General features: G+C 39.8%; 3 protein-coding genes across 10 annotated transcripts in view; 1 reads left to right on the forward strand and 2 right to left on the reverse strand.

Moving 5' to 3' along the window:
• si:ch211-117k10.3 (Krueppel-like factor 15) overlaps positions 1-2,155 on the reverse strand; it is a 7,063-nt gene extending 4,908 nt beyond the window's left edge. The window contains exons 1-2 of one of the 2 annotated variants that reach the window (XM_044121413.1): positions 1,754-2,155; positions 1-694 (exon numbers count right to left, since the gene is read on the reverse strand). The exon at positions 1-694 is cut by the window's left edge and continues 421 nt beyond it. In XM_044121413.1, coding sequence (XP_043977348.1) covers positions 1-643 — 643 coding nt within the window. In that variant the 5' untranslated portion in view covers positions 644-694; positions 1,754-2,155. Of the gene's footprint in view, positions 695-1,743 lie in introns of both variants that reach the window. The other variant, XM_044121412.1, reaches the window with a different exon arrangement.
• Positions 2,156-7,216: 5,061 nt separating this feature from the next.
• On the reverse strand, positions 7,217-21,946 carry nucks1a (nuclear casein kinase and cyclin-dependent kinase substrate 1a). The gene is made up of 8 exons (XM_044121414.1): positions 21,586-21,946; positions 14,890-14,939; positions 13,556-13,646; positions 13,351-13,397; positions 13,112-13,264; positions 12,591-12,740; positions 11,245-11,397; positions 7,217-9,411 (listed from the first exon to the last, which is right to left on the reverse strand). Exons 1-8 carry the CDS (start codon positions 21,600-21,602, stop codon positions 9,149-9,151), a joined length of 924 nt encoding a protein of 307 aa, XP_043977349.1. The 5' UTR covers positions 21,603-21,946; the 3' UTR covers positions 7,217-9,148.
• Positions 21,947-119,054: 97,108 nt separating this feature from the next.
• epha8 (eph receptor A8) lies at positions 119,055-243,429 on the forward strand. 7 transcript variants are annotated; one of them, XR_006371009.1, is made up of 21 exons: positions 119,055-119,421; positions 163,421-163,485; positions 178,715-178,768; positions 179,104-179,247; positions 182,220-182,369; positions 187,247-187,562; positions 213,565-213,720; positions 215,037-215,459; positions 216,926-217,050; positions 218,900-219,062; positions 221,226-221,358; positions 225,144-225,211; positions 226,083-226,208; positions 227,354-227,539; positions 228,862-228,923; positions 231,186-231,413; positions 234,157-234,306; positions 234,398-234,588; positions 235,737-235,895; positions 237,120-237,318; positions 241,797-243,429. XR_006371009.1 is itself a non-coding variant. In XM_044121415.1 (20 exons), exons 1-20 carry the CDS (start codon positions 119,334-119,336, stop codon positions 237,232-237,234), a joined length of 3,102 nt encoding a protein of 1,033 aa, XP_043977350.1. In that variant the 5' UTR covers positions 119,055-119,333; the 3' UTR covers positions 237,235-241,777. The 7 variants fall into 7 exon arrangements, 5 of the variants coding, with proteins under 5 accessions (XP_043977350.1, XP_043977351.1, XP_043977352.1 ...); XR_006371010.1 differs by having other exon boundaries at positions 241,800-243,429; XM_044121415.1 differs by lacking the exon at positions 241,797-243,429 and having other exon boundaries at positions 237,120-241,777.
• The last annotated feature ends 30,514 nt before the right edge of the window (positions 243,430-273,943 follow it).

Raw genomic sequence — 273,943 nt, forward strand, 5'->3', positions numbered from 1 at the left:
GAGGAGAGCCGGCGGGGGCCTGAGGCCGGGCCAGAGGTAACGGCTGCAGCTGGAGAACCACTGGAGCTCTGAGGAGCACGGGTGGGGTCTTCGTGGCTGGAGGGGGGCTTGGGTGACCGGGAGGAGACGGGTCAATCTGGACTGGGGCTTGTTTCTCTTTCTCTTCCTCGGGGGTCTCTGAGGAGGAAGTGCAGAGGGAAGCACCAACTAATGGCTCACTTTTAGTCTCTGTTGATGAAGCCAAGGGTACGGAGGACGACAGAGAATCTTCCTCTTTGCTGCTCCTCATGTCCGCCTTCACCTGCTCCATCTTCTCCTTCAGAAACTCCTCTATGTCCTCCAGGGTGGGAGAGAACGGCGACGATGGGCAGAAAGAAAACTCCGGCATCCGAGGCTCCTCATAATCCGCTCCCCCGTCGTCCGTCGCGCCTCGATAAACCAGCCGGCTGCTGCCTTCGCTCTCGTCCTCCTCCTCCTCTTCTTCGGGGCTGGAGCCGTGCACGGCCCCCTGCTGGAAGGCCCCGGGGCTGTCGCAGGAGCACAAGCACACCGCATCCTCCTCTGAGAAGGAGAACAGGCTGCTGCTGCTGTCCCTGAACAGCTCAGACTCCACAGTCAGTGTTCTGCTGCTGAGGGACACCATTGAGAATAAAAAAATAAATAAAAATCACCCAGGGGACGAAGTCACAGAAACCTGCAGGGAAACGAGTCACAGAAGGATTTCAGTGTAACTGGTGGCTGCACAAGCAAACATTCACTCAAATTCAAGACAGTTCTTGCATTTATATATATATATATATATATATATATATATATATATATATATATATATATATGTATATATATATATATATATATATATATATATATATGTGCAAGGATAATATACAGTACTGTACGGACAGTGCAGACATTTCCACTAGTTTGAATCCCAAACATCTGCTGAATCAGATTGTTTCAGATGTGCCTGGGTTATGTTCAGTCAACATGCACAAGGTGTTATACTGCTCTTTTTAGTTTTTCCTCCAAACTCAGAGGGTATACTCATTCAACCATGAATAAGTTTGCGATGAACTAAACTGACCATAGCTAAGTGGGCTAAAGTGACAGCAGGAGATTTTGGAAGTTCGTTTTGCCTCGTTGGCAACCCAGACAGGAAGTTTTGAACGAGAGCCACCTACAGGACTTTCTAATTACATGGCTCATTGGTGAACCTGCAACATTTTGCTTAGCTTCAAACAGATCAATACGCTCATCTAAAATGGAGACTGTTTTGGATGAGAGCACACACACCCCTCCCCTCCTACTGGTCCTCCACCCTTAGCCCACTCCGTACAGATCAGCATAACCAGCTATGATTACAGTGGGAAGCTGCTTATGAGTCGGAATGGTTGTTGTTGCTTCTGCTGCTGTCAGACAGCCGGGGCACATGTTGCAGCAGGGCCTGCATGGAGTTGGGGAGGGGGAACACGGCCCGCAACGACGCGCCCACGAGCATATGGTAAAGCAACCGCAGCTACGGTAAAAACAACAACAGAGGGGCAGAGTCGAAAGCTGGGGAGAAAACCGACCAGAATGCAACTGTCTGACCAGGAAAAGCCAGCGCGTGGTTACACAGCGGAGGAATCCACGAGTTTCAAGTTCGGCTGGGTCGAAAAGGGGGGGAAAAACACACAGCTCTATTTATACTTCCTATCCTGGAGAGCCGAGCAAGAGTCCCCCGGCCGCCCCAGCTCAACCTACTGTGTCTTACCGGGAGAAGGCTCGGCAGTGCGTCGACCTCTCTCCGTCTTCTCGCTGTTTTCTGCTCTCCTCCGTCGTGTTATTGTCGCCCCACGCTCACATCCCGTCCTTGCCACGGGTCCATGTTGGCATTCCTCTTCCACACATCACGTGACCGCATCGCTGCACAACTCGGAGGCATGGGTCCCGTTCCGCGGCTGTGATTGGTCAAGCGCCACGGAGGCTCGCCTTAAGAGGAAGGTTCTGATTGGCTGCTGTTCGATAAAGTCTGACTGCCATGTGTTATCTAAATGTAGGCTGAAAACCTAAAGAAAATGAGCGAAGTAAAACAACTGTAGCTGTCGTTATGGTGACGTTAATGAGCTAAATAAAAATGGCAATACTAATGTCAATGGAAACCATGTTTCAGGCTATTCTCCTAGACCACCGTAACCAATAAATAAGCTACTAGAGTAGCTCTCTCTTTTTGTGAATAAATATTACTTTCATCTCGAGGCCTCTGTTTTCTTGTCTGTGCCTCCAGCATGACAAAAAAGAGGGTAACATTTTGACTCATCACACTTCATACTGATTAAATATGATTGATAGATTAGTCTTCACCAAACAGATTATTTGAGTGTGTTTACACACTCAAAGAACATTTGTTACATTTTCAGCTGGTATGGTTCACTTTTACACTGTACTGTGTGAAAGGAACCATACCCTTTGAAAAACTTGTTTACCCCCTGGCCTGTGTTGGTGCTGCACTATCAGCCACTGAAGGAAATGACACAAAACCCTCTGAAGAAGACACTGAGCGCAACCTCCTTTGTCACAATGTTGTGAGCATAAAAAAATGGAATGCCGTTAGATTCTAGTGGTCGTAGGATTTTTCTTTCATCTTTGGCAAAAGACATCGAGCCGTTTATCCCACTAGCATTAGACGAGCATTTGCTTTGATTGTATTTACCCAGAATGCCCCACGCAATAGTCTGCTTCCTCCTTTTGTAGCGGTCTCTCATTCGCTTGGCGCTCACGCGAACCGCACCAGAATTCACTTCAACCAAACCAAGACCCAGGTGTGTAGGTGGATCAGAGTTTGATTACATATTCACACCTCCCCAAATGAACCAGACATTGTAGGGAAACAAACTGGACTGATTAACACAGTCTAAACAGGCCTGGTTTGAAGACTTCCTAAAATACACTTAAAACACAAGAAGGACATTTTTAGCATTCCTGAAAAGTGCTACAAAAATCTAATCTACCAACTATGACAAATTTCACTGTTTTTGCCCTCTTTGGCAATCCAGGCAGGAAGCTTAGAGTGAGGACTTTCTCACTTACAGAACTCATTGGGGAAGCTGCAACATGAATGCAGCAATTTTATTTAACAGATCTGTTTAAATGGGTCAATACACTCATCTAATTACGGACATGATTATTGATGAATGTTACATATCGCCCACATTTAATGGGCTACGTGTAACGTTACACTCTATTATCTACCATTGGGAACACAACGCTACCATTTCAGACTTATCCCTTTAACAGAGGACACATTTAATTCAAACGAATATACAGTTTTGGGTTTTTTTTTGTTATTGTTATAACTGTTATGACTACATCAATTCAGTCCTTACGGCTGTACTTTCTGTTACTGAGCTATTCTGCAAAAGTACATACAAAGTATTTATATGCATGCAATTGACTATATTTTACTCTATATAGACAAATGATGAGATAGTAAACCTTCATAAGAACAAGGTATTAATTCGTAAAAGCAAATAATCTGGATGTAAATATGATCTGAATTTCTAGTACATTTCTGGTCATACTGACCACTCAAAAAAGTTTACACCACAGTCACAGTTATCCGGTCTAACAAAGTTTATTTTCAAGTTAACTCAGTTTTGCTTCTCCACCCTCCAGGAAAATAATGTATGTGAGCTTGTTGGGAAAAGAAGAACTAATTTACACACAAGTCTTCGGATGCCTCGATGCTCAATATCCTTTGACTGAACATATCTATTAATCTTTTGAAGACATACAAAGGTACAGTTTGCCTGAACAGTGAGGTGGAATTAAAAAGCCATGTAAAGATAATATAATAAACACAGAATATTCCTCTGCAAATTTCGGTGGTTATGGAGGAAGGTTGATTTTGTATCTACTCAACTTTTCTGTGTTGATTTGACTGTATGTTTTGGGTACACGTCTGTGTTGAGGACTGTAGCGCCTGTTCTAAACCAAGTTAATTTGTTTTAATGCTTTTCACGCATCTTCATCAGAACTATCCACAAATCTGTCAATTAACTCTTAGCTCCTTGGAAAAAAGCAAGGGCAAATCAAATATTCTTCAAGAATATTTGCAGTGTGAATGTGTGTACCAAGCACAGTTTCAGAAAGTAATTTTTTTCACTCCATTCTTTACAGCATTCGTCCCAAATAATCTATGGAAATAAACAACAGCCTTTTTTGAAACGTCTGTACCAGACAACACTTAGAATGTGTTTTTAAAAGGGTTGTGGAAAGGCGCCCTCTGGTGGTTCAGTGGAGCCAAAAGCAGCCACGCTTTCAAAAGCAAATTAATAGTTTAACCTCATGGCTAAACTATAACGAATAATCAGTTCTAGGAAAACAAAACTTAGAAATGAGAAACACATTAAACAGAAAACAACCGGTTTGTGGACTGAAATTTACTTTAACTCTCTTTCTTGACACTGCATGTTTACCATATTTACCATAGGTGAGCACACCTAATGTCATGCCTTTGGACAAAAAATAATAATACAATTTCATGCTTTATGAAATTACCTCCCAACACAGCATCACTCAGTGAGCTTCAAAGAAAGTAACAGAAAAAAGTTCATCAGAATCAAATTACGAAGAACATTAAAGCCCTGTCATTTATTTATTTACATTTTTTTATTATTACACAAAAGTTGGCTTTTTTAGACATGACATTATAAGCAATTTAATATTTATATTCAGCTTATTTATATAGCACCAATTCACAATGTCATCTCAAGATACTTTACAAACCATAAGAAGTGCTAAATTAAAGTTTAGTACCAAAACAAACTGTGTCCAAAGTCTTTACCAGTAACGTTTGTTGTGTTTTGTGTAATAAGCATTTTTTTCAGATTTGTTTTTACAAACTGCCATCAAATCACTTCACGCACTTTAAAAACATCAAATTAATGTGACGGGTCAGCATCTCCTATGTTGGTCATTTTTCTGCTATTCCCTCCGATATGTTGGACATAACATTTGGGCCAAAGTGACCCAGATCATCAGACGGTTCCCATTCTTTTCATCTTCATCTTTTTTGGAAAACCTAATTATTCCGCAAAGTGTTGAAGACAAATTGTCTGTTGAAGCTAATTTGCAATCTGACTTTTTAGCAGCTGTGTTCTCAGCAGCAGTTTCCTCATGTGAGACCATTCATAGATTGGTCATTACCTTTCTACACAATTCTGCTCGATTCTCATCTCCCTTCAGAGCTCCTTCTGGGATTTCTCCCATTGAGCTAAATCCCTCAAGTAGAAATTCAACCAGGCCAATCAGCAAACAGAAGAAGTTGCAAACGACGACGTTGATTTTCGCCCCGTTTTAAAATTGTAAAGTCTGCCTGTATTTTTAGCAATGGCAATGGAGGAAGTGAACTAAGCTCTCTTGATCACCCTTGTAAATATTTAATTAACATCAACAGCCATGATGTTCAGCTTAGCACTTCTCTCTTGGCAGTGGAAGATGGTTGTTCACAGCACAGGCAACTTCTGGTAGGCTTTATACTGCTAAACAGGTACATTGCATAATGTCAAGTCATAGCGATTGGGTAAAATTTTAAATGTCAGCACCGTCTTTCAATAGTTTCTCAATAGACGAAGGTCCAGACTAACATGTTGATGGGTCAGAACATTTCAAAGAGCTGCTCAAAAGACTTGCTCACATAATATTCTTACAGCAGTAAAAACTGAAGTCACAGTTGTCAACAGAAAACATTTGGCCTTTTACAGGTCCTGAAAAGACCAGTTGATTTTCAGAATACTGCCATTCAAAGAGCACAGCTATTCTTTACTGGGGATATTTCAGCGGCCTTGCTCACACTGCCAGAGAGCGCCGAGCCATGAATGTCATGTTAGAATAATTAAACCCCTTCAAGTGGCACCAACCGCAGGCTTCAGACTGCTGGTAGTGGGAAAAGGTGTTGTAAATGAATTAGTAAATTATTCTTGAATTGACTGAGATTCTGGTGAAAGCTGATCCCTACAAGCAGAGCATATGGATGAGAAGACTGCAGCATAATGCAGCACACAAGGAGTGTAAAGATTTCTGTGTGGTTCCTTAGCAACTGTGCACGGCGGGGTATCACTCGCTATCACTCCTCACGCAGAAGAATATTTTAAAAACTTATTTGACACATGGCTGTGCAGTACAGCATGTGCTGTTGAGCTTTAAGTTCTGTAAATGGAGCGAGGGCTTAGTAGAAATTAATTAATGATCAGATCTAAGGCTTCATATTCCATAAAGTTTAGCTATAGATGTTCAAATATCAAAATAATGTACAGCCTGGTTGGCGTCTATTCACACAGACTGTGCTGAGGGTAAAGTACTTGCTGTAGGTAAAATAACTGCCATTATTTTGAGGCAATCAGTTTTCACTTTGACATTTAAGGGTTTGTTGAACTTATTTGGTAAGAAAAAAAGTCAAATTTTGTTGATCTTGATTGATTTGTAAAATCAATAAAAACAGCAAAACGTCAAAAGCGGATACTTTCAGATTTGTTAATACTCGAAAACAACTTTTCACTTCTCATTCTTCTTCACAACTACTACACTCCTTTAATCTTAATAACATGGTTTCTGCAGGTTCCACCGACTCAAATTTAAGACATTTTTTACGACCACTGTGAAAGGAATTTAAGACCTACATCTCCACAGAAATGTACAAACTTCGACCAGCCAACTGGCGAGAAATTTGCGGTTATTAATCATAGACGAAATGAAAGCTAGCTAGCTAGCACAGGTAAGTTAAAAGCTAGTTCACAGTAGCTTCAACAGTAATATGCTTCCGTAGAGCGACTTAAACTTTTGCCTGACAGAAAAGTCCCACGAGAAAAAAAATATATAGGATATATGGGATTAAATAAATTTGTCAAGACAATATTTAGACTTGTGAAAACCATTAAAGACCAAGTAACTTTTAAAAACGAATTAAAATAAAGACATTTTAAGGACTTAATTTTAGGTACATGGGGGTAATACTTTTAAAGGATATGAGCATATCCTGCCTAAAACATTCTTATAACACAATTATTTGCTGCTATTAAGTGATTAAATCACGTAATCTTTTTAGTGATTTACTGCGTTATCTTTATCTCTGCATTTTGTTACAAATAAGTCTCGTGGATAATTTTCTAAATAACCATACATCTCACACACTAGTAGCCATTCACACAAAGCTGAAGGTCATGAGACAAGCAGGTAATCTGTATAAAAAGTAGGTTGCCTTTATTAGAAGCTGGGAAACCAAAACATTATCAACATTGTTTAATACTTTTCCTTTAGACCACAATGTTGCTACTGCCAGCATTTATTCAACATCATCGCTTCGCACTTTTTCCACAACATGCAAAAAGATTGAAGAGTTCAGTGTTCCTTTGTTCCCCCCACTAGACTGACAAAAGCTTCACTACCTGGTCGCCGTAGGAATCACAAGTCAGTTTACATTAACATTGCCAGAAAAACTCAACGTAGATTAAAAAGAAACCAAACAAAAAAGTAAAAACAGAGAAAAGTTGAAGAGTGGATGAGAGAGGAACAGAACCATGTGCCTCAAGTAGGAGGAGAGAGGAGCCTCTTTTTTTGTAACCTTCATGTTTTTAAAAACGGCTGGACTGTAAGGACTAGGTGCCAATTCAGGGACATTAATGTAGAAAAACACTGACCTGCTGTCTCAGACAGGTGGGTAACAATCAAATGTGCTTGTGAACGAAGGTTCCGGCGCCCTGGCTGGGACGAACTTCTATTGCGACCTTAGGACGACCCGTACGAAAACACTGTCCCCAAGATCGCAATAGCAACTTCATTCGTTTATTCCTTTTTTTTTTTTTTTTTTTTTGCTTTGACATCAGACACAAGAGGATAATCTCACAAGTGCTGCACCTGATCTACAAATCACGAGTTCTGAGATCGTCTATGGCTTTGGATGGTCTGCTGATCGGACTAATTGGTGACTCGTTTCGAGCCGGGCGTCGGCCGCCTTGCTAGCGAAGGCTTGAAACGTGAGGACTCGTTACATTCTCAGGCCTTCGGGGATAACGTTAGAGCCACTGGTGGGAAAAAAAATTAAACCGAATGAAAATTAAGGCATCGACAAATGAACACGAACACGGAGCTGCCCGGTCTACTTGAACTGCTAACGCGGGCAACTCAAAAGTACTGACGTACCAAAGTGATGGGAAACCGACGGGAAACCACTAAAGCTGATGGGAGAGAGAGAAACAGAGAGAGAGAGAGAGAGAGACAGAGAGAGAGATGCTCCCACCGTCACACTGAACAGATTAGATAGGATCAACGGATTTTCTTTAAAATCAAGATACATTTTATTTCTTTTTCTTAAAAAACAAACATTACAAAAAAATCTGAATAGAGAATTAGAACAATGAACCAACAGGAGGAAAACAAAAACAAAAACAAAAAACAATCTTGTTTTAAGCTCTCAAAACAAAAAACACCTCTTGTTGCATTTTTCTGAAAACAACAAACAAAACAAAACAAAAAATAAAAACAGGATGTGGAGGTGCCTGGCACAAAGGATTGGATGTTAGGATGCTGCAGCCATACAGGGGGCGTGTTTCAGAAAACAAAACAAAAAATATAGCTGGATATACAAAAGAGAAACCGTTCCAAAAAGCAGCTGAAGGAAAAATGATTAAAAATGACAAGTGTGACCATTAAGTGAGCTCAGAAAGGCTTTAAATAAAGTGTTTAAAACTCATCACGGCGTTCAGCGGCGCCAAAAACACCAAGCAGAGAGGAAACAAGGGGTGTAAACCCTGGCGCGTGTCGACGTGCATGAGATACAGCGCTTCGCCTACCGATACCGAACAGCCCCTGGGATGGGCTGAACCGGTAAAACGGAGAAAAGAAAGGTTGCTGCTCTGCTGCAGGACGGACGCTCGCTTCACCGTCCTACAGAGACGGAGGAGACGTTTGGATGCTGGAGGAGCTAGGATGCTGACTGAATGAAAAAAAAAAGAAAAAAAGCAGAGGTTCTCCAAATCGTTGAGCCAGGCCACCAGGAGGGGAAGAATACAAGAAGAAAAACAAAACCCTAAATGCAGAGCAACAAAAGAAAACAAACATATGAAGGAGAGACGGAGAGAATTGGAGGATGGGAAGGAACGGGTGCCATCTTCTAGTCTTCCCCAGAGGGTGCCTCCTCTTCTGAGCCGTTCTCCTCCTCCTCGTCTTCCTCCTCTTCCTCGTCTCCTCCTGCAGACTCCTTCGTTGTCTTGGTGACAGGGGAGGTCTCCTCCTTCTTCTCAGTGGCCTCTTCCTCTTCCTCCTCCAGAGGGCTCTCTGGTTCTTCCTCCTCCTCTTCCTCTTTGGGTGAGCTCTTCTCCACGGTCTTGGTGCTGGGGCGGCCCTTGCCCTTCCCCTTCATGGGACTGGGGGTGACTGCAGGACAGAGGGGAAGCGCTCAGGGCAACTTATCTCATTGGTTGAAAAGAAAAAAAAAAAATGCAACAATTTCACATCAAATCACTAAAAATGATGTGGACTGTTCTACAGCCTGGAGTACAACTGAGTAAAAGTTCTGACTGTAAATCAGAGGTTGGAACAAAAAAAGTAAAAAAATTAAATTCATTCTATAGGGCAGGGGTCACCAACACGGGGCCCACGGGCACCCGGTCGCCCATGGAGCAATTTCTAAAAGTAGCCATTGTCATTATGGAGCACTGCCAAAAAAAACATATTGAATTAAATGTTTTTACATTGAAGTAAAAATATTTGTTTATATTTATTTTAAAAAAAGGTTATTATAAACATGTTTAAAATAAATTGCTTTATGTATAAAACTCCTTTCTAGTGTTAAAGTTCAGAATTACGTGCAGATGTCTGCAGGATTTTATCGGAGGGCAGCAGCGCCTGCAGCTGTACCCACTCTAGTACCTAGAGATTTTCCTTCAAAAAAAGAAAAGAATAATTTCTGGAATTTTTATTATCTAATGCACTATACTATCAACAAAATTGCAGGGGAAAAAAAAAAGATCTTTTGTGTCAAAACATTTTACCTAGCGCACATGTGTCTGTGGGTGGGAACGTCAAAGCCTAAAGCTCATTGGTCAGTTTGCTTTTGTTTATTTGGCGGCTTGGAGTTTTTTCTGTAAGCTGAAAATGAATGAGCCGAGTTTAAACCTCCTGTTGTTCTGAGAGCGGTCGTTTGGCTCCTGGCTGAGCTTGTTACAGTGTGTGGTTCTGACACCAACAACTCACGGCTGATGGCTAAGCATAAAATAAACCTAACTCAGTTTGATTAAAATACCGATGCTAAACATCTGATCATTTCCAGATCAATAAGTGAAGGTAGTTATGCTGGATTTAATGTGTTCAGATTCTAACGGTAGCTCTATGGCAACATGAAAACAGATTGCAGTAACTCCTGTACTGACATTTAAACACCGTTTTATGCTACCCTTTATTTTTAAGCATTTTCCTGAAGGCAGGTCTTCACAAGCTGGTATTATTTAAGTAATTTCTCACTCATTTTGTACATGCAAAATGCTTCCCACAGAATTCACACTCATCCAACCAGACTTTGTGTCCCTCATCGTTTTTCCTCCTGGGCTTTATTGATGACTTCTCTGTTACTTCCCACTAATGACCTTACAGACCTGACGTAGGACTCGAATTTTCTTGCCCACCGTCTTAGCCTCAGTGTTGGCTTATAAGGCAAAAATAACTAAAAAAATTTTTCCAGGTAATGAACTGAGGACCGTTAATCTGGGTTTGGTCCTGGAAGGCGGGGCTAGATCCACGCAGGCGTTTTGCACAGTTACAAACATGCACAAAAAAAAAAATCAAGACATCAGCCCAGCTATGACTTGATGAGGGAATAACATTGTAACATGATGTAATTAATAAAAAATGTACTTTTTTTATTATGTCAAAAGTCAATTTTACATAATACTGCCCCTGTAAGAAAAAGCCAGGAAGCTAAGCTAACCTGTTAGTGACAGAATTTGATGAACAAATGTATTTTTGTTTAAATATAAACTTATGGTATATATAATACAGTACAGAACTTTACAGAAAGGCTTTTGCTAAACGTTTCCTTCCTCTTGTCAGTCACATCATTTAAACAGAATCTAAAGACAGTTTCAATAGGGAAAATCGGATTCTGAACTAACATCGTTTCTGAATAAAATTGTGATACTAAACAAAAATTACAAATTGGAATCAAATTGCTACACACTGAAAGACTGGCATCTCTACTGGTTTCCTAATTACCTGTGGCCTTTAGTCGGGGTTTGGGGCTCTTCTTCTCCTTCTTCTCCAGCCGCCCCCGTCGGATGACCTTCTTTCCCTTCTTCTTGGAGCGACCATAGTCACTGTCATCGTCATCCTCCACCATGAAGTCCTCGTCGCTGCCAGACTCGTCAGCTGTATGTGAGAGCAGAGAGGGTGGAAACTTAGTATGTAAAAAGGAAAGAAAATCCTGACATGCAGTCAAACAACTGCCCAGAAAAGGTGGGAATCACCAGAGCAACCAGGCTCTGCAAGAGTTGGACTTTCAAAGTAAATGTTCACAAAAAAAAAAGTCTCTGAATTACAACAAAATAAAGAGGGGATTTTATTTTAAAATAAAGTCTTTAAAACATGTAATTGACTATTCCCACAGGAGGTTTTAAATACTTGGGAGTTAATGTTCACATGTAATGTTTATCCATATTTGCTCCGTGGAGAGGTTGTTTGTTACATGTATGGAGGTTCAGGAAAAGCATCATGAGACAGAAGAAGGTGAATATCAACAAGTTAATTTCAATTAATTAAATAATTACGCAGATTTTAATGCATAATTTTATTTTATGTTTTTTAAACATACGTTCTAGCCGGAACCTTTGTATTTGTGTGTTTCTGGTACATCTGTAAATCTGACGCAAAAGTGACAATGAATGACAAAACCTGTTGGCCCAGTGGTGGTCAAGTTCTGCTTCAGAAACCGATCTGAATTGGACGCTGAAAAAGACTATTGTTGTGCTCAAGTTAAGCTAAACGGAGTTAGCCTGTCAGTGAAGCTATTCAAGCCTAAAAAAGCATCTCGATGCTAAACATGTAGCAGCAGCACAGACGTCCTCAATGCTAATGTCAGCGTCCACCGTCCACATTTCTGAAGAAGTTCCATGAATTATCAGGAGTTCCTGAAACACTGGAAAGATGGATGTGTAAAATAGAACTTTGCTCCAATCGGATGGTTTTATAACCTCGGTAACAGTTTGAAAAACAAAACAATAAATATCTTTATGTTTGAGCTCATGTCTATTTATTCAATTATTTAGCAACAAAAGGGGCTTTTTTGAATTGAATGTTGCTTATTTTGTCAATAATGACTTTCAATTAATTAATTACAAACCCCCGCAATAAACTCGGTTAGAATTTTAATCAAGTCGCACCGCTGACAAATACACTTTATATTAAGAGTCTCAAAATTGTATAGGTTAGCATGTGGAATTGTCCACATTGGGTCACTGTTGGCCAGTTCTGGATTCTCTGGAGTTTCTCTCATTTTCTAAACAGGCAATACAATCCTTGCCCTGCTGCCCTAAGATTAGTGAAGCTGCTGGTGTTGTACGTACGGTCCATATAGGACTCCTCCTGGTCTTCGTGCTCCTCATCCTCACTGCCTCCGTCCCCCAGCAGGATTTCTCTCTGTTTTGACACGGCCTTGGAAGCAGCCTGCCTCACTGTACGCTTCCGACTCACTTCCTTGTCGTCGTCACTGTCATCTGTACACACAGAGTTGTTAGACTGGCGCTTGTTACGACGGGGGGAAAAAACACATGAAGGCAGGAGGAAAGGGATGCAGATAAACTCACTGTTTGATCTGTGACCTTTTACGACATCAACTTACAAAAATTTTTATTTTACAAAGAAAAATTATTTTAGTTCATACACACTTGCTGTTTATGCACAGCTGATACCTTTTATTTTAACTGGATTGGATCCAGATGTACACCACTCTTTTCAAACTTTTATATGTAAATTGTTGTGAAAGGTATGAATTTAGTGGGTTTTTTGTGTTTGTTCCCTTCTAAAAACTCAGTCAGACAGTAAAAGCATAGCATTTTAAGCTGGGTGTAGTGGCAGCTGCCAGTACCTGCAGCCCGTTTTCTCTTTGGGCCCCTCTTACTGGTCTTCTCCACTTTGGCTTTCTTTGCCTTTTTTCCTCTCTCTTCTTCGTAATCACTGCCTCCTTCCTCCTCTTCCTCTTCTCCAAAGTCGTTGTCTTCCTCCTCACTGCCGAAGTCATCTGCATCACGACATGCAAGAAAGTCAGAGTCGGGATCTTGGCTCGGCGTGAAGCATGCGCTCAGCAAACCGATTGGACAAACTTACCTGCTGAATCATTTTTGGATTTGGTAAGCTTTTCATCAGAATCCTCACTGGAAGAAAGCAGAAGACACCAGACTTTGTGTTTAACAGCCTGATAAAAAGATAAAGCATGATCTGCTCAAAGTTCCTGAACTTGGGGCTTATAAATCTAGCATCATTTAGCCCAGGTCCAACAGCAGAATGAAGCAAATCCAAATCGTGACCTAACCTGTCATCCTGTGAGTTCTTCGAGCGCTTGTGCTTCGGCTCACGAGGGGCGGGGCGCACCTTTTTAGGCCGATCGCCGCCATACTCCTCATCTATAGAGAGAGGAAGGACAACATCTCAGCTCACATTCTCATCCATCCATCTACAAGCAGTGAGTAAATGTTTCACTACTAATTTATTCTGGAAAAGTTTTTTTTTAACTTTGTTAAATTGTAATACAACATACAACTGTTTTCAATCAATTTGTAGGTCCTACTTGGAACCATCAGTGCAGTGCTGCTCAGGAAGTCCAGCAAATTTTCTTTTGAAAAACAGTTTCTATATCTGCTATCTTAGTCTTGTAATCCTTACATGCATTTTTTATATTCATCTGTTGAATTAAAGTTTATAAAATACTGCCTATATACAGATTTTTTTTTTCTATGGAACGTAACTCTAAACTATTCAAGTAAAATTTGCCCAAATGTTCACTTTTTGTGTAGATTATATCAAACATATTCTAAAGAAAATGCAGCTCAGAAAGCTCTGTCCTGGATGTAATGCTACGCTATTAGCTGCCATTTGCAAAGGAGCCAAATAAGGAGCAGCATTTATTTTCCTTGGTGCTGATTGGCTGCACCTCCCAAGACTGTAGATATTAGCTTCTGTGGTAGTGTTGTGAATAATAATGCATATGAAGGTACATTTGGCAAAATGATGATGCCAACAGAGCTGCAGAGTTACTCTCCATCACAGAAAACCAGGGTTTTGACCATAGTTAATGAAATCATTAATGGTTCCATATTTGTCTTTGCGTCGATGGGTCATAATCTTTCAAAAAAAGAAGAAAAAAAAAACACAAAGAAGGAATTGTAGGCCAGGTCTAAAACAGAAAACCAAAAACAAAAGCTACAAAAAGTGCTGGCCAGTAAAAGTTACCATGTGATGCTGAATAGTAAACATCTGATTAGCAGCAGCTTGGCTGTTTTACTGCTCAACTTCAACAGCCTAGCATGTCTAATTGAATATGAGGCTGATCTAAGCACATGGATCATCTGGAGTTAACTGAAAGACTATGAATGTGTGCACAAGCAGCAAGCTACTCCAGAGCGGATGTGATATTTCTAAGTGGGGGGCCGGCAATGTAGTGTCAGAAACATTCATCTCCAACGGCACATGTTCACCCCAATGACAGCTGACCACAAACAAGCATTCATAAAACTAATAAACAGGTTAAAGGTTTAAGAATGCAAACTTCATTTGCATGCCGGCCGTCATTTCATGCTTGGCACATTAGCTACCTTGTATTTTACTTTGAATGATACAAACAGTGGAAAAACACAGAGTGTTGCTCACCTGCATCGTCAGACTCGTTGAATTGTGAATAGTTCACCACTTTCCTGTTCCTGCGAACATAAATACACACATTTGATCAGATTACAGCGTACATTTACAAGCTTCACCTGATACCAGAATATAAAAAGTGGAGAGAAGGAGACTGTTAACACTATTGTGTTTCCCCTCTAAGGAATAGAGTGGAAGCAACTAAGAAACTGCCTGAATGTGTGCATTGTGTTATTTGGGTAGAGAAACTTCTAGCAGTGGCCAGGCAGAGGTGGATGAACTGAACTGGACCTTGGACCTTGTGTGGCTTGCAGGACTAATTTGGTTATGTGTATAGATTTAGCCTTAAGTGACAAACAACTTCAGTTTGGGGAACACAAACATTCAAGAACTGCTATAATAGAGGAAATAGCTAAACACCGTTAAGACTAAGTTTAGGCAAACGGCACATCTGTGATCATCTAATGTATACCAACATTTTTCTTTAGACAAGCTGCAAAACATCTAGCATAGCTACATTTTTCTTTTGAAGCCACTGATTCACATTTACACAAAACCCTCAGTATACGGGCAGAAACTGGTAAAACATGTCCAATATTTTTTAACAGCAAAAAAAATGATGCTGCGGTTGTATGAAACAGCATGCACGATGCCTCCGACACTTTTCCTTACACATTAGAGCCCAGTCAGTCACCTCCATGTGGCTGGCACAGTGCCTCCCAGTCTGTGGCTTCAGAAAGAACCTTGCATGGCTTCTTCAATTTCCTCTGACCATCTTCTCATAATTTTCTTTTTTCAATAGGTTGCCTCTAGCCTCTAGACCAGGGGTTCCCAAAGTCGGTCCTGGAGGAACAGCATCCTGCAGGTTTTAGTTCTCTCAATGGTGGTAGTAACAACCTTTTCAGCATGTCAATGTTCTTCTGAGGCCTTCTAACGAGCCATCATTGGATCCAGATGTATTAAACCAGGAAGTACAACTAAAAAATGCAGGATGCCGGTCCCCGACGACCCACTTTGGGCAAGACCATTGTCTTCCGATGCAATTCCTCTAGATTCTCATCGCCCCTCAGTGCTCTGCCTGCGATTTCTCTGGTAGAATTTTAACCGGGCCAATCAGTGAGCAGGAGAAGTTGTGAAAGATTATGTTAATTTTGGCAATGACAGCGGAGGAAGTGAACAAAGCCATTCAGTCCATGTCGACCACACTACCAAATATTGAACAGTTGCCTCGTTTGGCTAGGCAGTTCTCTCTTTGCTGTGGAGGATGGTTGTTTACAGTGCCACTAATTTTCAGTAAATTTCATAGTGTTGAACTGGTGCCTTACATGCATCACAACCAAACATTAGCGACTAAGTAAAATTTAAAACTTAAACAGAGTCCACACATCCAGGAAGTAATTGTTTCTCAACAGACGTCCTCTGGACGAAGCAAAGCGTAGAACAAGGAGCTGGTTAGTACCAGGCTATGTTCTATCTGAACAAAGGGTTAATATTCCAAGCAGAAAAAAAAATAAAAGTAACCCTCCCCCCCCAAGATTGTGATCCAATTGCCAACAGAAGGCCTGATTTCAGAGATGTATATATGCCTGGAACTTGATTAAAACAAATCCAACATTTTGTTTTTTTTCTAGTAGAGCAACTGAACAAAAAAAAAACAAATCCATATAAAGCCTCATAAGTTCCCCTTTCTTCCCAAAGGAAGACATAACTTTTGACCGATGGACAAAGGATATGTTTTAGGATCCTTGCTTACCAAAAAACATGTTGTTTTTCTGTGCATACACCAGGTTTCAGTAGCACATCCAAGCAAGCCTTTATGCATCAGAGTCTACCTAGTAAAGGTGGTTTATCCCACAACAGGTGTTTTTTTCCCCCCATCAGAGTGATTAGATTATGATACTTGCTTAAGGTCGTATGATTTTCCACTATGCAGGGAACACAAATAGGATCAGGGAAATTGGCAAATTGGAATTCAATTTAAAATGCAGAATAATTTCTTGGTTTTCCTGACAGCTTAGGTGTTTGGGAAACACTGAAATCTATTGTGAAGGAGCATCAAGGAGAGCGATTGTACCAACTGCTGTGGCTTTCATCACTTATGTGCAATGTTTCAGCAGTCTTTCAATCACACATTGGAGTCAGCCTCTTAAACATAACTTGTCACTATATGATAAATCATACCGCTTCAGAGCTGAAACGACTCCAGAAGATAAGTTGACGCGACCTGAGTTTCCCCCAGGGTGTGATAAGCCTGGAGGGCCACCAGGTTTTACTTGAGCCCCCACCAGGCTAAGAATTGATTAGTTAAGTTTTTTTTAATGTTTACATTTTTAAGACTTTATTGTTGGAGTTCAGGTATTAATCTTCCAATAACACAATTATCAAGTAATATATTCAAACGTCTTGTCAACTTTAAACATTTCTAAGTCAAAAACATGACGGGCTGCTGGATGAATGACTTTCTGCGGGAAACTTTGCACAACACCATCTCAATGCCACCGACAGAAAATATGCTGCAGTTTTTTATGGTTTTTAAAAGTGACATTGATGTAAGTTTTGTATACTTTAATACCATAATTGTGCTTCTGTGGTAGAGGCCACAAGAATGAAACTCACATTTCCAGAATGGCCGGGATCAACCCCAGCCATGTACCTGTTGGTAAGGATTAAGTCACATTTTGAGGATTTATTTGACCCTTTTTTCAATCCCATGTTTCACAATGTTAACTCGTTCTATTAGCTGTAACGTTTCCATAAACATGTGGTCCATAAATAACATTTCAATAGTTCAACAGAGAAATAACCAGAATTTAATGGTATTAATTTAATGATTTTTGACAAGCACTTAAAAATCTACATGAAACATTTCAATAAAAGTTATTGTTGGAAGTACTGGCAGCCTTTACCGGGCAGACAGGGGTTAGAACGAAGATATTATGATCTTGTTTACAGGACAGATGGTCAGTTTATTGAAAGGTTTTGGGTTTAAAATAAAAAGAATGTCGCCCATTACTCTTATTATGGTAATTTATTAGCCAGTTAGTAAGCTTGTTACACAATGAAGAGCAGTGCAACAACAAACCAAAGCGTTCTGTGCAACAAGCAGGTTTATTTAAATGATTCTTACAAACTCAGAGGAAATCTATTCCATATGTTTTTCTTAAGTCTCTCATAAATGAGCATATTTGGGGAAACAACTTTTAAAATGACCAACTATTTGAATGTACTGCCTTTAATACCTGAATTAAATGCTATTTTGTGGCTAAAACAGCATTTCATTGTTGATATTTCTACACCCAGGAGAACACAGAAAAAAAAACAAACTTTCTTGCAATTGGGGCTGCACAAAATGTAGCAAATTTAGCAATATTGCAATGTATATAATATGCATGCAATAAATATGATATATATTGGGGGAAAACAAATAAATAAAAATAAATAAATAAAAAATAAATAAATTGACATATCCGGAAACTAATATGGCCATCAAAAGATTTTCTAATAATGTGCAGCAACAGCAATAATTATTGTACATTTTTTTGTCCCCTGTATATTGGCCAGACTACGCCTTATCTGGGTTATGTTTGTTATAAATCAAAGACAGAAATACAATAACACTTCTAAAATTGTTTATCACAAGTCATATCATTATCACACATTTCTCTAAAATGACCTGATAGGGTTAGCTCTCCTCTCCACATGGACATAATAAACCTGTCAGCCATGGTGGGACAAAAAATAACCATTCACTGCTTAAACTCAAAGCTTAATGCAAGCCTAGCAATGCTTATGAATGTAAAAAAATCTGTATGTTATGTCAGTACTCGGCTGACAGGAAGTGTGAGGATAAATGTGACAACTTATAGTGCATTGACCGTCTCATCAGAAACATGGATAAACTTTGCTTTCTTTTTTTGTGGGGGGTGTGACGTCTGCACCAGATACAGAAAATAGAAATAAAAGGTCTTGATCTTTATAGAAGTGTACACAAACCTTTACTGTTTGCAGGTTTTTTATGTGACATACTTTTGTGCTTAGTTCAACTTCAAAGCATTTTCAATAGGGAGTTTTCTATTAAAATATTAAAAAAGATTCTTGGTTTTGCAGATGATGTTTTAGTTAAAACAATGGTGGCAAAATGCTTTTTTTTTTGACTTGTTAAACAGTTCAATGTTCTGCTAAACCACAGCTGCTTGTTACATTTGTGAAGTTTGAATAATAAATGTGGACCTCTGCGTATTAATTTGTTAAATTGTTGTCATTCACTCCATTTGTTGGGCCAAAAAAAATGGCTAGAAAGAAAAAAGTTGATGATAGGAAATAACAGGAACGTTACACGAATTTCCATGTGCATTATATAAGAGTTAGATTTTTATCTAGCTTGATGTGTTTTAGGTATCTTGTGCAGTTTTACCTCCACCTCCAGGTCAAAACGTGCAATATAATGCCTCTTGTTTTTAAAAAGATGCCTTTTCTATTTTACACATCCTGCATATGGCTTGGATCTTCTCTCAGAGACTTCTCTTTGAGAGTGAAATTCACCCTTAACTAGGCATGGGCTAATGCCACTAATCAATAACACGTCTAGATACGATAGATGTGATCGATATCAGTAGAAAAACATCAGACAGAATGTTCAATGTCGCTGATCTAGAACCACTCAGCATTCTGGGGGATGTAGGCAGAAGAAAGGCTTTAGCTGCTCAACCTCTCACGACCAGCTAAGCAAGACTAGTGGCATTAACTAACTCACTCACTCTTTGGTTACCTAGCAACAACTTGCTGAGCAGTTTCAGGGTTAGCAACAGGGCCTCATAACTGCTAAAAGATGAAAAGTTTCCAGGAAAAGTCATGTCACCAGTTTGGCAAGACTGTATCTATAAAAAAAAAAAACAACAACTAATCAATCATTTTTATTGACTTATATGAAATCCTTATAGTGATATATTTTTCAGCCATATCTCTCAGTCCTACCTTATGCCTGTCAGAGGTCCACTTTGTTAGATCAGAAATTAACATCAAAACAATCCACTTTTGACATTCGTCAATTGAGTCGCTATCACCAGGCTTGTTCTTCTCTAGGGAAAAGCCACAAAGTTGCCATAGTCAAGACAAGCTCTCTTCCTCTTGTTGCTCTGCCCCCTGGTGGCGGCATTAAGAACCCAACCACCAGCTGAAGCCTGCAAATGCTTGAGACCACCTCTAAAAGTTCAATATGCATAGATATGCACAATGGAAATCATCAATGGAAATCACTACAGCAGAAGTGAACATCTACAGTCTTCCTTATTTCCACTCATGTCGGGTACAGCCAATTAACAACAAGGAAAATTAATGCAGCTTTTGGATTGGTTGCATTGCAAACATCAGCCAATAGTGTGTCCAATAGCACAGTGTCCATGTATTCCAGCTTCCAAGGCTGCATTTATTTTTTTGTATTGGTTTAGATGTGCTCTATAAAATAAAAAAAAGAAATCTACACACAGACAAATTTTCTAGTTATAATTTGGAGTTACATTCCATAGAAAAAGAATGAACCGCAAATAGATGGGGATCCACTGTATCACCAAAAAGACTACTAAGATTACTAAACTGACTAAAACTAAAATGTGCTTTCAAAATTAACTCTGGTGTCTTGCAGCGCTTAGAAAGAATCAGAATGGATGATAGCCAATGAAAGCTGGGCCGATACACTTATAGTTATGACAAACTACAAAAAGAAGTTGCTCAATAAAACAAAAACAAAAAAAGTAAACAGTAATTCCAAAGTACTGCTAAACAAACAAAACACACATCACTTAGATTCCAGAAGAAAGAAAAGATTTAAAGACTAAAGTATGTCGGAACAAACTGGCTTCTAATCAAGCTGGAGGGCATTTTAATTTGGATTAAAGAGCGCAGGGACACCTCATGCCCTGCCATCACAGCAGGGATCTGGCGCTGGAGGGGCGGGGGGGATTGAGGGGGTGTGGTGACTTTTTGTACATCTCCGCCTCCTCGTGACATCAGCCAGCAGTGTTAATTTACAGCGCTGAAAATGTACCCGCTCGTTTTTTTCTCTCCCCCCACCCACCTCCTTCAACCCTCACGACGACGACATTTTTGTACAACATAACCCGGCTGCGTATTAGCACAAAAAAGGCTGTGAAAGCGACAATAATGGCGAGTGCTGCACCGACATGACCAGCATGCGCGCTAACAAGATCAAATCCTAAAGCCAACCACCACCTACTCCGGAGATTTTTTTTCTCTCCCTCTATGAAGAGGGGGGGCTACTTGGCTGCGTGCTAGAACCTCCCCTGGATGAATGGGTAGCCATATTCTCATTCTCAGCTAACGGAGGGAAAAATATTGCCAGGCCCGGTTTAACCGACCAGAGCTGGCTGAATCACACCGATGAATGTTACGCTTGGCCTACATGAGAGTCAACAATACTCATCATGGATCCGCTTGAAAAGCAGCAGACAGACACGACGCAGCGGCGGGTTGCGCGTGCAGACCACCCCGCTGGGATCCATGTTAGAAAGAGAGCGTGCCCACAGGAAAAACACTCAGTAACACACCTCCATTATTTTTTCATGAAATGAATCCATTGGCGGCTCATTAAGGCCAACATGGTGGAGAGCGTGCATGTTATCGGTGAAGCCAGACAGCGAGTGGCGTTATTTAACTTACAGAGAGAGAACGAGACGAAACAAGAACACCTACCTCACTGGTCTTGACATTTTGCAGGAATACTGTGGAGGTTAGAGACGGGAGAAGAAAAAGAACAGGGAGGGGGGGTAAAAGAAATAAGATTCCCGCTCTGCACAACACCGACAGGCGCGAGGCTGCCGCGCGACTCCACCGTCCGAGCTAGCGCGTGAAAATAAGAGGACGTCCAGGTTTCGCTCACCAAATACAAATATTCTTATTTTTTACCTTCAGCTACTCAAAATGGTGAATAAAACAAACTGAAACTGCAGCTTGTGTGCAACCAAACCAGGTGGTATTGAGGGGACGGTCCTCACTGGCCAGCACCGCCCCCTACGGACCTGGAGAGCAGCAACACGTCCTTCTCAGGCCGCCATTGGCTAATTCGAACGACGACTTTTCCTTTTATTGCATGTGTTTGCTGCTCGTCAGAGAATTTTTACATGCTAGCCTCCGCCCCCACCCTCCCCGTTAGCAGGATAGGTTGACACCTCACTGTTGAGAAAACAAAAAGAGGCCCTACGGTTGGATGCAAACATCCAATTCACTGTGGGTCCCCGAAGACTATAAAGCGACAATGCAATCATACGTTCAAGAGTGCAAAGACATTATGTACATATGATAATTGATTAGGTTGCATTTAAATGATCTGCACCACTGCCGGGAAAGACTTTCTTCTGTCTCACCTTGCAGACTGCAGTGGCAGGATATGCAGGTAGCAGGTCCTTCTGCATTACAGCTTTAATCCTGATTTACGTTACAGCCTCTAATTATAAATGTAGGGTTTCTTTGAAAAAAAAGTTCAACTATTTATGCGGTTGTTTTTTTACATGTGCTCAGAAAAATGAGAAACACCTCAACTTTTGTAAAACTGGATTTAATACATAAAATAAAATTTTATGTGAATTTTATTGAATAGACCAGAACAAAGTAACACATAATTGTAAAATGGCAGGACTATGAAATTCTTTGAGAAATAAAATAGAAAAAACCCCAATTGAGTTATGTAGCCTTACAGTTGCTCTCTGCCATGGGAACATATGCTTATGAATATGCCTTCACAGTTTATCCCAAAACCAAACAAATATTTTGGAAAAACAGAAATAACCCCAAAGCATGAAATTAATTACATCAATCTAATTCAGTCATCACACAATTCTCAGTTGAAGCACCTTTTGGTTTAACTTCAGCAGTTTTCTTTGATAGGATACTATATCTTTTTTAACCCATCCTGCCTTGCATTCCTTTTCCGCTGCCCTCTTGATGTAAACCCCCTCATGTCATTCTGTTATGAAAATTCATTGCAATTATTCAATGAGAAATCAGAAAAAAACAGTTAAAACCCACATTTTTTTCTTAGTATATCTATATTTAAAAATCTTTGCAAGTTCTTTATCAGTCTTAAGGAGTTAAAAAAACAGCACAAAATAAAATGCAACATCATGAATATTTGAACAGTATTGTGTGTAATTTTAATGGGACGTCTTATTCCAATGTCTTCTGCCAGCAGCTGTCTTTAGGTGGGAGTTGATCATCTCACCAAACGCTCTTCATCTTCAAACTTCATCTGAAGTCTCTCTGTGGCTCTTCTCTTCCTCAGAACCTGGCAGTTTTGATCTTCATCCTTCATCCAAGGATCTTCAGATTTCAGCTTCAGCTAATACAAATTATAATCACAAGCACAACAGAAAATGTTACACATGACACAAAGTATTGGTGTTTTTATAGCCAAGCCTTTACATTAAGTAGATCCACGTCTATCCAGACACGTTTATTACAGGTAAACTTGCTTTGCTGTACTCACACTAGTTTTTATTTAATTGTTTTATTACACTTGACTAAGTACAGCAAATGTTTTGAAAGAAAGTGACCCAAACCCCGTTCTTATACTGAGAATAAATTTGTTCAATCGAGCCAAAATGATTTTGAAAACGAAATGCCTTTCTTTTAATATGGCAAATGTGAAAAATCCATTTACATTTTTCCGTCTACAATCAATACCTACCAAAAGGGATGAACTTATTTGCTTATTTCAGTTTGTTCTTGGCCTGCCAGTACTTCTGATTCGACAGTTTTGTTCCACGTGACAAACATTTTGGACATCCCTGCTACTACTGGAGACGAGTCTGGCCGTTTCTGACTTGTGCCAAGGTACATGTGCCAAGGGTGCACAGATTTTGGTGCGGGGTTGTTTGCCAGTTTTATTCTTTCATGACGGTATCGATGAGCGAGTGAGGTGTCCGACTCGACTAACCTGCAGAGAGTCCTGATCTTGAACAATTATGTCAGGAATTAATTTAATCGGAGACTGCGAGCCAGGTCTGGCTGTCCAACGTCAGTGAGTGACCTGACAAGTTCCAGTTACACAGTTAAGACCAGTAAACACATAAACACCCAAAATAAATAAATGTTAATTAAAAGTAGTACAATTAAAGTGATTAAAATTTAAAGTTAGAAGTGGTACAATATGGAGCCATTTTCAGTAGTGTTCAACACTTCAACATTCATTGAAACAAAGGTGCTTGTTCTGCTGCTTCTACTCCTTTAGCACCACCCAGAGGGCAAAAAGGACAAATAAAATAAAATAAAAATTGTGTCCAGAATGTGTACTGTACCCCAGAGTTGGGCAGAGTGAGAATCGAATAGAACAGAATCAAAACAACAGCCAAAAAAAAAAAAATCCCAGGTTATTCCTGTCATTTCTTTGCTGATTTCAGTGTGTTTCACAGTTTATTAATCAAAGACAAGTTACTTCACCAGCTGGTGAAAACAAAGCGAGAAACCAATGTCAGTTTGCGTTCTTTGACATTTCAAAAATTAACTAACATAATGGAAACACAGCAAATTTCAATAATTGGAGGTAACCTTTGTTGTTTTTATTTTTTATTTTAACCTCATAGAATTTCCACAGTGGTACAGTTGATAGAGCTGTTGCCTTGCAGCAACAAGGTCCTGGGTTCGATTCCTGGTCCGGGGTCTTTCTGCATGGAGTTTGCATGTTCTCCCTGTGCATGGTGGGTTCTCTCTGGGTTCTCCAGCTTCCTCTCACAGTCCAAAAACATGACTGTCAGGTTAATTGGTCTCTCTAAATTCTCCCTAAGTGTGAGTGTGTGTGTGAATGTTTGTTTGTCTGGTCTGTCTGTCTCTGTGTTGCCCTGTGACAGACTGGTGACCTGTCCAGGGTGACCCCGCCTCTCGTCCGGAACCTTAGCTGGAGATAGACACCAGCAACCCTCCTGACCGTGCTAAGGGAGTACAGGAAATAGATGGATGGATGGATGAATTTCCACCCACACGTGGCGAGTGTAAGTAGTTTCTATCAAATTGCAGGCTGTGCTGAGGGCTTCTTTGGAATGCGAGTTATTCTGATCACGCTGTTTGTATGCCTGTGTGTTTTTGGGAGAAGCCCTGAATTCTGATTGGCCGTTTCTGTGTTGAGAGATTTGGTTAAAATGCACTGCCTCGCCTGTCTCTCTCGTTCACTGCCCTGTTCCCTCCACAGTAGACAGACTTCTGTCTGAGTTCACTGATGATGCTTTGCTGAGAAGCAGGTATGTTTCCATGGCAACCGGGAGACTAACTCCAGCCTCTCTTTTCATGCCTTTGTGAGCTGTTTCTGGATCTTTCTCCAGGTTGATCTTTGCAGTAGAAACTCCATTAGGCTGAACACTCCTGATTTTAATCCTTGATATAGATTTTGATGACATGGAACGTAGTGGATGGTACTTTACCAACAAAAAACATCACTGAAAAGTAATACTGATGTCGGTGTTGATATATTGGCTGACAGCCTGATCTTTTGCACAGTTGTTAGAGTGATTATGGGTTCACTTTACAGATCTGCAGCTCGAGATTTTTACTGAAATGCTCGACTCCTAAAGCTTCCTACTGTTTCTTTATCGGTGTAGCACTGACATCCCCAGGCTGGCTTCGTCAACTGCAGTGCAACACACTCATAAATAATCAATGTGTGAATATATAAATCTTGAAAAATCCACAGAATTCTTGGCTCTTTAGAATCTGAAGGAGAGACAAGGGAGAACATGCAAACGTCCTGCAGAAAGACTCCAGGTTGGCAACAGTGCCACTCTGCAGTCGTCTCACTCCATTTTCTAAGTAAATAAGACGCCACCTGTATTTGTGTGAACAGATTTTTTCTTTTTATAACAATAATACAGAAAGATCATAAGAAAATGGAGGCAACCCTGTAAATATACAAAACAAACCTGTCTGAAACGGTTTCAAATCTACAAACCCACTAAGCTGGTAACACTCTACTAAACTACAAAGTAAAAGATGAAAGAATGACAAAGATCAAATGACTACCAAAAAGTAAAACTTTAAAGAATATACAAGTAAGACATAAAACCAACAAAGATCTTGAGATATTTTCTTTTAGCAAAATGTTTTGGTTCACATTCTTAGATATTTGTTTAAATCTTGTTTATTTATTCAATTTTTGAAGTGTTTTTATTCCTAATAATTACTTGGAGCTTTTTAAGACCTTTTTCTGTCCCTTTGAGAATGTTACGTTACCAAAACAAATTTGTTCAAGAGGAATTTGGACTAACTTTCCCTAATGTAAACTGATATTATAGTATCCAGCAAGACAAAAAAATCATTTGGTGATTGCAGTTATGAAGGACTGAAATATACAGATATAAACTTATTCACCCAACAGGTGACACTGTTGAGCAATGACAAAAAAAATCTCTAAAATTATGTTTGTCAAGATTTGATTTGATTTTTCTTTTATAAATTACAACTGATCCTCAGATAGAATTGTAGGCAAAACGTTTCCAGTGCTTAGTTAAAACTTTTGAAAACATTCAGAAGTGAACACAAAGTTGGATAGTTTCTTTCTTTCTTTTTTTTGTTCTAGGACTTATTAATGTTTGGAGATTGATTTTTGTCAATAAATGAGATACATTGTGAAGTTTTCTTAAATAGTAGTTAAAAAAAAACCCTCCAGATTTTATTAAATCTCTTTTAGTCAGAATGTGAAATGTGTGCCTGGAATTTACCTATTGGACTTTACACAAACAAAGAAACAAACCATCATACTGGACTTTGGACTTCTGCAGGCCAGGAGAGCGACTGCAGCAGGAAGAGTCTGGAGGCTCCCTGAGTAAAAATATAGACAGACAAGACTTTCAGAACGCCTGAGTCTGGAAGAAGTTGTGAGGATTTGGTATTTCTGTGTGTTAATTTAGGTTTCTGTGTTCAGTGGGGTCTTCATGTTGTCTCCCTACCCCTTGATTGTCTCCAGCTGTCTCTTGTTTCCTCTTGATTACTCCCTGGTGTTCTTAATCCCACCCTGTGTCTGTTAAAATGTTGGGTCCTTGTTCTGTGTCGTGTCGTTGCCTTTCCCTTTGTGCTACCAGAAATTGAGCTCCTAGCATTTGCTCGCCTGTGCTGCCTGGATTGTGTACTCTTTGTCGTTTAAAACTATCATCATTTGCTCAACAACCTGGGCCCACAGCATCTACCTCACAACCTCACATTACGACAAAAGGATTTCCAGTGGAAAATGATAAGCAATTATATATGCTGGGACAACATTCATAAAGAAATAAACTCCATTACGATGCATTTTATAATTTAAATATTCTCTTGAATGAATAGGTATTTAGCTCATGTGTTGTATGAGCTAAATAGAAGCTCATACACGAGCTCTATGAGCTTGTATGTGTGTGAAGGTATGTGCCTCAATGACTATTGGTGGGTTTATGGCTTATATTCTTATGGTCTAATCACTTTACTGACTCGAAACATTGATCCACCTTGTTGAAGGGGTTTTGCAGTCAGTTCAGATGACAGCTGTCTTTGCTGGGTGAGCCAGTCGGGACCAAACATTTCCTTAACGTCTACATCCACTCTCTACTGCAGACTTATTTCCATCATTAGACTTGTGCGACTTTTTTCTCTTTACTTTCCCTTTACATTTACCACGTCATTCGTTTTCAACGCCTCCTGACTGTTTTTGGGTGATGGGGCAGCTGTTATCGGCTGTCAGTGGGCAGGAAGTGGACTGCAGGCTAAACAGGTCGCCAGTTCATCAAAGAACAAACACAGAGACAAACAACCAGTTTTATACCATGTATAAAAGAGTCCACAGACCAGTCTTAAAATACCAGATGTTTTAGATATAAAAATAGAGACAAAGATTAATAATTTCCAGACCTTTTCCACTTTTAATGTAAGATACATCGACCCTTCGGACATGACTTCACACTCGTCAGAATGACTTGAACGCGTGTTAATCCTGTAAAGTTGGTCAAGAAACAGTTGGTAGCCTAGTATTGCTTTAATTTAGTTGATTTCACTGTAAAAGGAAAATGGTCATGGGGTTCAGCCACAGACAAGGATGCAAACCAAATTGGCCATTTTATTGTAAAACGTTTGATGAGGAAAGAAGACAGCGATGGATAACATCTGTAAGAATTGGCAGCTGCAAATTTGTAGCAAACACTTTTTACAAGGTACAAAGATTAATGTTCATGTATTTTGTAAGTAAGATGAGTAAGATGCAATTAAATAATGCATTATGAATAAAGTATATGTCTAATCATTAGTAACTATGGAGACATTGGCCCACCATGATGTAGCCTAGCATGTGTGAAAAAACTGAAAAATAGACTTTGGTACGTTTTCAAGGCTAAGCCAGTGGAAGAGGAAATGTCATTTATGACATAGGGGTAGAAATCATCAATCAATCAGCAATTTGATCAAATCAACAAACTCTTCAGGAAGGAGAAGGTCTGGGCCGGTTTCTAAGCTAATTGTTTCCAACTTTTGAAAATACTGTCCAACTAGGTGAGCTACCTCCACAAATTAGACAAATTAGCAAGTAGAAACCATGAGTATAGTTTATAAATGGTTACTCTATTTTAAAGTTACTTGTAAAGCGAATACAGTCATTGTTTTGTTCAATACTCCCCGACCTTACTTCTGATATCCATCATGGCGCCTCAGTGTGATTAGGTTTCAAATAGTCAACACTGTAGAATCCAGCTGAACAACAGCCTGACATCTGTTGGGAGGAATAAAAAAAATCCATATCATAAAGCACATCTATGTAGATGTGGTTATGTTCATGAATGAACCACAACATTCCAACTCATTAAACAGGAGTTACTTACACACCTATCATAAAGAGCCATGTTTATAATCAGGATTTCCTGATATGTTCTTTGTTGTGTCTCACATCAAAAGTCTTGCTGTAGAACAAGGCTGTGTAACGGTGAAGATAAAAGTGTTCACAGGTCACAAAAATGTTATCTTTTCCCATGAAAAATGCAAAAATGGTTATAAGAACAAGCTAAATATGCAATATTTGTTATGAAACATAAATGCCTGATTTCCATACACAAAGAAGCTGTAAGTCATTTTACATCCACGCTCTAAGTACCTTTTTGTTGTTGCTGTTATTGTATAAAATGAACATAAAATAAAAACAAAAAATGCAGTTGCTGCTTAGGTTTTCCATTTTAAGACTATTTTAAAAGAGAAATCATTTTGCTTTAAAAATGTCACTCTAGTTTGTTTTAGGCATCATCACCAGTTTAGTGAGATAAATCTGTGCTATTCTTGACAAGAGAACAGATTCATTCCCAGGACCCTGAATCACACTTACGTTTGTGACCTTTGAGGCAATGGAGGTGTAAAGGTGAGCAAGCGGTTGACCCGGGTTCGATCCAGTGTTGGTAGAATAAGACAGCATCGGGCTACTGTTGATTTCACGTTCAATGAAATAACAATTGCCGGATTGTACCGTGAAAAACAGAAACTACCACACAGGTAACAAGCAAAAATGTCTTTCTTAAAGGAGCAGTTTTATGTGGTTTCCAGGCACTTGAAAGCATTATCAAGTAACTATGCTAGCTTCAGTTGTTATGAAAATGCTATACATATCAAATATGAGCCTCTTTAAGAAACTCCTGCTGTTTCTGAGACTCCCCCTTTAGGAAGTCATCACAACCTGGCTCCTCTGTTAACCCTTTAACGATGTTTCTACCAGGTGTAGTTGTCCTCAAAGTGTGGCTCTGCAGCTCCAAGGAGGATGGTTGAATAAATGGAGAATATAGGATTTCTCAGACATGCATGAAATAGTCAAGGCAACACTCAAAGTCTGCTTTTGATGAGGGAATTTCATTATATGACATAAAGTCCAAAAAAGTTGACTTTACATGATATTTTCCCTTTAAAAATGCTTCTTCTTCACTCTGTTTAGCTTCAAATATATTTTTATACAGGACATTTTCTGCTAAAACTTACCTTTGCAGTGATGGTGGTATAGAGTTGAGCATAGCTGCTTGCCAAGCAGTTGACCCAGGTTCAATTCCCTCCATTGCAGGCTGTTGCTACTGATAAAATAAGGCAGAACATGCTGTTGCTGTTTTTAGGTTCAATGCGATAACAGGGGAGGAATTTTTCTGTGAAGATAAGGGGCTGCAGAACAGGTAGTAAACAATAATTGCTTTCTTAAAAAAATACTTCTTCAGTCTTTGTTTTTCTTTGAATTAATTTGTACAAAGGACATTTTCTGATGTTGGGAGGAACTGATACAGAGAAATAATGCAGGATCCCGCACAGAAAATAGTCTTGCGGCTCACAGATTTCTCCAACAGTTGAGCTCAATAATTAGTCCTGTCGTGAAGGAACTTCATAACTTACAGACTGAATTGGGGGAAACTCATCAATGTATCTATCATGCCTTACAGCAGGGGTTTCATTTATTCTTTGATTTTCTGCTGCCAACCCACAAAGAACAGCATTCATCTCTACTGTCCCTGTTAGATAAATAAAGATCAAAAGATGAAGATGAGCGAGACGCCACACAGCAAGCCAAAACTCAACAGATCTTCCATTTGGACATCCAGACATCTGGATGTCCAAATGTGGCAGAGTTGAGTTATTCTCCATCACTGAGAGGAGTAACACATTAAGTGCGTTTTAAAACAACTGAAAATTCAATTAATGAAATCAGGCAATGTGCAGTTCGTATAGGGACCCCAAGAGGGCAGTGCAGGCTCAGAATTGGGGCTTGCTGGAATCCATATTGGATATTCTAGTCAGCCAGTGGTGTTGGATGCCTGCTGGCCGAGTGTTTAGCTCAGTTCCTCTCTCCCTGTGTGTGAACGTCTGACTAAAACGTCTCTTGACCTGGCTGTGACACCCTCGGCTGGTGACCTCATTGTCTGGCAGTCTGCAAATAAACCCACTGATGCTCAAACAGAGAAACAGAAAAAGCAACGCCGGTTTGGAACTTCCGCAAATGAAGCTCGTATTCAAAGGCTTATCGTGCCTCCCGGCACACTGATTGTTCTTACATCTCATCCTCCTGCAGACTTTGGAGCCGATTTTCTAATTTTCTCTACTCTGTTCTGGGATGAGAAAGCCGCAGGCAACCCTGTGGATAAGCAGAGGAAGAAATACAGAGAGCACGAGAGGGAGAGATGGAGGGGAGGCTGTGCTGCTTAACGAAATTCTTAACCCTGTGATCTATGAAAAGCATGTGTGTGTTAGGGGTGGCGGGGAAATTTTGCTCGACGCACACACGCTAACCACAAGCATGGCAAAGGATTTAAAATATCAACCAAAACACAGATTGTCTACTTGGCTGTTTTAAGTCTATTTCTCAGTCTTAAATAATCACTTTGATAATATTTCAGTAACAAAGCCTAAAAGTTGGGGAGTAGAAATGGTGGGTTGATTGTGGCAGAAAGAGTTGAACACAGATAAACTTTTTATTCCTCACTGTCTGAGATTAAATCAAACTAAACCTTTCCTTTTTTTTAGTCAATCGTGATTACCAACCTTTGTTCTCATTTCTAACTTTCTAAATGCCAGATATATAATTTATTTCTTCAAAGCCAGAGTTGTGCAAACTCTCTGGGTTTGTCCAACTTTTTCACTACCAATACAATTCCAATTTCACAGCTTTGAATATTGGCCAATATTGATATTGACCCTATACAATACCATGAATCATACATACTTTGATTACTTGTTTTGTAGTGTGCAACGATAGAAAAGGCTTGATCAAGTGATATTACTTTAACAGAGAACAATAGTCAACAACAACAGGCATGAGAACAACTGACCCAATTATTATTAACCATTGGGTTTACGTATGAGATACAGGCACTGCTGGTAGAAATGCTGGGGCGGACTAAATCCTGGATTAAAACTCTGGAGTGGAGTGCTCCTATCAGAGATTGTAGATCCTGAACAATTTAATCTGACACTCGATTTTTGGATGAAATCGGAGCGATTTCTGATATCACTATTGGATTGGGACAATCCTAACCTACACTAAGATTACTATGCATTTAAACTATTTAGGAAAACTCAAATTATGTCATGATGTAAAAAAAACTGATCAATACCAGAAAACCATCCACTTCAAATGACCTCTGTCATGTCAAATAAAAAGAGCAGTGTGGATAATCCGATGGATTTTATTTGAGGATACAAAAATTGTTTCTTTTCCAACTTCTAAAATACATTTATCCAAACCTTAGTCTAGTTTTGTGGTGGTATAGAATTGTTCCCTGTTGTGGGAACAATTCAGTCACATCATTAAACCTCATGATTACAATATTCATATCCACCCATAGTCTCCAGTGGTCATTGGGCATTCCATCACAGTGCAACATGATACTTAAAGCAGTGCTTTACACGTTGGGCTCCGGAGCCACCAGGGGGTGCTAGAGTAGCCTCAAAAAGCTGGACAGAAGATGAGAGAGAAAAAAAGCGAAACACAAAAACAGCATATAACTTTTTAGTGTCATAAAATCTAATATGTTTTGCAATCATTACTATAAAATAAGTTGATATAATTTAGTAAAATGATCATACCATGACCATCTTTCCAATGGGTAAAATTCATCAGGTTGCTTTGTTACTCAAGCTAGCATAGCATGCTAATGGAAATGGAGACGTTCCTAACAAGAAATGAATCATAGATTGTCCTTACAATCTATGATTAGATTGTAATCAAAACCCTGGGAACTCCTGGCACACTAAAATCAGAAGGTATGATTTTATGTCAAATGTAATAGGCCATTATCAAATTTTTATATTTACGGACACAATAGCAACTTAATAAGGAGAAGCAAACTCTATTGTGTGATTGGCTTAAATCGGGTTTATCAGCTGACAGTGTAGACATTTCACCTCAAGTATGTGCATGTATCTCTGCTCTCTTCTTACCCACCGACCTGTATTCATCAGGAAAAACCCAGAAAGTTATTTTCTCTCACTCCATTTATCTATCCCCACGGGGCATGCTGATAAGCGGGAAGCTACATGAGTTTTTGGAGGGCTGACCTAAAGGCAGGCGTTATCTCTCTGCCTAAATCTGGTGTTGACACGGTTCACTACTTACTTCGTTTGCATCTTTGTAGTTATTTTGCTCTTATTTTTTGTGAAGGACATATAGAAGGCAGACATGTATTTTAACTGCTTGCACACAAACTCTTAAAATGATTAATTTATCCACTTAAGGAATCCGGTAGAACGTTGGAGGCAGCAGGTGAGTTGGGTGGAAAGAGTGTGTGGTGTTAAGTGTTCAGCCGTCTACAGGGAAGATGTTTAAAGTAGAGCACACATTGGACAGGTTTTAATCAAGTAATATATCATTTATTGTCATTTTCATGTTGTGACAGTCCTATTTAGCAATGAAACCTGGTACACTGAGACCATTGAAAATGTCACTGGGAGAAATGTTTTATTGAAAGGTTTAATTAATTTAATTTAAACTCCCCTTGGGCATCAATAAAGTATATTCCATTCTAGTCTATTTTATTTAATTTCTACACAAGCAGGTACATCAAATGATCAAGCGTTCGCTGAAGGATTGCTCTTATTTTATTTTAGGCAATAAATGTTTGTTTTCTTATTTTAAAAAAAGAATAGAATTATTTGTTCACTTTTATCAATGTATTTTTAATAAGGTACAAAATACGCTTATGTGGTCTAATGAAAAATATGCAGGAGATTGCTGTTTTTTCATCTGATTGTCAGAATAATCCACAGAATAATCGATTACTAAAATAATCAATGATTGCAGCCCAACAATGAACTGAAGTTTGTAGCGGGGATTTGAGAAAATGGGAGCAGGAGGAGTTTAAGTGGGGTGAGAATATTTCTGCAAATATGTGTGATTTAAATAAGTAAACCCTGTAAAAAAAAAAAAAAAAAAGTGATTTTTGTTCATCTTAGTCAAGAAGATGTTTAGTATGGAATCCTGCTGTCAACTGATGCAACGCTGCTGGAATTTCAGACGTGTTCCCATTGAGCAATCACAGATCCATCATGGTTCGCTATCTGGTTCGTCTTCTTTCTGCAGATCCTCTCAGCACCTGCTTAGCTTTTGTCACGGGGTGACGGACAGCCATCAATAACATAGAAACGGTTGCAACTCTGAAAAGAAGCACTTAATCACTTTGAAACCTCCGACTCCTTCCTGTGAGACAAAAAGAAGCTAGGCAAAGATGACTGAAGGAGAAAAAACAGAAAACAAGCATCGCATCTAAATGTAAGCGACTCGCTAAACCGATGAGGATGTAAACGAGGGATTTGTTAACAAATTGAAAGTTAAAAAAAGCTCTAATTTAAGTTTTAGCCCCAGCCCTTGATTTGTGTGTTTCCCGGCTTTGTGTTTAGGTTGGAGAGGGTGAAGTAAAACCAAAAACCAGACAAGAACGACGCATTCCGAACAATTCCCCACTCTCTCCCTGAAACAGAGATGCACTGACAGTCATGCAGCTTGAAATGTAAATAGGTCCAACATTAGCATTCAGCCGTCATCTCCTCCTCTGTTTTTATGTCAGCGCGTGTGTGTGTGTGTGAATTAAATTGGGGAATGGAGGGGGAGTGAGGGGTAACAGTAGGGAGTTGGACTATTTGATCAGGCTCCCCTCGGCTCGCTGTGAGCCTCAGTAGCAGGAGTTCATCTGTGGGACAGGCGCTAATGCTGAGCACATCAGCTTGCAGTGTTGTGCCAGATTCTGAAAATCATACGTGTGTGTGTGTGTGTGTGTGTGTGTGCGTCTGCGTGTGTGTGTGTGTGTGAGAGAGAGAGAGAGAGAGAGAATGTGGGCATTTGTTTGCATGTCACTGCGAGCTCCAGCATCTGTCTTCTTACATGCAATGCTTCTCCATCCCACACATTCAATACATAAGATAACGCTGCGAGAAGCAAACGCTAAGCCATGATGCTTTCACACTTCGCAAGTCAATGTGTGTGTGTGTGTGTGTGTGGGGGGGGGGGGTTCTCATGTGCATCTTCCCAACGCTTTTTGTCTCCCACATTCACCCGTAAGTGAACCCATATCCATGGAAATCCAAACGACACAGTAAACTGTTGTGTTCACCCATAAATCCAGGCAATTATCCAGGCACACACACACACACACACACACACACACACACACACACACACACACACACACGCACACACACACACACACACACACACACACACACACACACACACACACACACACATCCTTGTAGTTCTTTACAAATTCAGGACTTGTATTGACTTCTATTAATTTTAGGAAAAGCATTTATGCCTAACCTCTGGGTTAGGAAAACTAGTAATGGTTTTCCCTAACCATTACTAGTCTATTCCTCACCCTGACCTTGGCTAAAACCTTAAAGGGGCAACATTGGGGGAAAATAATTATTTTTTAGCTTTACATCATGCTATATGATCAATAAATGCCCAAAGTGATGCCTTGATTCTTTTTCATTCATGTTTGAGAAATCCTTGCATCTCCCGTGGCAACCGCTCTTTGTGAAACCCGTGTTTGGACCTAACTCCGCCTTCGAGGCACAACTCCTCCTATCTGCTGTTTCCGAGCTTCCGCCTGACAGATCACCCTTCCCGCTCCTCCCCCACTCCGCTCTGTCAGACTAGCCAGCAGCAATTAGCAAGCATGTGGTGTAACTGCACATCAGCTGCTACTTCTCAGTGAAACATTGGTTAAAAATGTTGTTAAAGGGTTAATAGAGGAGCCATGTCGTGAAAGCTGAATTTCAGAAATAGCAGGAGATTCTTAAAGAGACAGAGGCCCGATTTCAAGGTGTTACATTAGATTGTGCTATAAAACAACACTATGTGCCTTGAAAATACACAATAGTATAATTATTTGTTAAAATAAAGAATCAATTTTCTTATCAGATGTTTCTCTTCACAAATGAAAATATGACAATCCATAATTTCCATAAGCAAGTCATAAGCAGATCTTCAATCTGTCCATTATTATCTACCTGTAATTAACTGTTTGACTCTTTGGCATTATAAATGGTTTGAGTTTTGAAAATGTCTGTTGTGAAAGTTTTGCCTGTACTCCTGAAAACACAGCGGCATTTTACAAAAACAGAGACACTTCCCACACATTTAAAACAGAATCCCAGCAATACATTAAATACAGCGTGCTTATCAACGGGGTCATAATAGTTTATATTTTCTCACGTCTCTTGGAGAATAATTACATTCGCCCTTGGAAACTGATGACCCAGTAAAAGATGTCGCTTGCGCTGCATTTAGCTCCAGTTGACAGGAATGAGTTGAAACAGCATCAGGTTTTGCTCTGGCCTCTCTTTGCATAATGAGCTGAGCTGCTTTGTCCTTTTCAATCAGCATCATGAGGTTTGACTTGATTTCAGACTGACGATCCTGAGTTCTTCCCATAACATGTTTAGTTGAAGAAGAAGCTGCAGACTGGGTCATTCTGTGCTGCACTTTCAAACTTTCCTCTGGGTTTTGTTGTCTTTATTAATTGATTGCTAAAGATAGTTCCTAAAGATAAAAATGTCCCACTGAAAAGAATATAAACTCAGGACTAAATGTAAGTACGCCCTGCTTGACGGCTGAAGGTTTTGTATAATAACCAAAGGAAGTTTTCAAAATGACACTTTTTGTTCCATTATAACCTCAGAGAGGTGGCATTTAAACTGTTTCCAACTATTACTGATGGTTGGAATACGGTTGAGGAGAGGTAAAAGTCCTCATTTGTGACCCAGGCCTCAGAAGCCAATCAGAGGGCAGGATTCAGTAGCCACACTCGCAGCAACCAAAACACAACAATCCACTCACATGGAGGAAATGTGGAGCAATATTTTTTTAGCAGGTGAGAATTTTAGGTCATCTCAATTTAATGGTTGTTTACATTTTTGTAATTCTAAATAAAAGCTTGAGATATTATTGAGCAAACCTTATTAATAATAATAATAAAAAAAAATAATACCAGCAAAAACAAAAGAGGATTAGCAGAGCTAGTTAACAAATGTTGTCGTCATCCAGGACATGTTACTGAGTGTGCAGGTAACAAGCGTGCAAAAGTTTGAGAACTCGGACAGTACGCCACTGTGTCGCAACGTCTACATCCAAAATGGTGGACCGGTCGCTGTTCAGGCATTTGTGCTGCTGAAAAGTAACAACTACAACAAAAATCAATCTTAAATGTACACTATAGGTATCTTTGCTTTGGAAAGTCATTGCTGGAGATATTTGACTGTTAAAATTTTGTCATTACTCTGTATACTTGTTTGCTTGTTTGCTTGGTGAACATCACCGTAATTCCAATGGCAACTTTTTATTGTATGGTGATTTTGTCAAAAATGCACATTCAAATACAGTAATATTTAGTTTGACCGTTGGGAATTGTTCCTGCTACGATTCAGACCAGGCTGCTGTCAGAGACCCTCTCTGTCCCCAGCATCACCATCCACAGTGACTCTTTGACTACATTTTGATTATATGGGGCTACGAAAGCATTAAGTTTCCTCCTCAGACAAATAAAAATGTGTTTGAATTGAATTACAAAAGAGATTTTAGTCTTTTTAGCATTACCAGACTTCCCCAGCCCTCTTGAAGGAACCAGCCCTTAGCCACACAGTTATCTTCTGGAAACATAAGTGATTTCTAAGCACTCTGCTCACTCCGTTTAAATACGGCTAAGAAACGTTCTAAGTAATGTCCTGAAACAGCCGAAAGCTTTGCCGTTCGCATTCTTCATTGAAACAAATACGATCGATTTGCTCTATTTTCAGCCGAGTAAAGGACTTTAATTTGGTCCAGCGAGAATTTTCTGCTGGCAGGATGGTTTATGTGGGGACGAGTCAGAATAAAGCGCAGAGTGGGTGTTCACGGTGATAAATAAACGCGACTCGGTGCAACTCTCCGAGGCTCAGCAGTGTAAATGTGTCTGTAGATACGTTTAAAACACTGAACGGGATTCATTCTTTATGATTGTAGCCTCTGCTGTTCAGGTGTTTCTCTCTGACTTATTGACTAATGTATTAGGCTGTGTTGTGTTGTGTTGTGTTGTGTTGTGTTGTGTTGTGTTGTGTTGACCCCAGAGAATGGAGCCAGAGCTAGCGGTGTTATAAAGGGGGCAGTAGTCTGTAAAAGTTTGAGCTTTCCATTATGTTATGAAGTTATTCCCTCATCAAAAACATACTTGCTGCAGGATTTCTACCCATGGCAACCATTCAGCTGTGCAAAATGTCTGGGTGGACTTAGCCCCGCCTTTGAGGTAAAGTGTTGAAGCTTCAGAGCTTCCGCCTCACAAAGCAGTACTCCTCCATAAACTCCCCAACTCGGCTCCTTCAGACTAGCCAGCAGCAATTAGAAAACATCTGGTGGAACTGTGGATCTGCTGAGTTCATTACATGTTCTACTTCTTAGTGAAACGCTGGTAAAAACGTCAGTGTGGATCTTATCCTCCAATCTTATCAACCTCAACAAAGGTCTAAAAATCAGCCACTGTCCTGTTCTGTTCTGTTCTCCCCTGAGAGGTTTGACTGACAAACCCACCCACCACATCACTTTTGCAGTTAACAATCGTCACCCCACTGCTGCTAACTCAGTGACTTTCCTGCTATGTTTAGGTACATTTCAGTCTCTAAGTGTAGCAAGGTATCGGCCAAAATCAGAATCAGGCTTTTTAAAGATGGGTAATCGACCATCGGCCAGAAAACTGTGAGCAGGGCATCTCTAGTAATTATGAGGCCAAAGCAGCTCTAGTCAGGTGGGTTTTTAGCCTTGGCTTAAAGGAACTCAGTGTTTCAGCTGTTTTGGAGATTTCTGGAAGTTTGTTCCAGATGTGTGGTGCATAGAAGCTGAAGGTAACGCAGTTATCACCTGTCTGTAAAACACACCACACTGCCCGTTTTAAAGAGAGCAGCGACTGTCTGCATGCTTAACCCAGCTCCAGCACCTTTTGATGCCGCATGCGTCTCTCCGCCTTCCTCCTCTTCCCAAGGCGAGGAGCTCATCATCAGAATGGCACGCTCTCCTTTTCACTCATGGCTCCCCTTCTCCTCCCCTGACGCTCCGCACTTGTTGAGGAGCTGTCATGTCTTTCTCTCCTCCTTTCTCCGTCTCCCTCTCCGCTCTCTCTCCTTCCTCAGCCTGTCATCTTTCCAGTGTGGCTGCAGGGGCGGATCAAAGCCCGTTGGAGGCGGAGGAGGATATGGGGGGGAGAGTTGGGAGGTGGAAGGGGGGGTAAGATGAAGAGGGAGTATTTCTGTATTTCGGGGTGAAAGAGAGGACAGGGTGGCTGTGTGACACGCTGAAAACGCAGAGCTTTAAGGAGCTGCTGCTGCGACAATTTAAAGCGCAGAAACAACTAAAAAAATAGAAAAGGGAAAACAAGCACATTTAGGTGTTGATGGAATGAAAGTGTGCGTGATATTACAGCAGCTTTTCACCCGGCAAGGCTGTTGTTAAAGACGGACCTGACCCAGACCGGCTCGGCGACAAAGGTTAAATCAACACTGCTGGTAATGTCCCAAAGCCAATTATCGTCACATTTCTGGTCCAATCCGTGACATTTTACTGTCTCCATGCGGCTCATGTAGCGCAGTTCTCTCTCCCGGCCACAGGGAGGCAGTGTGAGATGACGGGACCCAGCAATTCAACAGCAGGATCTCTCAGCTTTGACCCATAAATCACCTCATGCTGCAGCACATTTGGGTTACAGATACAGTTTATGTAAATGACAGACATATATGTGGCAGGAAAGGTAAGTAAATAGGAAGCGGCTGGTAAAGATGGAATTTGCTGATGTTTCCACAATATTAATATGAAACAATCTTATGTAAAATGATGTACCTGGGAGAAACCGTGACAGTCAAGCTGAAATCACTCTGCTATTCTAATTAGCAAACTGATTGCACTCAGAGAGTGCATGTATTCAGATCAGTTCCTCAAAATTTGTCGTGCTTCTTGTTTTTTTTCTGTTCTGTTTTGATACTTTTTTAAATTAAATTGTCACATTACAGCTTAGAACATCAGTTTTTATTGAAATTATTGAACAACATAGTAATTGTTGAGTGAAAACAAAAGAATACGTGGAGTTCAGAAATCTCACAATCTGTGGCATGAATTTGTTTTGAGTCAGTCCTTTACAGATTTATGGTTTATTACGATTACATCTCCCAGACATTTTCTCAGTGGACATCCCTAAGATCTTCTGTGGACAGCAGTATTCAAGTTTTTCCTCAGATTCTCGACATAATTTAGACCTGGCCTTTGACTGGGCCGTTCCAACACATCAAATGTCCATACACCCTTCTGTAATCCCTCCCATAGGGAGTTTGTTGGGAGGGGCTTAGCACATGAGCTAACCAAAGTTCTGTGAAATCATCAATAAATGCTACATTTACAGGTGAAATAATAATTTGATTTAATTATGTGCACTGATTATAAATAATACAGTTGCTCCATTGAAAGGATGTCATGATAAAGCAGATTGTTTCATCTCTAGAGTAGAGATGTAATTTGCTGAGGCTCTGAATGCAATGACAGGTTTATTGGGTATTAGCATATTATAAATAAAGGAGGAGTAAAAACACTGATATTTTTTTTGGAATAATCTCAGAATTAAAGAAGAAGTAGAAGAAAACAAGGACTTTTTTTGTTTGAAAAGTAAAGAAAAAAAATGCAGAAAAAGCTCAAATTTTTAGAACATAGAAAAAAAACCCTAAAATCTCTAAAATGTTCAGGTCCATTTAATCTATCTTGGTCTAAATTTTAATGAAACATTTTAAAGTAACACAGCCTTCTTCTTCTCAGCTCAACACAATTTCAGTTCTCCTAAAGTGAAAGTTTATTGGAAGTGGAACCAACAACCACCGTTGCCACCTTAGAGAAATTTGTTGCTACAGTTAGTAAATTTTGATTTTCATTTTTTTCAAAAGAGCAACTAGAAACAAATCTTTGTCTTTTTCTTTGGTAATAGGAGACTTATGAAAGTATCTGTTGGTCTCACTGTATGAGCAGCAGGTACGGCCTTAGCCCCGCCCCCCGGCTCAGAGCGCTCAGCGGCTGATTCTTGGCGCAGCAGTGACTCCCAGCAGGAGCCAGAGCTGCTCTCCGTGTTGAGACTGTTAAGAAATCCCCCTACAGTCAGGAAGGGATGTAAATATTCTATACACTTTCTTTGTGAAACTTTTATTTTAGGTACGCTTCTGTTTTGTTTTAGGTCCATTCAGGTTGTAGGTCCTACAGGTACAAATTGTACATAAAACAAATAATATTAATGAATGATTCAGTGTTGTTGTGCTGTTGCTCCTTAATTGGATCACAACTTTAAAAGCCAAACCAGAAAAATAAACAAAAAACTTTTTTTTTTTCTCCAAAAAAGATTCTTTGTGAAATTTTAAACATATTCAGGGAAGATTGACACACTTACGGTCACGAACAGAATTATTCCTATTTTCAACAGCATCCATTACATTTAATTTCATTTGTTTGGTCGGGACGTTGCACTGGAATGAGCGAAAAAGGGAATTATTCATCTGTTGTCCCTGGACAATGCTCAATTTGTCCTGCTAAAAAGAAACAAAGGTTATACAAACAAGGTCAAAATTACTTAACTACACAAATGATGTCCATAACCCCCCCCTCCAAAAGAATCGCAGCTCCTCCAGACTAGCCTGCAGCAATTAGCAAACACCTGGCTGAAGTGCGCACTTTGTTAAAGGTTTAATAGAGGAGCCATGTTGTGATGACTTCCTGAAGGTGAAATCTCAGAAAGAAAAGGAGTTTCTTAAAGAGACAGAGGCCCCAATTTACAAATTCAAATTTCTTTTAAGTAATATTTGATTTATAAAGCATTTTTATAACAACTGAAGTTTACTTAGTTAGTTGATTGTGTCAGAGTTTTTCAAACAGTTATCTCATGAATAAGTTTGTCTCTCTACTCTAAGCTCTAACTTTGTAAAGGCTGAAGTGATACTACTCTATGTGTGGTTCTTTATGTGTATAGGTCAAAATACCCAACAGTTACCATGTGCCTGGAAAACACATGATACTGCCCCTTTAAGGAGTATTAATGCAATTTTTCCAGAACGTGCTACTGGACCAGTGCTTCTGTATTTATATGGACTGGTCTGAACTCAGATCAAATCTTCTCTCTTTTTTTGTTAATGTGGTAAGCTATAGTGTCTCATTTGTTTATGTTAGTCCCTGTGATGGACTGCTGTCACTGGATGGTGACTGAACTTGAACAGGAATACACCCTGAAAATGAACGGCAGGTTTACCAATAGAGCTCATCCACACCAATGCTTAAATAAGTAATTGGACTAAAAGTCTTGTTTCCAAAGCTCATCTGTTTGAATGATTAGTTGGTGTATTGGGAGAGGGAGAGAAGAGACGGACCACCTGGGAGTTTTCTCACTTCTGCACACACCTGATCTCGGGTTCATCCACAGAGCAGGTCTTAAAATACCTGGATAAAGTCGCAAAAATATCCATAGATTGAGTGCCAGCTGCTGCTGTTCAGCATTAGCCTGCAGCTCTCTCCGGGGTTTCTGTGGCAACCTGTCACACAGCTGGAGTCGCGGTATAGAGCTGTCACTCTCTAACAGCGGCGCAGGGCTGGAAGCAGTGCTACAGTCTGCAAAACGCCTATGAAAGATAAAACACAATAGTAAAATGGGGAATAATATGCTCCAACTCCATTTTTTTATTTTTAATTTTTTGCTTTTCACTTAATATTTTGTTGCTGCTCTAAAGTATCCCCTGGCAACAAATTAAAACATGACTAATTAACTGTGATTGTCGCTGTGCAAACAGCTAGTAGTTTATTCGGAGAGACGTTGTTACTTTGTGTGCTGCGGCATGTTCATCATCATGTTGTGGAGGTAATTATTCATGTAACCTTCTTCTGAATTTGTCTTTTTTGTGCAAGTGTAACACAAAAACATTTCAAGGTTCGTCAGGGTTAAACATCCATGAAAATCTTTGATACATCTCTTGATTTCTCCAGGTAATGATGACAGCTGTAGACACATTAAAACTTAATGTAAAATAAAAAATATAGAAGAACAATTGGAAAGATCGACATTCTTTTCCAGAATGTGAAAGCAGACCTATGTAAAACAGGCAAATGTGACTTGCAATCTTTCAAATTTTTTTTCCATCAATATTGATTACAGTGAATCAAATCCAGTTGATCATGTGGCATGAACGACACAACAAATATTATCCGTCCGTCCGTCCATCTATCTTGTCCGTAGTGGGGTGAGGACGGGTGCTGGTGAAGTGCAAACACTGACGATAGTGGAAGAGAAACAATGGAGAGACGCAGTCTGACTTTATTTTTATAAAACATTTTACATTGCACATTTTACTCTGTTATGCCAAAATATTTGCCAGTGCAAATAACATGTCATCAGAAGTAATCTAGTTATTAAAATATGTGTTAAACTGTGTAACCTAATCCCATTATGATGATTCTGTTTAGTTTTTGCGTTGCTTTATTTAAGTTGAATTGCCTCAATTAAAGCTTATTGTTACAACTTCAAATGAGTTAACTATCTTTAACAATTATATTAAATAAAAAACGATTAGTTAAGAGGCATTTAATTTTAAAAAGTGGATTTAATTATGTTTTTACACTGTTACATCAAGTTAACTTATGAAATTGTACATTTTTGCAGAAGCAGTGACAACTAGACTAATTTTACCAAGTTAGAATTTCATTTTCACCCAATAAACTTTCTAACTCATTTCTAAGTTAAGTCAACTTTTATTGACTTGTATTTATTTTTTGTAATTTTTTAAAAATGTATTTTGTCAGTGCATAAATCCAGCTGTTCTGTCGAGACTCCAAAGGTTTGTTAGAGATAAAATTAGGAAGAAAAAAATTTCTAGGATGAATTAAAGAGGTTCAGAGGTTCACCCTCCAGTTAACACACCCGAACATTCATCAGGAGTAAGAATGGGATACTGGATCACGTCCTGATGTGTTACAACGGCCTAGTCAAAGCCCAGGTCTAAACCTAACAAATCATTTGAACACCGATACCCAGAGATGCTCTCCATTCAATCCTAAACTGGACTAAAGCTTCCAACTGAAACTTTGGTAAAGATATTCACCAGAAGGCGAACAGGACACAGGTGGATCAATGACGCTTCATTGTTAGTTTTTACATTTTATTTGTAAAAGCAAAACCCAGAAAAACTAATATTGAGTGAAAGAAAATATGATTTCCTTAAAGTACTTCATTTGTATCTTCAGTCATTACAGAACTCTAAGAGAACATTTAGGATTCACTGTGAAAATGATTGTTTGAATCTAATTTTACTCACTTTGGGTTTGGTCCTCTCTAACTTGTGTTTGAGAAAGTAGCACCAGTGTGTATGTGTGTGTGTGTGTGCGTGTGCGTGTGTGGGTGTGTGTGTGTGTGTGTGTGTGCATAGAGAGTCATCAGAGGACCAGTGTTGTCAGTGTGAGTGCTCTTCCTCCCTTCTTGACCCTGTCATGGTGACTGCCATGCAAGTGTCTCCATCTGGGCAAGGTTCTTCACCCACATGCACACAAACACACGCACACACACCGAGGAACACGGTGAGTTGACATCTCCAAGGGCAAGGGCAACAAGACTGTCACCAGCAAGGGCAGGGCCAGTTTTGTGGGCTATAGAATGCATCAATTCTGAGTCACTACTTCACAGACATAAATTTTTTAATTTAAGTAGATTCACTCTTTAAATTTGTTGACTAAATGTATATGTTTATAGAGAGAAGTCTATATTTGTTGGTTAATTTGTTTTGATTTTGTTGCAATTGCGGATTAGTTTCTGTCATGAACATGACAACACCTGTCATAAACATGACATAACCTGTCATGAACATGACAACACCTGTCATAAACATGACAACATCTGTCATAAACATGACATAACCTGTCATGAACATGACAACACCTGTCATAAACATGACAACATCTGTCATAAACATGACATAACCTGTCATGAACATGACAACACACTGTCATGAACATGACAACACCTGTCATGAACATGACAACACACTGTCATAAACATGACATAACATCTGTCATGAACATGACAACACACTGTCATGAACATGACAACATCTGTCATAAACATGACATAACATCTGTCATGAACATGACATAACATCTGTCATGAACATGACATAACATCTGTCATGAACATGACAACACACTGTCATGAACATGACAACATCTGTCATAAACATGACATAACATCTGTCATGAACATGACATAACATCTGTCATGAACATGACATAACATCTGTCATGAACATGACAACACCTGTCATGAACATGACAACATCTGTCATGAACATGACATAACATCTGTCATGAACATGACAACACACTGTCATGAACATGACAACATCTGTCATAAACATGACATAACATCTGTCATGAACATGACATAACATCTGTCATGAACATGACATGACATCTGTCATGAACATGACATAACATCTGTCATGAACATGACAACATCTGTCATAAACATGACATACACCATCATGAACATGACAACACCTGTCATGAACATGACATAACATCTGTCATGAACATGACATAACACCTGTCATGAACATGACATAACACCTGTCATGAACATGACATAACCTGTCATGAACATGACATAACATCTGTCATGAACATGACAACACCTGTCATGAACATGACATAACCTGTCATGAACATGACATAACATCTGTCATGAACATGACAACACCTGTCATAAACATGAGTAAGTCTTCATGAATATTTATATCTGTTGTCATAAAGTGTCATTTGGTAAATCATGACACTTTTAATACAAAGTGTCAAAATTTGACATTATTCAAAATATCTTCGTTACGACAACTTGACATTAACCAAGAAATCCTGATCTGACATAAATTTGTTACAAAAGTATTACTGATCAAACATTAAAAATGATGTCGCTTTATGTTATTAATGCTAAAGTTTAATCAGTTTAATCATGATTTCTTGGTCAGTGTCACGTTGTCACAACAAAGACACCAAACTCACTCCATCTTCTCAAGGACATTGCTTTGTTCTCTGGTGCACAGTGATGTTAAAAAGAAAAGCAAAGAGGCCGTCCCCAAAACTCATCCACAGCTGGGAGTACGACTTGTCAAAGTCTAATGGTGAGCAGAAGCATTGAGAGTTCCTATCTTTGGAATTAAGGGACTAAATCTGACATCTAAAATTTACCCTCACACCACAAATCTGGAACAAACTTCCAGAAAACTGCAAAACACCTGAAACACTGAGTTCCTTTAAATCTAGACTAAGACGCACCTGTTGCCTTTGACTAATAACAGCTAAGTATTTGATGATGATTATTCTTGATGATTGCATTTGACAAACTGTAATGTCTGCTGCTTGTTTCAGAATTGGCCGCTGTGTTCTGTTCTCATCATGTGAAGCTCTTTCTACTGCCTTGTTACTGACTTGATTCAATCCCTCCTGTAACTTTTGCCCTTTACTTTATGACTCTCTTCTACATTAAGAACGTTACAGAAGAAAACACGGCTGGATTAAAGCCTTATCCATAGCTGTTTGTGAGGCATCGCATGATTCCAGCATTAATCAGGGCGACTGTGATCTATGCCATCAGTTTTAGTTACCACCTGCATTTTCTCAGCTTTCTGCTCCTGCGCTTCCATCTTTAGAACTAACTGTTCCACTTAAAGTCAGTGTGCATGAGTCAGTGCAAGCAGGTAGAGCTAATACAACCCAATAACAGATTGCTCCATCCCTTATTTGCAAAGTGCTTATTTTATTGAGCTTCTATTAGCAGGAAGGTGTGTGTGTGTGTGTGAGGGTGTGTGTGAGTGTGGGTGTGTGCGAATGTGTGGACATAGACGTGGTTGTGTTTTGTGGGTGATGAATTGAGCCAATCACTGAGTGACGTCTCATACATCACTTTTATTGCGGCGGTTTGGCCAAAACCCTCTTTTTTTTTTTTTCTCCTTTCCCCAAACTTGCTCAATCTTTCTTCCTCTCTTCATTTTAGGCCTAAACTGCTTTGAAGGACGATGAATAATAAAGCGCCGCTGAGACGCTGGTGTTCTCAGAGACAGAGAGGTCTTGTCTGTTTGCTCAGAGGTTGCGTTAACCCGTTTAAAAGGCGCCCAGTGCCGACCCGTGCCGGTTCGGCTGACTTTAGCCTTTTGACCTCTTGCTCTCAATTTCAGGGCTGAGTTTTGAGCGAACACGGATCGTGCCGTCGATCACGGAGGTGGATGCCATAAATAAAACTGTGTGGGATTAGCCGCCGTGCCTATTCACGCGGAATACAACGTTGGCCTCTGACCTCGTCGCCGCGCCGTCGGAATAAACAGCTTGGAGCTCGTCTTTTCTCTCTCGCCGTTGCAAAGCGCTCTTCATTTGTCTCATTCCCGGCCCTAATGAGTTTTAATAGACTGCCTCTGTCTGGCCAGCCCACAGTATTTGGCTCATTCAGTACAGCCTTTATCACACCGAACAAACAACCACAAGATTTCTTTGTTGCTGCTAATGTCACTGAATAAAAGTCCCATCTCACCGCTAATTGTCCTCTCTAATCTTCGCACACATTATTACTTTTATTGGCCACATTAAAAACAATCTTGTTTTTCCTTGCGGTTCATCGCCCATTTGGCCACACATCTCGGTTTTGATTTGAATTCCGCTGAATCCCCATTTATTTCCACTAAAGGGACCGTATGCCGCGAGCTTCCCTCGCCATCTTGATCTTTCAATAGTAATTTGCCTTTAAATATTCATTCTCCGGGACAATTTCTCAGAGCTCTAATTAGTTTGTTGTCATCTTTGTTGATGATAAACAGCAGGCAATAAATCTTCCCTTCAGAGAAGAAGAAATCTGGGGAAAACGTGCAAATCAGCAGTCGGCCACCAGCAAAATCAGACAAAGTGACCTGGCTTTGCTCGTCATCTCTTCGCAGCTGGTGACGAGATGAACTTAAGTGCGACACCAGCATGAAAACACACCCAGAACACCCTCTACGACAAGACGAGAAGGCAGGGATTGATAGAGACAAATGGCACTAATGATGTTAAACGGGTATCAGGAACGTGTCTGAGAACCTGATGGCAGTAAATTTAATGAGCTTTTCCTTAACATGGAATCTGGCCCACAACACATGAGGCTGAAGATGTCTGAAGAAAATCAGTCCACAGGGTGACTGAAGACCATCCCCAGAGTTTTAATGCAGGAGTCAGGTTACACGACTCATGCTAACACAGAAATAAGCACGACAGACCACCATGCACACAATCCGACAGCAGCAGTTTGGAGCTGCCGTTTGACTTATTTTACATGCAAGGGGAGAACAACAAACTCCAGATAAAAAGACTCCAGAGGGATAATTTACATTGAGTACTTTCTTGCTCTGAGTACAGTGGTCACAGGCAAAGAAGAAAGTCGAGGTGAGGAAAAAAAGGGCTAAGAAGAAGGGTCCAAAAGCTAGAGCACCCATTGACTTGCAACAGGATCTCAGCCTTAGTTGACTTGTTCTCCCCAGGTGAGGAAGTTGGACTCGCAACCAGAACCTTTTGATTGCAAGACTGCTGTTCTTCCTACTGAGCAACAGAGGCCCGTAACCAAGGGATCCATGGTTACTCTATGGATCCATCTACCTCCACCAGAAATGGAGGTACAGAGATCCACAGCTCATATTGGAGGTTCTGTCTAAATGGCATCGCCACCAAATCTGGTCTTTTTGGCAGAGTGTGAAGAAACTATTACTGAACGATAATGTCACAGGAAGTTCCCTTTGGAGTCTGCCACAAGCCAGGTAGAGTAAGGAGAAAACGTTTCAAAGTGTTGTGATCCTGCAGTGTGTGACGAATCATCTGTCCTTCTAGAGGATCTTTGCAGGAGAGTGTGGGAGTCTGTGGCGTTCTCCACACCTGTGTGCAATTACCAATCAGGCTGCCAGCAGATATGAGGAGCTGCAGCCTCTTTATCTGGCTGCAGATATAAACCTACCTATCTGTAGGTTGATCAGATGGTAAGATTAACCTACACAAATGAGGAGTTTTGGATGGATAATTGAAAACAAAATTAAAGAATTTAAAATTAATAATTTAGAAATGAGTCAAACAACACCAATATCAATTATACCACCATGGATTCTCCCAAAAACAACTGTAGATAGAATAATGGAAAAGAAACCAGATAAATTATTCAGTACAATTATATTTAAACTGTTATTATCAACATATTCAAATTTATACAGATGCATCAAAAATGACTTGAAAAATAGGAATAGCTTTTGTACCAGAATTTAATGCAGAAATAGGAAAACAAATCACAGACTGATTATCAGTTTACACAGGAGAAATATTGGCAATATTATTAACTTTACAATGGATAGAAGGCATAAAACCATTAAAAACAGTAATTTGTTCAGATTCAAGCTCTGCATTATTAAGTTTAAAATATAATCAATCAGATAGTAGGATGGACATTTAATTAGAAATATTTCATACATTGTTCAGAATACAGAATATGAGTTTGATAGTTGTGTTTGTGTGGGTTCCAGCACATACTGGGGTTGAAGGAAACGAGAGGGTAGATAAAACGGCAAAGAGAGCAATTCAAAATAATGTTAGATAAAACAAGTTAATCTGAGGGAAAAAGGATTGTTGAAGAACTGACTCCTGTGACTCCATCACATGACTCCTGTGATGTGAAAAAAAGAAAAGTTCCCATTGAAATAGATAAATTTTGATACATCAGGAAATCCAATTGAATCAGGCACAAAAACTCTTTTTATAAAAAAAACATGAGTTTTTTTTTGGGGGGGGAGATTTGAGTTTTTATTAAGCGACTTTATTTTCATTAATCCAGTTTGCGCAGTTTTTAAGGGCAACTACAGTGAACCTTACAGAACACTGGCTAGACAGATCTACCCAGTGCTTTTCTAGTTTTGAAATGTTTTTCTCATACTTAGATTAGGTAAATGTTTACATGAGGACACATATTTTATACAAATAACTTACAAAGCCTAGTACTAAAAGTGTAAATCTTAAGAGAAAGGAAGGGCGATAGAGACGGAGTCGCGTCAGAAGGCGGGTTAAACATCAGGAGGAACAATAAAAGCAGGATGAAAGGAAATTCTAAAGAAAACATAGAGAAAGAAAAGGAAAAACAGAGATAAGAGATGTTGTCTGGCCCACTGAGCCCTCTGGGGTGCGTTGTAGGTTTTGTTCTTTTTCTTTTTATTGGATTTTCGACAGCAGAACAGATCTGTAGAAAAGTGGCTTCAGCATTGTTGGGAGCTTGATTTGGCTGCAAGCGTTTCCTTTAAGTCTGCACATCGCAAAGAGAGATAGAGGGGGAAAGATCAGTCACGACTTCAACACTGCATTTAACTTAGAACTTCAACAACTGCAGAGGCACAGGGAGATTCCTCACTCCCACTGTTCTAATGCCATCCTTTTGGAGAATTTATTTAGACGTATTTACATGAAAATATTTATGACCAAAAATTGTTTTTTTTCACTCAATTACTGCGCTTTTTTTTTTTTTTTTTAAAGCAATCATGCCAAATAGATCAAAGTTTTTATGATACAGGTCCTGACACCCCAAAAAAAAAATAACAACAATTAAAAGTCAGTTTCAATCAGACACACAGACTTTCATTTGTAGAGATTCGTCTGAATGTGGAGGGAAAAGGGGAACCTTGTGAGACGGAGCATCGGGTTGTTAGGGATGTTTTGCTGCAGGATGGACCAGAGCAATCTACAAAATAAATGACACGACGGGGAAAAAACCATTATGTAGAAACAGTGAAGCAATGCCTCAAGGCATCGGTCAGGAAGTTGTAGATTTGACACAAATGGGTCTTCTAGTTGTAAAATGACCCAAAATGTACCACCAAAGATGTTTAAGGGCAGTAAAGTTAGTGGCTGAAGAGGCCGTCACGACGTTTAGATCTTTGTCCCAGAGAAATTATGAGCAAAGCACCAAATCTGACTTAATTCCTCTGGTTCAGGAATAAGAACAAAACCCAGCAAGTTAGCAAGAAGCCTGTGAAGTGATGTGCAAAACATCTACATACTGTAAAGAGTCTACAGGAAAACATGCAGGCTTCAGAATTTGAAGATAGTAGTAAACAATTTCTGGAAATTCTCTGATTATTCAACCATTCAGCAAATAGAAATGATTCGACTGATTCAAACTCATGTGAAGCAGGAAGAGTCTGGTCTGGTTTAATGCCACAACAAACAAACTTTTTGAACTGTTTCATTATTTGAAGAACCTGCTGTTGCTCCTGTATTGAAAATGCAGATTTGATAAATAAACGACTTCTAACTGTGCAACTGAGGCAGACGGAGCAGGGCGTCAAACCGGCAACCCGCTGGTCACTGGACCAACCTCCAATATTCACTGTAAAAAGTGACAACTGTAATTATTTCCAGATGAACAGCAACACTCAATTTTAAATTATTAGTCTGATATTATCAGACATTTGAAGTTGCTTAGCACTTTAAAGTTTGGAACTTTCTGAAACGAGAAACAGAAAATATCCAAATATCCTGATTTGTACTGTAAGTGTTTGAGACGCTCCACAGAAAATCAATCCCAGTCAGGCAGCAGCCTGAGCTTCTGGGGTTCCTGACTGACTTTTAGCCTTCCATCCCTCCAAAGATTTCTTCACGTTTCACAAACTCTCAAAAAATACCTACAAATGGGAACCATAACCGATACTACTTTCACAGAATGTTTGTGAAAACGTTCTGAAAAAGAGAGCGTAAACTCACTTTTTTAATATGAAAAGAAGGAGCAGTGAGATGGCCACTGGCCTGCACTGAACCCACACGGCAAATTTAGTGAGAAACTTTGCACTTCCATCCGGGTAAATCTTGTCACTTTGTTTCTTGACTTTATGATCTTTTAGTTTCACCATTATAACCTCAGCTTAGTCCATCTAGCAGCCAATACATTCAATCATTTTCGTGGTGAGTGTGTCCGATCGTCTCCGTCCTGATCACACCGTCACCTTTCGTCTTGTAAATGTCAAAATATAATAGGTGTTTTGTTGTGACATTTCCAAAGCCAATTTCTAATCCAACAAGATTAACCCAATAAACTTTGGTGCCGTTCTTCACTGCCAGTCTCTGTGAGAGGAAAAGATATGACTACTTGTTCCTTTACCCGCAGCAGCTGCAGACCTCCGAGGACCAGCTTCGCTTCGCTGTTTGATGTTTTCGGCGTGACGCAGATGGAGCACAACGTTGGGGAGTAAATTATTCATCATCAGTCATGAGATCCTTTGAGCGATTGGTGTTGAAGCACCTAAAGAAAACAACACAGCTCAGCGTTCGTGCTCAGTGTTGTTCTTTGTTCCTTTTCTTAAAAATGTTGAATCTTGTCTTCCTTCAAGCTCCGTTTTGCATCCAGTGGCGTTTCTTCTTTGAGGCTTGTTGCTCAGAGTGCCTTTGTTTTCCTCCACTGCCAGTTTTCTGCTGTAAAAGTCTGTGGATACACAAACAGTGATCTTAAAGCTTACCTTAAGCTACGTCTTCAAAGCTTAAGTCTCTCATTCAGTTGAAGCCGTCCAGCTGTGAACAAGCGCCCCCTGCACAGCAGCTTTGGACTGAGGCCCTTTTCTGGGTGTTTGTTGTTTATTTGGAAGGTCCTGATAGTTATTTTATTTGTTTGTTTCATTTGTTACAGTTTAAAATGAACATGTCACATGTTGATATGAACAACTGTTTTGGATGAAAATGTGAAGTTGAAAGAAAAAGAAACAGTACATGGTCTACACTTTCACTCAGAAGTCAATTAACTTTAACCCTTTCATGTACAGCGGTCGCTACAGTGGACAGCTATCTAAAAACCATTTCCTTGTTTCTTGTGGATGTTTTGTTTGAAATGCACACAGACCACTAAAGTGGACACTAGTGCATCATACAGTACACTGACTACTGGCCATCTACTGCAATTACAAGAAAAGTTTTGTTAAATCCAATAGACAGATAAAAAGCATGCCGACCAACCCAGTCCCTCCTTCTACTACAGAAAACTATTGAAGGTAAAAAAAAAAAATTGTTGTGACATCAAGTAAGCTCTAAAGACCAATACTACTGATGTATTTCCCAAATAACAATTTTGCATTTGGAGAAAATTACAACTGATCAACTAGAAAAAAAATCTAGCAAAATTTTTCCCCCGACTTTTTTATTCCTTAAGAAACTCAAAAACACTTTAGGGAAAAAAAAATCCTGACATAGAGGATCATGATTCACGCCTGAAAGGATTTTGAGCATCAATCATCCAACTATGTAGATTCATCTTCAAACACAAAACAGATGATGTGTAGCAATGAGTAGCAATAGCTAAGCAGCGCAAGCAAATATCACTCTGTGTTTCTGAATGTTCAATATGTGATTACAGATCTGAGGAAATCATGTTGAAGTTTTGGCTTCAGTTTCAGTTTCCCATTTGTGTCACCATTTCCTCTGTTTCCAAAACAACATGATCCACTCTACGGTACGAAGGGGTCAGCGTTGGCGCGAGGGACCACGCATGTTCACATCAGGTTTGTGTTTTATGGATCAGAATCTCTGTGTGGAAAGTGGCGTTGTGCAACTTTCAGACCCCATCTGGAGCACATACAGACTTTATAAATTTTACTTTATTATTCTCCTCAGCTCTGGAACAACTACCTGATCACCTGTTGGCTCCTTTAAATTCTAAATGAAAATGTTACAGTTTACTGCAGCTTAAAGGCCACAGACTGCTTCATCATCACATTTCTAATCTGTCTTTACCTTTTTCTTTGCTTAATATTGAAATAGAAAATGCCACCATTTTGGCTGCGCTTTTCCCACATGGTGCAAACCACACGTTTAAGGCTACTGCTGCATTTCTGAGGAAGGAGAAGATGGTTAAGAGTCAAACAGAGCAGTAACAGAGAGGCGGGTGTGAAGACAGTGAAGACACTCAACCATATCAAATGAAACTACTTTGGAGTACAATGATCAATTTCACCATGTTGGATGTTTGGGAGTACAAGCACATTCATTGGAGTGAGACTCGGTGCTGTATGGTGAAGCAGTTTTTAGCCTTGTGTTATTGGAGTAAAAAAAAGGTCCTTGGTTCAATTCCTGACTTGCTCATCCTTCATGGAGTTTGCGTGTTCAAGCCTGAATGTGTGAGTTCTCTCCAGGAATTCTGGCTTCGTCCCAACGTCCAAAGAGACGACTGCCGGTCACCCGAAAGAGGCCTGTCAGTACCAGAGAGAAGTCACAAAGAAAAGCCGTTAAATGGGTTTTTCTTTTCCACACGTGGGAGATTTCACCAAATAAAAAAGTCTTACATGGAGGGTTCTTCCCAGCGTTCAGTATCTTGTTGCTTTAAGAATGAAATGGTAGAGGATTGATGGGTGGCAGAAAGGTGTGCAGTAAGACGTAGAAGAATTGGTACATTGCAAAGCTTGACGGCCCCGTGGGACCTGCTGCTACAGACAAAGACTGACAGAAACACTGGAGAAGGACCAACTGGTGATGAGATTTGACACTGCTGGACTTCCATCATGCCAGTCAAATATATCGTTGTGAAGATAAGATTTACAACAAAGAAACTGTCACACACTAATCCCAATTAAACAAACTTTATTCACCTGTTCTGAAAATTGGAGATGTTTGCCTGCTGAACGTCGGTCCAAATCACACGTGAATAAACTTGTTTGTGAGATAAGTTGTTAAAAGACATGCCTCGCCACCATCCTCCAGATACTTCCTGTGCTCTTCTTCGTCATGGGGAGTAACATCCAGTTGTCGATCATGTGACTCAAGTCATGACAAGTAAGCCAATTCTGACAGGGCCAGAGAACCCAACCAACTCTTCCTAGCGCCAAAGCAATCATCAGTGATCAGCGGAAACACAGCTCGTATTGACACTGTTTAGTAAAGAGATGAATTTGTACTGTTTCTGTTTTTTTGTCTAATAACAAATGTTAGTTTGTTCCTATAGGAAGGCTGAAGCTGCTGTTAACTGACAATGGAGTTGGAAAAATAACCCTTTTTGCTGCCGCCAGGCTCTACTGCAGCCTTCATCTTCACAGTATAAAGATCAACCTTTTGCAAACCCTTGAGATTCAGTTCCAGGTTTTTGCTGAAATCCGATTTGCTTTGCATTGTCGTTCATCCTACCTGCTAAACGCGACTGCAGTCAGACGTCTGTGTGAACGGTTTACAAGCCCAGAGCGACTTCCATACGCAGGAGAAGAACGTTGACCTCACACAGCAGCGCTCTTTTTGTTAGCAATGGAAGGATTTTTAAATGATTCAGAGCTGGCAGCATTGTCACAAGATCATAACAAGACAAAGGAAGCTGATCAAAAGAAAACCTTCAGTAGCAACAGCCTTCTGTAGAGAAGTCTGGATATGAAGTCAGAGTGGGACTGTGATGCGATGCGCTTCACTGACACCAACGTCTTTCACAAGTTCACAATCTTGATAATTATAATTTTCCGTCATTGCTTACATCCAGATTTACATCACTCAGATTCTTCTTTTGCAGAATTTCGTCACGTTAATAGCAAAGGTTGGATAAAATGTAAGAGCCGCTCAGATTTGATAGATTTTTGAGTGAAAAGGTCGGAATCGGGCCATCCAGACTGTTGTGAAAAAGTCTAAATTTGACATTGCTATGGTCTCCGTTAGCAACAATAGCCTACGTTAATCTGTCTTCAATGCATCACCACTGCCTGCTCTAATCACACGATACTGGATCTAGAAACCAAAAGACGGGTCCAAATACCAGATTGGAGGGGAGCAGACAAAGGCCCAGTCGCTGCTCTCTGACTGCGCTGCCCAGGAAAACAAAATGCATGAGATGATTTTTAAGCACTTTAAGCAATTAGTGCAGAGGACAGAGCCAGCTGAGCCATTGATTACTGTTATTTATAAATCTGACAGCCCCCTGATGAGGGGACAAAAACCAGCTCCTCCATCTTTTTCCTCCGCTCTCCCTCCTCCCTGCCTGCGGCTGACTGCTCCATCCACCTGAGTTTACTCCTTCCTTCCTCCTCCCACCTTTTTTCCCAGACCTTGCCTATCTCTCACAAGATGTCAGCGGCCATCATAATTACTTTCCCCTCTCTCTCTCTCGCTTACTCCTCTACCTGTCTGCCAGATCACTCACGCATTTCTTTGCAATTCTGAAAGGCAAAAAAAGCTGAGAGGTAACCTTATCGGAATGAAAAAAATGTATTCCTCCCTCCACCTCTCTGTTTTACAAACCAATACTCCCTCAGGTCTGGCGGGCACCTCTGAGACATGTGGGAATGGACTGAGACCGGAGCAGCAAACAACAGCAGCTCCTCAGAAAGGCAGGGACATTCTTAGGAGATTGTCTTGCACGCAGGTATGGCCGTGGTGAATGTCACCGAGCGGGAACGGTGGGCGGCGGGCCGCCAACAACAGAGGCTTTATAGTCGGGCCGCGGGTCGCCTTTGTGGCCGCGCAGATGGTCTGCCGTCCGGAGGTGGGGAACAAAGTGCGGGTGTGTTGAGAGGGCGCAGGTGGGGTTGGGGAAGTGAATGCAGACGTTAGCGGCGGCGGCGAGGGGCCGGGAGGGAAAGCGATGGATCAAAGGAGGCATGTTCAGAATTTTAAACCAGGTTTGAAATCCAAAGCATGGGAAATTTTTGCTTTGCCCCCCAAGGAAGGATTTTTTTTTCTCTCTCTTCCTGTAGATATTTATTGTTGTAGGTTTTGCTCTGTTGACAGAATGATATGCACATATTTTAACACTTGCTTAAAGCTGCAGTATGTAACTTTTACATATCTGTCATGACAGAAGAATGTGAGACAGATAATCTGTGAGAAAAATCGAGCTCCTCTGCCTTCTCCCACTGCTACTGTTGCCGTCTGTAAGAAACTGCCAATCAGAGCCAGGAGGTGAGTTTTAGGGCTGTCAATCATGCTCGTTAACACGCTGCTCAGACCCTGCTGCTTTCTATCTGATATGCTACAGCTGGTTCAGCTCAACAGAGTCTGCTGTGAAGGCTCAGGCTAGTTAGCATAGCCACAGATAACGGCAGATAAACTTACAGTTTTACCTGGAATGCTGTTTGCGCACTGAGGAGCGCGCACATGGGGTTGATTGACAGCGCTAAGACCCCCCTGGCTCTGATTAGTTCTTTTTGATCGGTCTGCAACAGAAGCTCTGAGAGGAGGTGAATCTTTCCATAGATTATTTGTCCCATGTCTGTCTCACAACATGCTGACAGTTTTAACAAAATATGTAAAAAAAACAAAACAAAAAACAAAACAAAAAAACAACCCAAAAACCTATTTTCCTGCAGGTTTAAAGTGAAATATTTTAGCATATCATTTTAGCTGCAGTGCATTCTGGTCCTAATTTAAAACAGTGAGACGACAGTATTTATCTTATTTTACTGTGATGAGTCACAGATGAAGCAAAAAAGAAAGTTTCCTGAAAAGAAAGACGCTGCACTTTTCCTTTTGATTTACTAAAGGGAAACTTCTAACATCTCCGTTTGTTTTATTCCAATATGTGCTTCAGTCAGGCCGTCTGGCATCAAGTGAAAAGTATTTAACAGAAGAAATCTCATCGCTCTCTGTCTTCTGTCCAATACGGAGAAAAGCCTCCCTACGGGTTTAAAGTTTTGGATTATAAAGGGACTTGAGAGAAAAAGAGATCTTTAATATTCAAATAAAATGTTGATATTTGAGGAAGTATCTGTTGAATTTAACATACCTCACAGTCACTCCATACATAGAGGACATATGTGATTATATTTCAGTGGAAGAGTAGAGACCAGCACTAACGTCCAGTTGGTCACTGATACTCATCCTGAATTACTGCAGTATAAACGGTTGACATAAATGAGCTCAACTACAGAGAAACCTGATGGTTAAAATTAGAGGGAAACAGTTTCTGCTCCCCGCTGGATTTGCTGAAACAGAAGTTCTGGCAAGATGATAAACAACATCATGTCATAGTAACATAATATTTTGACCATTCCAGTCGCAATCAACAATAAATCAATTAATTGCATGATAATTGATTTATTGTCATGATAAATTAAGATAATTTCACATAGCCTCAATATTTTCCATTTGAATTATTTCTCTTTTCTCTCTTTTACCAAAAACTGGATTATAAAAGTCTTCAGTCTTTGGTCTCAACAAGACTTATTTGACATTTAACAGTTCCAGTGTTAAATGTTCATTAGAATGTGATGTTTATTGATCTTAGAGAATGTATTCTTATGCCGTTATCGTTACACTACTTGAAAATGGTCTCAAACAACAACATTATTGTTTATGGTAAAACGTCCAGGACATCCAGCGCAATTTGTTATTGTGACAGACCTACTTGGAAATAACTAATCTAAAGATATTGAAAAAAACAACAAATTTTAGTAGATTGGAGTGTATTGAAGATCTAAAGAGGATTTGAAAAAAATGTCAAAAGACCAATAACTATTATCAGTGGGGTGTGTGAATTATCCACTACTTAAGCCTTAGATAATGGTACCAATGCAATAAACCATAAACACAATGTTGAAAATCTTGTTAATGCCATATTAAAGTATGTTGCAAATACAAATAAACTTTGTTTGAATTCTGTCTAGGTCAGAACAAAAATAATTCAAAGGAAAACCAACAAAAACACCTAAAAGGTCAGAAGATTGATGATTTATCAAACTGAGATAAAAAGTATCAGTATTGGTATCAGAGATGCGGGTCGTGTATTTAATGGTATCAGGTCGATACCAAATATACGCAGGATTGAACTTCTGTACCAGATATAAAGTTACTGACATACTGTCTGTCCTGGACGCCTCAAACATTTAAACGAGGTCTATGATAAACATCAACGTTGAAAATTTCCGTTTGTTGCTCAGCGACAGCTTGCACCTGCAGTACATGAGCAGCTGTGATAAATTTAGAACGGCTTTCATCTCAATTATTTCTTTTCATCTTATATGGTGAAACTGACATGTCTCTGTCCAAATATTTCCGGGGGAATAAGGGAGGAGACACGGAGACGGAGTGAGAGGCAGCCGTTTTCTGGCTGCTCCCTCTCTCACCGCCATCAAAGGTCACCGTGACACATCTTACATTTCTGTAGCTCTTTCTTCCCTGTAAGACCTCCTTTTTTCCTTCATAATCAAAGTGGGGCTCCGCTCTGTGCGTGTATGTGTGTGTCTGTGAAGGCGTGTGTTTGCGTGTGTGTGTGTGTGGGAATGAGAGCTAGGAAGGAAATGAACAGACACAAACTTTCCTGTGGATGTGTGTGTGTTGAGATGAGAGGAAAACTGAGATGAGTGTGAGCATCTGTGCGTGTGTCTTGCTTCCTGGCTGTGTGTGTGTGTGTGTGCGTGTGTGCGTGTGTGTGTGTGTGTCAGAGTGAAAGCAGAGCAGGGAGATGAGAGGGAAGTGTAAGCTGTCATATTTGAGGTGAGCTGTGGGTTCATGCCGAGGTTAGACTTTTCTCAGGGGTCTGGTGAACCTGCCGAACGAGAGATCTAAATATTGTAGAGCGAGGAGAAGATGGAGAGATTAACACTGTCCACACACTGATATCCTCCTGACAATGCCCTCAGGCCGTGTGTGTCTCCATTCATTGGTGTCCATAGAAAACTATCCACAGGATTTAATGATGGTGAGAACTTGTGTGAGGTCCTCCAACTTAAATAATCATCTTTTTTTATGGCAGGTGGGACAAAAAATAATAATAAAAAAAAAGTAACAGGGATGCACAGCTTTGCCTTCCAAACATATTGATCGTTTTTGCATTTTTCATGTCACAACTACAAACTTCGGTGTATTTAATTAAGATTTTGACATAAATTAACACAGAGTGGGCCCAATTTGGTAAGTGTAAAGAAAATTATGCTCGATGTTTCATGCATATTAATTTCACGCCTCAGTCAGTGATTCTCAGAACCACAGGCATCTCGCAAAAGACAATAAAATGATGCAGAAAAAGTAGCAGCTTTAAGGAAGAAAAAAAGTTTGTTTTTACATTTTACATGGTAAACAATGGCATGTTGGAAATATGTACAACCTTCTCCATAATCAACGAGAAAAAAAATGTGCTGGCGTTACTCAAACCTTTCTCAAAATTGCATCTTTTTACAGGTTTTCGCTGATATTTCTATGATTTCTCTTCAGCAAAAAGCTCCAAATCTTTCAGTTCCAAGCCTCTATTTGTGAGACTCGACAGGGATCCCTCTATACACTCACTCTTACAACTGGATTCCAGATTCCAGTGATATTACTTCCAGTCAACCGAAACTTCACTGTTAGCCTTTGCTGTATTTTCTACAGCTAAATACCGCAAAATGCCCAGTAAAACTAACATAAAACATCTTTACAATTAGTTACTGTAATTTGCATTGCATTATGGGTAAAGGACATAGTATTACAGTAACTTACTGTATGTTTTGAAGTTGCAGTATTTTACTGTTTACACATTGCAGTAGTGGTACTGTATTTATAATGTCTTGCACTGTTACCCTTTACTGTATTTTTTACAGCTAAATACCGCAAAATGCCCAGTAAAACTAACATAAAACATCTTTACAATTAGTTACTGTAATTTGCATTGCATTATGGGTGTAGTACATAGTATTACATTAACTTACTGTATATTTTGAAGTTGCCGTAATTTACTGTTTACACATTGCAGTAGTGGTACTGCACTTATAATGTCTTTGCGCTGGCCATGTAAGAATTCTATTTGATTTCCAACGGTCATCATAGATGTTTCATCGTGGTTCCCTGTTTCTGTATTTTTACTCCTTTAGTGGTTAACATATTTTTAAGGCAGAAAGAGAGCATGTACTTTTGTTTTTTTCACATCCTAGCTAACATTAATATGCAGTTTATCTAGCTACGTCATCAAGGGTGGCTTCGCTTCCAACGTTTTTCTGATGACGTTTGTTTTAAACTCCGAAGCTTTTTCCGTCCAAGTGCAAGTGCAGCTCTGTCGCCGTGCTGTGGGCTCACACTGCTTCAGCTCTTCGCAAGACAGGTAAAAAAACACTTCTTAGAAAACTGTTTGAAGCCAAAACCTAATCTGGAAATGTATATTTTAGATGGAGCTAGCGTAACTTATAGCATCATGCTATAATGCTATTACTTAGCATGAGGTGAAAGATAGAAAAATATGATGGTGTTATTTTTTGAGCTGGTTCGGAATTAACGTTAGCTAAGGTGCTAATTTTACCGAAGGTTTTAGCTTGACTTTTGCCGCTAAATCTTCCTCGAGCGACTAGCTTTGGGTTGAGATAAGCTCAGTGATGAGTGTCTGTTAGCATTGTTGTTACATCATTTGTCGAACGATATAACGTTAACTGATAATTGATCCCCCCCCTTTTTTAAATACATCTAATAACTGTTCATTTGTTTAAACCATGACCTTGCAAATGTTAAGAGTGCAGATTAGCTAGGTCAACAAGGATGAATTCTAACTTGTTCTTTTTTTTCTTTTTGTCAGATGACTTTTTTTTTAACTCCCAAGCTTTTTCCCTCCAAGTGGCTGTGCAGTTCTGTCCTGCTGAGTGCTAACATAGTTTCAACTCTTGAAAAGACAAGACAACAGGTAAAAAGACAGCTCTTCAAACATATTTGAAGCCACAAAATAGTCTGGAAATGTAGAGGAGCAGCTAACCTAATCTATAAACTTTGCTACAGCTAGTTAGCCTGCTAAAGTACCATTACATCTCCAACATAGTGTATAAGAGTCTGTAAATGAGGACAAAGGTGGAAAACATTCAAGTGGTTTCTGTTATTTTTTGAGTTGGTTCAGCCACAGTGGCAGGTGGACAAAAAAGTTAATTTCCAACCCTGGTTACATATAAGGACTGCTCACCTGTTTAAACCATGCTCTTGCAAATTTAAAGTTAAGTCAGTACTAACAGGTGCAATTATGTTCAGGTGTAAATTCTGCAGTATTTGTACTTCATAATTTAGAGAATTTTGCACTCATGTGAAGAAACATCAACACACAGCTAATTATCAGTTTCGTTGTGGAATAGAGCAATGTCCTACTTCCGTCAGAGAAAAAGAAAACATTTCAAAGAAAAAGAGGACTCAATCTTCATCTTGGTTGATGTAATTTTATATCGACTCTTAACTTAAAACACACATCTTAAATCAGAATTGTTCAATTAATTTGTTAAAGGTATCAATTCACCCAAATCACAAACATTTCATTTCATTAACCCATATTGTACTTAGCCATTCAGATACTGTATTTGTGGAATGTAATGCTTTCAAAAATTCATTTAGCCTCACAAACTGTCATTCACATCCGCTGTTTCTGAGTGGTAGCAGGATGTAGGGGTAAAGTCTAGTCTAGTCTCCGGGGGGAGGTTCTCAAAAACCTGTTGTAATCTGGGTGAACTGGCCCTTTAAATATAAATTACTACCAGTAATTCATATTTAAGAGTTTTCCTTTTATGTTTCAAAGGTATCTTCCACCAAGATGTCTGTTGAGATGGAAATGACCTTACCTACAACACCAAGGGTAATCATGCTTGGTAAGAGGAATATTTTCTATCACTATAATTTTTTTGTAGCAATGTATGTAATAGTTATGGTAGTCTGTACTTTTACTCACTAGCGTTAGCCTGACAAGGGTTTGTCTATTTTAGGAAATAGCTTGATGTCTGCAACCCGGTGGATGGTCAGTATGGAGGAGAAGGTATTTTTCGAGCCTGAGCAACTACATGACTTTGCCAGCGTCCTTGCTGTCTTTTTTGGGTCATATTATGACTTCAATCTGGAGTATCAGGAGTCAGCATCCACCACGCTGGAGATGATACAACGGTAAGTACTCTACACCAAGCCATTTATGAATTAAATTTAATGACAGTTTGACTGATGATGAAGAACCATAGCTGATTGCTGTATTGTATGTCTTCATTTTAAAAAATACAATTAATATATTTTATTTCTGTTAAAAGATTCTTTGTGAGGATCAATCCAGATGTTGGTACCAAATGCACAGCCAAAGTCAGTACAAGCTGCAAGACGGGAAGTCAAGAGGAAAGTAGTCAGTGTCAACTCCCGGATCACCACCTTCCTTCAACGACTCGCTGAATTTGAATAGAGGACTTCCAACTAGGTAAGCATTTTACCAAATGTTTATTATTTTATTGTCTTTATTGTCCACCAACAAAATGACTAAAAAGATTGTTATGACATGTTGTATTTCATCGTCTCCTTGGGGACAATTGCAGGGTTTCAATACAGTACGCGATCGTTTGAATTAGTGAAGACTGACTGACTGCTTTTGCCATAAACAATCCAAAAACCTGAAGTGAAGCCAGTCTTGCTCATTCTTTATGCAGCTTCTATTATCACTTCAGTGCAATTGATTTTTTTAAAACAAATTATCAACTTAATGCTGCTTTATGCCAATGGTTTTATGCATTTGGACATTGTCACTTCAGCTTAATTTGTCAGCCTTCCTGTTGATTTGAAAATGTAGATAACTTCCTGACCATCTCATGACCTCCCACATCGTCTTATTCTTTACAGTTCAGCTTCCACAAGATGGATCTCACTGATTTTGTTTGACGAATGGAATAAAAGTTCTTCTGATGTAGGAAATGCATCTGATATAACAATATTTATTGATATGAATGCCTACCATACAGTACATTATCACACTTGCACTGTTTTTGTGATGTATTGTGTAACAGTGCACATTTAAGCTACTGTTAACTGCTTTCTGACAATGCAGCCTCTGCTGGTTTTTGACTGTTCACCATTTGAATGATATACGTGTTCATGTTGGTGCATACCTGATGTGGTACATAAAATTTGTAGTGCCCAATTTTTTTAGTTGTTCTTTTGTTGTACAGCAGGGGTCTCAGACTCGCGGCCCGCGGGCCAACTGCGGCCCTCGGGACGATAGTTTGTGGCCCCCACCTTAATATGAAAGTTTAATGTTAGTGTGGCCCGCGAGCAGTGATGTCAGTAACGCGTTAATTTGTAATGCGTTACTGACGTCGGACCACTTTTTTCCGTAACGAGTAATCTAACGCGTTGCTATTTCAAATCCAGTAGTCAGACTACAGTTACTTATCAAAATCATTTTTGCGTTACTATCTTCTTTTGTTATTTAATCGTATTTCCTCTACTCGTCTTGTCGAGTGACCGACGTCTCTATGCGACAGAAATGTAAACAATGGAGGGAGATGCGCATTTTGTTGGTGGAAAAACTGGAACTATTTTGAGATTCTGCCGCCAAGTCCGATTATTATAAGCGGCTTTGGGCTTCATTTTTTAAAGTCGCTTGCCGATTTAATGAGTGGCGGGTTGCGCTTTTTGGGCTCGTTTTTGAACGTGAAGTTGCTCATTTGGGCTTTGAAATAAGCAGAGACTCATAATAAATCCCAGAATTTGTCCGTCATTAAGGTAATTTTAGTCAGTCTCTCCTGTTCATCATTTCTCAGATGATCCGTCCCGCTGTGTCTTTGTTAATGTCAAGTTAATGTATTACCTCTGAATGACGTCGAGCTTCGCGTTGCGCTCCAGAAAACTACAAATATCGAGACTAATATGAACAGCGCAATAAACGTGAAAACAGCCACGAATGAACGTGTCCGTAGTTTCCAATAATTATAATGGCAACTTAATTCTAATTATTAATACTAAGATAAGTGTCGCAAATCTGTGCAGCCATCTGAGCTGTGAGCTGCAGGAGGAGCTCTGTGCGCAGTGACACCAAATGCAGGGCCGTAACGCAGAACCTGGAGGCTGGGGGGGAGGGGGGGGGCTTTAAAATCCTTCTTAGAGTTTTCCAGACAACAGTGGACCACACAAACTACTCACGTTTTTTATTTTTCTACAATCTCCTCTTCAGTTCAACCTTATCAGTGGAGACACATTGTTGATGTTACCATTATAAAATAGCTTACAAAAAAGTATTGGCAAAGCTCAATGTTATTTTCACAGGAGGCAGAGCGTTGTTGTCAGCACCTGCTGAAAGTAACTAAAAAGTTACTTTTAGTGTAACTTAGTTACTTTCCAAATCAAGTAGTCAGTAATCTAACTAAGTTACTTTTTCAAGGAGTAATCAGTAGTTCGATTAAAGTTACTTTTTCAAAGTAACTATGCCAACACGCGAGTTTGATATGATTGGCACTTTTCAGTGTTGTGTGCGGAGCTGAACTAACTTACCAATTACAGTGCTTCAAATGGAGCTCATTGACCCGCAGTGCCACTCTGAACTCAAAGCCAAGTTCAGGGAGGTGAGTGGAAAAGCAGACAAGCTTGGGCAATTTTTGAGAGAATTGCCACCCAGCTTCCCTGAGCTTTCCCAAATGTTCAAGCGGACCATGTGTCTTTTTGGGAGCACATACTTGTGCGAAAAGCTCTTCTCTACCTTGAACTTCAATAAGTCCAAGTACAGGTCCAGACTTACTGACGAGCATCTTCAAGCTCTACTTAGGGTCTCAACTGCCTCCTCCCTTAAGCCAAATGTGGCTCGGCTATGCGAGAGGAAGCGCTGCCAGACCTCTAGCAGTAAGAAGTAGGCAGAAGAAACAGTTTATAAACTGTTATATTCATAACAGTTTATGTTCAATGTTCCATTCATGTTCAGAAAGTTAAAGGTTAAAGAACTGTTAATACAGCCATTTGAATCTGAATTATAATAATTACATTTATCTAGTCTTCTATAGCTGCTGTGTTATTATAATATTTTATTTATTTATTACTGATTAATTTTTTTTTCTTATGAATTGTTAATTTATTTATTTTTTCATCCTATTTTGTGTTTAAAAAATAAAAATAAAGACATTTGATAACATTGGAATGTTTTTGTAAGAGCTTTTCTTGTGGAAAACCCGATGCGGCCCAGCCTCACCCAGACTCTACCTCCATCGGCCCCCAGGGAAATTGAGTTTGAGACCCCTGTTGTACAGTGTGCAACAAATAGAAAAGGTTATGTAAAGATTGTTACTGTTATTGGATCCAGATGCGTTCAAGTGTCCATATTGAATGAAATACAGTTCATATTCAAATGAAGTTAAGTATATTCTATATATTTTTTAAAAGTCAGTCTTTTAATAATTTATGGCTGGTACTTGATGCACATGTTCATGTTGCTACATACATGTGCCATAAAAAATATTGACATGACCTGTAGTGTGTTCTATGGTTTTGTTGTTTTATAGCACATTATATTGTATTGTGACATTGTTCTTTATGACATTGTGAATATATAAATGGATTTTCTTTCAACAAATCTGCTGAAAATAAATACCTGTTTTTATTCACAGTACTTGGACTAAAATTTCTTTTATGAAATTTTTCGGTTTATGGTAAAATATTCTTGTATTAAAAAATGTAAACTTTAATTTACAGTAAAACTGACATTATGTTGTGAAACAAGTTTACAGTAGACCAGCTTTACTATAAAATACATTTACAGTTTTATGCTATAAACTACATTTACAGTAAAGCAGTTATAACTGCAAAGCACACTCACAGTAAAAATTAACTGTGAAATATCATAACAGTAAAGGTACCGTAGAATGGTAATTACAGTAAGTTGCCAGTAAGATACTGTAGAAAGGCAATTACAGTAACTTACTGGCAACACTGTTGCCAGTAAGTTGCCAGTAAGTTACTGTAGAATGGCAACTACAGTAACTTACTGGCAACACTGTTGCCAGCAAGGTACTGTAGAATGGCAATTACAGTAACTTACTGGCAACAGTGTTGCCAGTAAGTTACTGTAAAATTACAATAAAAAGTCTAACAGTGTTGTTTACACTGAAATAAAACATGTGAAGAGTGTGAAAAACTTTGAGCATAACTGTAAACTCCAGGTTAGAGAAGCACACTAGTCTTATCCAGTTAATTAATGAGCTAATTTAGCAGAAGATATGCCTACCAATGCTAGTTAAAGGTAAGGTATAGGTCATAGGGTTAGGGGTAACCCTTGTTTCAGTCAAGGATCATCGTCAGTCTCTCACTGAGGGCTGAGTTAGGATTCATTGATGCTCATTGACCATCACCAGCTGCTGCTTCACTTCCCGGGAACTTCTGAAGATTTAATCCAGGCCCAAAATCCTCCAGAGAAAGCTAACTGTTGAGCTTATCACTGCTGTGGACATAGGATGGATGACATTAGTACATTGTATGGAACTATCATTAAACAAGAGAGCAATTACCCAGAGGCAGTTTGTGACATAGAAGGGGATTTTAAGCAGGTTGAGCTATAAGTATTGCTCCCAAAGCACCATCATTAAAGTCCCACCTGGGGAGGACAAGGTCACATGGCCCAACCCCTGACAAAGTAACACATCCTGGTTACTTTGACCATTTGTCCCTGCTTCTGATTCACTCATCCCTTAGAAAACATGGCCCTAAATTCACCTGAACTGTTACAACATGGCCAAGTGATGCCTCTCAGCAGTGGCAGGAACTGCTTTCAGAGAACCGGAACATCAGGATCCACAAAGCAGCGGTGCTGCACTGTATCAGGTTCTGTACTAATGTTGACATTGAGGATGGACATTGTGGGGGGACCAGCATGACAAGAGAGGTGCAGATCCTTTTGCAGGACAGGAGGAAAATAGAGGACCAACTGAGGATGATGAATAGCAGGCAGCAGGGATTCAGCTGAGGACAATGTTTCACTGGGGAAGGAGCCGAGCATCTTCTGTTCCTGCTTTGAGTTCAAACCAGCACCTACCTACCTTTTCACATCAACCTCTCCATCACAGCAGAAGAGGGTGAGGTAAGGTGGGTTATAAGGACCTGAGGAAGGTCTGGGCGGATCCAGAACGACTGTCCAGACCAGCTGACTGGTCATTGCACTAACCTTGTCTCAAGCCCTCTACCAAAACACTACCTTGCACCACCCAGAGGCACTTACACCTACCATCATGAAGTGTTTTGAGAAACTGTTTGGGAGTCATGCAATCACCAGGCTGCTGGCAGTCCAGAACTCCACCCAGCCTTTGCCTGTTGAGCTGGCTGATCCACTGGGGACGCCCTGCCTGCAGTCCTCCATAAAAGCAGTCCACCTCCCACAGAGGTGCGTCTGCAAACGGACAGAGCCGGGACTTCCACGGTCCAACCACAGCTGGATCCTGGATTTTCTGACAGATCACACTCAGAGGGTCAGAGTGGACTCCCACATCTCCGCTACGCCCGCTCTCAGCACCAGTTCTCCACAGGGCAGCTCTGCTACATCGGTGACACCTTCGAGTTCAGAGACAGGGTGGAGCAGAGCAGAGCAGAGTTGATGGTCTGCTCATTAACATCAGCAACACAAAAGAGTTGGTTCTTGACTTAAGGAAGAGAAAAATGAATGATTGTGGTCAAAGTGTCAGAGCCATGCAGTGGGCTGGGGTTGAGACTTGAAATCAGGACGGTTGATTTAAGAAACAGAGTCTCCAACACTGAGCAATGCGGTGCCCCATTATGAGATGTAACCCTGTTTGATTTCCATGACTTTTTTTTTAAATCCAAACCAAACAACTTTTGTTAACATAAAGCTGAGAATGTGCTGAACATGTTGCTATGTCAGACTGATCAGTTAAAAATAAACTGTCTTAAAGAAGTTAAGACGGAGACGAGACGTAGTGTTTCTTTCTCGTTTGGAAGCAAGTTTTCTTTTCAGAACTGTGAAGGACTCCACGGCTCAAAATCTCATCTTTGATCTAAAGGTGCTTCATCTCCTTGTTCTGCTTCTCTTTGGTTTCCATAAATTGCTGCCTTCTTCCAAAGTGTGCTCACTTCTGTATTCCTCCGCAGCAATGAAGCATTTCAAAGTGGCATGCTGGGAAATGTGTACGGTTTGACAAGACAATCAGCGATTACAGTCAGTTCCTGCCAGTTGTGAGGGAATTTAGACGCCAGTTCTCATCAAAACAGACAGAAGGAGCTGGGAGGGGAAAGGAGCGGCTCCCGCTCAGCTCACATTCCTAATGAAGAGATCCCGCAGGCAGACAAAAGACGCCGACACACATTTCACAAGTCGTACGTGAGCTCATAAAGGAGAAAACTCACAGAGACCAACAGAATCCTTTGCTTGTTATTCTGACTGCTGGACTAACTGAGAGAACAAGAGAACTAAACTGCTGCAGTTTTTTCAAAAGGATTCTTCCATGACAGAACTTTCTTTATTTCTCCCCGAGATTAGAATAAACAAATGCATGCATTGCACCAGATTCACATTAAGTATTCATAAAAAATAAAAATAAAAAGTTTTATGTAAAATTCATGTTTAATCATGTGAACATTATGTACTGGTCAAAAAGTTATCTCAACAAATGACTTCAGTTCATTTAACTTCTGTTCAACGTATTTGCATAACACCAACTCATACATGTCATAACAAAACAATTTATTTAAAAAAAAAAAGTCAGTTCAGTTCAGTCATATATCCATTTGGTCCAGGTTACCAGACAATACAGTCTAGTACAGTTTATTATTGAAATTGTCTTAGAATAATTGTCTGTCTAATAATTGCATCGAGACACGGATTGACAGCATTTCTTCAACTTTACATTGTATTTACTGGAACATTGATTTGGACAACAAGAGTTATGAAGTGACTCATAAGAAGATGATTTCAAATCAAAAGATGAACAAGTCATCAAAAAGAAATGAATAAACAATGACAAATAACATTAATAATAACATGAGTAAGGTTTCATGGTGGGACAGTGGGCACTGTTAACTTGAAGCAAGAAGGTTGTAGGTTCGAATCCCGGCCTGGGGTTTTTCTTCAAGTGTCTCTGTGTTGCCTGGTGATGGATGGGTCTCTTCCCTTATTAAAAAAAATGAATATGAGATTAATTGATTCCACAGGGAGGTTCACCTGCCATGTGCTGGTGTCCTCCAGCCTCTCCCTGCAGAAAGTACCAGCCCCCCCACAAAGCAAAATAAGAAATATCAAATTGTAAAAAAACAAACAAAAAAACAAAAACGTTTGAATAGATAAAAGCAGTAATAAAACATACAATATAAAAACTCTTACCGAAGACTAGAGCTTGATTTACACTTGACGATTTACAAGTTAGTAAAATAAAAAAGGGGGTAAAAAAATACTTTCATTCAAAAGAGATACCGGTATATCTAAAGATTATATATCGGTATGACAGAAAAACAGCTGAAATGGCTTAAAATGTTGTTGTTTTACTTTTGCAAAAACATCACTAGGTAACAGGACGAATTGTATTTGACAGGAATTTGAATCATTTGCAAAACTGATGAGGTTTAGTTATAAAGTTTACCCTGTTCAGATGGACCAGGGTGGATGTTTGCACTACAGAACTGCAGCAGAGTTCAACTTTCTAGAGCAACACACACACACACACACACACACACACACACACACACACACACACACACACACGCACACACACACGCACACACACACCAACACACAATGCAATATTAATGTGTTTCATCATATCACGTCAAATTGTTTTGCTTTCCCAGCTCTCTGCTGTACAGTATTTATTCCCGCAATAAATATGTCATTTATCAGCAGTGGAGCCAGACCTGATTAAACGATTTCAGTATTTAAATTAAAGTCTCATGTTCCTTGCAGTCAAACCCAATCACAGGTGTAATCCCCCCCTCCCTCCCCTCCACTTTAAACTGTTAACCAGACAAACTAATGGAATCATGCCACTCCACACAGGCTGACCTGTTTACCTGGATGCCACCGTCTGTGGAAGGTTGCACGGCGGAGCGGGAAGCTGCCATCCAAGCTGCTGCCTCTCTGGACCGCCGTCATCTCATTTAGCTCCCATCAGTAATCACGCCTGCGCGGTATTATGGTGTTTTCGAAGAAGAACTCTGTGAGCATCCAATTAGCATCCAACAAAAACTAACACAACCTGTCACACTGGATTATCCCATCCAGCCCCCTATGCTCCCTCACACACACACACACACACACGCCCCCCCCCCTTCCACACACACGCACGCAGACACGAACACACACGTCTCCACATCACATGCTGGTTTGCTCCACCATCCTATTTACATTTTTATTGGCCAATTATCTCCTCCTTTCCTCAGTCTGTCTAGGAGCATGGTGCTAAAAATCCGGGGAAAATCTCAGCCATTCTCTAATTGAAAGACTTTCCGGGGATTACGGAGAGGTCAGGAATAAAGTTATTTTAAGAAATCATAAACACAAGCCTTTTTCTCTCAGTCCGTTGAAGAATATTATATTTCCCTCCAGCAGCTGTTTATCATTTCAGGTTGTTTTTTTTCTCTTTTTTTATTATTATTTATTTTTTTCCTGGCTGAGCTGAAGAGCTTATCTCTCCGCTGTGAATACTTTAAGTCTGGAGTCTGGTGCTTTTGTTACCGCCAGGAGAAACAGGGAGGGACAGAGGTTTGATGGAACTTTAGGATGGATTGGACCGGCTTTGTTGCGTGCCACTCCGCTTTTCCCTCCAATCAGTAACATCTCTGTCGTGTCTGACGTCGCGTGCAACTAAAAGCTGCACGCGAGCGCGCGCGTTCATCCATCGAGTCGGGAAAAAGGTGAACAAATGTCTCTGAATTGTAATTGGTTCATTTTGTTTTGCCAGATGCTTTTTTCGTCGCAGGAATGGAGAAGTTTAAGTGAGGTTTTTTTGTTTTTGTTTTTTTGCTCATAGTGTCTCTTGAGCCCGGGAACAAATGTTAACAGGACTAACCAGATGTTATTTAAGGCTATCAGGGGAACATACTTTAAAGTGTCTGCATTCACAATGTGTCTGCTAAAAGGAAAGTTTAGGGCAGCAAACAAACTTTGTAACATACTGTACTCAGGTGAGCTATAAATTTAGAAAAACATATTTACTTCGTTATATTAAGAACAGAACAAGTGTTTTATTTTTCTGCTCTCTCTGCATTTCCTTTTCAGAGTTTGAGGTAATAGGTCGTATTTTATGCGGTAACTGGCCACTTTATTAGGTACACGGTTTCAAAAGCTGCTTTAGACCTGTAGTGAATCAGCCAATCACAAGCTGGTGTTTCCATCACAAGTGTGTGAAAGTCTTTATTGTGTTTGCTAATTTTAAAAAAACAACAACACGATTTTGGAATTCCTCTGTTTCCATAAAGAAGAAATTAAATTAAAATCACATGTGAACAAGCTTGTTTACATAATAAGTCATTAAAAATCGTAGACAGCTACATAAGACATATTTATAATTCAGTATTGGCGCTAGCGCTCATCAGCTATCAGCCAATCAGAGGAGACGTCGACGTCTTATTCAAATCCTGGAGCCACAAGCCCAGCCTACTTTGGAGAGGCTATGAAACTGCAGTTGGTGATTTTACAGAAGAGCGATGTATTCAACATGTTGGAATGACACAAAAACTATTTATGAACTGTGATGCTGTGAGAGCTCTGGTGGAGCCAGCTGCACAAAAACAAAAACAAAACATCTTCCTACTCCGACTTTCTGTCGTCGTCGTTGACATTTTCAGGAGTAGCAACATCCAGCTGTTGATCACGTGACTAGTGTTCCCGTTGCAGTTTGGCAAAATACATCTTTTCTGACACAGCCAAAAAAAACCCCACCTCATCCTAGTGCATAAACTCGTCATCAAAAAAAAACATGAGCTTTTCCTAAATTGGCATTTTTCCACGAAGCAAATTTATTTTCGTACTTTCAATTTATGCAGTTTTATAATTTAGTTTCTTTCACATCTACAGGTGGTGAAGAGGAAGAAGAAGGATTTAACTTTGGATGTGGCCTGGTTGCTGATGCCTGCTGAGTTTGTCTGAGTATTTGAGCAACTGCTGACTATTGTGATTTTCATTCCTCTATAGGCTTAGAATTCTCATGAAAAGAGAAAATATCCTATCAGCAACAGCTGTGTGAAAGAAAATGCCTTCAGGTACCTCAAGAAGACGATTCAGGAGCCCACAGAAGCATATTCAACCTCCCTTTGTGGAGTTACTCCCGATCTAAACAAATCAAAACCTGGACGCTGATGGGCTACAGCAGCAGAACACCACACCTGGGGCCAAACCTGTCAGCAGTGAACAGGACACCTAACCCTGACCCTGCAGGTCAGATGGGCTCTGACCGATTGAGAAACTGAGTCTCAATTTGAGACGTTTTGGGTCAGAGTCGCCTGATTCTTTTTGTGGCCTGAATCTATGCTATTAAACAAATTAGCCAGTTCTGAAGGGAACAGTGAGCCACCCCACCTTGTAACTAACTAAGTAGTTCTAAAGAGTAAAGTTTGGAGTTAAACTACCTCGGTTTGCCATTAAAAACCCCCCAAACTTTTTCATGTTTTCTGCATCAGACAGAGAGGAAAGCAATGCGACTGGAGAGGATTACATGTGACTAAGGTCATGGACCAAATTCAAATCCATAGAACCACCGTGCAGCCAGCTCTCCTTAAGGAGCTGCTGAGGTCATCTTTTAGCTTAGACCTTCAGGTGATTTGCAGGTTGCCATTAATTCTGCATGAAGTAAACAGTACATAGACTTTGCATCGAGCTGTGTAAATATGAGGGTTTGTGTTTTCTGACACTTGGGTTAGTATTTGTGAAATCTTAAACCTGAATGTTTGATGCTCCCACAGCGGCTAGCACCAGCCATTTTGGTGCCATATGCAAGTTGCCTTCCTTCAGCAGTGGCATCCTGAGCTCATGCTTTGTGTTGCTCCCTCCAATCACTGACTTTTTGAAGTGAAACGTGAAATTTCTTCACATTGGCATTTATTCATTTGGTAGTGCAAAAATTAAGTCTCTTAAATTGTTTAGCGTACAGGTGAGATTGATCCAAGATGTCAAAACTCAGCAGACTGAAGGAAGTGTAGCACAAGGAAATGGACTCCTTGCTGTTAGTTTAAGACGTTTGCGCTGCTTTCACATTTTCTACTTGTTTGATGCAAAGCCCTAAAAACTACAAAAGGGCCCGACTTCAAAGAGAACCCTGACCCAAATAACCATGACAAGTTTTGCTTCCTGATCATTATTCATTAGATTTGGCTTATTAAAGCCAAAACTCAAGTCTGCAAAACTTTTTTTTTACATTTTTTTTTTAATACATTCAATCAAATATTATTTTAGATTAACAGATTTCGGCACTGCTGTTGAAAGTATATCGTTTTTCAGGCAGGATATTTTCAAACATGTTGAACATGGAATCATTTCTCATGTTTTTGTTGCTTTTGTACTTCTGACTTTCTTTCTTTCTTGTCTTTTATTTATTTTTCGGCAGTGCCTCAGTGGTGTATAATCCCATGTAAGATGATTTTCTTTTGTCTACAACAGTAAAATAACTTTGTAGGTTTTGTTCATCTCCAGCTGCTCTGAGTGCTGGTAAAACAACTCATTGCTGAAACAAAATGGTGGGAGCATCAACTAAATAATGGAAATAAATTCTGATCAAGCTATGATAGCTTCAATGCTTGTCCATATTTCATAACTTTTTCGGATATGGGTTTTAGGTGTTTGGTAATCCACTGGCAGATATATATCACATGATACCAGAACAGATTTTTTTGTCTGTATTTTCCCTGTTATCTACTTTCTACATGTTTTATTCAAAAAACAAAAAAGGAAAGACTCCTTTCATTCTTGCATTGTTAGCCAAAGCTTGAACAGTGTCAGTCTACATCCGTGGTAATCCATTGATATAATGTAGTACTTCCACTATGATCAGATTTAAATGATTGAAATCTTGTTCAGTATGAATTGATGGAAATAAGGGGGTTTTCAAAATAGCGACAGTACGTCTTTAAATACCATCATTAAAAACTGCAAGAAGTTTTCTTTTGGTTGTGCAAAGACAGATTAAAATCTGTTATATTTGTTTGCTTTTTTTGGGGGGGGGTCTGTATTTTCCAGTTAGTCTTCCACTGCCGCTCTCACTCTTTGCAAACTGAGCAGCGACTGTCAGAAGCAGAATTTAGAAGATGTGGGGGGAAAAAAACATCAACAGAGATGAGGCAGAGACAAAAACGTTAATGCAGCAGAGGCAAATGGACAAAAGGAAGCAAAAACTATCACTGACTGAATGTAGTTATGATGCATGGAGAGAAAATTTGATGTCTGTATATTCATGTGCATCTCAGAGTGGGTCTTTAGCTGGAAATGTGCCAAATGAAGAGGAGAAATAAGCCTCTTGAGCTGAATGTCAGCAGGAAAACATGTTGAAATAAGCCTGGCCTGCTTGGAAAAGAAGAAACCAGGGAAACAATAGACTCAGGTATCAAATTGGAGGAAGCATGTAGACATACTGACATTATAGATGTTCTGTGGTTCATTATGAAAACAGAACGCTGTCGTCTTTCCAGTCCAGCCAAATGAGACCATGACGCTTCCTGGCTGATTTTCTTTTCTTCTTTTCACAAAAACAACCTTTAGTGTTGAAGCGTTGTTTCTGTGCCTCATTATGTTCAGAATCGTTTGTTTGGGTGCTTTCTGTATCTGTTTTCTATTTGCTTCCTATCTTAGAGAACTCTGTTCTGTGATACAATATATATTAAAAACGTTTTGTGGCATCTTCATCTGATAAAGTGATGTGAAAAAAAATCCCTAAATTCTATTCTGTGAGGTAATAATTAGACACCATCACCTCAGTGTTTTGGTACATGGTGATACTATTCACATATATTGTTTACCATATTAATAAATGAACACAGCCATATCCTGTTGGTGAGTGAGGTCTTCTACTTCTGCTTCTACACTAATAAGAGAGACCGAACTGAGGCCTTGCCAGCAGAGCTGGGCGATGTGGACTTAAAGTTTTATCATGATATTTTGAGGCACTATTATAATAATAATTAAATTTAGGTGCTGAGTAAAAATGTTAAGTTTACTAAGTGGTCATGTTAAACAAATATAAATAAATTAAGTTTGACAAACTTGATTTTATGTAACAAATTAACTCTCTCTTTTTTTTTTTTTAAATTGGAGCTCAATTCTCTTTTTTTTCTGTGAATTTATTATGTGCTTCTTTAGGACACCAGTCAGATAAAGAAGTGTGATTTGTATAACTAAATGTCACTGCATTTAAGTAATTTTTTGACACATCTTTATTGAAGAAAGGGTGAAGAAAAATAGGAAAACAAACAAACAAAAAAACAACAATCGACACAAAACAGTGTCAGGACAGTTAATTTTTAATTTTTTCGTTAATCAGAAATTATTGTGACAACAATAAATAAAAATCCTATAACTAAAAGTTTATCATGGTAAATGATAGACAGCACCATAAATGCCCCACTTCTTGCCAGTTTTTATAACTCCTGGTTTAACAGGCTCTTTGTCTAAAGTTTATGGAATAGCGCATGCTAACACGATCGTAGCTTAGCAAAGCTTGGACAGGAGCTCTTAGATAATCACCGGGAAACATTTTTCAGACGAAAATCAAACAAAGTTATTTTCACTTGTTCATTAGAGAAGAAAATGAACGGACAGAAAGGTAAAACTGCCCGCGTTTACACTTTTCCTGCCCAGTATTTCCTTCACGCAGCAGGCTATCGCGCTGCTGTCCCTGGTGAATCTGTTAGCATGGTAGCGGTAACGACTGAGAACGGGGAGACGGCGAGAACTGAGGAACTAAAGAAAACATGCGGAGGAGCTGAAGAAAACATGCATGTGAGTGATGAAGAGGTTGTGTGCTTAAAGGCTGTGGCGATGGCTGGCTGTGGAGATAAGTGGACGGGGTGAGCAACCGCACACACAGCTGCCATGAGAGGCTCTCGGGGAAAGACGTAGGCTGCACTTAAGAGCCAATTACCCACCATGTACACATCTCCTTCTCCTCCCTCTTCTTCCAGCTATCTCTCCCTCTCCACTATCCAACATGGCACTCATCTTAGTTTAATGGCCCACAGGGACCCTCATACACACTCACACACACACACGCACGCACACGCATGTTTGCCGTCTTGTAGAGCACGTCAACTTCTGCCTTGTGTGTTTGCGTGTGTTTGTGTATTTCCAGTCTTTTTATCTTTTCTTTAACTCTTCATGTTCTTCTCTGCCTCTGTCTCTACTTGACTGTACACACACATACACACACACTCATCTTATATTAATGCGTCTGAAGGGGAGGCACTCAGCAGCACAGCAGGGGGCTTCCTGGCAAGTCACGAAAGCCCTGAAAACATACACTCCCGCTCACGCTACCACCACAGCACACACACACCCACACACACACATTAATGGAGCGTGTACTTAAATGAAAACAGAAATCAAACTGCTGAAAAACAAAAAAAAAACGAAAACAGAAGAAGTTATGCCATAGAATGGTCACAGAACGGTGAGGCAAGCAGAGGATGTGCTTCTATGCAGCCACCAGCGTCCATGGGATGATCAGGCTGGAAATTCTGTGACCACTGACCAGAGATGATGAAAGGAGCCAGAGGCGATCCTAACATGACAGTGTCTCGTGGCCATTTTGTCAAGCTCACTGAATCATCACGAACATAAGATTTGTCTCCATCGTTTCAAGTTTTGATTTTTTTGTTTTTTTTCCAGGCAGTAAAATTGGATTTAAATGGGCAGTATTATGTATATTCCAGGCACATAGTGCCATTTTATAGCACAAACAAGTAACTATGTTGCCTACATTTAACTTAATTCACAATTTAACGCCTAGAAATTTAGCCTCCGTCTCTTTAAAAACTCCTGCTCTTTCTGAAACGCCGCCTTCAGGAAGTCATCACAACATGGCTCCTCCGTTAACCTGTTAACATTTTCACCAGCTTTTCACTGAGAAGCAGCTCATATAATGTTTTTGATGAGCGAATAACATCATAACATTTTACAAGCCACTGACTGAGAGGACACCGTTTTTCTTTTGCCTTTAGATCTGACATCAGCTTTTGAGACAGCAGAGCGCAGAGTCTCTATCTGACCTGGAACGCAGTGTTGTCAGGTTCTAAACCCACTGGTCTACATTCGGATCGCACTCTGTGTGGAAACTGGCTGCATTCTGCAGGATGTAGACCTCATCCTGAAATGCGATGGCTGTCTTCCAGTGCTATTTTGGAGTCGCCAGGCATTTTTAAAAATAGCCAAAACCATCCGTCTTGAATATATAGCCCCTATGTTTTTTTTTTGCAGGATGCAGCAGTTTTCATTGTGGTGCTGGTGTCTTTGTGTGGCTTTGGATTAATAGTACCAGATGTTTTACCACAGACGCCCAGGTTGCCTGATGAGATGCTGGAAAGGTCACCAGACTGTAGCTGTCAGCAAACACCACAGCGTATTTGGGCTTTTAAACTGTGTGCGTTAAATAAGAGGAATTTTAAACCACGCTGAATGTTAGGACTTATATTTTATATCTCATATTTTGTATAAAAACCCCCCAAAAAAACAAAACAAAAAACATTCCGAAATAAATGCAGTAAGATTTGAAGAACATTAATCATACACAGTGGGGGGGGGGAACTAAGCCTTGTGAGCTGCTCACCGACTCAACAGAATATGATAAAATTCTACACTGCAAAAGACAAAATCCTACCACGTAATTTTAGTCTACTTTCTAGTACAAATATCTTAGTGCATTTCAAATAAGAGAAAACTAACTTACAAGTAACTTCTCAGCAAGAAATACGTAGTTATTTTAAGTCAATAACTCATTAATATTGGTGAAAAAGTTCCATTGGCATATTATTTTGGTTATAATAAAGGAAAAATGTTTTGTCATATGTGAAATAATCGGCCAATGGAACTAGAACTTTTCCATCAATGTTAAGAAATTATTGACTTAAAACAAGCTCCTACATCTTGTTGAGAAGTTTCTTGTAAGTTAGTTTTGCCTCATTTCAAGTGTATTAAGATACTTGCGCTAGATACTAGACTAAAATTACTTTGTAAGATTTTATGTTTTTGCAGTGAGAAGCACATGACAGGGTCAAACAAAATACTTACAGGATTATCAAGCTATGGATGTTTAAGGTTTGCTGTTTCTGACAGACAACTCCTCTTCCTATGGCTTATTCCACCAGGAGCTGTCACCCAGGGGCGGACCTTGGGGCTGGGTGTGGGGGGGGGAAGGGCCCAGATGGGATGCAGAATATGACTTCACATCTGATGAGAGCTGGAGAAAGCAGGCCTTCTCCTGTTGAGTGTAGTGTATAAAATATTAAATAAAAATTACCCCAGTAAATTATATAGTAGGCTGCCGCAGTCATTGTTGACTCATGGTTGCAAAAAATTTACAAGACCGATGAATTTTAGTGACATAGTGGGTGTAAAATATTGAATAAAATGTTGTGCTACATGATTGGCTTTATTTTCACTCTTACGTTTAACTTTATGACACACAAAACTACAAGTGGATTAATCAATCAATCAATCAGTCAATCAAAAGTGGATGGTCCATATTGTCTCCAAGTGTATTCTGGGTAAAGCTTGTCACCAGCCGTCTACCAACGTCATCATCAGACACTGGGATGGCAAACTAGCTAGAGCACTTTTACGGAGTAAGTTAACATGAGTGGAGCTCCATGGAGCTGCAAAGTGAAAAGAATGAAAAAAGGTGAGCAAGGAAAAGCCTAAACTGGATTCATACTTTGTCGTCTTGGAGATGAACCAGACTTTTTTGCTGGCAGCAATTCAGATCCGTCAACACTGCCAGCCCAGCGAAGGAGCAGAACTAGTTACAGGTAACTCTGACATTATTCACAAAGTGTGAGTTAACTCTAGACTGATTGTAAATTGTATCAGCCCAGTCGCTGAGCTTACATCCCCTATTCTCTCTGTCGGCGGTACAGCGGTGATGTCAGGGACTGAAGGCTAAGTTACAGTCGCTTTCAACAGTTTGGGTTTTTGAGCCAAGACAGCAGTATGGCGTTTATAGCTAAGGTTTCATTGGAGCCACCTGGAAGAGCATTTTCCAGATCGTCCAGTTTGTGTGAACGGCGACAAGTTACAAACATCCAGAGGTGCTGCGAGGTGCCGCGAGACGCGGCGCGTGCCTCTGCGTACCCGCTTCAACGCACTGCTGCGTAGCTTCAGCTGCTCCAGGCTTTGAGTTGAAATTGATAAAGTGTCAAAATGATCCAAACCCATTCGCAGTTCTGAACTGATTTGAATTTGTGTTGTTTCATCATTAGTGACCAGTAGCCTGGTGTTTCTGTTCTCTTGGTTTGTTGTACTCCATGTCAGATGGATTTCAGAATGACAATCTCTCTCTGTGTTGATGAAACTTGTAAGCTCCGCTGTTGTGGCCATGTCTATGTTGTAAAGTTAAATTATCATGAACTTTAGTATCCCGTACAAAGGACCCCGACTCTGACTTGTTCTGCTAGTGCTGTCACCAGATGTCTGCGTGGGTGTGGATGTGTGTGTGTGTGTGTGTGTGTGTGTTTACAGCCTGGAAACAGGTTTCCAGCCAGTTGATGTTTCCGCTGCCAGCAGTGCAGCATCCCCAGAGATGAAGAGTGGTCTTCTCTACAGCTGCCTGTCATCAGCTACAAACACAAGCATTTGTGTGAGGTAGGCGACCAGATATAGAGAGTTAACAATACCTCACAGGAAATGGCACAGATAGAAAATCCTTTAAATGAATTTATTAGGATTTGATGTTATGCATCACCACAAACTAGAATATAACTTTCACCCTTAGTTTTTTGTTGATATGTTTTGTTTAACAAATAGAATAGGAATTACATTTTTACAATTTTCTTCTACAGATAAAGTAAAAGATTAAATACAAAATGTGTTGATTTATTTTGAAGGAACTTTACATTTAACACGGCCTCAGTTTCTCCCAAAGTTTCTGCCTCTACAGATGGAAGAGAAATTAATATTTAATAAGTGAAGAAATCAAGTAGCTGTGATGACACACAGAGAGCAACAGACGACCAGCCAATGAGAGAACAGAAAGAAAACAAAACGACTTCCATAAACAATAATGACTGAAATCAGGTGAGCGAGTCGATAATTACACAAACAGTTGTGGACCATGACAATATCTTCTAATGGCAATTCAACCAATTAACCTCTTTTTATACTTAATAATGTAAGATTTGATCAAAATTATTTCTGGTTCCTTTCGCACCTGAAATATTTAGCAATGCTTTTTTTCTGCATTTGAATGTGCATTCCATGTGAAAATTTAATTTTCTAGCAAGTCAAAAAATGATGGTTTTTTTTATTCACGACTGTGACAACAACAAAAAAAGAAAAAGAGTCACAAGAGATATTTCTGTAAACAGAAGAAAAATATCAGCTCATGGTAAATATCCAGAGCAATTCAAGCTGCATTATGTAGAATAATGTTCAAAGCTGCAGTGTTGCCCAGTTATTTGCTTCAGGATGATCAAGATAACCAGAATCCCCCTCGCCCCTCATGTTACCCCCCAGGCCAAACGGAAGTGTGAGGGTAGCAGAGTGTGTGTGTGTGTGTGTGTGTGTGTGTGTGTGTGTGTGTGTGAGGTAGTGAGTGAGAAACAGCGCTAGCAGCAGCCTGATTCACATCTACATCTGAAAGTTGTGAACTCATACATTCCCATCCCAAGTCGATTTGTTTACATGGAGGACTGATTTTAAAAACCCACCGCAGGGTATAAGTACAATAATACGTCTTTTGAAAAAAATCATGTCTTTATTATAAAAAATAAGCCTTCAACCCTGGTATGAGAGTTAAATGCAGACACAGAGGAAGGAAAAACAACAACAACAACCAGGAATAAAATCATCTTGAGAATTGGTTGGTTAAGGAGGCCAGTGTTTGCTGCGAGGAGCAGGACGGTCATGGAGTCAGGGGGATAGAGTCTACGTGAGTGCTGTGATATGCGGTCAGCGGAAAATAAATCAATTAATTAATCAATAAATATTCAGTTGTTTATACTTTTGAAATCAATACAACATATTTTCCGCGTACATACCTGGCAGCCCTTTTTTCTCATCTTCTAGGGCCCCTCTACCGCGCCCCGATGGCCGCGGGCCCCACTTTGAAACCCACTGGACTCTGTGTGACCCATCACTCCTTTCTCTCTCTCTCTCTTCGGTGTGCTGGACTCTGGGATCGACGGTTGGTGAGAGAGCTGTGCTTGTCTGACTGCGATAAGTTAAAAATTTGATGCCGGCTCATACCAGGAATACAAATCTCTCTCCAGAAGAACGACGCATTCATTGACTTTGGATAATTTCAGAACAAAATAAACTCAACTGACCTCCAACATCCTCGTGCTGTAAAGCAGGTAGCTTTACAGCAGCTACCTTAACACTTTTTGGTAAAAACTACCAAAGTAAATTCATTCGTTCATCGATACGTTGTTATTTATACTTTGACTTTGTGGTCTGAAGTGGTAAAACCAACCAGGAAGGACATGAATAAAAGTAACAATGGACTTGAGTGAATATAACAAGTTACGATGTGAAATGACTGACACTGCTTCTATCCTCTGTTCAGCAGAACGTTGAAACGCACACAGAACACATTGCTTCATTTAGCGTGATACGGAGACTTTTCAGCTCATTATAGACATTAGATCAAATGGTTCTTTCTTGTTTTCCGCGTTGTATAGGTTTGCTCCATAGGCTGCTGGGATATGTTGTCCTTCTGAAGGCACATATGCTTCAGTTCCTTCAAACGGCTCTTCCAACCTGGCAGGTGGGCAGCAACGTGAAGAGAAGAATCATTTTAATAACAGCTCACCCAGGCGAGTCCCATGTGGGAAACTAAAAAAAAAACATACATCAAAACAAAGACATTTTGCAGGGCATGCATTTAATCCAGACTGTCGCCAGGGTGGAGAGTTAGGACTAGAAAGATAACTCTCCATACACACACACGCACACACACTTAGAGCACACTGAAAGGTCTGTGTGACTTCAGACACCATTCAGTCTGGTAACTTCTTCTTCTGCACGTACACGTCCTTACATCATCTCTGCCTTCTTCCGGGTTCTGAATTTCACTTCACATCATAAAATGCATCCGACGTGCAGCTTTTGCCACATTTGCCATGGACCGGCCAGCAGGGGGGATTGCGTTTGAGCAGGGAGAGAAGAATGGGAAGAGAGGATGGGATATTCACAAAAAAGCTTAAAGAGGGAAGTAAAAGCTGCTGCTTTAGCTCCCAATCATGGGGCTCAGGATAATAGTCTCCACAGATCACGGTTCTCTGCTGTTGCATTATTTAACACAAAACGCTGATTGAACATCTGCAGTTGCAGGAGGCATCAGACACAACTCTGTTCCTGAGGAAACAGTGGATCTTCCAGCAGTCATTAAAGAAAAAAAAGACACATTGTGAATTAACCTTCACTTACATCAGAGTTGCTTTTGTGTTTAGAGATGCAACAGAAGGAAATCAGATGAAAAGTAAATGTGGAAAAACTCTGAGGGAATAGTTCACAAAATGGGCATCTGTTTCTTATGCATATAGTTGAAAGATAATTTGAAGGATATTTGTGTTTTGTGTACTTGGAGAAGGCGTTCGACCGTGTCCCTCGGGGATCCTTGTGGGGGGTTCTCCGGGAGTATGGGGTACCGGGCTCCTTGATACGGGCTGTCAGGTCCCTGTATGACCGGGGTCAGAGTCTGGTTCGCATTGCCGGCAGTAAGTCGGGCCCGTTTTCGGTGAGGGTTGGACTCCGCCAGGGCTGCCCTTTGTCACCAATTCTGTTCATTACTTTTATGGACAGAATTTCTAGGCGCAGCCAAGGTGTTGAGGGGATCCGTTTTGGTGGCCTCAGGATTGCATCTCTGCTTTTTGCAGATGATGTGGTCCTTTTGGCTTCATCAGGTCGTGATCTGCTGCTCTCGCTGGAGCGGTTCGCAGCCGAGTGTGAAGCGGCTGGGATGGCGATCAGTGCCTCCAAATCCGAGGCCATGGTCTTGAGCCAGAAAAGGGTAGAGTGCCTTCTCTGGTTCAGGGGGGGAATCCTGCCTCAAGTGGAGGAGTTCAAGTATGTCGGGATCTTGTTCACGAATGAGGGAAGAAGGGAGTGGGAGATCGACAGGCAGATTGGTGCAGTGTCTGCCGTCTACCAGTTGATCTACGTTCCCACCCTCATCTATGGTCATGATTTGGGTCATGACCGAAAGAACGAGATCGCGGATACAAGCGGCCGAAATGAGTTTTCTCCGTAGGGTGTCTGGGCTCTCCCTTAGAGATAGGGTGAGAAGCTCAGTCATCCAGGAGGGACTCAGAGTAGAGCCGCTGCTCCTTCACGTAGAGAGGGGCCAGTTGAGGTGGCTCGGGCATCTGGTCAGGATGCCTCCTGGACGCCTCCCTGGTGAGGTGTTCTGGGCACGTCCCACCGGGAGGAGACCCTGGGGAAGACCCAGGACATGCTGGAGGGACTATGTCTCTCGGCTGGCCTGGGAACGCCTTGGGATTCCCCCAGAAGAGCTGGTGGAAGTGGCTGGGGAGAGGGAAGTCTGGGCCTCCCTTCTGAAGCTGCTACCCCTGCAACCCGACCCCAGATAAAAGGAAGAAGATGGATGGATGGATTGATGGATGATGGATATTTGAAGTATGTCTAAATGGATTAGAAGAGTTTAAAATTCAGAACAATGTAACAAAATGTACCTTTTTTTAACAAGACAAATTTCAGAAAAAAATCTTCAGTGTCAAAGTGAAAACTGATTTGTACAAATGAATGACAATTAAATAAGAACATTTAACATAAAGGTTGTTAGGGATTTTTGTTGTAAAATTTCTGTCAGAAAAGCCTAATTTTGTTGATTGCTTCAAAAGCAATAAAAAGTGTAAAATTTCTAAGGGGGTTAGTCCTTTTTAGACACTGTAACTTTTTGGTTGCTGGGGGCCGTTGGTTAGATTTTCTCATGGCACGTCCATATCTTATCCATCATCCTATCATTTAATTTTTCTAATATGCTGCCAGATCAAGGATTTAAAAGTGTGAGGGTGAAGAGGGGGGGTCCAGTTCAGTTGAGCGACATTTTTCAAGCAAACAGGACAGCTTATCTCAAAAAACAGATAACAGTCTCAAAAATGTAAGTTAATGTAATCAGCGATACATTAACTTACATTTCCTTCACCAGACATCAGCCAGCTACAGCTTTATGACGTTCACTGTGACGAGGAACTCTTTTAAGAGTTGTTTTTACTCTCCTTAAGGGAACAACAAGCTAAGCAGCACCTGTACAAAAGTCAACATGAATAAAAAAAATTGCAATAATTTGCAGGAAAGAACTAAACAAAAAAAATAAATCAAAACCAAACTAGTAACATCTTGGTTTATGCTGTGCAGTAGACTCTCCTCCTGACTCTGATTGGTTGATTGTGACAGAGTGGTGCCTCTCTGCAGATGGCAGTAGGACCACAGAGCTGCATTTCTTTCACTGATTATTTGCCTCATGTTCAACTGTCACAATATGTGGACAGCTTTAACAAATATGTAAAAACATACTGCATGCTGCGGTTCTCATAAACAGTATGAAAACTGTTATGTAAGTATGCTAATCAGGATCTGATTAGCATACTAAGCAGTTCAGTTTGCCCTAATCCTGAGGGCAAACTGAACTGTTTTCTGGTTTTGGACCAGGACCTCACAGTTACAGGAAGTGAATTCTCGTTACGCTCTGCTGATATCAACAGTTACACAACAACGTATTACTCTCTGTTAACTCATATTGAGACAATTAGGACGCTTTTTTTTTTGTCCCTGTAAGTATTTTGATTGTTGGAAACGTTGATGTGGTTCAATTAAAGCCGTTCAGCATCATTCAGAGGGATTTCACCATTATCCATTGATTTAAATAGACATGTCTGGTGAAAATCCCTGTCAAGGATATAAAAGGTAGCCCCTCGCAGCGAGCCGCTGATTGCGCACGCCGGAGTGAAGCGTGGCACAGAAGCAGACAGCTTTTTAGACTCACATACAGAGAAAGGGTTTGTTCGCTTACACAGTGCACATTCCATGTTTGCTGATACACTGGAATGAGAACAAACGCCTGACAAAATGTTCCAGTGCTAGAGACTGCAAAAATACAGGAACACAGACGCTACACTCACACACACACACACACACACACACACACACACACACGCCAACACACACACAGGCAAGCATACATCCCAAGGCTCCTGTTTCCGACATAAAAAGAGATAATACAGCTTTGCACTCAGAATCACCCCTGTTAGTCCCCAAGCATGAAATTTCAGCTTTGGCAAAGAAGTGGGGACATAAAACAGAGACAATAACAAATCGCACAAACACTCATTTATAGACTCACACACATCCTCCCACATGCAGCCGTGCCAGATTAGGATTAGGCCATTGATGGGTTTCTGTCTATACGTCCCCCTGCTCGGACCGTGGCTCGGTTCTGGTGGCCGGTGCCTGCTGGGCTGCTGTCATTAAAGGGCAGATGTTAAACTGCAGGACTCTTCCTTCTTGCATAACTTCTGTTTCATCAGGCCAATTCCCCGCCGTGTAACGAGGCCAATAAAAATCAGAGCCTGATTAACATACTTACATAAGCTGAACCATTGAACTGGCTTCAGGATAGAAACAAAGGCATATTTGGAGTATTTAAAGTTGGGCTCAGTTAGGAAACAAGTCATGCATGCTGCAAGAGATTATAAAACAACCTAAAAGAAGAATAAATAAATAAATAAATAAATAAATAAACATCCTTCCATCCATTGTCTCCTGCTCATCTGGGATCGAGTCGTCAGGGGCCGGAGGTCAGCTCCTCCGGGGGAATCCCAAGGCTTTCCCAGGCCAGTCCAGAAACATCGATCCACCAGCGTGCCCTGGATCTTATCCTGGGTCTCCTCCTAGTGGGGTGTGCCCTGAACACCGCACCATTGAGGCGTCCATCCTAACCAAGCCTGAGTCACCTCCACTGGTTCCTCTCGACGAGGTGAAGCAGTGGCTCCACTCCTGAATTCCTCCTGTGTGACCAAGCTGTTCATCCTGTCTCTGAGGGAGCCCAGACACCCTACAGAGGAAACCCATTTCAGCAGCTTGTCTCGGCGATCTTGTTCTTTTGGTCTCTGTTCAAAGCTTGTGGCCACAAATGAGGGCAGAAATTAGATCAAACTGTAACTCGCCTTTTGACTCAGCCCTCTGTTCACCATGATAGACTGGCACAGGGCCTGTTTCACTGCAAACACCGAACCAATTCACCTATCGGTCTCCCGAGATACACAAACTCCTCCACTTAGGGCAGAACCTGGTCCCTGACCTGGAGAGGGCACTTTACCCTTTTCCGTCTAAAGACTACGGATTTGGACACATTGGTCTTCACCTGGCTGCTTCGATGGGAAGCAGCCAGGTGAAGATCCACTCCAGTGAAAGATCACAACCTGGTGATGCCAATCAGACCACATCATCTGCAAAGTACCTAAGGCCACCAAGACAGCTCCTCAACTCCTTAGCTGCCCCTAGACCAGGGGTCTCAAACTCCAGTCCTCAAGGACTGCAACTTTTAGATGTGCCTCTGCTGCACCACCTGAACAGAATAATTAGGTCATTAAGGCTCTGGAGAACTGGTCTACACAAAGAGGAGGTAATTAAGCCATTTTATTCCAGTTTTTTGTACCTGTGGCACATCTAAAAACTGCAGGAGACCGGCCCTTGAGGACTGGACTGTGACACCTGTACCCTAGACAGAATGGGTGACAAAAGGCAACCTGCAGTCGGGTTCTCCAGAGTTCTGCTCATTTAACTCGGGTGTATTGTAGTAGAGACACCTTGAAAGGTTGCAGGACAGCGGCCCTACAGGTCTGGAGTTGCCCACTCCTGCCCTAAAGGGCTCCTCAGGGGACATAACTATGGAAATGTACATACTTTTCAGAAGGCTGACATTTGTGGCTGCATTAAACATCCACTTTTGTTGGGTCTAACAGTGTTTCTCAGTTCTGGTCCATAGGGATCACTGCCCTACATGCTGTAGATATGTCTCTGTAAAGAACACCTAATTCAAATGATTGCATGACCTCCTCTGCATGCCAGCAAGTGCTGCAGAACGCTGTTCATCACTCCCTTATTCAAGTAAAATGTGTGGCAAAAGGGAAACCCCACAGACACTCAAGGCAGAGGCTTTTCAGGAATGGAGAATCACTGATCTAATGTGATATTCTCATTTTCTGAGACACTGAATTTTGGTATTTGGGTGTATTTTCCAGACACATATTTTAATTTTATAGCACAATCAAGTTACTATGTTATCTTCAGTTGCTTAAAAAATTCTCTATATATCAAACATGACCTGAAAGAAATTTGACTTTGCAATTTGATGCTTTGCAATTGGGTCTCTCTGTCTATAAAAGGACCGTTTCACTTTCTGAGGTGACTGGAATCCTGCACTTTCACGCAACATTCAGAGTTCTTGATACCTGCAAGTATTTCACCATTAAGAGCCGTAGCGCTGCTTTTTTCCCCCTCCAAGCTAGTCAGGAATCTGCTTAGCTTTGTGACTGAGGGGCATGGAAACTGTTTATGGTGAAGTCAACAAATTCTCTCTGGTTACCACTGAATCCTACCGTGAGTGTGAAGACAGCGCACGCATTTTTGACAGTCTGAAAAGGGGAAAAAAAGCAAAGAAAAGACGGCTGGGGTGAGGGACAGGTCGAGGAGCGGATGATGGAGGAGGACGGTGGCGGCGGCGAAGAGCCGATGAGGAAGGAGGCAAGGTTAAGCTGGGTGAGGGCAGGCCAGTAACTTGTCAAAGAGAAGGAGAGCCAAGCAAAAAGGGGAGAAGAGAGTCAGTGGGTGAGAGCAGAAAGTCAGGGCTCCTCCGTGGGGAGGGCTGCTCTTCACTCTCACTGTTCCCATTTTTTGATGCTTTTTTATTTTTTTTCTAAGCCTTATGTCTGGAATCTCACTTCATTTCTTTCATGACATCTCTGCCTGGCCTTGTCCATGCATCAGTGCCCTGCCCTCATTCCACTGTCTGCTTCCCCCGCTGTCTTTGTAGAGGCGCGGTGGGAACTCTAGGTGTTGGTGTGGAAGTGTGTGCGAAGCGTCTGTGTTATAGCTAAGCTGGAGTGTGAGATAAGCCTCTCCTAAACAGCATGAGATCGACAGAGCTGCAGGCCTTTCAGCTTAGATTAGGAACACCCACCCTCTGAGCAATTCAAACCACACACACACACACACACACACACACACACAGTATGCAGTTTTACAAAAGTTCGACTTACTTGTAAAAATCTGCTGTTTTTATTTTCCATACTACATGTCAAATATTTTGTTACATTTTTGTAACTAAATATATAAACAAATCATGGTTCACCATATTTTAAAGTGCTGACATTGGTACAGAACCTTTGCTGTTGTATATTATGATTAATAAAAGTACTCTAAATTTCAAACAGCGTACTTAGACTGGATGTGAAAAGCACACAAATCAAAACCTGGGTTTTGTGACAAAGAGAATGGACCATAATAAAACCATTTAGAAACTTTTTCTGTCTGATGTGACCTCGCCTGGTCACTGCCTTCCTACGACAAATCCGCTCAATTCTCGTCTCCCTTCACTGAGCCGTCTGAGCTTTCTCAGTTTGGGCTTCAGCTCCTTTTTTATTCTGGTAGAGCTTCAACAAGCAGAAGGAGAAGTTGTGAACGATGACGTTGGTTTTCTTTTGTTTCAGAGTTGTAGCCTCCCTGCAGTTTTAGCAGTGGCAGAGGAGGAAGTGAACAAAGTCGTTCAGTCTGTGTCGACCAAAATATTACATTAACGTTAACAGCCACCTTGCTCAGATTGACTCTTCTGTCTTCACAGTGGACAATGGTGGTTTACAGATCTTGGTCCCAAACTAACTTCAGTAAATTCTAAGTGCCCGAAGAAAAACCTAAATCGAGAGAACTTATGATTTACAGCAGAATGACTTTTCTCACAATAAAACCTAATGAATAATGTTGACCAACATTAATTAAGAGCATCCATCCATCCATTTTCTGTTCTCTCTTGTCCCTAATGGGGTCAGGAGGGTTGCTGGTGTTTATCTCCAGCTACGTTCCGGGCGAGAGGCGGGGTCACCCTGGACAGGTCACCAGTCTGTCGCAGGGCAACACAGAGACATACAGGACACACAAACATTCACACACACACTCACACATAGGGAGAATTTAGAGAGACCAATTAACCTGACAGTCATGTTTTTGGACTGTGGGAGGAAGCTGGACAGAAAGACCTCGGGCCGGGAATCGAACCCAGGACCTTCTTGCTGCAAGGCAACAGCTCTACCAACTGCGCCACTGTGCAGCCCTAATTAAGACCATTAAGAGCCAAATGAATGTGATGTTTGATGAAGACTGTATGTAAACCTTTGAGCTCTAGTGCAGCTCAAAGCCTGAAGAAACAACAAACATCATTTCTGGCTTGATTTGACATTTAACGTCTCTGGCCCCTCTGTCCCTTTGAACTGCCAAAGTGTTTCTAATTGGGAACGTTGTGACGTCTGCCATTAAATTCCTGCCGGGCCGGGCTTTATCTCTGCTTAAAAAAAAAAAAATAGGGAGAGCAGGGGGGAGGAGGAAACATTAAAGAGGAGGATGTGGAGGAGGAGAGGAGGCTAATAACAGCGGCTGACTTGTTTTAATTGTGCCCTGAGTCCCCGGTGTCACAGGGACTGAGGTGCTCTGCACAACACAGAGCACCACAAACCTCACAGTGGGTCATGAACGCAGCATCATGTGAACTGGTTGAATCTCTGTGCAGAATGTTTGTGTGACCTTTCAGAACACAGCGCCTCCTGCCAGTGAAAGTCAGCGGTCAACAGTGTTGCACCGGCCCCATCCTGACTGTGGAGAGAGAAAAAAACAAACAGAACTCCCAAACTTACATTTGTCTCATTTGCAAAAAGAAAGAGAGACTTTCCCTGACCGGATTCTAAATGGGAGCCAGTAACTCTCACGGGGCGTCTGTGAAGTTGACCGAGGTTGTGGCGTTCAAAGGGAGCAAACTGCGATTATCCCGCTGGAGAAAATCCCCATCATCTTTAATCAGGAGCAGGGAGGAAGAGAGCGTCAAGGAAAAGAACTCTCCTCTCTCGTCCAGTCTTGCCGTTCCTTTTGTTGTTAAACACGCGGCTTTTGTTCGATGTGATGAGGGAGACGGCGGAGAGCGAGTGTGTAAAAGAGTCTGCATGTGTGCATGAGGGAGAGATTCATCACATGGATAATGAGTTCATCTGGGACGGCATGAGACAGTCCACCTCCCCTGTGGTTGTCTCCAGTATTCAGGATGAGGACATTTTTCCAACGTGGAGCCGGTGGACTGTGAGTCTGAACATGGATGGCAACGCGCCTACTGTAGAGTTCAGCACAAGTCAAGTGTGTCTTCATCGCAACACACTCTATCTGATGGGATTGTTTAGATATATGTTGTTTTTTATACAGAACAAAGCAAGTCCTTGTTTACTTTTAACAGCAAAATTTAACAAAGAAGACATCAAGATAAAGTTTATTTATTATAACATTATGTATTAGTTAATTCATCCAAGAGCAAATTGCTTCAGTTCCAACTGATGAGTAAAATAAAAGGACTACATGAAGATTATTTTATTCATTTATTCAGCAAATGAATAAAATAAAACGAATGCTCTGGTATATTCTGAAAGTTTCCTTTCCACATTTTGTCTCATTATGACAACAAACTTCAATTTATTTTAAAGTCTTTTCATGTTAGATCATCACAAATTAATGTGCAGTATGACTGTGTAGTTAATTTAACTGTATTATGTATTGTCCTGGCACATATAGTTCAATTTTATAACACAATCAAGTAACTATGTTCCCTTCAGTTGTTATAAAAATGCTATAAAAAAATGACCTAAAAGAAATTTGAAGATAAACAACCTGAGCTGAACAGAGAAGAGGAGAAACCTGCAACAAGGCGCTCGTTTGAAACTGCTGGGGAAATGTTAAAACATGCTCGTCTCCCACGGTAACAAACCCCGTAAGAGCATGTATCAGACATGCAGCCAAGAGCCCAGAAGCTGCAGCCGCCAGCTCAGGTGGAGCGATCTGTTACCAGGGAATCTGTTGGTGAAACTATGACTGTGGAGTTGAATAAGTGATCAGAGTCTGACAGGTTCGGACTCCAGCTGAGGGAGTTTTGATTTGGGAACCTCAGGGTCTCATCTTTGATCCCTCTGGGTTCTGTGGTTCTGTTCAGGTCCGTATGCGTACAAACCCGAGACCACAATTCACTTACACGTCTTTGTAAGATTAAGTAAATCTTACAAAGATTCAAGATAGTAATAATAATAATAATAATTAATAATAATACAGATCTTTGGGCACTTAAATAACTTAAAAACAACATAATATGTAGGAGAAAACATTAAATAAAGAAACCCTTCAGCAAAAAAAACTAAGTCTTTGTTTATAACTAAAATACGCATTTTCATCATACTGTGATGATTTAAAATGTGAGTTCAGATTTCCATGCAAGAGCAAGATTCGCTTTTGAATGGAAATCTGAATTTACAAATGTCAAATTTTCATTCAATTATTTACTTATTTATTTTAAGGTATACATTTTCAACATATAATTTTTTTATCTTAAAAATGTGTCTTTTTTTGTTTTGTTTTTTTGTCTTTAAAAATCAACTTCTACAGTTATTTAAATGTAGAAACCATAGAAACCTCTGACAGCGGCTTGTTTCCTGGATGAATTTAGTGTCTCTTGGTTTTTGTGGAGGACGTTTGGCTCAGTTCTTGCCATCCTCGGTTCAGAACCCTGAGGTTCAGCCAGGTCAACGTCTGGACCTGAACTGGGTCTTTGCTGGACGAGACGGACACACTCTGGATGCTTCTATTCACTTTTAAAGATCCGGGAGAGAAAAAGGACTTCTAGAGAAAGAGAACTGGAAGAGAGAGCCGGTTCTCAGGAACGTCACAGAGCTACCTTACATTCACAAAAAGAAGGAGCTAATCGCTATACGAGGGTCAATAGAGCAGCTGGTTTCATCCACTGATTGGATTTCCTTTGACTACACCTTATTGCTTCCCCACATCTTGTCAACTTGTCACAAGCAATCATGTAGAAGTCAGATGAAATACAATATGACTGTCCAGCCTCAGGTTGCTTTGTGTATCCGACTCGGCACTATATGACACTAAGTCAGCAAAAAGGAAGGGTTAACTCATAAAACTGATATGTTTTTAGCTCTAAATACTTTATAAATCTTTAAAAAATGCCTGTAGAGGATTAGTTAAGTATGAGAAAGATAAAAAAAAAAAGTGACCTTCTTCTTTCCAATGAGTGATGTATTAATTTACTCGAATACATTATTTTTGGTGTATTTGTTCACATCACCACTCGCTTAACTTACTCTACAAAATACAGCAGGACTCTTGAGAGTCGCTGCTGGTTTTTAATATCATCGATTCCTGTAAGATGAGCGGTCAAGGTTTTACCTCGTGGTAAAACAAGGTGAGATTGTTAATCTGCCGTCTCCATGCCCTTCAGTTTACACGTAGGAGGTGTGTGTGGTTCCAACACACGCATTGTTGCACAGCCCTACATCAGGATTTATGCCTTGGTAAAAACAATGACAGTATTGAGATCAAATTTAGAACATTTAAACGAAAAAGTGAATGATTCAAAGGTTTCTAAAAGTGGCAGAACCTCAAGTTTTTTTTATTTATTTATTTTTTTTATTATTCTTTTCTTTTGGCCTCTGCTCCATGCTGAGTGGTGCAGTGCTGTGTGGTGCATCCAAATTGCTGGAATAAAGCTTTAAGTATGGATTTTTCCATGGAGGTGAGCTGTCAGTTTAGCACCCTTAGCTGATGTGATTTCGTCTCTGCTGGATTTGGCGCCTGCTTCCTGATGGGAGAAACAGAAACGTTAATCAATAGTTTCTCCCCCTTCTTGACTCGCCCCGTCTCTCTCGGATCAAAAACGAGCCAAACAAAAAGAGCAGCTCCAAACTCGCAGACGCGAAAGAAAAACTTCACGACAAGATCAGAGAGACCCCTGTAGTCTCTGAAGCACCTGGGTGAATAGATTTGTTGAAAGAGAGTCTTCTGCCTCTCTCCTTGTCTTCATGTAGTCTTTTTGAGCTAAAATATCCCAGCCGGTGGCCGGGGAAGCCCTGCAGGACAAAGGAGAGCCTGGTAGAGACTGCAAGGTCAAAGATAAGTGGAGGCGTTAACTCGCCGAGCGAGGCAAAAGGAGAGCAGCGAAGATTCACACACACGTCTTATTGTAAAGTCAAAGCTGCAGGAATCCCACAGTTCTGTTGTTAATCACGCTGACGGTTCGTCGTCCTGTGGCAGCCGTGTGCTGGGAACATTAGTTCTCCATTTGTGATGTCAAACACATGTCCGTTAGACACACAGGCATGTTGTACCTCTCCTGAGCCCGCCTGTTGTTTTTATGGCTTCATTACAGTCACATGCAAAGCGGACAATGTCACAAAAGTAGGGACAGAACTTTAACATGTTAATTTCAATTAGAATGTTTTAAATACTTTATTTTATTTTTATTTTTTTAGCTCTGTCAGATTTCTTTTACATTCAAAAGTCCTTTGAATTTGAATTTGAATTTGAATTTGAATTTGAGTGTTTCTGGTACGCCCCTATGTTTGACGACAAAACTGATTCTATTGGTCCAGCAAAGGTTCATTTCTGCTTCAAAAACCAATCTGATTGAACACTGGGACAAGACTGGGGTTGTTTTCAAGTTATAATATTAAAGGAGTTATCCTATCAGTGGAGCTATGCGAGCCTAAAACACTAACGCTAACATGTAGCCTTAGTGCTACATGTTAGCGGGACATGTAGCACTGATGCTAACGTCTGAAGAAGTTCCATAAATGATTTGTAGATGAATTGGTAGAATAACACTTTGTACCAATCTGATGGTTTAATAACATAAATAACAGATTAAAACAATAAATGCATTTTGTTGCTGAGCTCATGTCTATTTATTCAATAATTTATCAGTAAAAATGGATTTTGAATTGAAAATAGTTCTCAACTAAAATGTAATTAATTAATGGCAGAGCCTGAAATTAACTTGATCAAATATTTGAATTCCACTGCAAGAAGAGAGCTGTCTAGATCCAAATAATATTCTGAAAAAATAAAAATCAGGAAAGTTGTGCCAAGGGAAGAACAGTTTCCAGTTGTTCTGTCCTCTCTTGACATTCCAGGTTTTCCACATGGAGAAGCAGGTTGCCTGTCTGAGCCAGGACAGTTTCACTCTACATCTCTAAATGACATCCTAACTGCTTGACTGACTTTAATAGTAGTTAGAACTGCATGTGGCATCAAAGTAGACATGCCACATTAATCAAAATTAAAACTTGCACTTAACTGACCTCCACCTATTTCCATTACAGTGGAGCTCCAGTATTTGTGGGGCGTTTGGAGCAACAGCAGCTTAACTCTGCACATACTGTCACTTACTGCTGCCTACTTTAGTTCAAACATCAAATATGGATTAGCACACAAAGAGGAAACCGTCTGGGGAACAGCCAATCAGCAGCAAGGACAATGAATAGGGTGTGTGTGTGTGTGTGTTTTTACAACCGTTGTGTCTCACGTGGGGGTGCAAATGACTTAGCGTAGGACAGGGCAGCTAGCCTTGGCCCTGAGACCTGCTGCCGCCCTGGGCAGACCACCGTATGCCCGACAGTCTGCAGCACAGCAGCAGATCCCTAAAGATATCTTTTCAATGACTTGTATTTAAACTTTGGTCATTCTTCAACTTTTAAAGTATTGTTTTCTCTGCAAAACTCTGAACCGCGCGGAGCGTGTGGGATCTGTTCGTATCCATGACAACTTTTGTGACATCACTAAGCACAAACAGTGAGGGGGTGGGGGGACTGAGACAGTTGATAAGTTGAGACAGTCTGTGATTGTTTAAACTTTATTTTTAGTCATTTGCAAGGATTTTCAAGACGAATGAAATTGTTACAGTTCTCCAAATTCAACCTCTCCATCTGGATTCATCTGGATTTGTGTCCCTGCTTCCAGCATTCTGTTTATTTCAGTTTCATTTTATGATTTCGTTCAACAGAAATGTATCCTGGGATTTGGCATAATTTGCTTCGAAACTGTTTACTTTCTGTTCCAATCCCAAATCATCCCCATTTTTGTTTTCCCCTTTGCACGATGATAAAGAAATGATTTTGGCTCACATGAGAACCTTCGCTGCCTCCCACAGGACGTTACTCAGAGAGAAATGATTGTTCCCTTTCCATCAATCTGCTCAAATCTACAGACACCCTTTATGTCCTAAATCTCCAAAGTTTGGAAAGTTATTTCTTTTCTCCATAAACATCACACCTACTAGTGTGTGGCCCCTTCAAGTGAATTCGTGCCTCATGTGTGTTTCAGAACATGCTGCTGGTTAGAAGGAGGTCTGTGTTGGAGTGGTGGTCAGGCAGAAAGACTCTTTATCTGACGGATGATATGAGCATCACAGACCAAAACCGTTCATCTGTAATGGAATGACTGACTGGGAATTATGAAGAGCAGGTTAAATTCTCCTTCCATTATATTTACTGCCTCTATTTGTTTTAACTAATAAAGAGGAGATGGTGGTTTGTTGATTGCTTTCAGTCCTGAAGCAACACAATGTCTGCTTTAAATGCTTTAAATATTTTCCTGTTCAGGTTTCAAAACATTGCTGCTGAGCAACAGACAGAATTTCAACATCACAGCCACAACTTAGACCTGATGCTGTTGAATAAAGTTTATGTCCATATATTCAGAATTTTAACTATTCACAATAACCTGGTCAAAAGTCAGACTTTGGAAACTTCACTTGATTCAGAAGCAAAGAATGTCATAATTGTTCCGGCTTTAAAATTTCACACTGTAAATATTAATGTGCTGGAGACGTTGCTTTGGCTTATCTGGTGGAAAACTCAGGCTGTGCAGGCAGCGCACCAAAGTTCAGTTTTTTATAGGTCTAAAACACAAACTGCTCATCTGGATGTGTAACTTCCCACCAGCGTTGCCGCTCTCTCCTTCTGAACTCTCCGCTCTCATCACCTTCTGAAGCTCATAACATCCTGTCAACGCAGAGATGATTCAGCTCTGACCCAACGCCTCCAAGGCAGACGAGGATCGGAGTTTAAATAGTATTCATACAAAAAAAAAAAAAAAAGAAACTGATTAATTCAGCAGCAGCGACAATAAAACACACAGACAAAAAGTCCTGAGTATTAATAGTTACACTCTGAAATGTGAGATTGTGAAGCTGAACTATTAAAGATGCTGTTTTGGTTATTGAGATTTATTGAGTTCAACCATAACTCATTCTGCTTTCTGCTATGCTTGTCACTGTTGCTAAAAATAAATATATGAAGCGTATGAGATGTTTTGTTTTGTTTTGGGGTTTTTTGTGTGTGTTTTTTGCAACATATAAATGAAATTATTTCTGAGACTGGCAGCCAGTGATATTCCAATAATGAATCTCAGATGAGTTCAACGCAAGTTGGAAAAAATAATGTAAAACGGATTAAAAATGTTAAGAAATCTGTTTTGGCTTAAGGGCTTCATTATTATTTTGTTTTTTAACATAATTTTTTTTGTGGAAAAATTGTGATTGTGGTTTAACTTTTTAAAATTTGCAACATTGATTTTTATTTTTCAAAATAGTCTATCGCTGTGGACAGAACGTCAGTGTGTCTGGACAACACCGTGTAAACCGTGTGAACGGTGAGATGAAGGTCAGTGGGTCACCACTGACCTTCATCTCACTTGGCAAGAGAAGAAGAGACAGGAAATTATTGAGAGATAAAATCCCTTTTATTGAATTTTGGGGTGGTTATTCATACTATTAATTAGAGTCAGACTTCTGTTTGAACGGCTTGTAATCCCAACGTGACTCACAGGAGAAGAAGAAGAACGCAGACGTCACACAGCAGCACTTTGTTTATGTCAATAATGATGGATGGAGCGGTCTGTGGATCAATCTGAACGTTTATCAATCAATAGATTTTAGTGGAGCATTGACTGCAGCTTCTGGAGAGAAATCTGTGTGGATGTGGAGTTTGAGCCAACCACTCTGGGGTTGTTATGTGAGGCTGGGCGAAACTGAAAAAAAATGAATTTGGTTCGGCTTTGGCTGCTGTGTGAACAAGGAGAGTTGAAGATATTCATCAACTGGTTCAGGTCAGGAAAAAATAAAAACTTCAGAAGTTTTCTACCAGTATTTTGTTGTGTTGTTGTTTTGACTTTATGGAGAACATTTCCAGCCCCGCCATCTCAAACTAAACAACTCAAATCTGCCGCAACTTCTCCAGCCACACTTGTAAGCTCCAACATCCCAGGTCTTGTGAAGGTGTGTGTGATTTAGCCACAACTCAGCTTCACCTTGGTCCTTCTGTCAACACTCTGTCATTGATGTGTCATTTGAAATGTCTATGCATTTGTCAAGGTTTGAAACACGCAGTGACAGACACTTAAAACGTCTTCATGTGAGGAACAGTGTTTCATCACTTCCAGAAGTGGCTTACCCTAAACAATCTCTGACATTTTTTGTGCTGCTGCTTCATCTTATGCTGATGCATGGCCCAGTGAAGCAGTAATGGATTTGTAGCACACCCAGGGGCTTTAAAAGGATGAAAAGGAGCCAGAAGGTTTATGTTCTAAACCAGTGGTCCCGGTCAGCAGACTGGTCAACCCTTCGTAAATTTCCTGCGGACCGGGGTTGGGGGGTGGAGGGGTGTGTGTGTTTCTTACGACAGGGGGACAGGGGGTTCGTGTTGTGAGGATCGACACCAATGCAATTGTCTCTTACTCATTCTGCTGCATGTTGGCGCGCAAGACGTAAGCGACAGCATCCGGTTTAGGATTTTCAAAATAAAAGCTCCTCCAGACTCAATATAGGCCCAGTGGTTGGGGACCACTGGTTTAAAGGGCTGCTTTCAGTGCTGTTCAATCTTAGAATTAACAGACATAAACATGCACCATAAACCCTAACCTTAACTAAAACTTAATTCACATCTTACCTCTAAACGTTACCCCAGAATCAAAGCAATGAGTCCATCATATTAGGACTGGACTTTGGTCCTAATATGATGGAATGTGACACTGGACATATAATGGTTCGTTGACCGTCAGGTGCATCTGATTTACATTCAAAGTCTATGTGGAGTCTCGTTAAGGGCCGATCCGGCGCCATTTGAACCGTTTGACGCATCAAGCGCGTCCAGGATTCCACATTGACTTTGAATGTGAACAAGATTCACCTGATGCTCAAACCTGTTTGATGTGAACGCATCGTTAGAATGTTCAGTTCCATTGGTAACAGTGACATCAGCAGGGATGACATCACTCTTTGATCCATCAAATGAATCTCAGGCTGTTTTCAGACCTATTCCTGTTTCAGACTCATAAGTTACAGGAGCATTATTAAAATTATTTGAAGGTACAGAATCAGCCCAGTACAGTTTCACATTCTCAGGTGAGAGACTCACTTGGTATAAAGTTAATTTTACTGGAATTACATCGAAGATAAATTAGTTTAATCAAAGCACGTCATGATTATGTGTTCATGTACTCCATCTTACGTCCAGAGCATGCTAGTTTTTTTTTACTTTTACTACTAGATGATATATTTAGAGCCCTCTAGGGGAAATGGGGAAAAACTTTCTTTTGCGTTCCCTCGCAATAATCTACTTATCAGTTATGCGGCATAATTGAATACTGTAAGCCTTTCTTACAGTGACTGCCGTACTTTCTGCCTGTATACAAGGTTATGTAAGGTTTTTCCATGTATGTTAATATCTCCTAGTGAAATATCTGATGTTTTACATGTTTTTCTTTAGGATAGGAAGGCACCACAAACCTGTAATATTAACAGAAACTTTCTGTAAGTAGGAAAGAAATAATAATACATCGTAATTTGGATTATTTCTGAGTTATTATTGTGGGGTAATAAGTCATCTGACAGTTTTGATTGTGTCTCTGTTGGGTTTGTTGTCTGAATGGTTAAACTATTAAAGGAGGAAAAAAATGTGTTTAGATTGATCGGAGGCTGTCTCTAATCAGAACACTTTTATTTCCCGTTCATGGCTTCTAGAGATGACTTGGTCACAACCAACTACCAACAAGCTGCACTTTACAATATTAATGTTGAGCATGTAACCTTTACGATGCAGATGTATGCTGCTCATAGAGTCACTTCGGGGCTCATTATTTCATAATAAGAGGAGAACTGTTGGAAACAAAGAGCTCCTCTGGGTGGTAAAGATATTACAAAAATGACACCATTTACTTAAAACAAGAAAAGTGTTTCTCATTAAAGTCAACAGAAAACATGCAGTCTCTAGATGGAACGGAAGATTTTTACATCGCCACTAATCAGCCATCAGGCTGCAGTGTTTAATGTCCTGCTACATGAAGGCATGAAGACGTCCTGGGAATGTTTTGTCATGTAGATATGACAGATATATGACTAAAACCAAAAGACAGCAGATTATTTATACAGCGCCTGCTGTGGCCATTTATGTTGAGTTTTTTTTTTTTAAATCATAAATTCTGTCAATTTAGTTTAGTTGTTTTTTTAGTTAGAATATACTGTAGTTAGTTTAGAACCAAAGTCTTTAATTTATTTTTTAATTGATTGGATTACTTTGGTGATGTTTAGACCCTCCCACTGCGAACACACTGGACTTTTGTTTGGCAAATGTCCGGTGTGACGACCAGGAGGCTTTTGTAAAAACATTTTGTTGACCACTTTTTGAATCAGATTAAGTAAACTTTCATTCTCAACTAAGATCATTTTAGTTTTAATTGTTTTGTCCATATTTTTGCAAGAAATAAACTACAATCAAACAATCAAGTGGGAAGTGGAAGAACAAAATCACCTGTAGCCATCAGCCGCCTCTCTTTGAATTTTTGGTTTTGGAACTTGGAAGGCTGCAGGAGCGCCATTTTACAGCAAATGTAACCTGGAGGCACTTTACAAGAAAACAGTCATTCACACAGATTCCAATCGATCCTAGTTATCAACCAGTTCGTAATAGTTTATTATTCAAATTAGTTTAAAACATTTTGGTCTAAGGAAACCCAGCGGATTACATCGAGTCTTTGACCTGCAGGATTCACTCCTCCGGGACGAACACATAACGGCAATCGCTTGTGTTGTGTCACTGACTTTGCAGAAATCTCTGACACTGAGAATGCATGTGGCGACAGTGAGAAGAAAACCTCCCCTTTTACAAGAAGAAACCTCCAACAGAACCAGAACCTGGTTCAGAACCAGAGCCAAAAAGAGACACAAAAAGGAACAGAGGAACTGATGAAGGAATATTTTCTACTTTTCTGACAATCGAGGATAAACTGAAACTCCAAAATGAGATTGTATAATCTGACCAACCTCAGTTTTTCACAGCAGTATCACAGAAAGTCGTCCATTAACATCTGTGACTGTAAAAACTGCTTCTATTGTTATTTATCGTTGCATTAAAGCAACATTACAGCTTCAGTAAATTATACCTCCATTTGTTTTCTCTGGTGAATGAAGGGTTACATCTGAACAGAGTTCATTAAATTCTACTCTTTTCATTCATGGCTCCCACTCACTTCCGCTGAATTTATGAACAATAGAAATAATTAGCAGTATCATCACTGATGACTATAGTTCCTTCCTAAACTATTTATACCACTTGAACTTTTTCACAGTTTGTTATGGAGTAAACACAAAGTTTATTGCATTTTATTAGGATTTTATGTGAATGTCCAACACAAGCGAGAAAAAATGGAGCTCAGTTTTCAAGACGTCCTTCATTTAACTCCTTTTAATTTGAATAAATCGTCCGTCTGCCTGCAACACGCTGCAGACGCTCCTAAATGAGTCAAACCTCCAGGACAGACAGACCCAGCAGGTAGTTTTCATTTCTGTGTAATTTTGTACACTGCTTAGTTGGATTACAGAGTTACTGTAAATGAGTCCAGAAGGGCTACAGGAAAGGAAGAGACTGAATTTATGAATATGATTATTCACATAATAACTGTAAACTCTGATGTTTGAGTAGTTCAGAGGGGCTCAGAAGAACGATTTGAAGCTCCAGTGGCTATAAAACGTTTTCATCCCGTTGGATGAGTTGCCATTTTATTGCTTTTACAAGTCAGTTATGATCAATACAATGAGGCTTTTTTGACAAAAACATTTACAAAAAACCCCCAAAAATTGTCAAAGAAAAAATTTATTTCTACAAGAAATTTTACGGTGAAGGAACCTGCCCAAGTCGTCACATATTGACGCGAAGGGTATACCCTTCGCGTCAATATGTGACGCATGGTCAGACGGCGTCCCAACTCGTCAATATATGACGAGTCAGGTGTGAGAATGTGTTGAATAAAAATATTCAACATGAAATAAAATATTGTATGAATATTCCCACCTTTTAGGTCAGCATGGAGTTTCTGCACTGCTGGCTGGAATCTCGGTGTGTGTGTGTGTGTGGGTGTGCGTGTGTGTGTGCGTGTGTGTGTGTGTGTGTGTGTCGGGGGTGTGTGTGTGTCAGTGGACAGCTCTCGATCAGACGCTGCAGTTTTTCCCCATTCTTCCTGCTCACCAGTTCCATATCAGTCAGGTTGTTTGAGGATCAGCTGTTCAAGTCACCAGTTCTCTATCGGACTGAGGTTTGGACTTTAACTGGGCCATTCCAGGACCCCCACCATCCATCTCTGTGGAGCTGGATGCTTGCTGCAAGTCGTTGGAAAGTAATTGTTCTCCAGGATTTCCAGATGTTTTGTTGAATTTATTTAACCTTCTACCTTTACAAGCCTTCCAGGGCCTGATGCCGAGAAGAGTCCCCACAGTATAATCCTGCCACCACCATGCTACATAGTAGGGGTGGTGTGTTTATATATAGACAGAAACTTTATTTCAGCCTCAAAGTCCAACCAAAAAAAAAGAAAAAAAAAAGAAAAGAAAAGAGACAGAACCACAACCATCCAAAAACAAGATTACATAATATTTAACACACTGTCACCTAAATTTGTTGTCCATAAAACATGGCATCTCCTCTGATGACCAAAAAGCTCCATTTTGCTCTCATCAGACCAAAGACTTTGTGTTCTTTAGTCTTCATGTTGTAATTGCAGCCAGGAAAACAGACCATTTGGTGTGTTTTACTACCATCCCTTGAGGCACACTCACTGCACTCAGATCCATTCAACACATTGTGAGACTACTGGCACCAACAGGCTGGAGCTCATTTTATGTTCGATATTTTTAAGCAATTGTCGTTTTGTAGAAATCAGTTTTCATTTTAACTTTAAAGAGTCATTCTGGAATTTTCTGGATGAGTCAAAAACAAAACAAAAAATCCAAATTGTTGATCATGATTGATGAGTAAAAGCAGTACCAGAGTAAACCATCAGAGGGAGTGGCACAGACAGTGCAGATAGTGGCACATTCTGAACTTCCCCTTTCAACTTTCTTTGAAGAACTCTGGAACCTCTTTAGCGATCACGACGAAACTGTAAAGGTTTTGGAGGATCCAGCAGCTGATGATCCTCGGGGGGGAAAAACAACATACAGCAATGTCCCGAGCTTTTAAAAAACCAATGAAGCTGACCTTGCGCAGAATATCATCCTGCGTGTGGAGCTAAGATCTAAATCAGTAATATAAGATTCATTTTCTCCTTGTTAGGCTCGGCTTTTGCTAATCAGAACAAGAGAGTGATTTGCAGTGATTTGCTTTGGCTTTTACAGGACTGATTAAGTGAGGCAGCTCACCAACGGGCAGGAGCCCCGCTGAATACAAATGGCCGCCCGTCCTTCTAGGTGGCGAGCCGCCGACACAGAGGGGCTTCTTCTGATTTACTCTGAGTTGGGTCTGATGGTAAGTTGACCGTGCAGATGCGCACACACATGGCTGGACACAAGCTGGCACTTTCTGTCACACATAAATGGATTTACAGTGTCTTGGGCTTTTTGCTCCCTCTGCTATATCTACAGTCTTGGCAAACAAATAAATAGGCTGCATTCAGTGGAGATAAGCTCATCAGCTGTATGTGTGTGTGTGTGTGTGTGAGAGAGAGAGAGAGAGAGAGAGAGTTTATGCAGCGCTTTAAGGCGCTGCAAGCAATTTGCTCCCAAGAAGCTGAAGTTTGGACATACTTATTAGCATGCGTGTATCCTGACAATGCTTCTGGGTCAAACTGCACAATGCTGAACTCTGGTTGACCCCATCTCCAATAATGCAAAGCTCTGCAGAACCTCCCACAGTCTCTGACAAGCCCTGCCACCCTTTCAGTCTCCAGCACAAAGACGCATTGAGACTTTCCGATCTTCCAGAAGCGCTGACATCATCATTCCATCTTCTCTTCAGTGGAGATTCTGACTTATTTCTTTGAATCTCTCACCTCAAAGCAAAAAGAGCTGCAGAAATCTTCACACCTCATTTAACTTTTTCCACATTTTGCCGTTCAGGAGACTGGCCTGGTAAAAACCAGCCCCCTGTTGTCCGTTTTGCTTCGTCCAGAGAGGTCAGGACTCCAGGCTGTTGGACCGGTTGCTTGTCGGAAGCCTGAACTGTGTTGAAGCGATTGGATCTGATTTTACCTAAAAGTTAACATTTGGCTATGATGTATGTAGCTTGCCAGGAAGCTACACCAAGAACCCTACTGTAAATTGCTTGTGTTGTAAACAACCATACCCCACTGCACTTCATAAACTGGAGAAGTGCAGAGTGACATCTTTAACATTCCTCTTTCTCCGACTTTAAATTCTTTTTCGGCTCCATTCCCAAACTGCAGGCCGATTAGCATGCGTGTATCCTATTGATTCTAGATCAGAAATGTTCAACTGAAAATCGTTAAACTCTGGAGTGAAATTTTGTGTAGCCTCTTTTACACTGACACTCCTCAGTAAAATCCAGTGCAATCAGTTCAGAAGCCATCCAGTTGATGAACAAATTCCACCTGTTTGTGGTTTATTGTTGTGTCAGGGACTCAGACGTCTGTTGGAGGACATTGGATAAAAATGCATCATGAAGACAGAAGGCTTCATACAATGATGAAGAGATGTTTAAAGCTGCAGTATGTAACGTTTACATAAACATTTATGTATTTATTTATTTTACATATTTGTTAAAAAATATTTGTCCTGACAGTGTAACATGAGACAAATAATCTGAAAAACATTGTTTTTCTTCCTGTTTGGAGAAATGCTCCGCTATTGGTCAGAAGCAGCCAATCAGAGCCAGGAGGAGGAGGGTCTTAGTGCTGTCAATCACCCCCCACAAACACACGTCCTTGCTTTGTGCTAGGCTGCAGCTGCTTCCTCAGGCTAGTTAGCCTGGCCACAGGTTTCCTCTGTTATCATATTTTTGAATTTGTTGATATTTATTGATGCTCTCATAAAACCAACAGAGGATGAAATAACAAAAATAACATTCCTGACCAAACAGCCAGTTTTGGGGTTTTCATACATTGAATGAAACTCTAACTCTGAATTGTTTTCATGGTGACGATAAAAGTTATCAAAGCCTGTTGATGATTTAGAACGGCCAAGTCAAAGCACAATTGAGAATTGGTGAAGACTTTTTTTTCGTCAAATATTCAATCAGTTTATTCACTCATTTTCTGCCCAGTTTAACAAAATCTATAATCAATTTACAAAATTTGAAAGAGGGGTGGAGGGAACTTGAAAATTCCTCTTCAAAGACTCTCTTCATCCAGCTTGATTGAGATTGAGTTTGGAGAATGGACAAATATGTACAAAGAGGAACTGAAGAGTCACTGTTCATAATAAACTCTTTTATGTGTTACTCGTGTTGGTCTATCACATAAATCTCCCCTCAAAAAAACTACATGAAGGACAGTGGCTTAGCATGAAACAATTTGAAAAGTTTGAGGAGAAAGAGTAGTTTTTCAAGGAAGTGTGAGATGTCGTCGTTTTCCTTCCTTCGATCCTCGTCCTTTCCCTCTCCTTCCTCATTTTTCTTCTTTAAATGTGCAAACCGCTCCTCTGAGAGCGCCTGTCATAGATAAAGAGCTCTTCAGATGCGGTTTGGGATTGAATGGGGATGCTCCTGTTGGCCAAATGCTCACAGATATATTCATGTCCTCCTTTATTCCCTTAGATCAGATGCAGCTCTATGTGTTTTCCTGCCGCTTAAGTGCTGGCTGGCCTCACCGTATAATGGGGCAGTCACAGTTTATCAGCCGCAGAATGTGTCCCACATCGATCCTCGCGCAGTGAAAATGGATGCGGAGAGAACCATAAAGGGCCGGGATGAATTGACATCATTGTTTCAAGCTTGTAAAAATAAACCCCAGCGGGGACGAGACAGATAACTTCCTCCAATTATGCTCAGACTAGCAGCCCGTGCTCACCTTACACTAAAGGATTGCCTCCGAGAGGCAGGTAGGATTTCCTTCAGAAGTGGAAATGAGCGAGGAGATGACAGGAGGAGGTGCCGCCAGTCAGATCAGTGAATTTTAAAGAGTCCCTTTGCAAAAAATAAAATAAAAATGTGCCTCTAAAATGACAACTGTTCCCTGAGTGGTACATGCCAGCCTTTAATCACAGAGATATATTCTCATGCAGTGTTTGTTATTGTCTTTATTGCTGACTGTGATGACATAATATCTTCCCAGGGACAAACTAGCTTAAGAAGGGAGACGGGGATGTTTTCTTTACACCTCAGATGTAAAGCAGCAGCTGCTTCACAGAACATGAATGAACTCACCAGAAGTTTCCACAAGTCCTCGAAAACACTGTTGATTATGACGGAAACCTGTTGAGACAGTTTGTCTAGTTTAAAATGAGGGCAGTTTTTAATTCCTATGTGCATCGTGTTTTTGAAAAGTTACTACTTATGTGTCCTGGCACTCGGAATTTCAGAATCCTACTCTGACTGAAGGCGAGGCCCAACAGATTTCCTTTCACAACTGGAGCGTCACGACTTTCACCGTTGACACACGTAAAATTATATTAGGTATTTCTTTCTAATGAAATAGACGTATTAGATAACAAAGAAAGGCAGAAAGATGGAAGAAGGTATAACAAGAAAGGAGACAGGAGTAGAGGAGAGAAACACAAGTCAACGCCCTTCCAGAGCGTCCAGGTAACTCCTGTGGAGCAGACAGGTAGTGCGTTCTGAAAGCTGTTCTGTGGTTTCATATTTAAACAAGATCAGAGCCGACCTTCCTCTCTGTTTCCTTCTGGTCTTGTGATCTTTAACTCACATGGACTCTTAAATGAGAAAATATGCAAGCAGGCTCATTGAGTCAAATGTTAATAATGCCACCTAATGGACCTGGAGAGTTAACATAGCACAAATTATATGCATTTGCATTTCCGTGGCTAAATATGCTTAATGGTAAAATACAATTTTGTCTTTCCTTGCTGTGATGGTCACTCAAAGTGGAAAAATGAGCTTCATTTGTGCATGTGGATGTGACGTCAAAGAGCCCATAGAGAGTCCACAGACACGTCTTGAATGAAGCATGTGAGACTCGCCTGATCCACTTGGGACCTGACAGAACATAGAGACACTCTGAGAATTCATCATATTGAATATGTAACTAGTACTAAGAAAAGAAATAGTCGTTGGATTCAATAAAAAATGTATATGATGTTAACTGCAGGGTGTTTAATTACTTGATCTCATATTTTATTGACAAAATAAGCAACATTTTCAATACAAAAGCCTTTGTTGCTGCTCCATTGTTGATCAGATGTATGAAATATGTATTGTTTTGTCAGTCTGGCTCTTCACACATCAGATTGAGGCAAAATGATGTTACACCCAGGAATTCCTGATCATGATTCATGTAAACTTCCTTCACGTCCAGACTTAATTTAGTAGAAGCTGTATGTCACACAGACCCTGTCTGACCCCTGCTAACGCGCACACATCTGAAGTATGAACACACACACACACAGTGTCTGACAGGGTCTCAGCAGGGACATCCCTGTCAGTCTGTCAACTCTTGGGGTTTTTAAACAAGTCAAGAAAGACTTTCTGTGAGACAGAATACACGACAACTCATCACTTTTGGCTATTTGTCTTTAGGGATGTTAGACTTGGCCTGAAATGTCATGTTCCCCTCAAACCCCTCAAAAAAAAAAAAAAGAAAAATAAATAAATAAAAAGCAACCAAGACTCTGTTATCCTCTTCTTGCTATGGGAATAATGCTTGTTTTAGGAAAATTGATTTTAAGAAAACAGTGTGTGCTGAACTGTCAAACTGCACCTGAGGCTTACAGGCAGGCTGCTAATTAGGATTAAACAGAACAGAACCGAACAACATCACCGACCACTTTGAACCCCCACCCACTCACTTCCTCCCTTTGCTTGCATACTCTTTGTCTCACATACTTTCTCACAAGCGCACATCAACAAGTTCAAATCACAAACATATTCCAGCTAAAACCTCATCACTGACACTGTTCTTGGTAAGACCCTCTCACGGTCGCTGCTCACTCTTGAACCTTTAAGCAAAAAAAAAAAAAAAAGAAAATAAATCAATGAAATTTACATAAACTGAAAGACTGGCCAGTTTAATGAATTCAACATCCTGTTTTTGTTTTTCAGGATTATGAAATTTTATTAGATTATAGCAAAAACGTCAAACAGGATGACAGGAAGCGGTAGGAGGATGATGGTTTGCTTTTGGAGGGTTTTTGGATAACGAGCAGCTGGCTCCACCAGAGCTCTCACAGCATCACACAGCTCATAAAAAGTTGTGTGTCATTCCAACGTGTTGAATCCGTAGCTATAATGTAAAATCGCAAACTGAAACTTCCCCAAAACGATGCCTACGTAGCTGTTAACTGGTGACAACTTGGGACAACACCTGAATAAGAAGCCAACTTCTTTAATCCATCAATCAATCAACAAATGTTTGTGCACGTTTGTAGTGGAAGACCAGCTACAGTGATTTTTTGTGTTTTCTCTCCTTCTGCAGGTGTAGAGGCAGACATTTACTTGTGTTCTCTCTATTCTTCTTTCTATCGTTCTCTCCTATTTTTTTCTTTCTCTCTCTAAGCTTTTTCCCCAACTTTCCCCATTTCTTTTACGTCTCTGTGTCCATTACATGAAATAAATCAGCAGCAATTTCTAAAGAGTTTCATATATATAAATAGTGGAGAATGATTGTGAAAGCATCCAGCTGTGAAAGTAAATCTGTTTGGCTTCACCTTAATACTCAGACAACAATTCTGTTTGTCACATTGCTGGACAGGACAGTTTGTAAAAAAAAAAAAATAAATAAAAATAAATAAAGCATAAAAATGAAAAGGCAAAATTTGGCTGCATTAATTTACACACTGCGCTATGAATAAAAACACTGTTAGTTTCCGCATGTCGTTGGTTAAATAAGTTAGAGGTTATTTTACACTTACAGGGGCGACGGTACCTTTCAGAGTTAAAGTGTTTTTCCAGATTATGTCTGTCTACAAAAGTAAGATAAGCATGTGATCACTTAGATCCCAGGACCTGTTTGTGGGCGATGCCAACAGCCGCAGCACACGTTCAGTCTGAGAGGAGCTTTGTGCAGGAACAGCTCTATGTGAAAACACGGAGCAGAAAAGGCAGTGAAGGAGCAATCAGAGACATAAGCAGGTAAATGAGCCTGAATAATCGACACTTATGACTCCACTGATATCTGTCTAATCAGACATCTATGCAGAGGAAAGAGGCGAGGGGCTTTAGAGCGCATTATGTCATTTGTCACAAATGTACTTCTGAGAGTCATGTGCAACCAGGATGAACATGCACTTCAAAACAACTCCAGCTGTGAGGAGACGTGACAGAAAAAAGGCGCTCATCAGAGGTTTGACATCAGTCCAAAGCTCTGAAATGTTTCTGAGGTCATCAACCAGTTTCAGGAGACGTTGCTCAAAGCAAAAGTTACATATGTTTGTTTAATCCAGGACTTATTCAGTGCAGTGGCTCTCAAACTGTTCACCTTCTGAGCCACAAAATAAAAGTGACTGTTAAATACAGACCTCAATGTCTATTGGTATGTTAGCAATGTTTTATAACATTGTCTTTTTCAGTGTTTTAAATTGGAGAAAGATTTCAGCGACCAATCAGAGGTAAGGTTTAGTTCTGGGAGCATCATAGGAGGACTTTAGTTTGTTTTCAGTGGAAACGATCCACTTTGAAGGAGAGCCAGCTAAGTTTAGACTGTTTAAACTTAGATCTATTTGGGAAAGCAATCTGAAAAACATCAGTTTGATAAAGGAGACTGATGATGAAGGTTTAGTTCAGACCTTTTTAGGTGTTCAGATTGTCGTCACTCTGAGGATCCCAACCCTCAAGCTAACATCTAGTCAAAGATACAATGGGTGTGTTTTTGCTCACTTTTGGCATTTAAAACCATCCAAACTGAAAGCGTTCATATCTTCAGCAGGAAATGCTAAATGGATACTAGCAGCTAACAATTTCTCAAGAAACTTTTGTTGTGTTCGGTGGCGTTTTGTTCTGTTGCACAGCAGGCGTGCAGTTTCCTTGGCTCAGCCTGCTGGCTGCATCAGTGTTTCTACAACTCTGAACATGTAATCCAATATGGTCACAGTGATATGACGTCTTTTTGCTACGGCTACAGAAACTATTAGCAATAAAACTTCACAGAAAAGAACCTCATTTTTACAAAAATCCAGATTAACCCTTTAGGTTTCTCAGATGACCTCAACTCTATTGAAAACACTTTGCAGTCCACTCAAAGTAATGAGCGTGAAAAAATATGATATTCATGCTGGTGATAAAAGATTTTTTTTTTAATTACACCATACCAACATCAACAAAGAACTAATTAACAAAATGTAAATATCAATAAAAGATCTCCATAGTAAACACAGTATACAGTGTTAGAGAGACAAGTTGCATTTACTGTAATTAATAGATGGTGGGGAAGAAGGTTGTGATGGTTTAGTGGTTGTAAGATGAACATTCAGTAGATGAATGAGAGGTGGGTGGGCAGCTAGAAGAGCAAGGTGCAGAGCAAGGTATCCCTGGAAACCTGGAGTCGCCAGGGGAACCCCAGCAGAGCTGGAAATAAGTGTGTCGAAGGCAGGATGAAAAGGGAACCTGGAGCACAGCAGAGGCACGGCTTCGCCCTGAAGCCAAAACGGGAGGAAACAAAGAGCCAATCAAAGAGCAGCCGGAAGCCTTGATGTTTCCACAAAAAACAACGTTGCCCTGTTCAAACCCTGTTCAAGTTAGTGGTGAACAGAGTTTAAACGCCGTACTGCTGGCATGCAGGCAGGCAGAGTAGAGACACAAACACAAGAACTAGCGGTCCAGGAAACAGAAACAAACACATGAAAGAAAGAAACAGCTGGAAGAAGCGTTACTTTTGGCTAAAACTAAGCTGTGTTCTTTCTACACATCTAAAGACAGCAGAGAGTTTAGTTTTATTTTTTCTTCACAAACAGTGTAATAGATAGAAATGGGAGTTTGCATTACTGAATGATTCAATCTTGCCTTTGATTCCCAATAAGTGGAACATTGATCAGGATGGTTGACATATATTTGCTTGATGTAATATAAAAGTGTAATATTTATTACTTGTTTCTTAATTGGTTACTGTATTATGGTGTAAATCACTTTGGACCGCCTTGTTGATGAAATGTGCTGCATCAACAAACCGGACCTGACTTCACATTTAAGTTTATTTCTTAGACTGAACCTGAGGAAAATAATTGCTCCCATTAAAGGGATAAATCAGCATAATTCAGCTAATGTGCTGGGTATATTTATTGATTTTTTAATTTGCTTACTCGACCTTTCTGCTACAGTGCTTTGCAAAATTGTACATTCATCCATTTTGAACTTTTTCATGTTACAACCACAAACCATTAAGATTAGGATTAGGATTAGGATTATGTGTGCATCACCTCTGAAGTATCCCGGAAGTAAAATAAAAAGAATTGCACATGGTTTTCAGATTTGAAAATCTTATTATGAGCTAATTGATCTTAGTCTGCATCAAAATACCAATAAAATACAGTTAAGCTTATAACAAACTATAGAAAAAAATTTACGGCTTCCAAGGCTTTGTGTCTTTACCAAAACTTTTCTTGACTCGTTGTGCAAACATGAATTTTTCACTGACCACTTTGGTAAAAACTGCAAGGGGTTTTGGATTATAGGCTTTAAAGATGTTAGAAACGAGTCGATGTCTTTCCTGGCAGGAAATCTTGTAACTTCTGTTACCACTGAAGAGAGAAGAGAGGAGAGAGAACGATACTGTTGATGCAGCCGACGGAGAGGTGAAGTCTCACTGAGTCTGATCAAACGAGGTATCTAGTTGAAAAGATTAGACCAGATTGGCTGATTCGGTTGGCTAGCTGCATGATTGCTAACATGCCTGTAGTGGAGCTACTTTCAACCACAGAGGAGAGAGATTACATTGTCTGATAAATTGATATACTTCTGCAATACCTATGTGTTTTTGATTTATGCCACACTTAAAGATCATTAAGTACATTTTTAAATAAGTCGAAGGTGGTCAGAGGAAAAACAAACACAAAAAAAACATGTGACTTCTAAAGATGATTTTATTCACCTATACTAACAAACATAGTCGTTTACAAAAGATTAAGTCCTCCCTAAAACTAATAACTGGTCATTACACATCTAGGTGCAATAGCTGCCTTCAGGTCTTTGCAATAACTCGAATTGACTGTATTGCATCTCTGTGGAGGAATGTTAGCCCTCATTGCTTTGTGGGATTGTTTTAATGTCCTCACATTGAGGGCTTTTCAAAGCATGAAAAGGACTTCATTACAATTATTGTCACTCTGTTAGGTCTAGTGAAAGTAAATGAGTTCCTCTCTGGTCTCCTCTTCTCCTCACCAGGGCTTTGTCTTGTCACCTCTTTTATTTATTATGTACACAAACAGTTACGTCCTCACCAACATAATTATTTGGAAATGTGTTGAAGATACAGCTATTGTAAACTGTAATATATCTACATATAGTACAGTCAAGTTTACTTTACACACACGCACACGCACAAAGTAAAAAACATAGAAGTACCGCTCCAGTAGCACTTTCTATGTCAAACAAAAATTAAAGAGGTTATGGCAGCTGTAATTCCATTACTATTTTTTTTTTGTTGAAGAGAAACACAACTAAACAGATAACCTTTGAGCCAGTATTAAGAGAACATCATTCATAACATAGCTCCTTTACTTGTCTAGGAGAGAAGAAGGCTAAACACAGAGACACAGGGCCAAGTGTATCATTTATAGAACAAGAACATGAAAGTATTGACAGCAGCAGCTCAGTGGCTGGCCCCCGCCAGGAAGGTGTCACAGAACACCAGGTAGGACTTCTGTGAAGAGACAAAAGTGACAGAACAGAAAGTTAATGTCAGCAGTGATTTCAGATGGTGCATTGTACAGGAATACTGTGATCGACTGTATCAAAAGCAGCGCTGAGATCTAACAGTTCAGATATAGCTATTATCTGATGCGGGGAGGAAAATCGTTGGCGACTTTCACCAGTGCTGTCTTGGTGCTGAAACCTGACTGAAGGTCTGGGCCACATTTTCTTCATTAGTAAATAAATGCTCGGCCTGCTTTGCTCACAAGTTAACCTCAAAAGATGGCTTTGAAACGCTTTGCGTATGAATATCTGCTTTATATACAATAGATGAAGGATGTAAGTTCAGCACTGACCATCTTGAGAAGCAGAGCTGTGAACATAGAATAAAAGTAAACAACTTCTATCCAAAAATAATTTAACTCTTTGGTTAAATCAAACACATAGATAACACTCAACTAAGTAAAACTTAAAGAATAATGAAAACTAATAAACCACCGAAACAAAAATAAATGAATAAAACAACTAAGATTAAAATTAATATTCAACAAAATGATAACCAGGTTTATTTAAAAAGAATTTGACAATGAGACCAAATTAGCTTTTAGCTGATTGAGATTAGTTTGCACCAAAATATGTGGTGAATTACTTGCCAAAAATATGACAGAATAAACATAAGTCCAGTGTGAATGTTTGTGCTTAGTGAGACCAGGGTTTGCACTGAGGATTTTGAGAGGAGACCAAATTAGCTTTGAATGAATTAAGATTAATTTAAGACTAAATTAAGAGCAACGGTTGGATATGAGTTCAACCAACCAGAACACGGTGCAAAGGAGAAGTGAAGATGAAACCATTTTTTGATAAAGTAATGTTTTATTAAATAATGTGATCCTCAGGACAAAAACTTTGGACACAACTCATATAAAACATTCAGGTGTCCCAAAAAAAATCTGTAATCGAAATACTTTTTCACAGCACTGTATCCAAGTAACCAAGACAAACTAAAAGTTGTTGCCACCTTAATTTATACTTTATAACATTTGTTAGGATATCTGCCTTCCTGTCATTTTATAGAGTCAATTTTAGCCATAAAAATGAACATAATCTAAAATAAACCTGTATGGTTTGAAACGTCTCAGTTCCACAGAGGTGAAACAAATGGAGCTGAACTGACCCGGGAAGTGAGACGATCGCGGCAGCAGTCAGTGACCGGATTCTGAGCAGCTCCGTTTCCTCTGAGCTATATTTAGCCAACACACACCAGCGAGGCCCGCAACATGCAGCACACACTGACCCCCACCATCTGTCTACTCCCCAGCATACAGTCCTGCCCAAACCTACTGTCACACTTGCAGACACAAACCATAAGGTTCTAATGCCAAGTTCGGCCCACGGACCTCCCGGGCTAACCCGGGTGGATTTATTAAGGTTTCTGGCTCGAGGGCTCTTGTGTACACAAGCGCTGCGGCGCACACTGTGTTGCTGAAACCGTGAAGCTTTTGTTGGATGTATATATTGTGTACTGAAAGAAGGGTTCTCAAATACTTGCTGCAGGAGCAGAGAGCCATGGGGAACCATTTTAATAAGCTTGAGATGTCTGTGTGGGTGTGTGTGGGCGTGTGTGTGTGTGTGGATGATGTGTAATAAAGCATCCATACAAAAAAAAAAAAAATAACTTTTCCTCGACAAACTGTTTCAGTTGTTGTGAAAGACCCAAATGACCTCCACAATGTTTTCACCTTTTCTCTTTGTGTTAAAACTTCTTGTCAGGTTGCTTACCCATGAGATTCACAAGCTTCAGCCGGATGTTTGTGACTTATACTTTGTTACTTTGTTATTTTGTTTACCGCCTCGTCTTTACACAAATGAGACATGGGACTGATAAACTGGGATGCCAAGCTGATGAAAAGGAATTGATCCCCATGCAGGGAAACCATGACTATAATATGAATTACTATGACTGTGGAGAAAAGAGGAAAGAATCACAGCGCTGGCACTTTTTCACCCTTCACAGTGGATCCCTGGTATTTGTGGGAGTTTTGGGACCAGAACCACTCACAAGTACTTGGCACCATCTCTAAAAGCTTGTATTTTCAAATTTCAAATATCAAACGAACCTTAATATGGAACTACAGCAGAAGCTAATCTCAATTGTCTTTCTTTTCTTTTCTCCACTCTTGGGATGTTGAGGTAGAACAATAATTCAGAAGATGGTCTGAATGCCTGTAGAAGAGCATGAACACTTTTCTAAGTCCCATTTAAAGCGGACGGGAATATGTGAAACTCAGTGGGTCAGAGAAATGTGACCAAATGGGTCTGACTGGGTAGAACTTCAGCAGATAACTGGGCGGTTTATCCGTCTTTGCCCCAACACAGCAGCGGTCACACAGATAAGATGGCTCCTTCAGTGAATATTTGTCTATACAGTGAATGAAGTGGATCAGTGCAGTATATATCTAACATCCACCCACCACTTATGTCATACCATGGATTATGATATATCAGGGATGTATCTATTTAAGACAGGAAATAACTTTGGAACTAATGTTTTATGTTTTTTTCATTCTAAGGTTTATAATTTAGATCTGAATGTTAGATCGTTGCCTATTCCAGTCTGGAATTGGTCACTGCTTGAACCTGGACCACCTGCCCCGATGTTCCTAATAAAAGTCCAGAGAGGAATCAGTTGACTTCCCATCTCCTAAATCATATAGAACACATAACATTTTTTAACTTTAATAGCAAGTACATCCAATGAGTGCCAAGGAATATCAACAGTATTCCTACTGTTCCAGCTTTGCAAAGCAGCCATTGCATTTCAAGTAGCATTGTGCCTATCTTTCCCAGTTCCACCATCTGGTGTATACTCTAGATAGGCTTCATGGAAATATGTTCCACAGAAAAATCAGAAAATAGACGAAGATGTAAATATTGAACCATGAATAGGTGGTTGTCCATTGCATTAGAATTCATGAAATTTTTGTATCCATTTTTTCTTGCAGGTACACTGGAATGGTGGTGTGTGTGTTGGTTGGGTAATGGCTGCTGGCTCTTTCCTCCTATCATTGGGTGGCATTGATTCACAGACCTCCAGACTATCACACTGAAAAAGGTGGAACAAACGTACCCAAAACAACTTGCAGCTGCTGTGAAAGGCGGTCCTACAAAGTATGGGGTGAAGGGACTTAGGTTTATGTTTTAAAACCTGCATTAGCCTTTTTAGTTTGAGAAAAAAAATGCTAATCATGTACATTTCCTTTCTCTATTGTGTACTCCTCTGTTGTGGTCTATCAAGAAACAGTTTGAGGTGTTTTGTTGTAACACACATGCCGACACAAGGGATGTTGATACTTTTGTAAGTATTTTCTGCTTCACTACAGTAAAGCTCTCCGTCTCAGAAAAGCCTGGTGAAAGTTCTCTGGGCCATATATCAAAAGGATCACTGCAACATTTTTGCTCTGGTTTGAAAACATCTTTCTTACGCTCAGACTCTTGCCCTGTTTTCCCATCACAAAGTGTCTTTTTTTCCTTTCATAAATCCTCGTAGTCATGACATGGTGACAGAAGTCAGGGATTTCTTTAGTTTTTTTTTTTCTGTGTTTGCTTGGTTGGTTTTTGGGGTGTTGATGATGTTAAAGGTTCAGAGAGCACCCGCCTCTCTCTTCTCCCCTCGTCTGTTCCTGGAAGACTGCAGCGTCAGGGTGAATATAACGGTGTTGTTGTCCTCACAGCCTATTAGACTGGCAGACTGACAGTGCAGCCTAGTGGTAAAGAAACAGAGCCTCACACATGAACACATTGCAGATAAGGAATAAAACATCAACAGAGCATAACTGCTTTTGACTGAATACAACGCGGCTCCCTCTGCTTCAGCTGGTCGGTGGCTTCCTTGCTGAAGTCTTTGACTTGCACACAGGAATAACTGTAGATTCTGTGGAGGAGCCATTATAAGGTCACACAGAAACCCCCTGTGTGTCCAACCCTGTGGGGGAGGACAGGGTGAGGGAGGTAGGAGTTTGGCACACATGACTCTGCCTCAGTTTGGGCTTGGCACTCATCTTAACTAACCCCTATCTCCTTCATAAAATGTAGGAGATAGCTGCATGCACTTTCACACTCAATATTCCTGTATGGGCGTAAAGGATGAGGGCGTCCACAAATCAAGCCATGGTCGCAGCAAAAGCTGCCTCACCACAATTATAGAGGAGTTGCGACAGTTTCTTATACATCCCAAACTGAAGTCTGTACTGCTCGGTTGAAGACTCAGCTAGCTGGAAGACCTGTGGACAAACATCACTAACACTGAGTCTATACATATTAGAGCACAGAAGCATGTTGACAGAGAAACAATCATCGGGAAAGTTGGTTCCTATCTCCAGAGGTCATTGGACTAGGAGCAGAGTACAACCTAGAGACGTTGTTAATCCATCAAAGGCCAGCTCAGAAAAATATAGGACAAACAGTCAAGCACGTCCCATATACCTAATGGTAATTTAGAGAGACCAGTTAACCTAATAGCCAGGTGTGTGGACTATGGGAAGACTCCGGAGTACCCAGAGAGAACCCATGCATGCACTGGGAGAACATGCTCAACTTCATGCTGAAAGACCCCACGCTGGGATTTGAACCCATGACCATCTTGCTACAAGGCAACAATACTACCAACTTTTCCACTGGCAGAGGTTGGTAGTGTGCAGCCTGTTAAAGGGATGTTTATTTTTATTATTAATACAAGTCATGGTATATTAATATTAAATATTATTAAATAATAATATTAATAATATTAATAATAATAATATTAATAATATTATTATTTAATATAAATTAAATAATAATATAAAAAAAAATATATTACAAAAATGAAAATATAAAATCAAAAATATGCAGCAGTATGAGATGTAAAGATATACTTGAAGTCTTGATTTTCTTCACACTTGCAAACAGTTGTGTTAGAAATCTTGGAACTGTGTTTGTCATTGTTTATTTGCATACTAGAATATCAATAAATAGTTTCTTTTGACTGATAATACATTGAGACATGTGCTTGATCTAGAACTAAATGATTACATGATAATTCATAACGAGAGATAAATATGAATGAGATCAACAATACACAAATTAAGTATAAAGCGTACTTATAAATGAGCAAAATGTTGAAATAAATCAAGAGGATGTCATCATCTGTTAATAAAGTTATGTGGAGAATTCATCCTCATGTGATCCTGGTTCTGATGGAGAGGATTGTGTTGACATTGTAACATCGTCCCTCCTGCAGCATGTCTTGATCTGTATTATGAAACATCTTTGAGTAGTTTTACATCCATAAACATCATTTGCACCACGTTACCCAAATGCAGATTTTGGCAACAGTAATGGGGGGGTGAAAGGGGGGGTAATCTGTTTCCTCCTGTAATGAAGCCCATTTGTGTGATCCTGCTGCCACTGCAGCGGTCTATGAAGGTGTTTGTGTGGAGTATGACAGCAGAAAGCAATTGATCAGGACAGGTTCATTGATCTGTGGTTCAGTAGATGAATAGATCTAGAGATCAAACAGACACATATTTAACGGCATGTTGAGTCACACTGTGCTACACCTGCACACAGCTCAGGTTCCTATATGAATGCAGCACAGAACACTGATAACGGATCAATGCCATTTGGCCTTGCAGATATGATGCTGTTTTTGGGTTCATTCCACAGTCAGTTATTTGCCACCGGCTAGGTGAGAGTGTGTATGTTGGCGTGTGTCTGCGTGTGTGTTTGAGAGAGCTGAGCCAGTGACAAATGAGGGTATATAACAGCAAATAGAGAGGGGTGCAGTGTGCCGAACTCATGACCCAGAGAGATAAACAGAGAATCAGAGTTGGCCAGGCAGGTGGGATGGAGAAGGTGTGGTGAACACGCGAGTGTTTAGTGTGCCGTGCGTCTCTGATTGGCTAACGCGACTCTAACGGACGAGCTAACCCTCCCCTCTCTCGCACCCCCCACGCCCCCCGGCAGCTTGCCGAAAGTCCGTGTACGTAAGTGTGCACGCGCGCGCGAGGCAGCCGGCAGACCGAAGCTAGCCGAGGAGGCAGGTTCTAACTCCCAACTCCAATGAGCTCGCAGCCAGACACACACTCTCACTCTCAGACACACACTAAACACTCTGCTCCGCGCTCTCTCTTCAACCCTGGGACACGGAGGAGCAGCAGAAAGAAGACGGAGCGGAGGAGAGAGGGGGAGAAAGGCAAGAGGGAGACTGGCGGAGTGTGAGGGAGGATCAACCATGGCTTCAGATCCGGGGCTGGCTGTGATACTGCTGTGGACTATATCACTCAGGGCTGTAGGCGCCGCAGGAACCAGCAGCAATGAGGGTAAGACTGGCACTCAGTACTCTTCAGAAGCGTAAAGCGAAATCATCCTCTAAAGTGTTTTCGTACGTCTGAAGGCAGAAGTTTACCCAGAACAACTTTAAACACAGCTGTGTATGTTTGAACTAATCCTGAAATTGCTTATTTGGTGATTGCGCGCGCGAGCGACGGTCACAGCCGCATGTGTTTGGTGTTAGTGACGTGAGCGCGTCTTCTTCTGTGATTTCTCCGAGGACATCCTCTTCATTTGTATCCCCAGTGTTTTCATTTCGTATGGAGTGTTTCCAGCAGCCTTTTTTGTGTACTTTCATCCCCCCGTGCTCCGCATCTTTCCACCTGGAGACGCAAATCTGTTTTTGTCACTTGTTCAGCTGATGTCCCACACCGCCCAAAGTCCCCTGATATATTTCATTATTCCATTCAGTTTAGGTTCAAGAGTCAGAGTAAAGAAAATGTCCAGTTTCAGCACCACTGCAAGAACGAAAGAAGGAGTTTAGTACTCAGTTGAAACGTGATGTCAAAAGTATAAGGTTTCTATAGGCGTTCTTAAAAAGTGTGGAATATATGGAATTTATTTTAACTGTCTTCCATTTCTGAATAAGAAAATTGAGTATGGTAAATGTTTGACTTTCCAGACTTCTTAAAATGTTAATATAAATATCTATATTTATAATTTTTTTTCGGCATCAAAACATAATGTTTTATCCAACCCATTTTCCAGAAATGAATTTGCACTCATCCAAAATTAAAAATGGAACCGTAAACCTCTACTTTTTTCTTTAATTGGACAATAAGTTCTTAACTTTGATGCCAAAGAAGTATTGGCACTCATTTTTGGGAATTTTACAAATTAAATAAAGGTGTAATCGGGCAAAAGCTGTGATCTATTTTACTATTACTTTACGAGATTAAGCCTAGTCCAAAGAGTCCAGATTTTGCATAGATATTAATTAGATGTGAAAAAGCCATTTACCAAACCACTGAATTGCAAATTGGTTTTGGTGTTGAATTGTTTCAAATGCAGGGAAATCAGAAGACCTAAACTAGGTTGGTGTTTTTTCTCACCCAAATGTTTAGTTTTATATTATGTCTGTTGGACAAATCTAAAATAAATCTGAAAAAGTGTGGAACTTAGTAAATAAATACGTACAAGAACCTGGAGCGAAGGCTGCTTCTTTTCCGCTTTACGAAAGTCACAGTGGAGAGAGCCAGGCCCACTTCAGATCATATCTGCAAACTCACATTAGATTTTATCTCTACAAAATTTGATGCCGTTTTCCTTCACTGCTCTTGTGTGAACAATGACCATTTGAATATCTGACCGCGGATACGTTCCCTTTCCTGCTTAAAGTCGGCAACTTTGAAAGATGATTCTCTTTGTAAACAAACTCATAATGTGTCTGAAGACAAGGAGTCATTTTGTAGTTGTCCTTATTATCTCCACAGGTCTGAAATCAGTGCTTAGTTTAATTGAAACATTGCATTGCCACAAACTGTGAATTAGGAGAAGACTGGACAAAGATGCTTCCGTGGGAATGCTTTTATTGTTGTCCGATAGCAAAACTGTGAAAAGAAGAGCAGAAAAATCTGGAAGCAAAGCCATAAAAATTGCCTTCACTAAATATCATCTTTCAAGGTTGGACTTTGACGTTAAACAGAACTTTTTGTGCACTTTATTTCTAATATTAAAACTTCAAATGGAGAAGTGGTTTATCATTAATTCACACAATTAGAAATTAATTTGATTTCAACATCATACAAAATAACCGAGGCAAGTAAAAGAAAAGAAAACTTCTGCTTTATTTATGTTTAAAACAAAGTAAAAAATATTTAAGTTTCATTTGGACCAAAAACTAAATCATAGACTTTGAAAGATAATAAGTTGTTTTCCTATGAAATTTATAAAAATAAGTTAAGGAAAGAAACTCTTGCTTCGCTTTCTGCTTAAAACCGAGCTCTAACTGGGCTGCAAAATATTTAATTTCCACTGAATGGAGGAATTCATCTTTGGAACGAATGAAGAGCTTGAAATTTAACTGGTGCAAAGGCTTCAAGCAAAACCTCGCTGCACAACAGGCAGGCATTCAAACTCCCTCACACTGGATGAACCAGGTTGTGTATGGAGGACATCAGCGCAGGCGAGGGCCGCCAGCCATTTTGTCTTTCTTCTTTGTTTTATAAAATGTATATATTTTAGGTTTGCTTCAATCTTCTGTTGTACGTAGACGTAAACAGCCCATCGGTTTTTGACGACCAAGGCTGAATTATACTTTTGATCCTATTTGTACCGAAGCCAAATTTGTACTGTATGTACAGATTAATTTATATGTACAGAGATGAAGTCTGAAGACAAGGAAGCAAAATATGAAAATAGAAATCAAATAATGTGTGGGAAAACTATTTTATGTCCGTCTTCTTAACAAAAAAGAGGAATATTGAATCTTGCAGAGTCCACTGCAAGGTAGAAAGTCAAAGGTAGAATATTTATTCAGCTGGGATTGAGTCCAGAACCTTGTTAGCTTTGTTTTCTTTATTTCATTTTCGTTATCTATTCTGTTTTTACATACATTTTTAATACTTTGCCACAGTTAAGAATCTTCCTATTTATGGAAAAGTATAGTAAATCCTTGACAGAAGGCTCAGTTTATAAAAGAATAAAAATGGGCTATATTTAAAAACATATACCATCAGTCAAAACTAGTCTTTGAAGCCAGTGTATATGGTTTTATTTTCATTTTTAGAGGTAGCAAAACTAAAAGTATGTATTACAAATGAGCGGCAATCAATTCTAAATGGATTAGTTTGTAGATGAACGATGATCGTAACAGCAGCCCCACACACTCCACTGTCTCAGATGTCTTGATAATTGCAAGGCCACTTTTAACAAGAAAACAATACATCTACAATGTCTGTGAAAAGTAAACCAAGAAGTTCTGAAATAGCTAGAAATTAAACAAGGTTTTGAAATGAAACAAAGCATACAGAGATGACAGTTACGCTTTTAATTTATCCGGTTAATAAAAGAAATAACCGGTTTGGTCAATGCAGTTTTTTATTTATTTTTGTTGTACATACAACGTTCGCAATTTTACGTCTTGCGGGTCTGTTTTAGAGTTCATATTTGTGTCCCTATTTCATCATGAAGTTACTCATTGCATTGTTTTCACATATAGGTTTGATGTGCTGCCTGTGATTTAAAAAGAATCAATGAGAAAGAAAAAAACAAATTCCCCCTTTTGTTTTTCTTTCCAATAATGCAATTGTTGAATTCATGTACGGTAAATTTCTATTCTAATCATAGACTCACATACCAGGCATTGATTTAATATTCATCTTTATCTGAAATGACTGGTGTTTAGGGGAAATACCACATAGCACACAGTATCGTATTAAACAAGAACTGAAACAGTTGAAATAAAATACATGGAGATAAAATGTAATCGCAAACTGTTAGCATTTAAAAAAAGTAAATAAATTTAAAAAAATATATATTTATATATATAGTTGTTATTTTGATAAACTGTTATGAATAAAGGGAGTGTGCATTGACAGTATCTCTGATAGAAATCTGAGTTTGTGTTTTGATAATTTGAATATCTGAATATCTGATAATTGAATATATCGAGGCAGAAATTTTAAATCCGTCTGTAGTGGTCAGGATAAAATTTGAAGTCAATATAAGCTAAAAGACGAGGGGGCTAACACGCTGTTCTTGGACGATGGAAGGTTTTTAGAAGAGCTCTTCACAGTGATCAGTCTTAATACCTAACCAGGAATAAATACCTGCTAAAGTAGCTATGAGTATAAATACACACAACCGTCACTCGAACGATGAGCCTCAGAGCTTGTTGCCTTTGTGTCTTTTAAGAACTACCAAAATGAGATTTTTTTTGGCACCGTTTGATCACCGATTTTATAGAGCCGTTTCTGACTTTAGCCGGCTCCAATTCCTCTCTCACAATTATAAATAACAATGTAGAAATTATTTGTCTAATACGGGGATAAATTGAAGATCAAACTGTCATGAAATTGAGCAAAGAAATCTTTATCGTAAAACAAAACATGTTTCCAAAAAATATTTCTCCCTCTACATCGCAAAAAATCAGCAAAGTCACTTAAATCCTGCTTGAGACAGAGGTGTCTGTACATAACACAACTAAAACAAGTTAAAGCTCTCAAACTGGTTTTATGTCCACACTTAAAAACATACCATCCATATCACAAGTTCAGCTTCATGTTATCTGTGATTAACTCAATACTGGAGAGGGGAAGCTCTGATTTGCCATGAGGTGTGTTTGATTGTTAAACAGTTTATTTATTGTAACGATACGGTAGCATTTCTATGATTCATCATTGATTATTTATCAGGCATCTTCTCCCTTATGTGTGTTTGTGAGAGAAAGCGATGGAAACCGGTGTTACACAGCTCTGCAGTGAAACATAGTTTCATATTAATGTGGCTGGCGTTAGTAAAGGTGTATTCCCCATTGAAGCACTTTTATCTTAAACGAGTTATCCAATCAGCTGCATGGAGACATAACTGAACTTCTGAAAAGGCTGTTATAACACTCTGAGTCTAACTCCCTTTTGCCTGGCTGAATAAACGGCTGTCATGCCTATTGTTCTGCACACCTTTAACTTTAATTCACGCTAATGTTAAAAGATTTTACCTCTATAACATCTTCAGCTCTGAAGAATGTTGTGCTTGCAGTATAAAATCAGCTAAATTGAGATCTTCCTACGTTTCTCTTGTTCTTCTTCAAAATATGTTGTGAAATGTATTTTCAAAAAGTCAATCATTTGAATTTTTCTCTTACGCAACCCACTTCCTCCATTATTTTTTTAATTATTATTATTATTATTATTATTATTATTATAATAGTCACAGTTCTGATTACAGACGCTCTCAGTGAGTGCCATTTGTTGAGAAATTCTGCATTTCTAGTTGACATTGTCCAGCAACAGGTGAGGGAGGGGAAATTCTACTGTAAGAATCCTATGACCAATTAGAAAACATCTCACTGGATGCATTTCCACTGACTATAAAATTGCTCAAATGGAAATCCCAAAATCAAATTTCCTTAATGGAAACATGGCAATATGGAAAAAACTCAAGTTTTTTGATAAAACGTTTTTGCTCTAGGTTGAGGTTGTTTTTCAACAGTATTGAAATCTGTGTACGCATAGCAGCTTGTTTTTTCACACCGGCCTCCTTGGACAATGTGCAGCTGGTCCCACCAGAGCTCTCACAGCATCGCACATTTCATCAAAAGCTAGGTTTGTCCTTTTAAAGTGTTGAATCCGTAGCTCTTCTGTAAAATTGTCAAGTACAATTTCCCCCAAATCGCTGCATTTGTAGTCACTCGCAAGTATAAGGAGCTTGATGCTGCTTATGCCATGGCTGAAATATGAGTGTCTTATGTAAGCATTTACATCCATTGCAGCCATGATTTTTATTGTCCTATTGCGTGATCAGACTTAACAGCTCAGTTGCAAAATTGAGCTGTTTGACATTAGAAGAATATAGAAATAGTTTTGTGCACATTTGTCTCTCAAAACCTGAGATCAAACTCAAATGTGGTATTTAAAAAAAAAAAAAAAAAAAAAAAAAAACACAGGCCATCACTCCCTGGGTAAATCATAGATTGCCAATAAGAAAAAGACTGACAGCACACTTATATTTGAATCTGTTTGGTCAGGTGATGTGTGAGCCAAATGTACTTTATATTAGACATCTGGTGTGAGCGCATACGGAATCACCTACCAGGATTTTCTCCATTCTATCTGCGAGCGCTGTCCCTGATTTCTCTCACTGCCACGTGCAGCAGGAGGACAACGAGCTTTCCTTCAGGTTGTCGTTCGTTCTGAGGAAGATGAAAAGACCCACGCAGAGAACAGGACTCACTGCTAATGAGCAAACCGTAGGTGGATGATTATTAACACATACCTCTGCTGCAGGACGACCAACTGGGGAAATAGGGACCCAGAGGCAGAAACAGTGTGTGGCAATTTCTTTTTTTTTTTATCTGCTTTATTTTAAGATTTGAGGATGAACTATAGAAGCAACTGAAACAAAAACACCGAGGTTGAAAGCAGCTACACTGCTGGGAGGATAGTTTTTTTTTTTCTTCTCCTTCAGCAAGAAAATGTAAAGACAAATTTGTCCGCTGGAAAAAAAAAGTGTTTGATTTAGATCGCTGCTGCCGTGGACGTAGACACAGCTGTTCATTTTACTCAACTCTTCTAGTCAGCAGGAGACCAGGCTCGTGTTTAGCAGCATTGTGTGAAAAGAAACTACGTCTCGGTTAATAGCTCAGAGGAAACCTCATCTCCATACATTAGAGAGAGAAAAAGCCTCTCGGCTATTACGCTTAGTGGAGCTGCTTAAGCCACATAGCTCAAGGACACTTCAGCAGCCTCTCTGACAGGATAGCTTTCAGCCCCAAAGCCTTTTATGCTTCAAATTTTAACACAGATTACAGGTATCAGTATGTGGCTTTTCACACATAAAAAACTTTATTATCTGAATGTAGATCACCTGCCTCGGTCTGTTCTGAATATTTACATTTTCCTTCCTGTGTTTTAATGCAGTCCTGTAATGTGTATAACACATTAGAGCCTTATTGAAAAGTTTATGTATTTTAGTAACTCCATCATTAAGGGAAACTCATTAGCTTTTTTTCAAGCCTTTATTTCGGCTGATTTTTATGATGTTTTGCTTCCAGCAAATGAAGACATGACATTTAAGGTTAGATTATTATGACCAATAAAGAACACTTGAACTTGGTAAAAAGTATGTTTAATACCTGGTCAAAGGTCATTTTGAAAATGTACTTTTAATTTGATAAGTGAGGCTTTTTTCTATTTTTCTTAACTATGACTGTGAACAGAATGATAATTGGAGACAATATTCAGCTAGATAAACACAATTACTTCAAAATCACTGAAATCAGAGAGTGTGTATTCCATATGTAGCTACAGTCTTCTGCTATATAAATAAAAATACATTTTGAATTTATCAATTGATTTAGGAGGTGCTGACTTAAAATACATGTAGCTACTTATTTACTTTCTCTTTGGGATCAGTGAATTTGTTTTTTAAAATGGACTCGAGTAGAATTTAGTTCTTGATTTTTAGCTGAAGTTATTCATACCCCTGATAGATTTAGGTTTAAAATAATTTTTTTTTCTCCCCTCCAGGGGGTCTTTTATGGGCTCTAGTGTCCCTTATACAAAAGTAGGCTGACAGGAAAGGAGGAGGGAGAGGAGGGAAGACATGCAGCAAATGTCGCCGGGTCTGGGAATCGAACCTGCGACGGCCACGTCGAGGACTCAAGGCCTCCAAATGTGGGTCGCGCTATCTCCTACGCCACCGCAGCACACCGTTAAAATAATTTTTAAATGAATAATTTTATTTCTGATTAAACTAGGCTTTTCTCAAATGACGAAACAATGAAAAAAAAATCCTTATCAGCTTTTAATTAATTTAAAAGAAAATAATTTACAAAATTGGTTTGGTGATGAGATCCAAGTATAAATTGATGTTGGGGAGCTCACATGTTAATTATTTTATATCAACATAGTGTTGTTTTGGGGATATTTATTATGTAAAACACATCACTCCTACATGTTGGCCTTTGTGGAGTGATTCACTATTCACTCTAATGACCAAAAATACAATAAGCAGTTTTACACTAACATACATAATGTTCTTAATTTGAATGCAATTTAAAACAAACCAAAATTCCTTTTTAAAAACTCAATTAAATGTCCTCAAAACAGAAACCACGTGCTTCAACTCTATTTTATCTCTGATTGCGTTTTCTACAATATTAGACTTGCACATTCTATAATAAAAGTCAATTGGAGCAGCCTTTTATTTTACCCAGATAATGATTTTATTTTCTGTAACTTTCTAGATTTTATAATTACAACAATTCAATTTCCAAACATGGACCCAGACTTGCTCAGACACTCACAGTTAAGCAGCGTTCAGGAGATCGTCCTCTCCTCTTCCCCAGAGCCGTCCAAAGTCCAAAATATCCCACTCAAAGCTCACTCAGCAGTTCTGCTCGCTTACAAGCATTCAAAGTCCAGTCTCCAGTCGACATGCTGAGGTTTTCCGACTGGGGGGATGTGGAACAGTCTTAACAACCGTGGAGTTGGTGTTGCTATGTTGGCACACCCACAGTGTCTCATCAAAACCAGAACCAAGTCCTCTGACCTGTTTGTGTCTTTCTTCTCACTACAACACGCTTGTCCTTCTCCTGTTCTCCCTTGGTATCCATTTGCCCCTTGTTCTCCTAAACTGCTTTAAACAGCATTGGGGTTGTGCTATGTGCTTTTTCTGTTTTTAATACCATTTTTTTCAGTTGAAAGATACACCATGAAATGTTTATCACATGTTTACAGAAAGTATATCACTTTTGTGCACTTTTTTCATGTGCATGTTTTACTGTCTGCTAAATGCCTGGCCTGAGATGAACCAGTTTGTTGTTCTACACGTTTCCTCATCCAGAGGATCTGGCCTCTCAGCCTTTGAGCAATGATTGATTCCGAGAGGTGAAGGACTCCGTTAAATTTTACATCACTAACGTTTGTCCGTGATGTATGTAATGCGCCAGTTTGATTCTATGAAGCTTACAGAAAATTTTCTGCGCTGTAAACAACCATCCTCCACTGCAAAGAAAGAAGTGCCGATTTGAATGAAGCGGCTGTTAATGCTCATGTTTGGAAGCGTGACCATCCCTGACCGAACGGCTTCCTTCACTTCCTCCTCTGTCGTTGCTACAAGTACAGGCAGACAACAATTCTCAAACAGTGCAGAAAAACAACATTCACAACTTCTTTTGTTCGCTGATTGGGTCAGTAGAAATTCTACTGCAGCAATCCGAGTGATAGAAGAAAGCCAAGCCTGCCTATGAAGTGAGATTAGAATCGCGCGAAATTGCATTGGTAGGCACTGGCTAGGCAGCTAGAATAATGACAAACTAAAACAAATAGGAATCGTCCTATTTGTGTTTGAAATGGTACACCTTATCGACACTCACCCCCACTCATGTCACTCAGACTCACGGCAACGCCCGCCAGGTGATGAGTCAGGATTGGAATAGCGAGCACAGGACAGGAAGCAGGAAGAGGAATGTTAGCGTTCATTGATTGCTCAGGGCATAGCAGGACTTCAGCTGAGCTGGAAAGCATTGACGCCATGAAAGTCTCCAATGACAGAAAAAAAGTCATTACATTTGTCACTTGCTGTTTTTATTGACATATATAAAAGGCCACTATAGAGGTCTGGAAAAAAATGAGAATGGGCCAACCTTCTAGCAAACTGTTGTGAAAACAGTTTGCTGCTTGGGGCGAGCAGCACATGGTGTAGATGTCGATCCGGGAGCCCATCTGTAGGGTCTATCAGTTCTCGATGGTTCCCAACCTTCAGTCCTTGGCTTTCCTTTCCACTGATGCCCACTTATTGTCTGACTGCCGACACTGAAGGCCAGTAATTCCACAAAACACCTTAAAAAATCTTTTTTGGCTTAAATTATGGTGTTTAAATGGCAGTCCTTTAAATTACTGAAATTTAATGGAACTATTCATAAACTATTTGGTTATTTCTGATTTATTTTCTATAATATTTTGGGCATTTAGGAAATGGAGAATTAGAAATATATAAATAGGATTGGGAATCCTAACTGTTTTAAAAAGAGAATGCTGTATAATCTGGTATAAATTCTATGTATAATCTGAGCTCAATATACATTAATCACTAATCATGTCTTTTATTACCTTTTCACAGACTTTTTCTGAGCTAAAGTCTTTTCACTTTATCGTTGAACTACTTTTATGAGCTAACTTTTGCAAACTTTTCTTTCTGGTTCCTAAATTTACGACACGCTGCTTCTCCGTTCATTCAGACTGTCAGTCGAGGCTCTGTAAAGCGAACTCCTCTCCTCCTCAGGAGAGAGACTTTATTTTTGTGAGGTTGGAACGCAAACGTTTCCCTTTTTCCCCGTCCTGGCTGGTTTTTCTTTACACAAGTTACTGATGTTTGACCCTCCAAGAGTTTTCCTCCTGCAGGCACCAGTGTCTATGAAGACATCAACCTTGTTAGCCAGCTGTCAACAGAAATGTTGGAGTCACCAAATCGATATGTCCTCAGAGCGGTAAAAGGCCTCGCGTCCCGAGGTGGAGGCCTCTCCCGTGTGCCGTCCAGACCTTTATCAGATCCTTATGCTGGTTTTGGCCACAGATCAGCGGCGGTGAGCTGACTCTGCTGTGCTCTGTGATTGCAGTCGTGCAGCTGGTGAATACACGTTTCTACTCTTTTCTAGCATGTGGGGTGTGCGGTCTCTCCTTGGGATAGCTGAGGATAGAGCTGAAATGTGAGAAATGATTGTAGTCGAGGCTTAGCAGCCCAGTAATGGGCTGGTGTTGTGGTTGTGTTGGCACGTCCTTCCTGGGAGAAAATCCTTGTGATGTTCCCTTCAGCGGAGTGACGGAGAGGTGTTTCTGCAGGGATGGCCTCCACTCAGGTGTAGGCTGACAAGACGAATAGCAGATGAGTTTAAAACAAAGGAGCTGCTTCGTGATGGAGGCTGACGGAGAGAAGCGCTCCGCTTGCACGCAGAGTGCACACAGTGAGATCAAGAGGGAAAGAGGGGGTGGCAGCTGTCTAAAACACACCTTCTTCAAGTTCCACCAGCTGGCGTCTTTAGAAACATTTGGAGGGAGCGCCCAGCTGATATTTGCTGATAAAATGCTCTCAATTCCTTTTAATCCTTCGAAGGATTTAAATGTTCATTAAGTTTAATGGAAGTCTAATGAAAGTCTATTATTTTCTGATAACCACAGGCAAACCTGCCAGCCGGTTCCCAGTGCTGCGTTCCAGCTATTAAGGTCAAACTGCAGGTTTGTGCTGCCACTCTGTGAATAATCAGAGCTCCTTTACTTACAAAATGTGGAGAATTTATAGGAATTCAAAAACTTCAACATATGTGACAAATGATAAGTAAAGCAGTACTGATTTTAGACAATGCATTTCAACAAATTCATCACAATTGTTTTTCTAAGGATATTAAAATGGCCAGGTCAATGACTTGAGAAGCTGGTGAGTGTGAATATAAGAATGTGTTAAAAGATGTGCTTAATAACACAGCTGTCATACTTTAAAATACTTAGAAACAGCCTTGAGCACACAAGCCGTAACATCTCCTCCAATTTTAATGATCTGTTTGCTTTATATCTGCGCTGGATCCATGAGGCAAACCCCACTAAACTGCTGGAGGACTGTAGGTTATACCAAAATAAAAGATTTAAAACATGTATTATTTACACAGTAAAAGTGGTGTAAATTCGTTTCTGAAAAATAGAGTCGACTTGTTCTTAAAGATTAGTTAGAAGCTAAATGATGAGATTAAAAAAATACTTTGACGGCTGTTTTTGTAAAAGGCAAAAACATAAATAATTTTTTTGGGGGGGATTTTATTTTTGCCAACATTGATGTTTTTATGCATAATATTTGGCCAGTTGATTTAGGGAGTATTTGAATTGTTTAAATAGATTGACAGTAATTTATTCTTTTTAAAAAAGGAACAATCTTACTAAACTGACTAAAAGTCCACATTCTGATAAATATAAATTTTACTTTTTCCCTCTTACAAAAAAACAAAAACCAAGACAGAAATGAAATATGTAAATGAACTTTAGAAACTTAAGTCTTGTCTAAATAGTGAATTAGTAGAAAAACTCACCTGCCAGTTTATCCAGACATCTCTACAGGATTATGTACACACAGTCATACCTACATAAGAGATCCCAGTTTAGAAAATGATACTTTATGTGAAGTTATCTTAAAAAAAACAGACAGAAAGAGAAAAGAGATTAAGTCCCGTGCAGTTTTAACAGAACGTTTTCAATGTCTTGCATCAGCCCCTTGTATGTGATTCACTTATTGGAATTCATAAAAATACAAACATACAGTTTCTATGTTTGTATTTTCTTGTGGTTGAACACTTTAAAAAATATTTCAACATGGTATAGACAAGTCTAACAGAAGGAAAATGACAGGTCTGCATCAACTGCTTCATGTTCATACAATCCCTCTTTTTATTCACAAATCTATTCCTTGTCTCACTTTGATAGCAGATTAACAAAACGGGCCTCGTATCCCTGTGAGGTTGTAAACAGAGTGTGTGTTTAAGTTTTTATGCCAATTGTTCAATTATTACAACAATGTGTCACATTCTGACTAAATATTCTGGTGAGGAACAATAACCTAATTAACAGAAGCATTACATCAGATTGAGTGTTAGAAATGAAGAAACTGACGTAAACCAACACATGGGGAGAAATCTTTCTATTGCTTTGAGCAATCTCTAAAATCTAAAAAAAAAAAAAAAAAACTGGTCACTAAATCAGAACCAGTTTGCCTTTACATATGATCTGGTAGTTGTTATGGAAACTTGCCACTCTTTTCTGTAGTGGTAGTATTTATTTCATCTCCCCATACCATCTGTCTTACTGCAGGTTGTGGCAACATAAACATGGGTCCTTGTACTGCCAAGCAGCCAGTGGCCAAAGGAAATGCATATCTATGTTACATAATATTTAAACCCTCGGGAACCAGGAAGGCAAGGGCTACTAATTAAAAGTTCCTTAAAACTGTCAAACATAAATTTAAAGCATGCAGGCATGAAGAAGGTCGAGCAGGATGTAGTGCTTAACACTACTGTGGTGCACACAAGTACAACGCATACATCGGATTCTCTACGTATAAAAATGACTCCAATGTAATATAAACATTTTTGACATAGTATCATAAGTTCAGCTCACCTAACCTCTGAATAAACCTTCCAGACCAGAAATCAATGAGCTTTGTTGGTAAAATATTGATAAAATCACACAACTGCAAGAAAATGTGCTTTTTCAGTTGACTGAAGTTATTGATCGTTCTGAAACTGCACCAAAGTCACTTTTAAATTGATGTATGAACACAACAGAACTTTTGACTGTTTGACTTTTTAAAAAAAAAGTTTTCTTATGACACTAGTGGCCTTTATTCAACTGTAACCGGACAGGAATGAGGTGAAAACATGCAGTAAATGACCTGGACTCGAACCAGGGACAAGTGTATGCAGGACTGCAGCCTCTGCATGTGGTGCATCTGCTCTACCACTGAGCCATGTGATGTCCAGCTGTACTTAGGTTTTGTTGCTTTTAGCATTATCAATGAACCCATCACATATCTGGACTGTGGAAAGTAATTAGAAAACTTATTGAGAACATTTAACCTCTGTAAAGAAACCTTTCAACTGGTCATAGAAACAGACTTCACTGCCAACTTAGTTTATTTTCATAATTAGTTTTTTTATGGAATCATTTGAATTTACATATAGTAAATGAAAAGCCTTCATTCATTTCATTAAAGTTAATCTAAACATTGCCTAGAATTGTTCAGCCCAGCCTTTGAAATCCTATTATCATTTAAGAGAGCAATTAACTTTCAGAGAGAAAAAAAGAGCAATACATAGGTTTATAAAAAATGGCAGTGCAGTCCTATTATGATGTACAGAACATATCTGATGCCCGAGGGACATAAAAATATAGGTCACAAGAGCCCTTTCTCTCTGTTTAGTAAACCAGACCAACTGATTGCAGTAAGACGGATGTCTATGTGAATTAGGTCTCAATGTTGACCTTTGTTTTGAAGTAAAGTGGAAGTTTTTGCAACACCTGTCACGACATTGCACTATATTAAATTGCATAAAAATGTAATTAATAATTAAATTTAAAATAAGATTTAAAACATTACTGAATTTGTAATGTTTCAAATCTATTCTAACAAGGTATTATGTCAGATGTCTTTCATTGGCCGGGTAAAAAAGCTTAGCTAGCTTACAGGTTTGACTCTGAACCTTCTTCAACCACGAGTCTTAAGAACATCATAAGATTTCAGCCTTACCATTTTCTGCACAGTGTATGAAAGCAATTAGCTCAACCAGCCTTAGTTAAATTTTAAACTAAATGTTTAGCTAGCTTTCAAAAACTAACTTTATTCAACAATTAATAAGTAGTACACTTTGAAACTAATATAAACAGACATAATATCATATTTAATACACTCCAATAAGTTTTTTTTAATTTTTGTTATAGTGAGGAAGAATTAATCAAATAGGAGGTAATGATGCATTTTTTAATAAAGTCATTTGAAGAAAAATAGGTTTTTACACCTGATTCGTAAGTAGAATCTGTTAGATTTGGGACGAAAGTTGCAACATGTTACATGTTCAGCTGGTCCGGTTTATTTTCACACCCCACTGTCAACCAATCCAAAACTTGTTTACTTGAAAAACCTGTTTACCCCCTTTGCCTGTGGTAGCACTGTTCTAAGAACCACTGATGGAGACAGCATGAAAACCTCTAAAGAAGACACTGAGCACATCTTCCTTCTTCACAAAATGCAAAAAAGTCAGAGTGGTGTCAGACTGTGCCGGTTGTAAGATTTCTGTTTTGTCCTTGACAAAAGACCATAAGACATTTCTCCCACTAGCGCTAGACTTGTGTGTTTGTTTTGGTTGTATTTACCCAGAATGCCCTGCACTGTAGTTGGTTTCCTGGTTTTGTAGTGGTCTCTGGTCTGTTAGACATTCGCATTCACTCCAGAGTTTGCTTCAGCTGAACCTAGACCTAGGTTGTTAGGTGGACCAGAGTTCACATTTTTGATGCTCTTCAGAGTTTGATTGAACATTCATGTCTCCCCAAATGAACCAGACTTTATAGGCAAGCAAATTAGAGTTGGTTCAAAGCTAACTAAAAGGGGCTGGTGTGAATGCACCCTGGGTATTTGATTTAAAATTGCAGCACAGTGATGTTATGTGAGACTGTTATCTGTATCTAAGCAAATATTCGTAGATGACACATTTGGCCAACTTCCTCTTATGCTCTCAAAGACCTTTCATTGCTCTAAAAGGCCACCTACTCTGTAATTATGAACTGATTAGTCAGAGTAAAAACAGATTTCATGGCCCAGTGATCAAAACATACTGTAAATACCACACAAGTAAAACTGCACAGAAAACACTAAAATCCAATATCGTTTTGTTTCTATTCTTGTAGCCTGGCAGCACTGTCTGTGTAGACATATGGACTCACCAAAGAACCCCCCTCAGCCCCCCACTGCACGTTTTGAAGGCTTGGAGTCACGGCCACTTTTGTATGACCTGTATTCATTTCTGCCTAACATGTTTCTATAGATATCATGGTCTATTTTCTCTCATAAAGTAGGTACTCTCTGAAGGAGGAACAGTGACGTGTCCATGGTGTGAGACATGCTGACTGACAGTAATTATCCCCATTCATCATTAGGCATTAGCCTGGGATGATAAGAGCTCTTTATGTGAAATGTCAGCTCGCTGAAATGATGAAAATGATTAAAGGGCGTCTGCGTGAAATAGAGACGTAGATACAGCTCAAGCTGACAGCATGGGGCCTGCGGATGGAGCGCTCTCTGACTGGGAAAATGAAAAAGAATGCAAGTACTTTTATTTATTAAAGTGGAGTGAGGGCAAGGCTGATATAAAAACATCAGAGGCTTCACAAGGCTGCAAGTTGAGTGTGTATTGATAAAATTTCTACTATTTTTCCCGCTCTCTTTTGCTCTGCTTCTTTGCTCAACCCAGCTAACCTCTGGGTGAACTTTCCCAACCAGAAATCAATAAATCCAGCCATACTTTGTTGAAATTTTGCTGCAGCCGGTTAAACCACGAGTCACGACTTTCCCTCCGTTTCAGCTGTCATTGCGAAAACATCAACCTACTTCTCAGTGGACACCAGCGCACACAGATAGTATACTGTCATCTGCTTATAGACTTTCCTCTCTTTTGTACTCAACTCATCCGTCCTTCTCTGTCGCTTCTTTTCCCCTTACTTCTCCTTTTTACCTGCTCTATAAATAGCTCCGCTTGCCTCTCCTCTGCGTCTGTTGTCATCCCTTGGGAAGCAGGGCAGGCCTGGGCAGCAGTACAGTCGGCTGTTCGCTCCGGTGTCCCCTGGGAACCGATGGGCCTCGCTAGCCCTGAGCATCCTCCATCCTCCATCATGCAGCAAACACGATGCCTCGCAGGGGTGCGTACACAAAGCAGGGTCTTGTGCTCCAGCCCAGGAGCACCTGCTAAAATAAGATATGAGGGATTGTGCCGGGCTGCGCTGGCCACTGTAAAGCCAATCAGAGGAGTGGAGGCTCCACTGCTTGCTCTTTCTAACCTAATCTTGTGGTTTCGGAGAAGGGTAAACCGTCGAGTGTTTACAGTATATCCTGCTGTTTCTTTGTTGGGAAAGCGCTGTCTCTAGTAAATTTTGTGCTGATATTATCGAAAAAGTTGCACAGTGCACACCTCTGTGCTTAATTTCCATAACAATTTTGGACGCTCTGGCGCTGATTATGATGTGTGCTCCTCTGTCTCCAGTGTATAAATAAGTTGTACCTTGCAAGACACGGCTTACCCAGACGTGATGCGGGGAAGGCTGCCAGTTGTTATATTTCAGATGAAGAAACTCTACTTTTCTGATTGTGGTAATCTTTAAACACAAAGACTCAAGACTGAACTTACACTTGTGCTCTAAAGGCACAGACATGACACCGATTGACATTTTATGTCTACTCGTGTCTCTCATGTAATCAGGAGTGAATTGAAGTTGATATGTAAGTGTAACCTCGATAATCGTGATCGGGTACTTCAAATCAGTTCTGCGTTGTATTAATAACGGCCAGGAGACGGGATGAGATGAAAGGATGTTTATCTGTATGGAACATGATAAGGACTGATCATGAATCAGGTTAATCACTGTGGGTACAGCACCTTACGTAGAATAGCATTTTACGTTAGCATCAAGCTAACATAACATTTTACTAGAGCGTTAACTCAGTGAACCTACCTCGCACCCAGTTCTCATGAACTGGCAACGAGATGTCTGTGTTCACTATATTTAACACTACCAACCACCAGGAGGGGGTGCTGTTTCACCCATTACACATAAAACCAAACTTGGAAGTAATGACAAGTGGACTTCTATACATTAACTGTTACATAAGCAGATTACAGCAGCACTTATTACTTGTGTGTGTTTTTATGTGAAAGAGTGCGTTTGATTTCTTCATCACTGATCTTCATGAATGTGGGGTATCTATTCATGCTCTGTAATGATAATGAGAACGCTAATGTCTCTAACTGAATGCGGTATTAAATGACTTTGTTTTAGAACAAAATTAAATGTATTTACATCAGATAGTTGACAGTTATTTCAAAGACACTTTTTAAAGAGTGTTCTATTGTATTTAATACAGGGCCGGGCCCTTGACTCGTTACTTTTGATTAATTAATTACATGGATTTTAATGTGTTAAAAATATTTTTTTTTCTTTTACATACAAAGGTTCCACCCTGAACTTTCATATTAATGTATTTTGTTATATCTGTAAGTCTGATGCACAAGCAACATCAGCATCAACAGCAGTGGATGACGAAGCCGCTTCTCTTGGTTCACTGGTAATTTTTGTTTCAATAATGTATCTGATTAGACACTGGAAGAAGTGTTGTTGTGTTCAAGTTGTGCTAAAAGGAGTTAGCCAATCAGGGAAGCTATTCAAAGCTAAACATGTAGCAGCAGCAGAGACGTCCCCAAAGCTAATGTCAGCGTCCACAGTCTATTTTTTGTATCAGGAGTTCATGAAACACTGGAAAGATGGATGGGTAGTTTAGAACTTCAGATGGTTGAAAGATCTAAATGACAGATTAAAAACAATAAATATCTTTGTTATTGAGCCCATATGTCTATTTATTCAACAATTTAGCATCTAAAAGGGTGCCTAAATTGGAAACCATACTTATATTGTCAGCATCTTAGTTTTGAATAAATCAAGATTAATTACAGGTCCTGCAATTAATTTGATTAAAAGTGTTAATCAAGTACCATTACTAATTTATTCATACATTCAACATATTCTATAAATTACAACTATATTTCATCTTGATCATTATATTCCAAGGAACGTTTGCTGTTTATTCTTTTCTGCAAAAGGTTGATATAAATCATGGATTCTTTTCCTGTGGCATGAAATTCTGCAAAGATAACGGTTCAATGTAATCAGTAAAATGTAGATAGCAAACTTTTTACCAGTTGACATAATAAACTCAAATTGACTGCATTGTTTTATCCCTAGGATTGATATAGAACACATTATTACATTTTAATCTTTCTATATAATTTCAATAAATTGACTATAGGAACAGTAAAAAGTACTTTGGATGTTTTATCTGTTTTATTGATTTTATAAATCAACCATTATTAACAAAATGTGGCATTTTAGACAAAAGAAAAACAATTCTCTTTTAGGCACTGTGTCTATTTCTGTGTAGAATATTTCATATTTGCACTTCACATTGAGGCATTGCTTTGTGACGATTTCACTTAAAATCCCAATAATTACAGTAATAGAAAAAGCTTTAATGGTTTAAGGGGTGTGAAATCTTTCAACGTGCTGTATCGCAGTTCTACCCAGGTACCATCCATGTGATTGGATCGTTGTTTAATTTTTCCTCATTAGTTTTATTGAAAATCTTCTAAACTGAAAGTCAGCAGAGGATTCAAACATATTGGAGTTCTTCTGCTCTGCTTGTTGTCTGCTATGGAATTGATCTGATAAAAATCAACAAATCAAAAATGCATGAGCCACGTAAAGATTTCATCAAAAAAGAATCAAGTATGTGGCAGAATCCTATTACTCTGAGGAGGATGGTACAGCTAACAAATCAAGTCCTCAGTCCAAGGCCCCTGTAAGCTGGAATCCCAAAGGAGGAGCTGCAGTGCTGCATGGCTTCAGTTCTTGAAAGGGTGTGTTTATTTAGATTTTAGTCTTTAGTCATTGTGAACCACAGCAAATGCATACAGAAAAAAAAAGACTTTTTGAGTGAAAGGTGTCCTAGCTGCAGCGTACAGTCATATTCAGTGCGGCTCGTTTTTTGGGATTAAAGGACATTGTTAAAAATAACATTTCAGCTGGTCTTAAACATGTTTTTAATGAACTCCACATTTCTGTCTCTAAGTGGTTTTATGTATTAGTCTGGTGGAATATTGTAATATTTCATTGTGCTGTTAGCAGAACAAAATCACAACTAACAGAAATTCGGTTTTGAAAGAATCTGTGTGGAAATAATCTGTGCTACGTGTTCAGTAACGCAACCGAGTTTCTGAAGTAAGGGAGCTTAAGAACAATATCGCCACCTTCAGAAATTAATGGCCTAAGTCATTGTTTGCCAAAAGTGATTTCTTTTTTTACCCAAATCATATTTTGGCAAAAAAGACAAGGTAACTTTTTTATTTTTTATTTTTGGCCAAAAGTGATTTTGGCACAAAGAAGTGACTTGGAGTACTTTAGGAAAGTGACGATATTAACATTTCTTGAATATGACTATACATATTCAAAGATTTCAGCTTTTTTATGTGTTTTAGGTTCAGAGACTCTGGCGGATATGTTGCTGTTGTTATCCAGGGACACCATTAGATTGGTTATTGGAGAGGCGATGGAATCTTTAAGTCATATTTCACATGAGAGATCTGAGTTGGATTGTTCCAGAAATAAATAAAGTTTTGTCTTTTTGTAAAATGTACTTGCTGTCACTGTTTCAGTCTTTTAGGCTGAATTGTGACACAGCAAGAAAGTTCTGGGTTCAAATCCCATCCTGGGGTCATTCTGTATGGGGCTTGCATGTTCTCTCTCTGTGCATCCTTTAGTCTTTCCAGGTTCTCCAGCTTCCAAAAGCAGGACTGTTAAGTACAGCTGTCTCACTAAATTGCACTTAAAAAGAGATAAACCATTTCCTCTCCGGCCTCCAGGGTTTGATAACGTGCTTGTTTGTAAGTTGTCTATTCTGAAGAAAATAAAAGATCTACAAAGTGATTTATGATCAGAATGACAGCACCCTGGTAGCAGCGACGTCTCCAGATTCATGACTGGAACGTAAAACACAACAGATCAAGGATTTTTAAAGTAGGCTAACTATGCTGCTCCATACCTAGCTATACCGCTAACACAGCTGTAGAGCCTAGCATGCAGTCTGCTTCCTGGTGCCATCTCACTGAATCATTAAGCTAAGGCCTATGGAGGTGTGACAACTCTCAGCATAGGTGGTAGTATCACTATGCTAAGCCGTGTGTGATGATGGAGAGAGTGTGTGAATGAAACATGGGACACGATTTCAGGGTGTGGGGAATAGCTGTAAGAAACATGTTGGAGAGAACCAAATCATGATTGCTTTCACACTCCAGTTCTTCCAGATTTGCTGTGATCGAGCTACGTTCTATAGGTCATGGGGAGTGTAAGGTCTGCAGTGTGAGGAAACCTTTTTTCACCTGCCACACTATTGCTTGTCTGCTTTAGATTAAATGCAGCTTCCCACACATCTGATTCTTTACAATCTAAGACAGCCGGTATAGACAGGTCTTGAACTTGAGTAATTTTACTTGGTATATCTTACACCTAACAAATCATGTGTTACAATGCAACAGCATCTTGCGCCAGTGGCGGAGCCAGCAGATGTTCGTACCGCGGCTGTGTGACGAAAAGCTGTTTAAGCAACAAGAGACTTCCACTGGTCAGGTCTGTTCAACCTGGACGGACATTTAACAAAACTAATGTTGAGAGAGCAAGGTGTGTGGTGTCGTCTCTGCACCAGTTTGCAGCCACCTGGGGGTCGTTTGGGTCCCTTAATAACGTCTGTGTTTGATTTTATTCATTATTGTTATATTTAGTGTGGATACATGTGTGACACTCGTGTATCGGACATTTATGAAATTCTAGAACAAAAATGCTTCCCGTATCGGAAACAATTATCTGTCAAATAAAGGACTATTTTGTATTTTATGGTCGGGGTGGTGATCGTATTGTTTTCCAAATTAATTCTGCATTTGTCTAAATATTTAAGATTAGTTAGTGGTGGAACTCTTACTGTCTGAATTTGGTGGTTTTTACTTGTACAGATGTCTCATAATAAAAGTAGTATACACAAGCTTACAATTTTTTGTTTTATGTTGAAAATATCAAAATATTTTGCTCACTTATTATTTCTATGTACTTTACATGACACCAAGAAATGTTCAATGAACGGTTACTAATTTCATCACTTTGGTGTATCGCGGGAGAAAAGAAAAAGAAAAACTGCAGTTTTATAGTCTTTTTGTCCCCGTGGTGAGAATTTGACTAGGAGTTGCCTTTATGCATACATAGAAAATATTCTGCCTTTAAAGCTGCTTTAAAGATTCAGCTTGTCTTTAAGGCAGCTTTGTATTAAAGAGATGTTTTTTTAAAATTAACATCTCCTTTGGAAAGTGGTAGGAAAAAAATGAATGAGAACAAAAAGGACAAAATAATTAATTATTGAATATTCGGCAGTGCGTATTTTTCATCTCCTGTTTTTTGTCTTCACAGCTTCTAACTACTGGGTGCGTATTTTTCGCTCTTTCTGTAATCAGTTTTTGTCGGTGTGCTGTTTAAATCAAAGAGCAAAAGGAGCCAAATAAAATCACCTGAAGTGTGAGGTGGGTGGCTCTCTCAGATATGTTAACACACACACACACACGCACACACACCTTCTTCAGCCTGTTTGTTTCCGCTCTCTGTCGTCAATTCTGTTTACCGCTTTAAACCTCTAAAACTCCATCCGCGGCATTCCCCGTACAAACACAGGGAGAGTTCAGAGGAAGACGATGAAGTTGAAAGCGGTGTGTCTTCTGAAGGGAATATTGGAGTCATTATATAGTCGCTCAACAATCTCTTTTTTTCCCTCAGAGAGACTGAACCTCACCACCGGGGAGAGAATGCTTACGCTGCTGTTGGGACGTGCTGAGAAAAGAGGGGCCTCTGGGGAGGAAAACTTTAGGGAGAAAGATGAGATGAAGATGAGGGAGGAGTAGGAGGGAAGAAGGTTAGTGAAGGTGTAGAAATAACAAGATGAAGCTTTAATGATCCCTCTGGGCAAAGTGGGCCACTGCTCCAACAACCACTGCTGAAGGAAGAAAGAAGGGAAAGAACCAAAACAGACAACAAACGGATAGGCTCAAGTAGTATTTGAACGTTGAACTGAATGGGAACAACTGAATACATTTTTTGGTTGAAAGTGTAAATAAAATCGAATCGAACTGCTTTATCCAAATTGCTCTTACACCTGGCTGGGCTTTCTCCCGTTAATTAGATTCCTCCAGTTGAATTTGTGCCGGGCCAATCAGCAGACAGAAGCTGTGAACGAGGACGTCTGCTGTTTCAGAATTGTAGTCCGTCTGTATTTTTAGCAAGGTCAGCGGAGGAAGTGAATGGAGCCGATCAGTCTAAATATTGAATTAACATTAACAGCTAGTTCAGCTTGGCACTTCTTCCTTAGCAACGGAGGATGGTTGTTCAGAGTTCAGGCAGTTTCCAGTAAACTTCATTACAAATGTGATGGACAAACGTTAGCAACTGGGTAAAATTGAAAACTTCAGCAGAGTCCTACACCTTCAGGAATCAGTTGCTTCTCCATAGGCTGGAGTACAGACGCTCTGGCCAAAGAAAAGTGTAGAGCAAGGTTTATACCAGGCTAGTAAATAATTGAAGTGTATTTAAATAAAAAAAAAGTAAATAAAAATACAGTCAAACTGTAAGTATTCATTCAACATGAACTGTTTACCTTTTCTGCATGTTAATGTTTTCTGGGTAGGGAACTCCCCCCATTTTTATTTTTTTATTTTTACCTCATCTGAGTCACAACCCAATATTGCCACTAGTGCAAACCAGGAAGTAGAAGATGACAGGAAGTAGTTGGAAGGTGATTGTCCGGCATGTTTTTTAAAAACTTATTGTGTGAATTTAATTGTGTTTCTTATTTAATGGAAACACCACAACTGCATAATTGTGTCTTTTTTCTATGGCAGAATATTGACAAAGTTTTACAGAGATTTATAGTGGCAACGCAGTTAATAATAAGGATTTGTTATTGCTATTATCAATATTTTAGATCCATCCACCCCCCCTAATGGAAAGCGTCTGTGAACATGAATCTTTAAGCCTTGCCTCAAATCCTCAGTGGAGGACATGGACTGGACCATCCCAACACATAAACATGCTCTGATCTAGACTGTTGCATTGTAACTCTGGTTGCCTCTTTTCATCTTGAGTTTCCCAGATACATAATTGGAAGTCCAAGAGCCATTCTTCATGTCAGTTGTGACTGGAAAATGGTGAATCCCACTGAACTATCCCCATTTTCATGTACAATGGAAATAGATGAACACTTGGACACTGAGCTACTTTGTTTTTCTATTGCAAATACCATTGTGTCATTAGAGGGTCATTAGCGACTTGGAGGGAAAAAAATCACCAGTGAAAGTCGCTGTCTCTTTGAACGTCATTAAGGCGTCATTAAAACAACAATTTATGCAACGGATTAAATTTGGAAACTTGTCGCACTCAAATTATTGAGTAGATTTTGTTTGTGAAGAAAAGCCTCAGAGCAGTTCTTTTTCTTTCTCTTCAACACACACACACACACACACACACCTGCACTCCTCAGCACACACGCCCACCGGTTGTGATAGTGAATGCTGATTACTGATGACTTGGCAGCGATCTGTGACAGCAGCTGTGAAATTTGTTGGAGGAAAACAACAGTAAAAGCACAAACTAGCTGCATCTGCTGTCCTTTGAATATTGGAGAGAAAAAAGTGTGTTGTGTTGATGCACATAATTTCTGTTGTTTTCCTGAAGTCTACGTTAGGAGAGTGTCTTTCATCAATGCAGCAACTTGAAACCATATAGATGTACATATAACAATAATGTTACATTTTGGCCTGTTTTTTGTCCAAATGCCCAAATCAGTTTTAAAGGTACATCCAAAATATATCAGATGCAGTTCTTGAACACTATAGAGCTTATTTGAAAGTCTTAATCTGTAAGAAGTATATAATAGTATGTAATAATAAAGCTTAATAAAGCTTAATAAATCTTAATGTTTTTATGTAGCAGCACTTGTAAGCAACAAGACATAGAATCAAATGATGGCTACAGTAAAAGTCTTATTTGTTTCCAGTTTGAATTTGAGAATAGCTGCACAAACTGACTGTGTTGTAAATGTTTCTCAGTGGGTCTGACTGGGAGTTTCCATTTGGAGATGTCAAATAGAAACTTTGGGTAAGATGTATTCGCACCACAAGGTTAGGACTCCAGAATGGGTCACCAACGAGGGTTCTGTTCACTTTACACTGCAAAAAAACTAAATCTCACCAAGTATTTTTTATCAAGTCTCTAGTGAAAATATGTTATTGCACATGAAATAAGACAAAAGAGACTTAGTAACTTTTCAGCAAGATATAGTAGCTTGTTTTCAGTCAATAATTCCTTAATATTGATGACAAAATTCTAGTTCCATTGGCAGATTATTTCACTTGTAACATGGGCAAAATATATTTTTATAAGTGAAATAATCTGCCAATGGAACTGATACTTTTTAATTATTACTAAGGAATAATGGACTGAAAACAGACTTCTACATTGTAGTGAGCAGTTACGTCTAAATTATCTTGATGTGATCATTGTGTAGGATTTTGTGAATAGAGATTAATTGATATAATTTAGAATAAGGTTGTAACATAACAAATGTAAAAATTAAAAAAATAAGTGAAGTGTTGTGAATACTTTCCGGAGGCACCGTAAAATCCAAATTCTCTGGCAGCATGACGAAGGCACAGTTAGCGGTGCATAAACACAGAGAAATGCTAATTTCCCAGTTGTGTGTGTGATATAAAAAGTTCTGCCCAGCTGCTGCTGCAGCCACTCTGCTTCTTGCTGTTCCTCTAACTGGAGTCTGGTCCTCTTCATCTGAGGACTTCCAGCTGGACTCCTCCATTCTGCTGGAGCTGCTGGCAACTTTCCAGTAGAATCAGATTCTTGTTGTCGTCTTCATTTCTCATATTCATAGCGAGTGCTGCGAGTTTTGCCTCACGTACTGTATCAGCAGTTTGCTCCTGTGGACAAATAAGATAAAAAAAAAAAAAAAGACTAATTGGCAGCAGCTTTCTGATTATCACTTTTCTGAAGAATTTTATCTGGACAGCTTTTCTTTTTTATAGAAGTTTCTTCTTAACTCTTTCTTTACCGTTATTTATTTAGAAAAACTTTCAAAGCCTATAAATAAAGTTTCGTATAATTCTGTTAGTCATTATCTGTCGTCTCTGCTCATATCTTTCGTCAGTCGGAGGAGTCCAAGCGTCTTTGCTAAGACAGGTCAAAACTGTGAAGTTGAATGTTCTGGAGGGCCATAAAAAAAATGTACTTACATTTTTTAATTTAGTTTTTGCTTTCTTTTAGAGCAAATGTGCAATATTAAATGAAATGAGCAAAGGTGTTTCTCTAAATCAATGTCTGATCTCTAAATAATGTTGATATGAAATTGCACGTAAAAGTTCCTAAACTTTGGGGATGATTGTTGCTTCTTGCATGAGAATCATGACAAAACTGATTCTCATGCAGTTTTGTCCTGAGAATCAAAAACTGCAAACTGCTCTGTGGTCAGACGCTTAGGCGGAGAGATCCACATCATATTTAGTCTGATCTTTTTCTGTCTTTTCTGGACCTGGTGTCACGTATTGTTGGTGAATTACACTTTTTCTGTGTAAATGCTACACATGTTTTAAAATAAACACTGGCCTAGTTTAGAACCAGACTATTCAGGCCATTTTCCCAAGAAAATACCCTTTTTGTAAGAAAATGTGGAGTTTTAACTGAAGTGTCCCATTTTGCAAGAAATGGGAGATGTTGTGCTAACAATAGGAAGTGTTATTTTAAAAAAAATCCCTGTTCTAAAAATCATGCATTAGTAAATAAAAAAAACTTTAGCATTTAGTTTAAGAGCATAGGTAACGTCACTCTGTGTGGGTGTGGCAGAGTAGTCTCTGTAAAATATTTGGACTATTAACGTATTTTACAAATAAAGCCAAAATTTCATAAGGTGTGAAGAGCCTCAGTTTTACTCTTAGACTTCCAAATGACTGGCAACATTTTCAATTTTAGCATATTTCATAAATCTGGCTAAAAGCTAAGAAGAATTTAAGGCAGCAACTTTGCTGGACTCCATTCAGCCTTCCTGTTGTCTACTGGAAATCTTTATCTCACTTGCAACCTGAATGAACCTCAGATATCTAATGTCCTTTTAAATCCCTCCTTGCATTTCTTTTCCTGACCTCCGTGCATTTACCGATCGGAAAACATGTTGGTTATCAGTGAGAACCAATCAACCCAGAAATGAATGTCCAGTTATGATTCAGCAGTGGTCATCTCAGTTCTTCTCCGTTTACTTTCTTTTTTGTAGTAATGCTTTGAAAGTCAATAGAATAAACAAGGTAAGGTTTCCTGTGTAACCTGACATTACAAACTAAAACATATTTGAAGGAGAGCAGCTTTACTTTGGCTTACATTAACACAGAGCAGAATCAAACAGAACGTAATAAGCTAATAGGGTGTAGATAAATTATACAACACAATATAATGAATATTACAACAGATACTAGAGGTTATCTAATACAACATTTAATAAGTTAATGTAGCATACTCGATTCTGTCAACAAAAAAAAAGAACACGTGAATCTGAGCCAGTCGGTGTAGGGAGTTTTAATTTAGAACAAGCCTTTAGCTGTAGGCAAGTTGACTCCTGTGCTTGGCTTTTCCCCGCAGGTAGTGCTACAGATCCTATTTAGTGAGTCATCAATTTGATCATATTTAGCAGTGACTACTGACATCTGGTGTGGTTTCTCTAACCAAGAAAAATACTGTGATTTGACCAAAAATGATAAAAGACTAGTTTGGATTGATCAGCTGAATGCATCGGCTGCATGTTCAGTAAAACATTGTTTAAGTGCTTATTGTTTCCAGACCATTAACTATCAATCAGTTTGGATCTCACCTGTTCTTACATTTCTCTATGATGATGTCAGACAGCTTCTGTTTAAGCATTTTCTTGAATCTGCAGACCAGGCAGTAATCAAGCCTCAGAGTGACTGTTGGAAATCATCTAAGGCCCAAAAAACACACCTGGTTGATTGCACTTAGTTCATTTATTAACATGAGTGGTAGTTTTACTTTCAATGAGATAACATTTTCTTTGATAAATTAAATCATAATTTTAAAACAGATTTTTGTATTTCCTAAAGCTATCATTGTCTGAGTTTTTTGTTAGTTACCTTACTTCTGTATTTGCACTAGCTTTTTTTTTTAGCTTTACATCATGTTATAATGTTATTCCCTCCTTAAAAACATACCCAGAGTGTTGGCATCATGCTTTATTTCATTTTTGAGAAATCCTTTAATCTCCCATAGCAACCACTCAGCTGTGCAAAACGTCTTGACAGAGCTCAGAGCTGCAGTCTCCAAGTTTCTCAGCTTCTTCCTTGCAAAGCTCTCCTGAGCCACTCAGCCCCTTCAGACTAGCTAGCAGCAAATAGCAAACACCTGATGGAACTACTCATCTGTTGAGCTCAATATACTAGCAGGTACAAACATTGTTAAAGGGTTAACAGAGGAGCCATGTTGTGATGACTTCCTGAAGGCGGAGTTTCAGAAAGAGCAGGAGTTTTTAAAGAGGCCCAATTTCAAGGAGTTAATTTACAAAGTCAAATATATTTTTATAGTCATTTTTGATATATAACATTTTTATAACAGCTGAAGATGAGATAGTTTCTTGACTGTGATATAAAATGGTAGTTTGTGGATAGAAAACACATAGCAGTGCCACTTTAAATTCTTATTTCTGTGTTTAGTCTTGATTCAGTAGATGTTTTTGTGTTTTGTTTTGATCAATGTGTATTAAGTTCTATCTTTTTTAATCATTTCCCTTCATCCGTTTAGTTCAGATCCCCAGTCATCTCTCCTCCTGTTCTCCACTGCTCTGCCAGTTTTTGTCAGATCTTCTCATTCCTGTCCCTGGTTTTATTGTATCTCTTTATTAAATCCTCACCTTTCAAATGAGATTCCCGTTCCTGTGTCTGTGGTCAAGTCAGGCTCCACCGCAACTCATGACAAAGTGTGACCAAAAGAAGTAAAACCAAGTGTAACTTGTTGATTGCCCAGATGCTGGAAGGATTTAATTATTTTTTTTATGACTTTTGTTTCCCTTTTACTTGATAGATTTTAGGTTTTAGATTTCCACCTTGAGATTTTTTATTTTTTAGGTCATTATCAAAATAAATGCACTCACTACGAACAGGAAGGATTTTGTGTTGTTCTATGTGAGCTGGTTCAGAAATGGTTCTCAGATTCTCGCATGGCTCTGTCTCTGACGTGCATGCTGTGTGCACATCTGAGGAGATTGATTCACTAAACAAAACAAAGCGGAGCAGCAAATTGTGTGTATGTGGTTGTTGACTCAGCAGTGATAATATTAAATGTAGAAATTCGATCCACAGTAGAATAAATATTTGAAAACAGTGCAGAAAGCCTCGATTTGATTAAATTACGTGTTTCTCACATTCGGGGCCTGATCTTTGTGCTTTCTCCAACATAAACGGATTTACACCACGAACAAATGCAGAAGAAGCCCAAACTGTTCAATAGCAAGTTACCAGGAGAAAAAGAAGGTAACTAAATGTAGTGTACATGTGAAGATAAAACAATAAAATTGCTCTCTTACTGGAGATCCACTCTTTGTGTGCTGTAATGTGCGTTGTTCTGTTCTGCCGCTGTACCACTTTGAGCTTTCATGCATGTTGCTGTATGGGAGTCCCTGCTGTGCAGTCAGACTTTCAGATAAACCTCCACCAAATGCACCGTCTTCACTGGGTAAAAAGCCTCTCATCAAAAACTAAAAAGTGCAATTTTCCCCCCCCCCCAAGTTACTTTTGTCATAAAAAAAAATCATGTGCAATTGAAACTACACTTCCCCTTCTAATTGTGGCTATAAAGGCTGAGCAGAATGACTCCAATGTTGCTGGGTTGTGCTGCTTTACCTGTTGAGCTTAACACAACTTCACACACACACACACACACGCACACACACATATATATATATATATATATATATATATATATATATATATGTTGCATGAAAGTTTGGTTCATCACATTAACAAGTTATTGTCTTCCAAACGAGGTGGAAGCTAAGGGTCAAAAGCTAATTTACATTTAAACTACATCTTAAAGTCACAGCGCCATACAGTGGCCTGGCATGACAATTACAGCTGACTTGTCTCTGCGGTTCAGTCTGTACATGAAACTTTTCCTCAGTCAGCATCCGGCAATACTGGTAGTTTCCAGGCGTGGCTCTCATGTAAACGTAGCCTGAATGTGGACAGGAACTCTGGAGTTCCAGCTGTTTTCGTTGGCCTGAGCCTTGATGGTAAATGGGTTGTTCTTCAACATCCTGTCCCAATTTCCTTTCATCTCCTGCATTGACTTGCAGACCTTGGCTAAGTGGTGACACACACTCCAACAACTTGTTCTAGCTCTTGTCATGTCAGACAAATCTTTTGTTTGTTGACAATGAGAAGCTGTAACCAGTCATCATCACCTGCAAGATGACACATAAAGTACTGGGCATCTAAAGTGTGTCCTGCACTACAGGCACACTCGCACCATGTTGACAGTCCTTTAACTCTGAGCACCTGATTAACACTTTAAAATAAACAAGCAATTTTCTTAATCCTCTTTTTTTTTTACGCCGTGTCTAATTTAGTGCATCACACGCACTTAAAGACACTGAAAATTCAGAGTATCAACAGTGATCATCAGCAACACGCTTCAACAGCAAGGAAGGGACGGAGTGGAGGTGTTTTCTACACTTCCACTGTAGAAAATAATTACTTTCACTTATTATGTTTTCTTGCTGCCTTGAATCCCCTCCAGCCCCCAAAAAAGACAGGAGGTTTTGATTTTCTTCCCAGATAGTAATTTATGTCTCCTTGCTCTCATAATTGCAGGAAGTGCCGTGAAGCAAATGCAAAATCAGAAACTTGACAGGTTACAATGCCGTGGTGTCTGTGTGGGGAACAGGAAGGGTTTGGTGCTAGATGGAGCCCTACTTATCTCCCTGACAGCTTTTATCATCTCCGCTGGTCACGGCGCCCAAGAACTTTGTTAGAGCACAGAGGTGTTGATGAGATAATTACACAGCTGTCATTGTGTCTGTCTGGCTCAATACTCGTTCTTCAATGTCTGTGTGTGCGTGTATTTGGGAACGTGTCACAGGTCAGCCACAATATTAAAACCACCTGCCTCATTTCTCCACTGCAGCTCAGTGAGATAAAGCAGCTTGTACAGGTAGAGATGATGGCAGCAGATTCTTTAAGCCGTGTGAGGCGGGGTCTTGATGCTATCGAGCAGGATATACGATTAAGTATTATCAAAGTGGTATTTAGGGAAATTGCATTCAAGTCAACACCTTTGTGTCTTGACACGTTGTTAAAGGTATTCATCACAGTCTGCTGCTGAAAAGGTCACATGTACCTGTCAGCCTCATGGCCTTTAGGGGTTTGTTGTAGTTAATGTTTTTAAAATAGAAACTAAATTCATCCAAGGTTACCAATTGAAGCATTTCTTTTCTATGTGTTTTTATTATTATTATTTTTTTAAAGCTCACTTCAGTATTTTATTTGGCATTCAAGTTTTTGGTTCAAGCACAAGGCTGAAAGACGGCTAAATCTTAACTAAAATAAAAGGACAAATTGATTATTTTTATGTTTTTGCAAACAAAGGAAAATTCAGTCCAGATTTGATCAGTCTAAGTCCTTTAGGTTTTTGTTGGTGTTCTTCACAGGACAAGTGAAAAAGTATTTGAACGTTTTTATCGACCTTGGCTGTTTTTTTTCCAGGATGCTTCTATTAGCATTGAGCAGATCCTCCTCCTGCTGCTGGGGACACAGATCCCACCGCATCACACCAGCTACAATATGATTAAAAACAGTAAAATACAATCCTGGACTTTTGTTGTCCCTGTCTTTCGCAATGGGCAATAAATCAATTAATCGTATGATAAATTAAAATGAACTCAATTATTTCATGATTTATCGTTTTTCTCTTGCTATAAAAAACTGGATGACAAAAGTGTTCAGTCTGGTGTTATAGTATCAATTGTCCCTTTTTCCCCCACTTTCTGCCTTATTTATTTATTTATTTATTTATTCATTCATTTATTTATATTTTGCATATTTAAAATGTCTTCCAGTTCCAGTGTTAAATGTTCATTAGGATTTATTGGTGTTTGAGAATGTTTTCTTGCATTATTATGTCGTTACCATTACATGACTTGAAAATGGTCTCAAAACAATAATATTGTTTATCACAATAACTTGTGGGACAATTTGTTGTTGTGACAACCCTACTCATAACATTACTGTTGAAAAGATTCAAACTTTACCTGTTCAAATTGTTAAGAAAGGCTTGATAGGAGTGTTACTTTTTCCCCAAAGAGTAGAGAGACTGTAGGATTTTACCCTATAACCTTGGAGGATTTAATCAATGTGTTTGAATAAATGTGCAGTTTGTACAACACTTCAGCATTTCCAATCATAACAAAACTCCTCTCATTTAATTTTCAGTAATCAGAAAGTATGAACTTTTATTGACTAAAATAAAAAACTAAATTTTTTCTCATTTTAACCAACGAGAAATATGTAGCAGCCTTTCTACCCTCAGATCCTGATCCATACCTGGGTCACTTTCAGTTTATTGTTTTCCTACTTTTGTTTGATTTGGGTCTAATTTTGATCCCATCACTTTCCATGACATTTGTCTCAATCTATGCGAGTATTAAACTGGGACAGAAAGACGGATTAAAGTACTGACCTTCATATTAGAAACCTTCACTAAACGAATATATATATATATATATATATATATATATATATATATATATATATATATATAGAGAGAGAGAGAAAGAAATGGGATTTATGACTCTCTGAAAGTAAATTTTCAGGTTGTTTTTCCTGTTTTGGGGGTTGGATTTATCTGTTTTAAGGAAGCTATGCTGGTGAGATATAGAAGTTTGAATTGCTCAGAGAGATTATTTAAGGAAGGTTGTCCTGGCTGGTAATGTAATTTGTTTTACTGTTCTTGCCATCTGAAAGGTCCATCCAGATGATGCTGTTTTATTTGGCTCTTCCTGGTCCATTCGCCCTTTGTAGTCCCCAGATTTCCTCTTCAAATGAAGCTCATCCCACTGTGCACAATTGACCTGCTCATAGTACAAGTTCTCTGCTGCACGTCTCCCCTTGTTCTCTGCCTGGCAAAAGAAGGATTTTATGGATGCATGTGTTGAGAGAAACAGCAAAAAAATAGAAAAAAACCTCCACTTTGTACTGTAACTGGGTTTTTATTGTTTTTGTGTTGAAAAGCCAGCCAATAGACTGTAAATTTCACAAATGATAGCACTTTGTGAGGCACACTTCAATTTGATGAAAAGTATTGCAACAGTTTGATGGAGAGATCTTGTTCCACCTCTACACCACAGATTCAACCATATCAGTGTTTCTTCAACAGAGATAAAGTCGAAATAGAAACTATTGTGGAAAACACCATGAAAACAGATTCACCTTATAAAATACGAGAAACACAAACCTGCTCTGAATGTGTTTTTGTCAACACAGGCATGTCTAAACCCATCAGGTTCTTGAGTTTTAACACTGACGTTCACTTGCTGCCTTAAGCACATCAAGTTTAAAAGGTTACACTTTCATATTTCCAGAAAACTGGCATAATGCACATTATTATTATTACTGTGTTCTGTCTTTCAGTTAAAATGGAAAAATTATCTGGCAATAAATTCACCTATTTTAAGACATATTTTAATATACGTCAAAAAATATATGTTTTTTTTTTTTTTTTTTTTTTAAAGTTACATGCTGCAGCTCTAAGCAGCTGTTCGGTGTGAGAGTTCAGTGTCTGGTGGAGGTTGAGCGGCGCTCCGTCTGTGAAATATTTCTACCAGTAGCGTTTAGCGGCAGTTCAAGAGCGAGAGCAGAACCCAGAAACTTACACCGCCAGCTCAAAGACTTGAATTATTTTTCGGGTTATTTGTTTTCTTTTTTACTGTGATGCTAATCCGGGTTAGTGTTGGTAGTTGTGCGCTGCTTTACTGGCTGCTCCGGATGTTATTTTTTTTCTGCAGCCTCGATGTAGCTAAACTCCGTCAAGTGTGTGTCATTTAAATGCCATATTAGATTCGTTGTGTTGATGCATTTTGAGGTGCTTCACCCCAACGTAATTTTCCGCCGCAACACGCAAATGTCTCCATTCACTCTCAGAGGGTTACAGTTCCAAGATTTGTTGCCACGCGCTTGCGCAGTGTGAAGGAGAGGAGAGATGAGCTGCACAAGTCCAGGTTGAGAAGTGAGATAAATTTGATTGGTTTTGGTGACTGGCAACAAGAAACAGTGATCGGTGATACACTTTTTCATGGAAATCGGCCGATTATTATCGGTGGCCGATCGATCGGCACACCTCTACTAAAAAGATGTAATGGATATTGAATAGCAAATCAAAGTGAGGAGAAAGCATTCTACAAGTTGATGTTTCTTCACATATTAGCATTACCTGCAGGTTTGCAAAGGGGGTCCCTGCCCAGAAGCTAATGCTGTTTGGGTTGCATGGCATAGAAAAGTTTGGGACCCTCTGTGTTAAAACATGTGCTCAGACAGTTGATGTAGAGCAATCACGTCATTTCTCACTTTGAAATATATGACCTTGTCCTCTTTGGGGGGAAATGAGGCTTTGAGCATCTGCTGCTCTAGTCTGCCATTTCCTTAGGTCGTAGCTCTGCTTTCTTTGTGTGTGTAAGTGTGTGTGTACACCTTTGAAATGGTTGTGTTCAGTTGCATGGAGTCAATGGTACTGCTCCAGGCAAACTCTGCTTTGTCAAAGACAGCCAATAAGTCTTCTATGTTGAGCTTGGAAACTCTGCCTCTTTTAGCCTGCCATGTCCACTATCATAAACTGAGGCTGTGAGCGTGTGTGCGTGTGTGTGTGTGTGTATGTATACACAACTTCTTCTGCAAAGTGTTAGGGAGCCCTGCTGATTTGATTCATGCCAGCAACACCAATGTCAGGCCCCAGGCATGCAAACAGAACCCTATAACCTGCTGGCCAAAGTGAGTTTCCATGATGAAAGGATGAAAAAAGTAATGGAGGACGAACGTTGACCACTGCCCTGGGAAATATGTGGCCTGTCTCTCAGCGAGCAGGGACCAGCTCTCAAGTTAGTGGACAGATTTTTCATTTAGCTCTCTCCAACCTGTGGAGTCCTGGGTGAGGGTGGGAGACAGAAATGGTGGAAGGGCAGGAAGGGACAGTCTTGGGGGTTTGTGTTTTTGATATGAAAAGAAAGTTACGAAAGAGGAACAAACTCAATTTCAAGCTCCCATTCCTCAAGGAGATGCACTTGGGCTGCAACGCTAACCTTTACCTGGAAGCAACGGCTGGAACCTTCTGTTTTAGCTATGTGAAAATAAGGATTATTGATGATGCCACGCCAAAGTATTGTGGAATGTTTTTCGAAATACAACTGTAAATTTTATTTATTTATTGTGATTTGGAGTTAGAGAACAAATAGAGCTTGTCTGGGAAGTGCCAGAGAAACAATAGTTGTTTATTTTATTACTGTTTTTGATAAAACTTTGAGGATGTTGTGTTAATTGGTCTGGCTGCATGTATGATGCAATGAGGAGTCTTGCAACTCTTCCATTAGGGCAGACTTGTGGATTGGAGGATCAGACAGATTTTTCACCAGCACCTTGTCATGCCTGGTAGTGTTGGTGAGCAGCCATGTTTAGATATGTTTACAGTTCTGCCATGTAGTGCTGCATGGTATGTCTCAAGTTTATCATTACTGCAGTATCACCAAATGCCATATGCATATGGAGAAGAACTGTCAGGAGCTGGATTGAGAGAATTATAGATATTTAGATAAGATCCATGCTAAGATATGTAATTAAAAAATAATTTGTTTCCATCTTAGTGTGGATTACAACTCTTACAATATTAAAAATGTTTTAGAATGGAATAACAATTTTCTTGTCCCTTTGTGGAAATCAGTATACGTGTGGTTATTGACATTGTTGAATTGAAGGTACATAGATCCACGATGAGAATAAATGCTTCTTCTAGGTGTCTACTGTCAGAAAATCCAGGGAATTAACTTTGTTAGTGTGTTTTCACACTAACAAAGCACAAAGCTGCTAGGCTCGGTTTGATAGGAAACTTGTAACATTTGTTACATTTTCAGCTGGTGTGGTTCTCTTTCACACTGCACTGTGTCAAATGTACCAAACCTTTTGAAAACCTGTTCACTCCCCTCGCCTATGGGGGCGCTGCACCAAGAAGCACTGAAGGAAACAACACAAAAGCCTCTGAAGAAGACACTGAGCGCAGCTTTCTTCTTCACAAAATGTAAACAAAAATGGAGTGGTGTCAGATTTCGTAGGATTTCTCCTTTTTCTTTAGAAATAGATCACAAGCCGTTTCTCCCACTAGCACTAGACTCCCATGTTTGTTTTGATTGTATTTACCCAAAATGCCCTGCAGTTTAGTCTGCTTTCTGCTCTTAGAGCGGTCTATGGTGAGCTTGGCGTTCACCAAGCTCACCAGAGTTCACTAAAACCAAACCGAGACCAAGATTTGTAGGCGGACCAGAGTTTGTTGCTTTGGTTCACGTCAGAGTTCAATTATGCATTTACAGCTCTCCAAATAAACCAGACTTCCTAGGAAAACAGACTAGAGTTTGATTAAAGTGGACTAAACAGGCCTGGTGTGAACCACCTTAAATTCGTAAGTGGTTTCCTGGATGATTTGTTCACAAATTGGTCTTTAACAATTCAAATACAAACTTAATTATAATGGTGTTCTACCTTGACTGGAATGTTTGGGTTATGTGTTCCTGTTCTGGTTCAGCCAACTTTACAGATCAAGATGCCGATACATTCCTAATCTCTTATTGCAAGCCAAGTAGCAGCTCTTTTAATTCATTCAGCTATTTTGGAAAAATTATATTTTGTGATACATAGCTTTCCATAAAAGCTTGGAAGTCATTACAGCCACTGCATTCTAATAGATACGATACATCTGCTACATGACCTGCATATTCCTTTGCCTCCATTTTCACCCATTCTGAATGCTGCATAATTACCCAAAAGACAGAAATTACATTAAAAAGCTGAAAAATGTTCTCATGTACTTGTAGTGGGATTTCTGATATCTCATTAAACACTAGTTTAGATTGCATGTTGACATTCCAGTGTGACAAAATGTGTTATTTTTTATTTTTATTTTTTCTTTGATTAATCACAAACACTTGAGATTACCATTTTCCATTGGTATTACCTGCAGAATCTTTACACGTACATCTGTAGTAACAGAATCCCTGACATGTTTTGAGATCCAGGGAGCTACTGGAACAGTCCCTCAATAATTACTGTACAGGTCAGCAAGTTTCTCCTTGCTCATTAAAAAAAAAGACTATTAAAACTACGTGAGTCATTGCACCACTTTCATTAAGCCATCATGGTAGACCGTCAAACCCGCTGAGAGGGGTGTGAGAGGTGGAATCCATTTGTGACCTTGGGCAGAGAGCAAAAGGTTTCTGCTTTCTCAGTTTAAGACGATGGAGCATGAACACAATGGGGAAGGTAAAGACAGAGAGAAAACACACCTACTGGAGATGAGAGTTTGGTGGCACTGCCATCTGTTTGTGTCCTGACCCGCTGCCCCACTCAGCAATCAGATACTGAAATTAGTGAAGGTGACACACCAACTAATTGCAACACTTGAATGACTTGAAGATCTCAAAGCGCCAGTAATTTTTATGAGAACACACTCCTGTTTGTTAGTCAAAAATATGAAGTGGATCTGGGGCACAGGAGAGTGCTCTGTTCCCATTATGACAGATTTTTCTCATCCAATTTACTTCGATGATTTCTGTCCATTGTTAACCTCGCTTTAAGCTATAAACTCTTCTGACTAAGATGTCAAAGTTTTTCTCCAAAAAACAGCAATTGGCAGACTTTAGTTTTAGACTGACTCACACAGTCTCTCTTTGGTTGATGAATGTGGTGTTCTCTTTATCATTTCCAGCTGTTTACCCTCGTGGAGTTGCAGAAAGGATTATTGGTTAAGAGGTCCAATTGTGTTATATGGATCTAGCTAATAATGCTTCTCAATTCCGGTCCTCAGGCCCCCTTGCCCTGCATCTATTCGGTGGTTCTCGCTGCTGCACACCTGGATTGAATCTATGAGTGATTAACAGGTTCTGCAGTACTTGATGCCTGCAGAACAGGTAATGCAATCATTTGGATCAGCTGCTCTGAAATAGGGGCACATCTAAAACATGCAGAGCAGGGGGGCCTGAGGACTGGAATTGAGAAGCACTGATCTAGAGGAACGTATGACCAGGACCATTGTTTTGGGGGTTTCTACAGGCCTACTTGGGTTGATTTTATAGGCTATCTAGGCTTTGGATTCTCAAAACTGTATCTGTATTCTGAGCAAAAAGTAAGTCTTGTTCTAAGGGCTTAGTGTTAGAGCTACTGACTTGGACTGCAAGAGTTGATAAAGTCTAATTTTGCTTGATTCTATTTATGGCTTGGTTCATATGGAAAGATTTTAAAACGGTCTACTAATTTTAAAAACCAGAGAGACCACAGACGGGGACAACTAAATCTTAGGTATTGTAAGTTTGGTCATATAGTGTGTGGTGTCCAGTCACAGGGAAGGAGCAATGTAACACACACCAACCGAATTCACTCACACACAATCACATGCAAAACTTCTCAAGACTAAACGTGAGTTCAGATTAAACAAACATGGTTGACTGGCAGCAATCAATAGTGATTGTTAGTGGTGTATATTTAACAGATAAACATTACAAAGACGTTGTCATTCGTCCTTAGGGCAGGACTGCGCAATCCTGGTCTTCAAGGGCTGCTGTCCTGCTACTCTTAGAGTCTCCCTGTCCAAACACACTTGAATCCAACAGCTGAATCACCTCCTAAGTGCAGTCAGGTTCTCCAGAGTCCTGCTAATGACCTCATTATTTGACTCAGGTGTGTTGAAGTAGAGATACATCTGAAAGTTGCAGGAGACCGGCCCTGCAGGCCTGGAGTTGCTGACCCCTGCCTTAGGGAATACCTCACACTGTGATACCAGGCCAAGACAATCCAACATGATGAATTTCCCCAATTTTAGGTCAGAGGGGTCCCGACGTCCTCTCGAGCAGACCTTATCACTTTTACCACACAGCTCTTAAAATTATCCTGAGAGCCATCTGAGCCAAAATTGGGACAAAAATCTTTTAGTTTTTAGCAGGATCTCCTTCTCATCAGGGCTGACATGAAAGATTGGTTTGAGTTTGAGTGCGCTAGATGTCAAACTCCAGTCCTCAAGGGCCGGTGTCCTGAAACTTTTAGATGTGCCTCTGCTGCACCACAGCTGAATAGAATAATTAGGCTCTGGATAACTTATCTACACAAGAAGGAGGTAATTGAGCCATTTCATTCCAGTGTTTTGTACCTGTGTATCTAAAAACTGCAGGACACAAGCCCTTGAGGACGGGAGTTTGACAACTGTGCCCTGGGGTCTCATCTTTGCTATTTGTAGATGAGTCTGAGACCGTGGTTCTCAGACTCATCTACAAACATTCTCCTGTTTTTGTAGGAGGGTTATGGCAGGAGGACAAGGTGAGTAGTCGTACGTGGGCCCACAGTTTTGTGGTTGGTCTTGCAATCTATTATGGTGAGGGGAAAGACTGAGCCAAAACCCAAACATCTCATTCAACCAGTCTGTCTTTGTTTAAACTGTCATGGTCTTAACAGATCATTATCCGCGCTCCAAAGACATCAACCAACACAGGATTAAATGATTACATTCGTGGCTTCCTGGTGTTTGTTATCATGATTCTATAGAGTACAATAAATGTATTGTTTCGTAGTTGGATGTCTGAATCTAGGTCTTGGACATTACATTGTTTGTATTCCACCACAAAGTTGGACAAGTTCAAAGAAAAGAAAACCCAGGAAATTGCAGAATGACAGACAGTGAACTAAATAGCCATGAGAGGAATGTTCCAAATGTACACACAAAAAGGCACTGAAGTATGAGAAGGAGAAAAAAATAACTAACAAAATTGCTGAACCAGTGAAATTTAAATAACTTGGAGTTTCATGTGTATCTCTGGCATTTGTGAGCTGACAGGTTCTTAAAGCAAGTATTTATAGGGCCTCCACTCTCATCCCTTTCTACCTGCTTTTCCCCCCAGAGGTCTGCTCCTGTGCTGGCCTCTTTGTTGTCCATGTCATCTCAGCATTCTGTTTCTACACCAAACAATATCAAACCCAAAAGTCTTATTTTTACATGTGCAAATTATATTGTTTCTAAAATGTGACTACAGATTGGATAAATGCTGGTTAATAACTGAAACAATCTGTACTCTGTTTTTTCTTGTACATAGAAAGTACTGCTGGACGAGTGCGTGTGTCTCTTTGTGTGTCTGCTCTTTTCTTTCAACCCTTCAGCAGTCGCTCAAACTGTGCCTGGTTCTGCTGGAAGTTTCTTCCTGTGGAGTCGCTGCTTTTTGCTGCTGCTGCATGCTTGGTCTGAAAGTGGGATTGGAGGGAAAAACTCAATGCAATTGACTTTGCCTAGTTTGATATCAAACTTTTGACCAGTTGGTGATATAAACTATATTTGACTGATTTTTTTATTATAAGTGCGATCAGAACCAAACGTCCACCCATCCATTGTCTATTCCCAACTAACCTTGAGAGGTTGTGGAGTGGCAGGTGCCGATTTAGGTTGCTAAATTAACACCAACATTCAATTGTTGACAAGTATATACGTGTATGTACTTTTAATAACATCTTTCAAAAGGTTATATTATTGGTAGTTTATTCCAGAGTTAGAATTAGGATTAAATTGGCATCTTTTTCCGTCTATTTAATTCTCTGTTTGCTTTGTTTACATAAACTAGATAATGGCACGACTGAATGCTCAAAAAACAAGCATGAATTATGAATTTATTCATGAGGAAGCAAAATAAGTCTATTTGTGATATGAAATTGTATAGGTATCTGCTGCTTTATTCAATTTTTACGTCTTTGACGTGAGACATGCATCATAACTCTATGCTAGAAAATGCCAGGCGCAACAAATCCAGGCGTAAACAATGTCTGAAAAGTATAATTCTGGAAATTATGAAATAGGTCTGTCAGTAAAACTCATCACATTGCAATCCCGACACTCCTGGCTCCCACTATGCATGCAGGCAGACTTCTCTACAGACGTTGCAGTCAGTACTCTACAAAACACTGTTGCTATTTGTTGTGCTTTTTTATTAGTTCCTTTCGTCTTGCTGTGATTTTGTGACAAAACTGTCGGCTCAATATCTTTTTATTACTAGGGAGATACAAGCTCAATAAGCAAAAACATTAAGATTTAGACTCTTCAGGGACGAAGCAGGACTTATACACAGTGCAATGTATAGTTTTATTGTTCTACCTTGTTGATAAAATGACATTCCCATGAGAAAGGCAGGCAATAAAACAAGTATTTTCTGTGACTTAACTCATATCCATAATCAGGCAAAGTAAAATACATTTGCGATAGGAGAACATGGTTGTGCAAACTCTTATGATTTTAGTTCTAATTTTCGGTCTTTTATGCCAAAAGGAATATTTGCCCTTATGTCAGATAACTATCCTTTATCATTGTTTGCAAAATAACATACAGTAAAGGTTATTGTATACAAAATAAATGTTCATAACCTCTTATATGTTTTAGAGTGGTACATTTTGGAAGAGATGATAAAAGGATTAGCTCAAAGTTGAGGCTTTTTCTACCTTTGATCTTCATCTGAAAGGAAAGTGATGGGAAACTCGAGGGTTAGAGAACACACAGTCCATACTTTATTGATTTCATGTCATAGCTGTTAAATGCAGTTATAAGTGAAAGTGCTGGGTAAACATTAAGTGTGGGCAAAAGATGCCAAGAAGAGTTAACTGTTTTATTAAACATTATTTGTCTGCTTCACAAAACGCTCTGCATCAGAGATCTTATTAGCTTTTAGTGCTAAAGGTAAGAAACAGAGGAACACATCCAGACAAACCTATTGAGTGAAAAATATGAATACTGCTAGTGCAGTGGTGTTCAAAGTGGGTCGTGGAGGGCCGGACTCCTGGATGTTTTAGTTCTCTCCCTGCTTTAACAAACCTGGATCAAATGATGATTCATTAGAAGGCCTAAGAAGAACATTGACATGCTGGAAAGGTTGTTACTACCACCAGGGAGAAAACTAAAACATGCAGGATGCCGGCCCTCCAGGACCGACTTTGGGAACCCCTGTACTAGTGAGTAAAATTAATGGACCAACAAGCTTCTTGTAATATCCTTAATACTGGTGTGAGAGAATTTCTTGACTTCTTAATGCAAATAGATATGCTACCTTATAAGTTGTTCTAAAACTGCTGGACATATCAAACATGATTTACGAGATTAGACGTCATAATTTGACACCTTTAAAATGTTGCAGTGTCTCTTTAAGAAGTTCCTGCTCTTTTTGACTCTCCGCCTTCAGCAGAGTGAAGGCGTTTGTTAATGGTGAAACGTTGTCGCCTCAACCTTCACCATTAAACCCTTAACACGTTATCAGCGTTGCATTGAGAAGTAGCTGGTATGATGAGCTCAGTTATGTAGCGCCACCAGGTGTTTGCTAATTGCTGCTTCTGGGAGCCTGGCAGCCACTCTGGTAGACACAGTAAGCATGACTTTTCCCACAAAACGTTGAGTTGGGATTAATATGAGCTGTTCTGTGTATGTTGTCATCAGGATCTTTGCATCACCAGCAGACCAATGGCAGGGATTGCTTGCAGATTTGTGCATTAATTATAGAAAGCAGAACTCGTCTTTACTGTGTTGTGACGCATCTGCTGTGGAACTGAGCCTATCTGAATGCACTCTCCTTGCCTGTGCTGTCCACTGCACCTTCACACACTCACAACCAGCAGAGGGGAGATGAATCTGACTGGACACCACAAATTGTAGTTTTGACGACAGGAAGATGTGTTTTTCGAGCCTCACTCATTATTCAGATCTTTGAAAATCCTAATCAGTTTGATCTTCTCTGTGACGTTCTTATGTTTGTGCGGTCCCAATATGAGCTAAAAATGGTCTTAAGAAAATTCTTCTAACAAAAAAAAAACTGGTAGTGAAAATGTCAAAATTATATGTTAATGTACCTTGAGTGAAATTAGCACATTTCATCTGGAAGCTCAACCAATGTGACTGGAGGTGGGGATCTTTTAAGGAGGTTGTGGAAATAGAATCAATTATCGCCATCACAAGATCTGTTTAATATCGAGAAGTCCTAGTGTTGATAGTGTTGGGGATGGGGGTTGGTGACAGCTGCTATATATATATATATATATATATATATATATATATATATATATATATATATATATATATATATATATATATATATATATTTTTTTTTTTTTTTCAAAAGTTTTCACAGAAAACATAATCAGGCACTCACTATATACTGTAGAACAGGGGTCTCAAACTCCAGGCCTCGAGGGCCGCAGTCCTGCAGTTTTTAGATGTGCCACAGGTACAAAACACTGGAATGAAATGACTTAATTACCTCCACCTTGTGTAGACCAGTTCTCCAGAGCCTTAATTATTCTATTCAGGTGTGCTGCAGCAGAGGCACATCTAAAAGTTGCAGGACTGCGGCCCTCTACAGCAGGAGTTTGAGACCCCTGCTGTAGAATCACACAACACTACTCCTCACCCTACCAGTCAAACGTCTGTGAGAGACCATGTTAGTGAGCTGTGTTGGAAAGACAGACCTTGGGTAGAAGCTTAGATCAGGGGTGTCAGACCTCAAACTCCGGTCCTTGTGGTTCGGGACAAGTCAAAGATTCTTGCAACTTTTTGACTTGTCCCAAGTCCAGCACACCTGAATTAAAGAACTGAGTTACGTCCTTATGTACTCAATGAATGGTGACCTTCAAGGACTGGGGTTTGAGATCTGTGCCATTTATATACTGTAGGTTGGTCCTGCTAAATTCTCAATCATCATTGATTTTATTAACCAGTTATCATACATCCATTGGTAATCAAAGACCAACAGGTAATATTGATTTCTTCCCATTTTGCTCCTGGTGTCAGACTACGTTGATCTCTTAGATTGGGTAAGCCAGGGGTCCCCAACCCCAACACGCAAGAATTAAATGAATTAAATTTCTAAGTTGCAGGGCAGTAGTTCTCTTCAGTCCTCAACAGTCCATGTCCAGCAGCTTAAACTGTAGATGTTAAAACTAAATTGCTTGCTTAGCATGCAGTCGAGCTCAGCTACCGAGTTAATCATTTGAGTCAGGTGTGTTGAAGCAGAGACACCACTAAGAGTTAGAGGAACCTTGGAGAATTGGGGCTTGAGACCCCTGATGTAAACTCAGCTTATGCTGAAATCCCAAGAAATGTCAGTGGAATCAAAACAGCTTGGAAGTTGTTTCTAATATTCCTGTTCATCAGAGAGAAACTCAATAAATGCTCATCCTTTAATTTGATAACTCTACCATGTTCTGTGTTTGACAAAACTTTGTCCATAATTTTAGCTAAAAACAAGACCTACTGAAGAAGAAGTTATTTATCTCCATTCTCCACCTACATGTCTTTTCTTCTGTTTAATAAATGTTTTGCTGTCTGGGAGCTCTTAAGGGCAAATGAGGTCAAGGTGACATCTGGCTCGGTGTTGCTGTGACGATCATCTCTGGCTCATCAGTCACCACTGTCAGACAGGTGTCAGCGAGTATGCACCCGACTCCATCAGATGCCTGAGCGCGTAGATGCAGTTGATGAAGGATAGGATGGATGAGGTGGGTTGGGAAAAACAATAATTTAAAGTTTGCTGCTCACCTTCTTTGTTGTTTTTTTTGTTCTTTCTTGGCAGTGAATCTCCTTGACACGACAACGATAACTGGAGACTGGGGCTGGCTGACGTATCCATCCCATGGGGTAAGGACAAAAAGAAGCATTTTTTGTAGAATATTTCTTTGCCAATGGATTTCATTGAGGTTTTTTCCACATTGTTTTAACCACAAAGTCTATTATGCAAGTCAAATTATGCAACAATTACCAATATTCCCACTAATGATGGGAATATTTTCCTGCTAATGGAAAAAAACTCACCATTTATAAAGGCAACAGGTTATTTTATTTAGTCTGAGGTGTGTAAGCCTGTGCTTTACCAGTTGCACTTACTAAATACGATTTAGTCTAACACTGACACCACAGACTAATTACATGTAGTAACCAGACAATGACATGCTACACTCATCTACTTCAAACATGAGCCCAGACATCCCTCTCAGCCCTCCCCACGTCTTGGCAGCTTGGCGCACGTCGCAGTGGGGGAGTGAAGAAAAGATGAAGTAAAAGGATGAAGGCGAGAAAACGGGGTGACAGCGAGGGCACGGCGTGCAGCATTAGCATATTGTAATGCCGAATGATGACTCCTGAGGTGATGAATTAGGACCCTGGCTGCGATCTTCCGTGCGCCGCCATGCCACCCCGTCCCTGACTCCCTTGGCTGTCAGCAGAGTGGTAGGAACATTTACATCACCTCCAGCCTTCACGACAAGAAGGTGGTGTGATTGAATGGTGGCCAGGAGGAACAGATGGGTTGTCTTTTAAGTCCTGGGAGAAGAACTGGAAGAATTGGATTAGTGGTTTGAGCAAAATGACTCACTGTGTGAAATTGGTGTGAGAGGTGAATCCCCTCCACCTTGAAAGGGCCCATGTGATAACAGCTAGATTACATAAACTCTAACTGCTGCTGTGTTTTGTTTTTTTATTTGATTGGTTCGATATACCAGAAATAGTTACTTGTTTGTTCATGAGAGACCGCTTTCTCCCTCGGAGCTTCTACACATGAAAAGCTTGACTGAGTGGATTAGGAGTGGGAGCAGAGCTTTGTGGTTTCATGGTTCGGTTACGTAAGGTATGTGTCTTGCGCTGAAAGACAAAGATGTGAGGAAGGAGGAAGCAGCAGCTCTGTGATGTTTAATACTGGTGCCAAAGAAAATGTACAGAGGAGAAAATCTGATCTACGTTAGCAATCAAGCAATATTTCGACAAAATTTTTTTCAACAAATTATTTCAAAGTAGGGATTAGTTGAGGTACGTCGGATTACTGTTCAAAATCACCAGCAACACATGAAAATATTTCTTATAGTTAAGTCTGTCTCAAAGAGAACTGACATGTTATTGTCTTAATGAGTTGATGATATAAAGACTGAAAATAACACGTCTTGTAATGACTTATCTATTACTAGGCCATGTGTGTGAATGTAAGTGTTTTAAGTTTGAAAAGTCCGCTGTGATTTTCTTCCACTTATGTTTTACAGTCAGAAGGAAAGTGTATGTGTAGAAAATCACACATGAACAAGCAATGCAAAGGACACATTTTGCATTACTGTTAAAATCTGTTTTGTGTGGCAGCATTTTGCTACTAGCTTCAATACACAAACACTGATTTGTTACAGACAAAATCCAATTTGTAAGCAGGGTGAAAATACAGTCACTAACTGTTTGGCTGCTAAAGCCAAATTCAAACTGACTCAACTTCATTGTCTTCTTACAGCAGCACTATGTAACTATATATATATATATATATATATATATAAGTTTATGTTTTTACATATTTGTTAAAACTATCACTGTGACAGTATGGCATGAGAGAGACAGAAAAATTGAGCTCCTCCTTCTCTCTATGGACCTCCTGTCACTTGAACAAACACACTGCTCTGTCACAAACAACCAATCAGAGAGAGGAGGAGGGTCTTAGCGCCATCAATCATCCTCATGTACACATCGGCACCTTGGCCAAGGCTTCCCTGGCTGCATCTTCTTTACATATTTGAAACATTTGGAATCACAGAAAAATCCTTCAACATGTGAACCACAAATAGTCGAGGTTCAACTGTACAGTGTGGAGAAATCAGCTACTTTTTTCCAGCATTGATCACTCTCAAGCAATCAGGTGCATTGATAGTTAATCAGTTTTTTCCTGTTATTTTATTGTTCATTCTTTGGGTGAATCTTGCTAAAATAGTAAAAGTAGTAGTGGTAACAGGAGAATTTGCATGTCTGCATGTCTCCATTAATGGTTTTAATCCGGGAACATCAATAATCAGAAAGAGCAGCATCAGTCACAACAATCAGCAGTGTTTCAGTCTTTAGAAATACCTACTAAATATGCTGGTACATTCTGAAAAAGTTAGCCAGAGTTTTTATGCACATCCATCTTGTACAAACCATCAAATAATGCAGTGAAAATCAACATAAACATTAGAGTAGTTTAGAAATTGCGTTTAAAAAAACATTTGCTGTGTTTGTTGGAAGCCTGTAGATGGATACAAATACTCCTTTGACTATATGGCAGCCTGTTGAAATGGGGTCAAATTTGTAATGGCTCTTCTGCTGCCTACAAAATGGCAGCAGAATGACAACCGGCGCAGGAAACACGGTTAAGGAGTTTATTAAAAATGGGGATATGGTGGGAGGTTAGGACCATCAGGAGAGCAGTCAGAAGTGACTGCAAACGATGGTGCTGGTGCTCTGACCCAGAGTGTGAGGACATTAAATGGCCAGAGCAACACAGTGACAATTTTTTGGGGAAAGCCCACTTGCCTGGCGATGTCACAGCGGGCGAGATGAAATCCAACATGGGGAAATCTTTGGTGATCCAGTTTTCACTGTTCCGAAAATGTATAAATCTGACTCTTTGACGAATCCAATCCAGAAAAACAGAGTCATCCGTAATGAGGAAGGCAGTCGGCAGGATAATCGAAAAGAGAGTGGGCTAAAAGTGAGAGTTGGAAACCAGGATCTGAATCAAGAGCCATGAAGGAAGATGAGAAAATCCAATGGAATAAAAGTTTATAAAGAGAAGCTTTTTCGATTTTGACCCAAATGATTATCTTGAAATAATATTTCTTTTAAATATCTTTCTCAATCCATGTATAAGTAGTTTGTTTAGTCAAAATCTAACTACTTGGAAAGTGGTATGTGTCGTATAACTAGTGAACATTACATATTGCCTTGAAAACCTCATAACTGAAAATATGGTAGTGGCATCATCATGCTGTGGCAATGCTTTTCTAAAACAAAGACAAGTAAACTGATCAGCGTTGACAAGTAGAACAGTGGAGATAAAGTCAGGGCAAATAAGGAAGAAAACCTGTTCACAACAGCAACACTATACAGCCAGGTTAACAATCTAACAATTCAGTTTAATACAAATTAATGTTTTACAATGGCCCAGTCAAAGTTCACACCTAAATTTAACTGAAAATCCACTTGAAATTTGCTCCGAACCGATTAAAAACCACATCGTTTTCCCATCAACCGAGACGTTCAGGGCTTTAATATGCCTAAATGTGAAGGAAAAATTCAAGGATTATGAATGTTTCTTCATGTATTTTAGCCTTTTAGTTACTAATCTGTCTTCCAAACAAGCAAAAGTGAAAGATTTAAAACTACAATTAAATAATTTTTTCAGCAAACTTTAACTTTGTTAAAGTTTATGTTAAAGTTTATCTGGGCATATAACGAGGTTCAGAACTGTTGTTCCAGAGCCGTCAGAGCTGAGCTCCTGCAGGTTTGATGGAAAGAGAACAAAACTGCGCATGACTCCCAAACACTTCCAGGAATTCTACGTGTGAGAGAAACGGAAAAGAAAAAACACACATCAGACCTCACAGGTTGTTTGATGAATGGATGTTTTGACAGTGTTTTACTGTCCCTCTTCAACACTTCCACACACACAATTACAGCTCCTGTATAAGGTCACGCTTTCCCATTCTGACAGTTTATAGAGTGAGCACTGAACATGCAGCTGCCCTCTGCTATGGCTGGTCTTAGCATGAGAATATACAACTGCAGAAAGAAAAATACATAGGTCTGCTGATCAATGCATCACACTTTAAATTATCGCATTAAAAAATGTTGACAAAAAGAGCAAAATAAAAAAAAAACCTACCTCAATTTCACAGAATGTTTTTTATGGCTTTACTGGAAAGAGTTATTACGCTAAAGAGGAGAAGAAAACACATCCGCTGAATGAATTCTGACATGGTGAACATCACCGCTAATGACTGATAACTGCATAGTTTCTGTGAAAGAATTTGGTTTCTTTGGAATTAAACCTAGGATGCTTGAAAAAGCTGCTTTGGAAAATGATTGATCTGTTTAACAACACTTGAGAAATAATAATAAAAAAACCTTAACATTTTATATCAGTGCAACTGTAGGTTGAACATAAAAAGTTGTATTCCTCCCTGTGGGTTGTTGATCAATTTCCATTAAACAATACAAAAAATGTCATGGAAGAAAATTACCAGGAATATTTCTGTTAGTTGGACGAACATTTCCATCATTTCTAAAACAGATTTTTACCACGACATGAGAGTTTGACACTTTATTTCTGTTAAACGTAAAACTGACATCTTCTATATGTCAGTTATTTATTTACAGTATATATGTAGATTTATTGTAGAAATGTACACAGTTAACCTTATGGCTGGATCTCAGATAATAGAGTGCAGATGGATGATGATTTAGCTTCTCTTAGATTTAATAGACTTGCTATATTTATTTTTTTATGTTAAAACTGCTGCTCAATATGCACATGTCAAATCTTGGCTCACTGGGAAATCACTTTTTGTCCTTCTTGAACAACATAGAATTGGATCACTGAAGTTTCTTGAATCCAGCTGTAGCAAATGTATTTTTGAAAGTAATTCCAGGAAAATAGGAACATTTTCAAGTTGCACTTATTGCTGAGTTAAAGTGTGTGTGCTGAGGGTTAGGTCTTTATTAGCACCCTGACCTCTCCCGTATGCCGGTCTCATTTAGATGACATCATGACAGATCACGTCCTCCACTCAAGGGGCCTCTTTCTGTCCAATTTATTCAGGCAATGGTTAGGATGCTCCTGTGCTGTCCCTGGAGCATCTTTCTCTGTTTTTATCTCTCTCTCTCTACAACACACACTCACACTCACACTCACACACCCATTCACAGAACCTGTCAAACAGGGGCAGGAAGACTTCATTATCCTCCAGTCCGATCTGTGTTGGCCCTGACAGGTTCATCCACCGGACACCCAACAATCGATACCGCTGACAGTACAGCGTTTGTGTGTGTGGGTGTGCGTTTAGAGTTGGCTGGGAAAACCATAATGATGAACCAAATGATGTCAAAAGCACAAAGCATTTTGTCATGACTTTCTCCACATCCCTGTAACCTCATCTGTCTCTCTCTTGAACACACTCATAAAGTTAAAGCTGGTTTCGAGGGAACAGACTCTTCCTGAACCCACAGAGACAAACGCCTGCAGAGTTTCCAAAGCTGCCTGGATATTTCTTTCAGGAAATATCTTGTTTTAGAAGAAGATAACTTTATTGCGCTGGGTAGGTGTGTTGGGTTGCCATGACAGCCTGAGGTGCTCGTGTGTTCAGTTACTTACTTCACCTTACTATGAACCAGAGTGTTTGTTTCTGTGGCGAGTCTTCATATTAAAGATCAGCTGAAAGTTGCGCTTCAGTGAGGCATGAGTGTGCTCAAATAGTCAGATAAAAAGGACAATTAATCACAAAATGAGAAGTTTGTCTTTCATTTTAGAGTCAGAATCAGTTTCAATTGCATAGATTGTGTGCATTAGTAAGGAATTTAACACTAAAATAAAGGACAAAGCAAACAGTACAGTATGTACACACACATATATAAAGGGTTATATACAACCAGACGTTTACATTCACTGACTAAAAATATATTCTCTCTGTCTCAAGTTACGTCAGACCAGACTTTTCTTGTTTTAGGTTGGCTAGGATTAATTGCCATCTGTCGGAAAGGAATGATGATAAAACTTTATTTATTGTCAAACAGCTGTTTTCAATTTGTAATCATAACAGAAACTCCCCAAATGACCCTGATCACAAGTTTCCAGAGCTCAGTTCTTCATACCGTGTATTGCCCATCAGTGACAGCTTGGAGTTTTTGTTGTGGTTGTGGTTGTGGCTCTGTATTTTCTCTGATGGTAAAGCTGCCCGGTCGCCTTGGCAAAAAGCCTCCAGCTCCTGTAAGCTCTTGGACTGTGCAGCAGGAGCTGCACTTTTGAGCTCTCCCCAGAGTGGCTCTCTGATGCTGAGGTCAGGAGACTGAGATGGCCTCTCCAGAACCTTCACTTTGTTCTGCTGTGGCCAATGACAGGTCGACTCGGCCTTGTGTTTTGGATCGTTGTCATGTTGGAACGTCCAAGTACGTCCCGTGTGCAGCTTCCAGGCTGACGAGTGCAAATTTTCCTTCAGTATTTTCTGATAAGGTGCTGCATTCATCCCTGTATCTTTGTAGCTTACACATTCCCAGAGCATCAGTGATCCACCGCCGTGTTTCACAATAGGAATGGTGTATATGTCATCAGAGAGGCCTTGTCGGATCCTCTCCAAATGGGATGTTTGTGGTTGTGGCCAAAAATTTCATTTTGGACCAGAAACTCGGGTCAGAACCAGAATCAGAGTGACTCAGTACAGATGGGGAGAAGAGAGCAGGAGGGAGAAAACTTATCAGGACTACAACCAGAGAAAAGGCAAAAAGACAATCTGAATGAATTCAGAGCAGGTGTTTCTCTGAGGACAGGTGAGAGCAATGAGTTAATCAACAGGCGGGGGAGGGGCAGGAAGCACCAGGGCAGCGTGGGACATGACAGAGACCAGAGAAATCATGACCACAGGACAATGTTTCTGTTTTGTTTGACCTAAAACTAATCAAATGACACAAAGCAGATTTTATTCTTCTTTTTCACATTACAACTAATTTGTTAAATTGTTTAGAACTGCATCACAATAACACACTAACGCCGATAAGCCCCTGTTATCCCCGTGCTGAACCACATGTCAACATAAAACTCATTTTTCTCTAGAATTCTTTGGAGTTAATCGGCTCGATAATGAGCTGAGCTCTGTGAAGCTTTTGAATTAGAGATCTGCCTCTTTTTTTCCTCAAACAGTTTGCGAGCCTTTCTACTGCGTTCAGCAGCCCCATCCTCCAGATCTGATTACACACTTCCACAACAAACCCTCAGCTAGTCTTTGAACTATTTCTGCTGCCCTCTCGATGACCGTCCAGCACAGCATAATTGGCTTTACAAGCTCCCACGAGAGAGCAGCATGGGGCAACACCTCACAGCTACTGTGGGCTGATGGTGGTGCAAACAGCTCATCTGTGAAAATATATACTTTGAAAAAAAAAAAGAAGAAAAAAAAAAAAAAAGAACATGGAAAAGGATGCATTCTAGATTATTGCTGGGTCCAAACTCCCTGGGAGTTGCAGAGGAGTTTCTGTGAGTGAATTTAGGATGTTAGACAGACGGTGTGTTGTCATTGTGGTCCAATGCCAGAACTTTTCAAAGGAAGACAATTAAACTGTAGAAACGTCAATCAGAACCATTCAGTATAAGTAGAGTGCAGTTTTTATAACCGCTTTATTTTTCACTTATGAATGAAACTGATCTTGAAGTGTTGCATGAACCTTTGCGGCCTTTAATTTGTTAGTTATTTCCATCTACAGTTGAAGTGTGTTTTGGTTTTAATCGACCCCTAAAAGTGTTATTAACCCACTCTGGTCTTCAAAGATCGTATAGGCCCACATGACCTGCTTGTCACTACAGAAATCAATTCCTGATGTCTGAAAACATTCTTGTTTGTGTCCCCAAGTCTTCTATTCAGAAGCAAACCAAGGAGAAAATTTGCCAAAGAGTTACATCTGTCACATATGGCGAGCTCGAAAGCACAGCCTTGAGAAACGGCGACTGTCAAAGAAAAAGATTCTGTTTGCTTCTAGGAGACTGAGCTTGTGACAAGCTGTGGAAAAATGGATTTCACTTACTGCATTATCATGTCATGTGTCACTTGTGCACAAGGAATGGTTTGAGCTTTCACCAATCTCTTGACCTTGGAATCTCTGAGGAAAATGGTTGTGAAAATGTTTGAGGTGACTGTGTTGACAACAGTCAGCTACAACCTTTCAGACGTCTGTCACTCCAGATCATTTAAGCCCTCACTCTTTGCCAGTATACATTTTATTATTTCCGCCCGCTTCCTCAAATTAATTCAATGCTAAACCAAAGCTAACCTCTTAAGCCATTACCTGGCAGGACTTCTCCAGGTATTACAATCAAGTCCCCAGTCTTGGTGCTGGGCCAGCTGTCCTAATGTTTCAGATGTGTCCCTCTTTCAGAGAGGACCGATGACCCCTGGTAATTGTTCACCTCATCCAACAGGGTGCCACTTTATTTGACGGTTTGTCAATAAGACTGTCATGACACCGTCATAAACATGACACACCTGTCCTGGACATGAGTAAGTCTTCATAAAGCTTCATTCGGTAAATCATGACACTTTTAAACTTTAAGCTATAAAAATTATGTAGCTTTATCTTATTAAAGCGAAAGTTTAATCAGTAATACTTTTATAACAAATTTATGTCAGCTCATAATTTCTTGGTTAATATCAATAGACGTTTGGATAAGTTAGGGACAGAAACGGGCCACTTCAAATCCCCAGGGTCAATCTGCTGCATGTTTTAGAGGTTTTCCTGCTTAAACACACCTGACTTAAAGAAGTGCCTAATTGGCCAGCTCCTTCAATTTATTTTTCAATTCATTAAACTTAATCAGATGTTACAGGAACATAGTTACTATAACGATGGACATTTCAAGTAGAGCTGTAATGATTCATTGAATGATTCAAGTACCTGGATTATTAAAAATCCTCGAGACAAATGATCTGCCTCGAAGCTTCATTAAATGATTTTTTACTGTTAAATCTGTTGTGTTTCAGCCCGATAATTATTTGTGTTGCGCAACGCTTTAACTTCTGCTAATGAATAGTTGATGACTGCTAAGTGTTATTAGCATACCAAAATGTCCTCTTTTCTCCGGACATGGCCACTTTTCACATTCTGTCCGGAGCATCCACTGAACGTGATTGATTAAAATGTCCAGGTTTTCATTGTTTTTCAAGGACTAACAAGCTTCCTTAAATTGATTTTTGTTCTTCAGAGCTGCTGCCTGGCGGCTGGTTTGGAGCGAACCGCAGGGGTTTTCTGGACGTTTGTTCCAGGTTAGAGCAGCATAAAAACTGAATGCTGCTTTTCCATGTTCGGTTCTGGTTCTGAGAAGTAGATTAGAACCAGAAGACCTGAGCAGTCTGGCAGGTTAAAACAGTGACAACAAGTCTATAATATATTTTGGTACTTGTATGGTCTCACTGTTGACAATGGAAATCATAGCAGAAACCAAGCAATGAAGGCAAATATTTGTAGACTTTGAGAATAGATAGCGGTAAAGAATGAACCTGAGGGGAAAGACATTAAAAAAATAATAATTTTGTTACTCTGTTGACAGGTGAGGCTACCACTGATCTGCCTGCAAGAAAATGAATCTCAGCAAACAGCAGACATATACAATCAAAGTCTCTATGTCAATCAACATAGTGCCTTGATCAGGTAGCGCACATCTCTAAATCTCTCAGACTGGTTGCTGGGAGACTGGAGGAAATGGCTTTCAGGCAACAGTCAAAATAAAGGAAAAGGAGGAAGAGAAGAGTGATAGCAAAATATCACTGAATCTAATTATGCAGTAGTGCAACTCCTAGAAAACAGCTTAGAAACCTTATTGAAATGACAAAAAAAGACAGTTTGATTTTTGTTCAAATGATTCTTTCTTAATGCTCTTGTTCAGGTATGAAACAGAATGTTGTGCCAAGTGAAGCTTTTTGCACCCGATGGGATGCTTAGCGACGTGTGGAACCTGAAATATGAGCTGATTTAAATCCTGGGTGTGTTAGTTTCCCCACAGTGAGGCTGAGACTGATGGTGGAGGAGCAGAAACCAAATGAACATTAAACCTTTTAAGCTTCAGTGTCTGATATAATTTAACTAAAAAAAAAAAAACAATGTAACACATTTAAAAATATTCAGAACTCTTATTTCATACGTCTGCACACACTTTTACTAATACTTTGCTACAGCATCTTTTGATAAATTTTTAGCATTTAGTGTTCTTGGTAGGAGTCTGTAGGAATAACATATCTTGACTTTGCCTGCTGACTTTGCCCAGTTTGTGACGAATGTTTCACTGACCTGTGAGACGCTACTCAGATTTTGTTCTTGGTTCAGCTAGGCTATTGTAAAATTAATATTTTCTAAAGGCAAGTTTGCTAAAAAAAAAAAAAAAGGTGCATATATATATATATATATATATATATATATATATATATATATATATATATATATATATATATATATATATATATATATATATATATATATATATATATATATATATATATATATATATATATATAAGAATAATGTATATTCTTCTTTTGCTTTCTGGGATTCACTTTAATGTTTTGGATCAGAACTGACTCGTATTTGAAAATATTCCTACATTCATTCACCTTGACCGAAAAAAGAAAAGTGTTCTCCTGACTGGAACCTTTGAACAAGATTATTTTGATATTTTGCTACTTTGATACTTTGGATTTGTCAGGAATATCCAACTACAGAAGCTGAACTTTTGTTCAGGTTTATCAAGTACACTAAACTTAATATTAGGTTTGCAATCAAGACAACTGTATCTTAATTAAAATTATTGCTGTTTTTTTATACTCTCTGCTCTCCTCTGTGCAGATTTGTTGGTTTATCATTTGTATTGCATCACATTAAAAATGCTGAATCAAAAAACAGAAACATAAACCTGGTAATTTAACAATAATTTATACTTTTTTTTTTTTCCCCCCCACCAGGGGGTCCTTTTTGTGGGCTCTAGTGTCCCTTTTTTCATAGTAGGCTGACAGGAAAGGGGGAAGGAGAGGGGGGAAGACATGCGGCAAATGTTGTCGGGTCCAGGAATCGAACCCGCGACGGCCGCGTCGAGGACTGAGGGCCTTCAAACGCGCTAACCACTACGCCACCAGAGCACGCCCCACAATAATTTATACTTTTTTGAGACTTCCTGTATATTTGCAGGAATATTTAACTTTTCTTCATCAGAGATGCACTTTTATTTTAATATGTGTTCAGTGGACATATTAGTTCAGGGTGATACGACTGATTTCATGTTGGTGAAAGTGATGTGTCCAGGAGCAAATTATGTTTCCAAACAAAGAAATTACTGAAGCAAATGTTCTTAATTCAACATAATTTTTTTTTCTTTTCTTTTTTTTTTTTTTTTACAAGTTGATCTTTCTTAATATGCATGTTGAAAAGCCCTGACTGAGACCCGTTAAAGGGGCTGATTTTGTGTGGCTTGCTAATTTAACTGAGCGTTAGATCAAACATGGTTCTATTTCCAGTATATCAAAACAATTTTAATCAGTTTGGCTTCAATCAAAATCACTTTGACAACGAATCCTCTTTCTTCTAACTTATTCAATTATCCAGAAATTCCCTTGAATTTTCACTGCCTCCAATTACAGCCTTTGATTATTATTTTTTGTTTACAGCCTTTGACTATTTGTTGTTATTGTTTCGTCCTGCTTTGTGGTCCCAGCATTCCTGGCGGGGGTCAGAACCATTCCGCTCACTGTAATATTTTCGTTTTTCCATCCCGTGCTGACACTCTGTCCTGTAAAAGAAAAGCATCTTTGAATAGATAGCAATTACACCATCTCATCCACTGATCCCAGACCAGTGCAATTAACACTTCCATTCCGGAAAGGTTATCGCTGTCAAAGAGCCCAGACAGACATGGTCGTACACACACACACACACACACACACAAAGTTATTAAGTCTTTCCTGGTTGTGTAGCTGATAATGTAAGAGCCAGAAAGGTGTTTGCCAGGTCCTGATATTTCCACAGAGTTAATATGCAGACCTGTTACTTTACATAACGTGCAGCATCAAGCCTGGAAATGCCACCTACAAACGTACCTGGACAAACACACGTGCATGCATTACCCCCACAACCATTTTGCCTCACCTTTAGTTACTTTCTCTTCGTCCTCCTCTCCGTTTTCTGTCCCTGTTCTCCCTCTGCCTGTAAGCGCCGAAGAAGCTCCCATCACATTCACTAATCTGAAATTAGATCTTTCAAAGAAGACACCGTTCATCAGCTTTGTCTCCCTCTTTGATGCCTCTCTTGGTAAAGAAAAAAAAAAGGAAACAAAAATACGTGTCTGTTGCTTCTGCATGATTAGAGTAAGACAAGGGCAAAGAAAAAACAGTGAGGGAGGTAGAAGAAGGCGCAATGCAGTGTGATGTCATGGACGCCAGCTTAACCAATTGGCCTCCGTGATGCAGGAATTAGACCAGAGCAGCAAACTCTGAGATGGTTTTTCTGTTTTTCTCCAGAACCTTGAAATGCTTCCCATGGAGCCACAACTCAGCTTTATGGTCTTACTGAGAAAAAGAGCTTGTTGCCCAAACTCTGGTTATCCACGGCCTCCATCCTCTCCTCAGTGCAGCTTAGTTACCTTTCCTCCTTTTCAGAAAACCACCAGCTCTGATGTCACCAGCGCCATGCTTCATGGTTGGGATGGTGTCCTGGGGTTTGAACTCGTCCTTCCTCTTCTTCTGTGGTCAACACTGATGGCATAGTTACTTTGAAAAAGTAACTTTAATCAGATCACTGATTACTCCTTAAAAAAGTAACTTAGATTACTGATTACGTGATCTGGAAATATTTGATATACATCCCAATTTTTTAACAACTGAAGATATTGCAATTACTAGATTGTGCTGCAAAATTGTCTTTGTAGCTGGGAAATACAATGTACTGCCCCATTAAAGACATTTATAACTCAAAATTTCTGACATTGATGAATTTTTTTCAACTTCATGTCGTGTATGAGTTGTTTTGTTCCTCCTCTACCACATTAGATTTTTCCTGATGAGAAATTAGAAAAGAAAAATGTTATCAAGTCGACAGGAAAACATACATTCAGTTCGGTCTGTTGTGCGTTGAACACATTTCTTTAGCCGTTTGTTTCTAGGGATCAAGGATACAGGGATGTTCTGTATTGTTTAGCGCTGGACAACTCCGGTTCGGCCATCAACAAAGTTAAAGTAAATGATGCAAGAAAGCTGAAAAACCGGTTGTGAGCACACTGATGGTAAGACAGTATAATGAGGGAGATAGGAAGGTTATACACTCCACTAATTAGCCAGGGTCTTCACAAGTTCAAGGACAGTTTCAATTTAGCTGATAAAGATGAGAGGATGAGGGGAGAGTAAAAGCTGAAATGAGTCCTGCACCTTAATTATCCCTGTGGTCTTTGGCTCGTAGTGCCTGAGAGGCTGTGTGAGTGTCTCGGCCCAGCCTGCTGGGGGCCAGGAGGTTTGGGGTTAGAGAGGGTGGAGGGTTTCTGTGGAGAATCCCAAGCGTCTCATCCAGGCTGAGTTCAGCAGGGATCATCCCACAGCTTCCAGGAGTCTAGGATTTCCCTTTCAATTACTCCACCTTCCTTACAAGGCTGCTCAAACCCAAGAGAGTCATCTGTAACACCAGGGTTAAACAAGCAGAGATGTCCTCCATCATGCCTGCACTTCTACATGCCCCAGTGAATAAGGCAGAGAAAATCAACAGAGCTACGTAGAGCCAGAATTAAAGGTTTCTTTTCTACACCCGAAGGGACAGTCCCCAGACATGTTTGCCGTAGGGTACAGTTGTTGGAATAACCCCCAGCAATTATAATTTTACCATTAATAACCTTAAAATGGAGGGAAATCCTCCGACCTCATGAGAGAGATGTAAGTTCTTGGTACACTACCAAACATTCATGTAGGGTGTTTTCACACCCAGTCATCCAAAGTTGGGCACAAAAATTACATAAAATTTGTTACATTTTCAGCTGGTGTGGTTCTCTTTTGGCACTGTGTCAAATCAACCAAAACTTTTAAAATTACATGTTCCCTTCCTCGCCTGTGGTGGCGCTGCACCAAGAACCACTGAAGGAAAAAAAAAACACAAAAACCTCCAAAGAAGACACTGAGCACAACTTCCTTCTTCACGAAATGTAAACAGAAATGGAGTTGTGTAAGATTTTTAGTGGTTGTAAAATCTAAGACCCGTGTGTTTGTTTTGGTTGTATTTACCCATAATGCCCTGTGTTACACTCCACTTTCTTTTTTTCACAATCAAACCACGCCAGAGTTCTCTTCAATCGAACCTAGACCTATGTTTGTAGGCAGACCAGAGTTCACTATTTTGGTTTGCAACAAAGTTCAATTGATCCTTCAAACCAACCAGAGTTTCTAGACAAACTGGAGTTTGATTAAAGCGGACTAAACCCTTAGATCATCTGTGCCGAGAGAGAACTAAAACATGCAGGATGCCGGCCCTCCAGGACCCAATTTGGGGACCCCTGCCTTAGATGGAAGCTACCCGAATCGCATCGCCCTTTCCCTTGAGTGAAACCCATAGTGATGATTTGCACAAAATCTAAGAGCATTTCTTACAGTAATAAGAAATCTACTTGTAAATATCACACATTAACTGCAGCCAGACAGCATGGTTAAACATTTCTATTGTTTGTGAGCTTTGGATTAACACAACAATTTATAGCAAAGCTGGTGACTGTTTTTTTATTTCCAATCATATTTCATAAAATCCAACTGTACGTCTAAATCTGCAACAATAAATGAATTATATGCTATACTTTTACGCTAAAAATGATCTGCCTCTTACCCTGACATAAAGACGATCCAGGCTTATGATTCCTTGCGGTTTCTTGTTCAATATTTCCGATGTGGTGTGACATACATATTACCACAGTGATACAGTGGGATAATTGAATTAGCGCTCACCAGAAGCATTCGGTACACAATAGAAATCTAATCACCTACACGAGGGCCATCTAATTAAAGGGAAATGTGTCCTGCTGGAATAGCATTAAGTGAATTTCAACACTTATAAAATGTAGAACAAACGACTGCATGTCCTCAGTCTCGTTTTCCAAAGCTCCAACCAGGAATTCAACTGCATATTTTAAAAAGCTCATTTTTTATTGAGGCTGCTATCCTGGAACCGTAGGGGAAAAAAACCATCTGAACAATGCATGAGAATCATTGCAGGGAAATATGAATCTCTGTTGCCTGATTTGTTGCATGATGTGAATCGTACAAACCGTGATTAACCAGCGGTCATGTTGTTTTCTCCTTCCTCTTTGTTTTTGCAGTGGGATGCCATTAACGAGATGGACGAGTATTTTACCCCGATTCACACATACCAGGTGTGTCCTGCACGGCGCTCACAGCTTGTTTGGGTTGGGAATAATATCCGATACATTTCTTCACAACTTCAACATCGTCACCTTTCTTAAACAATGGCCTAAGTCATTATTTTTGCCAAAAGTGATGGTTTTGCAAAAACCTTTTTTTTTTTTTGTCAAAAAAAATGACTTAAGCCATTATTTTAGGACGGTGACGATAAGTTGATAAGAGCAGCAATCTGCTCGGTCAAGATTGCTATATATTTTATTTTATCTAAAAAAAAAAATATATATATATATATATATATATATATATATATATATATTACAAAATAAAATGTTGTCCTCTGCATTAGGTGTGTAACGTGATGAGCCCCAGTCAGAACAACTGGCTGAGGTCTGGCTGGATCCCTCGAGAAGGAGCCAGGAGGATCTACATCGAGGTCAAGTTCACCCTGAGAGACTGCAACAGCATGCCTGGAGTTCTGGGTACCTGCAAGGTAACAAACTCTGTCAACCAATCCAGCGGCTAGAAAATCAAACTAAGTTCTCACTAGGATCTGATGTTGATTTTAAAAATGTACTATTTTGGAAGGGCTTGAGATGCAACATCTGGCACTGCTGGAGTAGGCTTTAGCTCCCTTGTCACTTCCAACAGGCTAAACTGTGTAAATAAAACACAAGAAATGTAGGAAGAAAGTTAGTAACTTCAATAAACAATATGATTTTTCCATATTTGTTCAAACTGTCACCATGTTGCGACAATATACTCTGAGCTCCTCTGCCCTGTGGTCCTGCTGCCATCTGCAGAAATTTACCGCTCCTGGTCAGAAACAACCAATCAGAGACAGGAGGAGGGTCTTAACGCTGTCAATCAATTTCAGGTACATGCTTCTCAGACCTTACCCCTTTGCTCTTTGCTGCACTACAGCTAGTTCTTGACACCAAAGTCTGCCATGAATGTTAATGCTAGTAGTTAGCATGGCCAATGACAGCAGAGAATCAGTTTTCTTTTAACAGTAATTTGTTTCTCCACCATTAGCACATTGAGCAGCGTGAGCACAGGCATGATTATCTGAACTAAGACCCTCCTCCTGGCTCTGATTGGTTGTTTGACTGTATTTCTGCAGATGGCTGTAGGAGCACTGAGGAGCTCAATTTTCTTTTCACAGATTACATGTCTCTTGCTGTCATGATGTAGTAACAGATTCAATAGACATAGAAAAAAACATGTTGATAAATACAAACTGCATGATTTAAATGCTGCAGCTGTAAATAGTCCAAATTAATTCTGTCGAGCAGGCGCAGTTGGTAGAGCTGTTGCCTTGCAGCAAGAAGGTCCAGGGTTTGATTCCTGGCTCGGGGTCTTGCATGTTCTCCCTGTGCATTGTGGGTTCTCTCCAGGTACTCTGGCTTCCTCCCACAGTCCAAAGACATGACTTCCTAGCTGTGTGTGAATGTGTGTGTGCATGGTTGTGTCTCCTGTCTGTCTCTGTGTTGCCCTGCGACAGACTGACGACCTGTCCATGGTGACCCCGCCTCTTGCCCGAAAAGTTGGCTGAAGACAGACACCAGCACCTCCTGACCCCATTAGGGACAAGAGTGTTAGAAAATGGATGGATGGATGGATAATTCTATCGACATACTAATGGATCTTGTTGCGGATCCAAACCCAAAGTGGCTCTACATTTTAAGCACTCAAACCCACATCTGATAAACTTTCAGTAAATCTCGATGTTTGCAAATTGCTATCCTATAAACTGCCCATTGTGTAGCTGAAACAGTTTGTTGGTTCTTTATGCTGCGGTTTTCACCAATCTTTGGCTCTTCAATCATGTCCAGTCTGAATCAGATCCTTGTGTATTTAGCAATAACTCAACTCAGACTCTACTTCTTTTTATCTGTTTGTCTTGTCCCAGATCTGTTTGTCTTGTCCCGGAGTTGCAAGTTGAGACAAGTGGGATATTTCGAAGACAAATTAAAAAGAAAAAAAAAAACGCAATTAAGCAATGTTGCTTAAGTCAACGTCAGCTGAGGCAGCTGAATGTCATTTAGCGCTAATCACCGTCAGCATTAATTAATTTACACATGATTATTTTCTAAACTGCGTAAACAAAAATTCGAGTGGAGACGCGGCCTCCCTGCTGCGGATGTATGTTTTTCATCAGCTGTGAATATTTATATAGATATATGTTTATTCTCTGGCAGCTTGATGGTTAGCGCTTTGGCTAATAGTTGCTGGTTTAATACTGACTCAGAGTTTCTCTCTTTAGACTATGTTTCTTCTCCCCAAGGTCCAAAACTAATCAGGTTGGTTAAATTGTAGATGAAATCCCCCTTCCCCAAACCAAAATATTCATCGATGGCAATTTTTTTATTTCCTTGTTATTTTTTATTGCTTTTGGATGTTTAAAATGTCAGAATTATTAGTCTTTCTGAGGACGGACTTACATTATGCTATAACCTCTATATTACTTTAAAATGGTTTCAAAAGCAATTATACTATTAATATTGTTTATCACAATAATTTCTGGGACAATTAATCATCCAGTAAAATTTGCTACATTAATAGGCCTAATATTATATGCAGAAATGTTGAGGTTTTCTGAAGTACACAGTTATGTTCTAGTCTGGGCCATGAAGATGTGACCCAGACTAGAACATAACTGTGAAGCAAAGAAAAGGACACACAGTTTTCAACAACGTGGACAAATAAAAATCAGAAAAGTTTGGTGTGAATTTATTTTTAACCTCCTGAGTAAATACTTTGTGTAGTGTGTAATTTATATGAAGTATTTTGGGCTTTGTCTCTCCCAGGTTTGCACATCTACAGTTTTTGTTCATTCATGCTCGGTCAAACTGGATGCCAATCACAGTTTTCAAAAATGTTATCTTCCATCCTTGTTTCAAGTTTCTTTTGCAGCCTCTAATATTTAATTACTCACACATAAACCTGCTTTTACTAGCCAGGTGTTTTCTGAAGGCAATTTGATTTTGTTTAAGGGGTGTCAGAACAAACGGGGGTCGTTACAAATGCACAACACAATGTTCTGATGTTTACTTTTACAAAAATTAAAATCATTTATCCTTTCCCTACTTAATAAATATATGTTGTTGATTTTTTGCTTTATTCTAAATCCGGAAAAGTAAAAACAGCTTGAATATTTTCACACAGTTCTACAGAATGCTTTGGAAGAACTATTAAGTGATGTCTATCACAGTTATGACCAACAAAGGCTTTTAGATTTTCCTAATGAATGTTCCAACGTTTGACGATTCTGACTGTAAGAAAGAAAAAAATTACCTTTTATAATTAACATTTAATATAGAGTGAAAAGACTTTCTACTGGATTATGAAAACTCAGAGTTCTGCTCTCCTGTGAAACATAATGTATGCTCCCATGATGTGACGTAATCATTCACTGACTGTAGCACACGCTCAGAGCTTGTTGTTACTGTGTCCGTTGTCCAGGAAACCTTCAACCTGTTCTACTATGAGTCGGACAGAGCCGTGGGCTCGGCCATACGGGAGAACCAGTTCATTAAGATTGACACCATTGCTGCAGACGAGAGCTTCACAGGCGTGGACCTGGGGGTCCGCAGACTGAAGCTCAACACTGAGGTATGAGCTTTGTGCATTTACACGACTGCTGCTCACACTTTGCAGCACTACTTCATCTCATGTAGCACTATGAAGATGCTTTGTCTGTGCTTATCAAGATTCACTCACAGTGCTTGAAGAGAAATGGAGGGCTTGCCGTACTTATGACTGATTTGGCTGATCTGACCACTTGGGGGAACCTTTAGATCCATAAATATGATTAAAAGACACAAAGTCTGGGGTGCTGTGGTGCAGCAGGGTTTAAGCACAACCCATATACGGAGACCTTAGTCCTCAGCGCGGCCGTCGCAGGTTCAAATCCCAGCCTGGTGACCTTTGCTGCATGTCTTCCCTCTCTCTCATTTCCCTTCTTTCCTGTCATAGCACTTTTAAATAAAGACCACTAGAGCCAAAAATACCTTTCAAACAAAACAGCAAAGTCTAAATGATGAGGTGACCACACCCTTCATCCCACTACACATGTACTGTTTAGACAATTGAAGCTGCAGCAACGGTAGATAGATTATACCAGGACAAGATGAAACACAATCATCTATTTCTTAATGCTTAGGCTGGCAGCTAACAGAGGATAGAAAACAGAAAACAATATCTATCATGATAGACACATGATCAATACCAATAGGAAATGTATCCAATTCAGAACTGCACGGCATTCTGGGGGATGTAGGCAGAGGAAAGGCTTACACTGCTCCAACCTCTCACAACTCATTCAAACATTCAGTCTTTGGTTACCTAGCAACAACTTGTTATGTAACATGCGTAGCAGCATTCATGTTGCCCCCAAAAACCTGAGGGGTACGTCTCTCAGAGGTGGACTGAAGTCAGAGGTCATGATGGCGTGTCAGGGCCGTTGTAGATGGAAAACAGGGACAAATTTACGTCATAAACCTCAGAAATTTTAAGATTATGTTTAGAAATTTTAAACAACAAAACTGGAAGTTTTGAGTTTGGAAAGTCGAAAGTTTGCTAGAAAAAAATAGAAATTTTGAGTTTTATCTCAGAGATTTTGTAGAAAAACGTGGAAATTTCTAAGTATCTAAAGTCAAAAATGTTCGCTTTTGGAAATTTGACCTTTGCTGGACTGAGTTTGAAAAGTGGAAGATGTGGGGAACATTTGCAAATTGCCTTATTTTTTTCTAGAAAATTTCTGGGATAAATCTTAAAAATGATTTTGGTTTGGATGAGGTGTCTGAGCTCTCATGTCTATCACCTATCTGGGGAAATAACAGATTCAAACCAGGAAGGGCAGACAGAGGATTTAGAATTTGGTTGAATAAAGGCTTAAATAAAATAGGGGACCTTTATAGTGAAGGAGTTTTGATGTCCTTTGAACAGCTGGCAAATAGATACAGTCTGCCTCAAAAACACTTTTTTAAGTATTTACAGATGAGGAGCTTTGTTTTTGCGTCACTGAAATCCACTACTGAACCCCCACTCTCTACCATAGAATATATAGCCACTCAACACAATCAGAGTAGGGGTCTACTTTCCAAATTTTATAATATCTTGCTTTTAGCCTTAAAAGAAAACAGTCTCGCATATCTACAAGCATGGAAAGGAGATTTGCAAACAGAAATCTCTGAAGACGAATGGAACAACTCTTGTCTAATAGCACAGACACAAACGATTAACACAAGGTTTAGACTATTACAATACAAATGGTTGTTTAGGACATATATCACTCCTATAAAACTTCACCATTTCAATTCAAACATTCCTGATGTGTGTGTTAAATGTAATATAGATAAGGGTACTCTTTTTCATTGTATGTGGCAATGTATGGAACTTCAAACTTTCTGGAAGGAGGTTATTGTGTTCACCTCTCGTCTGATTGAACAGGATGTTTCAATGGACAGTAAACTTTGCCTACTACACATTTATCCAGATGGACTTAAAGTACCTACAAAGAGAAAGAAGCTTGTGAATTTTTGCCTTTTGCAGGCTAAACATTTGATTGCTTTGAAATGGAGGAACCCAGAAAGACCAAAGATAAATGAATGGATCAAACTACTGAGCAACAACCTGGCAATGGAAAAACTGACTTTTATAACAAAAGGAAAACTTGAAGACTTTTATGATATTTGGTCCCCCTTCCTATATTTTATTGAACAATGTGACATGTGAACTTAATCTTTTCTTTCTTTTTGTGTAGATAGTGAGCCCTGGGGTTTTGTGTGTTTTTTCTTTATTATTATTATTTTTGGGGTGGGGGGAGGAATGGCATTGTGTTAATTTTTGTGTTGTGTCTTTTTTTTCATGTTCTTTTCTTGTAAGTCTATATAGCAGAAAATTCTAATAAAAATATTTTGAAAAAAAAAAAAAAATGATTTTGGTGGGAATGTACGTCCTTTTTTCCTATCTGCTATAAACAAGAAAATGTCCAAATTTTCCACTTTTGAAACTGGATGTGTTTGCCAGACACAAAGGAAAACATTTAGTACACTTTCTCTTTGATGCGTCGCCGTTTCCTCTGACTCGCAGAGGAAACTGCTCAGAGGAAAACATTGTTCACATTGAGACGAGAAATGGAGGTTAATCAGTGGGCTTGATTTTTATTTTTTGTTTACCGTCTTGCCCAGCCCTAGTAGAAAACGTTGTAATATTGTCGTTGGTTTTAGTTGTTCTACAATCAAAGAATATCCTGAAGACCCTCTTCTTGTCTTATAGATTCAAATTTAATACTGGATGGTGCAAATTTAATACAACAGACACACTACAAATTGTTGCAGAGAAGATTTATAGTTTATAATTTTCAGACTCAAGTAGAGATAAGTTAGTCAAACTATTTCAATGAATAGTTTTAATATATGGCTTTTAATATGTGGCTAGCGTCTTCCTTTCCTTCGTCCACCAATTTAACATGAGAAATGTGAAGCTTTTCTGTTGTATGTCCCAATATTTCTTTTCTTAATGCTTGTTTTATTAAAATAAGAATCCAAATAGATCATCTCAAGCCTGATGTATTGGGTGGTTTCTCAGAGTTCTCAGTGTTGCCACTGAACTATTAAAAACACTTCAGACCTACTGTGGCAATATGTTTCTTCATCCATCACAAACACACACACACACACCCACCCACACACACACACGCACTCTGTAAATGGTTTATTTTTATTCAGTCCCAAATACAACAGAGTAGCTGTGAGAATTTCTCACTTAAAAGTGGATTAATCCACCCACGAAAATAGTTCCCAAGAAATGTCCCATTTACTCCTGTTGAGGTTAGACTCCTGGCATGTATAAGTGCCTAACGCCTAATGCTTCTGTGGCGGAGCACTTAAAGTCTGATTTGTTGACAGCGAAAAATAAAATCACCAACCTTATCCTGCAGAGCTGATTTTCTGCACACACTCAGACATGAGAAAAGTAATGCCTTTTGAAATGGGTTGATTTTGGTGCACATAATGTAAAGCCACACCGTCTTCTGAAATGTTGTTATGCTTTTTAAAAGTGTCAAAGCATACACTATACTTACAGCGAGTAAACCAATTGGATTTTTTATTTGTTGAGCAGAATCTTGGAAGCCCTCTGCAGCAGCATCCGTGTGCTTCAGATAAAACAAATCTAAAAGCAAAGCGAAGCGATTGGATGTAGAGAAAGGGCAGATACTCACAATTGGTCAGAAATTTCAGTTTTTCCTCTGAAGACTTTATGTGACGGAACAACACATCATAGTTTATCAGTGTGTAGCAGAAAAAGAAAAAAGATAAACAGTTTTTAAAACTAGTGCAATGAAAGATTAGTTTTTCAGAACACTTGCCATGATCTCTGAAACCTCCAAATAAAATCCAGCGCAAGAAATGTTGTAAACATAATTAACATGTTTTTCATTAAAACTCAGTATAAGTTCAGCTGTTCTTTTCTGACCTCTGAAGTTTTAAACAGTTTTAAGTTTTGAGACATTATCTCAAACTTTAAGCTTCTCACAGTGCAGGGGTCAGTTTACAGCGCAGTGAAAGAACTGATCGTTATACAGTTCTTTTCTGGTCATACTGACCACTCACAGTGCTGTTTTTGTGATGGCCGCTGCCAAACACTAATTTTGTTCTTGGTGTGGCTGAAGTTATTAATCTGGCAAGGTGCTTAAATGGTAAATTCCCTGAACTTGAATAACGGTTTCTGAGGTCTGGTGGACTCCATAGCACTTCACACTACATTTAGTCATGCACACACACATTCACATTTGATGGTGGACAGTAGCCACAGCTGCCCTGATGCAGATGGCGAAGCTGCCATGCACCAGCGCCACCTGTTGGGCCCTCTGACCACCACCAGCAGGCAGACGGGGTTTGAACCAGCAACCCACTAGTTACAGGAACTGCTGTCACAGTCACAACCATTGGCAATTTTTTGACCTTTTCTTCCTGAATGTTTTAAGTTTTTTGTTTTTTTTAGATGATTTGCTGTTTTTTAATCTCACCCGTCTTCATGTTGGCAGACTGGTGCCAACATGAAGTCTGCCAACATTTGATGCGACTCATCAAAGAGAAAGTGTAGTAAGTGTAGTAAGTGGGTACCATTGGACCGTACCCATTGGACGGTACTTGTGATTTCATGATTAAAATCACAAGCAATCATGGTGAAACTGAGCTGAGCGTTCCAAAATATGTTTGTTAATCTCCTAATTTAAGATTTATTAAGTAGGCTGATTGCTTTTTTCCCCACACAGGAAACCACACGTGGTTTGGATAGATTTTTATTTCAGTAATTATTGAAACTATTGTGTCGAAACTCAACGTTGCTCTTATTCAGGTGATCTTGGTCTGATGTTAGAGTTTGCTTGATAATCCGAAAAGTAAAACCAGAAGAAACATGTAAGGCTGTGAATACTTTTCATATGTTGAACTTTGTGTTCACCAACTCCTGTCTGGCCACAGGTGAGAGGGGTGGGCCCTTTGAACAGACGGGGCTTCTACCTGGCCTTCCAGGACATCGGCGCCTGCATCGCCCTCACCTCGGTCCGGGTCTACTACAAGCGCTGCGTGGGTGTCAGCCGCAACTTGGCAGTTTTCACGGACGTAGTGACGGGGGCCGACTCATCCTCGCTGGTGGAGGTCAGGGGTCAGTGCGTTGACCACGCTGAGGAGAGGGATACCCCGAAGATGTACTGCAGCGCGGAGGGCGAGTGGCTGGTGCCCATTGGACGGTGCGTGTGCTCAGCCGGCTTTGAAGAGCACAGAGACTCCTGCGTTGGTAAGTCAGATCAAATTCATTCCTGCTCTCTTTGTGGATTTGCTCGATTTGGGTCAATTCTGCATGGAAAACTGATCCAGACTGTAGATTCTGTTGCATTTGTTGCGTCAAACAGAGAAGAGAGAGAACCGGAGGAACATGACTAATCCACAGGCCTTGTGCGTTTGTCGGTGATTCATTAGTCATGGCTGTTCAGTAAACTGAGCAGATGGGAAGGTTCAACTGAGGCTGATCTCACACTGGACTATTTCCAAAAGTAGTTCACCTCCCACTTGACCCACCTGCTTATTGTGGCTAATGTGAAACAAAGGCTTCCCATTGTGATCTCAATCATTAGGCAGGTTTAGTCTCCACAGTGGGTCATTACAGAAGGATTTTTCCACTCTGCAAGCTCTGAAAATGTGGACTGAGAATTGTCCACTTCCATCTACCCACTTACTGTCTTTTGTTTATCTGGGACCAGGTCATGGAGTCAAGGTCCAGAAGGAAAACCCAGACATCACTCTCCCTGGTTATATACTCTCTCCAATGTAATCTTACAAGGTCTCCTACCAAAAGGTGAATGCCTTGCATGGAAGCATCAGAAGCATCCTGGTAGATTCTTGTACCTTTTCAACTGACTGCTTTAAAGCAGCAGCTCTATTCTGCAGCGCTTCCTGCTATCTCTAAGAACGAGCTTGATCAGCATACAGAGGAAACTCCTTACTGCCATTTTTATGTAGGACTTTGGTCTTTAGTTCATGATCATGTAATGATCTGGAAGAGTCGGAATATATATAAGCTGGTCAATTGGAAGCTTTGCTTTTACAGCCTTGCTCATTTTTGTTTACCACAACAGATCAGAGCAACACTGATAATATGGATTAAATGGAGCTAATCCATCAATCCATCTCCTGCTCCATTCTACCATTCATTACCTTCCTAAAAAAAGTCATGGTTTGCCAAAAGTGTTTATTTTTTTAATCTAAATCCTCTTTACACAAAAACAGAGGTGGTGATTTTATTGCCAAAATCACTTTTTTAATGTCCGTCATGGTTGAGCGGATCGTTTGCATGTGCAAAGAGTCAACTGGAGTCTAAAAAAACATTTCCTTTAAAAATTAATTCAAATAATTGGTTTTCAAAGCAGGTGCAAAATGTCACCTTGGCGGGTCGAAGGTTACGACTGTTCGGTAGAAATGTGGGTCTTACAAAAAGCTCTGTAAGATTTCCAAATCTAACAAAGCATCAAATAGTGAAGGGGCAAAATGGCCGCCACCTACTTAAAGCTAGGGTGACCAGACGTCCTCTTTTTCCCGGACATGTCCTACTTTTCAGACCCAAAAAAATGTCCGGGGGGAATTTAAAAATCGTCCGGGATTTTGGTCAACTGCCTCAAAACACATTACATAGCTTACAGTGCATTGTGATTACATTGCCACTCCGTTCCACTACTCCATTCCAGGTTTCTTTGTATGGCAAAGAAATCGGTAGCACATGTGTGTCCGCCGATTGTACCACCCCCCGGCAACAAAAATAAAAGTGTCCTCCTTTTCAGAAACCCAAATCTGGTCACCCTACTTAAAGCACACATTTGGTTTTGGCAGAAGCTGTTACCAGAGGTGCTGCACTCCCACTGTCTTGCTCATTTAAATAAAACACCTACCTGTATGCACAACTGAACACCTAAACAGCCCACAGCGAGGCAAGGTTCATGACAAGGTCAAGAAAGCGTTTATCTGCCTGGGCTTAGCTTCAGCCCAACCTCTTAACTCCAGGAGAAAAAAAAAACAACTATTTTGAACTGGCTGAACTTCTCAAGCATTCTGTTTTCTCAGTGAAAATAAGATTGTGTAAGCATCAGTTGCTCCATTCACCTGTCTGTAGACTTCCTCTGTGCTCTGAGCATGAGCAGCAGTGTCTGCAGAGTGAAAAAAACCTTTGAAGCAACACATGAATTTAAAAAAGGTTTTAACCTTTCCTACGAATCAAAAAGTCTGTTTGAAGCTGTGGAACGGGATGATGTAGGAAAAAAAAAATTACTTAGGTAAAGAGGTTCAAGGTCCGGTCAACAGCTTTTCTGAAGCCTACAGTAACATCTCTCTGAAGTCAGTAAATACTGAGAACAGTTTAGCTTCTGATGCTTTTTCACCCTGCTTTAAAAAGGACTGCTTTAAAAATATATATTTTTTTGTTATCCTCTCTTTTTGAATTTGTCCTTTTTGTTATTTTTTTCTGTTATTGTAATTATCCAGCCTCATTTAGAGTCTTAAATATCTTTCAGAATTGCCATTGGTTACAGTAATTAAAAACTATTAATCACAGAGCGATGGATAATTAAAACCTAAAAGTAGTTTGTCAGCTAAACGAGCCGAACAAGACATGGAGCACAGCGGTGTCGGCATCTCCTTCCGTTTTCCCTCCCGCTCCCTCTGCTCCGTCTCCTGCAGCCTCATAAATCTCTGCTGCGCGTCGCCCGCCTCAACCCGGCGGAAAACGCCCTCTCTCTGTACCAAAAGTTAGTAATTCATGTCAAAGCACTGTTAAAAGCATAACAGTCTGCATATGCAGTTATCATCACACACAAGTTCACCCTCTTATCAGAATACAATAAATAATCAGCTGTTCCTAAGCAGGTCTTAAAGTTAGACAGTTACAACTCCAGAAGAGCAAGAAGTGAAATGCAAAACAACATGCTGTCATTTGTCAAAACCTACGTCAAAAACACAAGAGTCCAAGCAAAATCCTTTCCATGAATTAGAAGGTCAGTGTTGGCGAGGTGCTACTTGGTAACTCCATGATTACCAAACATGCAGTTCATTGGTTTTTACAGGCATTCATATTTTGCCAAAATGATTCGTAACAAGGTTGTATGGAGAAGAACCGTATTTTTTGGACCATAAGCTGCTACTTTTTTCCCACGTTTTGAACCATGCGGCTTGTAGCTCGGTGTGGCTTATATGTACGTTTCCAGTTTTTTTTATTTATTTTGTGGGTGTGGCTTATAGGGAGGTGCGCTCTATAGTCCGGAAAATACGGTAACTGGAGCAGGAGACAAAGCAAACACAGTAAAGTAAAGGTAAAGTTAATTTTATTTATAGAGCACATTTTCAGCAACAAGGCAATACAAAGTGCTTTACAGGAATTAAAAGGTGCATTTAAACTGTGACAGACTGTTCATCAGTTTATCAACAATTTAAGGTCCTAGTCTTATAAAGTCAAAGTCTGAGCAAAGTACATAGAAAAGAACCTAAAATAGTTACATCAAGGTATTTGGCTTTAGACCTTGAGCTGTAATTGTGTGCCCAATAAAATGACAGGCAACGGTTGCTGCTAAGAGCTGGATGTTATCCATCTAATTGTAATGTTGGAGTCGGGGTGGTCAGATGATCAGGTCCAGTGAGGTGACATATGAGAAGAGGTCTTAGGACTTAGATTTGGGGAACTCCTGTTTTAATGTGGTGAGCTGTAGAACTGCCACAAGGCCAGGATACCTTAAAGTACCAACCAGTGAGGTCTGAGTATGGACTAAAAGATACGATAGGATAAGTACTGAGGACTTGGCTGTCAGTCCGGCTTCTTCTTTGACTTTTGTCATATTCAACAGAGCCATTCGAGTGCAATGGCCACTTTTGAACCAAGATTGGTTTGAGTCAAGTATATTGTTTTGTGAGAGGAAGATCGCCCTTTCAATTGTTTTAGACAGAAACAGGAGAGAGATCCGTCAATGGTTTCCAAGGTGAGTGCAAATATCTGTAAAAATGGAAGCAAGCAATAAAAAAATATATATACTTCATAGTAAGTTTGAGTTTACTATGAAGTAGTAAACTCAAACTCATATGCAGTAAAGGCATATGACGCCTCGACTGCTCTGGTAACAAACTGGGTCGCTGTGCTAATTCACCCTCACCAAATCCAGCCACTGTCACGCACACTGAAGACCATACAAGACCCAGAGAGCCGAGCATGGCACGAGATGGTGAGAGGAAGGCGGTTCAGAGTGAGGGTTTGTAAATGCATGTGCGTGTGAGCAGTAAGGATGAAAGGAGAAAAAAAAAACTTAAATCACACACGGATGTGCGTGGATGCAGAGTATGTGTGTGTATATGAGCGTGCTTAAGTGCTTTTCCCTTGACAACGGTGCAGGGCTTTGGCTGAGAGACTGACATCACGTGTGTGTGTGTGGGTGTGTGTGTGTGGGTGGGTGTGTGTGTGTAGGAGAGAGCACAGGGTTGCGTGACATGCACAAATGTGTCACAGGGAAAGAAGCAATGAAAGACGAAGGGAAAAAGAGAGGAGAGACGTTGGTAGGGAGGTTGACTGAACCACTGGTCCACTTGAGTTTTCATCAAAACACTGAGTTTGTGTGCGTGTGCGTGTGTGTGCGTGTGTGTGTGTGCGTGTGTGCAGAGATGTGTGCAGGTGATTACTGTATGTGTGTGTTGTGTGCCTTTGGACTTAAGTGCCCCATACAGTGAGAGCGATTGAGGACACGCTGATATAAGGCACACACACTTAGTCTGGTCACAACACCTCAGCTCAGCTGGCTCACTCAAGCTTGAAACACAGGCGTATACACGCCAACACACACCAAAAAATAAGTGGGAGGGACACCAAGGAGGGGCAGCTGGGTGGATTTGTACTCACTCACTCAGCGGACCATGGCCTGTTCTTCCTTGTGGATGCAAAGATTCTCCGATAGATTTTTGTGATTCTCTCAGCGGTGGATTTGAAAGAGTCTAAAATGAGACGATTTCAAGTTCCACAGTTATTCTTATTCACGATTTAAGTTGTGCCAAATCACACCGAAAACAACCAAGAGCAGCCTTTAAGAAGTGAAAGCTAAAGATAATCAGGTCCAGATCAAATTTATTTAAACACTCACGCTAACTTTGAAACTTATCGTGAAATGTTCTGTACATCAATAGCGCCCCTTTGTGGACCTTTACAGGTAAGAAGGAAACACCTTGAAAGTTTCCTGAGGAACCCAAACATCTCCTGGTCAGTGGTTTCTGACAGGAAGTGGGTTAAATGGAGAACCTCTGTGAAATATCCTGTTCAAAGTTACTCTGACCCACATTTCTTGATGTAATGGAATTTCCAAAGGTGATAATGTACATCTATTTTGTCTGATTATCAAAAGGTTACAAAAATCCTGTTTGTGAGGGGACTGTAAGTAGCATAGTGGATACTAAAGAAAGACTAAACTTTTTTGTTGTAGTAAATGAGTGAAATGAAGCCCAAAACCGCCTAAAATTTCACTTTTAGTTTTGATATTAGACTTTATGTCAAATTTGATTGGATACTAGTCATTTGACTGGTTAAGAACTTGAACAGGGCGAGAGCAAAATATCCTCCTGAGAGTTATTATCCTTTACCTTGCTTGAACTAAACAAGGCCAAACCAGCAGAACAAGGACCATTACTGCAGGTACAGTTAAACCAGAAGTTTAAATACTTTGAATAAAAAGACATTCACATATTTTTCTCACCTTCTGAAGTTGGATAATGTTAAAGCTTACTTATTTTAGGTCAATTAAAATGACCAAAATGACTTCTATTTGCCACGTATCGTAATAATGACACACGTTTATTTATCAACATCTTCGATTTCAAAACTTCATATATGTTTCCTCAGTATTTGGTAATGTCGTCTTTGAACTGCTTGACTTTGGTCAAACCGTTTTGGTTTCCTTCCACAAGCTTCTCACATAGTTTGAGAGTTTCTGATTAATGCTCTCTTTGCCTGGTAATGTACCATGTCTTGGTAGGTTTTTGGTTTTGTTAAACTCCTTCCATTTGCAGATGATGAACTGAACAATCCTGAGCTCTTCAAAGTTTGTGGCATTGTTTTACAATCCCTGCTTTAAGCATCTCCAGGTTCTCCCTGACCTGTCAGCTGGGTTCCTTGGTCTCCATGATGCTGGATTTTTACTAACAGGCCTTGAGAGAACAGCTGGAACTAGAAAATTTCTGAAGAAATTTAAACCGGGCCTGCCAAAGTGTGCCCATCGATTGGAACACACCGTTCTGATGCCACAAATTAGCATCAATGTTACAGTAAGCTGCAATGTACTCAATAGCATGTGGAGAGTCACAATCATGTTGAGTAACATGGACTTATGCCATTCATGATGTAAGGGATGTAAGTATGTTGAAATGAGTGTATAAGTTAAAATGAGCTAAATTGCTAACATTAGCCTAAATGCTGTCAGTAGCATGTGGGGCATCACTAGCATGATGTCTTACATTGATTTACTCCATTCAGTATACTAAGTGTGGCTAATAATTAAGTAAAATAGCTAAAAGCTTTTTTAGGGAAAAGGCTAATGCTAATGTGTGGGGGTAGTGAAATGCTAATGTTTGTGCTAATGTTAAATATGCTAAATCTAAACAGTTCTGACTTTCTGCCATCACCGTTGTTCTGAAGAGCAGCGCAGAGGGGCAGACGAAACTCTGTCTATTTAAAATATCTAACTGATACTATTTTGTCTCAGTTAGACCTATTTCGAGCCAAATTTTGAGTTGAATTTGGCTTGATTTTTTTGTTAATTATCTTGCCCCAGTTACTCAAAATGCCAACAAAAGTAATAGCTCCCCTCACGGGATCGAACCGGACATTTTGATATATATATTGTGGGTACGAGCTGCATTAACGGTAGCAGGAAGCAGCAGTTACTTTGAGGTGTAGAACAACAGGTGCCTGCCTTTGCTTCAGTCTCTGAAGTGGCAGTAACTTCACAGGTCAGTCACTGCTCTCCCTGTGCATTTCTACGGCAGGCCCCAATTAAAAGATTAAATTACATTCTCGTGTAATTTGCATTTGCTGATTAGTGACTTCTGAAGAAAATTTGTTGCACTAGAGTTGGTTTATTAGTTTAAAGGATAAACCTGGAGAATACACCTGTCAGATTTATAATTTGCAAGAAAAATTTAAAACCGTGCATCTTTTTCCTCCCACTTTATCATTTCTGTCTTTGTGTTGGTTTGTCACATAAAGCCCTCATAAAATACGTAGCAGTTTGTGGCTATAACATAACAAAATGTAAAACAATGGATGGCTTCGCAAAGCACGAGTCTTGTAAAAGTAAACTCAGCAGTAAAGATGTTATACAGCCTTTCTTCTGGGGATTTTTTCTTTAGAATTTAAAGTTATATATAAAGTCTTTGAAAACTGACTTCAGATATATTGCTCTGCTCTGCACAGTTAACTTTAAAAGGAGACTATGTTAAAATGCAAATGACAACTCTGAATATGCATAGAACAGCCATCCTCTTTCAGCTTCATAATGGAATCTAATAAAATCAGTCTATTTCTCTGGAATGTTTTTAGAGACTTTGTAACTGGAAGATGAGCTGGTAAACAATAATATTTATCAATCCGCCCTTCTGAATGCTGCAGCTGCTTCTTCAGGCCCAGCCTTCAGATGCTGTGTGATTAAACTGGCAGCAGGTTTGTGTTTTGCCGGTTTAAAGGTGCGCCTTCCTGGCAGGGCTTGTCATTCTTCACCTCTCCCTCTCCGGCAGACAACAATTATTAGGTTCTTAAGTCACTGAGGGATTAACTGAGACTCAGGGCCTTTTATTTATTTATTTTCTTTGACTTTCATGTCAGCAAACTCTCCTCCGTGTCAGCGAGAAGACACTGAGGATAAATAAAAGGAAAGGTGAGCAGAATAAAGGGGCTGAGATGAAAGAATGCAAATTACAAAGACATTGTTACGGACACTGTGATTGTGGCACAGATTTGATTGAAAGACAAGATGTCACCGAAGGGAGCGTGTGACAGTTGGGCTTTTATTGTGATGGTTATCTGCCATTGTGGCAATGCAGGGAAATATTAAAGTGAGGCAGCAGCAGATACCGTTTAATATTCTGTTATATTCTCATTTCAAAGCACACAACGGCTGGCTGAGAACTTTGTCCTTGCTTTTGCCTTTAAGCACCTGCCTGTTCTTTGGTGAGCCTTCCTATTTCCACTTCAAACATCTTGTATAAAACATAAATGCAGAGATGGAGTCACACAAGGACACACAGCGAAGCCTTGTAGGCTGACCAGTGTGTGACTGCTGCTCAGGCTGCAGCACCTTCACTGGTTCGGGGTCTTTGTGGCTCTCAATAAACCCATGCTTAACAATTTCTGCTGTCTATGATATTTATGGTAATATTTCTGTGGGGACTTTTATACTGTGTTGACATAAAGTAGAAAATATAAATAGAAAATTTGATAGTGTTTATTTTGAAAAATACTTTGGTATTGATTGCTCTATATCAAATATTGTTAAATTAAGGACATCCTGATCAGCCTTTTTTTGTTTCTGTTTCAAATAGAGATGTTTTGAAAATTTTCATTTCAACATTTTAAAGTACTATCCAGAGTAGGGAGTTGGTGTTAAAGACTTACTGATCTAGAACCCCCCAAAACACTGGAGACATTTTACTACGTCATGAAACGTTTAATGACCCAACAGGGAATGGATAAATGTAAATGACAAGAAAGAAACAAAAAAAGTCTGAGGAATCTTTTTTTTTTACCTCAGCCAGGATGTTTGACCTTTCGATTAACATCTATTTTTTTGTTTTTTGTAAAATACATAGAATACAAAGTTCCATTGAAAGTCAATAAAAACAATTGACTGGCCTAATGTGTGATTTACATAGCTGTTTATAGTGAAAATTGTTAAGATGACATGGAAGACAAATTTATTTTCTTGTAAGTTCAGGTGAAACTCTGGTCAGGATTATGCATAGCAAGAGGTAGAAGTTAGGGGAAATGTCTATTTAGTTAAAGTGAATGGAAGTTAAAGCAAAGTGCCCAGTTGGATAGAAGTGCAGGGATGTGTGTGTGTTTCCCACCCAGAAGCCGTGAATATGGGTGTGTTTCCAGAGCCTCTCATGTCATCCACCTCCCAAACTGAAACAATGTTGTTGATCAGCGGCTGTTTACAAACCTCCAGGAGGACGGAACTAATTTGATCACTCTGTATTCCCCTGCCGCTCCGACTCTGGAGGCGCTTTCAATTTTAGCTCCTCTCACATTCCTGATAGCAGCCTGCCACAAGTTGATTCTGACAGCAATTATGAATATCATGTCCTACTCAAGTGAGCCATGAGCCGGGGAATAATGACATTCTCACTAAATCATCTGTTCCACAAATCGCTTAACTGTGTCTTCATTAGGAGCTTCACACCCTGAATGAAACGGTGGTGGGATTCAGCGGACAGACCCAGCAGCTCGTGGTACCTGTCGAAGAGTGAGATTTGATTGGCCTGATTTTACCTCAATCTTTTTCACTCAAAGTAAATAAGATTGCTGCCTTTGGAAAAGAGTCATAAATGTGTGTTTCTGCCAGAGTTTTATCAGTCTGCTGATGTTTGTATGTGATCTTCTTTTTTAATTTCTTAATTTCTTAAAGTATTTATGGCAGTTACATGTGGTCAGGGGAGGCTCTGTCTGGTAGACTAGAGGTGAGGCAGGCAGTTCTCTTTCCTCATGGCAGGGGGCGCTCATGGTCCCAGACATTGACTCCACAACTACAGAGTAAGAGACGGTACCAACGAGCTATCCATGGAGCTAGTCATACAGTCAAGTCAAGAGCAGCGATATATTTATAGTTTTCTCCTTTCACCACATCAGTCACTTATTAATATTCACAAAATAAACATTAAGCTTAAAACCATACTACTGCAATGGACTGAATGTTCTGCTCTTTGTGTGGGGAATATTTCAGTGTTCTGTAGGGGCGTTGTTGTCAGTTGCTATGGCAACGAGTCTGCGCTAGCCTGGCCAATGCAGAGAGCGAGAAAGACGTGGTTTTGAATTGTACTTTAACGTTTTTTTTTTCCTTCATTGTGGAGCACAGCACGAAACTAATATCTACATGTCTAAGTTTGATATAGTTAACGCAGTTATTCTACGGCGGCAGCGCAGCTATGCATGACATATAGAAGAATAGTCTTTTTGCCCTCCAGCTTGTCCCGCATGCACAAAATTTCCTTATGTAATTTAAAATTGACTTTTTTGAGCTTTACATCATGTCATGATGGTATTTCCTCATCAAAATCATACCCAGAGTGTTGCCTTGATGCTTTCATGCATGTTTGAGAAATCCTTTAATCTCCATGGCAACCATTAACATGGGCAAAACATCTGGTAGACTTAGCACCTCATTGCAGCTGCAGTTCCAAGTTTCCAAGCTTCAGCCTCACAGAGCAGCCCCCCTCCTCCCTCACCTCACCTCCTCTACTTCTTCAGACTAGCCAGCAGCAATTAGCAAACATCTGGTGGAACCGCGCATCTTCTGAGCTCATTATGCTTCTCAGTGTAACACTGGTAAAAACTGTTAAAGGGTTAACAGAGGAGCGACATTGTGCTGACTCCCTGAAGTCTCCGAAAGAGCATTGGGCCTCTGTTAAAGAAGCAGAGGCCCAATTTTATTGCGCTAAATTACAAAGTCAAGTTTCTTTTAAGTCAGATTTGATATATACAGCACCTGAAGGCAACATAGTTACCTGATTGTGCTATAAAACGCCACCATGTGTCTGGAAAATACATAATACTGACCCTTTAGTGTGTAATTTACTATATTTAACTAAACACTTAATTCTACAATATGTGTTTGTAGCAGTCAAATAAATGCCAATCTGATTGGCATGAAACAAAAGTACCTTGACTTGGTCTTCTGCCAAGCAGCCAGACCAGATCCACCGGTGTGACCAAGCAAAAAGCATCTGACAGTTATGGCAGCTGCAGCCGCTGCAATCTGCGGGTTGGACGCCAAGGACCCGGCGACGTGTGGATTAATGGAGAAAGTGTGTGGCGTTCCTGCTGCGTGTGTCTCATTAAGTGTTTGTGCATCTCTTTATTAGAGAGTGAGCCTCAGTGGAGAGGTGTTTGTTGTTTCTGGGCCAGGACTAATTAATTTTGTCTGTCTGCTCGGACCTGTCTGATGGATGGCGATGAGTGTGACGGGTTGGTGAGGGGAGGCTGAGGAGAGACAGGAAAGTTCCCCACCAACGTTTTCACACCTGCCACGGTGAAGCCACAAGCTTTAATGAGTTTTTATGGTAGAGCTTCACAAAATGGAGCGTTTTCATGAAGCAGGATACATTATTTAAATTAAGGCAATACTGTTGCACTCTGTTCTTATCTGTTTATTTTATTGGTTTTGAATATTTGATATAATTCTGACTTAAAGTGGTTCCTAAAAAAATTTTTTCTCAGTTTTCAAGCTTCTAATCAATCAAGGCCCCTATATAGAGTTTGAACCAGACTATAATATGCTATAATATAATAAATGGAGAAAATCTTTCTTTATTTTTTTATATTAAAGCATTTTCAAAGAAACTTATTAGTTCTTTTTGAAAAGCTTTTTTTTAATTCTCTCATTGCTAAAAAAAAAAATCCATTGAGTCCTTGTGGGGTCTCTGTATACATATAAAGATATTATTTACATAAACGCTTCTGCCAGCTTTCTGGAATCCTATTCTGTCTACCATGACATTAAGACACATGTAGGATCTAAACCTCACAGGTTACTGCATGTGCTTCATGTCAAAGTGATTTTTTTTTTTTTTTTTTTTTTTGCCAAAATAGGAAACAATTTATGTTTCCCCCTAAATCCTGGAACTTCTCAGATCAACTCTAATCTCTCTTGGAGATGTTGACCGGGTCTCATTGGTGTTCTATTGTTTTGTGTTGACAGGTCTTTCATGAAAATAGGACTGAATTTTAGCAACTTATGAACTCCTATAAACTTATACAATATTTTCAAATGGATCCTCATTCTTTTTTTTTTAAAGACACAGGTTAATTAATTTTTGATTTTATCTGGGTTAACGCATGTCTGCATATATACAGCCTCAATTTACATAAACACATTAGTGCTAACTCTCACCCATATTTCTGTCTTATGAAAATGACCTCCTTGTATTTCCTTTTCAATTGTATTAAATTTTGACTTTGCTTTAACTTTTCATTTAACTTGTTCCATAATTTTACACCATGAATTGAAACACAAATCGATAACCATTGATTTATCTGATTAATGTATGTTGGGATTAAATTAAGTGACTGTAATTTGAAAAAGTTAAAGGGAAGTTGGTACAATAAAGCGATGTGAAAGGAAAGAATTAATAAAGATGGTGTTAAGTAACTGAAGGAAGATAAATTGAGAAAAAGAAAACAGGATCATAAATATGAGATGGAGAAAGATAACAATACCAAGAGAAAGGAAGAATTGAGGGAGAGAAAAAGACGTAGCAACGGAGACGAGAGCAGAAGAAACAAAGAAAGAGGAAGAATGAAATAAAGACATTTAAATGAGAAATCAAAAGGGGGGATAAAGAGCAAATGGTAAAGCAAAGAGAGAGGATGAGATAATGAGAAGATATAAAAACAAAATTATAACCAGATGGTTGGGGAGAGAAGAAAAAAATGCATTAGGGGAAGAAAGGGGAGGAAGAAAAAAAGATTAATAAGGAGAAGGATCCATAGGAAAAGTGTGAAATGAAAGAAAAAGGGCAAAAAGGTGATGAAAAGCAAAACTAATGAAAAAGAGGAAGACTAAATGGGTAAAAACAGATAAAAGGGTAAAGAAATAAAGATGAAGAGTCAGAAAAGGGAAAGAATTGAAGAAACAAACGTACATTGACATTTTAATTCTCTTAAACCATGGGACTTAGAGAGTGTGTAGGCGTGTAGGTGTGTGTGTGTGTGTGAGAGAGAGAGAAAGTGATAACAGAATGAATCATATCTCAGCTACCCACAGCAGACTTGCTCCAACTTAGCCCCAATCTGTCCTCTGATTGGTCGAAGCCCTATCTCCTCAGCAGGTGTGCACGTCTACTCGTGCACCAGCTTCCACACACACCCCCACACACACGCCTTCGTAGCTCTTACAATCTACAAGCCCATTCTGAACACACACCTGCTCAGTCGCTGCCCGTGTGAATGCTTACTTTAGCAACACAACAAGTCACGGAAAGAGAAGCCTGAGAGCTACTGGGTGAATTATTGATCGAGGCGTTCCACCCTTGGCCCATGTGAGGCCCCCGCGTCCCAGCCTAGCATCTAGCAGCTATCAGTCCTGACAGTGAAGAGACAGGCAACACGATAGCGGATCACTGAGAAGCTGGCAGCCTCTGTCTGAGGGGACCGCGGGACTCCTTCAAATGATTTTCTGCCCTGACTTCTTGTTGAGTTAAACTGATGAGAACGCAGCGTGCTTGTCATTTGCTTCCCTCCGCTGGAGAGCCCACCGGTCCGGAATGAACATCTGAGCCGCTAATTGCGTTAATGTTGAATTCTTTGAAATTATGTAGGAAGTTTGCCCTCCGTCAGTTATTATCAGTTCCTCAAAAGAATGATTTCAATACAACTAGAGTGCAAAACAACACCTCAGTCATTGTTGGTCACGCAGTGATGAACCAGATATAACAAAGTTGGTTGAAAATGATGGACATTGTTGAAATCTAGAGACGGTTTGATCGGGGTTTTTTTGCTGCCGATTCCGATCAGCCATCATGGCTGATCGCTGCCGATCAGTGATTCCGATCACATGATTAGATGTTGATGTTTTGCTTTAGGTATAAATGCTACTATGTGGCCTGGCAAAATGGAACCATACAATTATCTAATTTAGATTTTTTTTTTTACTTTCAAAATTCTTGCTGGCACAATACAGCAAGTATTCAGTCAAAACGACAACAGAAAAACCTGCAAATCAGTAAAACAATATCTAACTATAAGGCTCTACAATTCCGCACAAAAATCAAATAAATCTTACAACACTGCCTATCGCAAATAATGTCAAGCAAAAGAATTAAATATTCATTCAAAGTCAAATGCAGGTTGCATTTGACGGTTCTGTGCTGGTTCTGATTGGTTGTTTCTGACCCAACGGTTTAATTCTGCAAAACAGAAAGAGGAGGAAGATGAGTTTAATTTTGTTTTGTTTTCACAGATTATTTCTCATATAAAGACAGCGAAAGTTTAAAATATGTGTGTAAGAACTTTGTTTCTTTTTGTAATTAATGTGCTGCACCTTTAAGGAGACGTTGGATGTGAGAGAACACTGTCATAGTTTTAAGCTTGCATTATATTACCTTTTTAAAATAAAGTACTGCAAAAAAAAATACTATGCTGTTGATATTTAAATTTTTCCATTACTTTTTTTGGTGTAGAAAGTCATATTTCCAAATGTAAAATGTAAAATTTATGGAGTAGGAATACTTCTAAATGCATAAGAAAAAAAGAGTTTTTGTAAAAGTATGTATCATTGCTGCTGGCATTGTTTCGATTAAGTTTTAAAAGTATATGCTAATACAGTAACATGTCAAGTCATGTTGAAATGTTTGAGAAGAAAATTACCTTCATCGCGTCACATTTACTGGGTGATTTGCAGCCTTATGACAGACATGAATTCAGTTGTTCAATGACTCTCTGGATAGACTCAAACAGGCAAATCATCCCTTTCTTTTCTTTTCTTTTCTTTTTTTTCTACCTATTGTGATGGATATGTTTTGACTGGAGCAGCCTGATTGAATGGCTGTGGCCACATTAGCACAGTGTGACTCCTGCCTCTGTTCGGCTCTTCTACCGTACACTTTGTCCTTTTCAAATATATAAATAATAAAAGACTGTTGATTAATTTCCCCTCTAATGCATTGCAGCAATTGCTAATGTCAGGAAAGGAAGAAAGTTTAGCCACCCACCCCTCCACACCTCCCCCACATCCCCTCGCCTGCATTCCTGCCACATGTGGTTCACGCTGCCTGATCTTCTAATTCGCTCTTTAAAGTGCCCGTCTTTTTTTTTTTTTTTGAGCCCTCGACCCAACGCCCCCCCCCCTCCCCCGCCCCCCAAAAGCTGCAGACATGGCTTAATGGTGACAGCCATTAAATCGGATAATTAACATCCGTTTAACGCTCATTAATGGGATGTATTTGTCTCGTTTGATTTGTAATTACCAGGCATTTTCCACAGGAAAACATTGTGGTAATAGTCCCTTTGTGATGGCTTCATTGATGGAATTGATTTGAGCGCAGCAGGGGAGGCCGATAAGTAGACGAGGGGAGGCGGGACTGGAGCAGGACTGGAGATGCTAATGCCCATTCATGGTATTTGCGTCGAGATGCACAGAATGGAACCAAAACACCTCAATACCCATCCATCCATTGTCTGCACTCGCTTTAATTTGCAACACTAACTTGCAACCCACCTATCTACCTACTTACCCTATTAGCGATGTGTGATATGGCATAACATTTATATCTTGATATCTACTGTAATGGTTGGGGGTAACAATATATCTCATGATATGTTTTTGGTCAAAAACTTTGCAGAAGATGTAGGCATCTCTGAATCGAGGATCTACGACGGAGGCCGTATCCAGCAGTTCATCCGTCTCCTGGTTGGAGTATTTCTCATTTAAATACTGCAGGATCCCTGTCTTCATTTCCTTCGTCCGTTCTGTCATTTTCAGTGGTAGCAAGAACTCTGTTGTTGACGAGATGGAGCACAGGTTTCAGGTCGAACACACTAACATAATCTGGAGCTGGAGCATCAGTGAACTCCTTCAGTGGGCCCAGGTTCTTGCTTACAGACTCCAAGATATCAATGTCCTTTCAATGAGGACCTGTAGGTGTCTTGTTTTCTTGTCTGCTCTTAGAATCTGACATATCGTTCAACAGTCTTTGAATCATCTGTTGGCGTGACTTGTTAGCGTTTCCGTGATGAGCCGGTGAAAGGGAAGTTGGTGTTCTGTCTGGACCTTGGCCTCTTTTAAAAGGTGTGCTTTTAAAAGAGATTCAAAAACAGGAAGAGAGGAGGCCTGTCTGACTCTCAAAGGTAACTCGTTCTATAACTTGGGGGCAACAGCAGCAAATGCTCTGTCGCCTCTGAGCTTCAGCCTGGTTTCAGGGACTGTCAACAGCAACCGATCAGCTGATCAGGTTGCTGATCGGCAACCTGATCAGCAACCAATAAGGCTGATGTAGCTCAGATAGAGAAGATATGTACCATGGTATGATATAGTCAAATTCCAGAGAATTTGATGTTCTTGGTAAAGTATTAGTAGCTCATAAACTCTCAAAAGAATCCCCCTTACAGAAAAAAATACACTTATTTTGTACACAGAGGCTTTGCTGTATGCATTAGGATATTATGAAGTTTTCTGTGTGATGTTGTTTGACTCTAAGAGAGATTAGCTGAAACAACCAATCTGTTCTCCCTGAAGGAGCCTTACCCACTTCAGTCCATTTACTCTTCAAGGTCATCCATCTCGTCGCGCTGCATGTTGCCCAGCGTAAATCGAGCTTACCTTAAACAGGAAGTTGATGCCTTCATTTAGCGTTTTCTTGTTACCATCCCGGTTATCACTGTAACAGGAGGGACAGCAGGCATGCTGAGTGTCCCATTTCCACAGCTGATCTCCCAGACATGTTCATCCATCATGCTTACTGCCTCAGTGGCTTGTTTGTGGCTCCATATTTTCCCCAGGGAACCAGCACAGGAACCCTTTTCAAACTTTGTCTGTAGATTGCAGTTTAAATCCACTTATTTTACCAGGATGATGCTGCTGCAAGTCGAGGATATAAAGATTTAACTTCTTTTTTAGGAGCTTGCAAAACATTTTTTTTCTCTCCTTTGTTGATGAACTGAGGTGAGAGATCAGTAAAAGTTGACATTTATCTCCTTTTTCCTCACTGATTGATTGGCTTATATTTTTCCAAAACCAGGACAACATTCTCAATGCACAACTTAACGGTTTGATCATTGGAGATGCACAAAGTTCAGATAATTAGTTCAATTAAAAGCAAAAATCTAAGCAATAAAGCTGCACAAACACGCCATCAATTAACCTCAACTCTGACATCTGGTCATTTAAAGGGCCCTGTCTCATATTTTGTTGTGTTAAGTTTTTTTTATATTAAGAGGATAATAAATCAGGTTTACGGTTGAACGGCTAGATTCAGGGTTCACTAGTAGCATCCTTTTTGTCAGTGAGTGTCGAATTTAGCTCCTGTAAGACATTAACATTCCTTTTGTCTCATTTGAACTACATTTTATTTAGTAATCTTTAAGGATTTTTTTCTTCATAGGCAGAATAAAACTGATCCTTCTTATTCAGTAGTGTGAAAAACTAGTTTTAGACTTTGCCTGTCATAGTTTTGTCACACTTAAATGTAAAAAGTAATACTAGACCGAGATAAGATCAGTAAATAAAAAAGCAGTTTTCAACTGGTGATTTTATTTCTATGGGGAAAAAAACCCCCTCATTTTTAAACAATATGTATTCCTTTAACTTTTAAATAAAATTCTATGTTTTTTTTAAAGTAGTTTGGCCATTACCACTAAACGCAGCTTTTGAAATTATATTTACACAAAACGTTTATTTAAAACTAAGGATGATTGAACTGGAAAAGTTTTGTTCACAGTAGATATTAGCCTGAGTGAATCAGGTTGGCTTAAGGTTTGTTTTTCTTTTTTTTTAGATTTTTAATTGATCTGTGTTTTGTAAGTCAGTGCATAGAAAATATATATTACTATTAAAACACCAACGCACTGAAATAAATTTGTGAAAAAGAATTTATCCTGTTATGAATTTCATTTTTCCTTTTTGGGTTTTTTTAACTCACATTTTTGAGCTCATCAGACAACTTTAATGACAGGCAAAGATAATCTGAGTAAGTACAAAATTCTATTTTTACACACCAATTTCTAGGAGAATATCAGTTCCAGCTGTGTGGGTTCTGTACGATCATGTACCAAACAAACAGCTTTGTTTTCTACCAGAACACATGCAGAAGGTGGACGTGTGGAACTGAAAGCACAACAGAGCGCTCTGCAGGGTTAACATTAAAAAGTGGCACCAAAAAAACAAAAAAACAAAACAGAGAACGACTCCCAGTAAACTCTGCTCTTTGGAAACATTAAGGTTTCTCATGTTGCTTAAGGAAGGTGGACCAGACCAGAACTTTGGATCAGAACATACATTTTTAAACAGCAGTAAGGTACAGAGATCACTCTGCATCAAACTTATTGACTGACCTGAAACATCATAAGGCTGAATGTAAACTTCTTTCTGTCTCTCTTTCTATCTTTCTTAGTAAGTATAAGCAAAACAAAACACAACAGAATTTATAGACTTAGCTAATTTGCAACGCACATCCCCACATGGGCCTTTAACAACATAAAGCCGTTTAAAAGACAACAAAACAAGATAGCATGATAAAATGTCATACATAATAGCAATCCTAAAACTAAGTTAAAACAGATCACAATGAAAAAGGAGCCATCAGGGGCTGGCACTTAACCAGGCAGGAGAAAACTCAGTCCATGTCCACATGTCCACCTGGAGCATCCAGTCGGCCCAAACTGTACACTGGGAGGAACCCTTGTTGATAGGAGGTGAATTTCTCAACTGCTGTACAAGCTGCATCCAGGTACAGCTGGTTCACTATCAATCATCCATCCGTTTTTTAAACCTGCTTGTCCGTACAGAGTCATGGGGGGAGCTGGTGTCTGTCTCCAGCAGGCTTTGGGCGAAAGGCCTGATCGTCTCTCCATCACAGGCCTAAAGAAAAATCTGATTTTTTATTTTTATTTTTTCCTTCTTACCCCTTTTGCACCTAAAGGCGGGCGATCACCTCAGACTACTAACCCAGTCTCCTCACGTGTGGAACGAAGGTGTGCTCTCTCCAGCTCCCACTTTATTCTGATGTATTTATTTACCCACTTATACACAGAATAAATCAAGGTCAGCACACAATGCCGCCGCACGGCTATTAGGATTCATTGTAATGCAGATTCTCTGGTAGCGAGTGTGCTACACTGACAGCTACGGACGTGCAAACAGCCAACATGAGCACACTCTCACACACGCTCACACACACAGGACGCGCTACCAAAGCACATGTTCTGTAAACAGTTTAGCTAACAGCAGTGGAACAGCAGAAGGTCTTTCTTCTCCCTCCACCATCTGTCTTCCCCATTCCTCTGGTAAAGAGTTGAGATTTCAAGATCCACATCGTACCGCATTTACTTATCAAGCACTTCAAACATACACAGGACCAAAGAGTTGTACATGGAAGTATTTACCTGTAGGCAAACGCTGTCAAAGGCTCTGGGATGCCTTTGACAGATGTTTGGGGTAACAGTTTGTTTTCTCTTGTGTGTGTGTCCCCCACCCCGCCCCCCTGGAAGTATCTCACATTTTTCCACGCTGTCTAAATCAAAATACTTTTGAGAATCTGATAATATTCAATAATTAATCTGGCACCAGCATTCTATGACCTGATTGTTAAAAGGGATGCATAAAATGAGCTGCATCAACTTACATGTAGGTTTTAAATTGTTCATTATTATTGTTTTAAGTCTCAAAATGTTTTCCGAGTTCTGTTTATTTACTCAGTAACATTTAATGAAGACTGCTCAGCCTGTGTGATTCTGAAAAGAGAAAAAACCGATTCACCGGGATATGAAAACACAGTAAGATGTTTAAACATGCAAACACTGGTAACTGGTCAGTTTCACCACTTTATTCTTCTTCAAAAGGTATACAGATTTTTAAAAGATTATTGTGCAAAATTTCGAAAGTAAAGAGCAGAACATTTTGCTTTCACACAAAACCCAAAGGTTATGTAGGCTTTGTCTGTTTCCTGGCCTTCTTCTGCCAGCTGCAGCCATTTGTTTACCATGGAAGATCTGTTTTTTTTTTCTTCTGTTGGTTTGTTTGTTTTTAATAGGAGAATAAAGTTGTAATTTCATAAGAACTCTACACCAAACTGCAATAAAATTAGAAATACTGAGCATCTCCAGAAGTTATAGTTGGTATCAATTTTCCAAATAAGGAAATACTGAATGTTTTAACACCTCAGAGTCAAATTCTTATCAGCCACAGGACTTTAAGACATTTCTTTAGACTACTGATTCTGTTTCAAAGAAAGAACACGGAGTTGGTCACATCAGATCTTATAACTCTATCAAAACTTTTTTCCACATTAAAATAACTTTTTTCTCCTAATTCTGACTTTCTTCTGGCAGTATTGCATCTTTATTTTGTTGTCAATCAATGCCATGTACTTGCTGCTAAATGTGCTAATACCAGAGAAACGACTCACTGCATGTCCACCACCATCGGTGGCCATGCTAACTAGCCTTAGCATTGACGACAGGCTGTGCTAGCTGCAGCGTAGCAGAGGCCAACATGGGGTTACATACTGCAGCTTCAGTGGAATGAACCGTGCACTCTGAGATGTTGCAAGGTTGAGATTTTGCAAAACAACCTTCAAGTCCCAATTTGTCCTGTAATATCAACCAAAGAGTACATCAGAAATGAAAAGTACCAGTAGCTGGTCTTCATATTTTTTCTCTGAGTGTTTACCTGAGCCTCGCGTTGCAGGCGCTTACACTGGCAGCATCAAACACAAACTGTGAGTTTATGTTTGTGTTCAGTTTGCATTAGCAAAAGCTTTATGTGTGTGTGTGTGTGTGTGTGTGTGTGTGTGTGCGAAGAGCCCCCGGTGAAGCTGTCAGAGACTTCAGAGTGCTTGCTGTCTCTCTCGTTGATGAACGAGCTGCTCTGAGGTCTGACGTGACCGGCTTCTCAACTCGGGGTGCTCAACAAAACCTTCAAGAGATGGAGGGATTAATGGGATAAAAACAAGAATGAGACAAACAGTCTGGGATGGATTTTGCTTGAAGGGATTTTTTCTTGCTTTGGTTGGACTTTGAGAGTGTGAAAGGGATGAACACTGTTGTCTTCAGTCAGGTTTAAACACTGAGCTGAAGATGCCACGCAACCGTACCAGCTTTTAGATCGCTTAGGAGAAAGATGTTGTTGGGTTTTTTCTCCTGTATTCCTGTTAGGACTTTAGTTAGGATGAATGAAATGTCGCTGTGTTGCTTAAAGTGACATTCTGGAACAAGAATATCAGCCGGCAGCACATTTCCTTCCGGCTTTGCAGAACGTCTCCACACTATTAAGGTTGCCATTTTAATGACTTGAGAGTTACTCACAACATTCTGCTGCTTTGCAAAGGAAAAATGTCTTCCTTTCTTTTATCTGAATCCCCATTAGTTGCAGTTCCCTGCACCTGCTCTTCCTGGGATCAACACATTCAACATAAACTAATAAGTATAACCTACATAGATCAAATAATACATTAAAAGTGAAAATGAAAATGACTACAAAAATAGACAGAGAAGAGATACAAAACAGCAGCCTTAGATCAAAATAACTTGAGTTATAATATTATGAAAATCATTCTGCAAAAGGACATTCACTTTAATATTGAAATGAATCTGAAAAAAACATATTCAATAAATACAGCACAATACAAGATTAACAAAAATTATTCACTTTGGTTGTTTTTGTTGTTCATAATTTATTCTTTTGATCGATCTCCCAGATTAGGAAAAATTTAACGTCATATGAGGAGTACATTTTCAGAACTTATCCTCTGGCAGTGAGTCAGTCAAAAATATAAAATATAACTGGAATTGTAGTGTGACCATCTACTAGGATTATAAGTGCCTTATTCTGTCACCATGCATGCAACACAAAATGAAAGAATAAGTCACAAATACCGTTTTTTTGTTGTTGCTGTAATTTGGCAAAAAACGTGTCACGAAGAGGAAAAAGCATTTGTTATGCATTTATTTAGAAATTGTCAAATATGAGGCTGACCTCGTCCATGTTGATGAAAGGCTCCAGTGACACGTTGCGTTCAGTCGCCTGCTTCTTCACATACTCATAAACTGTCAACTTTTCACCTATAAGATGCAGAAATTGTTAAGTTACAAGTTAAAAACAGCACTGTCAGTGGAAAAAATATTATTAAGGAATCATTGACTTAAAACAATTTTATATTTTTCTGTAAATTTACTTGTAAGCCAGTTATGTCTTAATTCAAGTGTACTAACACATTTGCACTAGAATCTAGACATAATACTTCATGAGATTCTTTGTTTTTGCAGTGTAGGAGTTTGAAACTATAAGTTTTGTCAATCTTGTGGCCTAAGTTTTTGGCCATAATCTTTTTTGTAAATACAGAAATTAATGTGGGAACTTACAAACAACCTATAAACTGTCTTAACATCCACAAACTTTCAGGATTTTAATCAGCATTTTTATTCCAGAACCGCACTGGCTCAGGTCTGCCCTCTTTAGGCAGCCAGGAGCACTGCAGGCCTCATTTGCTTCTTTAACTGAAGTTTTGAGGCAGTCATATTATACAAGCAGGTAAAATTGAACACTTGTTGTTTGAAAAGTAATGATATTTAAATGTGTTCAACACCGATGTGACCTAAAATCTGATGTAGAGCACGTTGAGCTCACTGAAGTATGGCTCCATATATCTCTCATCAGTTTAACAGGGAATGTATAAAATGACAAGTATTACTGAAACACGATAGGCTCTTATTTGCTTCCTCTGTTCCTCTGTGTTCTCCAGTCACTCCTAATTGGAGCCTGTTTCTATAGCTGAAAGGACAGGCAGAAATGGGCATTACTGTGACACATGAATGGTGAAAACTAAGTAATGAAAATTGAATAATGAGCAGCATGTGCCTAAGTAACAAAAGCTTTTTCATATGCTATCGCAAGTGAAAAGGCTCTTTCTACTTGTAGAAAAGACTTTTGGTTTATAAGTTGCAGATATTTTGCTGCCATTTCTTTTGTTCTTGTCTTTGCAAAGTCCAATTATCTGCTTTATATGGTATTTGTACATTGACATAAATGTCAGCCAGTTGCTTTGTTTACCAGTGAATAATTATAAAATCCACAGTACCTCATTCAGACTCAGAGACGTCCTGTGGACGGTGCTAATGCCAGTGACAGCTCTGTTGTTGCTCAAGCGGGACAGAATTGCTTGCTTTCAAACATGGTTTTCTATATGTGTTCAACATAACTTATATGACATACTCATGGTTCATTTTTAAGTAGTGAAACACCACATGAATTAGGAAGGGCTGATTCTGTACACCAATAGCTTCACAAGCTTAGTCAAACATGTAAAAATAACTAATTTGTTCAGTCAGTGCAATTAGCAAAGAATTTATAGAATAGATCTGCCCTTATGCATCAGGCACATTGCCACTGATATCTGACCTAGAATTGTCTTCAATATCAGCACAAATGTAGGTTGGTAGGTAGGAAGGTTGTTTAATGCAGCCTGCAGTAGGTAGGTAGGCTGGTAGGTAGCCAACCTACCCAGGGCTTGTATTTAGACAAGGGCCTGTTGGTATTTAGACAAACGGGGCTTGTATAAATACCTCAGACCATGACGTGTCTAATGGCATCTCACATGGACCAAGATTGTGCATGTTTTAGTCGTTTCCCTGCCTCAAATTAATCAAATGATTGGTTCATTACCTCTTGACATGATGATGAGGGAATTCAGCTGTATTGAAGCAGGAGCTCAAATAAAACAACCGGCCCTGGAGGGCTTTAGAAGCCGGGCTGATTCTCCCGTGATATGAAGTTTGTCTTTGATATCTTATTTTAAATTTATTTTCACATGCCAGTCAAAACTGTCAGCAGAATAATTTGTGCTTATTCTTAGCACAAGCCGCTGGGATTTCTTTTTCTTTTTTTTGCTGCTGGTTGTAGTTTTGCTCATGCTGACAGAAACGTTACGTTGCACTTTTAGTGGGTGAGATGTTTTAACACATAAATGTACATAAATTATAGGGGAATGCAGGAGTTTTCACACCATTGAACTCTTTCCATTTTTTGATAATCCAAATGCCTTGGATGTATATTATTGTGGTTTTATGTATTAGAGAAACAGAAAGAAGTTCTTAAATGTCAAGAAGAAGGCTAATTTTATGCAATTCAGTTTTTGCTCGTTGCGCCAATTCACAACAACATGCTGAATAATCTAGTTATATAAAGTACCACTGTTATAGTCCTAGGCTGCTGGGGGACATGCTGATCACTTTTCCTTACTCAGCTAAAACCTCACACAACGCAACAATTTTGCATTATCTGCTGTTTTACCTGTAATCAACTTCACGTTCTCTCTCAGCTACTCTTCCTAGAAGCTACATCCGGCCTGGCCGTCGGCTCAGCTACTGCTGCCAATAACTTCATGTACTTGTCCTACAGACGACACACCTGTCTCTGTCCTTCTGTGTTTAATCCTGGCTCTGTCTCAGACTAAGACCAATTAGCAGAGCTAGTGGTGGGAATAACTGTGTGGACTCTGTCATTCTGTAGATTTTACTACTAGCACAGGGCTTTTTTATTAAGCTGCATTCATCTCCTAAATAGACTCTCAAGGCACTAATTTTACAGTCAACTCAGATTTTTTTGGGTAACATAGGATGTTCTCCTGGGTCAGTGCTTTTGAGTTCTGTTTGTTTCTCCTTGTTTAGTCCGCTTTAATTGAACTCTAATTTGCTAGCCTTCAAAGTCCAGTTCGTTTTGGGGAGATGACCATGGGCGATTGAACTCTGATGACGACCAAGAATGTGAACTCTGTTCCACCTACAAACCTATGTCTCGGTTTGGTTGAAGTGAATGCAATTTAAATGCAAGTGTGAACCGGAGAGTGCTCCTAAAGCAGACTAAAGCAAATGGCATTCTGGGTAAATACAACCAAAACAAACACACAAGTTGGTATCAGAAGAAATCACTCATGGTGTTTTTCCAAAGACAAAAAAGAAACCCTACAGCCACTATAATCTGACACCACTCCATTTCTGTTTACATTTTATGAAGAAGAAAGTTGTGCTGTGTCTCCTTCAGATGTTTTTATGTCGTTTCCTTCATTGGTTGGTGGTGCAGCGCCACCACAGGCGAGGAGGGGAACAGGGATTTCTACAAAGGGTTTTCTTTGTTTGACAGTGCAGTGTGAAAGAGAAACGCTCCAACTGAAACCTACTGAAAATGACTATAAGTGTAGCAAATGTTGAGACTTTGTCCCCAATAAAACCAAGTTTTCCAGACTGTCAGCTGTGAAAACAGCCTTAAAACTCCAGTTGGTTGTAGCAGATTACAGCTCAGAATGACCAAAGTTTTGTTGAATGTTTCTCACTGTGATAGGGGCAGTTTTCCTTCCCACTGTTGCTACATTCTTGCTTAGCATGCAGGATTTCTGCATGAAGCCACTGTTGCTTTAAACTCACTCAAGTCAAAGGACTCAATGTAAACATCTGGGTTTCCTCAGGCAGAAAATTATTTAAATATTAAGATGAACTTCCGTTGTTTAATAACAAAGATCCAATTAAAATGTATGCCATTGATGCCGAGTGTGTATTTGTTACCAACTGTATCAAATTGGCAATGTTTAAATATATTTTTATGTTCACACTAGATTCATTCGTTGTTGTTTTTTTTTTTTTTTGCTGTCGATTGGTGCTGCATAAATAAACTGAATTGAATGAGCTGAAATCTTGGTCATCCAATTTTGCAGTTCCTCTTTCTGACTTTAAACCAGAACGGGTAAGGCTGCCGTCTATAAACTTCACAAGACAACAAGGAGGCCGGCACCCTGTCTGTAAGACAGCACATGTATTTAAGGGGGAGCATAAATTAGCTGGTGAGGGGGAGAGCAAGCTGATAAAGTTGTCTGCTACTGCTGTTTTTCTGTGTAAGCAGCTCCACATCTGCCCCATCTACCATTGCAAAAGCCTATTAGCTGCCTGGAAAGAGAATATATTTATCAGCAAGCCCTCCATTATTAATAAGTGCAGAGTTAAAAGTGAATATGTATCAGAGAAGCTGAACAGCGTTGAAGCTTGTGCTGGATTCTGATGGTCTCACTGGGAGCATCAACAGTTCAGGATATTTTCAGCTCAAATCTGAAAGCCAAGAATGGCTTTCATCTCTGCTGTGAAGTTTCTGCCGTTATAAGCTGGTAATTATACATTACACTCAGTGGCTGGGGGCAGATGGCCATATATCTTCAGATGGATGATTTGGAGTTAGGTTTGACGATATTGTTTGATTTAGTTGATGTGCTAATAAACACATTGGATTGGTGAGCATCTGGCTGTTTTCTCTGTCCCTGTGCAGCCTGTGAGGTGGGTTTCTATAAGCCGGTGGCAGGCGACGGCCCCTGTGGGAAATGTCCCCAACACAGCCACTCGGAGACCAGAGCCGCCGTCTCCTGCCCCTGTGACTCCAACTACTACAGGGCGGCAGATGACCCGCCAGCAGCACCCTGCTCACGTAAGGACGCACACACACACACATACTGTACACCTTTACACCGGTGACCGGATCAGAGTCTGTCACACCGGCACTTTTTGAAACCAGGTTTTAGAGTGAAACTTTTCTACGGAGGTGCAGAGAACTTCAAAAGTGTGAAAAGCGCAGAACGTATGGCTGCCTGTGCACACACAGGAAGAAAACCAAAACAATGGCAGCAGGCATTGTGCAGGGCTACTTAACTTGTTGAGTTTAACACAACTTTGAGTAGGGAATATATGTTACAGCAGCACTTCATTCATGGGAGACAGGTTACCGTTTACAGTGAGGTGAAAACTGAGGGTTAAAAGCACATGCGCATTCAGTGACATGCTAAAATCACAGCACCATCCAGTGGCCTGGCATGACAACTACAGCTGACTCAAGGTATGGGCCAGTGCCTTTAATTGTTTTCCCAATCATCATTTGAATATACGGTGAGTTTCCCGGCAGCGGTCTCCTGTAGATGTAGCCAGACTGGGCGAAACATTTGTGTACTATCAAAACAGATGTGGAATTTGTAAATGTGCTTAATCTATAGAGCTGTGAAAAAAGTATCAAACCCTTACAGATTGATTCTGTTTTTGCTTTTTATTGCACAGATTTGACAATTTATAAATCGGATTTTCCAATGAAGATAAGCTGAGTAAATACAAAAGAAATGTTTTCAAATGATGAAACTATCCAAATCATATTATTATCTCAGACTGACTGAGAAATAGCCACTACTAAGAGTGTCAAATAAATTATTATATTTTCATTTTCTCAGGTTTGTTTGGTCATAAAATTAGTGTGAATTGAAGGATCCAATAGAAACAAAAGAAATCTATAGAGTGGCAAATACTTTTCACTAGGGCTGGGCAACAAATCAGTAACAACAAATATTGCGATAGACAGATGATCAACATCATTGAAAGAATTTTTGTTTACTTCACTGAACTCCAATATAGAACTGCACAGCATTCTGGGGGATGTAGGCAGAGGGAAGGCTTCAGCTGCTTAAACTCTCACAGTCAGCTAAGCAAGGTTGGTGGCATCAATGGATTCACTCGCTCTTTGGTCACCTAGCAACAACCAAATGAGTAACTTGCTGCGGCACCAGTTTCAGGTTTCGCCACCATGTCTAATAACTGCCTAAAAATAAAATGACAGCAGTGTAAAGCAAAAGGAGAAAATCAGTTTGGCATTGTTTCAGATATATCAAAAATTAAAAGGACTAATCACACTTTACTCTCCCTCCGGTCACCAGGAGGAAACCTCAGACTGAGCCTTTGGTAAATCTCTCTTTCTTTGTCCAGGCCCTCCATCCGCTCCAGTGAACGTCATCTCCTCAGTCAACGGCACGTCTGTGGTCTTAGAGTGGGATCGGCCGCTGGACACCGGGGGACGCAGCGACCTGCAGTACAGCATACTGTGCCAGAGGTGCTCAGGGGACGGGCCCTGTGAGGACTGCACAGCTTCCCCCGGAGGCAGCAGTGGGGGGAAGGTGGGCGGTGGGGCCAGCATCGGGCTGGGCGGTGGGGGCATCGTGGAGCGCTCCGGCAGCGCCGCGGTCCGATTCATTCCTCGCCAGAGCGGTCTGACGGAGTCCCGGGTGACGGTGCTCAACCTGGTGGCCCACACCAACTACTCCTTCCGCATCCTGGCCACGAATGCTGTGACACACCTGAGCAACGAGGCTTCACCGTATACTGTGGTCAACATCACAACAAACCAGGCAGGTAGGGTTCATGACGGAAACATATGGAGTCACACAAACACTTTGGAGTTAACCTCCAGTATTGAGCAGAGTACTCAACAGTGGAAACTTTGCTGTTTTAGGGATCAAAGTGACAGTACTTTGTATAAGTAACAAAAAAATAACAAAATCAGGCAAAAGAAAATTTTTCCAAATCAGTTTTTTTTTTCATTTAAAAAACTTATACAACTTTAACAAAACTTGCAGGTCTGTGTCTGGTGAATTTTTGGTCAAAACATTGTTTTTCATTCCGTGAGGTTACTCACTGTAAGAGTAAGAGTAGTGATACTTCCTAATAAAATGACTCAAGGAAGGGTAAAATTTGGCTTATGTACTTTTTTAATATTTAAGATTAATTATTTATTATAAGTGAAATTGTTAGTGAAGTTAAAGTTTCTTTATTTGTATCGAGGCACAATAAATTATTTCCTCAATCGTAAGTCAAGCTCAGTTTCTCGTGAAGGAATAATCTCTGAACTCTTAGCACAACAAGGAATGATCACTAGAATGCTTATTTCCAATTAAGTCTGAGAATTTGTAAACATGATAGTCTAACTTTACAGCTGAATTATCCTGTACATAACCTTTCTCTAACTACCGAGATGCAATCTAGATACTGATAGAAAAGACAAAAGGAATACATATACTTAATGAGACAATGGGGATCAAATCAGATGAATGAATGATATCAAGACTCAGGTGAGTCCGCCACTTTGGGACACAGTCATAAAACTCGACCATGTGTTCAGACCTAGCCAGAAGCTAACCTTAAGCTAACCTGAAGCTAACCTGAAGCTAGCTTTAAGCTGAACAAAAAGTTATATGACAACAGAGCGAATGAGAGAAAAAGAAAGGTGAGGTTGCAGATATGAACGCCCAGCTAACTTTTAGCACGTCCTGTATTCTCTACTTTTCCTTAACCAGAGCAGTTTTATAAATATTGTTGTGTTCCTGCATAATCCTACACAGCAGAGGAGTGCTTTTGTGTTTCAAAAATGTGAAATGTTACATTTTTAGTTTCCTCCCAGCAATTATTGGACTGCAAATAATCACACTCAGACTTTGTTTACATTTTGAATCGCTCATTTAAAATGATTTACATTCAAACTAATGAGCATTTAAACCATTTATCTTTATCTGCTGAAGAAAACCACGTCCCAGTCAAAACCTTCAGGGGTTTGAAAACATCTACATGAATAATTAATGTCCATTCTGTAGCTCTTCTGGAAGTGAGACAATATTCTGCTGCTGATGAGGGTTTCAGATTCAGACAGGTATCTAACAAACATTACGTTTTGTACTGGTTTGAGCTGTCTGTCACTGAGATAATTTTCATGTTCTGCCTAGCGGGGCATTAACATGATCCCAGCAGGAGCTGTGTGTTGAATCGCGGTAAACACTGTTTGTCGGTCTTTTCCTGCATCCTGATCTGCCCTGTTTGCTCTGCAGCCCCATCGGAAGTGTTATCCATCCGCCAGGAGAACGCCAGTCAGAACAGCGTGACTCTGATGTGGCATGAACCCGACCAGCCCAACGGAGTCATCCTAGAGTACGACCTCAAATACTATGAGAAGGTATTGAGCTAACAGTCGCACACAGCGACAACAAAAAAATACTGATTTGAAAAAGTCTTTTTAGTCCTTTTTGTCATGCTATAAACTCCATTTATGATTGAAAGACCAACTCAAAGGGCTGCATAATTATTTGGAGGGAACGGTGGTTTTTGCTGATTGCAGTTTGACAGAAGCCATTGAAAGGACAGAGCAAATATTTGGTAAAAGGTGCCCTGGTCAGATCACGTGACCAAAATGTAACCTGGAAACAACATGAGAAACGTCATGTGGATCTTTGAACGTCTCTCAGCTGTTCCTCTTGGAGAAACATGGTGGTGGCTGCATCATCCTGTGAGATTCTGGATACACAGGAATCCTGGAAGAGCCAGTAGAGACAAAGTGATGACTGACAGCACTAAGACCCTCCTCCTTGCTCTCATTGGTTATTTCTAGTTAGCATTGGGAGCTCAGGGAGAAGGCCCAGCTCTGTTTTAGTAGATTATGTCTCACACCATCCTGTCATGACATATTGACAGTTTCAATAAATATGTAAAAAAATAAAATGTTTTTATAAAAGCTACGTACTGCAGCTTGAAACCCGTAAACTCATTGTGCTGGAAGGCCCAGAGACAGATCTGAGTGGAGATTCAAGCCGTGGCAATCGGATAGGGAGCGGACAAGCCAGTCCAGGAGAAAGATCCTGGTGGCAGATCCACTAATTGAAAGGAAATGGGGGTCGAGAGGCAGAGGAACAGGGAGGACGAGGCAGTGTGGATTTCAACTTAGCAGAAGTGACAGTGACAGCGAGCGGCTGTTGGGCACATAAACCTCACAATCAGCTAATTGCTCCGAGCGTGTGTGTGTCTGTGTGTTTGTGCGTGCGGCGATAGGAATCATCTAATTGCAGAAGGAGCGGCCAGGGAGCCTGCTGTCTCATAGCCAAACAAGCAGGTTGGTGTGGGGAGGGCTGAAGGATTAGCTTGTCTCTTGCTCTGCGTCTTAATCTTCACCCAGAGGCTGACACTTTTGCGCGTGTGTGTGTGTGTGTGAGGATTTTAAGTGGACCAGTCAGCAGTGTGTATTCTCAAGGTTTCTCTAGAACTTCACAGAACAAATCAGAGTCATGTGGAGGGCGGTGGTCCGTTGCTGCTCCTCATTAGCTGAGCACGATGAAGACAAAATCCCTGCTAAAGACGCATGAGTCATTCATTTTGGAGCTCACTAGCACCTCTTGTAACTGTTTAACCCGCTCTGCCTCTACAAAGTGAGGATAGCAGTGACAGGAATAATTAACTGGATTTTTAATCCAGATTGTATTAAGAGTCTTCTCTAGAGAAGTGTACTGAATAGACGTTTATCCCTGGCATTTTTGGGCTCCTAAGGATTCGTTTTAATATACTTTATATTACTTTTCCAGGATGTAATCATTATACAAAATATTACATAAGTGACAAAAAAAATCAGTTTTGTACACAAGAATTTATTGTGGATTCTTTTCCAACTGTTTATTTTCTGATGTAGTGTCATTATACCTTTTGTTTTTGGTTTTGTTGAACGTTTTGCTTCCTTTAACAATGATCCACTACCAGAGAGTAAACCAAGACTACAAGAGTGAACCTTCTGAGAAAAGAAGGACATTGTATTTATGGTTACAATATCTAAAAGGAAATCTGTTGTAGGGTTATTTTGATTTATCTCTGTACTTTTTAGTTTCAAAAAGTATCACTAAGACCAAACTTTTAGTCCTCTAACTTATCACTGAAAGTCTCAACTATCTTCTGTTTTCACATGAACGTGCAATATGTTCAAAATAGTGACACTCAAGCCAAATTTCTGCAACCTTGAGTTTATTTTTCTGTTTGTCTGACAGGACAATGAAGAGCAGAGTTACTCCACCCTAAAAACTAGAAACACTAGTGCTCTTGTGTCGGGGCTGAAGCCGGGGACAAAGTACATCTTCCAGGTTCGGGCCAGAACGTCAGCAGGCTGCGGACGCTTCAGCCAGAACGTCGAGATCCAGACTGGAAAAGCAGGTGACCGGAACTCAGCCGCTGGACTGGCCTGACACTGGGAGCCATTCTTGACTTTCTTTAAAATTCAGTTTCCCTATGCAGTCTGAAAAAACACATGTTGGAGTTTGATGCAGACAGTTTTCAGGTCATCATGAGAATGGGGGGTAAACAGTGTAGTAAGATATATTTCTACTGCTACCTTAAATTTATTGTTATCTTTTGGAGCTATACTCTAAAAATGAGCTGAAATTTAATAAAATCTCTGGACAGATATGGAATATTGACTTAGATTATGAAAAAGAGGTTTGGGTTTCGGTGACTGTGTCAATCATGGCCGGCCCAAGGCATATTGCGAGTTAAGCGACTGCTTGGGATCACCAGGGTGTCCTAATTAAGGGGCACCCTAACTTGGTGCCCCTTACTAAATTTATTTTATGTAAATTTATATGTAATGTAAAATTGCATGTCAATTGGGCATGATAATTTCTTTTAATTGTAATTATTTTTTTCATCTTTTTTGCTTTTCTGTGTATGTTCAAAATAAATAAATAAATGTATTATATATATATATATATATATATATATATATATATATATATATATTAAATTAAATAGCATTTAATTTGTACTAACATTGAATAGTACAAATTAAATGCTATTACACATAGAAAAGCAATTTCTATATTTTTTTATAGTGGTTACACAAATAATGGTTAATCTCTTCATAATTTTTTTGTTTGTAGCTCCTGTAAGTTAAAAATCAACAGCCATAATAACACTGGTATGATGTAAGCTAATTACAAATTATGCTAATAATGGTGGATATGTACAGATAGAGTAGCTTAGGAATGATAAAGCATCTGGTGTTGACATGTTGGTATAGGGGGCCCCTCCTTAGGGCCTCAAAAAGGCTCGGGCCGGCCCTGTTTCGTAAACAACTGTGGTTTCTCCTCTCAACTCAGCTCCTCAATACTGAGTTGTTTTCCTTTTTTTTTTTTTTATTGCTCTTAATGGGGCACTCCATCTGAGAGAGAACAACATAATTCTACTACAAAGATTTATTATGTATTTTTATTTTATTAAAATAACCAATTTCCATAATATGGGATGTGGCAGACTGTCGGTCTGTAAAACTCCAACTCCTGCATGGTGGGACTCCCAGCTTATCTTCCTTTTAGAGATACTGATTCATTCTCATTTTCTGGCTCTGAAGCCAACAGGCCATCAGAGAGCCGAGGAGGCAACATGCTGTCCAATCAATAAGCACCATAGATCATGAATAAAATGCTAAGTAGCCCCATTACTGCCTGGACTAACACTTTTAGTTATTTCAGAGAGCAGAAACAGAACTGCTGTTCTGAATGGTCCCTTTTGAGCTAGCAAACATCAATTTATTTTGTTGGAACTTTATGGTATAGACCACAGAGGCTGATTTGAGTAATTAAAGATAAAAAATCGTCAATGAACTGACGTCCTCATGAAGACCAAGAGGCAGACCAGACAGGTTAGGGGAGAATGTTGTGCAGACATTTAAAGCAGAGTTAAGTTATAAAGCAATATCCCAAACTTGAACAGTGTGATGTTCAAGTTTGGCATCCAAAAACAGAACGAGTAAAGCACAACTGCAAAACTACACCATACAGTACGTAACCCTGGAAACACCAACCAAAGGAAGGTGGATGAAGCCAAGAAAAGCTGTCAGAAAACCTGATCTTCCAACAGGACATCTGCGGTAATCATACAGCCAGCACTACAATGGATCGCTTTAGATCTAGGAAAGATGATGCATTAGAATAACCAAGATGTATTTGAGAATCGATGACAAGCCAGGTCCACCCAGATTAAAGAATGTTCTTTTTTTTTCTGCTTCTGTTTATATTTTGCCATAAACAGACTGTAATCTACTTGGTTCCATCTGCTTGTTTAGTTTGTATTTTCTTCTCTTTAACCGTGTTGCAGTTTAGGAGTTCTACTGTAAGTACAGACTTAATTACCAGGGAGAACAGCAAGCAGTCATAATGCTGCTGACAAACATTCAAAGTCAAACACAAGGTAATTAGAAAGTTCTGAGACTCTTATTAAACTCAAACACCTACCTGTCTTCACCAGCGTCGGCGTAAACAGTAACCTGTCGACCGTTGCAGCCTCTCCTCAGCTAAACGCCGGCTGTCTGTGTCTCTGCAGCTCCTCTGCGTTACAACACCATGACCATCATCTGGATCTCCTTGGCCCTGGTGTCCGGCCTGGTCGCCTTCCTGGCCATCATCATCTGCAGGAAACGGCAAGGCTACACTTTACCACACTACCCGTCGCTGCTGTGTGTGGAACACTTTCTTATGCTACTGTCTCTCTTCGTGTGTTTGATCGAATGTTCTGTGTGTCACTTTATAAATGACGCCTTGTTTGGCCACAGGAGTCATTGGCTGCAAGTAAAATGAGAGATGCTGCAAAATTGAAATGACGATCTTTAAGTAGGATCTTTAACAACGCATCAATCCCTCTGGATTGATGCGTTGTTTAAACACTGAGGTCCTTAATATAGTTTGAGTGTGGCTACGTTCACACAGCAGGTCTTCCTGCTCTATTCCAAATTTCTTGCTGAAATTTGACTTGTTTTATGTATTTGTTCATACTACTAATTAAATGCGGCTGCAATCTGACTTCTGTGTGAACAGTTTAAGACCGGCAACATAGACATGACACAGTCATGGACACCATCTTATACTGATTAAATTTAAAGCCGTTGAGCAGTGGGAGACGACAGCATGGCCACAAGATCACAACAAGACGAAGGAAACTGATGAAAGGAAATCACAGCAGCTTTTAGTGGAGCATTGACCGCAGCTTCTGTAGAGAAGTCTGTCTGGATGTGTGGTCAGAGCCAACAGTGGTGAGGTTGGGATGTGATGCACTTCACTGACACAGACTTCTTTCATCATTCTAATTTTCAGCCATTGTTTGCATCTGGATTTCCTGCGTCTTACTTCTTCTGCTGCAGAATTATGACTCGTCTCACACCGAGAACATGAAAGTTGGATTAAATGCAACCTGACCGTTCAGACTGCAGGCTCCTTGCAAACAATTGGATACACATCTGATTTAGATACCACTATAGAAGTGGCACAGGTCAGATTGTTTTTTGGGGGGGTGAGAAGATTAAAATCGGGTCGTTCAGACTGCCAGTGTCAGATATGGGTTGCATTTACCTGTTGTGTGAACGTAGCTTTTCTCTTGTGGGCCATCGTTCCATTGCTATCACAATGTGACTTAATCTGATGTAAGTTTCTACTATGAAAACATAAAGTGTGTCCTTTCAGCTTGACACACTGCCTACATTCAAAAAGTAGGAAAGTAACTTTTGAGTTTTCCCTGTTGTGTTTATTGGCTTCCATAACTAACAACTGCAACTTTGGCCTCACAGTTGCCAACTTAGCAACTTTGCCACTATGTTTTGTTTTTTTTCCCTAGCAACTCTGTTTAAAAAAAAAAAAAACACAAATAGAAAAAATTGTTGTGGCTTTTATTTACAGATGACATTGGACTTCTGCATTGGAAATTCATATTAAAAATCATTTTAGCTATTAGTTAATCTTATTTTTGCTCAACAAATGAAGACTGTGAAAAAGGAAACAAGGTGTTGAGGTGACATTAGGTCACTCAATGAAACTTAAAGAGTACAAATAATTAATTATGAAATTATTTTTTTTTTTTAAAAACATTGTAACTTCATTACATTGTGTCTATAGATTCTAAACCCAGCCAATGAAGATTTGGAATTGCAACAAAAATAATACCAAAAATTGACAGAGATGGAAATAAAAGCTAACAGAGTGAAAAACTGATTGAATGCACTGTGACAATAATATCATTAAAGTCTAAGGTCTGCTTTGGGGTTTCACGTAAACTAAAGGGCTATGTCAAACTTTTTAATCAGTCTGTGCTGCATTTGATTGTCTCTAGTTTAAAGTTAAAAGTGCATAGACTGATAAAATCCAAGCTGGACTAAAGATTCTTTGATACACAGTTTGTGATTTCAGATTGAGATTCATGAATCTTCCTGCCTGTAGAAACCTTGTGGAAGGGGCAAAATAATTTGACAAGCATAAAAACCCACATACAGAAACATCTGGACTATACTATGTTGATTATGTTCTTTGCACAGTTTGTGATGTCAAATTTTGTGAAAAATCCAAAGGATTATTCTCAGTTTTTCCCCAAAAATGTTTTGTGTCTTGTCCTGCACTGTGAGTCCAGTATTGGGTATAATCTTGTCTGATGATCTAGATGTACTGTTACACCCCTGATAATCAACGGCAAACACTTTTACTACCGCTTTCATGGAGCTGGACTTAATGAGTTGTAAAGGATGAAAGAGGTTCGAGATCTATCCATTTCTTTCTTCTCACACAACTAATTTCCCAACTCATTGTGAATTTAATTACTACCTTCCAGTGTTTCCACGCCCGCCATCAGCCTCCTCCTCCTTCTCCTTTTTACTCTAATGTCTCCTTCTTACAACTTAGATTTGTAGCAAATAATTACAATTAATTACCTGAACTGGTTCTCAGTTTTATGCATATTATGTTTATTAAATTAACTTTGTTAGAGGAAAGAAATCTACTATAACTCAGAGGACATAAGGATGTTATTCAAACCAAGGCACGGTTTTTAGATTGGTCCAGTTTAGCAGACGCACCACATGCTGCCAGTCAGAGGGATCGATGAATAACTGCATCACTTATGCTGGTGGGAAGGAAAATGGACTTCTGGTCCATGAACTAACAAAAAGCTCCCTCAGACTGCCAACAGCAGGCTGCCAGCTCTCAGTTCATAACTGCAAATAAATGAAAGCAAGTTGTCATCAAGGAGGTTTTATGTTCTAACAGTTTTACACTGTTTTTCCAAAGGTTCCTTGCATATTTAAAATGTTCCTTAATCTCCAAAAAGACAGAAACAACAGGACAAGAAAAGGACCTGAAACTTTCTGCATCTAAGTGCCGTACATGTAAATGAGGACGTGTGCAGAAACAAGGCATCTGTTGGCAACCTCTGTGTGTTTGAGTGAACAAGTTCTCCTGTCTGCTTTTAAAATTCTTTTTAGTAAATAATTCATACAAGTTTTTTTTTCTTCTGAGTTGCAGTATGTAACATCTCTAAAAAAAAAATAATAGATGTGTTGAAACTGCCACCATGTCGTGACAGCATGTTGCGAAACACATAATCTGTGAAAAGATCCATCTCCTCCACCTCTATGAGCTGCTCCCAACCAAAAACAGCCAATCAGAGGAGGAGGGGCTTAGTGCTGTCAATCAAATCATGTACTTGCTGCTAAATGTGCTAATGGCATTGCAGACAAACTATTCATCCACCATCATTGGTGGCCATGCTAACTAGTCTTAGCATTCATGACAGAACATCCTACATGCAGCAGTAAGAGAGCTGCATGGGGTGGTGCCACCATGCTAAGACCCGCCTCCTTGCTCCGATTGGTTGTTTCTAGTTAGTACTGGCAGAAGACAGAGGATCTCAATTTTTTAATTTTTTTCATGGCTTATATCAAACTATCACGACATATTGACAAGTTCCACTATTATGTTATATACATATATATATATATATATATATATATATATATATATATATATATATATATATATATATATATTTTATTTTTTATTTTTATAAAAGTTGCATAGTGCAGTTTTAAATACAAACAATCCTTACTAGGGGTGTAACTGTTACATCCAGCTCATAAAACAAGCTGGTACAGAAAACTGGGTTGAGATGAGACAAAATGTTGGTAAACATTGAGTATTTGAAGAATGCTACAAACCAAATCCTCCTATGGTCTCCTTTTAAGAAAGGAAATATGTTATGAATCACAGTCGGAGTTTAACCCCAGACAGCAGTTTGGATCTTGAATTATGTATTTTTGTGATACTTGAAATGTAGCTGTGCTGTCCTGTATTCATCGCTCTGTATGTTTCTGTGTGTGCCTCTATGTGTGCGTGTGTGTGGGTGTGTGTGTGTGCGTGCGTGCGTGCGTGTGCCTGCGTGGGTGCGTGCGTGCGTGTGTGTGTGTGTGCGTGTGTGTGTGTATAGACACTGCGGCTACAGCAAAGCGTTCCAGGACTCCGATGAGGAAAAGATGCATTACCAGAATGGTCACGGTATGTTTACTATAGTCCTCAGTTGTCACTAGTAACAGATTACAACACATTTCTTAAAGGGGCAGTATTGTGTTTTCCAGGCATATAATCATTTTATAGCACAATCAAGTAACTATGTTAACTTCAGTTGCATAGATCAAATAAGTATGACTTAAAAATGTTTGACTTCCTAATTTAAAACCTTGAAATTGGCCCTCTGTTGTTTTAAAAACTCCTGCTCTTTCTGAAACTCTGTCCCTAGGAAATCATCACAACTTGGCTCCATTATTAGCTCTTTAGCAACATTTTTACCAGTGTTTCATTAAGAAGTAGCTCTTATTTTGAGCTCAACAGATGTGCAGATCCACCAGGTGTTTGCTAATTACTGCTGGGCTAGTCTGAAGGATCTGAGCGGGAGAGGGCTGCTCTGTGAAGCAGAAGTTTGGAAACTGCATCTCTGAGGAGGAGCTGTGCCTCAAAGGCGGAGCTAGGTCCAATCAGGCATTTTGTACAGCGAGTGGTTGCCATGGATATTAAAGGATTCCTCAAACAGGCATGAAAAAATGAGGGCAACACTTCAGGTATGTTTTTGATGAGGGAATAACATGAAGTAAAGCTCAAAAAAAGTCGATTTTACATAATACTGCCCCTTTAAAGGGATTGCATTTTCATCCACATATAATAAATGAAATCCTCAGAGCAAACAGCTTTCATCAGCCTGTGCTTGCTGGAGGCCACTCTCCTCCTCCCCTCTCTGTTTGTGTTCTCTCCTTCTGTCTCTCTGCCGGTCCTTTCATCAGGCTTTCCCGGTGCGCTCCAGCGACTCGGGCTCAGATGTGATGCTGCTCCCATCCTCCGCTATGTGACCAAATGCTAATGTTGTTTATCTTAGTGTCATTCCCCGACGCGAGGTTCTATATCGACCCGCACACGTACGAGGACCCCTGCCAGGCGGTCCACGAATTTGCCAGAGAAATTGAAGCTTCCAGGATCAAGATCGAGAAAATTATCGGCTCAGGTGAAAAAAAAAAAAAACATGGGCTCGCACACACAAACAGAGACAAACAAAGAGGCACACACACACACACACACAGAGTAAGACTCATTGAGTAGGCTAACTTAAAATCATTGGCCGGTGTAAAAGGCTGCAGGGTGCAGCAGAGAGGAGGATGGCGGAGTGGAATCAGAGCGTTGCGTGGAGCCGTCAGTCACAGCTCAGCAGCCAGGCAGGGAATACTAACACTGTGTCAGCTCCACAATATGACTGCTGTAGCTATACACAGACACACAACGTGGAAATCAGAGCTCTCCTGACTGCAAGATAAGAAGCAAGTTATACTTAGCTCCTGTATTTGTTATGTGAAAACTCAGGCCTTAAGTCTATTTCTGTCTCTTACCTTAGAAAGCAAATTAATTGACAGTGTCATTCATAAAACTGGTTGTAGAATGGTGAGGGTAAAGCTGGGCATGCACTGATTTATCGGTGCCGATTTCTTTAATTTTAGGAGACTGGTGATCGGCCGATACTTACATGTGTAGCTGATCTTTTCCCCTGATCTTATCTACCTCAGCAAAGGTCTAAAAATCCACCACTGTTCTCTTCTGCTTTACCCTGAGAGGTTTAACTGTTAGCCCCGCCCACCAGGTCATGTCTGCATGTTTGCAGTTAACAACAGTCGCCCCACTGTTGCCAACTCAGGGGCTTTATTGCTATATTTAGCAACATTTCAGACAAAAAAAAAAATTGTAATGGACAAAATCAGAATTGGCAGGCTTTTTGAAAATTGGTAATCAACGATCGGCCAGAAAACTGCAATCGGTACAATCTTATCAGAGTCCATATTCAGTATGTTTGAGATGTTTAAAATCCAGATTTCATAATATGAACCTTGTTACAATGTACTGCGTATTTTAAGCTGCAGAGTATTATTTCAACACTTAGTGCACTGGTTTTGTGGAGTCTTTTTGACATCCAGCTCATCAGTACCAGTACGTCTTCATCCAAACTCTTCACAATTCTCAGATGTTATTTATCTGTATGTTCTTAGAAACTAATGTTTATTTTTTCCAAGAGTTTCACTCATTGAAACGGAGAAATTTTCTGTTTCAATAAGTGACACTGAACACTTCAAATACTCCTCTGTCGCTTTGTCATGATTTCAGGAGAATTCGGAGAGGTGTGTTACGGACGGATGAGGCTTCCTGGGAAACGAGACATCCCCGTGGCGCTGAAGACGCTGAAGGCGGGATACACTGAGAAACAGAAGAGGGACTTCCTAGCTGAAGCGTCCATCATGGCCCAGTTTGATCATCCAAACGTTATCCGACTGGAAGGGGTGGTAACTCACAGTACGCTGACGCCAAAACACTCCATCCATTTGTCAATATATTAGCCAGAAGGTGCTCAGTGTGTCAAACAGGTTGTCTTTCCTCTTAAATCCTTTTGCAGTTTATCAGATTTAAGCCATAAGTTGTTGTATTAAATTTCATTGGGATATTTTGTGTCCAACACAAAGTAGTGGATAATTGTGAAGTGGAAGGAAAAGGAAAACATGGCTGTCAAAACAGCTTGAAACGACTCTGAATGCACAGAATAGAGATCATTCTCTAATCCCTAAACTATGATCCAGTGCAACAACTAGAAGAAGTTAGACAAATATCAGCCCTTCATTTGAAAAGCAGCTAAAGCTCTGGTCATTAGAAATGAACACTCCCACATCACCTTCCCATGTACCTTACACGATAGCATTTAGTACATTTAAAAATAAAGGTCCACAGTCTTCACTAAATGTGACACTTTAAGAAATAAAGCCAAGACTCTCAACACAATTTATGCAAGTGAAAGAAAATACAATTTTTGGAAAACCTTTTAAAAAAAGGCTACTTTACTTTAAGTTACTCTTAAGTAATATTGCCAGTTTCCTGAGGTCAGGTATCCATAGCAACAGGACAGCAGACAAGAGAGGACTCCATCCTTGCGTTAGGATGGAGTCTTAGGGCGATTGTTGACAGAAGGAGAGCTGCAATTTTACGACTGTTGAAAATAAAATTCTAGATAAATAATCATGGCAATGTTCCCGATCCATAAGGTCAGATCTATTTAACGTATTTCTATGTTCTGTGCTCTGAGCAATGTCATGCTTTATTGTTTATATTATATTATATTTAGAATCCCTAATATGACTTTCTGAACCAGTTGAAAGGTTTGTAGCACTTTATATTTTACATGTTTGACCAAGATAGTCAATTTCAGTTTCTTTATTATTTATTTTCCTTTGGCTGTTCTACTCCTAACTGCACTGGCTGAACAAATTAAAGTTGTTTTTACGTGTTTGACCAAGCTTGTGAAGCTGTTGGTGTATTTAAATGTGCTGTATGGTGCAGTCAGCAGGTCACTTTATAATTCAGTACATTTATGTCTGAGTTTAAAACAAGAAGTTAATTCAGCTGTTTGTTTTCGCCCGATGGATTTGGTATCGTAAGTGAAAGAGTAGATCGGTGCATCGCTGCTTTTTGCACATCTTTACCAGGTGTGCTAATGAACGTTACAAGCTTTAGATATGAAGGTGGCTGAATATTGTGTGTGTGTGTGTGTGTGTGTGTGTGTGTGTGTGTGCGTGTGTGTGTGTGTGTGTGTGTGTGTGTGCGTGTGTGTGTGTGTGTGTGTCCAGGTAAACCGGTGATGATCATCACAGAGTACATGGAGAATGGCTCTCTGGATGCCTTCCTGAGGGTTGGTATTCATTTATAATCAGCTGTTATAATCATGTTCTTGAAACAATGTTTTCTGTTTTTATACTCCAGCTCTGTTTTTATTCAAGTTTTCTCCACATGTAAATCTTTTCTCCTCCTCTTAAAACTCTTCATTTGTTCCAGTGACCAGTTACAATGAAATCATAGCCCAGTGGGAATGTTTCCCTCCAACTGAGAAAAAAAAAGCAGAAAATGCCACCCCACCCCCCTGCCCCCCACCCAAAAAAAAAAAAAAAAAAAATATATATATATATATATATATATATATATATATATATATATATATATAATCTAGGGTGCGTGATTCCTCCTAATAGTTTTGAGAGAATTGACTAAGCATGATTTCATCAGATGTTGTTGTTATGATGTAGAGATTGCAAACTAGCATGGACCACACTTTTGAATAAAATGGAGAAATTTGGACTTTTAAGAGTTTTATGCCTCTGGTATGGCACAAACAATCATCATTAGATGGGAGCAGAAAACATGAAGTGCAGAAAATAACTCCAGTGAAGAGTTGGATCTCTGACAGGACTAGAGGCATTTCTTTCTAAGTGCATTGTTTCTACTAGGTTCATTTACAGGTTACATTTACAATTTCCATCAGCTTCAGTCTTTGCTTCTATGAAAATGCTTTAGATTAAAACTTTAAAGCTTATGACATTACTGCTTTATTGCCTTATCTTTAGTGTGTTCTCTATCTTGATTAAAATCTACTCGGCTCATTTTCAGTATCATCACACTCATTCTTTTTTTTTTCTTTCCCCTAATAAGTGTTATGTGTTAGTTTGTGAGCAGGAATTGCATCAGCTCAATCCAACTGAAATGAAAAACTTGAACACATGAACACATTCACTATCCTGCTGCTCACTCCAAGTGCTCTTTAGGTTAACTTGGTGATGGCTGGATAGTTTCCTTTAGGATTTCCTGATTTATTTAATTGATTGATTAATTGTTATTACTGTCAAGTTGTCCAGTTGCTGAAGGAGCAGATCAACCCCAGATGGGGTCTGGCACAAAGTTCCTCCTAAGGTGAATGCTCTGTACTTGTATAGTTCTTTATCAGGTCTAGATGATCCTAAGATCCCATCTGTTTTCCCCAGTTTCTTATTGAGGAATCAAGACCTGAGACCAGTTAGGTATGCTAGACCAGTTAGCATACCTAACTGGTCTACCTAACGCAGACCAGTTAGTTTTACGTTTTGCTCGGTGTTCTTCTGTCTGGATGAGTCGTAGCTACACTCCAGGTTGACCACTGTTTGGAAACTTCCCCTTACGTTTCTGTTTTAGTCATGTGGTTAATGACCGTCACCATAAGCGGTTTTGTAACCTTTTAAAGAATGACTTTGTTTCTTATCTGGTCTTGAATTTCTTGAGGTTGAGGCATTATTCGCTGTCTTGTGAGAACTTGAAGGTTCTCCTTTTTTTCTTAGTGATTTCCTTATTCTACAGATCAGGCAGTAAAGAGGCATCATTGAGAAACCTGAAATACGTGATTTATTATTATTATTATTATTTTATGTTTTAAGGTGAAGAAAGTTCTAGTTTTGTTTTTACATTGGGCCTAGCCTTACCGATACTTTCCTGTACTTTCCCACTCAATTCTTATCTCCCTTACTGCACAGACTCAACTTTCTCCCATTGAAGTGGATTTCTCTGGTTGAATTTCTGCAGGGCCAATCAGGGAACAGGAGAAGTTGTGAACGATGATGTAGATTTTCTGCTGTTCTAGAAGGAAGTGAAGGAAGTTGTTTGGTCCAAGTTGGTCACACTTCAAATGATTAAATTAACATCAACGCCTCGAGGCTGAGCGACTCGTTCAGATCAGCTCTTCTCTCTTCACAGTGGAGGATGGCTGCTTACAGCGAAGACAGTTTGAGACAAGACTCATAGCGTTAAACTGATGCATTACAGACATCACAGCTAAACATTAGAAATGGGGCAAAGTTTGAAACGTCAACAGAGTTCACACCTCCAGGAAGGAAGCAACCGAGAGTCCAGACTCTCTGGACACAGCAGAGTGTAGAACCAGGAGCTGGTCTTTACCAGTCTGTACTGGATAAGTTTTTTTAATAAATGAAATTTGAAAACTACTTTTTGCTCAGATTATTTATTTATTTATCTATTTTTGATGATCTAAAACACCCAAGTATGAGAAAAGAACAAAACTAATCAAGCCTTTGAGGGTACGGAGACGTTTTCGCAGCACCATAACCAACTCCTGTCCTCTTCTTTCTCACAGAGACACGATGGCCAGTTCACCGTCATCCAGCTGGTCGGGTTGCTGCGCGGCGTCGCGGCAGGTATGACCTACCTGTCCGACCTGGGCTACATCCACCGGGATCTGGCCGCCCGCAACATCCTGGTCAACAGCAACCTGGTGTGTAAGGTATCTGACTTTGGCCTGTCCAGAGTCCTGGAGGACGACCCCGACGCTGCATACACCACCAGTGTGAGTTTTCACATTGAGGCAAGCATTGATGCAACAACACACACTCACACACATTCAGAGATTCTTTCAAATGAATTGCCTGGCCTCAAAAGAGACAAGACGTAGATAAGAACTGATTATTAATGCAGTGTTAAGGCATTAAAGACTTGATTTACCAACATCAAGTCTTTAATTAGATTACCTCGTTCAGCCAGTTGATGTGTTAAGTTGCTTTAAGTAACTTTTTCCCATTATTTGCTTCATGGAACAACCTGTCTGATTTTCATTCCAAACAGGATTTCTCTAGTTTCCTTCCAGTCGTTCACAAATGGAAAAATATTTCTATGGCAAAATATTTGATACTGATGTTGATTTTCATTTCCTAGATAAGGCATTTTAAACGATCTGTATTTATTTTATAGTGGTTAGCTGAGGTAATCACACCCCTTGAATGTTGCCACATGTTCTTATGCTACAACCACAAACTTAAATGTATTTTGTTGGATATTTTTGTGAAAGACCTATAAAGACCAAGGGACACAGCCAGGGGGCGCTGCGCTAGAGGGGGCTTCAAAACGATGGTGGACTCGTTGTTTCTATGGGTCATTTTCTGAATTTAGCAGCTGTTTGTGGAGAAGAAGTATAATAAAACACTCAACAGTGAAACATCTTAGGTTTGAGTAAACTTTAGTCTTCTTTCATTTAGTACATTTTACGTTTTTAAACATTTGATCTTAATTATATTCTTTAAACATCTTATCTATGACATGCACCGGATACTCTTTGAAAGTCACATTTTAAAGCAAGTTGATGAAGACAGTCTGAAGCAGGAGAGGGAGGGTTCTGAGACAAACAGCAGGGAATCCTTCAAAGTGTCGTCATTTTAATTTGGAAGAAAATTAAAGTTAATTAAATCTACTTTAAAATGACACAAAACTTAATGACAACAGAAGCAGGCGATAACACACACACACCCGCGCACACGCACACACACACACACACACACACATTTCACTCTGTTAAAAGAAAAAATGAACTCATAGTTTGACGTTTGGCCTAGAAAGTAAGACAAAGACAAAGTAAAGTTCGGTTCAAATACACTTTTACAGAAGCAATACAATCAAATTCAATCAAGTCATATGAAAGTGGGAGCAAAGTAAAAATTGTCTTGATTGTGGAGGTGCTTCACTCGGGAGCAGCTCCGTATTAATCCTGCAGCCCATCGAGAACTAAAGTATTGAGTTTCAAGTGAAAAAAGTAAAAAGCTTTCAAAATCCGATTCTATCACTTAACAGCGCACAGATGAAAATAACGCATTTGTTTGTCCCAGTCTGTCTAAGCACAGCAATCACATTACAGAATGCAGAGGGATTACGAGCAGCAGCAGCAGCTCAGCGCTGTCCTGATAGGAGAGGGATGGCAGAGCGCGATAGAGAGAAAGCACAGCGTCATTACAGCACACCTCCAATTAATGCTCGATAATACTTGGAGATTAATAGAGTTCCCATTACTGCCAGGAGATTAGGAAACTTTTACCAAAGCGCCACATTTTCTGGAGATAAAGGCGGCATCGGAGCCAGGCTGAAGCATAAAGTTAAGATGTGTCGCCTTTACACCTTCGTGTTTAGCACTTCGGTTTGGTTTTCATCATTAAAGAGAAGCAAGACGAAATTTGAAGAAATTACCTTTCTTCAAAGGGGAGCAAGATGAATTGCAGCGCTTAAGTAAATTACACCGTAATAATTTAATGTAACCACAAACGACTGTATTTGTATCTTTCCGTCACCACTACCAACTCAACCCTGAGCAATCTCCACCCCATCAACCTGTGACCATCGCCACAAAAAACATTTTTTCACATGAATGAGAAGTGGAAAAAATAGCAAAAAAATAAGACTGAAAGAAAAATTGTGAAGTGAAGAAAAATTTCACTTCACAATTATGAGCTACTAGTTTTGGACAAACACAAAAATATCAATAAAATACATTCAAGCCGGTGGTTTATGTCAACATGTGGAAAGGTTCCAGCCTCTTCATCAGTCTCCCTCATTGTGTCTTTATGTAACTCTTATGAAAAATTGATTTTTTTTTACATATTTGTTGAAACTGTCACTGTGTTGTGACAGTATGGCATTAGTCAGATAATCTGTGAAAAAATCAAGCTCCTCTGATTTTTCCCTTGTGCTCCAAGTGCTAACAAGAAGCAACCAATCAGAGCCGGGAGGAGGGGCTTAGGGCTGTCAATCATTCGCTCAATCTGCTATGATACCTAGCCTGTTGTGAATGCTAAGTCTAGTTAGCACAGTCACCAATAACCACATATCAAAGCTTTGTTTCTGTAACTGTAAGTTGTTTCTCTGCCATTCACACATTTGGCAGCATGTTCATGATTGACAGCGCTAACACCCTCCTCCCGGCTCTGATTGGTTGATTTCCACCGTGAGCAATGCATTTCAATCAATCTTTTCACAGATTATCTCTCATATTATGCTGTCCTGACACAAATATGTAAAGATCATGTGCTTCATACAAGTATCATACTGCGACTTTACGTTTGCTGATGTGAATATAATTCTTGTAAAATAAATTTCAAGAGTAAATAAATTGTAAAAAAAAAAAAAAAAAAAGAAAAAAAAAGTATACCTCATGATGAATCATGTGGTAAAATAACTTTAAAGATTACTTCCAGTGATAATCAGTGTATTTTTGGAGAAACTGCTCAACTACAGAGGAGCAACATATATAACGCTGTCGGGTTCTGTTTGAATGGACTGACCAATAGGGTGGAAAAATCCCAATCCGCTGGACGGCTCCCGAGGCCATAGCCTACAGGAAGTTCTCCTCCTCCAGCGACGTGTGGAGCTACGGCGTGGTCATGTGGGAAGTGATGTCATACGGAGAGCGGCCGTACTGGAACCTCACCAACAGAGACGTGAGCGTGTTCAGCCGGATCGGACCTTTGCTAAGAGAGTTCTGCCCTCTGCTTGCCCCAGTGACGCGTGGCTTCTGCTGAACATTTGCAGGTCATTAAGTCTGTGGAGGAGGGCTACCGGCTGCCTGCGCCGATGGGCTGCCCCGCTGCCCTGCACACGCTCATGCTGGACTGCTGGCAGAAAGACCGCAACGAGAGGCCGCGCTTTTGCCAGATAGTCACCGTTCTTGACAAGCTAATCCGCAACCCAGAGAACCTGAAGTCCATGGACACTCTCTGCAGGTAGGTGGGAGGCTCGCTCCAACCTCTGTGTGGCTCTGCTGTGCAACACGGCCAGCTTCAGTCTGAGCGTTTCATTAAATATTGGTTTAAGTGATTAGGAGATTTAGATACCAGTCAGAGCAAAGGCACCACCTCCAGAGAAGAGGATTTTCAGGACAATATATGCCGACAGACTGTAAGGCTACTAGGTGTCCCACTGAGAGAGGCAGAGTAAATTCAGAATCCATTGTCTGCTGTCAAATGTGGGTGCAGTTGGATAAAGTTACAAACAGAGTTTTTTCCTCATCATTTTTGTGATTAACTACAATCCATCCTGTGGTATTGATGTTGATCCTCAGTAAATCTGGTGACATGTCTGAGGGGACATGCTGTCTGATACTGGAACTTTCCTGTGTAGATGCTGAGTCCTAAAGAGTTATTGGTGTGTGAGCATCGTGCAGCAGCAGAAGATATAATCTAGGATTGAGACAGAACAAAGTGGAAGGATTCTTTAGGGTGCTTTCATACCGTCTCTGTTTTGTCTGCGTTAATCAAACTCCAGTCCGTCTGCCTACAACGTGTGTTTGGTTTGAGGAGATGTGAAGGCACAATCAAAGGCTGATATGGACCAGAAAAGTGAACTCTGGTTCTACTAATCTAGCTCTGGGTTCAGCTGAAGTGAACTCTGGTTCAGTTCTAATGTATTTGTGAACGCCAAGCGGACGTGAAACCGCTCCAAAAGCAGGAAGCAACTACACCACAGGGCATTCTGGGTAAATACAACCAGAACAGAGTTGCAACTCTCACACTTGCAGGAGAAATACCAAAGACAAAGAGAAGTCCTCCACCCATTAAAATCTCTCACCAAACAGCTTTTTTTCAAAGGGTTTGGTTTGTTTGACCCAGTGCAGTGTGGATGCGAACCGAATCAGCTGAAAAGTCCCAAATAAAACTGAGTCAACCGGACCGTTGGGTGTGAAAACAGCCCCGATGTGTCCAAGGCAGCTCTCATCCAACCACAGACACTAACCTCTCTGTCCTTCTTACTCCTGTTGACTGTCTCACTGTTTGCTCCCCAGCTTCAGTCTCTTGCTTCATCTAAGATTTTTTTTTGTCCAATTTCATCTCCATCCCATAACCGAAGCCTTTCCCTTTTCTCTTTGCTGCAGTCTAAGCAGTCCTCCGTTAATGGAGAGAGCCATCCCTGACTTCAGCAGCTGTAACTCCGTAGACGAGTGGCTGGACACCATAAAGATGGGCCGATACAAAGACCACTTTGCAGCAGGGGGCTTCCACACTCTGGGACACGTCATAAGCATGAAGCAAGGGTGAGACAGCACCTTAATGCAGCTACCTGGCTGAAGAATCACACACCTTAAACTATGAAATATCAAATGGTTGTTGCGAACTGGCACTAAGCAAATCAACTAAAATGAAATTAAAAGACATTATAATCAAGTGGTTATTAACTTGATACACACCAGTGATCATTAAGAAGACAGAAGTCACAAAGTAGAGTCAGACTAAATAAGCAACATTAATCAAATAAGACAAAAGTTAAGAAATCCCAATAAATTCCAATGTTCTTTAGATTACAATATGCTGATCCTGATCAAAGCTGTTCAGACTGCAACCTGGTGGATCTGCAGAGAGCTACTGTAATGATCAGTATTTCATTGATGTAATAATCAACATGTTTTGAATATTTCTTCAATGCTTTACTTACACTTTTAGTTTATACCTTGTGTTTCTTCATTCATTCTCATAGTTTGTGCTTTAAAATAGTTTCTTTAGAATACTGTGTCTTCATGTTTACTGCATGTATCTGGTTGGGTTTTCTTTTCTCCTTGCTTTTATTTCTCACCTTCCCCTCAGTCTGACCTTCTGCTCCTCTTCCCAGCTGTTCATCTTTTCCTCATTTGCCTCTGCCTGCTCCCTTCACCAGCTGCTTCCACTCATCTGTGATTAGCTCTTCTGGTCTCTTTGGCTGTGTTTCCATTGACCATACAATTGCGCAATTTGACATTTTGAAAATAAATTTGTGCCAATTTTGAAAAAAGAAATAATAACAAAAAAAATTGTTTTTTGCTGAAAGTTACAAAGAAGACTACGACAGGAAGTAGCTGGACGATGATGGCGCTGCATGTTTTTAATGACTTATGGAGTAAAAAAATTTATCCACATGTGATTTTAATTGCCTTTCTTATTATATGGAAACACAGCAATTGCATGGTTAGTTTTTTTTGTTTGTTGTTTTTTTTTTTTACATTAGCAGAATATTGACAAAGTTTGTGCACCTTTGTGATGAACACAAAGCTTTTTGTCTTTCTTTCGGTCCTTGTCCTCCATTTTTCCTCGACGACTTTGTTTTTCCTCCTGTTCTTTTCTGTTAGTTCAGTCGTTTCTCTGTCAGTTTTGGGTCCCACCCCTAAACACGACCACCACACAGTCTTAGAAAGGTCGAAAACCCGTTTAAAGGGGAAGTGCTTTTCTTCACAGCACTACTTTTGCCAGTGTGGATGATGAAAATGATATAGTTTTCATGTCACCAGGGACATCCAGAGGCTCGGCGTGACGCTCATGGGTCATCAGAAGAAGATCATGACCAGCGTCCAGCTAATGAGAGCGCAGGTCCTCAACAAGAGCGTCCCATCGGTCCACGTATAACTCCAGAGCCGAGGTTACTGACTGCGTTACTGGCCCAGGCTTTTGTAAGGCCGAGACGGACGCCTTGAAACACAAAAACGACAGGTAAACGGGACGAGACGCTATCTAAGAACTTTTCAAGATTTTTACTTGAGCGTTGAAAAAGAAAACGTAAAGGGATCGTCTGTGGAAGCAAGGAAACGAGACATCTTTGGGACCTACCTTTTCTTTTTCTCTTCCTACTGAATATAATTTTATCTCTTGTTTAAGAATGAAAAGACTGCCTTAATTATGAGATATTATTTTAAGTTTGTTGTCTACAATGAAAAAATAATAATAATTTATGGTGAATATATGAGAGTAGTGTGATTTCCAGTCCCAGGGAAGAGCCTGAGCCCTGCGGTGACGTAGCACAGGTCGCTACGTTCTGATGCCGCTGTAGAAAGGCAGCAATAAACTTTAGAAGAGAGCGGTTCAGAATGAGACGGACGTGAAGAACATGAGCCGGGGCTCACCTGAGGGGCCCGGGGCTCACCTGAGGGGCCGGGGCTCACCTGAGGGGCCGGGTCATCTCCAGCTTCACCCCAGATTTTAGCTCTGACAACGGGCTGCGGTGTCAGATCTGCTTCCCAACACGAACCGCGCTGGAGATCTAGAACCTCCTGGCCGTCCGGCCTGCAGCTGCTGTACCTGGAAGATGTGTGTAACTCAACTTTAGTGCACTTTATTCTACAATCTTTCCGTGTTCAAGAGGCTTTCTGGTTGAAACACAACTGAACACACTTAGCTAGCTAAAGAATTAGGTGATGTACCACATCTTTTATTTACCAGACAAAAAAAAAAAAGCGAATCTAAAAGCTAAAGCCAGCAACACTCAGACAGTTGGGAGATGCTTCTGCTTTTTGTTTTGTTTTGGGGGGTTTGTGTGTGTTAACATTACATGCGGTGCACAGGTAAATCTGTGGCCAGCTTGCTGAATAAGGGATTCTCAGTCTACCTCACTCTCTCAGCAGGAGACAGATCTGGACTGCAGGCAGGCCAGCTGAGCACAAAGTTACTACAGAAACTTTACAATAGAAATAAAACTCCAGAGAAACAAAACAATGTTGTGACTTTAGCATGTTTCCAAAGTAGCATTCAGTTATCCATGCTGTGCCATCCCATAATACCAGAAATATGGACTTTTACTTGTTTTTTGAAAAATTATTTAGATCTAATATTTAAACAGTCAAAACCAGGTTAGTGTGATAATGTATCATTTTGTTTTGATCCAACTCTCTTTGCTTCAACAGTGTCTTTGCTGCGACAGGTTAGCTTAACAAACAGGAGCATAAAAACAAGCAGTTTTTATGTTGCTGTTGACATATTCAAATTTCTAAAGATGAAACATTTAAATCTAAGAATATCTTTGTAATCCATTCAGACGGTAGTGGATGTGGTTGTCACTAACATTTGGTTTTTAGTTCATAGTTATTTAACAATAAAGCTACTTTGTTTGCCTCTCCTAACTGTCTTCAGAGTGTTACGGTGCTAATAAACGGAAATGATGCTAACTCTAGATTTTTGATTTGTCTGGCATATAAAGGCTGAAAGAAACTAACGACAGATTTGTTTTTTGCTTAACTAAAAGAGAAACCTTTGAAAATAAGGTTTGTATATAAATTAATATATTTTATATTGACTGTATAAACACACATTACAATGTGTTTTGAAAAGCACATCATTTGACAGGTTTTCTGGGGTCCATTCTTAAAGGGATGCATTTTCTTATTAGAGCAGCCTTTGATTCAGGAATCGATTCAACTTAAGCACATTTTTAATGGGGGAAAAAAAAGGTTTTACTTTCTTAAAGATCAGAAGTTTCACATCAAGGTGAATCTGTGATGAGACAAAACGGTGGCCCAGCTGCCAGCACCGCCGTCTTACAGCAAGAATCTCCTGGGTTTGAATCCTGGCTTTGCTTCTCGGGTTGTTGGAGTTTGCATGTCGTCCTTCGTAGACGCCTGGGTTCTCCCTGGGTACTCCAGCTTCCTCCTGCTGCTCAAAACTTTACATGTAATTTACCCTTTTGAGTGTGTGTGTGTGTGTGTGTGTGCGTGTGTGTGTGTGTGTGTGTGTGTGTGTGTGTGGGCGTGTGTGTGTGTGTGTGTGTGATTGTGATGGACTGCTGGTTTGTCTGAGATGTTACCCCTGTGCTGTCCAAACGTGATTGCGCCCACACAGATTTCTCCTGGGATTCTTTTTGACACTTTTCAGATCATTAAACACATTTTAAAATCAGACAAAGATAACACGACTAAATACATAAAGCAGGTTTTAAAAATGAATTCAATAATAAATGGATATAATAAGGAAATGAGGCCCTGCACTCCAACCTGGCTGTAGGTTGGTTTCATTTACATTTTGACTCCATTTATTTTTCCTGAAATAAATAAGATCATTAGAAAACAGTGTTTCATATTAATCCAGGTTGTCCTTGTCTGTTGTTAACATTTGTTTGACAATCTAAAATATTTGCCTGTACTGTTAGCTCATAGCTGGCTAACTCAAACACAGTACCTAACTTTATAGCTGCCAATTTGAACAAATTAATAACAAGTTGTGTAATTTAAGTAGCGCTCTTAAAATAACAGGATTAAAGTAAATTATGAGCATTTGTAAAAACTGATATATACTGTATATTAAAAAAAAAGAATAAATATTGATCTTATGAGCAAAACAATGACTTTTACAAAGACATCCAGTCTATCCAATATGTGCGACAAAGCATTTCCTGTTTGCTAAGTCAAGACAAAATCAGCGTTGATCCAAATGCCTTCCAAACTAGCAGATAATCGATATATTTCCAAATGTAGAAATGTCACAAATTACAGTCACTATTTCTGCTCAGTTTATTGATATTTATTCTATAAGTCTTTCATGCCAAAATATCACACTGCATATGTTTCACATCAGATTTACACCATAATATCTTGTCGCTGTGTCATCGAATGTCCGCTGTGTGACCAGATGTGGACGTTTCCCATTCGACCCAGAAGTTAGAGCTCAGATCTGGAACCAGGTTGACATGAAGATCAGCTTTTAGTTGTGCTCTTAAGTGCCATCAGCAGCACAAGTCCTTTTGGTTTTCCTCTCCATTTTTTTTTTTTTTTTTTTGTGTGTGTTGAAACACAAAGTGTCAGATGTGCTAATGACTACGTGCCATGTCACCAATACTGGAAGCTGTTATTGGACTCATGTTGGTAACCTCCAGATATCAGCATTCTGGTTTCAGGCACCGTTCTTGCTGTAGAGCTGAATGGGAATTCAGAAATTGTGATTTCTGAATAGAAAATGGTGGTAAAATTATACATTTTTGAATGTGTTTTTTTTTCCTTTTCTTTTCTCAAGGAAGAAATGTAGCACAACTGAAAATCCTTGTGTTATTTTTTTACTTTCTTTTTTTTTTTTTTCAACTACATGGTATTCCATCTGAAATCTACTGAAGTAACTTCAGGATCAGCGCTGATTCTTTTTAGATGACCCAAAAGTAAATACAGTGCCTTTAAAAAGTATTCACCCCCTTGAATGTTTTCCCTTTTTGTTGGTTATGATTTTATTAATCAATCCTAATCAACAGAATTTGGCTTTTTTGAAAAAAATAACCCCAAAAAATATTACAAAATAAAATTTTTATAATGTTAAAGTGAGAATCGATTACTACAAAAATAATTACAATTGAATAAAAATATGCATGTAGTTAATGGGGAATATTCATGTAACACTTATTTTATGTGAAATAGTTTATTTAATTGTCATTATTTTGTAGAAACACATTTTTACTTCAACATTAAAGCATTTTATGTCAACTCTTTGGTCCAAAAAGCCGAACTTTGCTGATCATGATGGATCGATATAAAGTGAAGAACATCCAAGGGAATGAATATTTTTTATTGGTACTGTATCTGCAGACATAGATCTGTGTGACTATGAGGTACAACATGACAAATAAACTGCAAAGGCTGTAAAATAAAGTGTTACTTTGACATCTGCTCACATGGTTTGCCTCAGTTCTGATAAAAGGCAAAGAAGAACATGTCAGTGAAATGTTTGCAAATGAAAAACTTTGCCTAAACTTCTAAAGCTTGTCCGATTTGCGCGAACAGGAGAATGTCTTTTCTGGCAGAACTCCCTCCGGGTGGTTGATACTGTTTTTATTAGAGAACTTTATTATATTTCTTGTATTATAGTGACATTTTACTACTGGTTTCAGACTTTTGTTTTCCTTTTGGATGCTATTGAAGTCACAGGGCTTGAACTGTAAATCCATATTTTCTAAAGCTCGGATCTGTTTTTTTTTTGCCAGATGAATTGATTTATAACGTTTACAGGATGTTCAGTCACTGGAAGGACGAAAAAAGACCCAATTTGTTCACATCTCATTATTTATTCAGACGTTTTGTTTCATAAACAATACCAACTCTGAAATGATCTGTTGTCATTGATGAGTCATCCTTGTTGCTAATGATAAGTCATAAATGTGCAAACTGTTCATAAAGACACAATAAAGGAATGTTCATCTGAACTGTGAACTGTTTCTGGAGCAGGTGGAACCGGACCGGACTGGACGTGTTCTGGACTCGTGGCCTGTTCACTCAGGATGGACCGGAGCCAGTTTGGTTTGGGTGTAGTTTTCAGTTTATTAATGAAATGATCAAAACACTTGCATTTTATATTTAATCTGATTCACTCCCTCTGAGATGAAAAGTTATCTGATGATCTGAAACTTTAGGGTTTGACCAAAACAAAACAAAAAAAAGCAATAATAGGATAAATGTGAATGTTTTTCAGGCAGTGTTGTACTTCCTGTGTCTCTGTGTTAATCCCAAAAACTCCTGCTGGAAGACTGCCGCAGCATTTAGCCCCGACACGCTCCAAAGATAATTTCTAATGAGTTTTTCCTGTGTTCGGGTCGCGGCTCTGACCTTCAAGGTGTTCGGTCTGAACTCTGCTGCGCCACAACACTCAAACAGCCAAACTCCAGCGAAAAGCAATTTGTTAACGAGTGCCGAAGTCATTCTGGACTGAATTGCTGTTTTTCTGTGGGAATGAGTCCTGACCCAGCTCTGAAACATAATTTCAATCTTAGCCCGAATAGGGAATGAGCCTGATGAATCTGTGTATTAGTAATTGTCCTTTCCTTCACCTTAGGAGGGCTGTTAAGAGATAATCCACTCCTTAGTGAAACGAGACCTAACACAACATCATTAATCTTATTACTAAGGCCGCGTTGCTTTGTTGCCACGAACTCCCACGCCCAATTATCAGCTACTGTTGCGTCCCCGTGACGACGCTCGCCGCCTCCCATCGGTGGGCCCCATCTCCACCGTCCCCTGATTGACTCCGCTCCATATCGGCTCCCAGTGAGCCGGAGCTGGATGTCCTCTGATAGGCCGAGAGCGCAGCACAAATCGGATCACGATGGCGAGCGGTTTTGGTTGTTATCGCCACATAGCAGGTCTACCGTTCGAGGCAAGCGGGAGACAATACAGATTAACTTTTTTCTAATTTAAGTTTGTCGCCTTCATTTAAAGAAGTACAGCACAGCAAAGCGGCGCTCTTAAATCTGAGCAAATATGTGAATTTCAGTAATGATGTCCCTAGGAACGACCTTGGAACAATGCACCGCGGCGCTGATTCCAGTTCATTTCATCCGGCAGACGAGTCATGACCGTGCAGCACCGCTTCCGCTAACAGACGGAGGTTTTAGCCTCTGTTCAAACTCTTCCCAAGGAATTGGGAACCTCTCTATGAATTAACACAAACTGCATTTTAAATTCACTCTTGTACAGCAGTAAACAGTGAAGAAAGTCAGCAAAATTACTTTGTTTTTCACCTTTATAGATAAAAACAAAAAAAGAGAGAGAGAATGGTGGTTTGTTTAAAAGTCATTGTTTATCTAATGGCATGAGAAAAATAGCAGAGAGAAATAAATAGTTCATCTTGGAGTCTAGCTTTGGTTGAAATGACAGAAAAACACACTTTTTTTCTAATACTGTAATTTAAAAATATGTCAATTGGGACATGGATCCAATGCATTAGGTCATCAATACGGACATCTATTACCTCAATAATATATTTTTCATTAGAAGTTGTATAATTTTGTGTGATGTATTTCCTAATTGTTTGTAGAAATTGTTTGTATCTGGTTTTGAAAAGCAGCATCAGAAAATTAAAAACAGTTATAGAACATGTTGGGTTTGTTTTTGTTTTTTTTTCCAAGAAAGTAAACAGCTCTTGGAAGAAAAAGTGATGTGGTGCATTACTTAACATCATTCCCTTTAATTCAGTGTTCGGTTAAATCAAATCAGAAACTGATTTAACTGAAAATCCTCTGCTCTCAGGATATTTCAAGATCATTTTGTCTATGGATGAAGGCAGAGTTGTAACAAGATGCCCAAATTATCCTGAACAACGTCACAATTTTGGTAACACTTATCTTCTTTCACGTGGCAGATCTTTGTTAATATCTAAAGCTTGTAGCTAATAACATCTCATCTATTTCCATCCATCAGCCTGAGTGCTGCTTCTGGCTACAAGCTGGGCGAACTCTTTAGAAATGGTTGCTGTTCTCTGCGAGGCTTTTTGTAGCTCGAGTCCAAACTTTAAAGACTCCATCATTACAGCAAGCGCGCGAGTGATTACAAGCAGCCGCAATCATCGAATCAAACATCGTCATCATTAATGGCCAGATGTACACAGAGCTGCGAGATGGAATAGTACGCACTACAACTAAGTGTGTGTGTGTGTGTGTGTGTGTGTTTGCGTGCGTGTGTGTGTGTGCGCGTGTTGAGGGGATCTCCACAGCTGTTTGCCGGGCAGCTGACAGCTGTACTGTTGCATGATGGAGACCCATAAGCACATGACAAGCGGCGAGTGCTGACAGTGATGTTGTACCGTAGTTTATCACACAAAAGAATGATCGCTATTTTTTTCCCCAGATGTCATTCTGATAAGTACACGCGCACACGCACTTTCACGCGATGGCTCAAGACTTAATCTACTGTGTGTGTTTTCTCTCTGCTCCCATAACACAGCTGCCTAATTGGCTCTGACAGCTCGGCCAACTCAATTCCAGTCCCGGCTCTTCCAGAATGCCGCTCTACGTCTCTAATTAGCTCCAATCAGTCCGAGCGATATTTATCGATTTACCTCATCCTTCTCTTTCTTCTTGCAAACACACACTTGAGTGTGTCTCTCCTTCACGCTGACCTTCCTAACTCCCTCTTTCGGCGTTGCTTGTTTCTAAAGAAGCTCCTCCTTCCTACAGGGCTAAATTTTGTTATAAGTAAAATAATTCGGATCGATGCAGCGGTTGCCTCTTTATTCCTCTAAGCTTTATAAAACAGAACCCCCCATTCCCACTCCCACCCCGCTTTTCTCTACACTTAAGTCCCCCAAAGAAAAGAAGCTAATTAGCGCGTGCGGCGCTGGGAGAAAGGCCTCATCACGCAGTTATCAGCCTGCTTACCCCACAGCCAAACAAAAATCATTTTAGATATCTTAATCGTTTCTTCTTTCAGGGACATCAGGGACGAACCTTCCACTTTTCTCGGCCAATTGACATGCTGTGTCAATTACCCCCCTCCAACCTCCCTTTGTTCCTTACGTCCAATTTTTTTTCTCCCAAGATGTGCTAACGGCCAGCGCGTGCTCTGAATGCGCGAGGCTTCAATTAATCTAAACAACCTTTCAGCCTGTCTCCAAATGGAGAGAATGTTGCATTCAGGGACCTGAGGGAAGTCGGTGTTTGTGTCATTGTTGGGGTATTGACATGTTCCCTCTGCGGTGACATTGAAGCCGGTGATTGTGTTATTTTTATTTTTTATTTTTTCGACCCTGCTGGCCACATGTGGACAAAGAGGTGAGACAGATTTAACTCTGCAGAATGTCAGAAGGCGGCTCTGCCAAGCAGCCTCCAAAGCAGATCTGTAAGCAGCTTAATGTATTTCTAGAACATAAATGAATGAGACAAAAGTTTCTAGTGGAGCAGCTTTCAGGAAGAAAGTAAGTTCTGGGTTTGGACTGGGGGACTGATGTAATCTGATGTAAAGATAACTAAAATCATAAATATTGTCAAAGTAAGAAAAACTAAAACCACCATTATAAGTTATAGTCTATAACCAGAAATTGTTCTCAGGATTCACACAACATCAACATGTTTCCACTCAAGTCAGAGTAAAAAAAAGTGTCTGGTAAAACGTCTACTCAATTACTGAGTAACTGACCAAATTATTAACCATTTAATATTTAAAAATGACATCATCAGACAAACCAAAATATAAAGTTAAGTGGATACTTTGGTATTTTAAAGATCAAAAATGACAATAATTCATCTAAGTAGCAAAGAAATAACAAAATCAGGCAAAGGTTTCCCAATCAGTTTCTTTCAATAAAAAATGTATTAAAGTTTAACAAAACCTGCAGCTGTGTGTCCAGAATCCAGAAATTGAACTCAAACAAGAGTAACCATAGTTTATAGTAAAATAACTCAAGTAAAAGTAAAAAGTGCAGCGTAGTAAAAATACTCAAGTAAATGTAATTGAATAAATGTAACTACCGGTAGTTACTACCCAACTCTGTCTATGACTAATTAAACTGAAACAATATTTCACTAATAACTAATATAAGCTCGCAAACACACTGTAAAAACCAATTCAAACTAACTGAATTAGACCAACAAAAATAAAACGAAACTACAATGAAAAACCCAGAACTCTTCTGACCCTGTCCTGCTGAGGAACACGTTTCATGGAGCAGATGGTGTGTTGAGGTTTTCTAGTTTTCTGCCACATTGTAGCATTTTGGGCCAGAAAGTCTTATCTGACCGGAGCAGCTTCTCCACCATGGCTGCTCTGTCTGTTACATGAACCTGTGACGTGTGTTTTTGTGTATTTAATTTCCGTACCAGGTTTCTTCCTCCATAAAGGCATAAATAGTTGAGTCGATGATTCATAACGTCACAACACAGCTTGTGTTATACTTAGTGTTGTGAATTTCTATCTATTTCCTAAAGGAGACGATGCATATTAATCAACATGAATATCCCAGCTGTAGTCCACCGGCAGGATGATGAAAAGGATTTTTAGAAATCCATTTAATATGCTTAACAACGTACATGACTTATGTTTTGACAGATTTCAACATGTTGCTAAAAGTTGTGTAATTTCCGTTAGACATTTATAATAAAATAAAAATGAGTCACGTCTGTAATTAAAAAAAAACCCAAAGAAAACAGTTTAAAAACTGTTGAAGACATGAATATAATCTTGATTATTTAGTCATCATTGCTTCAGCGAATTCCTGCAACTGTTCAAATATTTCTTTGTTCTTCTGATAGTGTATTCCAACAATTTGAATCCCAAATAGAAAATGAAAACTGAGAGGAAGAACTTCCTGTCTTGTATTTATCATAACGGCTCCAATATTTGATTGGACAAAGTCCTTGAGCCAAACTTCATTTGTCTTTTGTTCCTTTAAATCTATCCGTCTGATTCTGTTCAGGAGAGATTCAGCTGAAGGTTGTAAAAGCATGAGTGAGGGTTCTCCGTGGATCATGGCTAAATAAATGTTGCAGCCGACGGGCTGCAGGTTTCACCTGCAAACATCATTCAGCACACAAAGGTTTTGCAGTTTGCTTTGTGTGCACCGTCCCCCCTGTTGGAAGAGTCCAACCTCCGACCCCCAGTTCAGCCTTTTTTCCATCCTGCTGACTCCTGCGGCCTGCTGTGGGAGTAAAACCACTACCCTGAAGCTGTCTGACCTCCACATAACCTCCATGAAAGGCAGAATCACACTTTCTGATCTTCCCAGCTCTTCCCCATGCTCACTCCAAGCCGGCGTCGGTGTCTCTCACAGCTCCGTCTCCCGCTCTGCTCTCTGCAGAGTGAGCAGCGGCTGACTGCTCCACTACCTGCAAACCAACAGACTTTCACTTTGATCAGGTCTGAGCCCCGGGGAGCTGGTCCATACAGAGATACACTTGCACAAATACCCCCATCCCCCTTTCCACAAACACATACACACACTGACTCATTTATGGGTCACAGAGGAAAAGAACGAAGTTCTAAGATGGAAAGAGATCAATGTGTGTGTTTATTAACACATTGCAACGTGACATCACACACGCAGAAAGCTGCTCACCGTCGATGACATATCATATGTACATGTGATGCATAAAGAAAAAGCGATGCAGTGCTGTGCTACTAATTGCCAACACCACAACTAGATACCAAGATCCAAGGGTATTAAAATTCACACCTTAGGAAAAAGATTTAATTGAAAAAAAAATATAGAAAGGACGACGGATGTAAGTCAGCTACGCTAGCTTGACTTTGACAACCTTAGCATTTAGATGTGCTGCAGAATTTGGTGTGTTTCTCTTCAGCTAAAAAAGAAAAGGCGACCTAAACACCAACTCTCACAGATCATCAGTAGTTCAGGTGTTTAAATGAGCTCATCTACCATCCAGACGCAAAATAAATATCAATCCAGGAAACAGAACAGACCATGTGTTCTGTTCTCTGTGTGGGAAGTGTTTGTGTTTTTCGATGTCGAGTCCTGATACATTAGTGGAGCTGTTGTCAGTCAGTTGCTATGGCAATGGCTCTATGTGTAGCTTAATTGGATATGAGTGGCTTTGTGTCGTTCCTCAACATTTTTTCTGCCTTATTTTCCCCTTGCTGTGGCTCACTGCACTAAACTAATACCTGCATCTCCAGGCTTCATTCTGTCAACAGAAACTTTCTGCAGCGGCAGTGCTGATATGGACGGCAAGTACAAGAATCTTTTTCTTTTGCGCTCCAACATCTCTTACATGCACAAAGTTTCCATATGTAAATAATGTGCGACGTGTCACTGCAGCAGTGGAGCTGCGGCTCGGTGCGGACTGGGTGGTGACTCATGGAGAAGCTTAAGAGAAGCACCGACTCATTTCCTGTCGACTTTCAGGCCGGCTCCCGCTCGCTCTTCCAGCTGAAAGACTTCTTCCTCTTGGCTTTAAAGCCGAGCACCCTGCTATTGTGATTGGCAGTTTGCACCTATGCTGCCAGCGTGCGAGAGTGCTGGAACTTGGAGGAAGTTTAAAGAGCTAAAATTGGCTGCTCCGGTGCCCCGGATCTGACCCCTCTCTGGCGCGTCGACGAGCAGATGGAGCTGAAGTGTTTGGAGCTCGGCCGGGCTGAGCAGAGGATGGAGACGCGGACCGCTACACGGTCAAGTGGCAGGTCAGCTCACTTCATCCTTCCTCACCTTTTCAGGACCGGATGAAGGACTTTGCTAAGTGATTTTCGTCCGGACAATTAACTCATCTGTTCGGGGAACCAGTTGAATTCTGCTCCCTCCCTGCTGCGCTGCAGACAGTTTTGTGAATGTCACTTTCCTCCCCCCCCTCCTCACCGATCATCACCTACTGTCATTTTGAATATATACTCATCACCCCCTTCATTATACTCCATCCACTTCATCAGTCGCGCAATACAGACATCTCATTTCTTCCCGCCTTTGAAGCCTCGCTGATGTAAACGTGATTTTGTTTTAAGGCAAACGCGCCATGATGGGGACACAGGTCTCACTCAGGGAACATTTTCACCTGCCTGGAGAAACACTTGAAAGCTTCATTTAAGAATAATGATCCCTGGCCCTGTATCCAGCCTCCCTCTTAGTGATTTGACACTGTCTAATTGGCGTGAAGAAATTCTTCCTCCCAGGTTGCAGATTAATGCTTGACAGCAAAGAGGAATGAGAACAGAAATATAGCTGAGGCTGAGGAGTGGAAGCGGAGAGACGTTGAGTAAAAGGTCATTTGTTAGCGGGGAAGTGTTGAGTTAACGCACCACAAACGTTTTTCTTTCTCTTTGTTTTTCCCAACGTGTAAAACCGGCTGAAAGTCCAAAAGTTTGGACACACTTTCTAATTGAATTCAATTAGAAAGTGTGTCCAAACTTTTGGTCTGCACTGTACGTACATCAAATATGACTTTAAAAAATTTACTTTATTTATTGCCTTGAAATTGAGCTTCAATTAAACGAGTGTTAAACTGAATGAGCAGAATAGGAAGTGTTTTTATTTTGATATTTTCAGCCTGAATTATCTTTCATACACTGCCAAAACACAAAATCTTACCAAATACCTTTGGTCTAGTTTCTAGTGCACTTGGCATAAGACAAAACTAACTCACAAGTAAGTTTTTAGTACGATATAGAAGCTTGTTTTAAGTCAATAATTCCTTAACATTGATGAAAAAGTTCTAGTATCATTGGCAAATTATTTCACTTATGGGGAAAATGTCCTGTTCTAAGTGAAATAATCTGCCAGTGGAACTAGTAGGTTTTTTTTCATCAATATTAAGGAACTATTGACTTAAAGCAAGCTCCTATAAATTGCTTAAACGTTACTTGTAAGTTAGTTTTGTCTTATTTCAAGTGTAAAAAGATATTTGCACTTGAAACTAGAGAAAAATACTTATGACTTTGTGTTTGTGCGTGTAGAGAGAATCTTTTTCACACATCATTTCATATTCCAAGCTGCAGATGTAAATAACTCAGGTGTCTCACAATGACTTTAACACACACGCACACACACACATACACAGCAGCACAAACATTTCCCACAGGCATATAGCATATAAAATACACCCTCCCTCTGTCTCACAGTCCCCTTACACATCCTCTTACTCACATCACAAAACACAGAGAAGACTTTCTTTAGTGTGATAATAGCTAAGGGACCAAAAACTTTTCTTATCTATTTTTACTTGCAAAACAAAAGCAGACCTGTGTCCATCCAACAAACACAGACAGCCTGACAAACATTGGGATGCTCCTACCTAACAAATATTAGGTTCTATTTTTTTTTCTATTGTATCAAATACTTACTTTCTACAAAATAAAATGTTAATTACATTGTTTTTAAATCTTGTAAAGGGATTTCCTGGATTTTTGTCCACCTCTGCTCTTTTTGTGATGTCAAGATTCTGAGGAAAAAACAAAACCTTTATTTAAAATACATTTTTCAAACTTATCCTCTGTTGCCTGCAGTAGAGACTCTGAGTGAACAGCCATGACACACATGCTTTTAATCCGCCATCTTAAGCTGGTGACCCTGGAACTCTTGCTGGTCGTTTCACTTTTGCTCCTCAGCTCAGCTGCTAAAGAATTCAGATGTATGATGTGTTCAAAGCCTGGAGGAAATATTCAGCTTTGGGCAAATTCATGGGCAATTTTTTGCCCTGGAAATGTAAGCTCATTTCATGTGGAACAAATCACGATGCATTAAAGATTTTTGTTAAAGACCGCCCAGTGTTGGCTACAATCCTCAGAGGTGACGGGCGACGCTGTGATATAAAAACTCTTTAAATATTGCCAATGAGCAGTTTCCCTCACCACACCTCGCTGTGAAGAGCCAGCTGAGGGACAGCGGGGGTCAGAGGTCGAGGTACTGAAGTGGAAAATTGTAGCGCCTTTTCCCCAGGGTCCTTAAGAGGACAAGAAAGGAAGTAACTCTTCAAACAAATAAATGGTGGCAATTTCAAGGTGTCCTACGCACTTCACAGCAGCGGATTGATCTGGCTGGTTCAGCCCAGAGGAGGAGACGCTGACTGCTGCCTCCATTCAGGGCCTTTCATGTTTCAGTGCTGTTTTATTTATTTTTTTACCTTGTTGAAGACTTGCCCTGTCTCTGTGTTGGCGCAGGCGAAGCTGAAGCCGCCGCCTGTCCTGCGTAATATGCTTGATGCGCGGCCGGCAAACTTTATGATGAACACTGAAAGACAGCTATTGCTTAAAATCTGTCTTCACAGGAGGCCTGAAAACAAATACTTTCTCCACTTTGACAAAGAAAAACTGCATTTGAACTTGTGTTGGAGTATTATTTTGTTTTAAAATTGGACAACAAAGAATGACTTGGTCACTGTGTGACTGCTGAACTCGTCTTATCTGCTGTGAACAAACTGATTCTCTATTGTGAACAGAAGCAACAAACTCAACCCATGACATCAACATAGAGAAGCGTTGATCCGATATTGATATCTGAATCATTCCTGACATAGAAAACAATTCAACAAATGGTATCGGTGACAATGTGCCTGATGCATGAGGGCAGATCTATTCAGCCTAATTCTGTGTTTTCTACTATGAGCAACATCAAGTTTTTATATTTGCATTATATTTATAATTGCTAATTGTCCTTTCTGAACCATTTGAAAGAAGGTTTGTTACAGTTTGTTTTTGTATGTTTGACCAAGTTGGTCAACCTGTTGCTGTTTCACTGACTGAACAAATGAATGTTGTTCATTTGTTCTCAAGGTTGATAAAGCTTGTGAAGCCAGTGGTGTGTTTGAGTGTGCTGGTGCAGAGTTATCAAATAAATATGTAATTAAGTACATTTACGTTTGCTTTAAAAAAAAACCCGAAACATTTTCAACCAGTTCAGCTGTTTCTCTCTTCCGGATCAATACCTCTTATATCTGCATTGATATTGGAAGTGAAGAAAGTGGATCGGTGCATCCCTGGTGATAAATCGACATGTTGCCTCGTTGCCAGTTATTAGTTCGTCCTGTGAAGGAGATTTGGTGAACTCTAACTGAGTCTTGACGTTCAAAATGGCGTCCTGTAAGGAGTGATGAGGCTTCCTCTGGTCTCCTCTCTAACCCAACAAACTAGGTGAGAATTTCTGCCGCCATCTTCGTTACCCAACTTCTGTTCTAATAGCATGAAGCTAACATGTGGATTGAACAAGTAACTCTGTAGCTTTTGCATGTACGTGGACGTGTTTGGGATAAAAATGGGACGCGTCTGGCAGATCTTCCTCCCAGCGCGACTTCACTGAAATCCCTCAATTGTTCATGTCGGCTCATCTGTGAGATGTAGAATTATCTTCCATGGATACATAAATCAGTTTAATACCAGCCCACTGGCTGCAGAGTTCTGGCCTTCTCTCCAGTTCTGCATCTGACTGATAATTATGAAGAACAAAGACATGCAGTTCACATACGGTCTGCCATTCAGGTACAATGTCTCCAGTTGTGCTAATCTACGCCCTGGGTAGCAGTGAGTGGCCTCTTGTGGATTGGCATGATCATGGCTGTCCGTGTCCCTAAGCACAGGCTACTGCCTAGGTGAGTGAAAGCGAAAAGATCCGGTGCTCGTTTGCTTCGGACCGAATGGAAAAAGGAGGAGGAGGCAGAATGTTGGCACTTTGGACGTGGAGAGAGTTTCATTGCTCAAGGACTTTTCTGATCTCTGGGATCCTGGTTACACTTTTTGTACTGGGACAGTTCTAGTACTAAAAAGATAAGGAGACGATAACTCCTTATCCACGGACATCTGTGTTAAACATCACATTTTCTGATCTATATTGCCTTTACTAATTTATTATTAGTTGTAGTTCTATTAAAAACCTGATATGTGGTTCGGTTACATTTCCCTCTCCTGCCTGTTCTCCTAAATATTTTAAAAGGAGAGTCGTCTAAACAACCATATCAGTTGATTTAAAAATGGTTAGGCTATATTTATATGAAACAGAAATCTTTTTTTGTTTGTTTTGTATTTCCAGAGGGCACCTGCACTGATTTCATGTTTCATGCATAAAATAATTAATATTTCTGCTATTAAAATAGGGTGACTAGTGAACAATTTAAGAGGGCATTTTGCAAGATTTGTCCTTGTATGTTTTTAAAGGCTGCCCGCTTTCAAAACAACATTCAAAGTAAGTCAGTTATAATGATAGATAAAAGTAACCAACGTTAACAATATGGCCCAAAGTAAATATCACAATATAGTTCGGATTTCTCACAATATGCCATTTAATGTATATTTTAAAAATGGGACTTTATCTCTTTCTAATAATTTTCTACCCTTTGATGCAGCTGTGAACAATGGGTCAGAACAGGTTTTCCCATAATCCATCAGTGATAGTTCATTGGAGAGCCAATTATGAGAACTGGCTGCGACTGGAGAGAAAAATCATTTAATTAATAACCAAACGTGGTTTTCCTGAGCATAAGATTTCTCTCTTCAAAGATTTTAATTAATGACTTCATTTGTGTTCATCAGGTTGATTTGATTTGCTTTGTCTCAAAGAAACCTGACTGGAGGAAAGGGATTTTGTTAACATAAGTAAGTCTTCTAATTATTTCAATTTTCACATTTCTTAAAGTCCTGGGTGAGGCAGGAGGACCTCACCCTGCACATATCAGCAACCATTTTTCATCCAGATTTATTAATGTATCTCAGGCATATTGATAACTACGGGTGTTTTGGACATGTAACTTTTTTTTTTCGTCCAAAACTCCTGAACCACTTCTGTTGGGTTTGTGTCGCCCACCAAACCCTAACACTTAACTTTTAGATCAGATCTCAGATTTTTTTAAAAATCCAATTTAGTATTGAATACTGATAAAATCATTATAGTGAAGGGCTTAAACACTCATGTTGACTCTGAGAGCAGTAGCCTAAATGTATGGGGGAATTTTCCTGCCATAATCCAAGAGCACACATGTTCAGTCTGAACAAAACTTTTAATACTTTTGCTTACATTGAAGTCCTTCTTTTAAAATGAACATGTAAGCAAAATCATTAAACGTTTCAGAACAAAATACATGAAATTCTGCTCTCAGGCTGTACATATGTGCTCTTGGATAATGGCAGAAAATTTTCCCCATATAAATAATGTTATAAAAGTAACCAATGTTAACTGGCTTTACTCAAAGAATTGTTGGGTTTCTGTGAGATCAAGCCTTGTGTCCATGTGTACTGTAATTACAAATGACACAATTAATCCATAAAATTATTGGTCCTCTGAGTGATTGAGTAATGTGAGGCCTGGAGGCCAAAGATATGGATTCATGTCGTCAGCTTTTCTCTTGCAGCCCTGGAGCAACGGGGGATGATGAGAGCGTTGTCTTCAGTAAAACCAGGACTAAATCGAACCGTGAGTTCTTATTTGTTGGATCAGACTTGCTAATAATAAATATAAAATAAAGTCAGAATTCTGTAATGATTTAAAATGTTTGCTTTTTAAAGTCTATAGTACAGCTATTAGAAACAAGTGCGACCTTGGAGGTGGAAAGCTAAGGTAGAGTGGAGTCAGGACAGGCTGCTTTCACAGCCAAGCATCACCTCCAGGGTCAGGATGGCAGCAGGAGACAATGCAGAAAAAAACTGTCCAGTTAACAAGCAGCAGTGGAGAACAGGATGGACAACAGGAAGGACAAGGAAGGACAAGGAAGGACAAGGAAGGACAAGGAAGGACGTCTCAGTGTAGCGAGATTAGAGAGGACCTGCTAGCAATGACACGGTGTGGAATCCTCCACAACTTCTCAGATTGAGTGCAGCAGAAAACATGAGCGCTTAGGAATTAGCACCACTTTTGGTGCAGATACTTACAAATACAAGATGGCCGCCATATCCGGAATAGGAGTATGGTGGATCAAACAGACCAAAGAGGTAAGCCGTTCCATTTACATATATGCATGGCGGCCATCTTGAATATCGAATGGCCCGAGTATTTTTTGAGAAGAGTAATATCTCAGGAGTATTTGTGCTAAGTTTGTGTCACCATTTGAAAGATTGTGTCACTTATCTGCTCCACTAATCAGGAGGTTAGGCAACAATCATGTCAGGGGAGAGGTTTGAAAGAGAGATAAAGTTCTGAGTAAAAAAAAAAAATCTTGATTAATGGTCTGATACTTCTGAGCTGAGCGGGCAATGGATGAATACGGCTTACTGTGTGTTGCTTCCTGTTTGGCTAAGAAATCTTCCCAATCTTTTTTTTTTTTTGTCTGTCATTGTCTCAAACCCATGAGTTTGTCTTTGTTGAAAAGATGTTTGGAGTTCTTACCACATGGCCACAAGCCATGAAGCATATTTTGTTTGATCTCAAAATGCAATGATGACACTGCATTTCGTTACCGTGACAACAGGGTGGGTGGCCTGCCCAGCTGAAGCACTGCACAGAATCTCACAGCTTAAATGGCGTTCTCCAAAAATACAGCGACCCAAATTTGAAACGTCAGGATTTAAATGGCTCACTGTTGACATCCATCAAAACATGCAGTTATATCTTGACATTAAAACAATGATGGTCCTCATAAATCCACACTGCCATCAAAGACAAGGAGACAGGAAGTAAGTAAATGACAATACTATGGCCAGCTGCAACTTGATGACATGCCTCCAACATCCTCACAGTTACAGCATGCAACAGATTAGTACACATGTAAAGTGTTTGATATGTTGCTTAGCGACGGTGTTGACTCTTGAGCTGTTAAACGTAACGTTAAACTCCTCCATGTCCTGGTTATTGTATTAATGTTGGTGTCATGAATAAACTCCATCTCATATCAATACTTACAGTCACATTCCACAAATCAGAACCCGGGTTCCGTCGAGGCTCACTTGTCAGATTAAAAGCACATTTTGATAGTAACATTTAAGCAAGTATTAAACAAGACTCACGTTAAACCTTGTTTATTACACTGCTATTTCTGCATTATTTTTTTTTGGTGTGATATAATATTCTAATCATCGTGTTTTCATAAGCTGTAAGAAGGAATATCATCATGATTAACACGGATAAATACAAACTTAGTGTATTTAACCTAAACAATGTGAATGAAGAACCTGAAATAAAGTAAATCCAGCATTGAGTTGATGGTTGTTTTTTTTTGCTTTCCTGCAAAGTAGTGGCAATAATAGTAGTGTCTGTGAAGTTACAGTTCATTAAACATGTATGGATTAATCAATAGAACTATGTTTCAACATTAACATGGTTAAAAAAAACAAAAACAAAAACAACCTAAATGGCCAAAGTTCTAACAATCTGAAATAGACTCCACTGTTCTATCATCTTCTATTAGAAAATGACTTGAGTCAGGAAATCAAGTCATCTGTTGATCAGTCAATCTGTTTAGTCATGTTTGGGTTTGTTTTCCATGTTTCCATCTTCACTGAATCTCTACAGATCAACAGGAAACACTTTGAAGCTTTTCCTTTTTAAGGCTGGAGACCTTGTTGACCTATTCTTTTAATATCCAAAGTTCCTTTGAAATTCAAATGAACTGTAAAAAAAAAAAAAAAGAAAAGAAAACTTCATGCATATAATTCATACATTAAACACAAGCACCACACTATTTCTGTTGGGTTTTCTTTTTTTTATATCTGCCTGCAGCTAAAAGGAGAACATTATTCCTCTCCAGATGTATTGCATATGGATGAATGAACAAGTGCTGGAGAGAGATCAGGCGCTACCAGCATGCAAAAGGTAAACTAATCGCTCTAAAATTAATATGACCGACATCAGCAGTTTTCCTGGTTTCTGCTAACAATACGCCTGAATGCTGGATTTCAGCCAGGACTGGCTTCTAGAGGGGATGCTGCTTAGCTTGTTCACTAGCAAAGCAGAGAACAACATTTGCTTTACCTCACAAAACATCTTAAAAAGGGAAAGGAGACCAAAATGTGTAGTTGTGGTGTGGTTTTGTTAAAGCTGCAGTATATAACTTTTAGGGAAAAAAATCCTTTTTGGGGGGTTTTTGTGTACTGTAATTTTGATGAATATGGCTCATAGATATTGGAAACCCAAAATGCAGTGTCTCAGTTATTTTTGATTGTTATATAAAAGAAAAGAAAAAAGTTTGTTTTTCATGTGAATTTTCTGGATAAATGTCGCATGTGGAGAAAACAGCTTTGAAGCAAATTGTCACGCTCTCATTTTTTATTTATTTATTAATTTCTTTACATCATGAAGTTTTATTACACTTTCTAGAGTTGCTCTTCATGCAGATAAACACCAGAGGATGACGAAGGATCGACCTGTTACCATAATAATGTGCTTAACAAGCCATTTCCATGTTTCTTACCGGTAATGAGTGGAAACAACAAACGTCTCTCTTCGTCAGCTTATTCGTGAGACCCTTAAACCTCAGTGTCACTTTTCAGATTCCTTCAAAATCTCATTAGTGGAGTCTGAGACGAGACGCAGTGGGGTAGATGGATAAGCAATCAAATGAACAGGAAGACGGCCGTCTGAGGCTGCCGGTTAACGTGCAGGAAGCAGGCATTATAAAATGAATCCGAGGCGGTTCAGGAGTAAAAGTGCCAGTTGTTCCATTATCAGCCTGCAGCACTATAATTAAATACCCGGTGATTGCCATTTACCAGTGATGACCTGAGGTCTTGATTCCCTCCGCGGCGGAGGAGCGGAGGAGTTCCGGCGGGTCACCGCGGCTCCTGGCCAAGAGCCGCTCCGACCGGCCAAGACCGGCGGCCAATAGGGGCGTTGCCACAGCGGGCAAGTAAGGCAGCGCTTAATTGGCAGTCAGGGATACATTTCAATGACACCTCCAATGGAGGCGTCTGCCACACTACACCATACAAAAATAAAGGAGGTCGGGGGGAAGAAAACACGGAGTTTGGACGAACTGGGATGTGTGCCTCTCAGTGGCAGTCGATGGTAAGCAGACTGCCTGATCATTTTCTGCAAAGTGCTCCTGTCACTGCTACTCTCGCTCAAAAATAAATAAATAGGTAAATAAACAGAATGCCAGAGTAGTTTCTGAGGTGTAGGTTCTCAACACACTTGAAATAAAAAGCCCTCGCGGAGGGTTTTCTGGTTCAGCTTTACTTATAAAGGTGACAGACATTCTGCGAGTTGATTTCATACAAAACTCAAACGTCATTGTTAATTCTGTGGAAGAAAAACTGTTTACTTCACTGCAAACAATCGGGTCAACCACAGCAGCTGCCTCTTTTTGTTAAACACGGTAGGAGGCCCTAAAAACAAACAAACAAACAAAAATAAAAAACAATAGAGCTGCCATTTGTAATCATTAGCATATGAATAACATTTATCATTTTGTAAATAACACATTCATGTACACGATAGGCTCCAGCAGCTGCACTGTTTCTCTGAGGGGATTTCAGGTTGACTGGCTGCGTCACATCGGGGTTTTGGAGCTCATGTTTGCGTCTTTTCGGTCCCTCGTGCCGCAGACGAGATGTTAGTTGTTCTGCAGCGGATCTCCTATTATTTCCACAGGAATCTCTGGATTGTTCGTCATCATCTGTACCTTGTGAATACATCTTTGCAGAAGTATTAGCTTACTTATGAAACACATAGGAGACAGGAGACGTCATTATCAATTTAACTGGTAGCCACACTGCCCTGCTCTGGCCGAACACACAGAGAAGCACGTAACCTTCCGCTTCACAGAGTAGTGCCAGCAAAAATACAATAGTGGCAAGCATCATACTCAACACAAGACAGTGCCAGCGAAATTGAAAAAAGTTCCAGACATGCAAAGGCCAAATTTATCAAGCTCAGAGTTACAGCAGGCTAGAAAACACAAAAGCTAAGAGCAGGATTAGGCCTTCTTACTGCAGAACAATGGGCCGACTGTGGAGCTGATAAAGTGTTAATCACAGATGTTTGTTTTTTTTCCTCTGTTGGCATGGGACTCGTTTGGTGTTTACTGCTGAAGTTATACACCAACTATTCTAAGCCATCGGTGCTTGTCACTACCACAAGCACTGAGAAGTGCGATGTGGCATAAGAACCTTATTAATTTTCTATACTGCCTGTGTAACCTCGATAATTGTGATCAGGTACGAGCTCAGTTCAAATCAGTCCTGCATTGTGGGAATAAGGGCCAGGAGACAGGATGAGATGAAGCACTGTTTATCTGTACGGAGCAGAATATGGACTGGATATATATATATATTACTGCCAACCACCAGGAGGGGGTGCTGTTTCAGCCATTACACATGAACCCATACTTGGAAGTAATGACAAGTGGAATTCTATACAATATTAACTGTGTTACACTTGCCATGAGGTGAGAGACAGAGCAACCTGGAGATGTGGGAAGTCCAGCGCAGACCGACACAGAGATACATGAGACAAAAGCATTCACACACAAACACACTGTGCAAGTTGAAAGACTACTTAACCGAGCATGCATGTTGTTTGATTAGAGCTTTGTGGATGTGAACTTATGGACGACGCTCAGCTGTCCCAGATTCCTGCAGCTGCAGAAATCTCCGGAAGTCACTTATGATCAATAGGAAAAGAAACCAAAGAAATAATTTCAATTTTGGTTATGCCTGGTGCTTCGGGTGAAAGGTCAGTCGTTCATCCAGCCGGCCGCCATGTTTTGAAGCTAACAAATGTTTAAAGTTGATAGGAAATTTGAAAATAGTTAAATGTAATTGGAAGACTGGAAGGTAAATACCTAAACACCAACTATAAAGTCTTTTAAAAAAGGCAATAATTAAAAAAAGAATAAATAAATAAATAAACAATGCTAAGCCTGGTGGGGGCATAAGTAAAGCCTGGTGACCCTCCAGGCTTATAATACACTGTGGGAAACCCTGTTCTCTCAAGGACTCAATTTTAGAGAACCAGCAGTATTCAATATTTAAAAAAATGTCTTGCAACTTCCTACTATCATGCTAAAGGTTTTTTAATGAAACATATTTGAAGGTAAATATAGTTCCCACTGTCTCAGTGATGCTGACATAATCCTCTTGCTTCAGCCGTGTTTCTATGAGACAAAACAAATCAGCAGGATTACAACAAATGAAGTCATTATTAGCAAAGTCTTTGAAGACAAAGGTCTTATGTTTAATAAGACCTTTGTCTTATTGACAAAGGTCTTATTGACCTTTGTCAATAAGGTCAATAAGACCTTATTGACAATTGAATAATATTCAATTATTCTTTTAATTGAATATGTCAAATCGTTTGTGAGTCCACTCCCTCTGGACGTGATAATTCTGACCCTGAGATGTGAAACTTTAACTGTCAAACTTGATTTCTTGTTTTGCCAATATGCTGACCTTATATTGCCGTTGCTTTATTTATGCACGCATAAGAAACGCAAGGAAATAATTCACAAACTGTCAAGCAGCATTGTGTGAACCAGAAATCAGTTAAAAGCCTCAGAAGAAGACGCTCTGGCTCATACAAACTCTCGAGAAACGTCTCTCTCTGTTTGGCGTCGCTCAAGTTTTTCCTTCAAGTGCTCTTAAATTTTTAACGTTGAAAATCCTAGATGAGTTCTTTTGGACTCTGCTCCAGCCCTCCACCATTCTGTGATTCAGCACTGCTCCCGACTTTGTCGCAGGACAGCGATTCCTTTACCACCACGCTGATTCCAGCGCCTCATCTCCTTAATTAACAGTGGTTTTGTCTTTTTATGTTGACATCCCCAGGCTGCACTTGAATGCAGCTTCATTCTGTGTTTCTCCTTCTTTGCATTAAAATGAACAGTTTTCTGGAGAATTGCACTAGCGCAGCTTGCATCAGGTCCTCCTGAGCTAATAGGGGTATCAGCAGTTGCCTGCATCGGAAAACATCAAAGTGAATAATTCCCTCTGAACATGAAATCTGAGTGCACACAGCGGGCAGCCAAGAAAACACACATACACACACACACACGCATTCCTGTGCACGCACACTCACAGACGGGGGCATGAAGCGGGCACAATGGAAGTTCTAGCTTCTAGTTTTCACACAGCTATACTATGGATATTATTGCAGCTCTTGTTATTGTGCAGAAACAGCCGGTGAAGTCATGAAGTGACGAGCCGTCTCCAAGTGTAAAATGTGATGTGTTTTAAACTTTTAATGCGATTGCGTGGCTCCTCATATATACAGGTGGCTCTCAATAAGTTGGAATATTATTGAAAAGGTAATATATTTCATTACGTCAATATGCTAAGTGAAGTACTGTAGAATTTATTTACACGTAGACTGATGTTTTTAGCTTTTATTTTTGTTCATTATCATGATTTTAAACTTAGAGTAAATTAAAAATATTACTTAATTTTAATTTTTGTTTTAGAATATTAAAATATTCCATTAGGCCAACAAACAAACATTTTGGATACAGAAGTGTGGGTTCAAAGTGTCTGTAAACGCACACTTACTTGTCTGTCTCGTCTCTGGAACAGTCGGGACAGACACAAGATGTATTTCCATTCAGTGTTGCTTTCAATTTTCACCAATATTTTCTACTGATAATTAGATTAGATTAGATTAGATTAGATTAGATCAACTTTATTGTCCCCAAGGCTCAAGTTGCTTTGTAGACAGCTGGAACATCTGCACATAAATGCATAAAAAATGACATATGTGACACCACACCACACACAGAACAACCACCAGAGTTTATTTGGGATTATCTAAAACTATTAACAAGACTGACACTAACAGGAATAAATGAGCATTTATACTTATTCCTCTTTGGTCCCGAGTCCAGTCTTTTTCTTCTTTTGCAAACTGAAGTGTTTTTCTCCAGTTAGCTTCACTGATCGCTGGGTTTCTTACGGCTGCAGCTGTTTCAGTCCCGATCCCTTCACTTCTGATCGCATGCTGCGAGTGGAAATGCTCTTTACTTTTCCTTGTAAACATCGTCTCAGCTCTAGAGATTTACTTCGGTCTTATTTCACCAGACGTTCAAATGAGCAAGGCCAGCCAATGTTATTTATGGGGCACATTTTCAGCAGCGAAGCAATTCGAGGAGTTTTCCATGATTAGAAGGAGACCAAAAAAAACAGTAAAAAGCAAAAAAATATATATCTTCAGATTCAGATTCAGATTGATTCAAGTCCCAAATGGGCAATTAATATAACAAGAAGTATAACGGCATAAATAAAATTTACAAAAAACCCCCATCAAATTTAAATGGATACATGATAGGAAGAGTACAGCAGCGTATATGTCAATAGACGGTGACTACATCAGTAATATACTTTTGGTCATATCGCTGTCATTCCAGCTGTTATTGATCAAAGGCAGCTGTTAACAGGTGGATTTTTAGTCTTGAGTTAAAGGAACTCAGTGTTTCAGCTGTTTTGCAGTTTTCTGGAAGTTTGTTCCAGATTTGTGGTGCCTAGAAGCTGAATGCTGCTTCTGCATGCTTGCAGAAGCAGCCGAGCAGAACCAGAACCAGAAGACCTGAGAGATCTGGTAGGTTGCTACGACGACATCAGATCTTTGATGTATTGTGGTGCTAAGCCATTCAGTGATTTATATAGTATTATAAAGTCTATTCTCTGAGCTGCAGGGAGCCAGTGTGGTGACCGTAGAACTGGAGGTGATGTGATGTCATGTATTCTCTAATCCCTAATTCTACATAGATCAGCCTAATATAGACTCATAAAGCTGCTTCCTTCTGGCCCAGGTGCATTTAAATCCAGAATAATAACAACTACTCAATAGAAACTGTTGCTGAAGGTGACTCTCTGATAGTGACTGATCAAAATTGGACCAAGTCACCTTTTAAATACATGCTAAATGACAATACGTCATTTCTGATTCATGATGCAGAGGATTTAATCACACAACCAATTCTCACACAAACCAGTAAGCCTTACAGCTGAATATGACCTGACAGGAAAGATTCTTCCAGCCAAGGACACGCTGGATGTTGTGCAGCTACTATTGTTGCTATACTGGATATATATCCCGCTTTTGTATTTTGTTCTTGAATTGATAAAAAATACGTTGAGAAAAATTGTACACAGTAGTTTATTAAAATTGTTTTTACCCTTAAACAAATGAATCAACTGGTTTAGCATCGCTGAATTATGTCAATGAAAAGGAAAATGCTTTTAAAATTTTTTTTTAAATATATAGTTTTGAGACACCTAGTTAAAATAATTTCAGTTTGAGATTAGACAAATGCCTGTGACAGAATGGTGACCTGTCCAGGGTGACCCCGCCTCTCGCCCGGAACGTAGCTGGAGATAGACACCAGCAAACCTCCTGACCCCATTAGGAAGTACAGGAAATGGATGAATTAGAGAAATAAGATTCAGTGACCTAACTTATTTGTGACAATTTGAGTAAACACACGTTTAGCTGGCTGCTTACTGCATGTCATTGTTTTTGGTGACACCTCAGTCATAAACATATTATGAACATGAAAGAGTCTCCATGAATGTTATTATTTACCAAATAAAGTGTATACTTTAAACGCAAGTATACATTAAAGGTTACATTAAATGTGCATTAAAAGTATTACCTTAGCATTATTTGGTAAGTAATAACATTTTTATTCAAAGTTACATTAAAATGTGCATTAAAAGTCGATTATAATTTTGCATTAAAAGTGTCATTATTTCCCAAATGACACTTCATGACAACAGTCATTTATGAAGACTCCTTCATGTTCATCACAAATGTTTATGACAGTGTAATGTCAGTCTTATGCACACCCTTTCAAACCTTTTCTTATGCAATATAAGACAATGATGTTACGTGGTGCTGTGGTGGTGCAGGGGTTCAGCACGACCCCCTTAGTCCTCGACGCGGCTGTCACAGGTTCGATTCCCGGCCATGTCTTCCCTTTCTCTCATTAACCCACTTCCTGCCTGAGCACTTTCACACAAAGTGCAAAAAAAAATAAAAAATAGAGAGAGAGAATGATTTTCCTTCAACCAAAACAAAGTTAAATTTATTCAAGTTGAATTGGATTTCCCTTCTACAAATATGCTCTACCTTACGTTGGTCAATCCTATAAAATCACAATAACAGACACTAACCTGTGGTTGTAACATTACTGAACACTGTGAAAAAAAAAAAAGAGAGAGAAATGTACATAAAATAACAAAGGCTGTTCAGTTGAGCTTTTAGTTACACTAAACAGAGATGAACTCTGAGGCTTTCACTGTTAAAGTTCTCCTCTCTTCAAAACGCGTCTCAGACACAAAGTCACAGGAAAACACGTTCTGTCCTCTGACTCAACTTTCCACATCTTAATGCAAATCCCTCTTCCAAAGCCGTGCTAGAGGCATGTCCGCCCCAACAAAACGGGAGGGGGCAGGAAGGACGAGATGAGTTTGGAGAAGGAGAAAGGAAAGCCCAAAAATCCGATTTCCTCAAAAACGCCTTACAGTAAAACAAGTCCACAGATGTTTCTGGGTCAGAATGGAAATGAGTGACTGGCCTCCTGCAAAAGTAAAAAAACACACAGGAGCAGCAATCCTCATGTACAACCATTATTCACTACAAAAATCATCCATGGTAGTTTAGTTTAGAAGAAGTGACATTAGAAGAAATGATAATATAACAAACAGAAAACAGTATGAAGATTTTCTTTAATTTAAATTCAGATCTTTCACCTTTATTTTCCCAGAAGAAAAAGAAAAGATTGACCCAGTTCATGTTGAATTTGATACACATCCCAGCCAGAGATGGATATTCTTTATGGAGGGTGAATTTGAACCCATCATGAGCAGCGTACTTTTCACAACACGGTGGAGGATCACAGTAGTTCAGCAACTTCAACATCAGGCCACTGGAACATCTAGAACGCTGAGCAGTCGCACAATCTAGGACTAGTCCAGACGTGTTTATGCACTTTGACCTTTCATCCACATGAAAAAGTCATTTTAATATCACCAAAAATAATTAGTGATGAGAACTCTGTATTTGTCTCTGCATGTGAAAACAGAGATTTGGGGCCTGATGCATTGCAATCTGCAACAAGTAATACACCAATATATCCATATTCCTACTTAGACATGGATCCCAATCAACATTGTCTTGTGTTTTATTAACTTTATATTTCAATATGTCAGTTAAAAGTAGTTGCACCTATTTATCTTGTATCTACACACCTGTAGGTCAGGGATGAAGTTTTCCATATTCATCTCTGGTCTGTGCTCCTGCTCTGTTCCTTTCTCATCAGGTTGTTGTTTTTGTTTTGTTTTTTCTCTCTCTCTCTCTCTCTCTAATGTTTTCTGAGGCTTCTGTCAGAACAGCTGGATTTACTCTGAGATTACATTTCACACAGCTGGACCCTGTTTACTAATCAGGTCGTTTCTGCAGACAGTCAGTATCCCTGGTTTCATTAAGGAGTCTGGCTGCTAATGCAGGGCGCGACTTTTTGGACTTCTGAAAATCATATGCACCATTTTATGTTAATCTATCACAAATATAATTCCAATGAAGCCCTCTGAATTCCCTTGCTGCTGAAAACGTGCTGTATAAATAAAATGAACTTACCGTTCCAATGAAACACATGGGAGCTTGTCGTTGATTAAAGAGTGAGCAAAGCCCTTCTATATCTGCTTGGCATAACTGTAATAATAATTAAACATGATTTAAAAAAAAAAAAAAATTAGGTCCTTTTAATGTAGCTCACCCAATGTAAAGCTCCTGCAGGCCATCAGCCATGCTTCATGGTCGGTTCTGCTCCCACAGATCGGGCCGCTCCCCGCTGCGCCGGGCTGGCAGCGTGGAGCCCCTGCAGCACTGCTGCTTGTTAGATGAACTCTCTGTAAACCCTGTGTGTGCACTTCTACCTCGCTGCGGCACACAGAGCCGTGTCAACCGCTCCTTCCTCATTTTCATCACTTCCCTTTGCGGGAAACTTTGATTCAATTTAATTAGCATCGCCGGTGCCACGGTAACCTGAGAAGGAAGGTATCGTCCTCTGGTGGCCTTAGTGGAGTTTGATACTGTGGGGCTCGTATGTTAATATGCGAGTGCATGCATGTATTATAAATTGCCACAGCTGTGTCAGACAGCTGCCGGGGAGTTTGGGGGGGCAAAGGGGGGAGCGGCAGACCTCTGAGGTTCTCTGCTCATGGCTGATGTCAAAACGAGCCCCCCTTTCCAACCCCCCCTTTCCAACCCCCTCTTTCTGCAGTCAGACAGAGCACAGCCACATGCACTCAGGGCTTCACATAACCCATTCAAAAATATGCAAATTCACCCAATCACCTTGGAGAATAGGTCCAGAGGCGGATGATAGCAAAACGCAAACAGTGCACATGCTTGAATGTATTCAATTTGTGTGTGGGTGTGTGTGTGTGTGTGTGTTTTCATCTGATTTTGTTGTTGAAACAAACTTACGAGTTTCCAGAGATGATTTCATTTGGAGACTCGGGACACGGCTCAGGCAGAAGAGTGGAATGAGTGGAATGTTGGAAAACTCCCCTTTACTCCTGTGTGACATCAGACTGGCCGCCGCCGCCGCCGCTGGCTCTGAGGTATCGGGTGACTTTTCCCACAGATCCGTGTAATCTGTGTGCTGCAGATTCAGCAGATTGCTCAGTTATTTTGTGTCCAATAAAATAAAAGTTCATAATGCTCACCATTTACAATATAAAGCAGGTATTCACAGAGGAGCTCAGGTACAAACCAGAAAAAAAATTGAAAGTAACATGTCAGCTTTTTCAATTAAATGTAATGTAAATAAAATAGTGCTTTCATTTTGTTTCATTCAGGGTGCTATTATATAATTGTGTCAGTAGGTGTCACTGTATGACAATGTTGAGTAACAGGAACCAGTATGAACCATGTCATACTGTGTCTAACCCAGGGGTCTCAAACTCCAGTCGTCAAGGGCCGCAGTCCTGCAACCTTTAGATATGTCTCTGCTGCACCACAGCTGAATAGATTAATTAGGTCATTAAGGTTCTGGAGAATTTACCTAAACAAGAGGGAGGTAATTAAGTCATTTCTTTCCAGTGTTTTGTACCTGTGGCACATCTAAAAACTGCAGGAGACCGGCCCTCGAGGACTGGAGTTTGAGACCCCTGATCTAACCTCATGGCTGGAATGAAAATCATGTTTGAGTTGGATGACCACCGTTAAAATGCCACTGACACAATAAAAGCAACTACATCCTTTAAAAGGATGAACTATTGTGTTTTCATTCTGTTTACAAAAATAATTTAATACAAAAGTATTTCTCTCAGACTGTAAATTCCTTGGCGTTGCACGGTGTCACAGTTTTTTCCTATACTAACTGTGTCAATTGCCGGCGCCATTTTGTGACAGAATGAGGGTAAATCAAAATGTAAACAACTAAGGCTGGGTACGCAGAAGCGCAGGACGTTGTGAACGATTTATCTGCAGTTTAGGGGGAAGAATCTGGATGGAGTGATAGAGAAGAGGAAGCTGGTTCTACTGAAGACTAGAACCAGATTTATTGAGCCGTGTAGATCAGGAAGAAACGACGACTCCAACGTTTCTGGGCAGGATAAGAGGAACTGTCTCCTCTAAACCACTGATTAAATAATAAACAGAAACAGATATTCTCCTTTAATTCTGGTCTAAGTCAAATAATCCAGTTACTTTAAGGGAACTGGTTCAAGTTCTGCTTGTGTTCCAGCGTATGAAGGCTCTGAGCATGGAGTTCAGTTCCTCCTATTTCTGAGTTTTGAGTTTGATTTCTCTACTGCCAGGTGTTTCTTCTTACCATTGTAACAGCAAACAAAACAAAAACCTACTCCACAGACACGACATCTTCAGGCACCCATACAAATAATCAAAAAGGTTGAAGGTTATGCAAACAGAGGTTAATGTTTTATGAATGCAACCTGTGACGTCAGAAACAACCTTGATTTAATAAAGTCAATGAAACAATTAGGATTGCTTCAGGAGACGTCTGGGAGAGCAAAGCTGCTCTGGCCCATCTAGACACCAAGGTCCTCAATACAGTATCAGGTTTGATTAAATATGTTCTTATTTTCTGAAAAAAGAAAAGGTTTTTGGCTCAGTAAGTAAATTAAAAGTCTCCCAGCGCAATGAATAATTTTGGATTTAACTGACTTTCTCATATTTCTGTTTAATTTTTCTTGCTTGGCGACATTTGTTCTCTCTCTGTGCAGGTTGTTGTTGGAGCAGGTTGTTGTCACATTACGTAAATTAGCGCTAATGGGGAGGGAGATAAATATCACTCCACTCACTTTTGCTCCCCACATCCTATTTTGATGGCCTGAACAATTCCCAGCCACTTCAGTAGTTAACGTTAGAGGAAGAGCAGCTTCCAGCTGGAGTCATTTCCAGGTGCTGCCTTGCTGCAGAGAATTACATCATTGGGTATTTTAACTTCCCGATTAATTAATGTTTTTTTATCCTTTTTGATTCTCAAATGAATGCACCTCTTAAACTTCCAGGTGACTTTTTCCCCCTTTGAAAACAATTCTTGCCATTCTTCCCAACAGATATTTTGATAATTCATTCATTGCTGCATAAAGAGAGTCTCAAGGTTTACTGCAATTGAGTATTAGATAAATCACTTAGTAGCTCAAAGAAATCAGGACTTTTGTGACTTATGATACTCCTGGTAGTGGTGTGAAGACTATTTTTTTATGATGATGATCATGCAAAGAAACAGAATCCTTAGGAAAGGCAAAGCTTGACTCATAAGACAAAATTTAGACTTTACTCCACTACTAGGTGGAAGACTCCATTATGAACTCCATGATACCAGAGATCTGCAACTTTTACAATCAGTAAAATGTGCATTTAAAAAAACATAAAAAGCAAGATGAATAATAATAAGCTATTGTACAAGGCTATTGCATCTTATACAATGTGTTATAATGTTGTACAAAAATAAAATGGTAGTTGTTGAAAAGGTCAAGAACTACCATTTTATTCTTGACCTTTAGCTTGTTGTTTTTTTAAGTGGAAAACATCAAACTTGGGCACAAATGATCAAAATTCATAAGAAATGACATGAATTTATGTAGTGTTATTATTATTAGTCCTTAAATCATAGGTTGACCCCATGTGCCAGGTTTTACTTCACACAGAGCAGCACGTTGCCGGAACAACATGGAATATTATGACATAGAACATTATGTCACTCATGATGTCACTGAATCCTTTGGTGACAAGGGCCAGAATTCATGTGAGAGTCTTTTAAGATTCATTTTTGACAGAGATCTCATCTGTGTTGCAATCTTTTGCAGAGTTTGTCTGTGAACTTTTGAACTCTCAGCTTTTGTGAAACAAGAAAAGCCGAAAACGATTGAAAAATGTTCAATTTTGGAAAGAATCCAGAATCTTCCTCCAAACAGGAAGAAGACAAAGAGGCTGTTTTTGGCAGAGCCTTTTCTCTTCTTAAAGAAGCAACCGATCTGTTCGAGAAGAAGGAGGATTTGATCGACCAGTTGAGACAATTGCAGAAGAAAATAGCAGACATGAAATGTATCAACGATGATTACCTGTATCTCAAGAGCCAGATATACATTTATGGTAAGGTCAACGAACATTTAAAACGTGAGTTTTATGTACTGAAAGAAAAACTGGAAGCTCAAGCTACACTGAGGGACAAATGCAGAACGAAACAGAACGAACTTGACAGCATAATCGAAAGCAACGAAGCTTTTGACACAGTAGTTAAGGAGTTAACTTTGAGACTAAAGAATCCCCAAGAACTGAAAGAAGAGTACCGGGCAGCGCAAGACAAGACACAAATCTTGAAACAAGAAAACATGTGTTTGGATATTCAGATTCACGAGATCCAGAGACAATTATCAGCACAAAGCCAGCTGGAAAAAGACTGCGCAGAAGCTGAGGAGTATAACAACAGCTTAGAAATGACCAACATGATTATGGAGAGACAGCTTGAAGGGTTAGAGGACACACTTTGGGAAAAAGAAACTAACTTCATGACTAGCTACACCGAAAAACTTCAGTCCAAAATCATCCAGCTCCAAAAAGAGTACAAGGCTGAACAGTACTGGTCTGACAAACTGAGGCATATCAGAAATCATTGGAGCGAGATTAAACAGAAGAACATCAAACTTCAGGCGGAACATGAAAAGCTCAAACGTCAGCTTTGGAAAACTAGGAAGTTCAAGAACAGGAACAGTGAAATTAATTCACTCATTCAGGAAAAAGAAGAAGAAAATGCCTCTTTATGCCTGGAAAATGAGAGGCTCAGAAAGAAACTGCAGTATATAGAAAGCACAGAGGACAAACTGGAAGAGTCCAGCGACGACGTGCCAGGAGAGTTGGTGTATCCAACCATGATCGAGGAACTCAAGAGTGCTCATGCCGTTTTCCCCCCACCTGTTCTACCAGAGGAGGAGGCAGAAACTTCCACCAGCCAAGGAGGGCAAGTTACTGACAGCAAGCTACGCCAGTATCTGCCGCTGTCAGAGACACAACCCCACAGTCTGAGAGAAGATCCTGGATTTGTAGTTTCAACAAACGTTGACGCGTCCTCAGCCATCCACCGTGTGGATGATGCAGTAATCACTGTGGATCATGAGTGGCCCAGCACACATGAAAGTGAAGCACAACCTTCCGCGCAAAAGGGGTTTTGGGGAAACTTGTCACTTTACAACATGTTTTTTGTCGTACCTAAAACCTTGTACAATAAATTTTTTGGCAGAAGACATTAGCCTTCTTCTCTTACCCCCTAACTCATAGGTCAAAACACACACAAACACACTGATACATAACTAACACACCTTCGAGATGATTTCACATCATGTATTCAGGCGGTCCAAACCTCGGTTGCAGAGGCTGGCTCTTGGGACGTTGAATGTCACCTCTCTGGTGGGGAAGGAGCCGGAGCTAGTGTGTGAAGTTGAGAGGTTCTGGCTAGAAATAGTCGGTCTCACCTCGACGCATGGCTCTGGTTCTGGAACCAGTCTCCTTGAGAGGGGCTGGACATACTTCCACTCTGGAGTTGCCCAAGATGAGAGGTGCCGGGCTGGAGTGGGCATACTTGTTTCCCCCCATCTCGGCACCTGTACCTTGGGGTTTACCCCAGTGAACGAGAGGGTAGCCTCCCTCCGCCTATGGGTGGGGGGACGGGTCCTGACTGTCGTTTGTGCTTACAGGCTGAACAACAGTTCAGATTACCCACCCTTTTTGGAATACTTGGAGAGTGCCTTCTCCGGGTGGTGGGTGTCCTGCTCCAAGTGGAGGAGTTCAAGTATCTCAAGATCTTGTTAAAAAATGAGGGAAGACGGGAGCGGGAGATGGACAAGAAGATTGGCGCAGCATCTGCCGTGAAGCGGGAGCTGTACCGGTCTGTTGTGGTGAAGAGAGAGCTGAGTTAAAAAGCAAAGCTCTCGATTTACCAGTCGATCTACGTTCCCACTCTCATCTATGGTCATGACCAAAAAACGAGATCGTGGATACAAGCGGCCGAAATGGGTTTTCTCCGTAGGGTGTCTGGGCTCTCCCTTAGAGATAGGTTGAGAAGCTCAGTCATCTGGGAGGGACTCAGAGTAGAGCCTCTGCTCCTTCACGTCGAGAGGAGCCAGCTGAGGTGGCTCAGGCATCTGGTCAGGATTCCTCCTGGACGCCTCCCTAATGAGGTGTTCCGGGCACGTCCCACTGGGAGGTCCCCCGGGGAAGACCCAGGACATGCTGGAGGGACTATGTCTCTCAGCTGGCCTGGGAACGCCTTGGGATTCCCCCAGAAGAGCTGGAACAAGTGGCAGGGGAGAGGGAAGTCTGGACCTCCCTTCTGAAGCTGCTACCCCTGCAACCCGACCCCAGATAAGTAGAAGAAAATGGATGGATGGACGGATATAACATTCAGTTGATCGGTGAATCAAACCGATTCACCGATCAACTGCACACAGCAAATCAACTAGACAAAGAATGACAGAAAAATCACACAAACAGAAAAACATAAACATCTGCAGGTTTCCTCCGGGCACTCCGGTTTATACCCTAAAAAGCACCATGGTAGGTGATGGTATTTATATCTAAATTTTTCTAATTATATTCTTAATTCACATATTATATCATGATGATAATTGCCCCTACTTAGCAACCTGCAATTGGGACGGCAAGAAGAATCATTTAGAATTAAACGTAGCTCTCAAACACAAGCTAAAAGTTTAAAAGTAAACTTTGGAAAGTTTATGTCATGAAGTACGGTGAAGAAGTGGTGAGGATGACGCTGAGGATACAGGTTGGAGTGAAAGAATGACGTTTTTAATGATATGAATACAAATCCAAAACATCCAGGTAGCACAGAATGAATGGAAGGCTAAGACTCAAAACTGGTAGCTACTGGAAAACAAGAGACATTTGACAGCAGACTTGACACAACTAGACAAGACAAGGACCCAACAAGGAACAAGGAACATAGGTGGGCGGAGCGCAGGAAGGCTCGGACACCACACCAGGGAGAGTCATTGGGAGGTGATGAAGAGCCACGGGGAGCACGGGGAGGCAACGAGGAGTCACTGGGAGGCAACGAGGAGTCACTGGGAGGCAACGAGGAGTCACTGGGAGGCAACGAGGAGTCACTGGGAGGCAACGAGGAGTCACTGGGAGGCAACGAGGAGTCACTGGGGAACCCACTTCCTTTTGTCATGGGATTCCAGGTGCCAATCTGGCCGCCTGGAATCCCATGACCATAGGAAGAGTGGAGGCTGAAGGAGGGCTGGTAGCGGAACAGTCTACAGCGAGAGGCGAAGGAGAAGCTGGAGCTGGGGTGGTGGCAGTGGCGGAGCTAGACTTTTACATTTGGGGGGGCTAGCAGTATCTCAGGGGGGCCACAAAATAGAAATATATGTGTGTGCGTGCGCAAATATGTATATATAAATATACTTTAAATAAATCGGACCTGGGGGGTGTCCGTCCCAAGTGGAGGAGTTCAAGTATCTCGGGATCTTGTTCACAGATGAGGGAAGAAGGGAGCAGGAGATCAACAGGCGGATTGGCGCAGCGTCTACCGTCAAGCGGGCGCTGTACCGGTCCGTTGTGGTGATGAGAGAGCTGAGCCAAAAGTGAAGCTCTCGATTTACCAGTCGATCTACGTTCCCACCCTGATCTATTGTCATGAACTTTGGGTCATGACCGAAAGAACGAGATCGCGGATACAAGTGGCCAAAATGGGTTTTGTCCATAGGGTGTCTGAGCGCTCCCTTAGAGATAGGGTGAGAAGCTCAGTCATCTGGGAGAGACTCAGAGTAGAGCCGCTGCTCCTTCACGTCGAGAGGGGCCAGTTGAGGTGGCTCGGGCATCTGATCAGGATTCCTCCTGGACGCCTCCCTGGTGAGGTGTTCCGGGCACGTCCCACCGGGAGGAGACCCCAGGGAAGACCCAGGACATGCTGGAGGGACTATGTCTCTCAGCTGGTCTGGGAACGCCTTGGGTGGGTGGGTGGGTGGATGGATGGATGGATGGATGGATGGATGTTTTTACCAGTCAAATTATAATCATATTAACATTAGACTATTTAGCCACATTTTTATGCAGTTTAGTTAATATACACCTACACTGTAACAAAAGTTCATAAATTTCACAATAAAAAATGCTAAAATACCAACAGTTTCTGACCGTAATATCCAAAACATTGTATTACCATAGAAAGTACATGGAGTTACCGTAAGTCAATACTGCAAAAAAAAAATAAAAAATCTGTCAATTTACAGTAAAAACTGGTAAAATGCCAACAGTTTCTGACTGAAATATAAAAAAGAACTTCATTACTGTAGAAAATACATGGAATTACAGTAACTCAATAAATATATATTTCAAATGATTTTGACAGTCATAAAATGTGGAAAACACAGAAATCTATTGTAAAAATCTAAGCAATTGTAGAATTCGTAGAAAAATATTGTAATGCTACCAGCAGCTAATTACCCTAAAATTAACAGTATTAATTTTGCTGATGTTTATATCTATGATGTAAAAACGTAAACCAGACTGCAAAAATAATTTACAAAGAATAGAATGCTGGTGTGATATTTTGGTTTCTTTTCTCTTTTAATAGTTACCGTAAATTTATGCCTTTCATATATCAAACTGAAATCTCAAAGGTTTGGTGAAGGGCAAACGCCTACAGCTGACGTCACAATCATTTATGAGAGGAATTGAAGAAAATTATGTATTTGGGATTGTTTGATTTTATGTCAGTCTTACATTAAGAGAACTGCATGTTAGGCCCTGCTGCTTGGATGAA

Source organism: Gambusia affinis, linkage group LG07 (assembly GCF_019740435.1).
Source record: "Gambusia affinis linkage group LG07, SWU_Gaff_1.0, whole genome shotgun sequence".
NCBI classification, from domain to species: Eukaryota; Metazoa; Chordata; class Actinopteri; order Cyprinodontiformes; family Poeciliidae; genus Gambusia; species Gambusia affinis.

Excerpts from the sequence above, each read along its gene's own strand:
- nucks1a (XM_044121414.1), bottom strand. Across the intron at positions 13,398-13,555 it reads AAGAACTCACAGGATGACAG|TGAGGATTCTGATGAAAAGC; the intron begins GTTAGGTCACGA and ends GCTTTCTTCCAG. Across the intron at positions 13,265-13,350 it reads ATCCAAAAATGATTCAGCAG|ATGACTTCGGCAGTGAGGAG; the intron begins GTAAGTTTGTCC and ends GTCGTGATGCAG.
- epha8 (XM_044121415.1), top strand. The coding sequence starts at position 119,334 with ATGGCTTCAGATCCGGGGCTGGCTGTGATACTGCTGTGGACTATATCA. Across the intron at positions 179,248-182,219 it reads GAGTTCTGGGTACCTGCAAG|GAAACCTTCAACCTGTTCTA; the intron begins GTAACAAACTCT and ends TCCGTTGTCCAG. Across the intron at positions 234,589-235,736 it reads TCCATGGACACTCTCTGCAG|TCTAAGCAGTCCTCCGTTAA; the intron begins GTAGGTGGGAGG and ends TCTTTGCTGCAG.